The sequence below is a fragment of the Zootoca vivipara genome, chromosome 15, assembly GCF_963506605.1.
Source record: "Zootoca vivipara chromosome 15, rZooViv1.1, whole genome shotgun sequence".
NCBI classification, from domain to species: Eukaryota; Metazoa; Chordata; class Lepidosauria; order Squamata; family Lacertidae; genus Zootoca; species Zootoca vivipara.
In genome coordinates this window covers 44,806,293-45,093,665 of record NC_083290.1, presented here as the reverse complement: position 1 = coordinate 45,093,665, position 287,373 = coordinate 44,806,293, and the positions used below count along the sequence as shown (strand labels likewise).

The window sequence follows — 287,373 nt, the reverse complement described above, 5'->3', positions numbered from 1 at the left end:
ATGAGGACACTTGTGATTCTCTTTAAACATTTCACAGCTGCTTGGAGCTGCTAGTTTGTTTACTGTGTCTGCATGGTAAAAAAAATGCAGCTTTAAAAATGCTCCTCGGAAGAGACTCTACATGCTTGCATGCAATCCGTTCCTGGAGAATTTCATGGGTCCAAATGTGGCTGCCCTCACAGGCTCCGTACAGGGTCCTTGTCCCAAGTAATGCCTCCAGCTTGCCTGGGTGCAGGATGGAGAGCCGTGGTTGCATGAGTGAGTGCCAAAACCTCTGATGCTTCTGTAACTGGAACAGAGCCTAACATTGCACAACAGTGAGTCACCCCTGTTACTTTGTGCCCTTTTGCCTCTGCCTCACCCACTTTTGGCTAGGATCCTGTCTGCCACGTGGCCCTTGGAAGGTTACCTCTGAGGGAATGGGGCCCTTGGGGTAGAAAACACCCAAAACAAATCAATACAGAATTATCACTTCCCCAGTAGCACAAAACATTTGCTAAAAGAAAGGAGGCAGAGCAGTCTATCGTCACATCTCTTGGTCTCCAGGGAGATCAGACGTCTGCAGTGTATTTTGACGACAAAAAACCAAAAAACCAAGTTTACAATTAAGAACCATCTGTGTGAGGGTTTCCACCAGGTGGTCTTCGCATGGGGAAGTTCTTTCTCCTTCCACCTTGCCTAAAGGACGTTTGATGGATTTGAATTAAACCTGGCCAGCGAAAATGCCCTTCTTTCTTGAGGGTTAAGCAGAAATTCAAGGTAGTTGTGGTTAGTTTCATGTGCCCAAGAAAGTTGAAAATAAAGAGGGGAACATGCTTACTCTGCTGCTACTGTTAGTTCCTGGCGTTCAATATCCCGCAACCTAGTTTTTACTATAGCCTTGGCAGATGGTAGGGACATTGATCGCAAAAGCTCCACTGACAGCCCGAGTTGCTGTACCTTCTTGTTAAACTGTTGTCGCCCTGGGGAAAGAAAGGGGTCTGATGTAAGGCAGATGTTTAACCAGCATAGAAGAAATCCTGCCCAGGCGACACTCTCTAACTTGCGTTGACCTCCCTGTAGACACAAGGCTGCATAGGGGACACAGCGTGGGACAGTAAAAATCTTGAAGAGGAAAGCTGCCTGCACTCGTTCTACCAACTGGGTAAACCCTGGCAGCCAGACTGGAATACCATAGAGCAATTGAGCTATAATTAAGGGCAGAAGGGATATGCGAATTACCTCTTGTTATGGAAAAATGCATTATGGCCTGCATAGACATCTTACTGGCATTCACCACCGTTGCAGGGTGCATGGACCAGAGAAGCCTATGATGGAATGTAATTCCCAGATAGTTGAATTTGAATACCTGCTGGATGGGTTTTCCACCAAATACCCAGCTATAGCTCTTGCATAAATTCCCAAAAACCATTATTTTGCTCATGCACAATTTCATTCTGGACAGATAGTCAATACAGGAATTTAACAATCGCTTTAAACCAATTATTGTCCGTGAAAGCAAAATCATAACATCTGCGTACAGGAGAATGGGAATGCTTAATGCATTGAGTTTGGGGCTGTGGGTGTCCACCTGTTTTAGTGAAGAAGCAAAGTCACTAAGAAAAAGGTTAAAAAGAGAGGGAGCGAGGACACAGCCCTGCTTTACTCCTTGGGTTATGATGACAGGATCTGTCATTTCATTCCCTGGTGTTGTTCTTATACGGCAGGTGTTCTTTGTATAAAGCTTTTTGATCAAGTAAAGTAATCTGGGTTGTAGGCCGATTGTCTCCAATTTGGTCCATAACAGCCCCCTGTCAACAGTGTCAAAAGCAGCCTTAATATTTAGGAAGGCCACATAGAGACGTTCTTTGTGGAGCTGCATGTACTTAGCGGCTAAATGGGATCTCCCTGGCCTAAACCCTGCCTGCTCTGGACCTATGACGTTATTCTCATCAAGCCAAGTAGTTAGTTTATTTAACAGATGTTTAGTGTACAATTTCCCGATGTTTGACAATAGACTTATTGGCCGATAGTTGGACGGCAGCTTTTTGTCACCCTTCTTAAAGATTGGAATAATTATAGATTGCTGCTATGAGTTAGGCATACAGTCATACCTCGGTTTAAATATGTCTCGGTTTGAGTATTTTCAGTTTAAGTACTCCATGGACCCATCTGGAACAGATTAATCCACTTTCCATTACTTTCAATGGGAAAGTTCGCTTCAGGTTAAGTATACTTCAGGTTAAGTATGGACTTCCAGAACCAATTACACTCATACCTCGGGTTAAGTATGCTTCAGGTTGAGTACTCCACGGACCCGTCTGGAACAGATTAATCCACTTTCCATTACTTTCAATGGGAAAGTTTGCTTCAGGTTAAGTATGCTTCAGGTTAAGTACAGACTTCTGGAAGCAATTGTGTTTGTAAACCGAGCTACCAGTGTAATTCCAGATCTATCTATAATGGTGAACAGTTCCTCTGGTATCGGAGCCCACCACTCTGACTTGGCTTTGATCAATTCAGATGGAATGGCATCAGGGTCGGCAGCCTTTCCTACTTTGATCTGGTCGATTAAACTTATAAACTTATAACTTCAGTAATAGAGACAGGAGGCCACTCATCCGCGAGAGTAAAAGTGGCATGATCCTGACTATCAGGTGGGATACAGTTTTCGAAGAAAACTGCCTTGAAATGCTCTACCCATAATAAAGATGGCATCAATGTCAGCGAATCATCCTGTGTCTGTGGGGGGGTCTGCTACAGCCTTCCAAAATTTCTTATGGTCTCTCGTTAGGATGGCTGAAAGTAACATATCCCAACATGCCTGATTATATCTTATCTGGCTGAGCTGGATAGTTTCCCTGAGTTGTCGGGATCTGGAGAAGTAAATATCAGGCAATGCTCATTGACTTGTATTGACTTGTATCCTTGAGTGCTGGGGTCTCGGTTCCTGGGGGGATGGATTAATTAACAGTACTACCTTTCTCGGTGGAAAGACAAGTTTGCAACGTAGAGGGAGATGGTCACTAAGCATAGGTTCACCTATGTAGAACTCAACCACGTAGGGCATCATTTTAGTCCACCACACTATTTCCCTGCAGGGAGATATAGGTAAAATTTCCAGAGCCTTCCCAATCGGTTAGCCCATTGAGCCATGTCAGGACCCTGGTGGTGATCAGTTTAGTGAGTCGCAGACCCGCCAGATTAATTACTGGATCCCAGGATCTACGTTCCCAAAAAGAGAAGTCTGAGAGAACAGAAGTATCCAGGATCCCCCATGCTTTTTATACACTTCCCACCCTTGGCCTAGGCGGGTATTAAAGTCTCCAGTCAAGGACTTCCGGATTAGCCGCCATCCCGATCGGACGGGAGAAAGTTCCTCAGACCTTCTCCTGCGCTTTGAAGATCGGGGGACACCGCGAAAGCGACGCGCCCCCCCCCAAAACCCTCGAATCGGGCTTTTCGAGGACGTGGGTACTTGGCTGAGGCTCCAAGTGCCTCCTCCGCCCCCCAGGAGCCCTAGTAAGGGCGGCTGAGAGTGGACGGAGTCAGAGGCGCGAGCACTTCAAGTCTTCCTGCTAACTTCAAGGCGTGAAGCTGCTGGAGCCGACGGGAGCTGAGCGGCTAATTTGTTCGTTTCATTTTGGATTAATTTGGACCTTTGGACTAAAATGAGTAATTGAATTTAAAAATTGTAAGAAATTCTATTGATTTGGCCACGGGAGAACTGCTAGAAACAGAGGTCGGGTTCTCCCCCTGCAGCAAGGAAGAAAGCAATTGTCTTGCCTCTGCAGTCGCTATTGACTTTGTCTTTTCAAAGCTTGCAAATCAAGTGGAGAACCCCCCCCCGGTCAGGAAGAGGGGGAAGAGGCATTTAAAAACTGTGGATTTTAATCAGGAAAACAGGAAAACAGCTTTCCCGGTCAGAGCAGCAATAGCTACGGTGACGTCACAATGGATTTGAGTGCGTGAACTTTTGTTTCCTCTTGGCTGTCTTTTGAAGTTATTGCTACACTCCTAAAGAATTTAAAAGTGACTGTAAAGTTTGGTTGGCAAAATATTAACTTCCTCATCATTGTGGAGTATAAATTGCGCACCTCTGTAAAAGAGACATTTTGGATACAAGTAACTGAATTTGTTGCTCCTAGGCTGCAGCTGCAGCTGTGGATTAGACACTGAGAACCTGACCTTGAATTTTGCTGCCAAGGAGTGTGGTGGAGTCTGTAAATATTTGTGGAGAGATTAGCATGTCTGGCCCAGAAAATATTTCATCAGTAGCTGCTGCAGTAAAATCAAGAAGAGGGGGCTCTATATCACCCTCGTTTGAAGACCAAGTTCTTCAGATGCTTACAGGTTTAAAGGAAGGACAGGAAAAGAATGCAGAAGAATTAAAGAAAACAACAGAGGAATTGAAATTAATCAAAAGAGAGCTTGAGTGTTTGAATAAAGAAATTCAGCAGGTGAAGACACAGGTGTCTGGAGTAGACGAGAGAGTTACACAGTTGGAAACAGGGAAAGTCCAGGATTTGGAGAGACAAGAGCTATCATGCGCAGGTGGCGATAGCCTTCTTACAGATGAGGGAGAGGGAGGTGAACTTGAGAATCCGCGGATTCCCACAAATCGAGCAGGACAACCTGAAGGCAGCATTGATTCAAGAATTCAAGTCAGCCTGGGATTTGACAGAAGAAGAGCTAGAGGGTCAAATTGTCAAGGCATTTAGATTTGGAATGAGGTCAAAAAAAGAGGCAAAATCTGTGAGTGATTGCTTGATAACCTTCCAAAATAAAGAACAAAGAGATAGAATCTTGAAATTGCATTATCAAAAAACTTTGAAGGTACAAGAGACCCAGATGGTGTTATTTAAAGACATTCCAAAAATTTTTCTTGATCTCAGGAATAATTATTTGGACTTGACAACTGCCCTAGGGAAAAATTAATCTTTTTCAGCTGGGATTTTCCTGAAGGCCTTCATTTCCAATACCAACAGAAAAAGATAAAGATTAGGTCAGCGGAGGAGAAGAAGAAATTCCTGTTGAAAAACACAAAAGATTTTCAAGGAGCACAAGGAGCTGGACCAGAGCTATCATTTGAATACCCACTGGGACCTGGGTTAGGATTGGGCCTTGGAGCAGGGCCGGGAGCAACAGAATAAATCATCATGGCTTTGAGGAATTTATCTTGGAACGTTAATGATTTAAATTTATGATGGGAAAGAAACCAGGTTTATCATCTTTTGGAAAAACAGAAATTGGATTTAATTTGTCTACAGGAGACTCATGTAATTAGGACTCATAGAAGAGTTCTTCAGAATAAAAAGCTTGGAGAAGAATTCATTTCAGCGGATAAAGTAAAAAAAAGAGGAGTGGTGATTTATGCAAAAGGGAAATTTAATCCCAAACAACTGTTTAAGGACGAGGAAGGGAGATATGTCACAGTGGAAATAACAGCGCAAGGCGAAATTTTTTTAATTCTGGGAATTTATGCACCAAATGATGGAAAGGCCGAATTCTACAAAGGACTCCATGATGTTCTATTGGACTATATGGATTATAAAATAATTCTGATGGGCAATTTGAATGGGGCTGTCTCTACATTGATGGATAGATCGCAAAGGCAAAAATTCACCAATGAGGGAAGATTACCAAAGATATTCTTTGATCTGATTGATAATTTGGACTTGATAGATATGTGGAGGTTGAAAAATCGGTTGGAGAGAGAACAATCTTTTTTCTCTGATGCAAAACAATCCTGGAGTAGGCTGCACTATATCTGGATTTTGAGAGAATTGGCCCTGAGAATAAATAAAGCGGAGATTTGCCCAAAAACTTGTTCTGACCATAATGCTGTTTTATTGGATTTAAAGCTATCTCAACAGGGTGCTTTTAGGTGGAGGATGAATGACTAGTTATTTAGAAATGGACAGATTGTAGAGAAAGCCCAGAAAACCCTGAAAGACTATTTTGAAATAAATTTGAATTCACCTACAGAGAAAAGGGTGATCTGGGATGCAAGCAAAGTGGTGATGAGAGGTTTTCTGATCCAACAGAATGCATTAAGGAATAAGGCACAAGAAGCAAAGAAAGAGATTATTCTAAATCAGTTGAAGGAAAAAGAGAAGAAATTAAGGAATAATCCCAAGAATCAGCAAGTGCAAAAAGAAATTAAGGCGTTGCAGGTGCAGTTTTCACAATTGATAAATCAGGAAATCGAATGGAAAATTAAATGGATAAAGCAGAGAACATTTGAATCGGCAAATAAATGTGGTAAATTGCTTGCGTGGCAATTGAAAAGAAGATGGAAGCAATCTACAATTCCAAATTTAGTACAAGATGATAAGAGGATTGAAAACCCTGTGGAGATTAGAAAACGTTTTCAAAAATATTATAAACAGCTTTATAAAAAAAGAAAAAGAAGACGATGATAAAATAGAATAATTTTTGGACAAGAATGCATTGCATAAAATCCCAGACGATAAGAAAGCCCTACTAAACCATCCAATTTCAAGTCAAGAAATTGAAAGTGCAATTAAACAAATGCAATTAGGCAAGGCACCAGGACTGGATGGACTTACAGCTTAATATTATAAAACCTTAAAGGAATGGTTGGTACAACCGTTAACTGATTTATGCAATGAAACAAGATAATAAATGTTGGAAATGTAAAAATACAGAAGGATCCTTTTATCATATGTGGTGGACTTGCCCATTAGTTAAGGATTTCTGGGAAAAGATTTATAATGAATTAAAGAGAATGTTAAAAAACACTTTTATTAAGAAACCAGAATCCTTTCTCTTGGGTATAGTCGGAATAAAAATCCCCAAGAAAGATGTTACTTTTTTTCTGTACGCCACAACAGTGGCTAGAATATTACTAGCTAAGAACTGGAAGACACAGGAGATACCAAACAGTGGAAGAATGGCAGATAAAATTAATGGACTTTATGGAGCTTGCTGAGATGACCGGGAGACTGTGAGACTAGGGAGAAGAAACGGTGGAAGAGGATTGGAAAAAATGTAGAGTATATGCTATGGTCCATGGGGTCACGAAGAGTCGGACACGACTAAACGACTAAACAACAACAACAATATTTTAAAAAAATATTGTAGAATAGAAGTTGAGAAATAGATATGCAAGTGTATATTGCATAGTGTAAATATTGCATAGTGTAAATTTCAAGGATTTAAGTTTAAGATATAGAATTTGCTGAAAAAATTAGAAAAGAAACGCAGGGGGGGGGGACTCCGAGGAAGTCCCTATTGAAAAATGATATGAAATGTTTAAGTGTTTTATTTTTAGTGTGTATTTTTTTTGTATGAATAATGTTATGTGATCTATGGTTAAATTTTATGTACCCATTTGTTTATATATAAAATTAATAAAAATTATTTAAAAAAAATAAAATAAAGTCTCCAGTCAAGATGATAGGCAGATGAAGTCCAGATTCTCAAGCATATGTGTAATAAGATCCCATTGTAGGTTCTTGGCAATGACAGTGGGAGTGGGGGGGATATATACATTGAACAATAACATTTCTTGGCTCTCCAGGACTATCTTCGTTACTAGTAATTTGCAGCTAGCATTTGTCAAAAGGATATGTTCACTTTTTATATGGGGAGCCACTAGGGTTAACAATCCACCCGAAGGCCTACCTTTCTTGTGGCTTTTGGTTGCCGGAACAGAAAAGGCATTAAAACCTGCAAGTTCGATGTCACGTGATGACCAGGTTTCTTGTAAACAAACTATATCATGTGCCCTTATTAACTTTGTGAAATCAGGGAGACACAGCTTAGAAAACCACCCTGCCACATTCCACGATACCAATTGCAGGGAGGAATTTTGCACCAGGTTCCCAGCTGTGGCATAAAGTCAGTCTAGATGCATGTCGGAAGGTTGGCTATCACTTGAAGCCCCGGGTGGTTCCTGATGTATTTCCCCCACTACCTCTGGGGCATCGGTTATTAGTCCATGAACCCTGGTGTCATTTGCTAAGGCAATCGGGGGGTCTTTGTCAAAGACAATTAAATCTGTCTCTGATTGTCTGTGTGTTGCGTTTCCCTTGGGAGGAGCGTCACTTGGCGATGGCTGATCGGGTTCCAGCCGGGGTAATGGTACTTGTTCCTTTCTTCTCTCTGCTTTCCAGATGTACATAGCACTGAACATCCGCATCGTGTTGGTTGGCTTGGAGATCTGGACTCAGGAAAACAAGATCCGCCTGGAAGGAGGTGCAGGAGACGTTCTTGCCAACTTTGTGCAGTGGCGAGAGCAGGAGCTTGTCCCGCGCCAAAGACATGACAGTGCACAGTTTGTTCTGTAAGATCTGTGGGGGTTTTCCTCCTACTCTTTCCCCTAAACTTCAAGAAGAGGGGGATGGTGGAAGTTGTGCAAATATTTATCCCACCCCTTCTTATGCTTGGGCACAAACCACAATTAAAGTCAACTATCAAATGCTGCAGTGCTATGGGTCAGCTGTACGTGAGGATGCCACCTCATTGGGGAGCTGCAAATAGTGCAAAATGAAGCCGCCAGTGGAGCACCCACCTTTGCACATGTTACCCCTTGGCTAGTTTTGGGTGAAACAAAAGAAGTGCCATGGTCGGGTCACTTTCTGTTTTTGTTGGGTTTTTTTTTCATTTTAAAAAAACTTTTATTTAAATTCATTTTTACAAAACATTAAAAAAAACATAACACACACAAAAACCAACACACACAAACAGACAAACAGAAACCCCAAACCCCAAGCCCAAAATACATAATATTACAAATCATATATAAATCATATTTAAATAATAAAAATAAATCATGAGTATAACTCACACAAAACATGTATAGATATCCACATAAAAGGAATTACAAAACAAAACCCCACTTCCACCCCCACCCGCCATTCACCAAAAGTGACTTCCAGTCTACCCTCTACCCTGGTCTGTATATATTTCTGAATCAAACACATACTTTCCCCCTCAATGTTTCCTTCTTCCATTTTTTTTGTTCCTTTTATAAGTCCGCTAAGAGGTTGGTTTTTTCTACCTGCTTTTTCAAATATTGTTTAAACATAATCCAATTCTTTCCTAGAACTTCTTCTTTTAAACCTTTCACCCTCCCCGCTTTTATTGTCAGATTCTGATAATTTGTCAACTTAACAACCCATTCCTCTTTATTTGGTATCCTATCACTCTTCCAATTCTTTGCAATGAGTAATCTGCTGGCCGCTGTCGCATGCATCATCAATATCTTTTGCTTTTATTTCTTCATTTAATAATCCTAATAGAAATGTTTCCGGTTCTTTCCTAAAGGAATATTTCAATATCATCTTCAATTCACTATATATATCATCCCATTTTTTCAAACTTTTCTTGCATTGCCACCAGTTACCACATTGTCACTTTCTGATGCAACTAGACCTCTCCGCGACCCTTCCCCTCCGCAGGAAGGTGGGGCGAATTTGGATGGTCCACCCCCTCCCCCCACTTAATGGAATCAAATGGTTTCCAAAGAGTGGTAGGGGGTGTCTTACCCCATGTTGATGGCCTTTCAGCTGATTCCCTGGTGGCCCGCTGGAATGCAGAGATGTTTTGGTTGTTTAGTCATTTTGTCGCGTCCGACTCTTCGTGACCCCATGGACCATAGCACACCAGGCACTCCTGTCTTCCACTGCCTCCCGCAGTTTGGTCATACTCATGTTCGTAGCTTCGAGAACACTGTCCAACCATCTTGTCCTCTGTCGTCCCCTTCTCCTAGTGCCCTCAATCTTTCCCAACATCAGGGTATTTTCCAGGGAGTCTTCTCTTCTCATGAGGTGGCCAAAGTATTGGAGCCCCAGCTTCAGGATCTGTCCTTCCAGTGAGCACTCAGGGCTGATTTCCTTCAAATGGATAGGTTTGATCTTCTTGCAGTCCATGGGACTCTCAATAGTCTCCTCTAGCACCATAATTCAAAAGCAACAGTTCTTCGGCGATCACCCTTCTTTATGGTCCAGCTCTCACTTCCATACATCACTACTGAGAAAACCATAGCTTTAACTATACGGAACTTTGTTGGTAAGGTGATGTCTCTGCTTTTTAAGATGCTGTCTAGGATTGTCATTTCTTTTCTCCCAAGAAGCAGGCGTCTTTTAATTTCATGACTGCTGTCACCATCTGCAGTGATCATGGAGCCCAAGAAAGTAAAATCTCTCACTGCCTCCATTTCTTCCCCTTCAATTTGCCAGGAGGTGATGGGACCCGTGGCCATGATCTTGGTTTTTTTGATGTTGAGCTTCAGACCATATTTTGCACTCTCCTCTTTCACCCTCATAAAAAGGTTCTTTAATTCCTCCTCACTTTCTGCCATCAAGGTATCATCTGCATATCTGAGGTTGTTGATATTTCTTCTGGCAATCTTAATTCCGTCTTGGGATTCATCCAGTCCAGGCTTTCACATGATGAATTCTGCATATAAGTTAAATAAGCAGGGAGACAATATACAGCCTTGTATTCAGCATTGCATTCCAAAGACAACAGGAATTATAGAATCATAGAGTTGGAAGAGACCACAAGGGCCATCCAGTCCAACCCCCTGCCAAGCAGGAAACACCATCAAAGCATTCCTGACAGATGGAGACTCCACCACACTCCTTGGCAGCAAATTCCACTGCCAAACAGCTCTTACTGTCAGGAAGTTCTTCCTAATGTTTAGGTGGAATCTTCTTTCTTATAGTTTGAATCCATTGCTCCGTGTCCGCTTCTCTGGAGCAGCAGAAAACAACCTTTCTCCCTCCTCTATATAACATCCTTTTATATATTTGAACATGGCTATCATATCACCCCTTAACCTTCTCTTCTCCAGGCTAAACATACCCAGCTCCCTAAGCCGTTCCTCATAAGGCATCTTTTCCAGGCCTTTGACCATTTTGGTTGCCCTCCTCTGGACACGTTCCAGCTTGTCAGTACCATTCTTGAACTGTGGTGCCCAGAACTGGACACAGTATTCCAGGTGAGGTCTGACCAGAGCAGAATACAGTGGTACTATTACTTCCCTTGATCTAGATCAGGCATCCCCAAACTGCGGCCCTCCAGATGTTTTGGCCTACAACTCCCATGATCCCTGGCTAATAGTACCAGTGGTCGGGGAAGATGGGAATTGTAGTCCAAAACATCTGGAGAGCCAAAGTTTGGGGGTGCCTAATCTAGATGCTATACTCCTATTGATGCAGCCCAGAATTGCATTGGCTTTTTTAGCTGCTGCATCACACTGTTGACTCATGTCAAGTTTGTGGTCTACCAAGACTCCTAGATCCTTTTCACATGTACTGCTCTCAAGCCAGGTGTCTCCCATCCTGTATTTGTGCCTTTCATTTTTTTTTGCCCAAGTGTAGTACTTTACATTTCTCCTTGTTAAAATTCATCTTGTTTGCTTTGGCCCAGTTGTCTAATCTGTTAAGGTCATTCTGAAATGTGATCCTGTCCTTTGGGGTATTAGCTACCCCTCCCAATATGGTGTCATCTGCAAACTTGCTCAGGATGCCCTCAAGCCCATCATCCAAGTCATTGATAAAGATGTTGAATAAGACTGGGCCCAAGACAGAACCCTGTGGCACCCCACTAGTCACTACTCTCCAGGATGAAGAGGAACCATTGATGAGCACCCTTTGGGTTCAGTCAGTCACCCAGTTACAAATCCACTGAATGGTAGCATTGTGTAGCCCACATTTTACCAGCTTCTTTACAAGAATATCATGGGGCACCTTGTCAAAGGCCTTGCTGAAATCAAGATAGGCTATATCCACAGCGTTCCCTTCATCTACCAGGCTTGTAATTCTGTCAGAGATAACAAGGAATGCAGAGATAACAAGGGCTATTGACTGTCTGGCTCTGAAGCTCCCTTTCTGATTGCATGGAGCCCAGATGGCCCCCTGGTTTCCTCCGGAGCTGAGAGCTAGTGCACCAGTGGTGGAAAACTCATTCTGAATTGGACTCAACACTGGTTAGAGCTCAATGTCGAGCCTACCAAGTGGTGATAGTGACGGCAATAAGGACCTTCTTCACCGTCTCTATTGCATCTGCAGAAAACAGCAGCAGGAGACTCCTTCAGGTGCTTCACAATCTGACAGAACCACTTTCACCATTGAGGCCCGGGAAGGACCCCAAGATCTCCTGCAGTGATTTTGCAAAGTTTTTTGCAGATAAAGGTGCTCAGATTCGGAAGGTGGTAGACTCCACTGTGGGAGCAGGGATAGGGTGGGAGAGTGCTAGAGTTCTGTCTGGTCAAGTTGCATGGGACCAATTTCAATCTGTCACCTCCAAGGATGTGGACAGGCTGCTTGGACAAGTGAAACCGACCACCTGTCTCCTTGCTCCTTGCTCATTCTGGCTTATAAAAGCAAGCTGGGAAGGGCTGGGCGATGGGCTTCGCGGGGTGGTGAATGCTTCTCTCTGTGAGGGAGCCTTCCCAGACCCACTAAAAGAAGTGGTTATTCGACCGCTTCTTAAAAAAACATCTTTAGACCCAGCCAATATAGCCAACTATCTGGGCAAGGTGATTGAGCGAGTGGTTGCTGAACAACTCCAGGCACGCCTTGAAGGTGCGGACCATTTGGACCCCTTCCAGTCAGGATTCAGACCTCATCATGGGACTGAAACCGTCTTGGTCATGCTGGTCAATGATCTGCAGCTGGCCAGGGACAGAGTGAAAGCTGTTTCCTGGTCCTGCTGGATCTCTTAGTGGCCTCTGATCCAATTGAACATGGTATCTTTCTGGACAGTCTTGAGGAGTTGGGAGCTAGGGGCACTGTTATACAGTGGTTCTGCTCCTTTCTCCTAGGCAATGTCCAGGAAATGGTGTTGGGGGGATGAGTGTTCACAGCCCTTGGCTCTCACTTGTGGGGTGCCTCAGGGTACCATCCTCTCCCCCATGCTTTTCAACATCTATATGAAGCCACTGGGAGAGATCATAAGGAGGGGGTCTACCTCTCCTTCAAATCGGAACCTCTGACAGTGGTGAAGGTCCTGTGTGAGTATCTGGAAGCAGTTGAAGGATGAATGGCAGCTAACAGATTGAGGTTGAATCTTGACAAGACAGAAGTACTATTCTTGGGGGACAGGCGACGGGCTGGTGTGGATTATTCCCTGGTCCTGAATGGGGTAACTGTGCCCCTGGTACGCAGCCTGGGAGTAATTTTGGACTCACAGCTGTCCATGGAGGCACAGGTCATTTCTGTGTCCAAGGCACTTGTCCACCAGCTTCATCTGGTACGCAGGCTGAGACCCTACCTGCCTGCAGACTGTCTCTCAGAGTGGTGCATGCTCTAGTTATCTCCTGCTTGGACTACTGCAACGCGCTCTATGTGGGGCTACCTTTGAAGGTGACCCAGAAACTACAACTAATCCAGAATGCTGGAAGCCACCCAGAGTGGCTGAGGAAACCCAGCCAGATGGGTGGGGTATAAATAATAAAATTATTATTATTATTATTGGGTGCTAATAGATACACGTACACACATGTAAGTATATATACATTGTTTGTTTGTTTGTTTGTTTATTACTATTCCTAGTCTTGAATATTTTAAACTTATTTGCTTATCCTAACTCCCCACCACATTTCCCCCTTGTGATTCTCCTTTTAGCTAGTGCCCAGACACTGAAAGTGAACTTGCCCCCCCCCTGCTTGCATTACTGTTTGGAATTTAAAAGGGGGGTGACAGTTCTGCTTGCAGCAGAAACCAATGGCCCTGTGTGTATATTTCAGGAAGAAAGCATTTGGTGGCACAGCAGGGATGGCTTACGTGGGCACCGTCTGCTCCAAGAGCCACGCCGGAGGCATTAATGTGGTAAGACAAGATCCATTGCTCCTCCACTGAACAAAAGTGGAAACTTAGCTTTGTGGCAAAAGGGCTTTGCAGTGGGTCTGGGTGCTCCATTTTCATTGGGTTTATTCTTTTTATTTTGGGGCATTTGGTTTGGGCGTATTCCAAATTCTCCCCTCCCACTGCCAGGATTTGGCAGAGTTGCAGGACCACAGCTGCTCATGGGGTGAGAATTGGGCCCAATGCCATTGTGGACCCCAAGCTGGCTCATCCCCCTCCCTCCAAGGCCACACATCTGGGGGGGGGGGAGCTGGAAGGTCAGCTCAGTTGGCAGAGCAGAGCAGGGGAACACCTCTGCCTCATCCAGGCACTCCTTGCCCAGCCTGGCGTTGGGTTGCTCTGCCTGATTCCTTGTGTGCTGCTACTTCAGTCACCCAAGAAGAGAGCAAAGGCTTGTGATCCTTTCCCCCTAAGTGATTACGCAATAGTTTCTCTAACAAGCCAAGCCAGAACTTTGGACTCCTTTTTATTACATAGTTGTGTGTGCTTGTTATTTTTGTGTTGTTTTCTAGTTTGGGCCCATCAGTGTGCAGATGTTTTCATCGATCGTTGCTCATGAACTTGGCCACAACCTAGGAATGAACCATGACGATGAAAGGAAGTGTGACTGTGGTTCAGAAAACTGTATCATGAACTCTGGAGCATCGTACGTAACTCTCTTTGGACCTATTGCAGAAGCCTTTGGGCAGAGCAGCTACGGGGAACCTCTTCCAACTGGACAGCTGCATTCCCTTACAGGCAATCTTCTGGGGGGAAAGATGCCAGGGGGTTCAGGGGCCTGAGGGGCCAGAAGCAAAAGTCAGCAGAGCAATGGGTGCAAATTTCACCTGGTCTCCGCATGCGCAGTGCTTCCAACCAGGCAAGTGAGAGGCATGATCAGGGTTCAAGGGCCTGGTCCAGTCAGGCAGAGTCAGTATGGGATGTGGCTAGGAAGCACCTGTGGCCAGAAGAATAAGAATAATTTATTATTGGCCAAGTACATTTTCCAACATACTTGGAATTTGTTTCGGCTACATTGCAATGTAAACATACACACACTGTTCCACTCACAATACAAATAAGCAAAGAAACCCACCCATAATTGACCTCCCCTTCAGCTACACATCTACAAATTTAACAATTTAATGGCACAAGGGGGAAAACTGTTCCTGTGCCTGGCCGATTTTGTATCTGAAGACCTGTAGCGACGTCCAGATGGGAGTAAATCTAGCAGATGATGTCCGGGATGTAAAGGATCCGCTGCAATTCTTTCTGCTCTCATCTTAACTCTGGTAGCATAGATTGTCTCTATTGTAGGCAAGCTAGCACCAATTACCCTTTCTGCAAATCTTACAGCTCGTTGGAGCCTTTTCTTGTCTGTCTTGGAGGCTGTGTAGCATACCAAGCAGTAATAGAATTACAGAGAACAGTTTCAATGATGCTTCTGTAAAATTGGATCAACACTTCCTGGGGAAATTTAAATTTCCTTAGTTGACGCAGGAAATACAACCTCTGGTGGACCTTTTAAATAATACTATTGATGTTGCTTGACCAATTTAACTTTTGAGAAATTATAGAGCCCAGGAACTTAAAGGACTCTACTACTATAACCATGTTACCAAGGATAGAAATTGGCGGCAGGACAGAAGAGTGCCTTCTGAAATAAGTTACCATTTCAACTGTCTTTTGGGCATTTAGTACCAAATCATTTCTGGTGCACCACAAAACAAGACGGTCTGCTTCCCACCTATACGCAGATTCATCCTCCTCCTGGATAAGCCCAATAACTGTTGTGTCATCAGCAAATTTCAAGATCATAACTGATGGATCAGTTGAGGTACAGTCATTTGTGTATAGAGAGAAAAGCAGTGGGGAAAGGACACACTCCTGGGGAGCTCCTGTATTGATGGTATTGTTGCTCGATATAATTTTCCCCAACCTCACCTGCTGCCTCCTGTCCGTTAAAAAGCTGTATATCCATCTGCAAACGGGGCAGGTACATTAAGATGAAGTAATTTAGAAAACAATTTAGATGGGGCAATAGAAGAGTCCTGGGTGCCCCCCAGAGAGGCTCAGAGGGTTGTGTTTGGCCCTGAGGCCTGAGGCTCCCCATCCCTGGAGTAGAGGGATGTAATCCCAGGCTACAGGAGACAAAGGGGGAGCAACCTCTGAACATGGGGACCTCTGAATTTCAGCCTTGGGAACATTTCCATGCTGCTTTCATCCTTTCAAAAAACAGCCACGTGAGTGAGAATCTTCTCTTTTTAAACAGATTGGTATTTTTTGTTAAATGTATATACCGCTCTTCATCTGTAGATCACAGCATAAAAATGCAATATAAAAAAACAAAACAAAGAACATAATAAAACTAAGAACTAAAGCCAAGAGCCCTTCCTTCCAAAGCACATGAGAGTTGGGATTCCCCCCCCCCCATAAGCAATGCCAGATCTTATACATAAATTAAGTGTCCTCGTAATACCCCAAACATTTTTACCTATCTTTTAACTAAAAAAAGCTCTGAGTGGATGGGGTGGGGGTGGGGGGGAGAAGGAAAGCAAGTTTAGGCACCAGGTTTTAAAGTTATAGGCCTTCAAACAACCAGCTGGGTTGTTTGGTTGAACAGCTGGAAACAGTTCAAAGAAAGCCTGATGGAACAGAGTTCCTTCTCTGTGATTCTTTGTTGTTGTTGTTGTTGTTGTTGTTGTTGTTGTTGTTGTTGTCTGTTCTGCACATTCCCCCTAGAATGTCATTCCATTGTGCCTTCCAAGTGGCTTAATAGCCATCCCTTCTCCCTAGGGAACTCTGGGAACTGCAGTCATATGATGGGAGTCCAAGCACCTCTTTTGGAATTCTTGGCACCCTTTTTTTTTAAAAACATAATTTTTATTGATTTTACAAATTACAAAAGATGGTACATACATATACACCTTTTCCACCTTCTTCCCACCCCCCTCCATGGGTCCTCCCCTGCCACAGAAGTATCCCACGCAGGTGAACAGTCAGAAGTGGTCCATTTTATGATTGGGTTTCTGTCCTCCTCCCCCTCCCCTGCCCCCGAAGCCCCCCCTGCCACCAGGGAGCTCCAGTGAACCAGGGCAGTACGCAGGAGTTCATCCATCCAACCATCTATTGTCATACCAAAAAAAAAAAGAAAATACAAAAAGAGAAAAAGAGAAAAAAGAGAAGAAAAAAAAAGACAAAAAGGAAAAAAGACAAAAAAAAATTCATCATAATTGTTAAATTCATAATTGTTAAACCATATTTTGTGGGCTTCCCCACCCTCCCCCCTTCCCCGGTTTTCCTCCATTATTTATCATCTTCAACAGTTTCATAGTTCATATTTTATAACATACACCTTTATATCTTGTACCACTTTTAAACTAACTATTATCATTTTCGCCTATTGTCCAATCACTGAGAAATCAAACTCCCATTTTTTCTTCCCGTGCCTAATTTTTACCCCTCTATAGGCCTCCATATTTTCACCTTTTTCCAGAATCAATTCACTTTTTAAACCTATAATTATTCCCAAACTAACCTTACACCCCCCCGAGTACTGGCTCCACCCCACCAATCCAGCAAGTTCCATAGTCAGCAGTCCAGTTATAGTCCTATTAACCCATCCTTACAATCACAACTTCACTTTCCCTTCACCCCACCCCCTGTTTACAGTCTTTTGCCATCCAGGCCTCCATATCAGACCCCTGAGCTTCTTCTCTTCTGTGCTTAATTTTTCCTTCTTCCCTGTGGTCATTCTGGAGTTCCAGTAAGTCCAATCGTGCCCCCCTCGAAGGGGAGGCACTCCATCCAACTTTTTGTAGAGTAAAATCATCATTTTTTTCGTGATGGGCTTCATTTTGTGTTAAGTCATCACAGTCCTCATCATTGTCATTCTCACATTCGTCTTCTTCAGTTTCAAAAGCTTCATCTTCTAAGAAATCATATTCTGCCATCATCATCTGGAATTGTTGCTGTAACACTTGCCGTTGTGTCTCCTCTTGACATAGTTCTATTCTTGCTTCCCACATTAAGGTCAAAACAGTCCGCTGAAACTCAGGCGGGTACCTTTTTGTTGACATAGTTCAGTCCTGTCAAGGTCAAAACTTGTCACATGGGGTGGAATATAATCGCAGTCTATTTTCTCGACTCCATTTTAACAAGCTGGCTGCATTCTTAAAAATAAAGTTCGAACTCACATTTCAAAAGTATATAAACCAAAAAAGAATTTCCAAAAAGTCCAGAGATAAAGATAGAAATAGAATTTAACTATAAATCCTGATCAACTCACTGGATTGTCTGGGCTGCCGGCTCCCGAGGAACAGAAAGGTCTTTCTTAGTCTTAACTTCTTTCTGCAGGGCAATCACAACCACAGTCTCTCTCCCCTTTTACCCTGCATTTAGGGGAGATTCTCTTTGATGCCTTTGAGGAATCCTTTTAAGTTGAAATCTTCTGTTTACGGCTTCGGGTTTCTGATTACTGTCTCTTATGTTACCGTAGGGGGGGGTGGCTTCCTCTTTTCCCCTCTCTCCCAGGTCCAAATTGTTGCCTTAATTTACATTCCAAAGAATCCAAATTACTCACAGTCTATTCATTTGCTGAATGTTCTTTGAAGAATTGGCCACCTCCACTTCCCAGACTCGCAGCTTCGCACTCTCAGAGCAGCAATGTCAGCCTGTCCGCCGCGGTTCACCTCCTCGCTCTCGGGGGCTTAAACAAAGCCGATCCGGGGAGGAGAGAGCCCGCTTTTGGCGCCGCCAGGCAAAATCTGTCCCCAAAAAGCTCGATTTGGGGCTTTTAAGGAGGTTTCGCTTCGCTGGAACGATTCCCTCCACCTCTGAAGCGCCGAGGTCCGCTCCGCTGTGCGGACCCCCGTCTGAGCAAGATGGCGTGGTCAACCGGAAGCCTCTTGGCACCCTTATCGGATTAGAGTTCCCAGGATTCCTTGAGCCAAGGCAGGAACCCTGTTGGTGAAACTGGTATAAACTGGATTTTGATTTGCTTTGTATTCATGCCCTTTGACACCTGAGAGCTATATTTTTAGGACCTGCCCTAGTCTTGTGATTGTTCTTTGATTCCTTGTGAAGAGGGATTGATTGCTAAACGACTCTTGGAATTCTAGCTCTGGGGAGGGTTTGGGGGGGCCTTTGAACAACTCTCAGCACCCATAAACTACAGCTCCCATAATTCTTTGGGAGAAGCCATGACTGTTTAAAGTGATAGCACAGTGCTTTACATATATTGTGTGTGAATGTGGCTTTAGGCCGAAACATCTGGAGGGCACCAGGTTGGCAAAGACTTCCCTAGAGTTTGCATGGCACAATGTAAGGACTATTTTTTAATATTCCATGCTTGCAGAGGAGCCAGGAACTTCAGCAGCTGTAGCGAGGAAGACTTTGAAAAGCTAACTCTGAGCAAGGGTGGGAGCTGCCTCCTCAATATCCCCCGGCCTGAGGAAACCTATAGCATCCCGTACTGTGGCAACAAGCTAGTAGATGCTGGAGAGGAATGTGATTGCGGAACACCAGAGGTTAGTAATGGGTGTGGTGATGATGATGATATAATAATAATAATAATAATAATAATAATAATAATAATAATAATAATACCGTATATTCCGGCGTATAAGATGACTTTTGGACCCAGGAAAATCTTTTCAAAAGTTGGGGGTTGTCTTATAAGATCTGCGGTCGCCGCATACGGTGAGGGGAGCTCAAAAACGGCCACAGCCGCATCCACGCCATATGCGGCAACTGTGTAAGCGGCAGGCGCTTTCTTTCCGTGCAGGAAGAGGGGACGCGCAGGGCTTTCCTCCCTCCTCCCTGCATGGAAAGAAAGCAGCAGACGCTTACTCCTCCCCCCCCCCACTCGCCTCGGTGCCTGGAAGAGAGACAGAAATTTTTTGGGGGGGTGCGTTGGGAGTTTGGGATATACTTGTTACGGCGAGTATATCCCAAACTCTATATTTTGACTGGAAAAGTAGGGGGTCGTCTTATACGCCCAGTCACCTTATACACCGGCATATATGATAATAATAATTTATTATTTATACCCCGCCCATCTGGCTTGGTTTCCCCAGCCACTCTGGCCGGCTTCCAACAGAAAAATAAAATACAGTAATCTGTTAAACATTAAAGGCCTCCCTAAACAGGGCTGATACCACCAACACAGTGGGGCAGGGTGTGTGTGTTTGTCTTGGTGCATACTAGACGTTTAGTAATAATAATAATTAATAATAATAATAATAATTAATAATAAATTATTATTTATGCCCCAACCCATCTGGCCAGGTTCCCCCAGCCACTCTGGGCGGCTTCCAACAAAACATTAAAATACAGAAATCCATCAAACATTAAAAGCTTCCCTAAAAAGGGCTGCCTTAAGATGCCTTCTAAAGGTCTGATAATTGTTATTCTCTTTGACCTCTGGTGGGAGGGCATTCAACAGGGTGGGTGCCACTACTGAGAAGGCCCTCTGCCTGGTTCCCTCTAACTTGGTTTCTCGTAGCGAGGGAACCACCAGAAGGCCCTTGGTACTGGACCTCAGTGTCAGGGCAGAATGATGAGGGTGGAGACGCTCCTTCAGGTATACTGGACCGAGGCCGTTTATGGCTTTAAAGGTCAGCACCAACACTTTGAATTGTGCTCAGAAACGTACTGGGAGCCAATGTAGGTCTTTCAGGACCGGTGTTATGTGATCTCGGCGGCCTCTCCCAGTCACCAGTCTAGCTGCCGCATTCTGGATTAATTTTAGTTTCCGGGTCAGCTTCAAAGCTAGCTACACGTAGAGCGCATTGCAGTAGTCCAAGCGAGAGATAACTAGAACATGCACCACTCTGGCGAGACAGTCCGCGGGCAGGTAGGGTCTCAGCCTGCGTACCAGATGGAGCTGGTAGACTGCCGTCCTGGACACAGAGTTGACCTGCGCCTCCATGGACAGCTGTGAGTCCAAAATGACTCCCAGGCTGCGCACCTGGTCCTTCAGGGGCACAGTTACCCCATTCAGGACCAGGGAGTCCTCCACACCTGCCCGCCTCCTGTCCCCCACAAACAGTACTTCTGTCTTGTCAGGATTCAATCTCAATCTGTTAGCCGCCATCCATCCTCCAACCGCCTCCAGGCACTCACATAGGACCTTCACCGCCTTCACTGGTTCCGATTTAAAAGAGAGGTAGAGCTGGGTATCATCCACATACTGATGGACACCCAGCCCAAACCCCCTGATGATCTCTCACAGCGGCTGCATGTAGAGGTTAAAAAGCATGGGGGCGAGATCAGAACCCTGAGGCACCCCACAAGTGAGGGCCCAGGGTTCTGAACACTCATCCCCCACCACCACTTTCTGAACACGGCCCAGGAGGAAGGAGCGGAACCACTGTATGACAGTGCCCCCAGCTCCCAACCCCTCTAGACGGTCCAGAAGGATGTTATGGTCGATGGTGTCAAAAGCCGCTGAGAGATCCAGCAGAACTAGGAAACAGCTCTTACCTTTGTCTCTAGCCTGCCGGAGATCATCAACCAGTGCGACCAAGGCAGTTTCAGTCCCATGATGAGGCCTGAATCCCGACTGGAAGGGATCCAAATGGTCCGCTTCTTCCAGGCGTGCCTGGAGTTGTTCAGCAACCACACGCTCAATCACCTTGCCCAGGAATGGTAGATTTGAGACTGGGCGATAGTTGGCCATATTGGCCGGCTCTAAATATGTTTTTTAAAGAATCGGTTTAATGACCGCCTCTTTCAGCGGGTCTGGGAAGGCTCCCTCACAGAGGGAAGCATTCACCAACTCGCGAAGCCCATTGCCCAGCCGTTCCTGGCTTGCTTTTATAAGCCATGATGGGCAAGGATCAAGGAGACAGGTGGTTGGTTTCACTCGTCCAAGCAGCCTGTCCACATCCTCGGAGGTAACGGATTGAAATTGATTCTATGCAACTCGATCAGACAGAGCTCCAGCATTCTCCCGCCCCGGCCCTGCTCCCACGGTGGTGTCTACCTCCTTCCGAATCTGGGCGACTTTATCTGCAAAAAACTTTGCAAAAGCATTGCAGGAGATCTTGGGGTCTTTACAAGGCCCCGATGGTGAAGGTGGTTCGGATAGATAACGAACCACCTAAAAGAGTCTCCTGCTACTATTTTCTGCATATACAATAGAGGCGGTGAAGAAAGTCTTCTTTGCCGTCACCGTCGCCACTTGGTAGGCTTGATGTTGAGCTCTAGCCCGTGTCCGGTCTGATTCAAAGTGAGTTTTCCACCACCGGCGCTCTAGCCGTCTCAGCAATTGTTTCATCGCCCTCGGCTCCGGGGAAAACCATGGGGCTGTCCAGGCTCCATGCAGTCAGAGAGGGCGCTTCGGAGCCAGACAGTCAATAGCCCTGGTTAACTCCATCTTCCAACGGGTTACCAGGGAATCAGCTGAAAGTCCATCAACATGGGATAAAGCATCCCCTACCGCTGGCTGGAAACCATTTGGATCCATTAAGTGGTGGGGGCGGACCATCCAAATCGGTCCTACCTCCCTGCAGAGGGGAAGGGTCACGGAGAAGTCCAGTTGTACCAGGAAGTGATCTGACCATGGCACTTCTTTTGTTTCACTTTTACTTAGTGTCAGATCACCCCCGTTACTAGAGGTGAACACCAGGTGTAAGGCATGTCCGTGGCTATGAGTTTAGCCAAACTTATTCAGGGACAGCCCCATGGAGGCCATGCTTTCAACGAAGTCCCAAGCGGCCCCTTGTGAGGTCATGTTGGTATAGATGTTAAAATCCCCAAAGACAACCAAACTAGGTGTCTCCAGGAGAACATCCGACAGGACCTGAAGCAGCTCGGGCAGGGAATCCTTGGTGCAGCGGGGAGGTCGGTACACCAGAAGGAATCTTGTACTGCCCCTATTGCCCAACTTCCAGAACATGCACTCAGAAAACTGGGTCTTCCTAATAGGATGCTTGGTGCAAACTAATGACTTCCTAAAAATCACTGCAACCCCCCCTGCCCACCCACAAGGCCTGGGTTGCTGTGCGTAAGAGAAACCTGGTGGACAGGCAGCAGCTAAAACAGGCCCATCTGCTTCCTCCAACCAAGTCTCTGTCACACATTCCAAGTCAAATCCGCCATCCACATTCAGGTCATGGATGGCAGTGGTCTTATGGATCATTGACCTGGCTTACACAGCAACACTTTCAGGTCATGTGGGTTTCCCTTGCTGATTCCAGTATCCGTCCGGTCAGGACCAGACCCAGAGGCAGGGATAGTCCTCAAACAATGACTAAACCTGCCTCCTCGGTAATGACATGGTCTGGTCTCAGCGTAACTCCTCCTCCTGCCCGTGATCACTGAGATCGGGTGTCCCAGTACATCCCTCCCTGTAGAACCTGCCCCAGCCATCCTGTTGGCTGTGGCCCCCTCCCAGGCAGCCCTGACACTTTCCCCTTAAAAAGCAAAATACAAACTACAATAACTTAACAAATTAATAAAAAAGGAACAGAGCAAGAAACAATTATGCTAAAATTAAACGACTCCCCACCCCAAACAGAAAAAAAAATAATAAAATAATATCATATCATAAAAAACCACCATTCAAGGTGTAGCAAATTAAGAACACTTAAAGCATTTAAAATCATTTTCGCCCCTTGCTGCAAAGAGCTGCTCAGAGTATGTGTGAGTGTGGGCCCCACCCCCTAGGCCTGATGGAGTTGGCTGGATGAGGGAGCGGCCTTCCCAAACCCTCACAGCAGCCGTGTCCCGGAGGCCTCTGTGGGCCTCTTGAGCAACACTTAACCATAATTAATACAACCATTAATTAATACAAACCATTGTGGCAAATCCATTTCAAACCATAGTTTTATGTCCTGTTTTGGGGCCAGTCTTTAACCATGGTTTGAACTGGATTTGATGTAGCTGCAGCTCCTGTCCCCCCTGCCCATGGTTTAATGGATGTGTTGCAGGACTTCCTACTCCCATCAGCCACGACCAGGTTCCTCATCCCTGGTTTAGGAATTGTTTCAAGTCCAAGGTTAATTACGCCTGCATATGGCCAACATTTGAGTTTTAAGATTAAAATGGCGTTGGCAGTGCTTTTTTCAGATGGTCCTCAGGGGTATGCACTACTGGGACCTCTCTCTTTTTGATAAAAAGTGTGGCACTTACTTTAACGACTTCATGGTTACTTCATGTTATACCAGCACCTATTTTTCTAGGAAAAAAGCACCAGTTGGAAATGCCTGAGAGTGGCCTCCTTTCTCACCTGTTTTCCCCCTTCCTCTCCTAACTTTTCAGGAATGCCAGTTTGATCCTTGCTGTGAGGCAGGAACTTGTCGACTCCACCCTGGGGCTGATTGTGGTTATGGAGACTGCTGTCACAACTGTCATGTAAGACTCACCAATCCCAAGTTATTGCCAGAAACTGCAGGAGGATATTTTACAGGGACTTGGGTATCTTAACAGCATGATTCTACACATGCTTACTCAGAAGAAAGTCCTGCTGAGTTCAGTGGAGCTTCCTCCTGAGTAAGTGTGTTGAGGATTGCAGCCTTGACATGTGATAAAGAAATAGTCCGCAACTCTAAATGTGCTTCTCTTAGAACAAGTTGAGTTGAAATAAATGGGATATGGTAATTAAATATTATGTTAGAGAAGAATTATTCCTACAGAGTTTGAATCTTAGACGTCTCACTACATGGCCAAGTTTGTATGTAAAACTAAGATGAACCAGGGCCATGCAAATGTGTCAGTTTGCAGGTACTCACTGTTAAAGGTCTGGCTGCTTTGATGCCACACTGAGGAGTACTAAGCCATGTGTAGACTTCAGGCCCTCCAGGCATCCATTTCATTGGGCATTCATGATTATTTGTGCTCTTGCCGATATCAGGGCAGTTGTGTGTGATCCCACCTTCATTACTATTTGCCTCTGAAAACTAGGGTTGCCATATTTCAAAAAGTAAAATTCCTGACACCACTAAAATTGGTTGCCATACACCTGGGTTTTCCCTGACATTTTGCCAATTCAGCAAAATTCCCCCTGATGCCATTTTTAAACCTGAAAACCAGGACATGTCAGGGATTTTCCAGATGTATTGCAAGCCTACTGAGAACATTTTGGAGCAGATCTCCTGCTTTGTTTCTAACTGGCAACTGCTGCAGCCCAGTTGGTGCCAAATACCTTGCTCTGCTTTCCTTTGGACCACATTAGCAAGGCCGAGAAAGGGGGTCTTGTCACCTGGGTACGTACCAGCTATTAGGCAGGCAGGCTGAGCAGCCGAAACAAAGGCCTGCGGCATCTCTTTGGGGCTTCCCGTGCCCTCCCTGAAGTCCTCTTCAGGCTCCAGGGAGGCTTTCCTCGTGAGCCACAAGGACTCTCCAGCCCTCTCCTGCCATTCCCAGCTTTGATTCGAGCTATTTATTTATTTTATGCCACCACACGTAGACACGGTCATGTGTGCGTCGATTGTGGGGCAGCTGTGCAGAGCAGGCTTTTCTTGACAAGCTGTTTATTGAGCTTAAAATAAAAACATGTCAGGGATTTTCCAGATGTATTGCAAGCCTACTGAGAACATTTTGGAGCAGATCTCCTGCTTTGTTTCTAACTGGTGCTTGTATGTGGAGGGTTTGTCTGTCCCGTGAGACAGAGGTGGTGGGTGTGTCGGGGTGCAAGGAGCTCCTGGGACTCCAGCAGCACATTGGATCCCTTGAGGCCAGGCTGGCCGGCCTGGAGAAGCTCAGAGAGGCAAAGTGGCTGGTGGTTGACATCTTCGTGAGCGTTACAGCAGAGTTGCACTCCTGCGGTGATAGCTCCCCTCCTGTCAGGAAGAAGAAGAAGGGTGTTGGGGAAGGAGAGTCCTGCCCTGAGGAACAGTAAACTGTTACCCTCTCTCACAGAGAATACATCTCCAAGGAGTGCAGGGGGCATGACAGTGGGGGATTCAGTCATCAGGAATCTAGATATTTCGGTGTGTGAAGATACCCCAGGGCGAACTGCCTGCCTGGCATGAAGGCTGCACCTATGGCACATGGCCTAGGGAGCCTGGAAGATAGTGTTGGGGAGGAGTCAGTGGTTGTGATGCATGTTGGCACCAATGACATGGGGGAATGTAGAGGTGAGCTCCTGGAAGCCAAATGTAGTTTGCTAGGTATGGTGCTGAAAGCCAGGACCTCCAAGGTAGCTTTCTCTGAAATGCTACCAGTTCCCCTTGCAGGGTCAGCTAGAGAGGCATGTGGATGAGGCAATGGGGTGGGGAAGAAAGCTCTCACTGGGGAACATTCTGGGTCAATCCAGGCCTGTACAAAAGGGACAGGCAGCACTTGAACTGGGACTATTGCTGCTTAGATCCCTAAAGGTGGTAGGATAGCTTCTAAAGTGATTGTGGGGGAAGGAGGGTCCCATAAATGCTTAAAAAGAATTTATTTGAGGAGCGCGTTGCTAAAAACATTAAGACCAAGAACAAAAAGAAGCTCTTTAAACAAATGAGTAGGAGGAGAGCATTTAGGTAGCTTCCATCTGCCATATGGGAATAATAATGCCTGATAATAATAATAATAATAGAGGATGATGTAAAGATTACAGAGGTGGAACACAATATTTTGGACAGGTGACCTGTGCTGTATAAATGCCAGATTATTATGGGGTGAAGTCAGTGGGAGGTTGAATCTACTTTGTTGATAGTTTTGGTTTATTGCCCTCGGTGGGTATTCGCAGGTTGACGCTGGTGCATTTCCTGCCTCCCTTTTGTAGTTCCTGTCCAAAGGCACAGAGTGCCGTGAGCGGGCCAGTGAGTGCGACCTCCCCGAGTTCTGCAATGGAACTTCACAGTTCTGCCCGCCAGACGTCACCATTGAGAACGGGCACCCTTGCCACAAAGACGAGGCTTACTGCTACAACGGGCTCTGCCAGTATTACAATGCCCAGTGCCGGGGCATCTTTGGGCCAAGTAAGGAGCATGAGGATCTGCGTTACGTTACACTGCCTGGGCAGCCCAACTGTGTCAGCTTCCATTTGCTTCTCCACAAGGAACAGCCAGCAGACATTAGCCTAAGGAATTGGGAACTGCCTCTGGGTGACAATTTCTGTTGCTTTGGTGCAAGGCTGGGATCAAGGAACAGCGCAGTGGGGCACCTGCTGAGCCCCCCACTGAGAGCCTCCTGGGCCTGCTGGTTCTCTTCACCTGCTTGCTTGTTCACCACCTTCTTGCTCTGGCTCAGTGGTGGTGGGAAGGAGGGTGGGGAGCAGCACCGAGAGGCAGTTGCTGTCTGCTTGCTCACTGGCTCTATGCAGTAAGCAAGCAGAAGGAGGAGGAACAACTGGAGGTGATGAGGGCCATGAGGAGGCAGACACAGTGAGGGAGGGGGCCAATGGAAGCTATCTTGCCCAAGATGCCCTCCCCATCGCAACAACACATTAGTTGTTGTTGTTGTTGTTGTTTCTTCTTGATGCAGAAAATGGGTTTTCTGTCACTTTATGGTGCTGGTCCTGCCAGAAGGCTAAAGGAGCTGGGCGAGCCTGATTTCCCAAATCTGTGTTTTGCAGAAGCAAAGGCTGCTCCCCAAATCTGCTTTTCTGAAGTGAATTCCAAAGGTGACAGGTTTGGAAATTGCGGCTACCATGGGCATGACTATAAGAAGTGCTCGAGCTGGTAAGTTGGTGCGGCAAGGAAATTCTGGTCACCTCCAGACTGTCGCCGCCTTAGGGGATGGATTCAGTCGCATGCTGAAAACGTAGTTTTGCACAATTATAGTAGCTTAAAGTGCTCTGTTGCTACGAATCTACTTTAGAAAGCAACCACACAGACTTTTTTGTGTTTGGGAAAGTGACAGGGAAAGCATGAAAAGGGAAATAAATGAATAATTAACATATAACCACTGTGCAAACAAATCAGGATGAAATCAGGATGAATGTTCATTGTCCTCTAACTGCTCACAAACAAAATAAGAACAAATGCTCAACAAAGCCTGGACATAATCTGACCTCCACAAAATGTTCTTTTATGCAAGCAAATCAAAAATATTGCTCAATGAACAGTTACAGGTAGGTAGCCGTGTTGGTCTGATGCAGTCAAAATAAAAATTCCTTCCAGTAGCACCTTAGAGACCAACTAAGTTTGTGATAGGTATGAGCTTTCGTGTGCATGCACACTTCGTCAGATACACTGAAACAGAAGTCACCAGACCCTTATGTATAGTCACACACACCCCACCCTCTGACTATTCATAAGGGTCTGGTGACTTCTGTTTCAGTGTATCTGACGAAGTGTGCATGCACACGAAAGCTCATACCTATCACAAACTTAGTTGGTCTCTAAGGTGCTACTGGAAGGAATTTTTATTTTTATTTTAAGCTCAATAAACAGCTTGTCAAGAAAAGCCTGCTCTGCACAGCTGCCCCACAATCGACGCACACATGACCGTGTCTACGTGTGGTGGCATAAAATAAATAAATAGCTCGAATCAAAGCTGGGAATGGCAGGAGAGGGCTGGAGAGTCCTTGTGGCTCACGAGGAAAGCCTCCCTGGAGCCTGAAGAGGACTTCAGGGAGGGCACGGGAAGCCCCAAAGAGATGCCGCAGGCCTTTGTTTCGGCTGCTCAGCCTGCCTGCCTAATAGCTGGTACGTACCCAGGTGACAAGACCCCCTTTCTCGGCCTTGCTAATGTGGTCCAAAGGAAAGCAGAGCAAGGTATTTGGCACCAACTGGGCTGCAGCAGTTGCCTGAAGGAGGCATCCAAGGCGCCATCCAAGGTTTACTCCTGAGCCTGTCCCACAAGCAGAGGCAGAAGCTTAGGATCGGAGTGTTTCTGATCCTAGATGAGCTTCCTTTCCCAGGTGGACGGGCCCCAACTGCCCCTGCCATATTCATTCATATTGTATTTGATAGAGAAGGCCAGGTGCCCTCCAGATGCTGACCATTGGCCATGCTGAGTGGGACCAATGGGAGCTGTAGTGCAAAATGTTTGGAGGGCACCATGTTGGCTTCCCCTGGATTAGGGCCATGCATTTCTCCCCCATCCTTTCACTGGAGGAGCGGGATGTTTTGCCAAACCCACTGTCATTAATATGTTTTGCACAAACAGATGTTTTCCTTATGATGCTTGAGCCCAGGATTAGCACCCAGGAGTGATATACCAGTACTTTCCTTTAATCCTACTAAGCCTCAAAAAAGCCATGTTGATAATGATCTGTGGATACTTTCAGAAATTAACTGTCCCTGATTTAAGTTGCCATGCCATATTGCCACAGGAACGCCATGTGTGGGAAACTCCAATGTGAGAATGTGCAAAGCCTTCCTGTCTTTGGAATCGAACCTGCCATTATCAAGTCTCCCATCCAAGGTAACACCTGTTGGGGTGTGGACTTCCAGCTGGGATCAGACGTACCAGATCCAGGGATGGTGAATGAAGGCACCAAATGTGCCCCTGGAAAGGTAAATCAGGAAAGTTCTCAGGTGGACCATTGTGTGGGTTTTCCTCGTTAGGGGATTTTGATTTCTGTGAGGAAAGCTTTAGAAATGACACATCACTTGAATTTAAGGTTTGCAGTCCCAATCATAATGGATTTGTTTGTGCCATTTCTTTCAGATATGTAAGCACTACCAATGTGTGGATGTCTCTGTTTTGGGTTCCAGCTGCAATGCAGAGCATCAGTGCAATGGACGAGGGGTAAGCTGACAAAACCACGCCGGATCTCCAGGGCTTGCTGACTTGATGCTTGTTTTGTTCTGGCCTCCTCTCTTGGCCTTCCTTCCCCCTTTTTTCAGAAGGTACTGGAGGGAGAGGTGGTGTCCATTGAATGATGGATAGGTAGGAGCTCCAGCAAAGGAACGGTTGGGAGCTCCCTTCAATCTTCTGGTTGTTCCTTTGATGCTCTGCCCTTATCTACCTGCAGTTTGTCAGGGGTTGGATGGGGAGACATGGCTTGTGATTTGGTGCTGCTCCTATTGATCCAGAGCAGACTCCAACATATAGTTAGCATAAACTGAAGCACGTTGCAGGATTCCCCAAAAATAGACAGGTAGCAATTCATCCAGCAGAGCTTTACTACTGAAGGCAAACGAGCATAATAATCACAAATCCATGTATCTTCAGAATTGGCACAGTCCATAAGAAATCCAGTTGCAGCAGACGTAACTTAAACTTACAATAACTTACAAGACTAAAACCTGAACACAAAACATACTACACTAGCGGCCAAAATTGTGGGAACCTTTTGAAAAAAGTGAATTTCCGAGGTTTGATGGCTCATAACACCACTTTCTTTTTGAGTAATACTGTAAAATTATATATCAATGGAAAGATAATTTAGTGAAGAATGTAATGCACTAATGTTTGTTCAATTATCTGTATTCTATCAAAAGTTATAACCAAATAACCAGAAAAAGGAAGCACAACTTGCTTAGGTTTCCACAATATATAATTTTTATTTATTTTCCATTTTATAATATACATTCACATCATAACACTTCACTTTACGTCCCTGGCTCTTTAGAGCCTATCAACTTCCTTCCCTCCTGGCTTTCGACATTAACCTTTATATCATTGCATTTTGTACGTTTTCCAATTCTAATTACACAAATTACAACATGGGTAAGCAAACTAAGGCCTGGGGGCTGGATCCGGCCCAATCACCTTCTCAATCTGGCCCGCAGATGGTCCAGGAATCAGCGTGCTTTTTCATGAGTAGAATGTGTCCTTTTATTTAAAGGAGTTACGCTAAGACCAGACCACGTCATTACCAAGGAGGCAGGCTTAGTCATTGTCTGAGGACTATCCCTGCTTCCGGGTCTGGACTTGACCGGATGGATACTGGAATCAGCAAGGGATACCCACACGACCTGAAGATGTTGCTGTGCAATGCCAGGTCAATGATCCATAAGACCACTGCCATCCATGACTTGATCGTGGATGGAGGACTTGACCTGGCGTGTGTAACGGACACCTGGTTGGATGAAGCAGTTGGGCCTGTCCTTGCTGCTGCTTGTCCACCAGGTTTCTCTTACGCACAGCAACCCAGGCCTTGTGGGCGGGGAGGGGGGGTTGCAGTAATTTTTAGGAAGTCACTAGTTTGCACCCACCAGAACTGGAAAGACCCAGTTCTCTGAGTGCATGTTCTTTGAGTTGGGCAATAGGGGCAGTACAGGATTCCTTCTGGTGTACCGACCTCCTCGCTGCGCTAAGGATTCCCTGCATGAGCTGCTTCAGGTCGTAGCGGACGTTCTCCTGGAGACACCTAGTTTGGTGGTCTTTGGGGATTTTAATATCCATGCCGACACGACCTTACAAGGAGCCGCTCGGGACTTCGAGGAAAGCATGGCCTCCATGGGGCTGTCCCTGAATAAGTCTGGCCCAACTCATAGCCGCGGACATGCCTTGGACCTGGTGTTCACCTCTATGGATGTTGGTGATCTGACACTTAAGTAAAAGCGAAACTAAAGAAGTGCCATGGTCAGATCACTACCTGGTACAACTGGATTTCTCCGCGACCCTTCCCCTCTGCAGGGAGGTGGGACCGATTCGGATGGTCCGCCCCCGCCACTTAATGGATCCAAATGGCTTCCAGAGAGTGGTAGGGGATGCTTTATCCCATGTTGTTGGACTTTCAGCCGATTCCCTGGTGGCCCGCTGGATTGTAGAGATAACCAGGGCTATTCATAGCTGCCAAGTTTTCCCTTTTCTCGCGAGGAAGCCTATTCAGCATAAGGGAAAATCCCTGTAAAAAAGGGATAACTTGGCAGCTATGGGGCTATTGACTGGCTCCGAAGCATGACGGGCTCTTATTGCATGGAGCCCGGACAGCTCCATGCAATAAGAGTCATTTTGGACTCACAGCTGTCCATGGAGGCACAGGTCAACTCTGTGTCCAGGGCAGCTGTCTATCAGCTCCATCTGGTACGCAGGCTGAGACCCTACCTGACGGCGGACTGTCTCGCGAGAGTGGTGCATGCTCTAGTTATCTCCCGCTTGGACTACTGCAATGTGTTCTACATGGGGCTAGCTTTGAAGCTGACCCGGAAATTACAACTAATCCAGAATGCAGCAGCTAGACTGGTGACTGGGAGCGGCCGCCGAGACCACATAACACTGGTCCTGAAAGACCTACATTGGCTCCCAGTACGTTTCTGAGCACAGTTCAAAGTGTTGGTGTTGACCTTTAAAGCCCTAAATGGCCTCGGCCCAGTATATCTGAAGGAGCGTCTCCACCCCCATCGTTCTGCCCGGACACTGAGGTCCAGCGCCGAGGGTGTTCTGGCGGTTCCCTCGTTGCGAGAAGCCAAGTTGCAGGGAACCAGGCAGAGGGCCTTTTCGGTGGTGGCGCCCCCCGATCCCACCAGATGTCAAAGAGAAAAGCAGCTACCAGATTTTTAGAAAACACCTGAAGGCAGCCCTGTTTAGGGAGGCTTTTAATGTTTAATAGATTATTTTACTTTTTTTTTGTTGGAAGCCGCCCAGAGTGGCTGGGGAAACCCAGCCAGATTAGCGGGGTATAAATAATAAATTATATTATTATTATTATTATTTATTATTAAATGCATCTCTGGGTTATTTGTGGGGCATAGGAATTTGTTCATTTTTTTCCTTTTCAAAATATAGTCCGGTCCCCCACAAGGTCTGAGGGACAGTGGACCGGCCCCCTGCTGAAAAAAGTTTGCTGACCCCTGCATTACGAAATAACTCAAAATTTAAATAAATATAGAAAGGTACAACCCTGCTAGTGATGTTAATTGCTTACAATAATCTTTCAAATACTGTATAAATTTGCTCCAATCCTTTTGGAATGCTTGATCTTGCTGGTTTCAGATTTTTCCTATCAGCTTCGCCAGTTCTGCAAAGTCCATCAGCTTCATCTGCCCCTCTTCTTTCCTTGGTACTTGTTTCCATTTTGGGGCTAAAAGAATTCTTGCCACAGTAGTTGCACACATAAACAGTCCTTTATCTTCCCTTGGCATCTCTTCACCCACTATACCAAATAAAAAGGCTTCTGGTTTTTTAACAAAAGTATTTTTAAACATTTTCTTTAACTCATTATATATCATTTCCCAGAAAGCCTTTACCTCTTTGCAAGTCCACCACATGTGGTAAAAGATACCTTCCTTTTCTTTGCATTTCCAGCACTCATTTTGTTATTGTCTTATACATTTTGGCAAGTTTAGCTGGTGTTAAATACCATTTATACATCATTTTCATAACATTTTATTTAAGTGCAACCAATGCAATAAGAAGAATCCTTGGAAAAGACCCTGATGTTGGGAAAGATTGAGGGCACTAGGAGAAGGGGACGACAGAGGACAAGAACATGAGTTTGACCAAACTGCGGGAGGCAGTGCAAGACAGGAGTGCCTGGCGTGCTATGGTCCATGGGGTCATGAAGAGTCGGACACGACTAAACGACTAAACAACAACAACACATGCAATAAAGTTAATACCTTCCTTCCATAACCTTTCCTATGATTCTAATTGAATATCATCATATCCAAAATCTTTAGGCCAGTGTATCATCACAGATTTAACCTCTTCATCTTTGGTATGGCATTCCAGTAATAATTTATACATTTTCTAAAGTATTTTCCTCTTGTCATCCAGAAGTCTATCTCAAACGTAGATCTTACTCTGTCAAAACAGTTTTTATTTTTATCCTCCTTAAACACATCATTTACCTGGTGATATTGCAACCAATCCATCAATAGCTCTTATTTCTTCAAATGTTTTTAATCTCAACTGACTTCCTATGTCTGTCAGTAAATCTGTATACATGGCCCACTTTCCTTTCATATTTAACTTCTTTGCCGCTATTGTTTCTATTGGGGAGAGCCACCAAGGGTTTTTACATTCCAATAATGTTTTAGATCTGTTCCATAAATTGATTTTCTTATTGTGTGATTCAGGAATCCTTTATGCACTTTTACTTTATCATACCATAAATACGCGTGCCATCCCTATCTATTATCGTAACCTTCCAAGTCTAATAAATCAGTATTCTCCAACAGAATCCAATCCCTTAACCATCATAGACAGGACACTGCATAATATAATCTCAAATTGGCAGAGAGAAACCACCTCTTTCCTTCGTTTCTTTTAGAAGTTTGTATTTGATTCTTGATTTTTTTCCCTGCCAGATAAATTTTGATAATACTTTTTGCCATTCTTTGAAGTGACCCTCCCCTCTGATCACTGGGATTGTTTGAAATAAAAACAACATTTTAGGTAGCACATTCATCTTTACAGCAGGTAGTCTTCCCCAAAGAGATAATTTAATCCTTCCCCACACTTCTAAGTCTCTCTTAACCCGTTTTGTTTTGGCAGTGATTCAATTAGGTCACAGTAGGATTCAGCTACTGATGTTATGGACTGGAGCTGAGAGGAGGACCTTTGTCAGTGTGTTGTGTGATTGCTATCAAGTTGGTTGGGTTTTTTGTGTTCTTTCCATTTAGTGAGCTTGTAAAACATAACATAATTAAAGAAATGGTGCAAAGAATTGACTGGTTACCAAGGTAAAGGTAAAGGGACCCCTGACCATTAGGTCCAGTCGTGACCAACTCTGGGGTTGCGGCTCTCATCTCACGTTATTGGCCGAGGGAGCCAGCTTCCAGGTCATGTGGCCAGCATGACTAAGCCGCTTCTGGCGAACCAGAGCAGCACACGGAAACGCCGTTTACCTTCCCGCTGTAGCGGTACCTATTTATCTACTTGCACTTTGACATGCTTTTGAACTGCTAGGTTGGCAGGAGCTGGGACAGAGCAACGGGAGCTCATCCCATCGCGGGGATCTGAACTGCCGACCTTCTGATCGGTAAGCCCTAGGCTCTGTGGTTTAACCCACAGCGCCACCCATGTCCCATGGTCACCCAGAAAGCGATGTAAAATAATACTATTAAGTGAACAAGGCTACAGTTATGAAGAAATTAGAAGAAAAATTGGTGGAAACTTAACCAAAGGTAGCATTTTTAAATTTTTGAAGAGGCATAAGGAGACTTCAAAATCAGACTGGTAAAGGTAGGAAAAGGTTCACAACAGCAAGTGACAATAGAAGAACTGAGAAACTGTGGCTACATCACAAGAAAATCATCTGGGTTTATACAAGATGAGATGGGGTAATGTAATGTGAAGTTGAGTGCAAGGACCGTTTGGCGCAGACTGCAGGAATATGGTCTAAATGCTAGAATTCCAAGGAAAAAGCCATTGTTATCTCTCAAACAATGGTTGAAACGATTAAACTGGGCTAAAACCCATGTTAACTGGACAGCAGAACAATGGGACGGTGTTATTTGGAGTGATGAGACCAAATCTCCTTGCTTGGTAGTGATGGCATGAAATACGTGAGGTGATGAATTGGAGAAGATTTACATCCGACTTGCATTGCACCTACTGTGAAATCTCATTTTTTCTGTGAGTTTCAGGTTTCTTCTTTATAACTGCTGTTATAATAAATAATCATTCATAAAAGTCACTGCATTCCATCTTCATTAAATTATCTTTCCATTGATATATAATATTATGGTATTACTCAGTGCTTTATTCCTGGAGGGACGAAGGGGTATGCAAACCCCTAAACATTTTGTGAATCTAATGGGAGAAGAAACTAAACTTTTTTTTTAAAAAAAAATAGTTTATTCTCTAGCACGGTGAATCGTCAGTTCCGCTGCTACCCCTGATGTTGGCCTCATTTCCTGTCACGATGTTTCCTGAGTCTCAAGACAGAAGCAAGCGTTTAATGCAGGGGTCGGTCAGCAACCTTTTCCAGTCCACTGTCCCTCAGACCTTGGGGGCGGACGGGGGCAGACTGTATTTTGAAAAAAAATATGAACAAATTCCTATGCCCCACAAATAACCCAGAGATGCATTTTAAATAAAAGGACACATTCTACTCATGTAAAAACACGCTGATTCCTGGACCATCCATGGGCCAGATTTAGAAGGTGATTGGGCCGGATCCGGCCCCAGGGGTTTAGTTTGCCTACCCATGGTTTAATGTGTGAAGCAGTGTGGAATGTGGATGTGGTATTTTACTGATGAAAGTTTGGCCTCATTGAGGAGCAGTATTTCAATATGAGCAATGTATGTTCTTTGTACTTTTGCCCATTTACTGTATTTATTTTTCACTCTTTGCTTGCTGCTTTTCATCCAAACAGGTGTGCAATAGCAATAAGAACTGCCACTGTCACCCGGGGTGGGCCCCTCCCTACTGTGACACCAAAGGATATGGCGGCAGTCTGGACAGTGGACCTCCATACAATGGCAAGTACCTTCCTGTGCCTCTCTGGCTTGGTTTTCCTTGGGTTTGGGATAACCAGCCTTTGGAAACTTGAGGCCTCTGGATTGGTGGGGGGAATCTTACAACTTCTAGAGCTTTTGTTTGTCCTGGGCCAACTTTCTGCAAAAGTCATTATCCACCTGGATCAGCACTGTATTGCTGACGTACCCAATAAAACAAAGAACTTTTTTCTATGTGCCTCGGCCACAGCAAGAATTTTAGTGGCATCTTATTGGAAGAGTGATAAGCTACCAATTAAAAAAGAATGGCTTTTTAAAACTGTGGATTACGTTGAATTGGCCTTCTTGTCAGAAAAGATGAAAGAAAATCCTAGAAATAAATTTGTTGAAGAGTGGAATAGTTTTTGAGTTACTTAAAAAGGGGTGCAAACTAAACATGGTTCACACATTGGAATAACTTGTAGAATAAAATTCTGGTTAAATAATAATAAAATATAAGATTAAATAAGTTATATGACTGGTTTCAAACTAATAATTGTCAATCTTATGTTATTTTTGTATGATTGTATGAAGAACTGTAATAGGGAAGCCAAAATTTTATTATATATATACAGGATTAAAAACTTCAAAGCCATATTGAGAGTATCTGCGTCAAAATTAAGGGAGAGAAAAATAACAGTGATCTCATTGTGGGAGTTTACTATAGACCCCCAAGCCAAACTGAGGACACAGATGATGCCTTCCTGGAACAGATGGCCAACCATTCAAAAGGAAGTGAGATAGTAGTAATGGGGGATTTCAACTATCCTGATATTTGTTGGATGTCAAACTCAGCCAAGAGCATTAAGGTCAAACAGATTCCTCACTACAGGTAGGTAGCCGTGTTGGTCTGAGTCGAAGCAAAATAAAAAAATTCCTTCAGTAGCACCTTAAAGACCAACTAAGTTTTTATTTTGGTATGAGCTTTCATGTGCATGCACACTTCTTCAGATACACTTGAAACAGAAGAGTCAGATCCTTATGTATACTGTATAAGGATCCCCCACCCTCTGTATATACATAAGCCACCTTGAGTCCCTGTCAGGGGAAGAAGGGTGGCATAAATGAACAACAGCAACCACCTGAAGCCACCATTGCACATCACCTTTCTTACCCCAATTTTATCTTCTCCATGTCTCCTACTCCCTTCATGGATCACTGCTATGAGCTATGCCATGCAGGGCCACCCAAGATGGACAGGTCATAGTGGAGAGTTTTGACTAAACGTGATCCACCTGGAGAAGGAACTGGCAAGCCACTCCAGTATCCCTGCCAAGAAAACTCCATGGACAAAGACAACAGGCATATAAAAGTTATGACGCTGGAAGATGAGCCCCTCAGGTCGGAAGGCGTCCAACATGCTACTGAGGAAGAGCGGAGGACAAGTACAAGTAGATTCAGAGCTGATGAAATGGCTGGGCCAAAGCCGAAAGGTCGCTCAGTTGCGGATATGCCTGGAAGCGAAAGGAAAGTCCAATGCTGTAAAGAAAAATATTGTATAGGAACCTGGAATGTAAGAACCATGGATAATGGTAAGCTGGATGTGGTCAAAAATGAGATGGCAAGAATAAATATTGACATCCTGGGCATCAGTGAACTAAAATGGAAGGGAATGGGCGAATTCAGTTCGGATGACAATCCTATCTACTACTGTGGGCAAGAATCACGTAGAAGAAATGGAGTGGCCCTCATAGTCAACAAAAGAGTGGCAAAAGCTGTACTGGGATGCAATCTCAAAAATGACAGAATGATCTCGATACGAATCCAAGGCAGACCTTTTAACATCACAGTAATCCAAGTTTATGCACCAACTACCGGTGCTGAAGAAAGTGAAATTGACCAATTCTTTTTTAAAAAAATTAAAAAAAGGTTTATTAATAAATTTAAAATATTACATAGAGAAAAGATATGAAAAACAAAAACACATCAAATCTTATAAATCTTATAAATCATAACAATTACTATGGATGGAGGCTCATAACATTATACAGGAGGCAGCAACGAAAACCATCCCAAGGAAAAGGAAATGCAAGAAAGCAAAGTGGCTGTCCAATGAGGCCTTACAAATAGCGGGGGAGAGGAGGCAAGCAAAATGCAAGGGAGATAGGGAAAGATTCAGGAAAATGAATGCAGATTTCCAAAAAATAGCAAGGAGAGACAATGGGGTTGAGGAAGTTTGTAATTCCCACCCTGCAGAAAGGTAACCATTGTTGCTGTTGTTGCTAATTTTGTTTGTTTGTTTATGCTCTCTCTCTTTCAGATGTGGATAACACCACCAGAAATTGGCTGCTGGCCTTCTTCTGCCTGATTCTCCCTCTCCTGTTGCTTTTGCTCTTCACTTACCTCGCGAGGAATCAGTTGCTGCCATCCTTAATGCCGTCGATAGAGGCTTGTTGTGGGTAAGTATTTTCTGTCCCTCCCCCCTGCTGTGTGGAAAGCCTAGGAATTATTTGGCAGAACAAAGGCATTTAAAGGCTCTGTGTGCAGCGTTGGTCATATTCCAGGTTCCAGGCCTGGTCCACTGGTGAGGCGCCTGCCTTGAGCTTAAGAGGCAGTGGCTGCCTGCAATGGTGCTGGTTTGCAGCAAGATCTCATGAGATCTCACCGAAATTTCACGAGATCTCGCACAGCACACAAGATCCTGCGATATCTCCCTGGAAACCAGTGCCAGTGCCACCACTTTGTGGATGCCGCTTTGCAACACAGGTAAAAGAGGAGCAGTGGCAGCAAGTGTGTGTGTGTTTGTGTTACGTTCCCAAAATTGGGTGTGTCCCCCTGCCAGGGGCATTTTGTATTATGCAGAATGGAGAAGATTCGGTTTTTCTAGAGCCAACTGAACACCAGCCAAGTTCCCCCCAGTTTGCCAGCCCTGTTTTGTTTTCTGCACGCTGTCGGAAAACAGTTGGAGAAGTCAGACCTTTGGTCTCAGTGTTGCTTACTCTGACTGTCAGTGACTTCCCAGCATTTCAGGCAGGAGCCTTCCCTGGAAATTTTGCAGGCAAAGCATGGGATTTACTGTTAAATTTACAGATTTTCTCTTAGAAATTCTGGGTATGGCTGAATCCTGGAATTGCTATACAAGCCTGTGCATAGAAGCTGAGCCTCATGTTAAAGTCGCATCCAGTGTGTTATGTTCACTTAGAGAGAACAACTGCAAGGCTCCGCAAAGTGTTCCCTGTAATGCCACCACACACAAAACTGAGACATTCGATCAGGGGTCACCATCCCTTTTGGACCAGTGGGCATATTTGGAGTTTTGAGAAAGTGCTATCACAAATAGCTGCCAGGGGGTTTGGAGCCTAGCACAATATGGCTGCCACGGTGTGTGGTGTAAGACAAAATGACTGGGCTTCAAGATGGTACTGGCATCCCACCCTCACACACTTAATCCTGGGGTTAAGTGAAATTTGGGTATGTTAAAGGTTGCCTGTTCAGTGTAGAACAAGCTGAGCCCACAGAAGCTAGCAAGGAGAAATCTTGCGCATTGTGGAATTTTGAGGGGGTTTTTATTGAGACCTTTCATAGGTAGCAGAGGAGGCACAGGAAGGGATGCTAGTGCCTGCAGGCCACGTCATTCCTCTGTCAAGGTCAGTGCAGGTGAAGGATTAATCAACTTCTGTGATCCCACCATCATCACTGTGGGCAAAGAGTGTGGAGTGTGCTTTCTTGCATTCTGTACCGTTCGGTGTGGGCAGAATAACATCACTCTGTTTAGCTTATGCTAACTTGGACCTTTGTTAGTTAGGGGGAAGTGGGACAGATTGATACAGAAAAATCCAATCTCATATTTTTATGTAACAAAAATGAATAAAATAAAAATTTTGGCTTGATGCATGACATAACTAATTAATATTATAATAGCAATCAAAAGAACCATTAAAGTTAGAAGATAATGAGAATATAATGACTTGAGTAAAAAATGGGTTTTGTATTATTCTGCCCCACCTACAGGGCACTTTGATACAAAGCGTAAATTGTATGAGAATGGTAATTATTTGCAAAAATGTAATGAAAAAACAATTTTTATTGTCAGCCTTACAATTTGTTGCTTAAAATCTAAATTACATATCGAAACTTACAGTGTTTCACACATATCATAGACTTTATGGCAGGTATTCTTAACAAAACATCAAAACATATTAATATTTCCTCAAACACCTATCCATTTTTTTAAAAACTTTGATTTTTTTTAAAAAGAACTCACATTAGGGAGTAAAACATAGTAATTTAAATCATCATCATCATCAACAACAACAGCAGTTATTTATTTATACCCCGCCCATCTGGCTGGGTTTCCCCAGACACTCTGGGCGGCTTCCAACAAAGATTAAAAATACAATAAAACATCAGTCATCAAAAACTTCCCCAAACAGGGCTGCCTTCAATCTTCTAAACATCGCATAGTTGTTTATCTCTTTGACATCTGATGGGAGGGCTTTCCACAGGGTGGGCACCACTACCGAAAAGGCCCTCTGCCTGGTTCCCTGTAACTTCACTTCTTGCAATGAGGGAACCGCCAGAAGGCCCTCAGTGCTGGACCTCAGTGTGTGTGGGGGGGGTGGAGACGCTCCTTCAGGTATACTGGACTGAGGCCATTTAGGGCTTTAAAGGTCAGCACCAACACTTTGAATTGTGCTTAGAAACGTACCCGGAGCAAATGTAGATCTTTCAAGACCAGTGTTATGTGGTCTTGGCGGCCACTCCCAATCACCAGTCTGTCTGGTTGCTGCATTCTGGATTAGTTATAGTTTCTTGGTCACCTTCAAAGGTAGCCCCAAGAAGAGCGCATTGCAGTAGTCCAAGGGGGAGATAACTAGAGCATGCACCACTCTGGTGAGACAGTCTGCGGGCAGGTAGGGTCTCAGCCTGCATTCCAGATGGAGCTGATAGACAGCTGCTCTGGACACAGAATTGACCTGCGCCTCCATGGACAGCTGTGAATCCAAACTCCCAGGCTGCATACCTGCTCCTTCAGGGGCACAGTTGCCCCATTCAGGACCAGAATGATGAGGCCTGAATCCTGATTGGAAGGGACCAAATGGTCCGCATCTTCCAGGAGTGCCTGGAGTTGTTCAGCAACCACCCACTCAATCACCTTGCCCAAGAATGGAAGATTTGAGACTAGACAATAGTTTGCCATATTGGCCGGGTCTAAAAATGTTTTTTTGAGAAGCGGTTTAATGACCGCCTCTTTCAGCGGGTCTGGGAAGGCTCCCTCACAGAGGGAAGCATTCACCACCCCGCAGAGCCCATTCCCCAGCCCTTCCAGACTCACTTTTATGAGCTAGGATGGGCAAGGATCAAGGAGACAGGTGGTCGGTTTCACTTGTCCAAGCAGCCTGTGCACATCCTTGGAAGTAACAGATTGGAATTGATCCCATATAACATGACAAGACAGGACTCCAGCACTCTCCCGCCCTGGGAGTCTACCTCTTTTTGAATCTGAGCGACTTTACCTGCAAAAAAACTTTGCAAAATCCTTGCAGGAGATCTTGGGATCTTTACCAGGCCCCGATGACAAATTTAAATTTTATTTAAACAAAATGCTTATAAAAAATAAGATAATTACTTAATGTTTTAACTTAATGTTTAGCTTCTATTGTACATTATATCCACTTAAGTCAATAGAAAAAATATAAACAGATGATGATTGAGATTTCCCTTTGGAAATTTGGTTTTGGCAATGGCAAAACAACATCCTTGAAATAAACGCTTGCCTTATCTTCTACAATGCGGAAGACAAACATACAAGATCTTGTTTTTTTCCTGAGATATGACACTTGATAATTGGTCATATTATAGTTAGAAATTACTTTGGCCACGTAGTAAACAAAAGTTTTTCTTTTCAAATTTATTGAGTTTAGAGATTTCATGCAAACTTGTATATTGGGGCACTATTTTACGCTAGCAGGGCACTTTTATATGTATCAATGTGCCCCATGTCTTAGTGTATCAAAGTGCCCCAACGGACTTTTTTTAAAAAACTAACAATTATTAATAAAACCACTGAAGTTATTTAAAAATCACGTGTTATCCTGATTACTGAGTAGAATAACTTGTGAGCTGTGGGAGATAGCTAGCCCAGCGTTCGCCCTGCAATCGCAGGCCAATGACGTTTCATTCAGGAATGTGATGTGCTTGGTTGCTGTTGTAATTCTCTGTAATATGAAACGTCCTTACTATGTCTGTATCTGTGTGTCGTGGCTCTTACAGCCGAGAGGAAGCATCTCTCGGCTGGGGAGTTTACCTTAAAATAAACACCTGAGTTTTAATGAGAAGGAGTCACGGAAAGTAATTTCTAGACACTGAAGCTGAATTACTTTTCTAGCTGCACATCAAGCTCTGCAAATTAGAACTGGAAAGAAAGGTTTCTGAAGTTTTAGCAGAGGAAAACGCCACGGAGCGTACTGGGCAAACTGGCCCAGCTGGACATTGCTAGTGAGCAGAGAGGTTTTTTACCTTATGTTTCTAGGTGCTGTGCCCTATCTTTTCAAGATACTTTCACATAACTTACCTTTGGTATTTTTAAATCTTAACTAAATGATGTAAAACAGTGTTGGAACACTTTTACATTTCACGTAATTTTTTAGATGGCTATGCTAAAAACACACCTACTCTCGTCAAACGGCAATGGCTAACTGGCGGGTGGTGCGGTCGCAACTGTTGTACCCACACATGTATAGACATGTTTTAGTGATGTCGCAACACAAATAACATTTCTTGATATTGAAATATTGTTGGTGCATCAATGTGCCCCGCTTCCCCCTAATTGCGTAAGGCTTGTGCCAGTTTAAATCAGTGGAAAGCCTCTGTAATTAAGGATTTGTTACCATCTTCGGCAACTACGCTCTCTCTCCCTCCCCACCTTCCCTTGGAGAATGATCTAGAAAGGGGATCTTGCTTAATCGCCTTCTCTGTATCACACCTGGAGCCTTCTCTCTCCCTCTCCTGGCAGGCCAGGTTTGCCAGGTAAGAGGGGCAACTGACCTGGTAATCACCAATGCCACAAATACACCAGCTGACTGGTTCCACTGCTGGGAATCAGCTGATCATTGGGACTTACATGGCTCTGGGCATTCAGCTGCAAACCCATTTTGGCTCAGCTGCATCTTTCCTGGCAGATACACTTGTTTTGATAAACCTGTTTGGTTTGCATGTTTGAAGCTGAAGCGGATATCCAAGTTCTTGCTTGAATATTTCCAGACATAGCTTACCAATCATGAGAATCTATTTGGATCAGGTCAAATCATTATTTTGTTCTGCGAACCACCCTGAGATCTTATGATGAATGGTGATATATAAATCTAATAAATAAATAAGGGTGGCCATATGTCCTCTTTTTCCAGGTCACATCTTCTTTTTACATGAGTGTGTAAAATGAGAATTGTCATAGTGATCCATAGTAAAAGGAGAAGTTGGCAGGTGTGTCCTCTTCAAAATTATGTCAACCCTAAAATCATTAATAATAATAATAATTATTATTATTTTAAGAAAGCTATGTCCCAAATTTGGTGTGGAAATTTTGTCACAGGCAGAACTGCAAATGAACAACTTGGGCTATGTAAAGAATGCTCTATATGAGTATTGCAAGGTGTCGACAGGCCTGCATAGGATGTCATCAATCAATCTGTGTTGTTTTATTTAGGCGTTTCAGAAGAAGGTCAGACAATAGGATACAGGAGTCGGTACACACTTCCTACCCACCAAACATTCCCTATTCTACAAGGGACATGTCGGCTCCTATGGTAAGAGCTTTCCTGATCTTGACTAGTGGTGGGGCTTGGAAAAAATAAAGTGGCCGAAGGCCACTTAGAATGGGCAGGAGCCATGGCTGCACTACAAATATGTACCAGCAATTGATGTGGTTCAGGGGAGGCAGGGCTTTGAGGGCAAACGGGCCAGAGGGAGGAGGCCCTGGCTGACAGCTTCCTCTTAGTGTTGCCCTTGTAGAACTCAGCAGGCAGGAGAAAGATGGGGGCAACACTGGCATTCGTTGGCTCTGCCTGCCATTGGCTCTGGCCGCTCTGCTTTCTGCGCTACCGGTCCAAATAGTGGCTGGTGTGGTTCTCCCCTCCCACCCCCACCTCTACCTCAATACTGGGAATTGTTATACAGTGAGAATCTGGAGAATTTTCCGTGGGGGAATCCCTGCCTGCCCCTCCCCACAATTAAAGTTTTTCTGGGGGAAGGAATTACTATGAAAACAGTTCTAAGGCCACATGCACACCATGCATGTAAAGCTTCCATAACAGACTACAGCCCCCAGGATTCTTTGGGAGAAGGAAGCCAAGTGCTTGAACGAGAGAAGCCTGATGATCTGATGACATCGGAGATTGGCCCTTGCTCATCTGGTGTGTCTGAGATGTCAGCATGACTGGCAGATGAAAACATCTGAAGGGGTCACAGTGCAGAATGCTGTCCTTCAGGCAAAATAATGTGAAGCTGCTTGGACAATCATAATCTTGAGCTGGAATGTAATTTTACACGAAGACAGGGCCTGGTCCTGTTAGGGAAGGAAAGGGAGCTTTTGAAAAACACAGGAGAGGATCCACACACAGCCTTGGGAAGTGGGTCAGAACAAGGCGGAGATAAACGACACAGAAAATACTTGGAAATATAGGAAGCTGGTCCATCTATTCCAAGTTTTATCCCTTAATGGCTTGGGGCCTTATGCTCTACTGCTTTGCTCTGTGGAACGGGCTCTGTTTTGGGTGCCACAGAACACTCCTTTTAGTGTGGCAGCACTTATACCAGGCATCCCCAAACTGCGGCCCTCCAGATGTTTTGGCCTACAACTCCCATGATCCCTATGTGTTTTGCCACCGAGCAGAGGCGGAGCTGGGATGTGGGTGGTGCTGTGGTCTAAACTACTGAGCCTAGAGCTTGCCAATCAGAAGGTCGGCAGTTCGAATCCCCGCGACGGGGTGAGCTCCCATTGTTCGGTCCCAGCTCCTGCCCACCTAGCAGTTCGAAAGCACGTCAAAGTGCAAGTAGATAAATAGGTAGTGCTCCAGCAGGAAGGTAAATGGCATTTCCGTGCACTGCTCTGGTTTCACCAGAAGCAGCTTAGTCATACTGGCCACATGACCCGGAAGCTGTCTGTGGACAAACGCCGGCTCCCTCGGCCTATAGAGTGAGGTGAGCACTGCAACCCCAGAGTTGTCCGCGACTGGACCTAATGGTCGGGGTATCTTTACCTTTAGAGGCGGAGCTAGCTGCTCTGGCACCCAGGTCCCGGGGGGGCGCCACCCGTGGCAAGTATCGGGGGTGGGGGTGCAGCGATGTCACCCCCCTCAGGGATGACACTCAGGGCCCACTGCATTGCCCCCTTCCTCCACCACAGCTGTAACTCTTTCTGTGTTTTACTGAAGGACTCTGAAAATGAAGTGTATGGCTATTTCTGGGTACCATCAACTCATGCCACTTAACAGAATCCTCACTGGTGAATTTTCCATTTTAAAAATAACCTTTGCTTACACTGGTTTCCTCGCAGAGCACACAAGCAAACAGATATCCTGTGCCAGCGTACACAGCTAATCTGCAACCATATTGTGACACTTATCACCACACTTCCCTGGAGCAGCACTGCATCCCAATGAGGTTGGTAGCGGCAATGCAAAGAAAGTCACAGCTTGTGGTTCTGCGTTGTAGCTTTTCTTGCGTGAGAGCTAGAAGCAGCTCAAGGGGCTGGGCTTGGAGCAGAGTTCCAATCCTGGTTCAGCTTCAAAGCTCACTGTGCCACCCTAGGCCAGTCAATTAACTCTCTTGCAAGGTTATGAGGATCAAAAGGGATCACTCCATATAAATTGCCTGGAGCTCCTTTGGAGGAAGGAAGCAATACAAATGTGATCAATAATAATAAATATAGTTTGTTTGCACATTGGCTAGTTCAGATGTAATGATATTAGGTCTAATAAAGCATGATTAGGTTCAGCATTGTGTCCACACACCCCTGCCCTGGTCCAGCTCCCATAATCACTGCCCACACTGGCTGCGGCTGATGAGAGTTGTAGTCCACCTGTGTTTCATACATCTTTCTCAGGAGACAAGGGAGTGTGCCTCCAAGGGTGAGGTCAAATCACATTGTTTTTGCTGCTTTAGCAGCACCAAAGGGACCTCTCTGGGGTGCAAGCTTGGGCAGTGTGTATGGAGATCCTGGGCTGGCCAGATGACAAGACCCCCCCCCTCTCGGCCTCACTGATGTGGCCCAAAGGAAAGCAGAGCAAGAAGTTTGGCCCAGCTGGGCTGCAGGGGTTGCCCAAAGGAGGCGTATAAGATGCCATCCAACTGCTTTAGGGACTCCACTCTGGTATTGTGTAGAGTTTTGTTCTCCTGAAGATGTTCCACAATGCAGCATAGGCTTGGGATCAAAGTGGTTCTTCTCCTAGATGGGCTTCCTTCCCAGGTGGATGAGGCCCATCTGCCCTTCATTTCTGTCTACAGCAATGTGCGGAAATCCTCTCTTGAAGATTAAACCCACTATTGGTCTTGTCTGCTCAATCCGCTGGAGCCTGTCTTCACAGGCAGCAGAAGACCCTAACTCACCAAAGGTTTGAGATCCACTAGCTACCCTCACCCGGTTGAAACTGTTTCCCAGGGGGTGGCTGCTGTCACATGCTGAGTTTCTAGGAGCCACAGGTGAGAGCTGAGTGGGGCCAAAGGTGGACAAACTACCCCAGAAGGAGCATGATGTGTCTCTCACCAGAGGATCTTTTGTTGTTTAGTCGTCTTAGTCATGTTCAACTCTCCGTGACCCCATGAACCAGAGCATGCCTTGGAAACTCTCACTTTCTTCTCAAAGCTTCTCCTTTTTTATGTCCATGGAGTTTTCTTGGCAAAATACTGGAGTGGATTGCCAGTTCCTTCTCCAGGTGGATCACATTTACATTTAGTCTAAACTCTCAGCTATGACCTGTCCGTCTTGGGTGGCCCTGCATGGCATAGCTCATAGCTTCTTGGAGTTATTCAAGCCCCTTCGCCACGACAAGGCAGTGATCCATGAAGGGGACCAGAGGTTCTACAACTCCCCTAACACCTCATACACTCCTGTAGTCCACAACCTTATGGAGAAACACAGTTCTCCCATCCCTAAATCAGCACCTGGGAAAAATGAATGCTGGGAACATGTTCCATGCATATTTATTTCAACCAGCCTCCCACAACCTGGGGGTCCTTTGGATGCTTTGGACTACATCTCCTGGAGGGCACCAATTTGGGGAAGGCCGATTCAAACAGAAAAGGCAGATAAATCAACAAACAGGCTGACTTTTGACTCTTCATCCTTTCTTGCAGGCCTCCACCCCCTGTGCTGAAGACTGCAAAAACTCAGGAACCAATTTACCCTTCTCGGCCTGCACCACTGCCTCCCGTATAAAACTTCAGGTGTGTCCTTCACAACCCCCTCTGTTCACAGAGCTGGAGCCGCACCTGTTTTGCATAAAGTGGCCCTTGAAACCTTTTCTTTCCCCCCAGCGCTGGATAAGAAACGGAACAAAATGCAATACCAAGGAATGTAAACTTACCAAACAAATACCTCTACCAAAGCTCTGGGAACTGAAACCACTGGGCCTTTGAAAACTCTCTGTGCTGCGGTTGGGCTACATTGCTGCAGAAGTGGGTCACTTTCTGGGTGTTAACTGTACTTCCCCCCCCCTTTTAGGGTTATATTTAATCATACATGGTATGTGGGTTCCCCCTCACAGAGAATAAAACATTGAGTGAAGATGGACATAACATTATTAGAGATCAGTAGGAAATCAATTAGGATTAATTAGGAAATGTTACTGTTTTTAATCTAAATCTATATTTTTCAAAAAGACTCATATCTTGAAGGCAGGCAGTTCTGCGTTTGCAGCGGAGATCAGCTTATGGTTAGCACTGATTGGCGGAAGCTTATGATGTCCCCCAGAAGCCCACCTCCAAAATCTGGAGCAATTTTGCGCTTGTAAAAAATTGTGCTTTTAAAAAATGACTAAGACTAGCAATGGACCTTTTTTTGCACTTTTACAAACAGAAAAGGGCAGCCTGAAGCATGGCAGCTGAACTGGCCTGCAGAGCTGAGAAGAAGCCAGGCTCACACTATGATTGAGTTCTCTTTTTAAATGTTACATCTGTCTTCAGATCCCAAAATACCACTCCCCTCCCTCCCCCAGAGAAGAAGGGGTGAGGGAAGATCTACACCAGGAAGAAGGGAGGTGGGAGGAAAGGTCAACATCAGAATCTGCTCCCCCAGTGGATCCTGCTGCCCGAGGTGGCTGCTTCACCTTGCCTCATGGGTAGGTCATCCCGGCCTGTTGTTGTGTAGAGGCAGGTGTTAAGAATCGCAGTTCAAATTAGACCAGCACATTTCTAGGAACAACAATAGCTTCATGTTATGTGTGGGAACCTGTACACAAAAAGTCAAAACTCATGTTGGACTGAAGTTCATTACTTGTGTGCACGTAACTAAAAGGGCTTGCCGATCAGAAGGTAACGTAAACTAGGGCTTGCCGATCAGAAGGTTGGCGGTTCAAATCCTCGTGACGGGGTGAGCTCCCGTTGCTCGGTCCCAGCTCCTGCCCACCTAGCAGTTCGAAAGCACGTCAAAGTGCAAGTAGATAAATAGGGACCGCTCCGGTGGGAAGGTAAACGGTGTTTCCGTGCGCTGCTCTGGTTTGCCAGAAGCAGCTTTGTCATGCTGGCCACACGACCCAGAAGCTGTACGCCGGCTCCCTTGGCCAATAACACAAGGTGAGCGCCACAACCCCAGAGTCGGTCACAACTGGACCTAATGGCCAGGGGTCCCTTTACCTTTAACTAAAAGGCACAAGGTGGAAACACCAAGAAACATCCCAATTGGTGGAGAGAGAAAAAACCCAATTTAGTTCAGTGAGACATACTTCCAGCGCCATCCTAGGCACATTTATCTGGAATTAAGCGAACTGGGATTTACTCCCTGGTAGGTGAGTGTAGGATTGCAGCCTTAATCTACTTCTTGCAAGAAGTTGAAATGTATTGTTAGCATGTTTATATGTTTTAATAGTGTGTCTCAATGTTTATTATTAACACATTTTAAAACATAGACAGTTTGAACTGTCTGCTGGCTGACACTAAACTGTAGATAAAAAAATGTTAGGATACTTTTACTTAACAATTTTAGGTTACGGAATAAATTCTTCTAATTTACCACTAATGGTTATTCAAAACAAAGGTACAAGAAAGTCACTTTTTGGGGACTAGGCTGGGGAGTGGGCTGCTCACAGTTCACAAGGCACTTATATTTAGCTCTCATGAATTTTCTTGAGTCCAAGTATTCTAGCTTTTAAATCAACAACAAAATAAAACATTAAGTGAAACACAGAGAGATGCTTGAGTATGTGATGGCAAAAGCACAGATTCAATCTTTGGTACCTCTCTGTGGGCTAGTGCAGAGATGCCACAGGTTCTTCCACCATCACCAGCAATCCTGCTGCTTCCACAGTTTGGCATTTGTCAGACTCAGAAAGATGCTATGCAGATACTGCTAATGACATGCAAATTAGTGGCAACTCTTCCATCTAGTTCTACTGATGTATTTCCAATGTGGCCTTCAGACACCCATGCAAGCTACTAAGAGCTGCTGATGTTTCTCGTCTCTCTCTGTGTGTGTGTGTTTGCTGTTGGGAATGTGATCATAACTGCTGACTGTGCGTACTAACCTGCAAAGTCAGTATGCACTTTCCAGCTACTTTGCAATGCACACACTTCAACTCAGCACACTTGCTGCAACATCTTAAATGTGAGAGCACCAGCCTTGGTGCAAAATCCATTTTTTATTTAACCCCATTGAAACTGTTATGAGCACTTTAAACCCTAGCAGCCTGCTGAAGAATTCAGTATACTGTACAATACGTATATTTCATCACTTTTTCTTTTTTTTATGTTGCTTTTTGTGTCAGTCAGGATGTTTACATTGGCTAAATCTTGTTGGATTGAATTGCATCAATCTTTGCACCATTGATTAAGCCAGATTTTTTAAAGATGTACCTGCTAAAGAGATTCTCTTTGACTGGGAGCTGTAGACTGAGATTAGCTGAGGTGGCAGGGTTTCCCTGTGTGCTGTGCTTAGATAGTATATTGTTCATAGAATCATAGAATTTCATAATGTGCAAGGACCGTTACAAAGATACGGCTGCTACAATAGCTTCAGAGAATGAAACATTTTGTATTAAATTATGCTTAGAATTATTCCCACATGGCTGCAAATATTCAGCATATGCTTGTTTGGTGAATTTCTTCATAATTCTTGCCAAAAGGAAGTCTTTAACAGTGTGCATATATTCTTATATAAATATATGTCTGCAGTTGCAATAATAAAATACTCGAACTATTGTGGTCTCCCTGATATTTGAAAAACTGTATACTGTACTGCAAAAACTTACCAATCCGTTTTTACTGGTCTGGTCTGGAAACCAGCTACAAAATTGCTGGTGGATGGGAAAGGTTGGCTCTTTGACACAATCCTACTCAATAACATGTACACATTTCTTGTGTGCTCAAAACACTTTATTGGTATATTTCTCATAAATGCTGCCATTTGCACGTAACGGGGAGCTGAACTCAGATTTGCTTATGAGTAAACCTTTAAATTGAGGATGTGGGGATGGGCTTCATTACTAGGGAGTACAGTGGGACCTTGGTTTAAGAACAGCTTAGTTTATGAACGACTTGGATTAAGAATGCTGAAAACCCGGTAAAGGGGAGAAGGATTGAACCTAGCAAATCCCCTGTAAATATCTTTATTCTGGACTGGGGAAAGTCCCCCTGAAAGCTGGAGTCGGGTCCCTGGAGGGATCAGCGAGCCGCCATTATAACATCATAATAGAAAGGAATTTGCTTGCCTGTTTGAGGCTGGAAACTGTCAGTAGTGAAGAGAGCACAAAATAAAGGGCTGTGTACATGAAGTTAGGCAATGCTCTTTTCATAAATGGACACAAGATTTTTAAAATATGAAGAATAAAAAAATGAGTGTTTGTAACCAGATCGGACATAATCTCTGCTTTCCCAGGAAATTTGAGATGAGCAGGATGTCAGTAGACACAACATCATCTGCCCAGGGCCGTCTCAAGCATTTCGGGCGCAGTGGTGTGGAGATTGCTCCGCCGCCCCCGCCCCGCCCCATTTCTTGCCGCGGGTGGTGGGCTGCCGCGCGGCGCCCCCCTGCCGGTTCAGCGCCCTGTGCCACCCAGCCTTCCCCTAGAGCCAGCCCTGCATCTGCCTTGGACCTTCAAAAACAATTTCTGGAACTTATTGAAGGTGTGACGTGTATCAGAACACAATACAGATCGCAAAAATGAAAAAAAATAATTCAGAACTGTGTGGAAAATGAAGAAGGATTATTCCCAACTGAGAATTTAGACAAGAAAGACCTACAACCACTAGTCCTGGACAATGTAGAATTAAAAAAAGAAAAGGAAGGCGAAGGGAACATTGTTCCTCCAGTGAGGCGGGGGGGGGGGAATTCCTGTTTGATTCCAAGAGCTTTTAAAGAAGAACCAGTATGGAATAATGCCCTCCCAGTGAGAGAGGGAGGGCAGAATCCAAACTGGGGCCAGAGTTTAAGGGAAAGAAAAATTGTGAAAGGGCTAAAAAGTGGGAAAGCAGTTGGATGGTGTTTTGTAACATTCAAAGAATTGGGGAGGCAGCAGGGGATGACCAAGGAAGAAGGGTGGATAGGAAGGGACAGGGTGGGAGTGGGGGGAGGAGCAATAAGGGATGTTAGTTTTTGATGGCTTTAGATGGTCTGAAACTGAATCCAGGGGAAGGGCCTGATTTAGTTTTAAGTGATCAAATGTTATGTTAGAAAAATTAATATTTGAATTCATGGAAAGTTTTTGGTAATAAATTTTAGGCTAAGGGGAGAAATAAAAGATAGAGGATTGGAAAATAATTTTTGATTTGGATTAATTGATTAATTATTGGTGGGGGATAGTGGACGTTTTTCAGAATAGAATAGTTGAGAGATAATGATAAAATGTATTAGAATGATTTAAGATACAAAATGAAAATTGCTTAATTGAGATTTTAAAATGGACCCAGTGTGGGGGGAATTGAGTCAACAATGTTAAGTAAAAAATGTAAGTAGGTGTTTTGGTTGTGAACTTTGCCTTGGAAGCAGAAAATGTTTCACTTCCTGTTGAGTGTGTTCCTTTTGTAAATTGAGTCCCCCGCTGCTATGGGAAAGCACGCCTTGGTTTAAATACACTTTGGTTTAAGAACGGACTTCCGGAACGGATTAAGTTTGTAACCAAAGTACCACTGTATGTGAAAAGCTTTGCAGCGCCTGCCTAGTTTAAAGACAACGGCAAGAAGGACATGTAGAGAAGGTCTGGACCAGGGGTAGGCAACCTAAGGCCCGGGGGCCAGATGCGGCCCAATCGCCTTCTCAATCTGGCCTGCAGACAGTCCGGGAATCAGCGTGTTTTTACATGAGTAGAATGTGTGCCTTTATTTAAAATGCATTTCTGGGTTATTTGTGGGGCATAGGAATTCGTTCATCCCCCCCCCCCCAAAAAAATAGTCCGGCCCACCACATGGTCTGAGGGACGGTGGACTGGCCCACGGCTGAAAAAGGTTGTTGACCCCTGGTCTGGACGTTGCTCTTCAGCACTTGGCACCAGGAGGACCCCGTCATCGTCTTCCCCAATAGGAAGGTATCTATTTGGTCTAAATGGGAATCTCTATCTATCTACCCAGAGTGGCTTATTATTATTATTATTATCTCAGCCCGCATGGTGCTCCTAGCTAGTTTTATTAAGAACATTTATACGCCATGCAAAAGTTCTTGGGACGGCTTACACTAATAAAATACTGAAATACAACTGTTTAGCTGCCCGTCTAGGGCGCCCTTTATGGAGTCAAGGAAGAAGACGCGTGTCGGGTGGACACCTGATCTCTTTTGACGTGGGTCCCGCGCCGTCGGCCCGCATTCTTGCAGGTTGGAGTTGGCAGAAAAGACCCGTGTGTGCGAGCGAGGGAGCGAGCGAGCGAGGGGGATGCATGTCCAAGGCCAGCTGCTGGGCCCCGTCGCTTCGCCCTCTGACCCGGAGGATCCCTGGCCCTCCTCGTCCCCGCGGCGAAGGAGCCTCTCCGCCGGCCCCGCGCTGGCCTTGGCGCGCGCCAGAAGCTCGGCCGCCGCCGCGCGGGTCTCCCTCCGTTCCAGGCGGGACCGTTAGAGCGGAGCGGAGCGGAGCGGAGGCGGCGATGGGCAGCCGCGTCGCCATGAAGCTGTTAGCGGCGGCGGCGGTGGCGCTGCTCCTCTTGGTCGCGGGCCTCGGTGAGTGAGTCGCGGCTGTCCGAGGCCGCGCCAGAGGAAAGGCCCGTCCCGCGCGCGCGCCCCGTGGAGGGACCCGGACGGGCAGCGGTTCTCCCACGATCTTTATTTGCGGGACAAGCCCAGGTTGGGGCCTCCAGGCGCCGTTGGACTACAACTTCCATCATCCCTTTCCTCTGGGCCTGCTCGCTAGGGGATGATGGGAGTTGTAGTCCAGAAACACCTGGAGGGTTGAGTTTGCCTATGCTTGGTCTAATCCCTTTTTAAAGCCATCTGAGCTAATATCCGTCACTGCTGTACATCTTGTGGCAGCAAATGCCATCAAGTAAGCACTGTGCCTGTTGCCAAAGGACACCCTTGGTTCACACAGGGAACAGTTGTGTCCTCACTTCTGCATGAAACATGTGCCTTGAGCATCATTCCCAGTGCTTCACACGGTAGGCAAGCTGCCACGGTAGGGACAGGAGCTGCCATTGTTCTTATAGTACCATGGATGGATGGCCTTGCTCTATCTCGCGGATACATTCTTGGAGTCCCTGTTCTCTCAGGCAGAATTAGTTACAGGTGGTAGCCGTGTTGGTCTGACGTAGTCAAAACAAAATAAAAAAATCCTTCCAGTAGCACCTTAGACACCAACTAAGTTTGTCATAGGTATGAGCTTTCGTGTGCATGCACACTTCTTCAGAATGTAATGCAAATAATAATAATAATAATAATAATAATAATAATAATAATAATTTATTATTTATACCCCGCCCATCTGGCCGGGTTTCCCCAGCCACTCTGGGCGGCTTCCAACAGAAACATTAAAATACACTAATTTGTTGAACATTAAAAGCCTCCCTAAACAGGGCTGCCTTCAGATGTCTTCTAAAAATCTGGTAGCTGTTTTCCTTTTTGACATCTGATGGGAGGGCGTTCCACAGGGCAGGCGCCACCACCGAGAAGGCCCTCTGCCTGGTTCCCTGCAACTTGGCTTCTCGCAATGAGGGAACCGCCAGAAGGCCCTCGGAGCTGGAATTCAGTGTCCGGGCAGAACGATGGGGGTGGAGACGCTCCTTCAGGTATATGGGACCAAGGCTGTTTAGGGCTTTAAAGGTCAGCACCAACACTTTGAACTGTGCTCGGAAACGTACTGGAAGCCAATGTAGATCTTTCAAGACCGGTGTTATGTGGTCTCGGCGGCCGCTCCCACTCACCAGTCTAGCTGCCGCATTCTGGATTAGTTGTAGTTTTCGGGTCACCTTCAAAGGTAGCCCCACGTAGAGCGCATTGCAGTAGTCCAAGCGAGAGATAACTAGAGCATGCACCACTCTGGAGAGACAGTCTGCAGGCAGGTAGGGTCTCAGCCTGCATACCAGGTGGAACTGATAGACAGCTGCCCTGGACACAGAGTTGACCTGTGCCTCCATGGACAGCTGTGAGTCCAGAATGACTCCCAGGCTGCGCACCTGGTCCTTCAGGGGCACAGTTACCCCATTCAGGACCAGGGAGTCCTCCACACCTGCCCGCCTCCTGTCCCCCACAAACAGTACTTCTGTCTTGTCAGGATTCAACCTCAATCTGTTAGCCGCCATCCATCCTCCAACCGCCTCCAGGCACTCACACAAGACCTTCACTGCCTTCACTGGTTCTGATTTGAAAGAGAGGTAGAGCTGGGTATCGTCCGCATACTGATGAACACCCAGCCCAAACCCCCTGATGAGCTCTCCCAGCGGCTGCATGTAGATGTTAAAAAGCATGGGGGCGAGGTCAGAACCCTGAGGCACCCCACAAGTGAGAGGCCAGGGGTCTGAACACTCATCCACCACCACCACTTTCTGAACACGGCCTGTATGACAGTGCCCCCAGCTCCCAACCCCTCTAGACGGTCCAGAAGGATGTTATGGTCGATGGTGTCAAAAGCCGCTGAGAGATCCAGCAGAACTAGGAAACAGCTGTCACCTTTGTCCCTAGCCTGTCAGAGATCATCAACCTGTGCGACCAAGGCAGTTTCAGTCCCATGATGAGGCCTGAATCCCGACTGGAAGGGATCCAAATGGTCCGCTTCTTCCAGGCGTGCCTGGAGTTGTTCAGCAACCACCCACTCAATCACCTTGCCCAAGAATGGAAGATTTGAGACTGGGCGATAGTTAACTGCCTCTTTCAGCGGGTCTGGAAAGGCTCCCTCACAGAGAGAAGCATTCACCAACCCGCGAATCCCATCGCCCAGCCCTTCCCGGCTAGCTTTTATAAGCCAGGATGGGCAAGGATCAAGGAGACAGGTGGTTGGTTTCACTCGTCCAAGCAGCCTGTCCACATCCTCGGAGGTAACAGATTGGAATTGATCCCACACAACTGGACTAGACAGGTCTCTAGCACTCTCCCGCCCCGGCCCTGCTCCCACGGTGGAGTCTACCTCCCTCCGAATCTGAGCGACTTTATCTGCAAAAAACTTCACAAAAGCATTGCAGGAGATATTGGGGTCCCTATCAGGCCCCGATGACGAAGGTGGTTCGGATAGATTGCGAACCACCTGGAATAGTCTCCTGCTGCTGTTTTCTGCAGATGCGATAGAAACGGTGAAGAAGGTCCTCTTCGCCGTCGCTATTGCACTTGGTAGGCTCGAAGTTGAGCTCTAGCCCGTGTTCGGTCAGATTCAGAATGAGTTTTCCGCCACCGGCGCTCTAGCCGTCTCAGCGACTGTTTCATCGCCCTCAGCTCCAGGGAAAACCATGGGGCTGTCCAGGCTCCATGCAATCGGAGAGGGCGCTTCGGAGCCAAACAGTCAATGGCCCTGGTTAACTCCACATTCCAGCGGGCCACCAGGGAATCGGCTGAGAGGCCATCAACATGGGATAAAGCATCCCCTACCACTCTCTGGAAGCCATTTGGATCCATTAAGTGGCATGTCCGCGTCTATGAGTTGGGCCAGACTTATTCAGGGACAGCCCCATGGAGGCCATGCTTTCCACGAAGTCCCGAGCGGCTCCTTGTAAGGTCGTGTCAGCATGGATGTTAAAATCCCCTAAGACAACCAAGCTAGGTGTCTCCAGGAGCACATCCGACACGACCTGAAGCAGCTCGGGCAGGGAATCCTTGGTGCAGCGGGGAGGTCGGTACACCAAAAGGAATCCTGTACTGCCCCTATTGCCCAACTTTCAGAACATGCACTCAGAAAACCTGGTCTCACCAATAGGACGCCTGGTGCAAACTAGTGACTTCCTAAAAATCACTGCAACCCCCCCTCCCCGCCCAGATGGCCTGGGTTGCTGTGCATAAGAGAAACCTGGTGGACAAGCAGTGGCAAGGACAGGCCCATCTGCTTCATCCAACCAGGTCTCTGTCACACATGCCAGGTCAAATCCTCCATCCACAATCAGGTCGTGGGTGGCAGTGGTCTTGTGGATCATTGACCTGGCATTGCACAGCAGCACCTTCAGGTCATGTGGGTTTCCCTTGCCGATTCCAGTATCCATCCGGTCAGGACCAGACCCGGAGGCAGGGATAGTCTTCAAACAACGACTGAGCCTGCCTCCTCGGTAATGACATGGTCTGGTCTCAGCATAACTCCTCCTCCTACCCATGATCACCGAGATCCGTTGTCCCAGTGCACACACACACACACACACACCCCTGTGGAACCTGCCCCAGCCATTTTGTTGGCTGGGACCCACTCCCAGGCAGCCCTGACCCCTCCCCTTAAAATCAGAATAAAACCTATATAAAACAAAAACACAGCAGAGATCACATGCAGCAAGGTGCTGCTTAGAGAGTTCTTTGTTCACTTGCTCAATGTATATTCCTTAAGGAAAGACCATAAATTGTATGCTAATAGGGCGATGTAGCCTAGGATAGGAGAAGTTGCCTCAGTTTATGCATATGGATTGCCTTAGGAGATAACAGAAATGTATATTAAGGGGGGGTTAATATATTAAGGACCCTCCAAACTGCTTTGTTGTGGATGTAACCTGCCACATATCATTAAGGATGTTTCCAGACTCACTGTTTTCAGGTGCAACTGGATGTGACTGGATGTAATTCTTAGGTGTCTTAAGGTGCTGTGACATTTGCACCTTGTAGAAGTTAAATGGCGATTAACTTCTTAGCATTTTTCTTTTTCTCCAGATTGCCAAACCTTTTTGCATATCACTTATCCAAAGAAAATTCCATCCAACATGACTGAAGATGGTCTAGGAGAAGATGAGGTATTTGGAATTAAGAAATCTACTTATTCAAAAATTTGGGATATGGAGGGAACATCTACTCAGTGGGTGATATTTTGCACAGTGATTTCCCAAGCTTGCTAATGCATGCTTTTCTCCAGGTTAAAACTAGAGGCATACTTGACTCTAGCATTTGAAAATGTTCCTTTAAAAGTTTGAGGCAGAGGGCTCCACCTCCACTGCTTTTGTGTGAGTCACTTTTGTGAGTTTGTCTCCTGACAAGAAGGGCTTATCTGCCCCCCCCCCCATCATAATTTATTCAAGTTGGCACCTGTGGCCAACTCTGCCCACCCACCCAGAGAATTCCAAGCAGCCATAGAAGCATTGCCCCCCACCTGTTCCGTCATCATACAAACCCCTGAGATGAAGAGTCTTATGAACAGGACCATTTTCATTGTACTACAGGTGAAACTCGGAAAATTAGAATATCATCAAAAAGTGCATTTATTTCAGTAACGCAACTTAAAAGGTGAAACCAATATATGAGATAGATGCATGACCTGCAAAGCAAGATATGTCAAGCCTTTATTTGTTGTAATTGTAATTATTTGCCGTTAGGCGGGTCAATTATAAATGGAATGGAATTAATGAAATGTATTATTATTATTAATTTATACCCCGCCCATCTGGCTGGGTTTCCCCCACCACTCTGGGCGGCTTCCAACAAATACCAAAATACATTAAAATATCACAGATTAAAAACTTCCATAAACAGGGCTGCCTTTTGTTGTTGTTGTTGTTGTTTAGTCGTTTAGTCGTGTCCGACTCTTCGTGACCCCATGGACCATAGCACGCCAGGCACTCCTGTCTTGCACTACCTCCTGCAGTTTGGTCATACTCATGTTCGTAGCTTCGAGAACACTGTCCAACCATCTTGTCCTCTGTCGTCCCCTTCTCCTAGTGCCCTCAATCTTTCCCAACATCAGGGTCTTTTCCAAGGATTCTTCTCTTCTCATGAGGTGGCCAAAGTATTGGAGCCTCAGCTTCACGATCTGTCCTTCCAGGGAGCACTCAGGGCTGATTTCCTTCAGAATGGATAGGTTTGATCTTCTTGCAGTCCATGGGACTCTCAAGAGTCTCCTCCAGCACCATAATTCAAAAGCATCAATTCTTCGGCGATCAGCTTTCTTTATGGTCCAGCTCTCACTTCCATACATCACTACTGGGAAAACCATAGCTTTAACTATACGGACCTTTGTTGGCAAGGTGATGTCTCTGCTTTTTAAGATGCTGTCTAGGTTTGTCATTGCTTTTCTCCCAAGAAGCAGGCGTCTTTTAATTTCGTGACTGCTGTCACCATCTGCAGTGATCAAGGAGCCCAAGAAAGTAAAATCTCTCACTGCCTCCATTTCTTCCCCTTCTATTTGCCAGGAGGTGATGGGACCAGTGGCCATGATCTTGGTTTTTTTGATGTTGAGCTTCAGACCATATTTTGCGCTCTCCTCTTTCACCCTCATTAAAAGGTTCTTTAATTCCTCCTCACTTTCTGCCATCAAAGTTGTGTCATCTGCATATCTGAGGTTGTTGATATTTCTTCCGGCAATCTTAATTCCGGCTTGGGATTCATCTAGTCCAGCCTTTCGCATGATGAATTCTGCATATAAGTTAAATAAGCAGGGAGACAATATACAACCTTGTCGTACTCCTTTCCCAATTTTGAACCAATCAGTTGTTCCATATCCAGTTCTAACTGTAGCTTCTTGTCCCACATAGAGATTTCTCAGGAGACAGATGAGGTGATCAGGTACTCCCATTTCTTTAAGAACTTGCCATAGTTTGCTGTGGTCGACACAGTCAAAGGCTTTAGGTGTTTTCTAAATGTCAGGTAGTTGTTTATCTCCTTGACCTCCGATGGGAGGGCGTTCCACAGGGCAGGCGCCACTACCGAAAAGGCCCTCTGCCTGGTTCCCTGTAGCTTTGCTTCTCGCAGTGAGGGAACCGCCAGAAGCCCTTGGTGCTGGATTTCAGTGTTCGGGCTAAACAATGGGGGTGGAGACGCTCCTTCAGGTATATAGGACCGAGGCCGTTTAGGGCTTTAAAGGTCAGCACCAACACTTTGAATTGTGCTCGGAAACGTACTGGGAGCCAATGTACCAGTGTTATGTGGTCTCAGCGGCCACTCCCAGTCACTAGTCTAGCTGCCGCATTTTGGATTAATTGCAGTTTCCGGGTCACCTTCAAAGGTAGCCCAACGTAGAGCGCATTGCAGTAATCCAAGCGGGAGATCTGCGTACCAGATGGAGCTGATAGACAGTCGCCCTGGACACAGAATTAACCTGTGGCTCCATGGACAGCTGTGAGTCCAAAATGACTCCCAGGCTGCACACCTGGTCCTTCAGGGGCACAGAAAGCTCATACCAATGACAAACTTAGTTGGTCTCTAAGGTGCTACTGGAAGGATTTTTTTTTTTTGTTTTGACTGTGTCAGACCAACACGGCTACCTACCTGTAACTTTACACCCAGTTACTCTGGCAACCGTCCATCTCCCCAGGCCAAAGATTCCTCTCAGGTGGGCCATCAGCACCTTTTGCCATCCCAGGTGAAGCTTTGGCTGGGAAAGGAAGTTTAGCTTGTATTTTTCCACTGGCCTGCAATCTTCCCTTCAATACTCCAACTAATCAAAATCCTACCTTTTTTTAAGGGTTTGGCCCACCGCCCCCACTCCCGCAAATGCCTTCTCAGGCCCCTGCTTTCTTCTTTCATCAATGAAACTTCTTTTCTTTCCCTGGGTCCTGAACTGCGTCTCTGAAAGATAAAGAGGCTCAGCCAATCACTGCCATAGCTTTTCTGCCATCATCAAATACATTTCAATAGAGACCATTCGTTTCATTTGTAAAAATACTGTTTCTACATACCCTTCTTATTGATTGATTGATTGATTGATTTGTTTTGTTTTTTTGAATTGTCCAGAGCACACAGACTTACATGATTACAATAAAAAAGAAGACGTACACAATTCACCTGCAGCAACAGTAAGTGACTCCCTATTCTTAACCCTTTATCAGCCAGGATGGGCAAGGATCAAGGAGACAGGAAAAGCAAACCACTGCAAAGGGAGGCAAACATTGTGGTGAGAACAACCTTCCCTCCATTCCCTGACACTGTGTGATCATAGAATCATGGAATTGTTGAGTTGGAAAGGGTCATCTAGTCCAACCCCCTGCGATGCAGGGACCTCAGCTAAAGCATCCATAACAGAGGGCCATTCACCCTCTGCTTAGAAACCCCCAATGAGAGAGAGCCCACAACCTCTCAAGGTGATCTGGGCCTCACCCTGCAGTAAAGAACTCTGCCTCCATCATTGTGATAGGCAGTTTGCTACTACAGTAGTACTTATGAATGCTGTACGTCTCCACTTAGCACTGCCAGCAAATTTCAGAATCATCCCTTGATTCTGTTCCTCAGCTTGCTAGCTGACAAATACAAAGTACAGCGTCCTAAGGGAACTTCATTAGTTACCTCTTCAACCCAACCCTATGAGACTTTTCCCAGAGGGCAGTCAGTAATTCTTTTTGCAATGCCAACATAAATATCACTTTGTTGTTTTCTTCACAGAACATTTTTGCCCAATGACTTTTTGGTTTATACATACAACCAAGGAGGCTTTGTCCATCCCAATTCCCCACATATTCAGGTAAAGGTTCTTAATTGTGTTTGGATGTCATTTCAGACATCTATTGATTGATTTTAAGTGTTTGTACACCACTTGTCAGATATACAAAAGAAGTGTACAAAATTTTGAGGCAATACAATATTGTTATGGGTGAGTGGGGTACCATGACTCTCCTAAATTCCTGCATGCCAGATTCTGTGTCCCCCCCCCCCAAAAAAAAGCATTGTAAAATACAGGCTAACCCTGTTTTTTTCCTGATGGAGAATTCCCTGGCAGAGAAGTCATTGAGAAACAAAGCCAGGTGAGCAGCAAAGCAGAGGCTGTGCCAGCTGCAAAGGGGTGAGGTACTTAGCAAAGACAATGCCAGACTTGGGCAGAAGAAATTTCAAAATTACCTTGGGCCTGAAGGAAGCAAACAGAAAGAAAGTGTTGGTTTTGAAAACTTGAAGGCGGCGGGGAGTGGGGCAGGGGATGGGGAGATGCCAAAGCACGAAGTGAGTGGAATATAAATGGCGTTTCTGTGCGCTCTGCCTTCTGTCGCGGTGTTTCCGTTGTGCCAGTAGCAGTTTAGTCATGCTGGCAACATGACCCAGAAAGCTGTCTGCAGACAAATGCCGGCTCCCTCTGCCTGAAGCAAGATGAGCAGCACACCCCATAGTCACCATCCAGGGGTCCTTTACCTTTACCTAGAGGGCCGCAACATGAGAATGGCTGGGGTGGCTCCCTGCTTATGGAATGCTCTCCCAGGGAGGCTCACCTGGCAGCTTTGTTACATATCTTTAGCTGCCAGGCAAGAACATATCCCTCTTCTCCCAGGCCTTGGGCTGATTAAATAATCTATGGCCTTTAAATGTTGGGAGGTGGTTATTGTTTTTGTTTGTTACTACAATATCTATTTTTGTGTTTTTACATTGAAAACTGCCCTGTGATCCTTGGATGAATGGGAGTGTACACATGTTATAGATAGTAATAATTCACATGAACAGCACAAATAACTGTGGCTAGGCTCTCTCTTTCTAAGACACTGTCATTGGCCCATTGACCTGAATGGCTGGAAGCTGGTTAGAAGCACAATTCAGGGGGAATTGAAACTGGGAGGCAGGAGGGTGAGGGTTAAAAACTGCATGTAAGGCTAGTTAATAGAGAATTTCAATTGTGTAAATGCTGCATCAATTGCTTTTTTCTAATTAAAAAAATAACTTTAGAGTGAGTGCTTCTATCAAGGATACATACAAGGGTTCCCAAACTCTGTTGCAATACTCAGCACCTGTTATGGGCTCAGGTAAGAGATTTCAACAGCCTAAATCAATTATCTGTCAAGCCTAGCAGCAACCTCTGGCATAATCCAGCAGTCTCTGGCATAATCTAGGCACCAGATGTTTCACAAAAGTGCATGCAGTATATGTCCTGTCTCTCCCATCCCCATCATTGTGCTCCACACTCCAGACTTTCTTGAGTGGAAGTTCACAGCAGCCCAACTCTTCTCTGAGCTGTGGAAAGTTCCCAGGTGTGGTGCCTAGCCAGGTTTGGTCTCCTTTGGAGGGAAATCACTGGAGACTTACTTGTGTTTTGTAATATTTGAGTTTATTTACAAACATGCAGGTTGAGCATAAGTGGAGGCCCTGCTTAAGCATTCCAGTAGACAGCCAAATACCCCTGTCCCTGTATGAGGCATCCAGAGGAGAGACTGTGCGCTCACACACAGGGCTAGCAGACTCCAGGGATTGGCACTCCTTATGCCAGGCTTTTGCTTCTCTATAATGTCTTCTTGAAATAATTTAGGGCTTATCCACACTTACCTTTCCTCTGCTCTTTCCTGACACAGCCCACAATTGAAAGCTCTGTGTTTGAGCACCTGTTTTTAACTTTGGAGCATTCCCTGTGAAAACACACTCTTTAAAGCTCAGCTGGAACAAATGTCAGTCAGTGGAAAACCCAAATGGATGTTTGCACTGATTCAGCTTTAACAAGTGCAAATGCTTGGGGTGGGCGGGAATGTGTTCTGGACCCTGGACCTCTGCTTGAAAGAGTGGGACCAAAGATAAGTGTGGCTAAGCCCTTAGTTTTCAAAGGAAGAGAGAGGGTCAGCCTCATCAAAGGGCAGCCAAGGGGAAAGGGTGGAGCAAGATGTGCTCAAGGGGCTGAGAGTGTTCAAGGTGAGACAAAAGTCATGGGCAGGATTTTATTGGGACATGAGCACAGAGAGGTGGAGGTGAGGTGCAAGATAAGGAATGGAAGTTTGTTTGGGAGCGATCAGGAAGCTACTATGTGTGAGGTGGGGTAGCGTGTGCTCAGAGCAAAAAGGGAGTAATGAAAGACATTCTTAGCATCCCACAATGGGTTTGAGGTTAATTAAGCTCACTTTTCCTATAGTCTCCTTGAACCTTGGCTAGTACTTTCTATTTTTTCCAGAGGGCTGTTGCAGTTTGAGAATGTCAGCTATGGAATTGAGCATTTGAAATCCTCAGCTAATTTTGAGCACCTGATTTATCAGATAAACAACAAAAACCTACAGAGTCCACTTAGGAGAGAAGATTTGCCATCTACAGAAAGACAACTGGGGAGTGAGGGCATGCCTTATAAGCTGCTCTCAGATACTGTGGTAAGTGAAGAGGTTTCTTTCATTCTTAAACTGGCCTTTAGGAGTAATTACCATCAATATTCATTTTTTATTTGGAGTCCTCCCTGAGAACTTGGGTTAGTAGGCTTACAATACAGATGCAATGCAATAAAATAGACAATAGCTACTAAGGTGGGAAAAGGTGTGCTGTATTTGCCTTTGTATGCTCATTGCATAACTTACCTGCACTGGATGTCTGTGTACACAGGATATGGAGAATAAATTTTTAAAAATTAAAAAGCATAGCATCGGTTGCTGGTGTGCATGTGTGCATGTGCCGGGTGGGGGGCGGGTGCATGCACACTGGGCGGAGGGATGCCAGCCCAGCCCTCAGTGCTGATGCCGCCGGAATGATTCCGTCCCCAACGGAGCAAAGTGGGGCTGTCCTGAGCCGCCTGCCTGTGTTTCTCATCCGACGCCCTTCTTAGTGGGCCCTCTCTGAGGGTAGTGCAGATGGTGGCAACCTGAAAATGGGACTTTTCACTGGTGACTCCCCAGTTGTGGAATGCTGTCTTCAGGGGGGTGCACATGGCACCCCCATTTTCAACTTTTAGGTGCCAGGGGGAAATGTTCCTGTTCAGCTAAGGATTTGATCCCTAATTGAGATCGTAGAGCCTCTCTTAGTAGTGTGGCATAGGATTTATCCTTTCTATATTATTGCAGAATGAACACTTGTAGTTTATTTTTCTTTTGATATTTGTTTTAAACTTCTGTACTTGTATCCTTTTTATGACACTTCAAGGCATTTTATCTAGTAAATGGTGAATAAATGCAAGAATAATACCATCAGGTTGACTTGATGGTCCTCTTGCTTGACTCTCAGCTTCATGTCTTGACCAATACCTGCTTGCCGCCAAACATCAAGCCCTAAGGCTAAATAAACTTCATACCAAAATACCTTTCTGGGCACAGCTGTGCATATTTTCCCTAAGCATATTTTCCCTAAGCTGGATTTTTTAAAAACATTATCCATACTCCTCTGCTGAAACCCATAGACAGCAATGGGACTTGAGTGCATTGGTGCCTATACTGAAGAGATTTTCTGTAGATGAATAAATTGGGAAAGTGAGAACCACTGTTAGGTGAACTGGAGAAATGCACAGCTTTTGAAGTGATTTTTTTTCAGTGGGGCAGCTTGATGCAGGCTTGGTCCTAGTAATCTGCTGCTAACGTTAACCCATTTTGCATTATAAAGGCTCCAGGGACCAAAATGCAATTTTTTAAAAACTAGATGTGATTTATTTTGTCTTTCCTCAGCCACTGTCAGATGTCACTAAAGTACACAGATACATAGAAATATATATCGTTTTGGATAAGGGTTTGGTAAGTTACTAACCACAAGAAACATCATCTTAGAATGTTAGCAAGGGCAATTCATTGAAGCAGCATGGTGTTGTGGGAATGTTCAGGGAGGCAGGAGAGGATATATTGTTTAATAATATCCTTCCTAACTTGTGTTAGCAAGTTCTATATCTAAGCAGAGTTTAAACATTCCCTTTTCAAATGCACAGCTTGTTGCAGGCTAGTTTTAGCCTCTAAATAGGATTCCTGGTAAGATCCCTTCTTGTCCCTCTTAAAAAGAATAAACACGACAATCTTATTAAAGTCAATGTAAACATAGTTTACTCACATTCATTCAGTTCACAGTTGGATCCCTGAAAGCAGACTTATGTTACAAAAGTATATGCATATGTGGAACTGTCCCATAAGGGAGTTAGTTCCTAAGTGACTGCGAACAAGCAGTCACTTCACACACATTGAAAAACAAAATAAAAAAATTCCTTCAGTAGCACCTTAAATAATTTTTTTATTTTGTTTCGACTCAGACCAACACGGCTACCTACCTGTAACATTGAAAAACAAAATGGAGAAGAGCCGAGAGAGAGGTGTGCTCCCTGCACATCTGTCCTTAGCACAGAGAGAGAGAGAGAGAGAGATGTGCTCTTGTTCCCAGGCAGAGAGAGGGCCAGATTAGACCATGCCCTTCTCTAGTCACATGCAGCAGACGTTTGTTCCAGCTCAGGAGGAAACAGGAAGTTTTCTTCTGGCTGGTACAAAGCATCCTCTGGTATGTTCACTCTAGGAATGTTGTACTTGACTGCTATGTGTTTCACATCCCACAGTGCAGAGGTTTTCAGCCTTTTTGAGTCCATGTTCCCTTGACCAACTACATTCTTTCTGAGGCTGCCCTGTGGGGAAACACACTCCAAGCCTCAGAAGCCCAGTTAAGCCCAGAAGCCCTTGCCTGCAGAGTCGGCAGTCTCTCACTCCTTTTCAAACCCCCTGCCTTGTGGAGTATTCCCTCAGCCTCCTCTCCTTGGGAGTCCTCCAGGCAGCTGCTGCCACTGCCCCTGATCTCTGAACTACCCCAAAGAGGCCCTGGGAAGAGGATGGCCCAATGGAGACCGGCCAAAGGTGAGCATGAGGCCAGCACCTTACTCACCTTGGGAGGCAGCTGTGGGTGACACTGGGCCTGCAGGGCAGAAAGGCTCCCTTTGGAGCTGGGCATTCAGCTCCCAGAAAGGCATTGCACACAGCAAGCACAAGAAAGGCCAGCATGGCACCTGCCTGACTGGCTCCCTACAGTACTTGTTCGGCCATTCTCAAGAATAAGAGCTGGTGGACTGGCTGGCTGGGCTCCCTCACCCACTTGCTTGCTTACTCCGAGGCTGCCTAAGCATCCCCTGGCCAGCCTCAGAGGCATCATTTGCCTGCGGAGCTTGTAGCCAGGGCTGCTGCAACAAACAGCTGTGCAAGCCTTTGGGAGGCAGAGATGCAAGAGGGCATCAGAGGAGGGAGGGAAGGGAAGAGGGACAGAGGTCAGGGTTGCCTATAGCACCCCTGACCATCATTCAAGGGACACCAAGGTGCCATGGCACACGGGTTGGAAACCACTGGTGTAGCGGATAGAGTGTTAGTCTTAGATGGTGAGATTTGGCATATAGGGTCAACTTGGCCTAGCCATTTTATCTCAATCTAATCTGGTTTGCAGGGCTACTACTGAGTATAAAATGAGATAACACCATATACTCACTTAGCTTATTAGCAGTAGACTGCAAATCAAGCATGACAGGATGTTGTTGAGGACCCTGAAGACCATCTCACCCCGCTAGGGTTGTTTGATTCATTGCCATCCTACAGACACGCATGCACTGAAAGGTGAGCTCTAAGTGCATTCAAGTCACTTCCCATCTCTTTTTCATATATGCCTGGCCCAATGTCTGGTTCGGCTCTCAGATCAAGTTGCATGTGGCCCAGTGTTCTGTTGCCAACACTGGCTGTCTACCATAACTATTGTCTGTTTTATTGTTTATTATTGCTATGATGCACACAACTGTTTTTCTCTCCAGTACAACTTTTTGGGTGGAAGCAGAGAAATTGTAACCGACAGCATAGCACAGCTTATTGGTTTTGTCAACAGTGTAAGTGACTGCCATGTTTTGTTTTTCTTTTGTACTAACAAGAGCCGCTTGGATGTTTTCACTTGGCTATCACTCTTAACAGCCTTGTCTTGCAAGCATCTGCTCTGGCAAAGTAATTGCATAGCATTGGATGACAGGAATACATGCACACTCATAAGGTCATGGCTTGTGATCTTATTTCAACATTACAATGTTACATAAAATGTTCCTCTTGGAAAGGGAGCATATAAATAATGTATGCAAATAATTAAATGGCCAACACTGATCATTATGTTCTGTTATATCAGATAATTAGGTCTTGATCCAGTTAAATTAGTATAGATTACATTCCATTTAAATCGAGACACCACTTAGTTTTGACTAACTTAAACTGCATGCATAGTTTCAGTAGTACTTACCCTACAATAGAAGACCAGTTTGGCATGCCTGATGCTTTTAGGACATAATGTTAAACCATAGTTTAACACAGGGGTGTGTGGAGTGTTAGGGGAGGGGTAGTACCTCTGGTAGGGGACACATCATGCTCCTTCTCGGGTAGTTTGTCTCACCTGTGGTTCCTAGAAGCTGTCAGCATACAACAATGGCCACACCCCAGGAACAGCCTGGGCTGGCTGGCCAAACCAGGTGAGGGGAGCTAATGGGTCTCAACCCCTTGCATGCAAAGACAGGCTCCAGCAGATTGAGCAGAGGAGACCCAGAGGGGGTCCAACAGTCAAGAAGGCGGTTTCTGCATGTGTGGTAGAGGGAAGTGAGGGGCAGATGGGGCTCATCAACCTGGGAAGAAGGAAAACTCTGATCCTAAACCTCTGCTGCCTTGTGGGATATCTTTGGGAAAAGAAAAGGCTAAGGAAAAACCCTACACAAATGCAGAGTGGAATCCCTAAGAAAGTTGGGTGGTACCTTGTACGCCTCCTTCCAGCAACTGCTGCAGCCACGCTGGTGCCAGACGCCTTGCTCTGCTTTCCTTTGGACCCCATCAGTGAGGCCGAGAGGGGGACCTCCAGACGCACTGCCCCCCAAGTTTGTGTCCCAGGGAGGTCAGTTCAGTGCTGCTAACACAGTGGTTTGACATCACCCCTGCAGGGACACTCCATTGTCTCTCGAGACAGGTGATGCCAACACACAGTTTAGCACAGAGGTGCTCAACATGATGTCCTCCAGCAGTTGTTCGATCACAGCTCACATCTTTCCCAGCCAGCATGGCCAATGGTTTAAGAGAATGGGAGTTCAACAATGTCTGGAGAGCACTACACTGGCTACCCCTAACACTTCACACTAGTAGCAGGATGAGGGGGGGGGGTGGAGGAATTTTGTTTAGTTAAAAGTACTGTTTGTTGAAACAAACCAGGATCAAACTTTGGTGTGGGATCTTGACTTGTTAGCAAACCATAGTTCAAACTAACCAACCTCCCCAGTTCAGAAGTCTCTGTTTAGTTTAAAACCATAAGTGGACATGCTAAAAGAGGAATGGGAAGGGGGCAGCACTTGAGCCCAAGGATCTATATGTGAATGCAGTCTGGAAATCTCATTCTCATTCTCAACCTTTATTGAGTGGCCGCTGAGACCATATAACACCGGTTCTGAAAGACCTACATTGGCTCCCAGTAAGTTTCCGAGCACAATTCAGAGTCTTGGTGCTGACCTTTAAAGCCCTAAATGGCTTCAGCCCAGTATATCTGAAGGAGCGTCTCCACCCCCATCATTCAGCCCAGACACTGAGGTCCAGCGCCGGAAGCCTTCTGGCAGTTCCCTCAGTGCGAGAAGTGAGGTTACAGGGAACCAGGCAGAGGGCCTTCTCGGTGGTAGCGCCCGCCCTGTGGAACGCCCTCCGACCAGATGTCAAGGAAATAAACAACTATATGACTTTGTAAGAGGACATCTGAAGGCAGCCCTGTTTTGGGAAATTTTTAATGTTTGAAGTTTTATTCTGCTTTTAATGTTCTGTTGAAAGCCATCCAGAGATGGGTGGGGTAGAAAGAATAAATATTATTATTATTATTATTATTATTATTATTATTATTATTATTATTATCAGTGGTGTTGGCATATGTACAAGATATGTAGGTTCAATACAAAAAAAAACACTCATCAGAAACCTGCATCTAACACTTAAGTTACATGTAGTATAACATTCATGAATCCTCATTTCATGTTGCCGAAACGTGGCTACTATCTCCATCTTATCCCCCCATCCTGAAGGCAACTACCTTACATTTGTCTGAATGGCCACTCCTTACTAACAACCTACAGATTAATAAGCTTAGGTTGAATTATCTGATACCAGGACACCACTCACTGCCCACTATGGGCATGCACCCAGACAATTTGTGTGTCGCAATGTGTGCCCTGGGGTGCCCCTTCCAGCTGTCTGGAGGCTGCCTCCCTGAGGCCACCCCCACATTTGCCTCATGGGCACCATCAGCCCTGAGCGCCTGGCTTCTTGCATACTGGCTTGGCACAAATTAGAACCAGGCTCTTTCTTACAATCACCCAAATCTTTATGATGAATTCGTCAAAAATTAAGATGGAACCGTTGGAACCTGTATTTCCCCCTGCCTTTATTTGAGCTTGCATTCTTTTCATCTTTTCAGATATTTTCTAGCCTTAACATTACAGTTGTTCTATCTTCTTTGGAGTTCTGGACGGACCATAATAAAATCTCAACATCAGGAGAGCCCGATGTGTTACTACGAAAATTTTTACGTTGGAAAAATTCATATCTTGTTCTACGGCCTCATGATCTGGCACTTTTGTTAGTGTAAGGAGGTATATTCTCTCATATAAAGCATTCTAATATTGCTATAGCATGCATACTCATCTACACTGAGAGATAGCGACTCTCCCTGGGGCTCTGGGTGCCGAAGCACTCACAAGATTTCACATGTAGGGGCTGAGCACCCACAAAATGCAGGACAGGCGCATGGACACCACGCCCCGTGGAAGAGAGAGTGCAGAGTTTGGGCGGAGGGTGGAAGAGAGTGTGGAGTTCAGGTGGGAGGGGTCCAGTCGCCTTGCTGCTGGAGCTCACGTCCTGCACTGTGACATCATGACATCACAGTTTGGGTGGGGCATGCTAGGTGGGGCCCGAGTCAGTGCCGTTGCTCTCTAAGATTTTGGAGCAGCGTCTTTCTCAGACTTTGCTGGAGCTGGTGGGGATTGAGCCTGGGACTTTCCGTGTGGAAAGCAGGCATTCCACCCCTGAGCCATAGCTTTTACCCTTTACTGAAATGTTTTTTATAGAACATAGTGCCCTTCAACAATATTTCTTCCTAAGAGTAGGTAGCATATATAAATAACATAGCCTTCCATTAAAATGCAGTGCTGTTAAAACCAGGGATAGACAGATCAGTTTTAGTCCACTTCATATAGCCGTTGTGCATGTGCTCACATTTTACATTTGTTGTTTGCACATTCCATGTGCAGAATTCCCCCCTCCCACTGAAAAATCACCCCAAATGTAGTAGTGGTCTGAGGGATGAGACTACATGTTTTATTTTGTTTAACAACTCAAGCAGCTAGAAAATGAGAACTATGTTCTCCCTCCACTGTCGGTGGTAGAACGCCTCTGAATACACTTGGTGGGACTCACAAGTGAGAAGAGTGCTCTTGCATTGAGATCCTGCTTGGCCACTATGAGAACAGGATGTTCCACTAGATGGGCCTTTGGCCTCACCCAGCAGCCAAGCTGCATGTTGAAAAGGGGGCTGCAAAAGCATTTGGGAGTGTTGTGGTGTATTGTCTCTCTAACGGGCTGCATATGGGAAAAGCAGGTGGCTGCCCTGATGGCTGATGGGGGGGGGGTTAACCTTTTTCCTGTACTAATTCCCTGCAAGGGCTGTCATATCACCATGCCTTGTTGCTGCCCCATTCCCTGCTTCATGTGGCTAACTCCTGTTTTACAAAGGAAACTATGTATTAATGTCACCCCTAAGACCAGTTAGTGGAAATCCTGCCCACTTTCCTAGGAGCATGCCCTGTTGAGCTTAATGGGACCTATTTCTGGGTTTGGGATTGTGCTATTAGGATCAAAGGATTTTCAGCCTTTTTGTGCAGTAAACTGAAAAATATACCATTGCAAGAGCACCAGCCAAAGACAGTGAACCAACCTTTCTGTAGGTGAAGCTAAAATAAAAAAGTGCCTATGATCAGTCACTGTGTTGTAGCTAGCATACCAGAATTAAACCAGAGAGACCCATTTCCAGATTCCTCTTCAGCCATGAAGCTCATTGAATAATCTTGGGCCAGCATTCTGTATTTGTTTGTCAAGCAATAAATCCAGCATTGCACTGTTACAAATGCTATGTCAGTGCAAGCATTTTTGCTTGCCCCATGGAACCATCTCCCCCCTCCCCCTCTATGCTGTTCTTGGAGCACTCTGGACCCTGCCTCCAGCCAATTAGAAGGCATGGGGGCAGAGGGGAGAAAGCCCCATTGTGCTGGTTTAAGTCTTTGCGCAAGTTTGGACCAGTTAGTTTAATCCAGTGCAATATTTATATCATGAAGCATATCAAATAATAGTTGTGCCACGTTCAATGCTCTTGATGTAGGGCAGCATATGGAAGAGAAATCATCTGCATCTTTGGACAACTGTAGGATTTTATGTTCACATTATAGATGGATCTAAGGAAAAGCCAATTTAAGACATAAGAGAAAACTCCAACAGAAGGGTATGTGAGAGACAGAGATTTCCCCAACCTGGTGCCCTCCAGATGTTTTGGATTACAGCTTCTAGCATATCCAGCTATCTGTTGGCTGTGGCTGATGAGAGCTGTAATCTCAAACAATTGGACGGCACCAAGTTGGCAAAGCACCTGTCATAGAAGCAATATAGAAACTGCACAAGAAAATGGTGTCATGGACTATCCCTCCTTCTCTTGCTTCACCATGCATCTAATTCTAAACCTAATTTTAAAACTCACACTGATTGAGTGGTAGGTACAGAAAGCTGCAACCAGTGGACAGCAAGCAGAGATACTTGAGCATAGAAGCACAGCTCAGAGGCCCCTGCAGGAAACAGATTTCCCTTCTACTGAAAGATTCCAGCAGATGTTAGAGCTAAATAGCCGATTGCTCACCTGGGATTGTGGGCAAATGATGGTGGAAGGGACCAGCTGTGGTAACAAGACCTGGGAAAGCCACTTTGTATGTAATGTTCTCCACAGCTTCTTGATTATGTGAAGATTTTGCCTTCTGTTTTGAAGGCACAATCCCTTTGGCTACTCCAAAATGTCTGGCCCACCATCTACTTTTGTGTTTTAGTTACAGGGAGAAACCTAATTATGTAGGTGCAGGATTTATGGGGAAGCTGTGCCTCCGGAATTTTGATGCAGGAGTTGCTCTGGTACAGTATCACTGAACTTTCTTAGCTAAAGTGTATATGTTGCCTGTCTTGGATTTGGGTATCGCAGGGTTGGGTAACCTGTGACCTTTCAGATGTTGTGGGACTACAGCCCCCATGTTCCTTGCTGGTTGGGGATTGTAGAAGCTGGTATCCAAGAATGTCCTACTGAAACCTTAGAGGCCCAATCGGTATTGGCATTCTGCCAGCTTTTTGAAGCACTTGTTTCTCAACTTAAGCCTCCTCTTTTAATTGCTGTGGTTGGGATTGTTTTATTGCATATCTTAACTATGGATGTTTATACTTTTATGTTTCTGTAGCTGCTTTTTATACATTGTAAACCACTGCAAAGCCTATAAGATTAGATTAGTAATAGCAACATCTGGAGGGCTACAGGTTCCCTGTTACTGCTGCAAGTATAAGTCACATGCCTTTGGGTATTTGCTTTCCAGTGCAATTCTTGGAGGAGCTGCATTCAGTAGCTTAGTACATAATCCTGTACTGGAGTCTTGCTGGCAGAGTGGCTTTAGGATTTGACAGAAACAGAGTCCATTTCTCCCTTATATAATTTGTGTACATTGCCGGTCATTTGAGTGTGTAATAAGCGCATATGCTTAACACCATTTTTTCAGACTGCACATTACCAGCTTTCCAGCTGCCTAATACTGTGTCCAACTGCACACTAAACAAGCCCCTGGCATTTCAGAAATGCTAGGAAAGCTCTCCTAGTACACCAGCAGAACTGGACAGGATGGGGAGGAGCACACTTCATTCTGTGCTCTGCAATCCCTGGCCACAACCCTGTTGACAGCCCAACTTGCTATTCGGCAAGCCATGCCATCAGTGAACACCTTGCCCATGTCGCCACAGCAAAGCATAGGATGTGATGTAGCTGAGCACCCAAACACAGCACTACCTTCTGTATATACACTGAGGTCCAGCTCTGAGGGCCTTTGGGCGGTTCCCTCCATGCAAGAAGTGAGGTTACAGGGAGCCAGGCAGAGGGCCTTCTTGGTGGTGGTGCCTGCCCTGTGCAATGCCCTCCCATCAGATGTCAAGGAAATAAACAACTGACTTTTAGAAGACATTTGAAGGCAGCCCTGTTTAGGGAAGTTTTTGATGTCTTATGTTTGTTGTGCTTTTAATTCTGTTGGGAACCACCCAGAGTGGCTGGGGAAACCCAGTCAGATGGGCAGGGAATGATTGAATAATCTTCTTCTTCTTCTTCTTCTTCTTCTTCTTCTTCTTCTTCTTCTTCTTCTTCTTCTTCTTCTTCTTCTTCTTCTTCTTCTTCTTCTTCTTCTTCTTCTGTGCTGTCCTGAAGCCTGTCCTTCAGTTTCTGGAAAGTTTTCTTCTCCTGTGAAAGAGCCTTCCATTATTATTTCTTTGCCTCATTCTCAGGCTGCTTTAGAATTTTTTTTACTGTTTCAGTGGGTGTCTGTTGAATTTATCTTAACATTGCAAGGTGTGTTTTTCTTTCCATTAAGCATTTATCCAGTGCCCCTCCATCCTCTCAGCCTGCCCATACTTCCTGATCTAAAAAAGCCTCCTGGGCTTTTAATTCAAGTGTGAGAATCTGGGGAGGCTGCAGAGTGGCTATCAAATAAAGACTCTTCCTGATCTGCTGCTCCTTTTAAGCCTCTGGTGGTCATCTACTACCTTGAAAAGTAATGGCAATTATTCTAAAACCCGTCATATAATTTAACATTGTTTATTACATAACCTTTATTTATTGCACTTCAACAGCACACTTGTGCCCCCAGGGCAGCATTGCCCAATCAGCCGTAAAAACAAAAGAGTAAACCCTTCAATGTCTGTGTTGTTCCCTTTCCCAGGTTGCAGTCATGGCAGGAGTCCCCAACGCAGGGCTTTATCCACACTACCTCTCCTACCAATGCATTCCGCTGGGGAAAAGCGCTCTTTGGCACTCAGTCAGAGTAAAGAGCAACTTGGGTTTTTGTTCCCATTTAAATCTAAAGGAGTGAGGCAAGGGGGGAACCACTAGGACTTTCTAGGCATGGGATGAGCGTGGATGAACCCTCAGTTACAACAGTACTGGCACTTGTTGGACCTTTCATGCTCTTAGGTGTACAGTGGTACCTCTACTTACAAATAACTCTACTTACGAACGTTTCTACTTACGAATGGAGCTCCATCCGCCATCTTGGATGCGGTTTAGATAGGATTTTTTTCTGCTTACGGATTTTTAGATAGGATTGCTTCTACTTATTTTTTTCTCCCAATGCATTCCTATGGGATTCGACTTACAATTTTTTCGACTTACGAATGTGCGTTCGGAACACATTAAATTCGTAAGTAGAGGTACCACTGTATATAGATATGCACAGCATTGAACATGCTCTGCAGGCACACCCTTAGGGTATGAACAGGGATGCCTATTAAACTTCCTTGTCTTTAGAGCAAAGCACAATATGATCTACAAAATGAACTTAAATACTGAGAAGCTCCTAGAATACAGTCCGAAGAGACTTGTTTGCATTTACTCACCCATAATGGGGTGGAATAATCTGGTTTCTGATTCCAGTTTTCCCTCTTCCTTCTAGTATCAGAAGTCCATGACCAAAGAGCCATTCTCCGTCATTCTGGCCCAATTGCTGGGTCTTAACTTGGGGATGGAATATGACAACGGCAAAGAGTGCAAGTGCCCAGGAGGCTTCGTCTGCATCATGAACACAGAAGCAGTGTAAGTACTATGACTATCGTACTAAGCAGCTCATACTGGTAAGTAGTCCTACAATGTTAGGATTGGACATAAGCCTCTGCCTGCACTTTTGGTAGTGGAAGGCAGCAGCAGAGCTCATCTCCTATCTCAGCACTGGACTGAGATTGGAGAGAACAGAAATGGTGGCTACTCTTCTGCAGTTTACCATCAAAGAACAGGCACAGGCTTATCTCCTGTGGTTTGTCAACAACAACAATAACAACAACATTATTTTTTCTATTTTTTAAATTAAAATCAAACTTTATTGAGATTTAAATTAAAACATATCAAATCAAGACAAAACAAATTAAAATGTATCAAATCTAAGAATGCATACAAATCATCATACTTCCATATTTTCATCTAAAAAATAACTAGTATATAATACAGAATTCAGCTAGACCTTCCTGTCTAATCATCTCTTTTCTCAATAAAATTCAACTAAAATAAAACGTACACCAAATATATCTCATAACCATGTCAAACAAATAGAATTTTCCTCTCTTTTCATATACTTCCACTGGTCTTCATCTTGGTCTCTTTAAAATTTTAACTTGTTACTGCTTCCTCATCATTCTAAACTTCACTTGTTTTCCCTTTTGTGTTATAATCCTTACATACAGTACAGAGCTTTAGAAATGAATCCAGGATTTTAATGTGGGACATTGTTGCTTCATATAATTTCCGAATTTTTCCCAATTTTGTTCAAAATATTGTTTGCTACCGCCTCTGATTGAATTAGTTAATTTTGTTAAATCTACATATCCAAATAATTTCTCCTGCCCCTCATTAATATTTGGAATATCTTGTCTTTTCCAATATGTGGCAATTAGTATTCTTGTGGCTGCAGTTGCATATAAAAATATTTTTTATCTTGTTTTTTAATTCCTTCATCTGCCATTCCCAATAAAAAAAATTCAGGGTTTTTCTTTACATTATACTTCAATATTTTTTAAATTTCTTTCAAGATCTGATTCCAAAAGGGTTTTATCATGTCACATTGCCACCACATATGTACAAAAGTCCCTATTTCTTTTTGACACCTCCAGCATAGATTATTTTTTGTCTTATATATTTTGTGGATCTTAACTGGTGTTATGTACCACCTATGGAACATTTTGATCATATTTTCCTTAATTCCTTCAGAGGCTGTAAATTTCCATGAAATTTCCCATAATTTTTCCCATTGCTCTACTCAAATCACTTTCCCAAAACCAGTTGCCCATTTGATCATCGTTTCTTTGGTTAGCTCCTCTTTAACCTCCCATTCCAATAAGACATTATACATTTTAGAGATAATTTTATTATTACTTTGGAACAGATGTTCTTCTAATAGCGATGGTTTGTCCATAAATCCTTTTTGCAGCTTATCTTTATTACATTTGCTATTTATTTGATGGAACTGAATCCAGCCCGTTAATAGATGTTTTATTTCTTCGTATTTTTTAATCTTCAGCTTCCCTTCCTTTTCTTCTAATAAATCTTTATATTTCCCCCATTTTCCATCTGAATTTCTTTTCTTCACAGTTAATATTTCCATGGGTGACATCGATCTGGGTTTGTTTGTTTTTGGCTCTAATAGCCCTTTATGTTTCTCCCAAATTTTTATTAAAGATTTCTTTATAACATGGTTGTTAAATTCCTTGTTTACTTTTACTTTCTCCTCCCCCAGATAGGCATGCCATCCGAACTTATTTTGATAGCCTTCCAAATCTAATAATTTATGATTCTCTAGAGTAATCCATTCTTTTAACCACAGAAATCATGATATAGATTCAGATCTGGAAGTGCCAGTCCTCCCCTATATTTTATATCAATCATTAATTTATATTAAATTCTTGCAGGTTTATTATTCCATATGAATTTGCTAATATCTTTTTTTCCACTGCTTGAAGATTTCCGTTTTTGATCCTAGGATTGGTATCATCTGGAACATAAATATCACTTTTGGTAAAACATCCATCTTAATACATGCTATCCTACCTAGGATTGATAGCTTTAATCTGTTCCACACCTCAAAAAAATTCTTTATTTCTTTCCATTTCTTAATGGAGCTTGGAGTGCAGGGACTGAGGAGGGAGCAGAATGGCTTCTGCCTCTTGGATTTGGGTGACTGTCCAGGCTTGTGTGGGCGTTTGTTTCTGGCTGTGACCTTGTTTGTTTCTGGCTGTGACCTTTCACCTAGAAGTGTGTGTCAGGAGGGTCAGGTGATTAGCTGTGGGTGGAGCTACTCAGAGCTTGGAGTGCACCTATCGGCGTGCGCAGTTTGACCCATCTTTTTGATTTAGGGCAGCAAGTCTCACATTCATGGGGGGGGGGCTAGGCCTCTTCTTCTTTCACCCCTGAATTCAAACTTTTCAATATGGGCGGAGAGGAAACAACCGTAGTCACCTGCAATTCCTGTGCAATGTTTGTTTTCTTGCCAAAGCATGTTGGCAGCTACACCTGCGACAATTGCAAGTTGGTTGCCCTACTAGAAGACAAGGTTACACTACTGGAAGACAAGGTGCAGCAGCTTCAGGGGCATGTATCTACGCTCCAGAGAATTAAAGAGCTGGAGCTTTTCTTGGATGCAGCAGAGCACACTGTCTGCACCAAGGAGGAGACAGGGGACATCCCTGAGGAGGAGGTCAGTTCCCCAACACAGGACCCAGATGTATGGAGGAACGTGACTCATAGAAGTAGAAGGCCCAGGGATCACTCTGAGTGCTTAGAACTACACAACCGTTTTGAAGTGCTCTCCCTTAACATGGAAAATGGGGAACAGACTCCATTTGAGGATCTCTCCCTCATCACAGTTGATGAGGAATATGAAGACGAGCAGCAAAGTCAGTCCTCCAGGAATATGCAGGTAACCTTGGAAGGGACAGCACATGGAAGAATCCCGACCAAGCCTATGAAGAGGCGTGTAGTGAAGATAGGGGATTCCCTACTGAGGGGGTACAGAAGCAGTGATCTGTGGGCCTGACAAGATGTCTCGAGAAGTGTGCTGTCTACCCGGGGCCAAGATCAAAGATGTAACAGAACGGCTGCAAGGAATCATAAAACCCACCGACAAATACGCCTTCCTTTTGGTGCATGTGGGAACCAATGACACTGCAAGCCATAGCCTACAGAAGATCAAAAGTCATTATGAGGCTCTGGGCAGGAAGTTGAAGCAATTAAATGCACAAATTGTCATCTCATCTGTCCTCCCAGTTGAACGACATGGCCCAGGGAGAGAGGGAAAAATAGGGGAAGTGAACAACTGGCTTCGCAAATGGTGCAAACAGGAACGGTTTGGATTCTTAGATCACGGTCTGCAGTTTCTTGAAGATGGACTTCTGGCAAGTGATGGGCTGTACCTCACAAAAGTTGGGAGGAATGTTTTTGCCATGAAACTCAAAAACCTCATCAGGAGGGCTTTAAACTGAGTTATTTAGGGGAGGGAGACAGTGGTCCTGAAGGTAGGAGTCTATCAAGTTCTGAAGATGATCATCCAAATGTCAAGGACCAAATGGAGCAAAAAGCACGCAGACCTAGTGGTGAGAAGAAAATATCCAACGCACCCTGGTCACCATTTCTTTGAGCTCCTGCCATCGGGACGGAGATACAGAACTATGCAGGCAAGAACGAGCCGTCTCAGGAACAGTTTCTTCTCTAGAGCGATTTTGGCCTAAATTGAAAGCCTGGACTTTGAAGTCATCTTATTTTACTTGTTATTTTGTATTATATTTACTGTTTTTAATTAGGTTTGTAATTTTGGATTATGCAGAATGCTTTATCTGAGTGGATGTAGCAACCGAGTAATTTCGTTGTTCCCGCAAGGGGACAATGACAATAAAGATATCTTATCTTATCTCTTAACAAGGAGAAATGTAAAGCACTACACTTGGGCAAAAAAAATGAAAGGCACAAATACAGGATGGGTGACACCTGGCTTGAGAGCAGTACATGTGAAAAGGATCTAGGAGTCTTGGTAGACCACAAACTTGACATGAGTCAACAGTGTGATGCAGCAGCTCAAAAAGCCAATGCAATTCTGGGCTGCATCAGTAGGAGTATAGCATCTAGATGAAGGGAAGTAATAGTACCACTGTATTCTGCTCTGGTCAGACCTCACCTGGAGTACTGTGTCCAGTTCTGGGCACCACAGTTCAAGAAGGATACTGACAAGCTGGAACGTGTCCAGAAGAGGGCAACCAAAATGGTCAAAGGCCTGGAAACGATGCCTTATGAGGAACGGCTTAGGGAGCTGGGTATGTTTAGTCTGGAGAAGAGAAGGTTTAGGGGTGATATGATAGCCATGTTCAAATATATAAAAGGATGTCATATAGAGGAGGGAGAAAGGTTGTTTTCTGCTGCTCCAGAGAAGTGGACACGGAGCAATGGATTCAAACTACAAGAAAGAAGATTCCACCTAAACATTAGGAAGAACTTCCTAACAGTAAGAGCTGTTCGGCAGTGGAATTTGCTACCAAGGAATGTGGTGGAGTCTCCTTCTTTGGAGGTCTTTAAGCAGAGGCTTGACAGGCATATGTCAAGAATGCTTTGATGGTGTTTCCTGCTTGGCAGGGGGTTGGACTGGATGGCCCTTGTGGTCTCTTCCAACTCTATGGTTCTATGATTCTATGATTCTAATATAATTATCTTTGAATAAATTACTATTATTATTCGTAATCCAAATGCCCAGATATTTTGTTTTACTCACTACCTTTAAGCCCACCTCTTTCTGTAATTCTTCCAAATTCCTTTATTCTTTTAATTACTTGTACCACACTTTCCTTTGGCTCCTCCATTGTAATTATTATATCATCGGCAAATGCCTTTATTTTGTGGGTATCTCTCCCAATTGTAATTCCTTTAATCAATCCATCTTTTCTAATCTTTTCCAATAAAAATTCCAGACTTAAAATAAACAGTAGTGGGGATAGTGGGCATCCCTGTCTACCGGTAGTTCCTCTTTGGATTACCACTTCACCCGTCAGCTCATTATTTATTACTAATTTAGCTTTTTGTGTTGTATAAATTGCATTGATTGCATTAAATAATTTATCGCCAAATTTCAATATTTTTATTATCTTTTTCACAAATAGCCATGACACTTTATCAAAAGCTTTTTCTGCGTCTAACAGGAGAAGGACTGCTTTTTTTATTAATCTTTACACTTAGATATTCTATAATATTTATTATATTCATATTATTGTGCATGAATCTATTTGGGAGAAACCCTGCTTGATCACTGTTAATTAGATTTTTCATAGTTATTTTCATCCTGCTCGCTATAATTCCTGCAAATAATTTATAATCATTATTCAGAAGGGAGATTGGTCTGAAGTTTTTGACTTGGGTCGTATCTGAATTTGGCTTGGGGATAATTGAAATAAAAGCTTCTTCCCATGATTTTAGCACCTCTCCTTTTTCTAGCACTTCATTCATTACTAATCTTAATGGTTCAACTAATAATTTCCCAAATTTTTTTATAAAACATGGCGGATAGACCATCAGTTTCTGGTGATTTCCCTGCCTTGGCATCCTTTATTGCTGTATAGATTTCTTGGGATGAAATTTGTTTATTTAAGCATCTAACGTATTCTTCCTTAATCTTGGGTAAATTGTCATTTTTTATATATTTTTCTATCTCTTCTGGGTCGACTTTTTCAGCCTCATATAATTTGGAATAATATTTGACAAAACTATCTGAAATTTCTATAAATAAGATAAATAAGTGGAAAATGGAAAACAAGAAGCTTAAGAACCAAGCCATGGCTACACCAGCATCTTTTCAAAGCACCCATCAAATCTAGAGACAGAAACTGCAGACATCAAGGAATTGATTATGGGACTGAAAGTAGAGCTTAGTGAAAAAATAGACTCCATAAATGAAAAATTAGATAAGATGGGGAATAAAATTGAACAGAATACAAAAAAGATTGAACAAAATGCTAATGCAATAGAACATTTATATAAACAATTTACAGAGTTACAGACAGCAAGTTCTTTCAGGTCTTTTGCATTCTTTCAATAACCTCAAAACACCCACAACTTACATTTAAAACACATGGCTTCCCTCCAAGAATCCTGGAAACTATACTTTGTTGTTGTGAAGTGTGGCTCTGTGAGGGGTATACTGCAGTTCCCAGTGCTTTAAATCTATGGTGTGGATACTGACCAGTTGGAAGTAGGATAAAATAAAAATTTATAATAATTGGCTCCTACCTTTTATTGTTTTATTTTGTTTCATTATGATGCCTTGAAGCCGTGCCTGCAACTATGCAGACTGTAACAAAACTTATTGAAAACTCCATAAAAATGTTGTTATTATTATTTTTTAAAGTTTGCTTTGGTCACCTTCCAGGTTTCCATTCAGCATGCATAAGAAGGAAAGGGCCCTTGTTTTTATTTTTATTAAAAAAATATGTTGTGTGTGTATGTGTGCTTGCCATATAATAATAGCAGATTCATCTTACTATGTTTCAGACTTTCAAGTGGAATTAAAGCTTTTAGCAGCTGCAGTATTAAAGACTTCCAAAATTTCATTAAATTCAAGGGAGCCCACTGCCTCTCTAATCGACCTAATTTAAAATTGTTTTACAAGAAGCGAAGTGCCAGAAGCAAAGCGCTTTGTGGGAATGGTGTTCTGGAAGCTGGAGAGAAGTGTGACTGCGGCTCTGAAGAGGTAAGTACCTCCTGTTTTCCAGTTTTGTTCATTTCAATGTGTATTGTGCCCTATTCCAGGGGGTTTGGGTCAATTATTTAAAATAAACAGCGAAGCAGACATTTAGAATAATTCCCACCTACCTGTGCCTGCCTTCCACTTTTGATCTGGGAAGCCTCCAGGGCTGCTGCAAACTCCCCTTTTGGAAAACTGGCAGCTGCCTTAAACCAAGCCTACCTGGAGATGATAGGGATTGAACCTGGGACCTTCTGCATTCAAAACCGATGCTCTAGCACTGAGCTACAGCCCTTCTGGTTGTTTTTGCCTGCTCCTGGTGTGTTTCAATTGGAAAAATACTTGTCGCATTCTCTTCTAGCACAGCTTTGGAAATTTAAAAACAACTTGGTTTGTTTTTAAATGAAAAACTATGTACAGTAGCAGTTATTTGAAAACCCACTCAAAGCCAACAGGAGACCATGTATATGTGTGAAGACCAGTTTACTGTCAGAAATTTAAAACTAACCCTATATCCAAACACTGTCCAACCAGTTGGACAGTGTTCTCGAAGCTACGAACATGAGTTTGACCAAACTGCGGGAGGCAGTGCAAGACAGGAGTGCCTGGCGTGCTATGGTCCATGGGGTCACGAAGAGTCGGACACGACTAAACGACTAAACAATATCCAAACAACAGTACAAAAAGCTCATTGGCTTAGAACCAGGTTACCTTAGGAACCAATATATATCTGTCTAGGAATTAAGATCAAAGTCAGAGAATCATAGAATTGTAGAGTTGGAAGGGACCATGAGGGTCATCTAGTCTAGTCCAACCCCCTGCAATGCAGGAATCTTTTTGCCCAACATGGGGCTTGAAACCATGTCCCTGAGATTAAGAGTCTCATGTTCTACTGAATGAGCTGTCAGATTCCTTGTTCTTGGTGCCATCTCAATATATTTATCGAGTTAGCACAAGAAACAGGTCCTTTCTGCAGCTCACAGTTTCTTTATCAATTGAAAACTGGCAGGCAGCAGTGACTGGTTCAAAGGGCAAATGAGGCTTTACCCTTCCAACCTCAGTGCCCCCTCACCTGCCCACCTTTTAATGTATAACCATTTCAGGAGGTGGCAGTCGGCTTCCCCTCCCTCATTCTCAATGTTGTCCCTTGGATAAATCCGCAAGGATGGGGATGGGGACAAAACCAGAATGAGTTGGTTCTGTCTGTTGTTGGCTCTGGTTCTTCTTACTATTAGTCTCCCTGCCTTCCGCCCTGGCTGTCCCAATGGGCACCAGTCACCACTGCTGTCTTTTTTGCCAGAAATTGAAGATGCTTTTTATTTCAACACCCAGGGTTATGGATGCAAGTTTTAATACAGTAGCAGGGGAACAATGGCCCTCCAGATGTTGTTGGAATACCACTCCCATCTTCCCTGACTATCGGCCATGCTGGCTGGGCTTGATGGAAGCTGTGGTCCAAAGCACCTGGAGGGCACCAGGTTGGTGAAGAGAAAACACATGTGAGAGCTGGAGTTAAGGTGAAAAGCACCTTGCCTTTTAGCTGTAGTACAGCTGTTATGGCAGGTACTCCATTCTCCCGGAACACAGTCTCGGAAAAACCCTTCCCCTGGCTCAACAAATATTCTTTCCGTGGAGGGAAGAGCAAGGGGATTGGAACCTGTGAGGGCCAGGGAAGGCCTCTGAGGGCCCCAGCCTGCCTTCGGGTTTCCAACTGCTGCGATGTGAAATTGAGAAGGTGCTCTCCTTCCCCACCAACCACAGAATCATATCCCTTGTTTTCATCATTAGACTAGAGGGCGGTCCTTACTTCTCCTTAGAGCCTGCACACATTGCTGGCACAAGCGCATAATGGCTGCTGCAGGAATGGACACAACAGACTGGCATTAGGCTGAATAAGGTCACATCTTCATTGATCATAGGAAAGAGTAGGTTTGGCTAAGGCACTGGGCATGTATCCTGCATCAGGCAGCCTGCCTGCTACCTGATACGGACCCAATGGGTTCCACCCTGTGCTGGGGAGTCGCCCCCAATGTAGATTGGGTGTCCTGACTCCACACAGGCCACCATTTGGAGAGGTGTATTGGCCCATCAAGTCCCCCTGTGGACTCCTAGACAGAGTTACCTTTCCTGGACTCCTCTAACAGTGTACCTCTGTGACTAAGGATCCAGTCCAATGCCTCATCCACCCAAGTTGTGACAGTTGCTATGAGGTAGGTGAAAACCTGCAAAGTGGCCAGTTTGCTTGCAGGAGAAAATTCCTTTCTGGCCACAAATACGACAGCCGAGTAAATCACAGCAAGGTTCATATGCCACTTGCCCACTCTCCCGTTGAGTGGTCCCTAACAGACTGGGTGGGTGGAATATCCAATGACAATCTCCTAAATAGGCCAGAGAAACCCTGCCATTGATTGGCCCTACCTACAGGCCCTACCTGCAAGGCTGTTGCGGCTGGAGGTGGGGTGATGCCAGGTAACCACTCCTTCCCCCAGCTGCAAGCAGAAAACGGCCGCCCCATCCAGCAGACATTGCCCATCCAGAGCCCCAGGTGAGCAGTTTCTCTCTCTTCTGCATCAAGGGGTAGGTAGGGGATGATAGCTCAGTGACAGAGCACATGCCCCATATGCAGAAGAACTTAGAATTGATTCTGAATATTCCCATCTAAAGCATTCCAGGCAGCAGGGCTGGGAAAGACCCCACACTAAAGACGCTCCAAAGGACCCCCAGAAGAGGGAGCTAAACATTAGCATGTGCCCCGTTTTCCCACCCTGACTGAAAAGTGGGCAAAAAATGCCCTCCCCAAGCATCCTCTCTCCCTATAGGAAGAAAGATACATTGAACCCCCCCCCCCTCTTTTGAGTATAAAAGCAAGTAAGGGGGTGATGTTGTGCATACAAACTACAGGAAGGGAATGATTAAACAGCACCCATCCTCCCCCAGGCTGCTCATAATGCTCTTGATAGTGGCAGCTTGGTTGCTGGTAGGGTAGGGGGGGGGGTGACAGAATCTCATAACTGATATCTCAAGATATATTGAATCTGAACTGATTTTATGTTATGTGCTGGTGTTGTTTTAGACTGTTATTTTTATTTAAATACCTGTACACTTTATAGTAAGGTTTTTGTTATATACTGTATAACAGTTGTAACTTTTAAAAATTCAACGTAACTGATATATATTTGTAAATACCTCCGGGATGCCTCATGGGAAGTGATTCATATATTAAAAATAGTATTATAATCAGGTTTATTTGAGTAAAATTTGAAGTCAACCTTTCCCTCTTGTACTTTCTTGTCTTTTGAAATTCCTCTGTGTAAGAAAGCATGATGTAGCAGAAAAGATTTGGGCAGATTCCATGTATAAAACTTTACATTTATTCATTTAATAAAATTTATACACTGCTTGATTGTAAAACAACCCTCAAAGTGGCTTACAGAAAAAGATAAAACAATAGAGTGTCCTGTTGGGTTTGGCTTTGGAGTTTCAGCTTTCACTTTTATTTTTTTATTGTCTAAACTCTTTACTGACCCCCAAACAAAAAGATGTATATTTTTGTTTTCAGGAATGTAAGTACAGTAAATGCTGTACTAGCTCATGTACGTTTCTTCGTGGAGCAGTATGCAGCAATGAATTGTGCTGTGAAAATTGTCAGGTAAGATGCTAAAGGACTCTCTTCATTGCCTTGGCCACAACGTTCACCTCAGTTTATTTGAATTGACACGACCACTTCCTCTGAATTTTATCTCTGTAACCTCTGTATTGCAGCCAATGCTCATCCTACAGGGACATGGCTAGCTTAGTTTCATTAATTTCAGTGGGTCTACTGTGAGTAGAACTTAGTTGGTTACAACCATTTGCAGCCTGATGTAAGATGCTAATCAACTTTGAACTGCAATCAGATCAAGGAAGAATTTCCTTTAAAGATGGAATGCCACTTTTGAGGATTTCCATATCAGCATCAAATGCTGATGTTCAAGGGTAGGGAAAGAATCTCAGGATCTCAGCAGCAATGGAAGCAATGACAGGTGAGTGTGAAGGTTTACCAGAGTTCTGCAGACCAGTGTTTCTCAACCGCTGTAGTGTGCCGCGAGACGCTGGCTGGTGTGCCGCGACGTGCGGCGACGAGAAGGGTGATTTACATTGTCACGTGCCTGGCGGCCGCCAATAATCAACACTGACCCGCCGGAAAGCAATATTTCTCCTCCTCTTTCCCAAAGCTCAGTGCAAACGAGCCTGGCGGCCGCCAATACACATCACTGACCCACCGAAAAGCAATATTTCTCCTCCTCTTTCCCAAAGCTCAGTGCAAACGAGCCTGGCGGCCGCCAATACACCCACTCACCCGGCCACTCCGCTGGTTCGACGCGCAGCTGCGCCCACGGCAACCGTGCTGTGCCTGCTCGCCCGCTGCGCAGCAGCACCTGTGGCAGCCGCGCTGTGCGCGACGCCCGCCCGCCACACTGGGAAACGGGGCGGGGGGCGCTGGAGGGATCCGTCGCTCCACGGCGCCAGGGGCGCTTAAGACGGCCCTGTCTGGGAGTTCTTGGTCCACATACTGCCTAAGCCTGCCTTGTAGAATTTTAAGCATAACTGTGCTAGCGTGTGAAATGAGGGCAATTGTGTAAGCAGCTTACAGTCTCTTAAGAAAAAAATTCTTTCCAGCAGCACCTTAAAGACCAACTAAGTTTTTTTATTTAATATGAGCTTTCCTGTGCATGCACACGAAACCTCATACCAAAATAAAATACTTAGTTGGTCTTTAAGGTGCTGCTGGAAGGAATTTTTTTTATTTTGTTTCGACTATGTCAGATCAACACGGCTACCTACCTGTAACTAGTCTCTTAAGAGTTAAAGAAAGAGACAGGCCTCTTAGACCATCTTGTAAGGACCGTGTGGGCCTGTGCCCTGTTTATGTGGCTTAACCCACAGATAAACTTTAGGACCTGTGCATAAGTCTAAGGGGATTGAAATGGGAAGGATAACTGCAAATAGTGGAGAGAACAGTAATCCTCCTCCACCCTAGCTGTAGTTCTCCATGAAACTACTCTATTGATACTTTCCTTCTTCCTTTTCCTTTTCACCTAGTTTAAGCCAAGAAACACAATCTGTAGAGCAGCTGTGGACAGTGTCTGCGATTTCCCTGAGTACTGCAATGGCAGTTCGGCGTCCTGCCCAAGCAATGTTTATGCCCAGAATGGCTATAGCTGTGCCTCTAATGCTGGCTACTGTTATGGTGGATCCTGTCAGGCGGCTGATCTACAATGTCAGGATCTTTTTGGTGAAAGTAAGTGAGACAACTCGCTTTTTGGCTTGTTTTAAAAACAAAATGAAATATTTACCTTTAAAAACAACAACCAAGGAAGCAAGCAGCTTCCTTCTGTAACCAAATTGCGTGTGCATGCCCACTCACACCTATACCATGAGCTTTCGTACCAGTTTGCCCGTCCAATGAGTCCTGGGTTTCTCTTGGACTCTTTGAGCAGAATTCAGTGTCGCATGATTTAGATTGTTTTGTTCCATCAACAATGCAAGCATTTCTGCTTGGCAGATGAAACCATCTCCCCACTCCTCCCTCCACGCCCTTTTTGGGGGGCTCTCCTGACACATATGCCCTTTCACCTGAGCTGGCTAGAGGGGTAAGCCCATAGTGTAGACAGATTCCTCCGAGCTGGAAGGCCCACCACTTGCTCCCTGGACCCGTGCCCGTCTTGGCTGATTAGAGCGTGTCCAGATGAGGTACGGGCCCCCCTGGGTGAGATCATCAACTTGTCCCTGGGCACAGGGACTTTCCCAGAGGAGTTGAAGGAGGCAGTGGTGCGTCCACTCTTAAAGAAAACATCTCTAGATCCTTTAGATCTATCCAATTATCGCCCGGTTTCGAATCTTCCGTACCTGGGTAAGATAATTGAGAGAGTGGTTGCCGAACAGCTTGGTAGGTTTCTGGATGAAACATCGGCTCTAGATCCATTTCAGTCCGGCTTTCACCCTGGTCATGGGACCGAGACAGCTCTGGTCGCCTTAACAGATGATCTCCGTAGACAGCTGGATCGAGGTGGGTCGGGACTGCTGATTCTTTTAGACCTGTCAGCAGCCTTCGATATGGTCGATCATGAACTTTTAGACCACCGCCTTGCCGACGTGGGGATTCAGGGCACAGTCCAACAATGGCTGCGTTCCTTCATCTCAGGTCGGGGACAGAGAGTGGCGCTGGGGAGGGAGTTGTCGCCGCGGCACCCCTTGGTGTGTGGAGTCCCGCAAGGCGCAATCCTTTCCCCAATGCTTTTTAATATCTTTATGTGCCCCCTTGCCCAGATTGTCCGGAGTTTTGGGCTGGGTTGTCATCAATATGCTGATGACACCCAGATCTATCTGTTGATGGACAGCTGCCCTGCCTCGGCCCCGGACACACTCACCAGGTGCTTGGAAGCTGTGGCTGGATGGCTACGTGGGAGCCGACTGAAGTTAAATCCTTCGAAGACAGAGGTCCTCTGGCTAGGTCGGGGCGACATGGGGTTGGGGGGCCAACTCCCATCTTTTGCAGGGGCTCAATTGGTACCAGCGCCTTCTGTCAAGAGTTTGGGTGTAACCTTTGACGCCTCCCTTTCCATAGAGGCGCAGGTTGCATCCACAGCAAAGGTGGCATTTTTCCATCTTCGCCGCATCAAGCAGTTGGTCCCTTACCTCTCTCGCCCCGATCTGGCCACAGTGATCCATGCGACGATCACCTCCAGGCTTGACTATTGTAACTCGCTCTACGCAGGGTTGCCCTTAAAGCTGACCCAGAAACTCCAGCGGGTGCAGAATGCCGCGGCGAGGCTCCTTACAGGGTCCAGGCCGCGGGATCACATTCATCCAGTGCTTTACCAGCTGCACTGGCTCCCGGTGGAGTACAGGATCAGGTTTAAGGTGCTGGTTTTGACCTTTAAAGCCCTATGCGACTTGGGACCCTCGTACCTACGGGACCGCCTCTCCTGGTATGCCCCGCGGAGGACCTTAAGGTCCACAAATAATAATATTCTGGAGATCCCGAGTCATAAGATGGCTAGACTGGCCTCTACTAGAGCCAGGGCCTTTTCAGTACTGGCCCCAACCTGGTGGAACGCTCTTTCCCATGAGACCAGGGCCCTGCGGGATTTGTCATCTTTCCGCAGGGCCTGCAAGACAGAGCTGTTCCGCCTGGCCTTTGGGTTAGACTCAGCCTGACCCCTGTGTTTTTCTCCCTCATGGCTTGGATTTATGGCCTACTTGAAATGAGGCTGCACTTTAAATTTTAATACTGTATTTTAATTTGTATTTTAATTAATTGTTTTTATGTTTTATTGTGGTTCTGTTGGTGTCAGCCACTTATGGCCTACTTGAAATGAGGCTGCACTTTAAATTTTAATACTGTATTTTAATCTGTATTTTAATTAATTGTTTTTATGTTTTATTGTGGTTCTGTTGGTGTCAACCGCCCTGAGCCCGGTTTTTGACTGGGGAGGGTGGGGTATAAATAAAAATTTATTATTATTATTTATTATTATTAGTGTTAGTTGTGCTGCCTTCCACGTTTGCAACTAGTCCCCAATGTGGCTGGTTGCCAAGGCATGCTGCTTCTTCCTTAGTGCAGAAGATGGCTACCAGAATTCTGACTGGTATGACCAGGTTTGTGCATTTTATGCCAACTTTAAAATCACTCTAGTAGCTACTAACTGCACTTAGGCACAAGCCAAACTGCTGTTAGTTACCATGCTAACCTGTTCAGTTTTGTTGTTTTGGTGAAGCCCTTCATCAAATGCCTTTATGGGGGATCCTGCTGAATCAGACCGAAGGCCTATCTAGCCAGGATTCTGTTCTCACCGTAGCCAACAAGATGCCTATAGGAAGCCTACAAGAAGCTCTCCTGCTCCTTCTGCCTCTTTCTACAGGAGGTTATACTGTATATAGAGCCATCATAGCTAGTAGCTATTTATAGACTTACCATTCATAATTTTGCTAATCCCCTTCTAAATCCATCTCAATTGGTGGCCTTCACTACATCTTGCAGTGATCCCCATTGTTTAACTATGTGCTGCATGAAGAAAATATTTTAAATAACTAAATAATTCTGCTTCAGTGAAAACAACAAAGAGTTGCAGCACCTTCAGGGCTAACAAATTTATTATTTGTGGAGGCAAATCCAATTTATGCATCAGACTGATTTGTTTTTACACATATGAAAGTATCTGTTAAGAGCATTGCTAAAAGAAAACTATTAAATGTTTCATTTTAGTCATTCTAATCAAAATCCTTTTAATATTTATAGAGTCAAAAAGTGCTCCTCAAGCATGTTATGAAGAAATTAATGGTCAGACAGATAGATTTGGACACTGTGGGATTGACATACGAAAGGGATTTAAGACTTGTTCTTTTCGGTATGTGATTAGGAAACAGAAGAAACTGAAATAAATTTTTCAGGGAGAGGAGTGTGGCAGGATGTTTGTGGGCTGGCAGCTTGGGCATCTTCTATTGTATGGTGCATGATTTTACTGTTGTTATAGTATCAAGGCAGCCAGGAGTGGGCTGTCATGACCCTCCCCCAGTTGGAGGGACAGCACTGGGTTTCTGACCCTGACCCTGATGCTGGTGGTCAGTCCCACTACTAAACTGTGGTTGACAGTCAGGTAGCATCAAGGCCCATGGTGCTGGAGCCAGTGTCTTATTTTTGGAGAAACACGGTAACACCACAGAATCTGGCACTTCCTCATCTAAATGCTGGAGAGGCTGCACCTCCATGGCCACGTACCTCCACATGTGGTGGGAATGCCCCCAAATTTAATCTTTTTTGATATAAGTGCTGCAGGAAATCTGCACAATAACAAAACAAGTAATAGAAGCAACTCCTATTAAATATCTTCCAAGGAACAACTCACATGACAAGTCACTTACTTGAGCAACTAAAAACATCATGACTAGACACTGGAATGACCTATCAGGAGTGAATATAGACCACTAGTACCAAAAAGTATTAGAAAAGTTAAGCAACAAACTTAAAGTAGCACAGGTGTGGCTCCCCTTTATCATATATACAGCACAACAAGATAATGATCTATTCTCTACCCTGCCCCAACAGCATAAGAATCAATATAGCTAATCTGACCCAACAACCTCACACCCTCACACAAACAAACAAACAAACCACACTGCAACTAACTGAACACAACCAACTGAATATTGGACCCTCAAATATCTTGCAATACCCACACGATGCTGACATAAAAACCCTGCACAAACTGCACAACAGAACAAAAGATCAATATCCCCTCATCCGCTCTCTTTTCCCCCAATTGCATATGTGTCTAGCACTAAATGTTAACGAACTGTGAAAACTCTATGAATTGAAAGTAGAAATACTATATGTACTTTTTTGTCTGTTTGTTTGCTACACAATAAAATCTTTAATAAAAACTAATTAAAAAAATAAAGGACACAACACAAAAGAAAAATGGATTGAGAAGAAGGATTAATTAATTAATTGTAGATTGCTTTTCACCAAAATGATTATAAGGTAATTCACATAAGAAAATCAATACTGTAGAGCAAAACCATACTACTACAACAAATTAAGATATACCAAAATATATCCGTTGGGCACAAACTGCTGGGCAATAATCTTTGATGCCAGATGTTTCAAAGGTTGAGGAATGACAGCCCCTCCCACATGTCATCTGTGTAATGAAAAGCATGATTTTTAGGTAACATGTTCAAAAATATACTTCAGTTGTCAAATCTGATATTTTGGAGGTGAAAAAAACAGATATTTCCAATACATAATCCCCAACTCTTTGCAAATGTGTGATCCTGTTCTTTTCTCCAAATGCCTTTGATAGGGATATCAGATGTGGAAAGTTAATTTGCGTCTATCCAACCAGAAAACCTTATGTTGACATGAACATTCCAATTCTGTACACTCCATTCCAAGATACCCTTTGTATATCTCTGGACCTTCAACAACCAGAGGGCTTTCCAGACCCAATGCTGGTGAAAGATGGTACAAAATGTGGAACTAAAAAGGTAAGGGATACAATCTGACACAGCATGACTATTACTGTTACTTAAATGTTGTCACCAGTGTGTACTGTATGGTGTTCTAGAGAGCAGCATAAGTAAAAGGAAGACCCCTGGTCTCATGCTTGAAGAACTTAAAATCTAAATTTCAGCTATGAGGATACAGGTATGATGGGCTGGGAGCGATGGGAGAAGCAGAGATGGAAATCAGCAAATGCAAGTAGATGTTGTTTGTTCATAAAGTGCCAAAAGCGGAGGGGGGGGGACCTCAGGGCCAGGGGGCTTAATGTAGCCCTGCAGACTTTTCTGTCTTCTCAGGCACTCACCACAGATCTCACCACTAGCTGGCCTTGCCCTGTGCCCTCCTGGACTGCTTTTGCTTGGCTGCAACATGTCCCTGAGCAGTGCTGGCACCTCTTGTGGAGCCAGTGTGGTGCAGTGGTTAAGAGCGGTAGACTCGTAATCTGGGCAACCAGGTTCGCATCCCCGATCCTCCACATGCAGCTGCTGGGTAACCTTGGGGTAGTCACACTTCTCTGAAGTCTCTCAGCCCCACCCACCTCACAGAGTGTTTGTTGTGGGGGAGGAAGGGAAAGGAGATTGTTAGCCACTTTGAGACTCCTTAGGGTAGTGATAAAGTGGGATATCAAATCCAAACTCCTCCTCCTCCTCCTCCTCCTCCTCCTCCTCCTCCTCCTCCTCCTCCTCCTCTTCTTTCTTCTTCTTCTTCTTCTTCTTCTTCTTCTTCTTCTTCTTCTTCTTCTTCTTCCTTGCATGGCCAGCTTCTGTCATCTCTCTTGCTCCATCCACTTTAGCATATGGCCCTTGGAAAACTGGACAGGGGGGAAACACGGTCTTTGACCTGAAAAGGGTTCTTTGTCCCTGGCCTAAAGTTCCCTTCAGCTATTTACATGTTTAGGCCTCATTTCAGTTGGGGATGATGCAGGGCTAGCTACATGGTTTCTGGGGGCTCTCCATATGCCCATTAGGAGTGCCCCTCCTGCCATGGTGTTCTTCCTCCAGTTCTTCCTCTTCCTTTTCCTCTTGCACCAGGCTGAGGCCAAGCGAGAGTTGCTACTACTGCTGATTGCAAAAGGTGAAGCAAGTGAGAAAATAGCTGCTTGTAGCAGCGGCCAGAGACGTGGCCACTATCCCCCCCCCCGATTGTACTCCCCCCAGCAGCCACTTGCCACTCACTCCTTAATCTGCCTGCAGGCTTCATTAGTTGCCCTCTGACTTTCATAGGAGGTAGAGGAGACAGGAAGAGGAAAATATTTTTAAAACATTGGTGCTTGACAAGAGGATGGGATGAAAGCTGGGCATTATGCTTCATCTTGTCCCCCACCCCCAACCTCCCATGATAATGTGGTTTTCCTGTAAAAAGGGTAGATCTAGATTAATGGAGGAGGGGAAAATACAGACTAGCACTTGGATGCAGATGACGTCATACATACACTGGAAAAATCTTGCATACAGATTTCGCAACAAACACCTGTCTGGAAGCACTCATAGATGGGGTCTGGTGGACGCAAAAGGTCTGTTGCAGGGCAGCAACACTTCTGAAAACTGAAAAATGCTATTGCTTTTTTTAAAGGTCTGTATCAAACAAGTATGTGAAAAGTATGGCGTCCTGAAATATGATTGTGATCCTACAAAAAAGTGCTTTGGGCATGGAGTAAGTAAAATGAATTGATCTGGCATACATAACAGAGACTTGGTGGGACATGGCAGATGGGGCTGTTATTGCTGCTGCTTGTCCACCAGGTTTCTCTTAAGCCAGCGGTCAGCAACCTTTTTCAGCTGTGGGACAGTCCATCGTCCCTCAGACCATATGGTGGGCTGGACTATATTTTGGGTGGGGTGGGGGAGGTGAAATGAATAAATTCCTATGCCCCACAAATGGGCATTTGAAAAAAGGCATTCTACTCATGTAAAAACACCAGGCAGGCCCCACAAATAACCCAGAGATGCATTTTAAATAAAAGGTCACATTCTACTATGTAAAAAATGCATCTGGCCCACGGGCCTGAGGTTGCCTACCCCTGTCTTAAGCACTGCAACCCAGGGTATGTGGTCAGTGGGGTGGTGGTTGTTGCAGCAATTTTTAGGAAGTTGGTAGTTTTCACCAGCCATCCTATTAGGGAAACTCAGTTTTCTGAAGTTGGGCAGTAGAGGCAGTGCAGGATTCCTATTGGGGCACCGACCTCCCCACTGCTTCAGGTCATGGCGGATGTTCTGCTGGAGACACCTAGTCTGGTGGCCCTAGGGGATTTGAACATCCATGCTGACACGACCTTACAAGGGACCATTTGGGACTTCATGGGAAGCATGGCCTCTGACCCTACTAACCATGGACGCCTTAGATCTGGCGTTTACCGCTGTGGATGTGGGTGATCTGACACTAAGTTCCAGTACAACAAAATAAGTCAGATCACTTCCTGGTGCAACTAGACTTCTCTGTGACCCTTCCCTTCTGCAGGGAGGTGGGACCGATTTGAATGGTCACTTAATGGATCCAAATGACTTCTAAAGAGTGGGGGGGTCTTGTTCCCATGTTGATGGCCTCTCAGCTTTGGGTCCAGCCATTATGGCCAATTATCACCAAATCTTCCATTCTTAGGCAAAGTTATTGAGCAGGTGGTTGCTCAACAACTCCAGGCATGTCTAGAGTATGTGGAACATTTCGACCCCTTCCATTTAAATCAGAACCAGTGAATGTCCTGTTTGAGTGTCTGGAAGCGGTTGGAGGATGGATGGCAGCTAATAGATTGAGGTTGAATCCCAACAAAACAGAAGTACTAGGGGACAGGGGGCAGGACTTCCTAGTCCTGAATGGGATAACAGGTGCACAGCCTGGGAGTTATTTTGGACTCACAGCTGTCCATGGAGGCATAGGTTAATTATATTTTCAGGGGAGCTGTTTACCTGCTCCATCTGGTACGCTGGCTGAGACCCTACCTGCCTGCGCACTGTCTCACCAGAGTGGTCCATACCATGGTTATCTCTCGCTTGGACTACTGCAATGCGCTTTACGTGGGGCTACCTTTGAAGGTCCAGCTCCAAGGGCCTTCTGGCAGTTCCCTCCCTGTGTGAAGTGAGGTTACAGGGAACCAGGCAGAGGGCCTTCTCAGTAGTGGTGCCCTCTCTGTGGAACGTCCTCTCATCAGATGTCAAGGAGATAAGTAACTATTCAACCTTTAGAAGACAGCTGAAGGCAGCCCTCTATAGGGAAGTTTTTAATGTTTAATGTTTTATTATGTTTTTGTATATGCTGGAAGCAGCCCAGAGTGGCTGGGGCAAACCAATCAGATGGGCGGGGTACAAAGAATGAATTAACAACAACAACAACAACAACAACAACAACAGCTGCCACTACTTTACCCTTACTTTTATTTTAGACTAGAACTGAGGCCCTACCCTGTTTCTCATATTTTAAGACATACCCATAAAATAAGCCATAGCAGGATTTTTAAGCATTCAAGGAATATAAGCCATACCCCGAAAATAAGCCATAGTGATAGGCGTAGCAGCAATGCCGGCCACGGCAGAAGGAGGAGGAAAAAAATAAGACATCCCTTGAAAATAAGCCATAGTGTGTTTTTTTGAGGAAAAAATAAATATAAGACATGTCTTATAATATGAGAAACACGGTACTCAGGAAGTAATAAGAATAATAATGTTTTCTTAAAGCATATTTTTCTTTTTAAGATAAGGCACGTAAGCAAGAAGTAAATGTTTGCTATTCCTCCCCCACCCCCCCTTCAGATTTGCAACAACAAAAGAAACTGCCACTGTGATCCAGGATGGGCACCTCCAAATTGCAAGGAAAAAGGAGGCCCCCTCGGAGGAAGCATTGACAGTGGGCTTCGTATGCTGGCTTCTGGTGAGTAAAAGCACGGCCCTCCATCCTGACAAACAGCTCTGCTGCAGTAGTTTCCAAACTGTTTAGAATTAGGACCCACCTTTCGCCTCAACCTGAAACCATGGGACTGGGTTTGATTTATGTTTTAACCCATTCATTCCCCTCTTTATTCTTCCTTTTTTGTCTTTCTCAAGGCAGAAAGAACAAGATAAGAAGTGACAGCACATTAGCTTAATAATCATTCCTTCTTCCAAAGGAACTTTAGGATTGTAGGCTGTGTGTTTATGAGAGTTCATGTGAGTGAAATGTTTCCGAATTCTTAGTACCTGAACTAAACTGCAATTCCCAGGAAGTGGGGGAAGGGTGGCAGTTAAGCTATTATAAAATTGGTATATATTTTCAGTATAGATATAATCCCTCTCTCCATCACTGTTTTCTAGTTCTCTTTCAAAGAGCAAAAGTGAAAAGCAAATGTTTTAGTACTACTGCTCCTCCCTAAACCAGGGTGCGATGGACTTGTGCTTCTGATGTGCAATCTGAATCCCAGTGGACTAGTACAAAGTCAGTGGGTGTACTTGCTGATGTACAATTAATTGGGTCAGAACAAAACTTATTGGTGAAAAAGAGTGAAAAATCCAAACCATACCTTCTTCTTATTGTAATAACCCTGGAGCACAGGAGACACTCTGCCATGAGACACTCTTGCCCAAACTCCAGTGAAAGGAACAGAAGCTGCACATGAGGATAGCACTTAGGCACAGAAGAGAAAGAGAGAGCACTGCAGAGAAAGAAGCTAACACATTCCTAGTGCTACCTACCGGTAGTTACAGTGGTACCTCGCAAGACGAACGCTTCGCGCAACTAAAAAAATCGCAAGACGAAAGCATTTTGTGATTTTTTTGAAGACTCACAAAACGAAGTTGTCTATGGCCGTGCTTTGCAATACAAAGTAGCCTCGCCACCCTGCGTTCCAGAGGAGGCCGCGGTTCGGATTCCGATGGCGACGGAAAGGGAAGCCACCGCCGCTGCCGCATACCTTGAGGACTCCGCCGCTGCTTCTGTCTCCTGCGGCGGCGCGGTGTTCATTGCCTCGGGCTTGCCCTCCCCGGCAGTCATGGCAGCCTCCGCGGCTCCTCCCCGGCGGGCTGGCAGGCAAGCACAGGCTGCTTCTCTCCCTTGGCGATCCGGCAGGAACAGCAGCGGGGCTCGCCAGGCGGCCCTTGGCGGCAACAGTGGCGGCGCCTGCAGGAGTGGAGGCTGCAACGGGAGGAGACCCCTGGCCCTCCTCCTGCTTCCCCCTCCCCAGAGCCTTAAAAACTTGCGGCCGTGGCGGGTGAGTCGGCGCCTTTTTTTGCACTTTTTTTTGCCCATAGGAACGCATTAATTAAATTTCTTTTTTAAAAAAAAATAATTCTTATTAGATTTTCCAATTAAACAACATCAAATCACATTGAAATTATTACCAATTACACTTTATATTACAAATCCAAATTAATTATACAATTCCAATTAAAGGAAACATTCCAATTATGTCTAATTATACTGAATTGTTCAGACTCCCCATCCCTCAGATTCCAGAGCTTCCTACTAATCACTACTGCCATTTGCTCTTAATCATTTCTCCCTTATTATTCAGCCTCTGACATAAACCTTCACATATTGTCCCAAAATAATACAGTCCTTTCCTAACAGTCTTTGTTGACATCCTTCAATCTTCTCCAAGCCTCTGAGTTATGTTGCCAGCCAAGTTTTACCAAAATGTTTCTATCGCTGCGTGGATTTATGTCTTTAGTCTCCCTCTGATCGCTGGTCTTTCCAAATCCATAAGCACACAATTACAAATCATGTCCAAATTTCTACTCCATAGCTCCTCCGAAGACAGATTTACAGCTTTTCCAGTGAGGGGTTAGCCAAGTCAAATCTTATCACTCTTCTAAAAACAAGCAACGGCTTCCTCCTCACCTCTAGCTGCTCCCTGCTTCGGCGCAATTTTGTGCTTTCTTAATTTCTGACTGCGACACAAGTCTTAAATCTTCTTAATTGATCCACAAAAAGTCCCACAAGCACCAGCTTTTAGGGAGATTTTTACCAGATTATCAAAGCATATATAATCCTCCATTTTTATATTGTTTATATTTCCATGTCCACACAGTTTATACTTTCTATTTTCCTGCAGCTCTAGATAATTCCGATAGTCCGTCCAGAGAAGGTGTTTAGTGTAATCTTTAAGAGAAGGAAAAAAAGGGGTTTCACTTCCCTGTCGGCTTCTCCAGATAACCCATCTTCTTTTCTGCGATGTTTCCACCTCTTATCTCTCAGTGGCCGTAAATCAAGTCTTTACTGCTCAGGGCTGGGTCTGCAGGCAATGAATTTTTTGCTCCTTCATCTGAGGCATGCCCAAAACTTTTATCTAATTAAAATTCCAAGTTATGGGACCCGTGCCCACATTGGGTGGCTTCCAGGAGTGCCGACTCCAATGGGTGCTCGGCCCAGGCCCCCCACCCCCGCAGTGGCCCCCTCCCGTAGCGTCCCGGGAGGGGTGGGGGAGGCTGCATACTCCCAAAGCAGCCACCAAAAAAAACACCGTTGAAGCGGAGCAGATGTTATGTCCGCCATTCCCAGCGTGCACGAGCTGAAGTCCTGAACACATACCCTAAGGCAGGGTAAAGGGGAGAAGGATTAAACCTAGCAAAAACCCCTGTAAAGATCTTTATTCTGGACTGGGGAAAGTCCCTCTGAAAGCTGGAGTCGGGTCCCTGGAGGGATCAGCGAGCCGCCATTGTGACATTATACTAGAAAGGAATTTGCTTGCCTCTTTGAGGCTGGAAACTGTCAGCAGTGAAGAGAGCACAAAATATAAGGCTCTGTGCATGAAGTTGGACAATGCTCTTTTCATAAATGGACACAAGATTTTTAAGATATGAAGAAGAATTAAAAATGACTGTTTGTAACCAGATCGGACATAACTTTTGTTTCTGAACTTTGGAAATAAGAACTACGCCATTTCCTGTCTAGTAATCTCTGCTTTCCCAGGAAATTTGAGACGAGCAGGATGTCAGTAGACACAATATCATCTGACTTGGACCTTCAAAAACAACTTCTGGAACTTATTGAAGATTTAAGATGTGACGTGTATCGGAACACAATACAGATTGCAAAAATGTTCCCCCATTGTTCCCCCAGTGGGGGGGGGGCAAGATTCCTGTTTGATTCCAAGAGCTTTTAAAAAAGAACCAGTATGGACTAATGCCCTCCCAGTGAGAGAGGGAGGGCAGAATCCATACTGGGGCCAGAGATTAAGGGAAAGAAAAATTGTGAAAGGGCTAAAAAGTGGGAAAGCAGTTGGATGGTGTTTTGTAACATTCAAAGAATTGGGGAGGCAGCAGAGGATGACCAAGGAAGAAGGGTGGATAGGAAGGGACAGGGTGGGAGTGGGGGGAGGAGCAATAAGGGATGTTAATTTTTGATGGCTTTAGATCAGGGGTGTCAAACTCAAATTCATCGGGGGCCGCATCAGCAGTTTCGTCACCCTCAAAGGGCCGGTTGTATTTGTAGGACTATGTGTCCACTCTTTATTATCATAAATTATTGTCACTGCATTCAATTATTACTGTTTTTTGTAATAATGTAAGTAATAACTAGCTCTGAAAGCAGAAACATAGTCAGAATAATGGCAAGTAGATATTCAAATGTACAATTATTGTACAATTTATTGAAAAATGATTTTTGGTAACTGCACTGGGTGGTGGAGGCTCACTGGGGTTTCATGCAGGACCTTTGCAGAGCTACTAGTACCTGGAGATGCTGGGGTCCTTCTGCATCCAGGACAGATGTTCTGCCAGTGAGCCACCACCCTTCACCAAAAGGACTGGCTGAGGTTGACTCACTGGAGCTGCTCTCCTGGTTCCAGGGTTTAAGGGCCAGAAGTATAAAGCAGCATCCTATGTTTCTGAGGAGAGTGAGAGGGAGGGGAGGGGAGGGAGGGAGGAAGGGAGGAAGAAAAGAGGGAGTGGGAGGGAGAGAGGAAGGAAGGAAAGGGGAGAGAAAGAAGAGTAGGAAATAAGGAAGGGAATAAAGAAGGAAAGAAAAAGAAAGAGGGAGAGAAGACGGAAAGGGAGAAAGAAGGAAGGAAGTAGAAGGAAAGAAAGAATAAGAATGAGGGAGAGGAAGACAGATGGGAAGGAAGGAAGGAAGGAAGGAAGGAAGGAAGGAAGGAAGGAAGGAAGAAAAGAGGGAGCAGGAGGGAGAGAGGAAGGAAAGAGGTGAGAGAAAGAAGAGTAGGAAAGAAGGAAGGGAATAAAGGAAAGAAAAAGAAAGAGGGAGAGAAGACGGAAAGGGAGAAAGAAGGAAGGAAGTAGAAGGAAAGAAAGAATAAGAATGAGGGAGAGGAAGACAGATGGGAAGGACGGAAGGAAGGAAGGAAGGAAGGAAGGAAGAAAAGAGGGAGCAGGAGGGAGAGAGGAAGGAAAGAGGTGAGAGAAAGAAGAGTAGGAAAGAAGGAAGGGAATAAAGGAAAGAAAAAGAAAGAGGGAGAGAAGACAGAGATAAAGAAGGAAGGAAGGAGAGGGAAAGAAAGAATAAGAACGAGAGAGAGGAAGAAAGAAAGGGAAGGGGGGGGTCGCCGCCTTGATTCAGTGCCAGAAAAGAGTGCGAAGGGACCCAGGGGCAAAAAGCATTTCCCGTGCAGCGTGAGGCAGCGGGTGTCCGTTTTAGGAGAAGTGCGTAAAGCCTCAGAGTTGCACGTTCGTGAGGCTGAGCCGCTGCTGAGCTCAAGTTCATGAGGCTGAGCCGCGGCAAGAGTAGGTGAGGGAAGAGGAGGAGGAGGAGGCAGCTTGCCGGGACGGTGCCGGCAGCGCCGTATGGAGAGTCCCGAGCCTCTGGGACGCAGCAGTGCTCTGTAGCACTTTGAATCCTCCTACTCCTCCACACGGCGCTGCTGGGTGCTTTGTCTGTGCTTCAGCAGCAGCAGCAGCAGCCATTTCCAGGCGCCGAGCCGTGGCAGGAGGAGGAGGATTCAAAGTGCTACAGAGCAGTGCTGCGTCCCAGAGGCTCGGGACTCTCCGTGCGGCGCTGCCGGGCGCTGACCCGGCAAGCTGCCTCCTCCTTCTCCTGCTGTGGCTCGGGGCGCTCCACGCAGCGCTGCTCCGGCCGCCTTTCTACCCCCCCCTGGCCACAGCTGTTTGTTGGCGCTTTGTCGGCGCGGCGCTTCAGCAGGAAGGTCCCGCTGCTGGGTCCCGCTGGCTGGGGCGCTCGGCGGGCCACATGACGAGGTCTGGCGGGCCGGATTTGGCCTGCGGGCCTTGTATTTGACACCCGTGCTTTAGATGGTCCGAAACTGTAATGACCTTTGATGATGTTTCTTGCTTGGCAGGGGGTTGGACTGGATGGCCCTTGTGGTCTCTTCCAACTCTATGACTCTATACCTGTGGAACTCGCTGAATCATCTGGGAGACCCTGAATCCAGGGGAGGGGGGGGCTGATTTAAGTGATTAAATGATATTATGTTAAAAATAATAATATTTGAATTCATGGAAAGTTTTTGGTAATAAATTTTAGGTTAAGGGGGAAATAAAAGATAGAGGATGTGAAAATAATTTTTTGATTTGGATTAATTGATTAATTATTGGTGGAGGATAATAGACATTTTTCAGAATAGAATAGTTGAGAGATAGTGAAAAAATGTGTTAGAATGATTTAAGATACAAAATGAAAATTGCTTAATTGAGATTTTAAAATGGACCCGGTGTGGGGGGAATTGAGGAAGTCAACAATGTTAAGTTAAAAAAATGTAAGAATTGTTATGTTTTTCTTTTTCATGTTTTCTTTTTGTTTTATGTTTTTTGTGATTTTATTTTTGTGAATATTGGAAAATGAATAAAAATTATTTGAAAAAAATAAAAATGTCTAATGCCGCAGCTCTCCTGGTTCAGTCTTTGCTGTGAAATTTGTTTCCATCTAGATATTACAGAAAGAGTCATAGAAGACAACATGAGGACGTGGGTGCTCCTGAGCATATTTCTCTTTCTGCCCATTGTGGTTGGGTCAGCCGTCCTGATTGTCAAATGGGCACGAATCAGCAAGTACTGCATAGATGACAGCGAGTCCCTAGGTGATTCTGAGTAAGTCACTTTGGCCACAGTTTACCAGGGCCTGCCCTGTATTCACCTGAAATCTTCTGATCCATCAACAATTTGGACAAGTAGCACCTGCAACATAATTCAGTCTTCTTCACCCATGACCCAGGTGGCGCTGTGGTTAAACCACTGAGCCTAGGGCTTGCTGATCAGAAGGTCGGTGGTTCGAATCCCTGTGACGGGGTGAGCTCCCGTTGCTTGGTCCCAGCTCCTGCCAATCTAGCAGTTCGAAAGCACGTCAAAGTGCAAGTAGATAAATAGGAACCGCTACAGCAGGAAGGTAAACGGCGTTTCCGTGTGCTGCTCTGGTTTGCCAGAAGCGGCTTTGTCATGCTGGCCACATGACCTGGAAGCTGTACGCTGGCTCCCTCGGCCAATAATGCGAGATGAGCGCGCAACCACAGAGTCTGTCACGACAGGACCTAATGGTCAGGGGTCCCTTTACCTTTACCTTTAGCACCTGCAACATAATTCAGTCTTCTTCACCCATGGCCGCCTCCACATTCCATTTCCCTTCTCACACACTTTTGCATTGGGCTGTGGGGTTTTATTGTTTTTTTTGGGGGGGGGGGGAGTCCCTTGCTTTCGGGTGGCGCTGTGGGTTAAACCACAGAGCCTAGGGCTTGCTGATCAGAAGGTCGGCGGTTCGAATCCCTGTGACGGGGTGAGCTCCCGTTGCTTGGTCCCAGCTCCTGCCAACCTAGCAGTTTGAAAGCACTTTAAAGTGAAAGTAGATAAATAGGTACTGCTACAGCGGGAAGGTAAACGGCATTTCCGTGTGCTGCTCTGGTTCGCCAGAAGTGGCTTTGTCATGCTGGCCACATGACCTGGAAGCTGTACGCCGGCTCCCTTGGCCAATAATGCGAGATGAGCGCCGCAACCCCAGAGTCGGTCACGACTGGACCTAATGGTCAGGGGTCCCTTTACCTTTTACCCTTGCTTAGGGTTTTTTCCTAATATTTTTTGTTCTATTTCTGCAAACCTTGGGGTTCATCTGAGCCTGTTGATGCATCGGAGGTGCCATTTCAGCTGCACAATTAACACAGATAGGAGTTCGCTGTTGGTATATATCGGGGTGGGGGAGGGCTGTATCCCTCCAGATGTGGTTGGATGATGTTCAACAACAAAAGAAAGAAAAGCAAGGATAGGAACCTGTGACCCTCCAGGTGTTGTTGTACTGCAACAACCCATTGTGGCTAGTGGTCAGGAAAGATGGGAGTGTAGTCCAGCAACCTCTGAAGGGCCATAAGTTGCCCACCCCAGTACATATAATAATAATTAACTTTCAGACTTTATAGTAAAGCTAACTCCATGACAAAACCGAGGTATGTTATCTGTATATAATTGAGGATAAGTAATCTTAATTCTCATTACATTTCAGATCTTATACTAGATCCGATGAATATAGCATGTCAGACAAAACAAGGTAGGCGTCAACTAACTTAAAGTATATTGATTAAAAACAAACCAATTTGCCTTACAGAGCTAGCTGCAGTGTAGAAAAGGATCACTCCCTAATATATTTTCTCCCTTTGTGATAGTGAAACATGGATTAAATTGTCTAGTTTTCCCCACCACTTAAGGACTGGGTTTATATGCAAAATCAGCTTATTTACCTTTCCTTCCAAGGAGCCTCAAGGGAACACACAGTAAAATAAGACCTGAAAACAAACACGGGCAGAGCAGACTTTTACTCTGGTTACTCAGGGGTTGTGCATGGGATGGCCGGAGTGTGATTCTGTTGCTCTGCCAGCGAAATAATGGTCATATCTACTATTCAGTCTCACTCTACCTGGGAGGGGAAAATACACCAGTCCAAATATTAGAAGTCAGCTTAACAGCATTCCTGGAAAACCATCAAAGCCTACCAATCCTGGACTCCACCAGCAATGATGCCCACAGGCTGCCCCCACATGCAGACAATGGACTCAGGATGTCCTGCTCCTAGCACACCCACTGCACCATCAGACACACAATGGGCATCAGTGTCCCCCAATGGCACAGATCCAGTGGCACAGCCAGCAGTCAGCCTTCTACTGCTTGTCTCCAGGCACCCCTCCAAGCCAGACTGCTTGAACTCAACAGCTGTTGTTCTTTTAGCACAACACACAAAGGGGAAGGAGGAGAACCCCCACAACACAGCACCCATATAGCTCTGGGATTAGGGGGCCTTCAAAGAGTACTCACATTTGTCCTGATCCGAGACAAAGGTTCAGGGCCCACCCAAGGTTATCCAAGGCCAAGAGTGGAAGATGTAACAGGCAGAGTCACAGACACCCCGCAAGAGCCATCAGCCGCCAGTTTATCATTAGGGGTTGTTTGTAAAAGTATGGAATGGATTAATCCATTTTGCATTATTTTCTATGGGAAAGTGTGCCTTGGTTTTGGAATGCTTCTGGAATGGATTAAGTTTGAGAACCAAGGTACCACTGTATATTAATCATCATTACTCAATTTTAACTCTATTTATATGATAGTATTCATTCTAATTGTTTAGATACTGTTTTCTCAATTCACATGGTCTCATCAATTCAACAATGTTAAATGGCACACCTAAAACTCTGCCAGCCTTCAGCAGTGTGGTGCCCTCAGGGCAGTCTCAAGCAGGTTGCGCGCCCTGGCGCTGAGGGGCGGAGATCGCTCCGGCGCCCCCACCCTCGCAGGGCGCAGCATGCCGCGCAGCGTCCGGCCTACCAGCCCGGCGCCCTGCCACCCCGCACCACCGGGACTCTACCTAGAGCCGGCCCTGGGTGCCCTCCAGATCTTTTGGAGTGCAGCTCCTGTTGGCCTCAGCCAGCATGGCTGTTTGATGCCAGGCTGAATGGAGTTATGGTCTGAAACATCTGGTGAGCAAAGCAGTGACAGGCATTGCTTGGGGAACTGTTTCATAACAGCAGCAGCAGCAGCAGCAGCAGCAGCAGCAGCAGCAGCAGCAGCAGCAGCAGCAGCAGCAGCAGCAGCACTTCCAGGCAAAGCCCCACAAGACTAGATCTTGCCTTTCATAGGAAAGGTACAAAGTAGGGCCAGTCCACCCAAGAGGCAAGGTAAAGCGACTGCCTCAGGTGGCAGTAGATCTGGCCTCCAAGCTACACATCACCCCCTGCTGCTGCTGCTGCTGCTGCTGTGGTGGCAGTGACAGCACTCCTTGGAGGCCAGATCTGCGTTCTCCTTGGCAGCGCCCCCTCCCCATGCCACCTCTACAGTGGCCTCTTGGTGAACAGGTCTCCTCTGACTCTTTCCCCCAATGCACAGCTTTATTCCACCCAGTTCCTGATATAGATGAAGTGAACTCAGACCTTCCTCCCTGACAGGCAGGAGATGCCAGTTTGTGGTTTGCCTTAGGGGCCCAAGTGTCTTGGGCCAGCCCTGGTACAGAAATTTCAAAGACTGTGCAGGGAGTGGAGAGGTTTCTATGGGAGAAGGTGGTTTTTCCAATCTCTTCTCCATCTTTCTGGGTGGTGCTAAGGAAATGCAAATGCACCATTTATTTATTTTTGTCTCATTTTGCTGATTCTCCTTATTGTTTTGTTCCATCATATCTTCTCTCCTCTCTCCCTCCTGCTGCCCCTGGCATGTGAGTAGCTTGAGCAACCAAGAAGACACAATGTGACCAGACCTGGGCCAGGCTCCTGCTGTTTATATGACTTGTAGCTGCCTAATAAATTATTGCTTGCTTATACAGTACAGGTGAAAAGTATTCTGTGAATGGTTCTCCAGGTCCTTCTTTGCATTTGTATACAGAATGCAGGAGCTGCATTATGGGTTGGCATCAGTAGGCACATGCTGTGGCCTACACCCCAATAGGGGCTTACTGCTTGTTCCAAGAGCCTCTTTGCCTTCCTCCATGCTTTTGCTGCCTCTTCACCTGCCATCCCCAAGCAACGAAAACCAGCAGTGAGCTAATCTCTCTTTGAGGGAATAGATGCCAATTCTGCCAGAGATTTCTGCTAGAGGGAGCCAGGGCCGGTGTGTCCATTCAGGAGACCTAGGCAGCTGCCTAGGGCGCCAGAATGGAGGGGGTGCTGGCCAGCCTGCCCACCGCCTGCCGCCCGCCGGTGCTGAGCGGCTTCAGGCCGCTCTCCAGAGGCACGCGCGGAGAGTGGCCTCAAGCCGCTCTACAGCTGACAGGCACAGTGGAGATGGCCCCAGGCTCGCGGTCCCCGTGCGAAGCTCCAGAGGCGTGCGGGAGCGCGAGCCTGGGGCCACCTCGCTGCGCCTGTCAGCTGTAGAGCGGCTTTAGGCCGCTATCCCGAGGCACGCGCCTCCGGAGAGCGGTCTGAAGCCACTCTACAGGCTACAGCTGACAGGCTCCCGCTCCCGCACACTGAGAGGTGCATAGATGAAAGGGAGCTGGCAATACAATTCGCTAGAATTTTTCTTTTTTTCTTTTTCTTTTAAGGGCAATTTCACTGCCCCCCTCCTTTCCCTCTCTGTTTCTCTTCCTTTCTCTCCCCATTGCTTTGAGCGCGACCAACTTTGCTCTTGATCTCCGCTACTCACAGGGCACCAGCAGCAGCAGCGTCAAGGAGCGGGGAGAAGCGGGGGGGGGGAAGCGAAGTTTGAAGAAGGGTTGGAACTGGATCCTGCCAGAGGCCAGGATGCCATCCAGGGAGATGTAAATGAGGCCGACGAGGCCGAGGGAGAGAAAGGGGGCTTTTCTTTCCGATTTTCCCTCTCGCGTGTGTGCCTGTGCACTTTGCAATCACAGCGCCTTCTCCCCACTTCTCCTCCCGCTGAACAATTGAGTTGATTCCGGCTGCTCCTGCTGGCATCCTGGGGACATTTTATGAAATATGGGGACATTCTGGGGACGAGATTTGTCTGGGGACACATCTGCAAATCTGGGGGCTGTCCCCGGGAACGTCTGGTAACCCTAATGTAGACCCATATGTGCCACTGCAGCCTCTTCCCAACCTTGCCCAGGGCTCCTACTTCTGCCCTTGGGAGAGGCAGAAGTGAGAAGTCTAGGGCAGGGAGCTTCTGAGACTGGCCTGAGAATGTTTAGTATTTCAGATTGTAAATTGTCTTGGGTGCCGCGGTAGAGAGGCAGAATATAAATGCAACACACAAACTTCACAGAAAAGCTTCTGCCACTCCAGTGTGTGAGGCAGACAAAGGAAGGGACGCTAATAGAGCCCACACTATGCACGTGTGCCTCTGGAGAGCGGCCTGAAGCTGTTTTTTATTTTATTTTTTCTACTTTTTATTTTTTTCTACTTTTTATTTTTTCTATTTTCTGGTTTTATTTTTTCTATTTTTTATTTTTCTATTTTCTATTTTTCTATTTCTGTTTTTAGTGGCAAGCGGCCACTTCCTTGGGCTGGGACGGGCGCGAGGGTGCGAAGCCTGCTGGCAACTGGAGCTGAGGAGGAGCGGCGGCGCCTTAGTCGGCTTCCCCCTCAGCGAGCAAGACGGAGAGAGAAGCCCGCCTGCCTGCCTGCCTGCCAGTAGCGACACTAGGAGACAGCCTTGCTAAGCGCCGCCCGGAGCCCGCCTTCCTGCCTGCCTGTCTGCCATCCCTCTGGGCGGGGGGCAGCCCGGCTCTCCTGGGAGCGCCGAAGCCGGCTGCCGAAGTGCCGAAGGAGAGTGAGTGACTGAAGCGCCGCCGCAAAGGCAGCCTGAGCGGCACCCAGCGGCCACGCAGACCGGGCTGCCTCGCCGCCGCCGCCGCCTCTTCGTTGTTCGCGTAGCGTGGGGGGTGCAGGGGGACTCGAGTGCTAAAATCCACGGGTTAGGGGGTGCAAATTACCTGCCTTGCCCCGGGTGCTGACAACCCACGCTACGCCACTGCACCAGCCTGATGTCAAGCAGCTGCACTGGCACACCCTGCACTGGCAGGGTCCCCCTCTTGGCCTCGCTGATGGGGTCCAAAGGAAAGCACTAGCTTGGCTGCAGCAGGAGTTGCCAGACGGAGGTGTACAAGGTGCCATGCCATCCAACCATTTGAGGCTCCACTCTGGATTTGTGTCGGGCTTCTCCTGAGCATTCTCTTCCCCGATGATGACTTGCAAGGCAGCAGAGATTTCAGATCAGTTTTCCTTCCCAGGTTGCTGAGCTCCACCCGCCCCTCATTTCCCATGCTCATACATGCATACCATCAAAATTTCAGAGTTGGAAGGGACAGCAAGGCTCCTCTCTCTAGTCCATCTCCTGCAATAGAGGAATCTTGCCCAATGTGGGGCTTGAGCCCACGACCCTGAGATTAACAGCCTCATGCTCTACCAACTGGGAGACTGCACCACGCTCATATATTAGAAATGTTTGCTTTCTGAAACTTGTTTAGAGACATTTTGATGAATCCAAACGCCGGCTCAGGATGAGCGGTTCTTGCCCAACCCGCAAACGCAACACGTTTGCGAGAAGCGAGCCCCTTTTGCTGGCGCGCCCCATCCGCCTGGCTTCCCAGGTCTGCCTGCCTGCCTGCAGCTCTGCCTCTGCTCCTCTTCTAGCCCCAGCGCTTGGCGGCTCCTCCGCCGAAAGGTCACCGCCCCGCCCGCCCGGCCGGCCATTCGCCCGCGGAGGCGCCCCCGCGCCGTTCTCCCGGGCCCCGCCTCCTCCTCCCTTCGAGTTCCTCGGCGCCCGTTACTGGTCGCCGGCGGCTGCGGGTCGAGCGAGGGGCGCGGCGATGGCGCTGCTGGGCCTGCTGCTGGGCCTGCTGCTGGCGCTGCGCAGCGTGGGCCTGCTTTCTGCGCTGGGTGAGCGAGCCTGCTGCGCGTCCGAAGCGCCCCCCGCCCCGCCTCCTCGGAGGGGAAGGGCGTCCTTTGGATCTGTCTCCGGGCGCATTGCCCGAGAGGGGACGACGAGAGGGCCGGGAAGCGCCGCTGCCTGCGGGGGCCGAGCAGGGGGGGGGGCGGCGGCCGCGTTGCTGCCCCTTCTGCTGCTCTGCTGCTGCCCGGGTCAGGCCTGACCCGGCGGCGGAGCTGGGACCCTGCACGAGCCGAGGCGCAGAGTCAGGCTCCGAGGAAGAAGCTGCTCTGACTGGGGCGCCTCTTTGCTGCAGAATGAGGGTGAGGGGCACGAAGGCCGCCTTCCTTGGCCCCTCAACTCCGGCCCTTGGAAAAGTCACAGCTACACTGCAAATGTGTGGTTACATACATACAAACCTTAGCTGTCATGGCTCCATGCCATATATGCTGAAAAACGGTAATTGGTTGAGAGGGCTGAAAATTATTGCAAAATTATTTTCCTGTAATGCCCACCCAGAGTTTATCTAAGTGCAGTATATTAACGGATAAATGGCTATAGAAGGGTCTCTCCTGTCTAGGGTCTCAGCGAACATTCCTCCAAGTGACTGTTCCTCAGAGGATCCCATCTTACGTCACTGGAAATACGGTATTGTGTTTCATTATGAAAAGTGTTCTACCTGACCTTTTATTCCAGACTGCCCTGTCAAGGCTGTTTACTTTTAGGGTTGCCATATTTCAAAAAGTAAAAACCAGGACATCCCAAAAGTTGTTGACCCCAACATTGTTGACTGATTTTTCATTTGACTTGCCTAAGATCCAGGACAAAGAGCCACCTTTCAGAAATCCCCCCTGGATGTCAATTTTGCCTTTGAAATATTGGTAATGTCTGGGGAAATCTGGATGTATGGCAGCCCTGAATTAAAAGATTTTTTTAATGCTAACTTTTAAAACCAACAATGTTAATTTGAGCAGCAGCAGACAAATCTGGTTTGCACGAGGCAGTTAGTGAAGCTATGGCTTACTGAGACTGCGCAAACGTTAGAGTTCCTGGAGAACTTGGCCCCATCCTGGTCCCTTTTACTGCCACATTGTGCAGAACTAAGCCAACTCCCACATCATCCCATAAAGATAAATGCTTATGTTTGGGGAAGCGGGGGAGGGCAAGAAAAACGTCCCACCACTAATGTGAACAAGGTTCCTCTTGCAGGTAGCCTAGAGACAGGAACAGGAGCACTCCTCTTAGGGGGTGGACATTTTGCTGTGGATCCCATTTGTAGCATTGTGAAGCACTGCAGGGAAACCACTGTTCTAATCCCACTTCCATTACCGTATTATTATTATTAAAGCCATTATTATTATTATTAATTTAAATTTCTGTACTGACCTTCATGATTGAAATGAACCTGGCTTGCAGTGGCAGCAAGCCATTTATTAAAATCTGTTCTTAATCTGTTTTATCTTTTTATTACATGGGACACCTCTCAGGGGAGTGTGCACAAATTCTTTGCATAGGCTGGAGTTTACTGTGTAAAAACTATAGCATGCTTAACCCTTTGGCTATTGCAGGAAAGGATGACCTTTGATATTGATATAAATGGAAAGCCATATATCATTCATCTGAAGCAACAGTGAGTAGAATAAATAACTGGGATTTGCCAGTTCTATAAGACAATTGCAATCTTGTTTAATAAATCCTGGTAGCGTCTAGAAAGATTTCCTGGAAAGATTTCCTGAGGAAGAGAGGGGACACAGCACTCTGCTCTCCTCTGTAAAGAAAACAAGCTTACTTTCAGAAGCAAATCTTAATACCCTCCTGGGGTGCCAACGTGAATAAAACATGGGGGGGGGGGTAAGCCCTGCCCTGAATAATTGATCAAATGATGCAGCACACACAGACCATTTCTGGAGCTGCATGCCAGGGGGGTTGGGATGGCGGGGCCAGCGACAAATACTGGGTGCACCCTTGTGTGGCAGACATGCCAGCCATGCAAAATTCAAAGATTCATACACCCACCCCACCCCCCACCTTCATCCAGGCAAGCAAGAGGTGTGATAACTGTTCCATGACGCATTCCAGCCATGCAGAAGCACTTTGGGAGGCTAAGATGCTTTTTCTTAAATGTTGCCAAGAGCCACCCCAAAAGGCCTTGCGGGCTCCTTGTGCACATCCTTGCGCTGATGGTACACATTAGTTGGATACTGCTCTGAGTCACTGTCACATGTCAGGACATGACAGCAGGCACACCATTTCTCCCTCTTTCCCTATTTTCCGTACCACCTTTGTGTATTTTTTATGCTTTCTTTGTAGATCCTTTTTAACCAATGATTTCAGAGTTTATACGTATAGCCATGGAGGGTCAGCAGTGTCTTTTGTTCCTCCCATTCAGGTAAGATTCTCTCAAGTGCAGGAAACAGGTTTCTCTTTGAGTGCCTGTCGTTCGAGCTGCATTAGACCTGCCAACCAATTTTTTAAAATACAGTGGTACCTCTGGTTGTGAACGGGATCCATTCCAGAGGCCCGTCCGCAACATGAAAAGGCCGCATCCTGAAGTGCTGTGTCTGCGCACACGCGTGACACAATTCAGTGCTTCTGTGCGTGCGCCGAACCCGAAAGTAACCCGGAAGACTTCCGAGTTCGGCGTGCCCGTAACCTGAAAAGACGTAACCCACAGCAGACGTAACATGAGGTATGACTGTAGATTAACTATACAGTAGTAGTTTTAACTGATTAGTTAAAATATATATGTTGATAATAATAAGAAAGTAGGGAATTTTCAAAGCACACATCCTTTCAAACAAAAACAGACATCCTTACACAGAGTGTGCCACACAGTAGCATAGCCGGGGGTGGGGAGGATCATGGCAGTTGTTGGTCATTTCAGGTGCTGCAGGCTAGCACCTGAAATCGGTGGCCGGTTGCCCGGAACAAAGCTCAACAACTTTGGTCTGCTCCTGCACTGGTGGGGGTTGTTAGGCCGCTGGTGCCACATGTGCATTTTGTTTCACTAGCAGCAGCAGCAGCGGCGGACTGGCCCAGTGCACAAATTCATATGCAGGTTCCAATGCACCCATGGTTAGGCAATATGCAGCAGAGAAGCAATGGATAGGTGCATGTGTGTCTAGTTTGGGGGTACTAGCCACAAATGCCCTGCTTCAGCTCTCTTTTTGACATGACCCCTTCCTTTCTGAGGTTTTGTCTTCTATCCTCACATGACGATGGCATAGGGCCCCCCCCCTGCTGCAGACAGGAATCGTGCAGCTTACTGCATTACTTTTCTAGGTTATAAAAAGGTCTGAAAGAAATGGGATACTAGAATAGCCTTGTTATGAGTACCAAAGACTCGAGGAAAAATCTGCAAGTTCAAGAATAACTGAGCTCTAGCCAAGACCCACAGAAGGGAGGGAACTACAATTGGTTCTAGACACAATTTTGCTTGTAGAGAACTAAGGTGCTTATAGTTTTAAATTCCACAAATATACCAAATATTAGAACATTATATTCTTCCTATAAATAACACATGTTGAAGCAGTAAAAAAAAATTTAGGTGTGGTAAAAATAAATAAACATTGCATATATTTCAATCGTTCTTCATAGTTCATAGTTCATTTACCCCTTCCTCTATAAGTACCCCCCTCCACAAACACACACACACACATTTCTGGAAATTTTATATCTGTGACACTTCACCCTTTCTCACCCACTGCTTTTGCATTCCACTTTCCCCACACACTTTTCCTACTTGAGCAGGCACATATCCAGAAACCTTAGCTAGTGGGGAATCAGTGCTTAGTGGGTATACGGCACCAGGAAGCTCAACCTGAGGGTTTTTGGAAACAAGCCTAGATACCCCACTCTCTGTGCTGCTGGAGCAGCTTTCAATGGACTCTCCATGTGAGCACCAACCTGACTGTGACCAGAAGGGAAACTGCAGTTGGTCAGCCCAAGAGGAAAGGTGAGTAACTGCATAGTTTGGAGTAACAACCCCAAATTTAGCCTGTTAGCCTCTCATTTAAATTATGTGCTCTAGGGTTGGATTTCATATAGCAGTGTATGTATTTCACTTTTGAGTTGCCCCCTGGTAGTAGATAAATTAATCTGATTACTCTTTCTAGCGCAATTGCTACTATCAAGGCTACATTGAAGGCTATACTGATTCCATTGTGATGCTCAGCACCTGCCTTGGGCTTAGGTGAGACCTATGTGTTATTCTTGAACAGAACCCTTTGTTCCTCAGTCCCAAGTTCAGCTGCCTGCAGAGCAAGGATAACCCCACTGAAATTGGATATCCTGCTTAATAAGCCAGAGTGGCAAAGTATAACTAGGCATGGATGAATCAGCCTCTTCACAAACACACACATGGTAAAAGTCAAAGTATAAATTGAACTGCCTTTTATAACTGACATATATAAACATTTACTTCTCACCAGTTACATGCAATCTTAAGTATACATTTCCCAAATGGCTCCTGTGAACACACACTGAGGTCTGTTCATTTTATATGGATTGCCATACATGCACACCTGATACAACAGAATAGTCGGGTGTTCTACTCAGTAAAGTTAAAGGGACCCCTGACCGTTAAGTCCAGTCACGAACGACTCTGGGGTTGCGGTGCTTTACTGGCCGAGGGAGCCGGCGTTTTGTCTGCACACAGCTGGCCAGCATGACAAAGCCGCTTCTGGCAAACCAGAGCAGCACATGGAAACACCGTTTACCTTCCCGCTGTAGCGGTTCCTATTTATCTACTTGCACTTTGACATGCTTTCAAACTGCTAGGTTGGCAGGAGCTGGGACCAAGCAACGGGAGCTCACCCCATTGCAGGGATTCGAACTGCCAACCTTCTGATCGGCAAGCCCTAGGCACTGTGGTTTTTGTTTAGTAGCCTACTCAGGGAAAAGGCTGTCTTTTTCAGTTTTCTTTCAAATGGGATTATTTTCATCCCATTTCAGCTTCTCCTATATTAGGGATGGGCAAACCCCTGGACTGTGGGCCAGATTTGGCCTACCAGGTCCCGCTGTTTGGCCTAAAGGCCTTTCCCCATGAACCATGCCTACGTTCTCCACGCTGATGCCATATGTGGTAGGTCAGATGTAAAAACACAGTTGGATTGGCTGCTCACACAGCCAGTCCCTGCAGAAAGTAGGATTGAGCTCCTTGCCACCAGCTGAAGCACTGCATTGGACTGAAATAGGAATTTAGCTTTTGGCTACCAAGTCATGGTTTGCAACATCAACATTTTTTGGGGGTGGGGGGCTTCTTTTCCACTTTATCTCCTCCTAACAGTGGGCTGTTGCAGTTTGAGAACAGCAGCTACGGAATTGAGCCAGTTGAATCTGCTTCCGGATTTCAGCATCTTGTTTATCAGATTGAATATGAAGATACAGAGCATCCACTTTCTGAACAGAATTATTCCATTAGATGGAGTTCAGGAATAACGCCAAGGGTAGAATCGGGAATACCAGTGAGTGCTTTTCTTCTTTAAAGAAAATTGTGTGTATAGATCCAAAACAAAATAGTAACATGTGCACCTATGCATGCTCCCTCCCTCCCTCCCCCCTAAGCAGTAGGAGTTCCTGGGAGAAGCCTTTTCAAGGCCAGCTTTCTTTCAATGAGAACTGCCCCCGCCCCCAGACTTCAGTGCTTGTAAATGTTTGTCTATATACATGTGCATGCAGAACAGAGGTGAGAACACAGTCAACAGAGAAAGCAATATGGGCCTTAAGTAGCACCAGTCCCCTAAAAGCAAACCTACTGCTTGATTTCTAGGTGCAAGACCTTGCCGCCGCCGCCCCCAACAATAGAGCTGTTTGTTTTCTGAGCTCCTAGAAAGCATATACTCTCTGGCAGAACACTGCTTTTCTTCTCAGCTTTCACACTGACAGCTATGGTGCCCTGCTGGCTCTCTGAGCATCAGCTTCATTGCTGAGCAGTGTGTGATGCTCACCTCTGCAGCCTAATTCTGTGCATGTTTCATCAGAAGTAGGTGCCACTGTTTTGACTGAGGTTAGTGTGCACATGATTGCAACCTTAAAGGGAGACTACAAAATCAAGAAATAAAAATGTGGAAATGCTGTCCACATCTAAGGAAGTCAGCAGAGTCCAGTGAAAAACAGCTCCAAAGGGCTTTGCGAAAGCAACAAATGTTGTCTCTGCAGAGAGGTGGAACCAAGTGTGGTAGGCTCTGCCCTGCTGGAGGAGCTCGTTGCTTATTGGTTGTGTAATTAGGTGTTCATCTCTGCATAGAAAGGAATGTGCCCTCAGTTTGAAAAACATTCCACATCTTTGTCTTAAGCCACATTCACACCATACATTTAAACACTATGATACAAGTTTAAACAGTAATGCCTTCCCTCAAATAATTCTGGGGCCTCTTTCCCAGTCCTGTATGCCTTTTGAATGAACATGTTGAGGATAGAGAATCAGGCTATTGGTCTTCCTAGCTGAGCCATGAGGAACCTGTGCTCCCCCACCAAATGTTGGACTACAGTTCCTACTGGCCCCAGCCAGTATGACCAATGCCTGGGAACCCACCTGCCCCCATCTCTCCAGGCCTTGATGCAACCCCAATCGGCCAGATACCTAGCCTACATTTTGAATTCTGATTCAGCAGCATTTAGAGTTCTACCTGTGACTTTTCATGATGTTAGTATGAGTGCAGTAATGGTATGTTCTTTCTTGAATTACAATAGGTTAACTTCAGCACCACGAGATATGTGGAAATGCACATAGTTGTGGCCAAGGGATTGGTAGGTTTATTTGAAGAGCTCCCTGCTGGTCCCCCCCCCCCAACTTCAAGCTTCCATTACAATGTTCTTCATATACAAACATAAGAAGAGAATACTCATTGGGTCCAGCATCCCGTTCTCATGGTGGCCAACCAGATGCCCATGGGAATCCTTCAAGCAGGATTTGTGTGTGACAGAACGTGGGCAATTCCCAGCCTCCTACGTCTGGCAGTGGACGGGAAACATCCTGAGTTCTAGGATAATGAGAGTAGGAGGAAAAGCTCTCTGCTCACTTTCTCGATATTAAATAATAATAATAATTTATACCCCGTCCATCTGGCTGGGTTTCCCCAGCCACTCTGGGCGGCTTCCAACAAAATATTAAAATACAATGGTCCGTTAAACATTAAAAGCTTCCCTAAACAGGGCTGCCTTCAGATGTCTTCCAAACATCAGATAGTTGTTTATCTCTTTGACATCTGATGGGAGGGCATTCCGCAGGGCGGGTGCCACTACCGAGAAGTCCCTCTGTCTGGTTCCCTGTAACTTCGCTTCTCGCAATGAGGGAACCGCCAGAAGGCCCTCAGTGCTGGAGTGGAGACACTCCTTCAGGTATACTGGGCTGAGGCCGTTTAGGGCTTTACAGGTCAGCACCAACACTTTGAATTGTGCTCGGAAACATAGTGGGAGCTAATGTAGGTCTTTCAAGACCGGTGTTATGTGGTCTCGGCGGTCACTCCCAGTCACCAGTCTAGCTGCTGCATTCTGGATCAGTTGTAGTTTCCGGGTCACCTTCAAAGGTAGCCCCACGTAGAGCGCATTGCAGTAGTCCAAGCGAGAGATAACTAGACCATGCACCACTCTGGCTAGACAGTCTGCAGGCAGGCAGGGTCTCAGCCTGTGTACCAGATGGAGCTGGTAGACAACTGCCCTGGACACAAAATTGACCTGCGCCTCCATGGACAGCTGTGAGTCCAAATGTCTCCCAGGCTGCGCACCTGGTCCTTCAGAAGTACAGTCACACCATTCAGGACTAGGGAGTCCTCCACACCCACCCGCCCCCTATCCCCCAAGAACAGTACTTCTGTCTTGTCAGGATTCAACCTCAATCTGTTAGCCACCATCCATCCTCCAACTGCCTCCAGACACTCAGACAGGACCTTAACCGCCTTCACTGGTTCCGATTTAAAAGAGAGGTAGAGCTGGGTATCATCCACATACTGATGGACACCCAGCCCAAACCCCCTGATGATCTCTCCCAGCGGCTGCATATAGATGTTAAAAAGCATGGGGGAGAGGACAGAACCCTGAGGCACCCCACAAGTGAGAGCCCAGGGGTCTGAACACTCATCCCCCAACACCACTTTCTGAACACGGCCCAGGAGGAAGGAGCGGAACCACTGTATGACAGTGCCCCCAGCTCCCAACCCCTCTAGACGGTCCAGAAGGATGTTATGGTCGATGGTGTCAAAAGCCGCTGAGAGATCCAGCAGAACTAGGAAACAGCTGTCACCTTTGTCTCTAGCCTGTCGGAGATCATCAACCAGTGCAACCAAGGCAGTTTCAGTCCCATGATGAGGCCTGAATCCCGACTGGAAGGGATCCAAATGGTCCGCTTCTTCCAGGCGTGCCTGGAGTTGTTCAGCAACCACCCGCTCAATCACCTTGCCCAAGAATGGAAGATTTGAGACTGGGCGATAGTTGGCCATATTGGCCGCATCTAAAGATGTTTTTTTGAGAAGTGGTTTAATGACCGCCTCTTTCAGCAGATCTGGGAAGGCTCCCTCACAGCAAAGCATTCACCACCCCGGGGAGCCCATTGCCCAGCCCTTCCTGGCTTGCTTTTATAAGACAGGATGGGCAAGGATCAAGGAGACAGGTGGTTGGTTTCACTTGTCCAAGCAGCCTGTCCACATCCTCGGTGGTAACAGATTGGAATTGATCCCACCCTGACCCTGATCCCACGGTGGCATCTACCTTTCATCCCCCTCAGCTCCAGGGAAAACCATGGGGCTGTCCAGGTTCCGTGCAATCAGAGCGGGCCAGACAGTCAATAGCCCTGGTTAACTGCATTCCAGCGGGCCACCAGGGAATCAGCTGAGAGGCCATCAACATGGGATGAAACATCCCCTACTGCTCTCTGGAAACCATTTGGATCCATTAAGTAGCGGGGGTGGACAATCTGAATCGGTCCCACCTCCCTGCAGAGGAGAAGGGTCGTGGAGAAGTCCATAATCTTACTCACCTTTGTTGTCATAGAAAGGGCCTCAAAGGTCATGTAATCCAACCCCCTGTAATGCAGGAACTACATCTAAATAATGCAACCTCTGTTAAAAAAACTTCCCAGAAAAGGAGATTCCTCCACCTCCCAAGCTAGTCTGTCCCACTGTCAAACAGCTCTTGCTTGCCCTGTTTTAGATATGGCAGCCCCCATGGGAGCCTCTCCCCATTGGCAGCCATCCTGAGTCTGAAATGTGTATCCTGGCCCAGAAAATGTGGTGGCTTCTAGCTTAGAGCATCTTCAGTGAGCCTGATGCAATGTGTGAAGTGGCTGGCTAATGAGAAAATCTTACTCTTTCCCAGTATGACTATATGGGTTCAGATGAAGATGTTGTGATGAAGAAAATCACTCAGCTCATCAGCTTTATCAACACGGTAAGTCAATGACATCAGGCAACCTTAGTCAAAGTTTTGCTGGGCACAACAGCCCAGATCTATTTAAATATATTTATAAATGGTCCGGAATCTGGTAGAACAGTTGCTGCTACATCTAGAATGGTTTGGTCTTTTAAGGGAAAATAAGATCAAGGGAAGAAGGTTACTCAAAATTAAGATAATGAAATGTGGCGTCCTTGGTTTCGTAGGTCTAAAAACAATGAATGCTGTAAAGGAAAAAATAGTATTATCTAACATGGCAGATTGAATATTATGTTAAGCAGAATATTATTCTATTTGTTTACTATCTTTTGCTTTAAAGAAATGTCATGCAAATCCTGAAATACTGTTCAAAGGTAGAGGGTGTGTGCGCCAGTATATATACTTTAATCAATCTTATTTTTGTAATATAGTTTGGTATGGATTTTTTTAAGATGTCACCCCTCATATGAATAAATGAACGAAGCTGAACCCATCCCAGATTCATGATATCTCCTGGCTCTGCCCCCCAAAGCATGTCCAACCTCAACAGCCCCCTCAACAAAAAACACTATGTTCTGTATAACATTGTGTGGATGTTACTCAAAAAAGCAGCATATAAATAATTCCATAGGGAATTAGGATTTAGGGAAGTTTAGGGAAGCTTTTAATGTTTAACAGGCTATTGTATTTTAATATTTTGTTGGAAGCCGCCCAGTGTGGAAACCCAGCCAGATGGGTGGGGTATAAGTAATAAATAGTAGTAGTAGTAATAATAATAATAATAATAATAATAATAATAATAATAATAATAATAATTAATACTACAATTCCTCTAGCTGGGGACTGAACTCTGAACATGTAAAGCCTGTGGCCTCTATTGAACTTAACAATATTGCTCCTATTTTCAGATGTTTTACAAACTCAACATGAAGATTATACTGTCCTCTATGGAGTTTTGGAAAGACAAGGATAAGATCTCCACCACAGGGACAGCCAATGAGTTACTGGAAAAGTTTGTGGACTGGAAACCGGTCCACCTTGCTCTACGACCCCACGATATCGCATTCTTGTTTGTGTAAGGAGTGTGTTCCCCCCGTTATTAAAGAATGCCTGTATTAAAGCCTTTGGTGTTGCCTGAGTGGACAACATGGCCAAAGTGCTGGGCAGGCAGGAGAGAGGGAGAGGGCTGTGAAGAGCAGTCCGAACAGTTGGGGGCTCCGTGCATGTGAGGGAGGGACATGGTTGGCAGCAAAGAGGCATGTGAGGGAAGCAAGTATCCAATGACAGTCTTATATGGACTTGCACTGGTCCATGTAGATCAGCGTTGTCTATATTGATGGGCAGCGTCTCTCCAGGACCTGTGGCAAAGAAGGGCTTTCTTTCCCATCACCTGCTTGCTAGCTGGAGATGCTTCCAGTGATTGAACTTTGGTGCTCTGCCACTGAGCTGTGGTCCTTGAGTTCTGAATGCAGGTGAGAAGCTAAGTCCACCGAGCCCAGTACTCTGGGAATCTCCAAAGAAGGATCCTGAGTGGAGATGTTGAGGGCTGAACCTGGGACTTTATGTGTGCAATGCACATACCCTCCTGCGAGCTGCAAAGGGGCCACTGCTCAGCTGCAGCAGATAATAACTCATGCAATGGAACAGTGTGTATGTCAAGTTGTTTTAAATGTATAAGCCAGCCAAGCTTTCTTCATCTCAGCAATCTCAGGCTGCATCAGGCACCCCCAAACTGCGGCCCTCCAGATGTTTTGGGCTACAACTCCCATGATCCCTAGCTAACAGGACAAGTGGTCAGGGATGATGGGAATTGTAGTCCAAAACATCTGGAGAGCCGAAGTTTGGGGATGCCTGGGCTGCATTCACACAATTAAAGCATCACTTTAAACAGTCATGGCTTCCCCCAAAGAATTCTGGGAATTGTAGTTGGTTAAGGGTGCTGTGAGTTATTTGGAGAACCATTTGGAGAACAGAGTTACAGTTCTCAGATTGGTTTAAGAGTCAATCTCATGTCACAGGGAACCCTAGAATATGTAGCTCTGTGAGGGGATTAGGCATCTCCTAATAACTCTCAGCGGGACGCGGGTGGCACTGTGGGTTAAACCACAGAGCCTAGGGCTTGCCAATCAGAAGGTCGGCGGTTCGAATCCCCGCAACAGGGTGAGCTCCCGTTGCTCGGTCCCAGCTCCTGCCAACCTAGCAGTTCGAAAGCACATCAAAGTGCAAGTAGATAAATAGGTACTACTCTGGCGGGAAAGTAAACAGTGTTTCTGTGTGCTGCTCTGGTTCGCCAGAAGCGGCTTAGTCATGCTGGCCGCGTGACCTGGAAGCTGTACGCCGGCTCCCTCAGCCAATAACGCGAGATGAGCGCCGCAACCCCAGAGTCGGTCACGACTGGACCTAATGGTCAGGGGTCCCATTACCCTTTACCTTTAATAACTCTCAGCACCCTTAACAAACTACAGTTTCCAGGATTATTTGGGGGAAGCACTGACTGTTTAAAGTGGTATATTTAAATGCATGATGTGAAAGTGGCCTGTTAAAAGGTGGCAACCCCCCCCCATTGTTGCTGCTGTTGTTAAACATTTGGGAGGCAGAATTCTTGCTGATCTACTCTAGAGCCTGATGCTTACAGATCTTTTGTCAATCCCTCTGATAATGAGGCCCAGACAGGGAGCAGGCTGGCAGAGAAGTGACAGGTCACTCCTTCCCTCCTCTACTATATAGAATCATAGAATTGTAGAGCTGAAAGGGTCCCTGAGGATCATCTAGTTCAACCTCCTGCAATGCAGGAATGTGCAGCTGCCCCATGTGGGGTTTGGGGTGGTGTTGAAGAGGCATCCCAGGAAAGTACACAGATGCCTGCCCCTGTCTCCCCCCCCCAAAAAAAGAGCTGTTATGTAAGTAAGTGTTCCTTTTTATGCTTTTTGCTAAGGTGCTAATTGCAACAAAAGCATAATTCCTTTCTTCCTCACCCCAGCTACAGGAACAGGGGTGATTCTGTGGGGTCAACATTTGCAAGAAAGATGTGCCACAGACCTTCTTCTGCAGCAGTTGCCATGGTAAGGCTGCATTGCTGAACTGTTCTTGATTTCTTAATACGTTTTGATATATTTGGGCCAAACCAGACTTGAGGTTAAACACATGACTTCAGCTGAAGTGGACATTTCTGCTCTATAAAGTCTGAGCACCCTTGAGACCATGGGGTGGGGAGTAGAGATGTCCTCTCATTCCTTGACTGTTAAGCTTATTCAGAAGTCTTTCTTGAAAGCTTTTTGAAAGTTCAAGTACACTGCACTACTACTACTACTACTACTACTAATAATAATAATAATAATAATAATAAATTATTTATACCCCACCCATCTGGCTGGGTTTCTCCAGCCACTCTGGGTGGCTTCCAACAGAAGTATTAAAATACAATAATCTATTAAACATTAAAAGCTTCCCTAAACAGGGTTGCCTTCAGATGTCCTCTAAAAGTTTGGTAGTTGTTTTTCTCTTTGACATCTGGTGACTGGATCACTTTTATCTGTATGTTTGTTGATGGTCTCAAAGAACTTGCAATAGGTCAGTAAGACAGGACTTGCTCTTGCTTAAGCCATGCTGCTGTGCTTCAGTAGAGTTTGTTGGTTTTTTAAATCTGTAACAATACTTTTCACCAGTTTTCCCAGGACAGGCATTAAGATAACTGGCCTGTAACTTCTAGGATTCCCCCCCCCCCTGGATCCCTTTTGTAAATGGGTGTTACATTGGCTGCTTTCCAGTCCTCAGGTACAGAGACTGATTTTGAGGGATAAGTTATGGGTGTGGGTTTTTTTAGAAGAGCGGCAATTTCACTTTCGAGTTCTTTGAGAACACCTTCCAGAACTGGTGATTTGTTGGTTTTTATTTGTCTACTAGTTGGCCCTGCCGCGCGTTGCAGTGGCTAATCCCTGTGACTGCCCCCACCCTGTCCTGATCCATGACCTATTCTGTTCCTCCCCCCCCTACTCCCTCTTCCCCCCATCCCCCACCCAGGCAAGTCAATACCTCCATTCGGCCTGGTCTGTAAAGTCTGTAAAGGCCTGTTTTCAGTTGGTTGCTGTGGAATGTTGTGATGCCACCGATTGTCTGCAGCCAATGGAGACGCTGCTTCTCTGTTCTATTTCCCAGCATGCACTTTTATCTGTTTGGTGTGTTCTGAAACACGGGGTTTTGGGGTTTTTATGTTTCCCAGGTGTGACATCTGTTTTAGCAAAACTTTATAATAACCTTTGGACATTCGCTTGGGACATTGTGTCAAAAATTGACTGCAATCGGTGAAGCGGTTTCGGAGAAAAGTGGATAATAACCCACATGCCCAGTTTACATTATATATATAGATAGATTACTCCTAGAAGTGTTGCTTTAGTGCAGCAAATCCACTTTATAAAAGAAGCAGACCAGCAGTTAGAAAAGTGAAGGTCAATTACATTGAATAGCATAGGAAGAACAAATTATTGACACCTCACCAAAGCTCAGGCCAAATACTCAATAATACACCTGAGATAGGTCCATGTGTTTTACCTGTGAAGGGGATATCTTTGTGCATGTAAATGCTATCGTGCCTCTCCCTAGGTCGTCCTGTCCCCCCCCCCCAATATGCCTACAAGGTCAATTGTTAGGCCACACACAGTTCTGGTCCTCAGAGTTGTTTTTTCTTCTTGCTTTTGCCATTGTTGTTTTTTGTTCTTCCTGTCCCTGATGTCTCAGCTTGCAAGCAAACTGAAGGCTCCTGGGAGAGGGTGACAAGAAGGCTTTGAGTAGCGATTTTGCCCAAAGCACCAAGCAGAGTTTCTAAACCCAGGCTCCTTGGGGCAAAGGCCTGTACTCTTGTACCCTTTAAAGCCCTCCTGCACAATAAAGATGTAGTAGTAGTAGTAGTAGTAGTAGCAGCAGCAGCAGCAGTAGTAGTAATTCATAGCTGTTAGCCATTAATGTTCATGTGCTCTTACTTAGTATGAAAATGGGATCACGCTGGAGACCTTCTCTGTGATCGTGGCACAGCTGCTGGGATTCAGCCTAGGACTGTTCTTCGACAACTCAAGACAATGCCACTGTCCAGGCACTTGCTTAATGAGTACCGATGCTGTGTAAGAGCCTTTGTTGCTTCATTCATCATTAGCATGGTGCTAAGTCAAAACCTGGCTATTTTATCAGTATCAACCTTCCCCAACCTGGTGCCCTCCCAGTGTTTTGGACAACAGCTCCCTCTAGTCCCAGGATAGGACAGCCATGCTGGCCTTGGCTAGGGGGAGTTGTGGTCCAAAACATCTGGAGGGTTCAAGATTGGGGAAGGTCTATCTAGCTGTCTGTTAGATAGATAAACTATTTAATCCAGGCATCCCCAAACTGCAACCCTCCAGATGTTTGGGGCTACAATTCCCATCTTCCCTGACCACTGGTCCTGCTAGCTAGGGATCAGGGGAGTTGTAGGCCAAAACATCTGGAGGGTCGCAGTTTGGGGATGCGTGATCTAATCTATCCTAGCCACTTCCCAGCCTTCTAAGAAAAGCCATCCACATGGAGGCAATAGAGACTGAAACCGTCCCCTGGTGGTACACCATTACTGCCTCCTGCAGAAGTGAACATCTGCCATTCTCCCCTAGGATGGGGTGGGAAGGTTGAGAGGGGGAAGGGCAGCACCATAGAAGGGTCCTGAAGCAGGCAAGCTCTCCCCACACTTCCGCCACCTGTTTTAATGGCAGGTATTCTGCTAGAGAGCCCCGGGTCCTGTTGACCCCCCCCTCCCCACAAAAAAGTGCCAAGCAATTAGGAGCAGCTCATCAGGAGTGCTCACTAGTTTCCTGACCAGTGGGCGACAACCCTCAGTGGCCTTGTTCTGTACCTTATGTGTTTTTACAGGTCTGGAATGTGCCCTTGATTTCTGAGGTGCCTCTTGTTTGCCCAGAGGGAGGGAAAAGAGGCATATGCATAGAAACTTGCCCTGCCATACCAAGGCATAAGTCACATTTGTTGCTCCACTGAGTCCTGGCCTCCACTGGGCCCTATGGCCCGTGGGAAGGTTGTCCAGAAGGGAATGTGGTCCTTGGGCTGAAAAATATTCCCTACCTCAGGTTAACTGAGACAAATAATCTTAAAGTAGCGTGTCTAGAAGAGTTGCTATATCAGGGTGAAGGGCCTTAGCCAAGCTTTCTCCCTGTCCTGCCACTTTCCCACACATAAGGATGTGGGGTGGGGGGTATTGCTGCTTCTTCTTCTTCTTCCTCCTCCTCCTCCTCCTCCTCCTCCTCCTCTTCTTCTTCTTCTTCTTCTTCAAGTTTCAAACACACACACACACACACACACACACACACGTTTACATTAAACCATAGTCCATATCAGTACCTTTATGGGGTTCCCTGAACCCCTAGGCTTCCTTCCACCCCTCCCTTGGCTTCCAAAATGTTTATTCCTTTTTTAACTGCATCTAATTGCATTTATCCAAATTATTGTACTTCATTTTTATCCTTTGTTATTTTAAATTACAAGTGCTATGTCAATCCTGCTAACGTTTTTAGATTTTTTTCCCTTAAAAAAGCCCAGCAATTTTGGTCAATCCAATGGGTAGATCACTGCCATTTTTTAATAGTGGGAGTAGATACCAGTCTCTTGGGAGTTGGACATGCGTGGTATATTAATCCCACATCTTTTGCCCAGTATCTTTTTTTTGTATTTTTTTGTATTAGTTTTCTAGCAACAAATATCAAAACCATTTCCAAACATACATTCTTCATTTCCCCCCCTTCCAGTTGACTTCCTTCAGCTTCCCCTCTGGTTTGTTACATTAAATGATACAATGATACAATCTGCTATTACTTATCTGTCAAAATGTTATTACATTGTTATTCTTTGTGCATTTTGTTAAGTAAAGTTGTGAATGTTTATTCAAATCCTGCTACCAAGCCCATTTCTTTCAGTTGTTTCTGCAGATAGTTTATGAAAGGTTCCCATTCTATTGTCTTTTCCATATAGCTGATTCCGCAGAGTTCATCCATTTCCCATTTGCCATTATGCTTTTGCAGGTGTTTCTCCAGTCTTCCAGTTTTGTGCTACTAGAATTCTTCTCGCTGTTGTCGCGTGCATGAATATTTTCCATTTCTCTTTTGGCAGTCCTTGATCAGAAATACCTAGTAAAAACGCTTCTGGGTTTTTTTTAAAAAACAAACGTCATTTTAAACATTTTTTCCAGTTCGTTATATATCATCTCCCAAATTATTTTGATAATACTACATACCCACCACATATGATAAAAGGTACCCTCCAAAGGTTTTTGATTCTGTTCTATACATTTTGGCCAGCTTAATCGGTGTTATACCATCTATACAATATATAATTCTCTTTCAATAAAATACAGTCTGTGAATTTCATATTTACTTTCCAAAGTTTTTCCCATTCTTCAAATTGTATATTATGACCCACATCTTGTGCCCACTTAATCATTACTGACTTAACTTCTTCATCCTTCGTTTCCCATTGCAATAACATATTATACACTTTCTTAAGTAATTTGAAATTCTCATCTATTATCTCTCTTTGGAATCTAGAGATTGTATAACCAAATCCTTTCTTATTATCTTCCTTAAAGATTTCATTTATCTGTCTATGTCAGTGTTTCTCAACCAGTGTGCCTCCAGATGTTTTGGGACTACAACTCCCATCATTCCTGACCACTGGTCTTGCTAGCTAGGGATGATGGGAGTTGTAGTCCCAAAACATCTGGAGGCACACTGGTTGAGAAACACTGGTCTATGTTGTAGCCAGCTTTGAAAGTATTCCTTCAACTCATCATAATCTTTCAATTTTAACTTTCCTTCCTGTTGGCCATATTTCTTTCTTTGTTGTCATTTTAAATGATAGTGATTCAATAGGCGATAACCACCATTAAGTTTTTTTTGTTCTAATAAGTCTTTATATTTTCCCCCAATCTTTTATTAAAGATTTTCTTATTATATGATTGTGAAATCCTTTATGTACTTTGGTTTTTCCATACCACAAATATGCAGGCCAGCCAAATCTGTTATCATGTCCCTCCTGTTCTATTGCTGCCTCTTTCTCCAATTTGATCTAATCCCGAATCCAAGTAAGGCATGCTGCTTCATAATAAATTCTGAAATCTGGAAGGGAAAAGCCTCCTCTTTCTTTTACATCTGTAAGTATTTTATGTTTTATTCTTGGTCTTTTCCCACACCAGATAAATTTAGAAATATATTTTTGCCATTTTTTGAAGCAGATGCTATTGAAGCAAAAGAGGAACATTTTTGACAAGGCATTCATTTTAATTGCTGCAATTCTTCCTAAAAAAGAAAGATTCATCCTACTCCAAATTTCTAAAATCCTTTTTATTTCATTCCACATTTTTTCATGATTTTCTTTTTATATATTGAGATTCCTGTTTGTTAACCATGTTCCTAAATACTTTACTTTTTGTGGATTTCTATATCCAAACTCTGGGAGAGTTCCCTCTTTTCTGATTCTCTAAGATTTTTGACTAATAATTTAGTTTTGTTTTTATTCAGTTTAAACCCTGCCACTTGTCCAAACTTTTGGATCTTTTTCTGAGAGTTTTTTGGATCTTCTACTGTAATTACCAAATCATCTGCAAATGCTTTCATTTAAAATTCATTTTTACCTGTTCTTATTCCTATAATTTCATTGTCGGCTCTAATATTCTGTGCTAAAACTTCCAGGACCAGGATGAACAAATGTGGTGATGACAGACAATCTTGTATAGTTTCTTTCTGTATTTTACACTGATTTGTTAATGATTAATTTTGCACTCTGTTCTGAATATATGGCTTGTATTCCCTTAATGAACTTTTCTTCAATTTCCATTTCCTCCAGCACTCTTATCATGAAATCCCAGGACAAGTTGTCAAATGCTTTTTCAGCGTCTATAAACATTAATACCGCTTGTTTCTCATTTCAAACTTCCAGGTACTCCATTATGTTTATAACATTTCTAATATTATCTTTCATTTGCCTGCCTGGAAGGAAACCAGCTTGGTCTGGATGGATGTATTTTTCCAATACCTTCACCATTCTGTTGGCCAAAATGTATGCAAATAGTTTGTAATCATTATTCAAAAATGAAATAGGTCTGTAATTTTTGACCAGCATTACATCTGAGTCCTGTTTTGTAATTAATTTTATATATGCATCTTTCCATGTTCCTGGGATTTCTCCTGTTTTTAAAATCTCATTCCCCTTAAGGGAATAACAAGTTATTCATTAAAAAATTTTATAACACTTTGCTGAAAGTCCATCTGGTCCTTTGCATGATTTATTGCATCTAGTAATTATTGTAATGTTATTTCTGTGTTTAACAGTGTAAATCTATCTTCATTTACTTTCGGTAAATTGCTCTTTTTTATATATTCCTCTATCTGCACCTTCCTTTCTGATCCTTTTCTATACAGGTCTGTGAAGTATTTAACAAAAGCTTCCTTTGTTTCTTTCAATTTATCTGTATATTTGCCATTTAATTTTATTTTATTTACATAATTTTTATGTTCGTTTTTTCTTATTTGCCATGCTAACAACTTTCCTGGCTTGTTGGCATGTTCAAAATATGTTTCTTTCATTCTTTTAATTTTCCAACCTATTTCTTCATTAATACTCATTGAATATTGTGTTTGTAATAGCTTAATTGCCTGTTTAATTGGTTCTTTATTTGGTTTTTTTGCCAGTTCTCCCCCCCCCCTAAAATTTCATCTAAAATTTCCTTCTTTTTCTTTCCCCTTAATTTCCTTTTTATTACATTCTGTTGAATAAACAGTCCCCTCATGACTGCTATACTAGTGTCCCATACTGTTTGCAGTTTGGTTTCTTTGTTAAGATTTAGTTTGAAATAATCTCCCAGTGTTTTTTTTGCCTTTTCCAAAAACAATTTTTCATCCAGTAAATCTTCATTGAGTCTCCATCTAAGAGTGGAATTATTTTCCTTTTGAATTTTCATTATCAAAGAGTTATGATCTGATAGTGTTCTGGGATTTATTTCTATTTTTTAAACTTTTATTTCAATTTCTTTTGAAATCCAAACTGCATCCAGTCTTGCACTACTCTCATGAACATGAGAGAAGAACGTGAACTGTTTATCAAACATATGTTTCACTCTCCAAATATCTACTAAGTTTAATGTTCTCGTCATGTCAAAAAAGATTTTTGGCAACCTTCCTTCCTTAGTATCTTTCTCCTGATGGTTCTATCTTTTTCTAATGACGGCACTCCATTTAAATCTCCCATTAATATCAATTTCTCATTGGCAAATTCCAACAGTTCTGTTTCTAATTTTTGGTAAAACTCTGATTTGTTTTCGTTTGGTGCATAGATTACTATCAAAATTATATTTTCTCATTGAACTTTAATTTGTACTATTATAGTTCTCCCTTTTAATCTTTTTGAATCAGTTTGGGTTCAAGTGCAGGTTTTATGTAAAAAACTACTCTGCGCTTTTTAGTTGTGTCTGCTGAAATGAAATCCATACCAGGCTTTTTATTGATCAAAATTCTCTTATGCTTTTTTGCAATGTGGGTTTCCTGAAGATAGATTACATCTAAATTTTGCTTAAGAAGTACATGTTCAATCCTATTGCTTTTTCTTTTATCATTCAGCCCGTTTACATTCCAGTTTAGTATTTTAAGATTTGCCATTGTCAAATTTGCTTAAAATATCTTTCTCTCTGCCAACTGCTCCCTCAAGATGCTCAGTGGGCTTGGCCCTCCATTGTCAGCCTTTATATTTTTCTCCTGCAAGTGAAGGAGACTCCTTCCAGGAATTCCCATTTGCATTTTATATCTGCTTTCCTGAGAGCTGTTGTCAAAAGCCTTTACTTTTATCTCCTAATTCTCAATTTAAAAGGGATTTCCCGGAATATGTCCACTATTTTACCTTCAACCTGGAGGCCTTCTTCATATATATATATATATATATATATATATATATATATATATATGGATTGCATCCTTCACTCTCTTTGTGACAAAAGTCACTATACGGTCTCCAGGCTGATTTCTCTGTCTGGATGCTTTAGTCCGGATTCTGAAACAATTCTGAATTAATTCATCCATCCCTGTTTGTCCCTCCCCCATCCAATCTGCTAAAATTTTACTTACATACGCAGCCAGGCCTTGTTCTTTTTCATTTTCTGGTAGGGATCTTATTCAACCATGTTAGCTGCAAGTGTTACCTCTTTCCCACTGGAGTGCTCGGGGCTGAAAATTTCAACTGCTGAGCCCACCAGCTATACAACTATGTCAGACCTTAAATACTTACATTACTTATATCTGAAGAAGTGTGCATACACACGAAAGCTCATACCAAAATAAAAACTTAGTTGGTCTTTAAGGTGCTACTGAAGGAATTTTTTAATTTTGTTTCGACTCAGACCAACACGGCTACCTACCTGTAACTATTACTTATATTACTTATGCTACTTAAAGTAATTTTAAAAACAAATCTAAACAGTAATAGCTTAGTGCATATAATAAACAATACAGAAAGGGAAAAGGGAGAGAGAGAAAAGAACTAATTACACAAAGTATATTAGTGGAGAGATCTTCCTCATTGTGGTTGTATACATCCAGTTTTTTAAAAATAATTTTAAGTTCTGGTATTGAAAAGTTATTCTCAACTTTTAAAATTGTAAATTTGTAATCCAGTCAATCTTGGTGCTTATTGTAATCCCAATTTGGTTTTTGCTGACTAGAAGCAAAAAGAAAAATAGCAAGAATAATCAACATATCGTTATAATCCAAATGAGCAACAAATATGACCAAAGAAAAATGCTGCACCCTGGTCTCCACCAATTGATTAAAATTCCACTTTAAAAGATTTTGAACTGTTTGAGCGGTCAATAGGCAGCATTCCTCCAGCAGCTCCACCTTTCTATCAATTAGTATTTGTGCCTCTATTATGGGAATAGTAGCCTGGTCCTTCTCATTTATTCCTAGGTATATCTCTTCAACTGTTTTTCCATGTAAAGAGCTGAGGAAGGTTTTGGGAGGAGATATGTGTTTTTGAGGTAGCAGGTAATTATCTAGATTACTCTGTTTGAAACCAAGGGACTCTGAGTCAGTTTCCATATCATGACATCTGGGTATTTTAGTTCTTCTCATCGCTAGATTATTCTTAAATCAATGAGATCAGACTTCTAAATAGAGTGATAAAGTGATAAAGTTCTAAGTCGCAATCTCATTCAATTCTCATTCAGTCCTGGCTGGGCTGCTGCAAAGAGGAGCTTAAAACCGGGTCTGACTAGAGCACTCCTTTGAAGTAATTTTTTCCTCTTCTCCGTTTGTTAAAATAACTGAGAGGTTTGGGGGTCCACGAAGTTAGAGGTGGTGGGAGAAATTTATGGGTTTCTGGATTTGTAGTTTTGAGGGTTAAAAGCCTTAAATTTTGGAGGTTAGAAGTCCATTAAAAGTCCTTAACGATCCTTGGAATAAGTTTATCGCCTTAAAAAAAAACTTCAGCTATTCCAGGCACTCTGCCCCCCTTGGGTTACCCCCAAGTTTGGCTGAGTGTTCTCCTGATTAGCTTCAGCTCCAATTGTGGAATTCCAAGGTGATTCTTACTTTCAAACGCTCAATCTATCCTTAATAAAGCTGTGCACTTCCCATTCTCAAAAGTTCAGTAATTCAAGTTCAGTTAAATCAATCACGTTCCAGCAGAAGGGAGATCTTTAAAGTATCTCTAAGTTGCGGTTTGAAAGGCTTAAAATTCCTCCCGGGGGCTCTATACGAATGCTCTTAGAATCATAGAATCATAGAGTTGGAAGAGACCACAAGGACCATCCAGTCCAACCCCCTGCCAAGCAGGAAACACCATCAAAGCATTATTGACATATGGCTGTCAAGCCTCTGCTTAAAGACCTCCAAAGAAGGAGACTCCACCACACTTCTTGGCAGCAAATTCCACTGTCGAACAGCTCTTACTGTCAGGAAGTTCTTCCTAATGTTTAGGTGGAAGCTTCTTTCTTGTAGTTTGAATCCATTGCTCCGTGTCCGCTTCTCTGGAGCAGCAGAAAACAACCTTTCACCCTCGTCTATATGACATCCTTTTATATATTTGAACATGGCCATCATATCACCCCTTAACCTTCTCTTCTCCAGGCTAAACATACCCAGCTCCCTAAGCCGTTTCTCATAAAGCACTGTTTCCAAGCCTTTGACCATTTTGGTTGCCCTCTTCTGGACATGTTCCAGCTTGTCAGTATCCTTCTTGAACTGTGGTGCCCAGAACTGGACACAGTACTCCAGGTCAGGTCTGACCAGAGCATAATACAGTGGTACTATTACTTCCCTTGATCTAGATGCTAAACTCCTATTGATGCAGCCCAGAATTGCATTGGCTTTTTGAGCTGCTGCATCACACTGTTGACTCATGTCAAGTCTGTGGTCTACCAAGACTCCTAGATCCTTTTCACATGTACTGATTTCGAGCCAGGTATCTCCCATCCTGTATTTGTGCCTTTCATTTTTTTTGCCCAAGTGTAGTACTTTACATTTCTCCTTGTTAAAATTCATCTTGTTTGCTTTGGCCCAGTTGTCTAATCTGTTAAGGTCATTCTGAAGTGTGATTCTGTCCTCTGGGGTATTAGCCACCCCTCCCAATTTGGTGTCGTCTGCAAACTTGCTCAGCATGCCCTCAAGCCCATCATCCAAGTCATTGATGAAGATGTTCAATACGACTGGGCCCAAGACAGAACCCTGTGGCACTTCATTAGTCACTTCTCTCCAAAATGAAGAGGAGCCATTGATGAGCACACTTACAAATCCGCTGAATGGTAGTATTATCTAGCCCGCATTTTACCACCTTCTTTACAAAAATATCATGGGGCACCTTGTCAAAGGCCTTGCTGAAATCAAGATAGGCTATATCCACAGCATTCCCTTCATCTACCAGGCTTGTAATTCTGCCAAAAAAATGAGATCAGATTAGTCTGACATGACTTATTTTTCAGAAACCCATGCTGACTTTTAGTGATCACAGCATTCCTTTCTAGGTGCTCACAGACCGATTGCTTAATGATCTGCTCTAGAATCTTTCCTGGTATTGATGTCAGGCTGACTGGGCGGTAATTGTTTGGGTCCTCCCTTTCCCCCTTTTTGAAAATAGGGACAACATTTGCCCTCCTCCAGTCTGCTGGGACTTCGCCTGTTCTCCAGGAATTTTCAAAGATTATTGCCAGTTGTTCTGAAATCACCTCTGCCAGTTCTTTTAATACTCTTGGATGTAGTTCATCTGGCCCTGGAGACTTGAATACATCTAAACTAGCCAAGTATTCTTGTACTACCTCCTTACTTGTTCGGGGCTGTGTTTCCCCTGCTGAATCATCTGCTCCATATTCTTCAGGTCGGGCATTCTTTTCTTTTTTGGAGAAGACTGAGGCAAGGAAGGCATTGAGGAGTTCTGCCCTTTCTCTGTCCCCTGTTCGCATTTCACCATCTTCTCCTCTAAGTAACCCCACTGTTTCCTTGTTCTTCCTTTTGCTACGGACATACCTATAAAAGTCCTTTTTGTTGCTTTTAACCTCTCTTGCAAGCCTGAGTTCATTCTGTGCTTGTTGCTTCTCCCACTTTCTGGACAATGAAATTGTCTGCAAGGCCAGTGAGGAATCTGTTCGACCTTATGCTCTTGGCTGAGTTTGACACCCAACAAATATCAGGATAGTTGAAATCCCCCATTACTACTATCTCACTTCCATTTGAATGCTTGGCCATCAGTTCCAGGAAGGCATCATCTGTGTACTCAGTTTGGCTTGGGGATCTATAGTAAACTCCCATAATGAGATCACTGTTATTTTTCTCTCCCTTAATTTTGACCCAGATACTCTCAATTTGGCTTTGAAGTTTTAAATCCTGGATCTCTTCACAGGTATACACATCCCTGACATATAACACTACTCCTCCTCCTTTCCTGTTTGGTCTATTTCCCCGAAATAGATTGTATCCCTCATCCCACCAGGTTTCAGTGATGCCTATTATGTTGTATATAGTTTGCTGTACCAAGAGCTCAAGTTCATCTTGTTTATTTCCCATGCTCTGTGCATTATTATACAGACATTGAAGACCATTGATCATTCCCCCGTGTCTCTTCTCATTCACAAATCTCCACTGTAGAGCCCGACCTTCAGAGAACAGAAGCTGACTTCCTTTTTAGTTTCTGTTTTAATCCAAATTGTTAATTGCATCCCAGATATTCTTTTATAATTTATTGTTGTAATGTTACCTTGTTTGGAAGATCTGTTTCTCTTTGGTGGCGGCTTGAGACTTCCTTTTTAGTTTCTGTTTTCATCCAAATTGTTAATTGCATCCCATATATTCTTTTATAATTTATTGTTGTAATGTTACCTTGTTTGGAAGATCTGTTTCTCTTTGGTGGCAGCTTGAGACTGGCTGCCAAGCGCGATGTTGCTTTGAGTGGACTCAAGTCGCGGGATTCCCCCCCCCCCCCGTTCACTGCCATAGACAGCTGTGGGTCACAGGGAGGTTGCGGCAAGTTACCTCACTCTGCTGGATCCCCTTGACGTCCCACTCTTCTGTGGGATTTGGGGGGGGTTGTTGAGCCCAAAACACTCTCCCCCACAGCCCAGAGCAGCCCCAAACCGGTTGCCTTCATGAGGACAACTCAGGTGGTGCTGCCATATTCTGAACAGAAAACAGACCGGAACCTGTTTTTGCCCAGTACTGTACATACCCGTGTTTCTCTTAAAATAAGACACCGTCTTATATTTGTTGTTGTTTTGTGGAGGAGTGATTTGCTAATTGTATTATTGAGCCAAATCGGATCCTATAGTTTGCATTGCATTGCTTGCATTGTATGAATTCTGACTGTGTGGCTTAGCCCCATATCCCTGGGATGACTTGCTTAAAATGCTTGTTCTCTTTGCCTCTCTCTGTGTGCAGAAGGGTAACGTAAACAAAACAGGATGCCCAGCTAAGCTATCAAGGCCAGATGAGCTGGCCCTGCCTGGAACGCAGAAGGACTTATCAGCTGCGTAGTCTCACTCAAGGCTACTGGAAGTGCTAGCTTGACGCATAAACTGAAGGCTAAGGGTTTACGCACAGGACGTGTACTATGCGCACATTTACAGGGAGGGGAAAGGAGCCCAAAAGAAGTGTATAAAGAAGCTTTGAAATCTGTGCTTCTTTACTCCTGTCATGAGCTTGACCACCAGGAGTCTCTTAAATTTAAGAATTAAATTCTTTCTCTGGATTCAAACCCCCCCCCCCCGGTGTCATTATTGGCTATCTCTGTCTTGCCTGGGTGCAACTTAAAAGGACCCTTATCAGCAATAAGGCTACATTTTAGTCGTTTAGTTGTGTCCGACTCTTCATGACCTCATGGACCATAGCACGCCAGGCACTCCTGTCTTCCACTGCCTCCCGCAGTTTGATCAAACTCATGTTCGTAGCTTTGAGAACACTGTCCAACCATCTCGTCCTCTGTCGTCCCCTTCTCCTAGTGCCCTCAATCTTTCCCAACATCAGGGTCTTTTCCAGGGAGTCTTCTCTTCTCATGAGGTGGCCAAAGTACTGGAGCCTCAGCTTCACGATCTGTCCTTCCAGTGAGCGCTCAGGGCTGATTTCCTTAAGAATGGATAGGTTTGATCTTCTAGCAGTCCATGGGACTCTCAAGAGTCTCCTCCAGCACCGGTCTTATATTTATTTTTCCTTAAAAAAACACACTATGGCTTATTTTAAGGGGATGTATTATTATTATTATTATTATTATTATTATTATTATTATTATTATCATTATTAAGTATGGTACAGCAATCTACATTTATTCAATTATAATTCTGTGTTCGCTTATTCCCTAATTGGTAGCAGTCTTAAACCTTACTACCGTGTTTCTCCTATTTTAAGACGTAGCCATAAAATAAGACGTAGCAGGATTTTCAAGCATTTGAGAAATATAAGCCACACCCCAAAAATAAGCCTTACTGATAGGCACAGTTTGGGAGGGCACCAAGGAAGAGTTGAGGCTAGACGCGGCGCCTCCCTTAAGACGGCCCTGGATAGAGCTCCTGAGGGTGGCCAGCCTCGCTACCACCACCCCCGCCACTGTTGCTACCCCGAACGCTCTTCGTCCCCCTGTTGTTATTTTAGTTAGCTTAGTTTTTGCACACCTGCCGCGTTCGGAGAGCGAGAGAGAGTTTTTCTCTCTGCTGAAGCGGGGCCTCCCCCTGCTCCCTCTTCCGAAACCTCCGAGCCGGGTCCGAAGCATGGTGGTAGCGGCTGAGGCGGTGGGTGAGCTTGTCAGGGGGCTGTGAAGGGAGGACACGAAGGCGGAGGGAAGCCCCCAGTGCCGCTGCCAGGGATGTGCAGTGCCCCAGGAAAATGGCGGAGGCAGAGGCGGTGTGAATCCAAGCTACGGGAGCAGCAGCCATGCAGCTGACAGACACGCAAGCCGCGTCGCCGGCGTGCTGGGTCCTTTCCTTTCAGTGAGTGCCGGCCGGCGGCTCCCGGGCCTGAGATTCTGCCTTGCGCTGGGGCTGCCAAGGAGCCTTGTGAGGGAGGAAAGGAGGCAGAGGCGAAGCCGGAACCACCGCCTCCTCCTCTTCTCACTGCAGCATCTCCCGGGTCCCGCACACTGAAGCGCAGGTAGTGCAAGGGGAAGCGGCGGCTGTGGGCGCAGCAGTTGCCGCCTGTCTTCCGGAGAGCGCACGTGTGCAGAAAGGGGCGTGGTTGGCTGCTTGGTGGGTACCAGCAGCTTGCTCGCCCAGAAGCCTGCTCTATTCTGCAAGGCAGGTTTGGCTGAGGAGGGAAGCGGCTCTCCCATCCCGCTGGCTCCAGTCGTGTCCCCACCACCACACCGCACCATTTGTGTTGCTGTGCTGTCCCTCTCCGTGCAGTTTGGCACTGAGCGCTCTCTCTCCCTGTCCCCCTGTTGTTATTTTAGTTTTGGCATGCCTGTCGCGTTCAGAGAGCTAGAGAGAGTTTTTATCTCTGCTGAAGCAGGACCTCCCCCCCCCGCTCCCTCTTCCGAAACCTTTCACGTCCACCTTTCTTGCAATCAAAAGGCCGAGGAAAGGGGGAAATGCTTCTGATGACAAGAATTGAGATGGATCCTACTGTGAGCTTAGTGAGGCTTAGTTGAAGTTACAGTGTTTCTCACATTTTAAGACACCGCCTTATATTAATTTTACTGGGGGTGTCTTATTTTTTTAAAATTACCTCCTCTTCCTGCTGCAGCTTGGCGCCCGGAACTGGCTGCTGCGCTGCTGGGCGCTTTGTTGGCGCTTCAGCAGGGCACGCTGCTGGGTCCCGTCGCTGGGTCGGGGCTCCAAGCGGTGCACCCTGCGGCTCTTGCCGTCCCGGCGTCGGGTTGGAGCTCAACAAAGCGCGCGCTGCTGCCCTTGCCGGGTCCTGCTGGGTCGGGAGCCGTTTCCCTTCGGTAGTTTCCCTTCCTTAGAATTAATTTTCTTTTTTATTCTGTCCATATCTGGTGAGACCACCTGTCCCTCACACCACCCCATTCAAATTTCCCAGCAAAATAATTTTCTAGTCCATAAACTCAAACATTTTCCCTTCTAGTTCTAGTTTTCTCTCCTTTGGTGCATAGATTCCCACAATCACCATTTTTTTCTCCCTGGGACATCACCTGAACAACTATCACTCTTCCTTTTTCATCCTTAATTAACTATTTCAGCTCCAATTTGGTATTTGCAATGTAGTACTACCCCTCTTTTCTTTTTCTTATCTGATGAAATAAAGTCCATGCCCAATCTTAGGTTAATTAAAACTCTCTTATGTTTTCTCGCCACATGAGTCTCTTGCAAACATATTATATCCAAATTTTGTTTCTTTAACACATATTCTATTTTTTTCTTTTTATCATTTAGTCCATTTACATTCCACATTAAAATTTTCATCTCCATCTTCCTGTAATTTTTAAATTTATCATAAAAAATTAAATACAAATTCAATCTTCTTGTGCATTATTTTCATCTTTATTTTATCCACCACAGCCTCCAACCACTCCTTCAATTCTTCCCCTGGTTCAGGTCTCTTCCCTCCTCATTCTTTTTGATATCTTCTCCAAAACTTAACTGCTTCTGCCGGGTCTCTGCATCTGTGCTTTCCCCCTTTATATTTGAATGTGATACCTTCAGGAAATCCCCATCTATAGGGGATCTTGTTGTTGTTTAACGCCTCCATCATAAATTTATAATTGGTTCTTCAGAATTCTCGCTGGGATTTCTTTCAAAATTATTATTTAAGGGTTATCTATTTGTAGATCTTTTTCATAATTCAACTGTAAGATTCCATCTTTTAATGTTATTGGGTTAAACATGATCAAATAGTCTCCTGGCCATTCCCCCCCCTTTGTGTAACTAGATTTGACCCTAAATATATTGTCTATTCCCTGTTCCATCTCTTCCTTCTCCATCTCCATCCATTCAACTAGAGAAGTTATTACTTTAATCCTAATACTCTCGTCCTTATCTTCTGGAATGCCCTTCAATCTCAAAATCAATTCCTTCTGTTTCATCTCCAGAATTGCTATGGAGACCAAAGAGGCTATCTGAATTGTTTTTAAATCATGTGTTACCTGTCTAATTTGATCTTGTTCCTTCCTTAATTCTTTGTTTTCTTCTTTAGTTTTTTTAGACATACCCTCAAGACTCTTGTGTTTTTTTCTTTAAGTCCTGTACTGATTTTTCCAAAACTGTTGTTTTTGTTGACAGTTCTTTTATATGTCCAGATATGCCCTCCATCTTTCCATCCATTTTCTCCAATTTTGTCTCAGTTCCCTAATGTCCTTCTTCAGATCTAAAATTAAATCTGCAATTCCCGTCTTCTGATCTGTATCCTGAGCAGATCCTCTTCTTCCTTGAGTTGGTGTAGTTGTTGAACTTCCTGCCGCAGACGGTGGTTTATTTGCTGCCATATTTATTTTTTATTCCTATTTCCTTTATCATTATTGTCCTGTGTTGTTTTTTCCAACCTCAATACTTCACCTCCTATCTCCCCTCCCTATATCTAATGAATGAGATAGCTAGGTATGGAGGAGGAAATTCAACTGGATCTCCAGGTGGCTCCCCTATTCTTTCTCTCCTTCCCCTTCCCCCTCATCAATGTCAGCCTTTGGCTCAGACTGCTTTTTTAACTTCTCAGTCTGTCTTCTCAGCCTGTAGATAAGGAAGCCTGTTCTCAAAACATTTTTGTTTTCCCGACCAAAGTCCTGGATGTTAATTGTAATCCACAAGGGGGGTAGAAGGGGGGGGGAGAGAGATTCAGTTGAACAAAACCGGTAAATATAAGGAAAATTAAAAAACGGTAAAAGTAATCCAATCTATCAAACAGGAAATATACAAAATATTATCTTTAGTTCTTCTAGGCCTAATCTAATCACCCCAATCACTGGGAAATGGGGTAAGTGGAGGTATCTCCATCAAACAGGGCAACGTATTACCAGAAACAAAACAAAAGGGAAAATAGTATTTCAACTCCCAATTGAGTCTAATCCACTTTTTGCCAATTCTCCATCAGGGTTCCGCAGGAAAAAGGAAACAATGTTTTACACTGACACATAGAGACCATAGCTTCGCCACACAGTTTCAACCTTATATCCATTGTTTTAAAAGTAATTTTCTGTCGGCTATTCTAATAAAAGTCACCATTCATTTCACTCCACTTATAATAGAGGGATAGGTAAGGACAATGTCTCTCTCTCGCTCTCTTTTTAATACTTTTGTTCGGCAAGGGCTCCCGTAGAAATCAGAGCCAAGATTAAAATGTCCTCTTTACCAGGAGGTGGGATTCTCTTCTGTCCTTGCACACCATAGCTATAATTCTTCCACTCTTTTCAGTCCTCCTCTACTTTATCCAGTCTTTACTGCAAAAGTTAGCTGGATCTTTACCAATTATAAAGTTCCTTTTAATGTTACCACCACTTGTAAATTGTCCCCATGCAGGGCAGCTTACACCGGGAAGGGGTGGACCTCCTTAAATTTTCTCCTTTGCAGCACCCAATTATTCCGCTTTCCAATTAAGTCCAATTAAAATTGTTTTATGCAATACTGGCTTTAAATTAAATGGAAAAGGTTACCGCATCCAGGCCGGAGTTTGAGGCTTCTCATCAGGGGGTTGACGGTGTTTTTCTTAATGTCACATCTCGATCCCATCCCCTCACACACCTTTCGGCTTGGAGGGGGCAGGCAGGAGGGTTTGCTTCTGGCGCTGCTGGAAACTTCTGCACTCAAATTTCCTTTTGAGCTTCTTTTGCGGTGCACAGCGCCCTTGTTCTCTCCCCCCAACCCCTCTTGATGATAAAGCCTTTCCTGGAGGTTAAGGCTCTTCACTCCGTCACCCTCTGTGGTTCCCCCAGAAGTTGGGGTGGGGTGGGGATTTCATCATGTGGCATCCCTGCTGTGGACTAAAGTAGTGTAGCTGAGCCACAGGTTTGTCACCTCGGAGAGTACTAGGCCTCTAAGGGTGCTGGTTGAAGCTGATGGGAGTGAGGAGTGCATGGCATTTGGTGGGACATTCCTGCACCCCTACCCTCAAGGCACCCATGAGGCAAGGTGAGGCAACTGCCTCAGGTGGCGGGATCCCCAGGAGCAACAGGTCGTGATGTAGATATTTATTCACACTTATTCCTGATGCAAATCTTCACTCTCACTTTCTTCCCTGGCGGGGAGCGGAGCACCAATTTGTGGTTCACCTCAGGTGCCAAAATGTATTGGACCCGCTCAAGGGTGTCTTTAGTCTGGCTTCCCCACAACATCATACCACCTTTGGCATGGTTTTCTGTGCTATGGAAGCTTTTTCTCTACTGCCTCTTGCCCACAGGCAGGCCAGCGGCATCAAGTCCTTCAGCAGCTGCAGTATAAAAGATTTCCGGAATTTTCTGGAGTCTGGAGCATCACAGTGCCTCTTGAACAAGCCACGCATGGATCTCATGTACAGAGCCCCCTACTGCGGAAACAAAGTGGTGGAAGACGGGGAGCAGTGTGACTGTGGCACAGCAAAGGTTTGTTAGAAAGTAAGGGGCAGAGAAGCCAGAAAGAAGAAGAAATAAAGGAGAGCTAATGGCGACTTAAATAAGCCACATCTGTGCCTTCTCAGTGGTGGCCCCCTGTTTGTGGAATGCAGTTTTAGTGAGGGCCTCAATCTCCCACATTATTAACTTTTAGTAGAAATTTTAAAACATTCCTCCTGTTCACCCAGATATTTGATCGCTGAAATATCTTTTGGGCCAAAGCAAACAAGATGAATTTTAACAAGGAGAAATGTAAGGTACTACACTGGGCAAAAAAAATGAAAGGCACCAATACAGGATGGGTGACACCTGGCTTGAGAGCAGTACATGTGAAAAGGATCTAGGAGTCTTGGTAGACCACAAACTTGACATGAGTCAACAGTGTGATGCAGCAGCTAAAAAAGCCAGTGCAATTCTGGGCTCCATCAATAGGAGTATAGCATCTAGATCAGGGGTCCCCAGACTACGGCCCGGGGGCCGGATGCGGCCCAATTGGCCTGCCAATCCGGCCCGCGACGACGCCCGCCGCCCGCTCTTACGGCGCGCAGCGTGGCAGCGCTCTTCCGGGTCGGGAAAAAAGCGGCGAAAATCCGTTGTGCGCATGCGTATGGGCCTCTCCCGACCCAGAAGAGGTCATTTCTGGTGCACTTCCGGGTTGGGGGAGGCCCATACGCATGCGCACAACAGATTTTCGGCACTTTTTCCACCCTGGAAGCGCGCCGGCGCGCACTCCCCCGCCCGCCGGCCCGCACAGGCGCACGCTCCCCCGTCCTCCGGCCCGCCGCGCGATCGGCACGGTGGGAACCGGCCCAAACGCCGGTAAGTCTGGGGACCCCTGATCTAGATGAAGGGAAGTAATAGTGCTACTGTATTCTGCTCTGGTCCTCACCTGGAATACTGTGTCCAGTTCTGGGCTCCATAGTTCAAGAAGGTAAGTCTGGGGACCCCTGATCTAGATGAAGGGAAGTAATAGTGCTACTGTATTCTGCTCTGGTCCTCACCTGGAATACTGTGTCCAGTTCTGGGCTCCATAGTTCAAGAAGGACACTGACAAGCTGGAATGTGTCCAGAAGAGGGCAACCAAAATGGTCAAAGGCCTGGAAACGATGCCTTATGAGTAATGGCTTAGGGAGCTGGGTATGTTTAGCCTGGAGAAGAGAAGGTTAAGGGGTGATATGATAGCCATGTTCAAATCTATAAAAGGATGTCATATGGAGGAGGGAGAAAGGTTGTTTTCTGCTGCTCCAGAGAAGCTGACACGGAGCAATGGATTCAAACTTCAAGAAAGAAGATTCCACCTAAACATTAGGAAGAACTTCCTGACAGTAAGAGCTGTTTGGCAGTGAAATTTGCTGCCAAGGAGTGTGGTGGAGTCTCCTTCTTTGGAGGTCTTTAAGCAGAGGCTTGACAGGCATATGTCAAGAATGCTTTGATCGTGTTTCCTGCTTGGCAGGGGGTTGGACTGGATGGCCCTTGTGGTTTCTTCCAACTCTATGATTCTATGATCTGTCCTTAGCAGCCTAGAAGTCATTAGTTTTGATATTTACTTATTGCTTTTAAGAGTTTTAAATGATTTTTTTTAAAGTTCTAATAGTATTATTTCGAAATCACGTCAAAGTGCAAGTAGATAAATAGGTACCGCTCCAGCAGGAAGGTAAACAGTGTTTCTGTGCGCTGCTCTGGTTCGCCAGAAGCGGCTTAGTCATGCTGGCCCCATGCTGTATCCCGGCTCCCTCGGCCAATAAAGCAAGATGAGCGCCACAACCCCAGAGTCGTCCGCGACTGGACCTAATGGTCAGGGGTCCCTTTACCTTTACCTAACTTGTCACTCAGTTTATTTATACCCTGCCTTTCTTTCATCATGAAAATCTAGACAGTTCCTAGGCTGTTTCCCACCCAGACACTGACCAGACCCACATGGGCATAGCCCCCCCCCACTACACCCATGCAGACACAGTTCCCCTTCAGTGGGAGAAGGGGGGGAAATCTGGTCCCACACTGACACATTGACAGCCGCAACGTAGGATGCTGTGCAATTCAGCACCCAATTGCAGTGCAACACAGTCGATAGATAAACCCCACCCAGGGAGAACATATATCAGATGCTAAGAAAGGGCAGCAAAAGACCATGTACAGCAAAAGACCATGTAGGTCACAGGGGTGTAGCCAGGATCAAAACTAGGGGGGGGGCAAGCCATGGTCGTTCAGGGGTGGGGCCAAGGCACAGAAGGGGAGGGGCCACAAAGTGGGCGGGGCTAAAGGGCCAACGGGCCTGATGACATCGTGGCGGTGGCAGCAGCGGCCACCTTGTGCTTCTGGGGCTGGTAGCGTTGGCGGCTACCCTGCTTGGCTGGAGAGGACGGGAGGGTCGGGCAGGCGAGAGGGGGTGGCAGGGCGGGCGAGGGTGAGGCAAGACACGGCCGTAGCCACGACGGCTCCGAGGCGTTGCTGCATATCAGCATAATATTTCAACCATGGTTCAAGCCCCACCTTAGGAAAAAAATCCTGCATTGCAGGGGGTTGGACTAGATGACCCTTGTGGTCCCTTCCGACTACAATTCTATGATTCTATTGATATATTACCATAGCATATGCATCATTCTGCTTTCTTGAATTGTCCTACTCCTAGGCATAGCATCCAACTCCTAGAGGCCTAGGTGCCCCCCCCCCCAATTACTGGTAAATACCGTATTTGAAAGAGTCATCCCCCCATTTTGATGGGCTTTCTATGTGGGGCTTATCTGCCCCCCCCGTATTTTATTAAGGATGGAAGAGGGAGGGAAGGAAGGAAGAAATAGAGAGAGGGATAACTCATATTTGTGGGTGCCTCTGGGTGACGCAGTGATGCTGGAACTCTGCATGTACGGGAGCCTTGTAAGCAGCGTTCTCTCTGCTTGATTTACAGCAGGCACGTCCAACAGGTAGATTGTGATCTACCAGTAGATCACTGGATGTCTGTGGTAGATCACTGGTAGGTCACTGGCACCCCTAAAAAAAGCTCACCCAAAATTTTCCTCCTCCCTCAAAAAAATTGATCACCCCCAGTTTTAAACTCTGAGTAGATCAGAGTCTCTTGGGAGGTGGCCACCCCTGATTTACAGTATACAGATGCAGGAGGAGGGGCAGACTGGAACACCAATGCTTTTTATAAACATCACTGTGTCTGTCAAAGCTACAGCCCCCCCCTTTCTTATTCACTTCCTTTTAGCCTTGCAGAGCCACCTTAGTCAAATTGAATCCTCTGAGTCTGCACCCTCATTAAATCGCCAATAGAACTCTTAATGCTCCTGAATGCTCATTAACAAGTCCCACTTAAGAACAATAGGGTGAAATGGTCAGCTATCAAATCTTGCCTGGGGATATATGCTCCATTGTCTTAACTGCTTAACTACTGGTAGCCACTTTGCTTTATTTATTTGATGTGTTTTTGTTACTGCTGTGTCCCCCCCCCCCCAGCAAGCGGAGACTTAGCTGCTCTTGCTAAAGCAAAGCCTTTTCCACTTCAGTTTTTGGAGGGGAAAAGTGCTGGTTATGGTCTGTAAAATACATTAATTTTTTTGCTTCTAGGGGGGGCAGCTGCCCCCTCCTGCCCCCCCCTGCCTACGCCCATGGTAGGTCACAGGGGAATGCTGGTGAGAGGGAGAGGCAGTTTGCACAAAACAACTTGGCCTTCCTAACACTAGTGGAAACTGGAGCTGAATCACAACACTTATCTGCCTAGAACACACTTTTCCTTTTTTTTCATTTTAAAAAACAAGTTTATTGATCAATTTAAAACTTTACATAAAACAAAAACACCTCAAATACTTCGAATCTTACAAGTCATAACCGTTTCCTATATCTCTGTATATAAAAACCCCCTTCCCCCCTCCCACCCTCCCTGCTCCCACCCCTCTCCACCCTTTCTTTCCTACCCTTTTCCTTGACGTCTTCTCTCCCTCCCCCCTGTGACCCTTGATCCTTTATTCATATTGTACATTACATATGTCAACTCTAGAGCCTGGAGAAAGAATTCAAAAAAAGTCATTAACATTAAAAATATTGGAAAAGAAGACAAAAACAAAGGGTTGGTGTGTGTTTCTTTCCTTTTCCTTTCGTATTCACCTTCCTGCCAATCCCTGATGTATTTGTTAAACTCATGCGAACGTACTAAACCTAGTATATTTCTCTATTATACACATCTAATACGTCCATTTTTCTTCATGCATCAAAACCTTATGTATACAATTACTTTTTTCCTTCCCCTTCTTTTTTTTCCAATCAATTATTACCAAATCCAGTGCACCTTTAGTATATTTTTGAATATATAGTTTATATTTTGACCAATTTTCCGAGAAGTTTTTTTGTGATTTGCCCTTCAGGTTATTAGTTAGTAAGGCCATTTCTGCCAATTCCTGTAATTTATTTTGCCATTCTATCAAAGTAGGGGCTTCAGCCTCCTTCCATTTTTTCGCAATTAATAGCCTTGCTGGCTGAAAAGGTCTCTGCCTTAGGTGTTAATAATAATAATTCAGTAGGAGAGCACTTCAATCTCTCAGGACATTCTATACAAGATCTCAAAGTAGCTGTCTTATTACAAAAGAATTTCAGAAATAGACTGGAAAGAGAAGTTGCTGAACTGCAACTCATTACCAAACTTTGAACCATGGAGAGACCTGGCCTGAACAAAGACATTGGATTCTTATCTCATTATACACTATAAAGGTATATTTAGCCATCTCACCCCTTGCTTTTTCCTGTAAGACAAATTGCAGTCATTAACAGTCATCAATGAGTTTCCACACCTATCAGTCAAATACCCATTCCCACCAACCTTCTGAGTAAAACCCCTCCCCACCCTCTCACTATATATAAGGGTCTGGTGACTTCTGTTTCAGTGCATCTGAAGAAGTGTGCATGCACACAAAAGCTCATACCAGTGACAAACTTAGTTGGTCTCTAAGGTGCTACTGGAAGGATTTTTCTTTTTTTTTTGTTTCGAATAACAATAATGATGATAATAATATATTATTTATACCCCACCCATCTGGCTGGGTTTCCCCAACCACTATGGGCAGCTTCCATGAGAATATTAAAATAATTATTAAACATTAAAAGCTTCCCTAAACAGCATAGCTGCCAAGTTATCCCTTTTTTTAAGGGATTTTCCATTATGCTGAATAGGCTTCCTCGTGAGAAAAGGGAAAACTTGGCAGCTATGCTAAACAGGGCTGCCTTCAGATGTCTTATAAAAGTCTGGTAGTTGTTTTTCTCTTTGACCTCTGGTGGGAGGGCGTTCCACAGGGTGGGTGCCACTACCGAGAAGGTTCCCTATAACCTCACTTCTCGCAGCCAGGGAACCACTAGAAGGCCCTTGGCGCTGGAGGTGGAGACGCTCCTTCAGGTATACTGGACTGTTCAGTTTGTATTGCTTTAAAACCTATGTATGACTGTTTTTTGTACTGTTAAAAACTATTTTAGCTCTTTTTATATGTCTGTTATCGCCTCAAGACATGTATGTAAAAGGCGATTTCTAAATAATAATAAAGTCTATCCAAACTTTGCCTTGGAACTCCAAACTCTCCGGTGGGGTTCAAGCTGCCTCCTCTGTCCCTTTCCTGGGATTGGAAGTCTCTGGAAGCTGCTGCTGCCTCCCAGTGTTTGTGGCACCCATTGATTTGTGTCTTCCTGGGTGCCTAGCAAAAGGAACGTTCCCTCCCTGGATGGATCTTGAAATCTCACCCCAGGGAAGGCTGTGTGTGTGGTCTGCACAGTCCCCCCTGTGTGCTGTGTGTCTTTCTCTTCTTCCTCCCTTTTCAGATGTTATGCAAGCCAGAAGGAAGGCCTGGGGACTCAGTGTTATTTATATTTATTTCAGCTGTTTTTGTACCACTTAATCAGATTGCCATAAATCATACAGGGTTGCCAGGGACAGGTCTTTCAGCCATCAAATGCCCAAATTGAAACAGGAATCTTTTAAAATTTCTCCTAAAAGCTGATGATGAAGGAGAGTGACACCCCATTAAGGGAGTATGTTACACAAATGGGGAGCCACCACCAATAAGGCCCTGTTATAGGTCACCACCAACTGGGATGCTTCCTTTGTGTGAGTTGGAGTTTGCATAGTGGGGTGAGGTGGGGCCTTCCCCCTCAAGTAATGGAGCTGATCACCTGGCCCTTTCAACATGGACTGCAATGTGTCTATAGGTTCCTGACTCCTGCTGTCCCATTTCCCCCCTTCCAGGAATGTGAAAGCAATCCATGCTGCGAGCCAAATTGTCTGTTGAGAAGAGGGAAAGCCTGTGCCCATGGTGATTGTTGCTGGTCAAGGTATTGCAGGGTAAGCTAGCCTCAAGTGATTCTCATGCCCTCTTAGAGATGCCAGAGAATTTTGAAAGAAACGGGTGCAAATCACCCATGCTCACTTGTTTGTCCCTTGTCCATAATGGAAATCAGTCCAATGTTCACTGTTACTGTTGCTTTCAGTTTGCAAAACTGTTTACACCTCCTCCCCACTGTTTGTGTTTTGTTTCTTTTGCATTGGAATGAATGGACAGCAAATAAAGACAGCAAAGTTTATGTAACTATGTGAATTACATATGTTACAAGATTTCACCACAGCAACTATAAAACTGCTGGCACATTTGTGAAACCAAGCAGGGTCTGCTATGGTTTCAAATTGGATGGTGGACCACGTGTTGAAATTTCCTGCATAGAATCCTAGGATTCTAACAAGAGCAGTGTTGCATGAAGGGGAGAATGGGAAACGATGCCGTCTGACCTCTCTGTGTGTGTGCCAGCAATGGGCTAAATATGCCATTGCCTCCACAGCCTGGTTTCTGTCATTCAGAGCACTCAATAGCCAAGTTATCCTGGCTATTGAGGTGGCAGGGGAGGATCACTGGTGATCAAAAAGTATACAGCATTCATATCACCCAGTCCAGACATAACAATAAGCCATAATGTTAAAGTGAATGTGCCTCCTCCAGCCCTGGGCTCAATCATCTGACTGCGCAGTGCTCACTTCTCCTGGGGAGGAGATAAGCAGCAACTGCTTCCTGTTTTAAATGAACCGCAGTGGGTTTTTACATCCAAACTGGGAAATGCCGTTAGTTTAAACTCTGATTTATTTTCCTGGGACATTCTTGGAATTACAGAAGCCTTTCTGGATTCTGATTTGATTCCAGAATGTCCCTTTCCCCCCTCCAGCCCCACCACCAAGTTTGGGGAGGAGAATGAGCAAGTGATTGCAGCCAGCATTTGCACTTGCTGTGGATACCTTGTGAAATGGAGCCCTCAGGCACATGGGAGGCCGGTTCCTGCTGGAGCAGAGCTGGTGGGTGCCTGCAGTACTCTTGCTGGTCCCTCTCTGCTGCAGCATGGTGACCTGAGGTGTGGTGCGGGTGAAGGAAGTGAGGAGGGAAGGGACCGAGCAGCTACCAAGTAGGGGCTGTGGCAAGGGAGGCAGTCAGTCAACATGTGGCAGCATGCTTCTTTTGGTGCCACACTCCCATGCGAGTCAGCACAACAGCTGAGGAATGTTGAAGGGTATGTACTTGGCTTGTTTCAATGAGCCACAGTTTACAAACCTGTTACACCAATCCTTTCTCACCTTCACTGGCTCTCAGTTCATTTCTGGGTTCGTTTTAAGTGCTGGTTCTGATTTACAAGGCCCTGCAGAAATGTGGACACCATTACCCCACTATCTATCTATGTCTGTCTATCCCAGTACAGTCATACTTGGTTCTCAAATGCCTTGGTATGCGTACGTTTTGGCTCCCAAACGCCAAAAACTGGGAAGTAAGTTTTCTAACGTTCTTTGGAAGCCAAAAGTCGGACACCACTTATGTGGCTTCCGATTGAGTGCAGGAAGCTACTGCAGCCAATCAGAAGCTGCGCCTTAATTTTCGAACAGTTCTGGGAGTCGAACGGGCTCCCAGAACGGATTAAGTTTGATAACCAAGGTACTGTCAGTGTTTTGGAAAAATATGGCAAAGCTTCTGACCTGCTTTACCTGGCTCAAAAGAGTCCACGAAAAGAGTGTCCTTGCAGAGTATATTCTGCTTTTATTCTTAAAAGTCTTTAACTGCAGAACGACTGTACAGACATCAACACCACCAGCTTTCTCTAACCAACCAACTAACTAAACACCACTAACATATATACTGGTACAATACAATTAGGTGAAAGTTTGCATGAGTCACCGCAGACTGCTGACTTATGCTGACTCTGCTCCCCCAGCATTAAAGAAACAGCGGCCAATTTTTAGCCGTGACACCCCTTCTGTTTCTTTAAATGCAAAAACTCCAACAGAAAACAAAACATACATATACTAATGCAATGCATGACTGACTATCTTCATACACTTGGATAGGCAAATCTACTTTACAATCTAGATCTTTTAGTATCTGTATAAACCACACGATTTCATTGCATGCTAGCGACAGGCTCCCATATTCTGCGTCACAGGATGAGGTTGCTACAAATCCTTGTTTCTTTGAACGCCATCCAATTATGGAATTGGCAAACATCACAACCATTCCACTTGTAGATTTTCTGGTAGTTATGCAGCTCCCCCAGTCTGCACCAACAAATACTTCTAGCCTCTCATCTTGTGTACTAGATATTTTAAACATACACTTGCCGTCCCCTTTAGATATCGGATAAGCCTTTTCAAACCACACCAATCAACAGTACTGGGTTTAGATACACGTTGGCTCAGAACATTTGTAGCACATGCAATGTCTGGCTTTGACCACTGGCTTAAATACAGCAATGATCCTATTTTTGAGTGATACAACTCAGGCTGATCAAATTCATCATCACACACTATCTTTGTGAAATCTGGTATCATGGGAGTTTGAACTGGTTTGCAGTTTTCCATGCCAAAATGCTCTATCAGATGATTAATTTTCTCTTTCTGGCTCAATAGAAAGCTTCCATCAGCTTCTCACCTTACTTCTACTCCCAAGTAATTGCTTACAGGCCCCAAGGCTTTAAGCTTAAACCTCTTTTCCAGCTGACTAGTGAGCTTCTGGATTTCATCTGTGGAACTCCCTGCTACAAGCAAATCATCTACAAAGACTAAGAGCATTAGATATTTGTCGCCTGTCCCCTTGGTGTACAGGCATGGATCAGCCACACTCTTTTTAAAACCTAGTTTTACAAGGGCTTCATTTAAACATTGGTTCCAACATCTTCCACTTTGTTTGAGACCATAGACAGCCTTTTTCAAACGCCAGACTGCACCATTCCTCTCTTCAAAACCTGGGGGTTGTCTCATTAACACTTCATAGTCTAAATTTGCATGCAAATATGCAGCATCAACATCAAAATGGTGGACTGCTAGTTTTCTTACAGCAGCAATGGAAAGCATTAAACGAAAAGTTTCACTCTTTACAGTGGGAGAAAACACTTCATCATAGCTCTCCCCTTTAATCTGAGTGAACCCTCTGGCTACTAATCTGGCTCTGAAACGTGGCTCCCCCGATGCAAGGGTTTTTCTTTTGTAGACCCACTTGCATGACACCACTCTGCCACCAGGTGGCGGCACTATGACCTCAAACACTTTGCTGCATTTAAAAGAGTCCATTTATTCTTTCATAGCTTGTTGCCACAAAGCACGTTCCCCAGGGGGTAAGTTTAAGACTTCATCATAACTTTGTGGCTCTACACAATTCATATTACATGCTGTCACTCCTAGGGTCAAACGCTGAGGAGGTACACCCTTGTTTGAACGCTGAGAACGTCTAGGCAAAACTACTTCTTCCTGCTCACTTATCTCTGGCTCTTCTTCCTCTACCTCTAGAGAAGAAGTATCATCTATTGCCACATCTTTTGGGGAAATCTGTGCCTCCTCCTCCTCCTGCTCCTGTGTTGCCAATGGCTGAGAATAAGCCTCCTCTCTTACTTGCAGGGGCAGTAGGCAATCTGGGTTTGCATGGATCATGGTCCACCTGTCCTGGTCAGCAAAGTCTGCGCTTCGTGACAAAACCACGCGTCCTGGGCGTAAATTGAAACGCCGCCCTTTGCCATAGGAATGATATCCCACAAAACGCAGTCTCTGTGCTCTAGCGCCCCCTTTTTGGCGCTGAGCTTTGGGGATATTTACATGTGCCCAAGAACCCCAATTATGGAGCATCGTCCACTCTGGTTCTTTCCCAAACAATACACGAAAAGGAATATCCTTTATAGAGCTAGACCAGGTTCTATTTATCAGGAAGTTCGCTGTGAGGAGAGCTTCACCCCACAGCCTATGGTTGTGACCTAATCCTGCATCCACTAGCAGGCAGTCCTTTACTGATTGTATTACAGCCCCATGTCTTTCACACAGACCATTTTCTGCAGGACTATAAGGGTTAGTTAAACGATGAGTCTTTAACTGCAGAACGACTGTACAGACGTCAACACCACCAGCTTTCTCTAACCAACCAACTAACTAAACACCAATAACATATATACTGGTACAATACAATTAGGTGAAAGGTTGCATGAGTCACCGCAGACTGCTGACTCATGCTGACTCTGCTCCCCCAGCATTAAAGAAACAGCGGCCAATTTTTAGCCGTGACAGGTACCACTGTTACTTTTTATTCTGAATGGCAGCAGGTAGTGTGGAGGGGCAGTTGACCACCTGACCACTGGTTGCCATGTGGCTGCTGCATACCGGAGGGGTAAAGGGTAAGCACAATTCAAATACAGTGTTAGATTGGCTCTGCTGGGACATTTTCACCTCACCCGTCCTCCCCTATCTCCCGGTAAGCAGCAGCAATGTGAACAGTTATCTGTGAGGTGTGTGCCATTTATGTTGGGATATGTCATTCCATTAAGGAGAAGACGTGTGAGATTGTTACATGTCACATGTCTGTTTATGTTCCAGCACAGTGTGCTGAGAACTTCCATTGTGTACAGCTTTTGCGACTCTCTCTGAGGAGACAAAGGAGAGACGACATGTTTTCTTTGTCCTGATTTATGCTTAATAAATCTGCTTGTAATTATGCTTTCACAAGCTTCTCCACACCACTTCTGTTCACGCAGCATGATCTGCTAATTTAGTGTGCTCAGACTTCTGAAGTCTGAGTTGCTGGCTACGTTGCTCTAGAGATCGGGGGATCGTCCAGCATGTAAACTGGAAGGGCATGATCCAGCTGGGGCCTAGCCAGCTGGCCTCTCAACCCCCTCTGGATGGTAACAATTTATGCACCCTGCTGCCCAGTACTGGCAGAAGCTGTCAAAGGTCCAATTATTGGCCCATTTAGCTCAATATTGTCTCCAATGACAGGCGGGGGCTCTCCAGCGGACAGTCCTTAGCCCTACCTGGAGATACTGAGGATTGAACCTGAGACCTTTTGTGTTCAAGCTCTTCCCCAAAGCAGGATTGCAGGATGGTGAGGGATGCAGAGCAAATGTTGAATATATGAAGCCCACAAGCAGCCTCCAGAGGGCCTTTGCTGAGGAATAGGATCCATGATTAAGATGCAGAATATATGGAGACAGTGGATAGAGAGTTTCTCTTTCATAATGCTAGAACTTGGGATCACCCAAGTGGATTGTTTTCTTTGATGGAGTTGTAATACAGCAAGATGCTCATACTACTGATGTATGGAAGGGATCAGATTTCTTGTTTTATGTACTTTCAGTCTATTGAGTGGGCATTGTTATTCATACAAATCTGTGTTATGAATTTTAAGGGTGTGAACAAAACGTGTTTGAAAGAGCAGTAGGCTTAATCAGTCCATCATTAGGGAGCAGGCTATTCCCTTCTCCTGAAGCTGGGATGTGACACCATTTCATTAGCCAAAGATAAAGGTAAAGGGACCCCTGACAATTAAGTCCAGTCGCGAACAACTCTGGGGTTGCGGCGCTCATCTCACTTTATAGACCAAGGGAGCCGGCGTTTGTCCACAGACAGTTTTCCGGGTCATGTGGCCAGCATGACTAAGCTGCTTCTGGTGAAACCAGAGCAGCACACGGAAACACCGTTTACCTTCCCGCCAGAGCGGTGCCTATTTATCTACTTGCACTTGCGTGCTTTCGAACTGCTAGCTGCTATTTCTAGGGATCGTTTTGTGGGTTTCACAAAATTGCATGCTTTTGTTCTAATGTGTTCCTTTACCTGTGCTTATGCTCTTAAGAACTGTTCTAAGTTGCAAGGAAACATTTTGTGTGCTTTCACTGAGCAGCTGACAAGTTCTATTATTACAATTATTAGCAGAAACAACATAAACAACCCTGTTTCCCACCCCTGCACCACTTCATAGAGAGCTGGAAACAATGCTAATGTGATGGCAGGATATCAGGAGGGCCCCCCCACCAGTCTTGACCACACATTATCAAGGAGAAGGTAGCATCTACGCAAAGCAGAGTTTGAGGTCTAAGTATGTGCCAAAACGCCTGCAGAGATCAATGTCTCAGAGGCCTGAAATGCAACTCAGAGCTTTCCTTTCTCTTTTCTTCCTGCCAGTTGAAAGCAAAAGGGACATTATGCAGAGGCACTAAAGATGAATATTGTGATCTGAAGGAGTATTGCAATGGTACCTCTGCTGAGTGCACAGAGAATTTTTATGTCCAGGATGGACAGAATTGTGAGGGGGAGACGGGGATTTGCATGGAAGGAACATGCCAAAGTGCGGATTTGTGGTGCCGCAAAGTATTTGGAAAAGGTAACTGAAAGCAGTTCTTTCTCCCATCTCTCCCTCTGAACAGCCCTTCTCTCTTTCCTTCTCTGTCCTTCATTCCCCACACCTCTTCAGACTAGAAGATTTTGATTTTTAATATGCAGCAACCCCCTGGAAGCTGCTGTGTACATCACTCATGCATCCCTTTTCAGGTGTCTGGCAGTGTCTGACAGGCCATTACAGAGCATTATGTCCCCAATCTGCAGCCTCAGGAAAGAGAGCAGTGGGATTCTGTCAGCTCATCTGAAAGACCAACAGTTTTTGATTCCTCCCCACTGAATCATTCCATTCTAGCTACCGTATTTTTCCGTCTATAAGATGCCCCCATGTATAAGGTGCCCCCTATTTTTGGGGACTCAGATTTAAGAAAATGGGGGGGGGGAGATGGGCCAGAGTATAAGGACACCCCCTAATGTTTGACATTATTTTTTAGGAAAAAAGCCTACTCTTATACACGGAAAAATACGGTGATCATTAGAAGAATGTCATAAGTTCTAAGAACTAGTACCTGAGCTTTCTCCCCCCCCCCCACTTCCCTCTCAATCCCTTTTTCCTTTTGTCCATTAGATTGTAAGCCTGAGAGCAGGAACCATCTTATCAATGATATTTCTGTGCCATCCTGGAAACCTTTTGTTGCTGCTGCCGCCAGTGCTGCTAAAGAATAGGATGAAAATGCTTCATATAAATGAATAATAATTCCGATCTATATTGCAGATTCAAAAAGTGGATCTTCTCAGTGTTATGAGGAAATCAACAGTCAAAAGGACAGGATGGGGCATTGTGGTTCCTCTGCCAAAGGATATGAGAACTGTCAGTGGCAGTACGTTTTGAACAAAGATGGAAATTGTGTGATGAGAAGGTCACATTCCTACCACTAAGAGCATTTATGGAATACAGCCCAAAGCAGTGGTGTTTGTGCAGCAGGAAGTTTTACAGGGTGGATATACAGGGTACAACTTATTCTGCCACACACCAGTACCTGATGTGTGCTAAAACTCTTTTGAATCAGCATCACTTGACAGCATGATACAGAGGCCATAGTCCAGGCAAACAGCAGATGTGGTAAAACTACTAGAATTTTGGCTCCCTCTTTTGTGCAAAAGCCACAAATTTGGTTAAACTACTGTTATATAATGAGTGCCTGAGTTCTGGTCGACACAACTGGCAATCTGGAGTGTTCCAGTCCAGGACCAAAATTGCCTTCTCCTCAGCAGTTTTATGAGGAGCAGACTAGAACAGGTGTGGAAAAACTTTGGCCTTCCAGGTGCTGCTGCATTGGCCATGGACCATGTAGGCTGGAGCTGATTGGTGCTGTAGTTCAGCAGCATCTGGAGAGCCAAATGTTCCTCACACCTGGACTAGAACAACCAGCATACCAAATGGTTACACAACCTTTCCGAATCTTGTGTCCTCCATGTGTTTTGGATTGCACTTCCTATCATTTCCTGCCAATCATGTGATGCTTGGGCTGATGGGAGTTGTAGTCCAAAGCATCAGCATATGACTTTGCTGGCCTTTTGGCAGCATATTCCAGGTCAATTATAATAGAATCATAGGATCATGGAATTGTGGAGTTGAAAGGGTCCCAAGGTTAACCTAGTCCAGCCCCCTGCAATGCAGGAATCTCAGCTAAAGCATCCGTACAGATGGCCATCTGCTTAAAAACCTCCAAGGAATGAGAGTTCACAACCTTCCAAAGGAACTCCCAAAGTTCCACTGTTTATCATCTAAGAAGGTTTTCCCTGGTGTTTCATTGGAATCTCCTCTCTTGTAACTGGAAGCCATTGGTTTGAATCTTATTCTCCAGAACACGAGAAAACAAACTTGTTCTCTCTTCCATATGACAGCCCTTGAGATGTTTGAAGATGGCTGTCATATCTCCTCTCAGTCTCCTCTGTTCCAGGCTAAACATACCCAGCTCCTTCAACCATTCCTAATAAGGCTTGGTTTGAGCTATGCTCATGCAATTCCCCTTTTCAGGAATTCTGGCAATGAACCAACCACTTTATGTGTAGGTGCTCCAATAGCTGTGTTACGGGATATTCATTCTTCTAGGCATCTGATATCACCCGTGAGTCCTCCCACACACCCATGCTTCTTTTGCAGGGACCTCAAGTGTGGCAAGCTGGTGTGTGAATATCCAGGTAAAAAGCCTTATGCTATTGAAAATGCAGCAATAATTTACGCAAAGGTGCAGAATCGCTTGTGTGTCACTTTGGACTACATGAAAGGGCCGGGAGTGAAGGACCCATTCTTGGTTCGTGATGGCTCCATCTGTGGGGATAATAAGGTAAGGGTCTGAAGCATTGATTCTGAAGCAGTCCCAAATCAGGTTTGATTTCTGGTCTGGATAGTGCAGTTCTGTTGGTGTGGACAAATTGCCAGGAAGGTTGGGGCCTCTATCCTGCAAAAGAAAATTGGAGCAAACTGTACTGCTCTGGGATGTGGTGCATTTGCAAGGGTCAGGCAGGACGCAAGCCATGCTCTGGAAAAGACAAAAATGAAGCTGTTCCAGCAAGGAGCTGGGACAGGCTATTTGTTAGCATCACTTATGCTGCAAGATGCTGCTCTGCTTACAGGAGCCAAGCCTTCTTCAGTAATCTCTTGAATTCCTCAGAGTGGGGAAGGTTCAGGTCCTCGTGGGTCTTCCGCAGTGGAGTCAGAGGACAGCGGTGTCACATCCCTGGGTTCATCTGATAACAGTACTTCTGGGGCAGGCCCTGCTTTCCTCCTGCTTCAGGTTCAGAGCTGTAGCCTTGTGAAGAGACTTGCTTCCACCTACTTTCAAGTTTTCTATTTACACAATATTTCCCCCCCCCTGCATTATTTTTGTACAGACTTCCCAACCTATCATTATGTGATATTCTCAATAAGCCTTGTTTTGCTGTTGTTTTACTTGGTAAACACAAAATACACTATCCATATTGTCAAAATGAATTGTTTATTTGGATTCCTGTGCTTTTGAAGTGAAATGTGGTAGATGTGGCTACATTAATATACACACTGGTGCCACTTTAAACAGTAATGGCTTCCACCAAAGGAACCTGGGCGCTCTAGTTTGTTAAGGGTGCTGAGAGTTGTAAGGAGACAACCATGGGGTTACAATTCTGGAAATTCTGGAGTTTTCTGGAAAGAGGGATTGACTGTCACAGTACATTGTTCTGGGAATTATAGCTCTGGAGCGGGAGGAGTAGGGGTCTCTTAACAACTCTCAGCACCCTTAACAAAACTACAGCTCCCATAATTCTCCCTCCCGGAAGGCTTTAAATGTCTAGTGCAGATATAGCCTGTACAGTGGTACCTCGGTTTACGAACAACTCGGAACCCAAACGCTGCAAACCTGGAAGTAGGTGTTCTGGTTTGCAAACTTTGCCCCGGAAGCCAAACGTGTTCCTGAGCTTCCGTCCTCAGCTTTCTGAGTACCCCGCATAGTAATTAAGCCTTTCCCCTCCTGCTTCTGCCCTTGCGCGGCTAGTTTGTGTCCCCCCATTTTAATTTAAACCTTTTTCCTCCCACTTCTGCCCTTGCACTGCTCATCTGATGTCCCCCCCCCAATCATAATTAAAGCCTTCTGTTTCTGACTGCAGTGTTCTGAGGTGATATTTGGTGCTTTTTTGCGTTTTTGTTTGTGTGAATTTTTCATTTTAGTGACTATGGCTTGTTTTTCGTTTTATGGCTACCATCAGTGCAGGTAAGGGGGGAAATTAATTTTAATTTTTATCTTTTACAATACTGTCTTATTTATTTTATAGTACAGAACATTTATTATTGCTTTCATTTTATGGATCAGTGGTCTTGTTACCGTAGATAGCAAAATTCATGTTAAATTGCTGTTTTAGGGGTTGGTTTTCATAGTCTGGAACAGATTAATCCATTTTTCATTACTATATATGGGAGAGCATGCCTAGGTTTAAGAATGCTTTGGTTTAAGAACGGACATCTGGAACGGATTAAGTTGTAAACCGAGGTACCACTGTATTGATATGCATTTACGCTGTTCTGTTCTGAGCCACTTTGGGCACATTTATGTAGGAAAGCAGCATACAAATAGAAATAATAAAGGGACCCCTAACCATTAGGTCCAGTCGTGACCGACTGGGGTTGCGGCGCTCGGCTTCCAGGTCATGTGGCCAGCATGACAAAGCCGCTTCTAGCGAACCAGAGCAGTGCACGGAAACGCCGTTTACCTTCCTGCTGGAGCGGTACCTATTTATCTACTTGCACTTTGATGTGATTTCGAACTGCTAGGTTGGCAGGAGCAGAGACCGAGCAACGGGAGCGCGGGGATTCGAACCGCCGACCTTCTGATCAGCAAGCCCTAGGCTCCACCCGCACCCCCAATAAATGCATATTACCTGTTAAAATGGAGATGACAGGGGTGTATGGAAAAGGTGTACAACCCCCCTCTTTCCCTCTGCATGCAATTTGTCTCCCATCCAGCCTCCTCTGTAAGTTACTTATGTGTGTCCAGCCTCAAAGGGCAAAGGTCTCTCATGGCTATTATTCCATGTGGCTGCCTCTTCGCCTGAAGTGGTCCCAATTTTATTTTTTAGGTTTGCATGACCCAGAAGTGTGTGGACAGGTCTGTATTAAAAACAACTTGTGATCCAGTGAAAAAGTGCAACAGGAAAGGAGTGAGTAAAAGAAACATTATTTTCCTAATAGTATCAGATGTGTGGCATATTGCCTTGCAAATACGTTTAACAGTCATTCCCTCCCCAGGGATACTTGGGAAAGGCAGCTTTTCCTTTTATTCAATTTTTGCATCTCTTTACTCAGCCAGAACGAGACAAGTTACAGGGATAGCAACATATGAAATAATATAAATATAGAATAAGAATCCTGTTGTCAATGCTGGTGGGCAGATACCTATAACATTAAAAGAAAAAAAAAGATTGTTCTGGTGTTTTCCCATCACACCTGCTAACCTTTGGAATTCTAAAATTCTGACATCTGGATAAAATCAGGGGTGTAACCTGGGACAGGTCAAGGGGTGGAGCCGGGAGCCTAATGACCTCTAGTACGGTATTCTTCAATCTTGGGTCCCTAGGTTGTTATGTATCCAGTGGTCTGTGTTTGCCATAGCTTGAGTCTGGACTAAGGATTCTGAGCTCCTGTGTTCTGATTTGATACGTGATATCAGAATTCATCAGAAATGGATATCAGAATCCCTCTAATGTGAATTAATTTCACATATTAATAATTTTAACATATTTAAAATTGTCTGGGGCATTTTTTTTGGGGGGGGGAGGCTACTTCGGACAAGGAGCTGAGTCAATGGATTAACCACTTGTGCTTTGTATAAAGCTTTTTTCGTCAGAGAGACTGAATATTATTGAAGGATTTTCTTTCCAGGCTTGGGAGGTTAAAAGATGGGGGAAATTAAAACTGTTCTTGCTGGGTTGAATTTCTGTGATAAAGATGAATATATTGCCCAGGATGATGTTCCTGTTCCAAACTTTTTAAATTATTTTTTACCTCTTTTTTATAAAAAAAAATTTTTACCTCTTTTTTTAAAAAAATATTTTTAATAGAATATACAGTATTCCTTTTTTTAAAGCAAAACATATTATTAATCAGTATAACCAATTGCTTCTCTCGCCCTTTTATTCCCTCCCATCCCTCCCTCTCCCACACTCCAAAGACTTCCCTCAGCTCCCCTCTCTGGTTTGTTTATACATATTATTCTCTGCATGTTATAAAATTGTACATATCATTACTTTATCTATCATGTGTTCTACTAATAAATTTGTGGATGTTTATTCAAAACCTGCCAAGGAGTCCAAATCCTTTTGTTGTTTATTTTATATAATTTTTAAAAAGTTCCCATTCTTCCTTGAAGTCACGGTTGTCCTTCTCACAAAGTTTATATGTTAAATTTGCCAGTTCCGCATAACGCATCAGTATTTCTTGTCATTGTTCTTTCATTGGGATTTCGTCATTCTTCCAATACTATTGCCGCTGTTGTAGCATACATACATGAATAAGTTCTTTGTTTTCCTTGGCAGGTCTTGTCCTAAAATCCCTAACAAAAATGCTTCTGGTTTCTTTTTTACAAATGTCATTTTGAACATTTTTTTTTCAATTCATTATATATCATCTCCCAAAACTTTTTGACTTCCCTACATTCCCACTGCATATGATACAAAGTACCTTCTTTTTCCTTACAATAAAAGTTCCGGGGGGGGGGGTATTTTAGACAACTTTAATGGGGTAGTCAATCCGAACATGGAAAAGGAAAAAACAACATCAAAAGGAAAAAACAACAACATCAAGACAAGAAAAGCTCCCAACCTCCTTTTTTTTTTCATCTAATAGATCTCATGAATTTGAATGATACCTGGAGGTATAAGCATCCACTAGATAAAGAATTTACACATTATTTGGATCCCCATAAATCAGCAGGAAGAATAGATGTGATCTGGGCCACTAAAGAATTATTATGTAACTAGTGTCATTCAGCCCGTTTAGAAAACGGGCGCTAGAAAAGTGTGGGCACTCTGCACACGCTCAGAGGTGTTGCTGCCCGACAATGAGTTCCGGAGCGAGCACCGCTCCCGCCGCTGGGAAAAGGGGGTAGGGAGGCGAGACAAAGGGAAGAGGGGGCTGAGGGGAAGCCGTGAGCCCCGCTTGTCGTCGAGGCATTTCCCCAGCCGGCCTCCGAAGGGGGCAGAATGAGGCCTGAGGAAGGTTTCCGAGCTGTCCGGGGGCCGAGGGAGGCAAGCAGCCTGTTTCCCCCTCCCGCCCTCAGACCACCGCGCTCGTGTGAAAAGCAACGTGGGCCAGAGAAGCTCCAGTCGAGGCCAGCCTCTCCCGCCCCCTGCCCTCCCCGTCGCTATGGGCGGACTCCTCGCCGCCTCCGCCCGTCAGGCACTGGAAGAGATCTCCGGGACCTGAGAGCAGCGCGGAGCGGCATGGGCGCCCTTGGCAAGCTCAGGGCGGCGCTCCTGGCTGGCCTGCGGGCAGTTCAGCTGCCAGAGAGGCTCTTCGGAGGCGCCTCCGCCCTCAGCCTCCCGCTCAGGAAGCGGAGGCGGCCGCCGCGCTCTACGTCCATGTGAGTTCGGCGGGAAGAGGAACGCGACCCACCGCGTGCGTGAGGCAAAAAAAAAAAAATTGGCGGTTGGTGGCTGCAGGGATACGGTTAGGGAAACGGTCCAGTCTCTGCGTCCAATCCCTGTGTCCCCGGGACAGATGCGCATTAGCGCGAAAACGGGACACAGGGACTGGACGCAGGGACAACTTCGACTTTATTATATAGGATATTACAAAAGTTGAAATCCACCCAAGAACGATCTCTGACCACAACCCAGTGTAGGTTAAATTTAAGGAAGGGGAGAAAAACTCCAAAAGATGGAGACTTAATGAGAGCATGCTGAATGATGAAGAAATAGTATAGAGGGCCAAGCACACCTTAGAAAAATATTTTAAATTTAACTTAAATCAAGGAATGGATATAAAAATGGTTTGGGATGCGAGTAAAGCAACAGAGTAAGCATTCTGTTGGATAAAGAAAGGGGTTTCTTTATCCAACAGAATGCTTACCAAAGGAAAGTGAAGGAAAAGAAGAAAATGGAGATATGGGAGGAAATACGAAGGAATGAAAAGGATTTATTTCAAAAATCAGAGGATGAACTAATCAAGCAAAACATAAATATCCTACGGACTCAATTTTCAATTATTATAAATGAAGAAATTGAGTGGCAGATTAAATGGCTCAAGCATAGAAGTTTCGAATCTCTGAATAAGCCAGGCAGACTTTTGGCCTGGCAATTAAAAAAAGAAGCAGGATGAAAGAATTATTAATAAAATCATAGTTGATGAAATCTGGATTGAAGACCCGAAAGAAATAAGTAAGAATTTTGCCAATTTTTATAAAGAACTATATAAAGAAAGGAAAAAACCAAAAAAAGCTGATTATTTAAAGAAAAATAATTTACTTACAATCCCCAAGGAGAAAATTGCTTCACTGAACTCGACAATAACCGTTCTAGAGGTATAGCAAGCAATCCGGGCCCTGATGGGCTTCTGGCAGCTTATTATATTAAAAAAATAGAGGAATCATTATTCTTATCTCTGAAAGATACAAAGAATGATTTTTTACAAAACAGAAAGTTGTCAAATTTGTGGAAGGAAAGTTTCATCACCCTCATTCATAAAGAAGGAACAGATCCCTCAAGTATTGCAAACTATAGACCCATCGCCTTGTTAAATCTATATATATAAAAATGTTAAAAGGGCATGTGGGTTTGTGTCCACTTTTCTCCAGAACCACTTGACCAATTGTGCTCAAATTTTGACACAACTTCCAAAGCGAATGTCTGAAGGTTCCTATAAAGTTTGCTAAGACAGATGTCACACCTGCGCCAGGTAAAACCCACAAAACCCCGGGTTCAAGAAGTCACAACTCACCCTAAAGTGCATGCTGGGAAAAAGAAGCCAGAAGCTGCATCTCTGAGGGCAGGGCCAAATCATGAAGTCACCCCCCGCCCCCGACATGCTATAACCGCCAAAACAGCCATTACCCCTCAAAGCCAGACAACAGGAGATATGCTGAGCCCCACAAACGCCGCAAACACCCCACTAACCAACCCCCTCGCCGCCCCCACTAACCAGACCTCCGCCGCAAAAACCCCACTAGCCAACCCCCCCTAGCCGCCCCCACAAACCGCACCTCACCGTCCCAACAAAAATCCAACAAGGCAAGCCAGGCCCCACGGCCCCCACTGCCACCGCCAACACAGCCCAGACCCCACCCTCTACACACAAACCCTGCGCCACTCCCTGACGATGCCAAAAAATGCACCTCACCACTGCTGCCACCGCTGCCACCACCAGGTCCTCCCCACCAAAGCAGCAACCCCACAGCAGGCCATAACCCATGCCCGCTGCTGCCCATAAGCCGGACCTCGCCGCCAAAGCACCAACCCCGTGGCAGGCCAGGACCCTCTCCTGCTGCTGCCCCTCCAGCACCACTGCCAAAAGCTGAACCTTCCTGCCTCACCAACAACCCCGCGAGGCAGGCCAAACCCCAAAGGCTCCACCACAGACAAACCACAGGTCAGCCCAGCCCCAGCCGCCACCAACGCCAAAACAAAATGGACCCCACCACACTAACCCTCTGAGACAAAGCACCCCAGGCCCCACCAACACCAATAACAACTCCAACGAGGACATCTAAGGGAGGTCACACCCCAAAACCACCGACTTCAACACGACAGCCTCCCCAAGCCTCGTACCCACCATCAGCAAAGCCAAAAACTACAAAAAACAACACTCTAAACACAACACCACCCACCAACACCAGCCCCCACAACCCAAAAAAACCAACCAATCCACATAAGAAGAAACCACCTAAAACACAACATCTCAAAACCTCCATTCAACCAAACTTAACACACTACACACACACCCCACCACACACACAACAACCACCACATTCAAACCCCTTCCCACCTCCTACACTGGTACTACACCTATAAAACCTTCCCTTTCAACAACAACTTGCCTCCCGTTTACATACTAGGCCAAACCCTTTACAGACTAGACCGAATAGAGGTACTGACTCACCTGGGTGGGGGTTGGTGGAGGAGGGGATGGGATAGGTCAGGACACAGTGGGACCAGTCACAATGATGAGCCGGGGTGGGGGGAGAAGGGGTTGTGATACGTAATGGGTTGGAACAGAGAGGGGGGAATCACAGGGATAAGTTGGGGTGGGGGAGGAGGGGGGTAATTACAGGGATAAGCTGGGGGTGGGGGGAAGGGGCAGGATATGTCATGGATCACCACAGGGTGGGGGAAATCACAGGGATGACCCACAGCAACGCGTGGCAGGGCCAGCTAGTAATGATTATAAGATCTTTACTGACATCATAGCAAACAGACTAAAAGCAGTCCTAAATGACTTAATTCATAAAGATCAAACTGGATTTCTTCCAGGACGTCATATGCAATCCAACCTTAGATATGTAATTAATGTTTCAGAATACTTAGATTATAAAATTGATAAACCTGCTGCTTTAATGTTGCTTGATGCCAAAAAGGTTTTTTGACCATGTTTCCTAGAAGTTTATGAAAAACTTAATACAAGAAATTGGACTGTAAAGGAATAAATGCCATCTATACGGAACAATCGGCTAAATTAATCATCAACGGCAAAATCACGGATGAATGTAAGATAAACAAAGGAGCTCGGCAAGGGTGTCCATTGTCACCCCTGATATTCATCCTGGCAATTGAGGTTCTGAATATCCAGATACAGAAAGACCAGCGTGTTAAAGGAATCACCTTGGGGAATAAGGCATATAAACTCAAGGCCTTTGCTGATGACCTACTCATTATGACAGAAAATCCTAAAGAAGGTTTGTCAAGAGTGCTGGAACTGATTAGAGACTTTGGATAAGTGGCAGGCTTCAAACTGAATACAAAAACTGAAAACAAAATTGCTGGTGAAAATGTATCAAATTTTGAAAAGGAGGGGTTAGAAAGAACATTGGGCCTAAAGATATGCAATAAAGTAAAATATTTAGGCATTTGGATTACCCCTAAAAATATAAATTTGTTTCAGGATAACTATGAAAATTTGGCTCGAGATCAAAAGAAATCTTGAGATTTGGAGCAGGTTGAAATTGTCATTTCTGGACAGGATCACCATTATAAAGATGAACGTGCTCCCAAAATTAGTATTTCTATTTCAAATGATCCCTATATTGGGTGGAGTGGGCTGCCTCAAAAATTGGCAAAAAGAAATTTCCAATTTTTTATGGTTAGGTAAAAGACCTAGAATTAAACATTTAATTTTAATTGACATAAAAGACAGAGGAGGCTTCTCCCTGAAATTGTACTATGAGGCGGCCTGCCTCGCCTGGTTAAAGGAGTGGTGGACGCTGGGTTATGATAATCAATGGGGATGGCACTCGTACTTAGTGTATGGGAAAGCAAAAGTTTATAGGAATTTTTCAAACCATCCTTAATTATGGTTTGGGAGAAGTATAAAAACCTGCTCGCCAATAGAGGCAAAAACGGTCAAGAGAAAAAAATACCCAGGTACCCTGGCCAACATATAAAGTACTATTTCAATAATAACCAATTGAAATTAAAAAGCTTCAGGGAAATAAGAGAGAGCCTTTTTTATTGGTTTCAATATCACCAATTATTTGAGACATTCAAAATTGACAAACAAAAGGGTTTTTTACTGAGACCTCTAAATTTGAATCAGATTTGGTGAACTCCAGAATTAAAACACTTTCTTTTTAAAAAAATACTTTTGTATTAGATTTTCCAATTAAAACACAATTATATCACATCAGTTATTTCAAATTATTCAAACACATCTCAATTAAGCCAAATATTATGCCAAATCATAAAAAAATTTTAACTTCCCATGCTTCAAAATCTGGGGATTCTAAATAACTGTCCGCACTGCCATCCTGATCCTGATGTCAACATCTTCCTCGTAATCCGTAATAGCCCTGATCTTCTCCCAACAATCCCTCTAAACATTATCTTCTCTTTTATCTTTTGTCCCAGCTTTTGAGATAAACATCAAGCAAGATTTAACACAAAATCATTTTCCTCTGTGGGTTTTTTGTCCAATCTAACCTCCCCATAAATCCTCCTCTTATCTGGGGTGCCTCTTCAGGCGCGTCGACAGTCAAACACAAGCAAGTGCCATCTTAGAAGACTCAGATCATATTCCATCTTCTCCTCAAAAAGTCCATTAATAACAGAGATACAGCTTTTTCAGGCGGGGAACAACCAGTCCCAATTATGCACAATCTCTTATAACAGATTTATGCCTCTCCTCGCCCTTTAGCTGCACTCTGCCTCCCGAGGCTTCAATTAGGCCGCTCTTATCTCTCGAATTCGAAGTGTGTCACAAGTCATAAATCCACTTTAGATGGTATCCAGGCAGGCTCCAATAAGGCTCCCGTAAGCACACCTGACTGGGAAGGTTTTACTCTTACAGTTTAACAAAGCAGCTTCCAAAAATATTAATAATCCAAAAATATTAATAATCTTCTATTTATATAAATTCCAATAGCCACACAGTTCATTTCCATTTCTCATTTGTTCCAAATAATAAGGCAGTCCGTCCGGGAAGGTGGTAGGTACATCTTAAGTTATAAAAATAAAAAGTTCACTTCCCTTTTCGTTCCGTCCCCATCATTCTTTTTTCTTGATGTAATACTCCTTCGAATCTCTTATCACTCAGCAGCTGAAAATTCCTGGCAGTATCTTCTCCCCCTTCTTTTGTAGCATGTGCATGAATTTAAATCCAATTATTTCTCTTTAATCATGGAGATCGCGCTCGAACAGGGTGGCCTCCAGGAGTTCCGGCCCCCATGAGTGCTCAGCCCAGACACCCCCACCCCTCAAAGGGTGGGTTAAGGGGCATCCGCGGGCCAGCGGCCCCTCCCGTCAAGACCCGGGAGGGTGGGGAGACTGCTTTACTCCCCTAGCAGCCGCCGAATTCCTCATGGGGGTCGGAGATGATGGAACAGGTCAGCCATCCTCCCGACGAGCGAAACCGGAAGTCAGAATTAAAACACTTTGTAAAGTATACCGACTCCTCCTTGACTAAATGTTTGCTGGAAATGCCAAGAACTTTTTTCATATTGGGTGGACATGTAAAAAGGCTTTTAAAAAATTGCATACAAATACAGATTTTACAGGTTAATATTCAGTTGAAGTCAGAATTCTTTTTTTAAGGCTAAATAGTTACACAACTGGAAAAGGATTATGGAAGATTACTCAAAAGGGATTATTGGAGATTGCTATATGCCCAAAGATGGAAAGATGCAGCCTTATCCACTAAAGCAACATGACTTGGTTCAGATGGGAAAGTTAACATGTTTAATTGGAGAAAACATTGGAAATTTCTTATGGACTTTTTGCATGAAGAGAAAATGAACTTGTAAAATTTGGATTTGAAGATTGGGGGGAAAAACTAGTTTACAGAAGACAGAAAATAGAATAGTTGGATCTTAATGAGTAAATACTGTGTATATAGCAGCAGGAAGTCCTCTTATCTTTTTAAATTTTTCCTTAATCTTTTCTTTCTCTTTCTCTTTCTCTTTCTCTTTCTCTTTCTTTAGGTTTTACTTTACTTTTTGTTTTCTCCTTTCTGCCTTTGTTATTTTTTAGATTAAGTAGCTATTTCATTTTAGCATATAAAAAGATACTTTGTAATGGTTTTGAATATCTTTGAATAAGCAGGGGCAAAACTAGGCTGTATTTCACCCGGGTCAAAGACCCAGTTTGGCACAACCACCCACCCACATTTGTGTACACACACACACAGACAGGGAGTCTCAATGGTGCCCCACTGGAGGCTTCACACAAAGCAAAAAAAAAAAACCTAGCTAGCCCCCCCCCCCAACTCTGGCTCTGGAATAAGTATCTTTGTTTTGTTTTGTTTTGTTTTTATTCCAACTCCATTGAGCCACATTCTGCATGGCCATGTTGACTGCAGCTGTTGGGAGCAGTAATCCAAAACATTGAAAGAGCTATCTTGGGAAATCTGGACTCTAGTAAATAAATTATTGTGGCTTCCTTCCTCCCCTTCCCATGCAATCCAGGTATGCAACAATAAAGGAAATTGCCACTGCAATATGGGATGGGCCCCCCCTGACTGCACAATTGAAGAAAAAGGAGGCTTGGGTGGAAGCATTGACAGCACATTCCGAAGTGGTGAGTTGGTTTCTTGGTTTGTTTTTAAAAACAACTTTATTAATTTTAGTTCGTATTTCTCCATAAGCAGAATGAGTTTTAAACAATATATCATGTGGAGGCAGATAGAGGGCTATATGTGAGGTGTCTGTGATGGCTCAGTAAGGCCATCCCAAGCTCTCCAACACCCAACCACTTGAAAACTGCTGATTGTCTTGGCTGACCATGAAATGATTTTCCCTGTCTGTTGCAGGAGTGGGAAACTGGATCTGGCCAGATCTTTATCTTCTCTACCTCCCAGAGCCAAGTCTGACAGGTGGGGTTAACCACCCACCAGTCATTCACCTGATGTCACCTGGTGTCTCCCACCCTGTATTTGTGCCTTTCATTTTTTTGGCCGAAGTGTAGTGCTTTACATTTCTCCTTGTTAAAATTCATCTTGTTTGCTTTGGCCCAGTTGTCTAATCTGTTAAGGTCATTCTGAAGTGTGATTCTGTCCTCTGGGGTATTAGCCACCCCTCCCAATTTGGTGTCGTCTGCAAACTTGCTCAGGATGCCCTCAAGCCCATCATCCAAGTCATTGATAAAGATGTTGAATAAGACTGGGCCCAAGACAGAACCCTGTGGCACCCCACTAGTCACTACTCTCCAGGATGACAAGGAGCCATTGATGAGCATCCTTTGGGTTCGGTCAGTCAGCCAGCTATAAATCTGCTGAATGGTAGCATTTTCTAGACCGCATTTTACCAGCTTCTATACAAGAATATCATGGGGCACTTTGTCAAAGGCCTTGCTGAAATCAAGATAGCCAAATCCACAGCATTCCCTTCATCTACCAGGCTTGTATTTCTGTCAAAAAATGAGATCAGATTAGTCTGACATGACTTATTTTTCAGAAACCCATTCTGACTTTTAGTGATCACAGCATTCCTTTCTAGGTGCTCACAGACCGATTGCTTAATGATCTGCTCTAGAATCTTTCCTTGTATTGATGTCAGGCTGACTGGGCGGTAATTGTTTGGGTCCTCTCTTTCCCCCTTTTTGAAAATAGGGACGGCATTTGCCCTCCTCCTGTCTGCTGGGACTTCACCTGTTCTCCAGGAATTCTCAAAGATTACTGCCAGTGGTTCTGAAATCACCTCTGCCAGTTTTTTTAATACTCTTGGATGTAGTTCATCTGGCCCTGGAGACTTGAATACATCTAAACTAGCCATGTATTCTTGTATTACCTCCTTACTTATTCTGGGCTGTGTTTCCTCTGCTGAATCATCTGCTCCATATTCTTCAGGTCGGGCATTGTTTTCTTTTTTGGAGAAGACTGAGGCAAAGAAGGTATTGAGGAGTTCTGCCCTTTCTCTGTCCCCTTTTCGCTTTTCACCATCTTCTCCTCTAAGTGACCCCACTGTTTCTTTGTTCTTCCTTTTGCTACGGACATACCCATAAAAGCCCTTTTTGTTGCTTTTAACCTCTCTAGCAAGCCTGAGTTCATTCTGTGCTTTAGCTTTTCTGACTTTGTCTCTACACGTGCTGGCTGTTTGTTTGAATTCCTCTCTGGTGATTTCCCCCTTTTTCCATTTTTGGTACATATCCCTTTTAAATCTTAACTCAGTTAAAAGTTCTTTATTTTTTTTTTATTTTTATTTATTTTTATTTTTTTTTATTTTAAAATAGAATTTATTCAAGAAATTTCCAAAATACAAAACACATATATAAATCAAGTACAAACCAAAATGCAATAAGAGTTCAAAAGAAAAGAGGAAAAGAAAGAGAAAAGATATTTCTAACCTAAACATAAAAATGCCTAGGCTCTAAAGCACGGAAAGGTGGAGGGAAGAAGAAAGAACAAAAAAGAAAAAGAAGAGAAAAGAAAAAAAAAAAAAGAAAAAAAGAAGAAAAAAAAAGAAAAAAAAAAAAACAATAGATAAATAAAAATTGCTTCCTATTATTTATAACACGCGTCTCTGGATATATCATTTATCCCTTGCTGAGTTCTAAATTACATTTAAACACAATTCATAACTAATAATTTCATATAAACCTGAATTCTCCTCTTGCGATTTCTTTACTCTAAGCACAACATTAAATTACACTCTAGATTCTCTTTCTCCATATACTCCTGTACATATCTCCATTCGTTCATGATTCTCTGCCTAGGTACGTCTCTAATTATAGCTGTCAATTTAGCCATCTTCAAGTATTCGAGTAATTTTTCCTGCCATTCCTGAGTTGTAGGTATTGCATCTCCTTTCCATTTCATTGCCAATTGAATCCTAGCTGCGGCACATGCATATAAAAGAATATTCACTCTATCTTTGGGTATGGTGGGGGGAATAAGACTTAACAAAAATAATTCCGGGGTCTTTTCAAAAGTACATTTTAGCATTTTTTTAATCTTTTCATAAATTTTATTCCAATAGTTAGCCACCTCTGGGCAGGTCCACCAGCAATGGTAAAAAGTTCCGATTTTCTTTTTACATTTCCAACATTTGCCATCCCCTACTTTATAAAATTTGGCAATTTTTTCGGGTGTGGCATACCACCTATGAAACATTTTTAATATATTTTCCCTAATAGACATACATGCTGTGAATTTAGAGTCTACACTCCAGAGTTTCTCCCATTGGTTTACCGAAATCGTTTTCCCCACATCGATGGCCCATTTTATCATGACACTCTTGGTCAGTTCATCTTTTAATTCCTCTTCTAATAGAAATTTATACATCTTCCCCAAAGGTTTTTCCCCATCTTTGATTATTAATTCTTGGAGCTTGGACTCTCTCTCCGGGAAACCGTTTTCCTTATGTAGATTAAAAATGCTTTGAACCTGTCTATAGTGTAACCAACTTTGGCAATACTCTTTGATCTTATCATATGTTTTCAAATGCCATTGATCATTTTCTTTTATTAATAATTCTTGATAGGTTGGCCACCTCCCCCCAGTTAAAAGTTCTTTAGATAGCCACCCTGGCTTCTTTAGGCATCTTCCATGTTTCTGCCTCATTGGTATTGCCTGAAGTTGTGCTTTTAATATCTCCCTTTTAACAAACTCCCAACCATCATGAACTCCCTTCCCTTTTAGTATTGCTGTCCATGGTATTTCACCCAGCGTTTCCCTAAGTTTTCTTAAGTCGGCTTTCTTAAAGTCTAAAATTTGAGTCTTAGTATGATTGGTTGCTCCTTTCCGCTGTACAATAAACTCCAGAAGAGCATGGTCACTCCCACCTAATGATCCTGCCACTTCTACCCCCAATAACCAGGTCATCACTATTGGTTAGGACCAGATCTAAAATCAAAGAGGCTCCTTTTCATCACCATCATCGGCAGTATCATTTTATTTGTATGCTGCCTTTCCACAGTTAAACCAATGCTCAAGGTGACTTACCATATGAAAAGATTTACATAATTACAAATATAGCAAAGTAGTTATAAACATAAAACACATTAAAAACTACATAATCAAACTGAACAATTTCCACATAAAAATAAAGATACAAAAAGTTAATATCAGTTAATATCAGTAACAACAGCAAAACTCCCAACAAAACGTCCCCCAAAATACCCCAGTCCTTGCTGGGCAGCAACCACAGCAGCAATCCTTATGAGGCCAGGCAGCCCCCCCCCCCCCGGCCAGGTGAAGAGAGGCAGGAAAGGGGTCATCAACAATCATCTTCTGCAGACTTCTGGTCTGGGTGCCCCTGAAGATGAGTCACAAAAAATGGAGCTCTGTGGTTAACAGAGCAAGTTTGGAGACGGTGGTCAGATCAAAGGGGGATTTGGCACCTTAAAACGCCGCCCCCGCCCCCGGGAAAAGTGAAAGTGCAGGTCTTTTGCTGAAAAGAAGAAAAGTGGCGTCGAGAGGCGGAACTCCGTGCGGAACCTTATGGTGGAGGCTGCAGAAAGGAGCCAGACGCCCTCGGGTTTGGATGGCATTGGTATTTAATGAGAGAAAAAGTTAAACAAACAGAACATCTTTATGCATAATATTATAAGAAAATGAATCTATAAGATATGGCAAAAATATTGAAGATTTTTTGAGCCCAAGACACCCTGGTGTATATCACCTTTATATGGCGGTTAGAAGGCGAAACATGGGAAATATCTGGCCAACTTATAAAAATCTATTAGAGGAATGCTATGTATTAGTGTATATAGTTTTCCCTCAGGTCCTTGGCAGTTGTTTTAGGAGGAAACTTTAGGAGGGAACTTTGAATTATGTTTGATACATTATTTGAGCCAGCCTCTATAAAAGCAGGCCAGCTTGGCAATGCAGTTCAGTTCTGTTCTGCCTTCTGAATAAAGAGCTTCTTGAAGAATCGCTGTGTTGTCTACCCACTATTTAATACTGGCGACGAGGATGGGATGGATGGACATCAGAGCACAGCCAGATTCGGACGCTCACCGAGCAAAATCACTGAGCTGAATCACTGAGCAGAACCAATTCAGAGCTGACCGTTCTGGCTATAGCACTGTGTTCCATCCATCGCCCTCCACGTTGGCATCAGAATCATGGCTTCATTCGTGCCTCTACCGCCGTTTGCGCCAGCCTCTGAATCGTGGGACACTTACCTCACTCGGTTTGCCTGCTATCACCAAGCAAATGAGCTGACAGTGGTGTCTGCAGAACGGAAGCGGGGCCTTTTCCTTTGTCTTTGTGGCTCCAAGGTCTTCGAGACAGCCCGGGCCTTGGTCGCGCCTCTAGCTGTTGAGGCAACACTGTGGGACATGCTCAAAGAGAAGCTCCGTAACCACTTTGCGCCCAAGCCGTCCAAAATTGCTGCCCGTCATGTGTTCTACCACCGAGATGAGGCAGAGGGTGAGTCGATCAACAACTACATCGCCGTGCTTCAAAAGGCCACCCAGCACTGCCAGTTCCAAGACTTAGAAGATGCCCTGATGGATCGAATCATCTGCGGAGTCCGGGACAACCGTCTACAACGACGCCTCCTTGCCATGCCAGACCTCACCCTGCAGAAGGCCATCGAGGAGGCCACAGCCTCAGAAGCTGCTGAACTCTATGCTCAGGCGATCCGCAAGGCCAGCAGCCTGCATCCTGCTAAGAAGACAATCCCTGCGCACCACGAGGAAGCCAGAAGTGATGAGGCATCCTCCAGTGAAGACGATGATGTGCACCAGACAAAGCGGGAGCGCAGGAAGTTCAAACAGAGGTCCAAGGTCCAATTAGAATGTGCCGGTCGGTTGTGGAGGCAACCATCCCCGTGTCAAGTGTCGGTTCAGAGACGCCATCTGTCGGCGCTGCTCTAGAAGGGGTCACATCGTAAAGGTCTGCCGATCAGCTCCATCTGACACCCCCCGTCACCATCTCGTAAGTCCAAGGATTCACCCTGGTCTGACAAGGTCTGTTTCGCCCTCACCAACTGCCGCTGCTCATCCAGAACCATGATTGGCAAAACCGATTCATCTATGCAACGCAAGCTACATGTCTCCGTGCTCATCGAAGGAGCTCCATGCGACATTGTGTCCTGGAGTGAGCACCATCAAAAGACTTGTGCTCAAGCTGTCCAAGAGGCAACACAACCTACACTGCATACACCTGAGGGACTACCAGGGAAACAACGTCCCCATGGTAGGTGTTGGCCGGTTCCGGGTCACTTTCAAGAACTTTTCAGGCCAGCTCCGATTGGTGGTGGTTGAAGGTCAGCGACCGAGCCTCCTAGGGCTAGACTGGTTTGATGCCCTCGGCCTGAAGTCACCGGCATCAACTGCATCTCTGATGCAGAGACTGAGGGCCTAATCAAAGACTTTGCTGAGGTTTTTGATGGCACTTTGGCACAATATACAGGCACGCCCATCTCCTTTAGCCTTGATCCGCAAGTCACCCCCATCAAGCTAAAGCCATGCCGGGTTCCATTTGCTATCAAGGCTAAGGTAGACAAACAACTGGACAAGCTCATTGCACAAGGCGTTTTGGAGCCAGTTGACCACGCCAAGTGGGAGACCCCCATCGTCACGCCTGCCAAGCCAGACGGATCGGTGAGAATATGTGCAGACTACAAGGGCACGATCAACAAGGCACTTCAGCAGCATGCTTATCTGGTTCCCGTCGTCCACCACCTGCTGCATTCCCTAAACTGGACCTTGCCCAAGCCTATCAGCAATTGCCTGTCAATGATGCCACCGCGGAAGCTCTGATGATCTTCACCCACCGAGGGGCGTTCCAGTGCCATCGGTTGCAGTTCGGGGTGAATGTGGCTCCTGGCATCTTTCAAAGCCTTATGGAGCGCCTCCTGCAGGGACTTCTGGGCGTGGTGCCATACTTTGATGACGTATTGGTATCCACAGACTCAAACCAACAGCTGTTTGAGTGCCTCCGCGCCATGCTAACCAGGTTTCAGGAGGCTGGGCTCAAGGTGAAGAAGGAAAAGTGCCAGATCACACCGGAATTTAGCCACCCCATTAAAATCTCCTACTAACATAATTTCCTCTTTTACATTACAGTGGTACCTCGGTTTATGAACACAATTGGTTCCGGAAGTCTGTTCATAAACTGAAGCGTTCATAAACTGAAGCGAACTTTCCCATTGAAAGTAATGAAAAGTGGATTAATCTGTTCCAGACAGTCCGCGGAGTACTTAAACTGAAGCGTTCATAAACTGAAGCGAACTTTCCCATTGAAAGTAATGGAAAGTGGATTAATCCGTTCCAGACGGGTCCGCGGAGTACTTAAACTGAAGCGTTCATAAACTGAAGCATGGGTGTAATTGGTTCCGGAAGTCTGTTCATAAACTGAAGCGTTCATAAACTGAAGCAAACTTTCCCATTGAAAGTAATGGAAAATGAATTAATCCGTTCCAGATGGGTCCGTGGTGTTCATAAACCGAAAATTCATAAACCGAGGTGTTCATAAACCGAGGTTCCACTGTATCTCCTATTAATTTTCCCAATTTCTTAAAGAACTCAACTTTGCAGCCGTTCGTTGTGTAAATATTAATTATTATTATATCCCCTGTGGCTAAACTAACCCATACTCCCACCACTCTTCCCTCTTTATCTTGAAATATTTTTTCTGCCCTTATATTTGTCTTGACATATGTGACAACCCCTCTTTTTTTCTTTTCATCAGCTGAGATAAATTCATGACAAACCTAGACAGCATCTTAAAAAGCAGAGACATCACCTTGCCGACAAAGGTCCGTATAGTTAAAGCTATGGTTTTCCCAGTAGTGATGTATGGAAGTGAGAGCCTGAACCATAAAGAAGGCTGATCGCCGAAGAATTGATGCTTTTGAATTATGGTGCTGGAGGAGACACTTGAGAGTCCCATGGACTGCAAGAAGATCAAACCTATCCATTCTGAAGGAAATCAGCCCCGAGTGCTCACTGGAAGGACAGATCGTGAAGCTGAGGCTCCAATACTTTGGCCACCTCATGAGAAGAGAAGACTCCCTGGAAAAGCCCCTGATGTTGGGAAAGATGGAGGGCACTAGGAGAAGGGGACGACAGAGGATGAGATGGTTGGACAGTGTTCTCGAAGCTACCAACATGAGTCTGACCAAACTGCGGGAGGCAGTGGAAGACAGGAGTGCCTGGCGTGCTCTGGTCCATGGGGTCACGAAGAGTCGGACACAACTAAACGACTAAACAACAAACCGGAATTAGACAGGACAAGTAAAAGGAAAAAAGAAGGAGGGAAATTATCAGGAATCTTCTTTCAAATAGCTGACAATTTCAAATTAAAGGACATCTGGAGGGTGATGAATCCGACGGATTACTCAGGGGCCAAAAAAATCAGCTGCCGGGATTGATGCAATTTGGTCAACAATGAATTTATACCCAAAAATAACAAAATGTGATATTTTGACCAAAATGATTTCGGACCATAACCCAGTAATGGTTAGAATTAAAGATCAGTTAAGACAGCATACTAGATGGAGGATGGACGAAAGGATTTCAAACAATGAGCCATTTGTAGGAAATGTTAAAAATCTATTGAGAGAATTTTTCCAAAACAATATATCGAAAGAGGTAGAATTATCAACAGTGTGGGATGCAAGTAAAGCCTATATTAGAAGGATATATATTCAACAAAAAAGTAGAATCAAGAGTGAAAGAGGGGGGAAATTAGAAGAAATTAAGGGGGAAATAGAAGAGAGGGAAAAAGAATTAGCAACAAATCTGAAAGATGGAAAGTTGGTAACACGGGATAAAATTCTACAAAAAATTCTACAAAAGAATTATCTATTTTGGTGAACCAAGATAAAAATTCTACAAAAGAATTATCTATTTTGGTGAACCAAGAAATTGAGAATAGAATTAGATGGGCTAAACAAAGGACTTTAGAATTGAGGGACAAAGCTGGGAAATTATTGACTTGGCAATTAAGGAAGAAACACAATGAAAAGATCATTTTGAGTATTAAAGAGGGAGATAAGATTTGGACAAAGATGGGAGATATTCAAAGATGCCTCGTTAAATTTCATAAAAAATTATATAAAGGAGAGGAAATAAAAGAAGAGAAAATGGAAAAATATTTGGAGAATTGCAAGGTGACTCAGAGGAGGAAATGTGACTCAGAGGAGGAAAAGGATTTATTAAACAAACCAAACAAGAAATTTATACTGCCATAACTAAATTGAAACCGGGGAAATCATCAGGAACAGATGGACTCTAAAATCAGCATCATAAAATTTTTCGGGGGGGGGGGTAATTAGTGGAAGTGTATCAAAAATTGGTGAATAGAATTTTGGATAAGTGTGTTTTCCCTAAAACATGCCAAGAGGCATATATAATCTTGATACCAAAAGGGGAGGGTGGGAGTGAACAAGTGGGGAATTTTAGACCGATATCCCTTTTAAATATCGATTACAAGATTTTTGCCGAAATACAAGCAAATAGATCAACAAGGGTTCTTACAAAAAATAAGCATTTAAGATAATATGAGATTTTTTTTTAATCTCGTTGAACCCAAGTACAAAGGCCGCTTTCATATTTTTGCATGCCGAAAAGGCATTCGACAATTTGTCATGGGGGTTTATGAAGAAAGTGATGGAGAAATCAGTGATAATTGGGATTTTTTTTCGATGGAATAAAGGCAATTTATAATAGGCAAACAGCTAAATTAATTATAAATGGGAATATTTTGGAGGATTTTGAAATAAATAAAGGGACACACACCCCTTCATGGATCACTGCCTTGTCGTGGCGAAGGGGCTTAAATAACTTAGAGAAGTTATGTTTTGACCAAACGTGATCCACCTGGAGAAGGAATTGGCAAGCCACTCCAGTATCCCTGCCAAGAAAACTCTATGGACAAAGACAACAGGCATATAAAAGTTATGACGCTGGAAGATGAGCCCCTCAGGTCGGAAGGCGTCCAACATGCTACTGAGGAAGAGCGGAGGACAAGTACAAGTAGATTCAGAGCTGATGAAGCGGCTGGGCCAAAGCCGAAAGGTCGCTCAATTGCGGATATGCCTGGAAGCGAAAGGAAAGTCTGATGCTGTAAAGAAAAATATTGCATAGGAACCTGGAATGTAAGAACCATGAACAATGGTAAGCTGGATGTGGTGAAAAATGAGATGGCAAGAATAAATATTGACATCCTGGGCATCAGTGAACTAAAATGGAAGGGAATGGGTGAATTCAGTTCGGGTGACTATCATATCTACTACTGTGGGCAAGAATCCCGTAAAAGAAATGGAGTGGCCCTCATAGTCAACAAAAGAGTGGCAAAAGCTGTAATGGGATGCAATCTCAAAAATGACAGAATGATCTCGATACAAATCCAAGGCAGACCTTTTAACATCACAGTAATCCAAGTTTATGCACCAACTACCGGTGCTGAAGAAAGTGAAATTGACCAGTTCTATGAAGACTTACAACACCTTCTAGAAATGACACCAAAGAAGGATGTTCTTCTCATTGCAGGGGATTGGAATGCTAAAGTAGGGAATCAAGAGATAAAAGGAACAACTGGCAAGTTTGGCCTTGGAGTTCAAAATGAAGCAGGGCAAAGGCTAATAGAGTTCTGTCAAGAGAACAAGCTGGTCATCACAAACACTCTTTTCCAACAACACAAGAGACGACTCTACACATGGATATCACCAAATGGGCAGCATCGAAATCAGATTGATTATATTCTCTGCAGCCAAAGATGGAGAAGCTCTATACAGTCAGCAAAAACAAGACCTGGAGCTGACTGTAACTCAGATCATCAGCTTCTTATAGCAAAATTCCAGCTTAAACTGAAGAAAGTAGGAAAAACCACTGGGCCAGTAAGATACAATCTAAATCAAATCCCTTATGAATACACAGTAGAAGTGCGGAACAGGTTTAAGGATTTAGATTTGGTGGACAGAATGCCTGAAGAACTATGGATGGAGGCTCGTAACATTATACAGGAGGCAGCAACGAAAACCATCCCAAGGAAAAGGAAATGCAAGAAAGCAAAATGGCTGTCCAACGAGGCCTTACAAATAGCGGAGGAGAGGAGGCAAGCAAAATGCAAGGGAGATAGGGAAAGATACAGGAAACTGAATGCAGATTTCCAAAAAATAGCAAGGAGAGACAAGAGGGTCTTCTTAAATGAGCAATGCAAAGAAATAGAGGAAAACAATAGAATGGGGAAAACCAGAGATCTGTTCAAGAAAATTGGAGATATGAAAGGAACATTTCGTACAAAGATTACCATAATAAAGGACAAAAGTGGTAAGGACCTAACAGAAGCAGAAGACATCAAGAAGAGGTGGCAAGAATACACAGAGGAATTATACCAGAAAGATCTGGAGGTCTCGTACACCTCAGGTAGTGTGGTTGCTGACCTTGAGCCAGACATCTTGGAGAGTGAAGTCAAATGGGCCTTAGAAAGCATTGCTAATAACAAGGCCAGTGGAAGTGATGATATTCCAGCTGAACTATTTAAAATTTTAAAAGATGATGCTGTTAAGGTGCTACACCCAATATGCCAGCAAGTTTGGAAAACTCAGCAATGGCCAGAGGATTGGAGAAGATCAGTCTACATCCCAATTCCAAAGAAGGGCAGTGCCAAAGAATGCTCCATCTACCACACAATTGTGCTCATTTCACACGCTAGCAAGGTTATGCTTAAAATTCTACAAGGCAGGCTTAGGCAGTATGTGGACTGAGAACTCCCAGAAGTGCAAGCTGGATTTCGAAGGGGCAGAGGAACCAGAGACCAAATAGCAAACATGTGCTGGATTATGGAGAAAGCTAGAGAGTTCCAGAAAAATGTCTACTTCTGCTTCATTGACTATGCAAAAACCTTTGACTGTGTTGACCACAGCAAACTATGGCAAGTTCTTAAAGAAATGGGAGTGCCTGATCACCTCATCTGTCTCCTGAGAAATCTCTATGTGGGACAAGAAGCTACAGTTAGAACTGGATATGGAACACCTGATTGGTTCAAAATTGGGAAAGGAGTATGACAAGGTTGTATATTGTCTCCCTGCTTATTTAACTTATATGCAGAATTCATCATGCGAAAGGCTGGACTAGATGAATCCCAAGCAGGAATTAAGATTGCCGGAAGAAATATCAACAACCTCAGATATGCAGATGACACAACCTTGATGGCAGAAAGTGAGGAGGAATTAAAGAACCTTTTAATGAGGGTGAAAGAGGAGAGCGCAAAATATGGTCTGAAGCTCAACATAAAAAAAAAACCAAGATCATGGCCACTGGTCCCATCACCTCCTGGCAAATAGAAGGGGAAGAAATGGAGGCAGTGAGAGATTTTACTTTCTTGGGCTCCTTGATCACTGCAGATGGTGACAGCAGTCACGAAATTAAAAGACGTCTGCTTCTTGGGAGAAAAGCAATGACAAACTTAGACAGCATCTTAAAAAGCAGAGACATCACCTTGCCTACAAAGGTCCGTATAGTTAAAGCTATGGTTTTCCCAGTAGTGATGTATGGAAGTGAGAGCTTGACCATAAAGAAGGCTGATCGCCGAAGAATTGACGCTTTTGAATTATGGTGCTGGAGGAGACTCTTGAGAGTCCCATGGACTGCAAGAAGATCAAACCTATCCATTCTTAAGGAAATCAGCCCCGAGTGCTCACTGGAAGGACAGATCGTGAAGCTGAGGCTCCAATACTTTGGCCACCTCATGAGAAGAGAAGAATCCTTGGAAAAGACCCTGATGTTGGGAAAGATTGAGGGCACTAGGAGAAGGGGACGACAGAGGACAAGATGGTTGGACAGTGTTCTCGAAGCTACGAACATGAGTTTGACCAAACTGCGGGACCAAACTGCGGGCAGTGCAAGACAGGAGTGCCTGGCGTGCTATGGTCCATGGGGTCACGAAGAGTCGGACACGACTAAACGACTAAACAAGAACAACAAAGGGACACACCAAGGATGTCCGCTCTCACCTTTATTGTTTATTCTTTCGATAGAATATTTATTGAATGACATCAAAGAAGATAAAGATACTAAAGGAATTGTAGTAAATAAAACTATATTCAAAATAAAGGAGTTTGCGGACGATGGAGGAGTTTCCAGCTGGAGGATCCGCTGGAATCAATAGTTAATTTAAAACAGAAATTACAAAATTATGGAGTATTATCTGGGTTTAAAGTGTATGTCAAAAAAAAACCCTAAAATCATGGTTAAAAATATAAGGAAGAATGAATCAATTAAATTAGAAAAATTGGCAGAATGGGAGATAGTAAATAAAGTAAAATAAAATAAAATATTTAGGTATAGTTGTCACCCCAAATAATATAAATTTATTCAATAATAATTAAATAATTATTATTCTAAATTGTGGAAGGATATCAAGGAAGACCTTGAGTGCTGGAAGGGTTTGAATCTATCTATTTCAGGTAGGATTGCTGCTAGAAAGATGGTGATCTTGCCTAAAATCATGTTTTTATTTCAAAGGGGGGGAAAGAAACATTTGAAGATTGGAGAAGAAATTTGAGTAATTTTATTTGGTCAGGGGAAAAGGCAAGAGTACAATATAGATTATTAACAGATGCAAAAGAAAGGGGAGGTTGGGGAGTCCCAGATCTCAAATTGTATTATGTAGCTGCCAGATTTTGTTGGATCAAAGATTAGCTATTATTGGAGAATCGAGAGTTATTGGAATTGGAAGGATTTAGAAATGTAAAAGGATGGCATGCTTATTTATTATTAGAGAGGAAGGGGAATTATAAGGAATTCACGGATCATATAATTAAAAAATCATTATTCCAAATATGGGAGGATTATAAAGATTAGTAGAACCAAAGAGCCCATGGTGGGCATCACCAGTAGAAATGACGGCTTTGAATAGCCAAATTTTGAATGGGAAATGTCCAACATATCAAGAATTGATAGTGAGGGGAAAGGATCAAATTAGGCTAAAATCATTCCAAGAAATAAAAGAATATTGCACAAGAAATAAAAGAATATTGAACCAGAATATTGCACTCTGGATCAGGTGCAATTGGACAGACCAAAAGTTTTCTGGTCTGTCCAAAACTTAATATCAGTTGAACTCAGTTCTTTAGCCCCTGCCCCTAAATGTCCATCCTGCATCTTTTGCAGGAAAGACAGATGCAAGTCTCTGACTCCTGCTCTGGCACACTGCTCAGAGAAATGGGGAATGTATAATATTTTTACTTTATTTTTTATTTTCCTTGCTAGCTGGAACTGTAGACGAAACGCTCAACGTTGGTACAGCTACAAGAAACTGGCTCCTGATTAGCTTCTTCCTTATCATGCCTGTCCTGATTGGCTCCGTCATCTTGATCATAAAATTGAGGGACTTTTTCTCAAATGTGAAAGGGGAGGAGGAAGAAGAGGAAGAAGAGGAAGAAGAGGAAGGAAAAGGTTATGATACGGAAAGGTAACTTGGCTTTGTTTGCCTAATGATCAAATTGGTGCATTTGGTGCAAATGTGCTTCCCAACCTTTCCCGACCCCACACAGTTGTCCCTTTCCCCAGAAGTAATTAGAAGTGTATGCCACTCTCCAACCTGTAAATGCAGTTTCTCTTTTATATATATAGCTCCTGCCAACCTAGCAGTTCGAAAGCACGTCAAAATGCAAGTAGATAAATAGGAACCGCTACAGCGGGAAGGTAAACGGCATTTCCATGTGCTGCTCTGGTTTGCCAGAAGCGGCTTTGTCATGCTGGCCACATGATCTGGAAGCTGTACGCCGGCTCCCTTGGCCAATAATGCGAGATGAGCGCGCAACCCCAGAGTCGGTCACGACTGGACCTAAAGAATTTTAAAAGAATAATTTTTATTGGTTTTACAATTTAGTTTTTCATTCACAAAAAAAGAAAAAAAGAAAAATAAAATCCAAAACCATAGAACTCTCCAAATTCTCCAAATTCTCCAAATTCTATCCTCCCTTTCATGGGGTCCACTAATTATCATTTCCCCTGCATCATCTTCCCTATTTTCCCCTCTAAATGCAGTTTCTCAGTTTACTGCCAGGGCAATAAACAGCTGTCCTCCTTGCAACTGCACGGTAGACCAGCTCACAGTGGTGGAGTGAATGCAAGCCCTGTGTGGAACAAGTGCCCGGGCCCCCTGTGGCTTGGCTCACAATGCAGTGCATTGCGCACCACAGTTCAGGAGAATGAGCAGCAGTGTTGCTGCCCCTCTCCTCTCTCTGCCGGAGCTCCCGAGCCGCCAGGTGCCTCACCTGCCTCAGCTTGACCCGGGGATGGAAGTGCTGCTGGCAATGTTGGGCCATTGTGTGAGGAAGCTGTCTCTGCGACTCCTTCATGCGCTGGAGCATGGGTGTAGCCAGGGGGGCAGCTGCCCCTCCAAATAAATAAAAATAAAAAAGACATAGCAAATTGAGGCAGGGACCTGCCCTTCCCACAAAAATCTTGGATACACCAGACTCTGATGTTGTGGGGGTGCCTAGTCACGCCGCCTCAGAAAAATGCACCCTGGGGCACGTCCTCCCAGCCCTCCCCACACACTATGCAACTGACCCCACCTCCCCCTTTGCCTTGTCCAGGGATGCTGCTACCCCTGCAGCCACCCTGGACTCTTTTGGGAAGAAGGGAAGGAATAAATAAATAAAACAAACCAGTTGTGATTCGGGGATCAGACTGGGCTGAGTGATGCTTCTGAGATTCCATCATACCTTTCCCTAGTTAGTAGCACGTTTTGCACCCATGAACCCTGATACACTGTACATCCTTCCTTACTCTTCTGGCCACCTATTGGCAGGAGGGGACCAGGACTTGAGACACGACACTCCCCACCCCACCCCGACAGATACAGAGTGGTGAGGTCTGGTGCTTTCGTTTATCTCAAGATGCACAGGGAGAGAACTCCTGCTTTAGTCTATGATTAGGGGAAGAAGACAAGTCTCCCCTAACAAGCAATTTTCCTAAAGTTCAAACTCCCCCCCCCCCACATGGGGGAACAAACGTGCAATCCCACCATTACCTAAAGCAGGGGTGAAGGGCCATTTTGAAGTCAAGGGCCAGTTTCCAGGGGTCTACTGCTATTGACTCTTATCTTTGTGCATCGGGTCACACATTCCTGACACACAAAAGTCAGAGGTTTAGATGCAAGCACCATCATATGGCACTCTTTCCATCCAGGGAAGCAAGATGTATTTTCACAGTTCAATTGGGGGGGGGGGAGGATCAAGCCAGGTGAAAGCACTCAAGCAGAACCAATGAGGAGAGGCCACATCCACCTGAAGTGGTACAGTCCGAGAAGAGCTTTGCTGTTAAATTCTGCCAAATGCAGAAATACAAATACACTTGGCTTCTTGAGGACAACCCACAGTGGCCTGGCTGCAGAACTGGGTAGTAAAGCTTTAGTAAAGCATGTACACTAAAATATTATTTTTGAACAGTGTGTTTTCCTCCCCTTTTCAATTTAGATCTCAACAAGCACTTCAGCCACAGACTGCAAGGTAGATTTCTTATACATAACCCTATATGTGTATTCTAGTTTCTTTCATCTTAAATGTTTTGTTTTTGTTTTAAATGGGTTCTGGGGTGGAGCATGTACTTGATAGCATTGAACACCCCCCCCCCCAATCTCTGAGCGGTGCAAGATTCCATGGGTTCCAGGCGTTTATCCAGAGTTCAGTTTCCCCAGAATGAGGGACAGCACAGACTGTGGTGTTCTTGATGGTATATGCTTTATTTACACATATATACAACCATGGAGGAGATCACAGCATTAACACCCCAAGAGGGTCTTAGGGGGGTCTCTAGAATTGTAGAGTTGGAAGGGTTCCAAGGGTCATCTAGCCCAACCCCCTGCACTGCAGGAATCTCATCTAAAGCATCCGTACAGATGGCCATCCAACCTCCAAGCTTAAAAACCTCCAAGGAAGGAGAGTCCACAATCTCCTGAGGGAGACAATTCCACTGTCTATCAGCTCTCACTGTAAGAAGGTTTTCCCTGTTTAGTTGGAATCACCTTTCTTGTAACTTGAAGCTATTGCACCTTCTGCCACCATGCCCAAGATGGATCCCAGTGTTTCTTCTTCCCAGAACACCCTGCTAAAAACTCTATTTTCCTGTCACCTCACACCTGTTGCCCTGGCAACCTTCCAAATCCTTTTCTCTGGTGGGAAGGTTTCTTGCCTTGTCAATGGCTCTCAATGGCCCTGAATTGTTTCTTAATGGTCCTAGCTTGGCATAGGCTAGCTCCGGAATTCCTCTGCAGCTTGTATTTCTCAACATCCCAAATAATCAAAATCCTACCATTCATTAATTTATAGGGTTTAGGCCCTTCCCCACAAGAATCTATAACATAGCAATAGCAGCAGGTACAGCAACTGAAGCAGCATATCTGATGTGTATTTCTGGTGATTCTCTGCTCTGTTTTTATGCTCTGCACCACAGTGTATAGGTAAGGACAGCAGAAGCCCTGGCTTGCCAACAAGTTACAGAATTTCCTGTTCTTCTCTCCATGAAGTACAACACATGAAAATATTTTAATTATAATAGTTCTTTCTGCTGTGAATGTGACTGCTGTTTGCTTCTGTTTGTTTCTACAATAAAGTGTATTTGTTCTGGAAAAAATAGTTTGAAGTATGTGTTTGGGTAGAAGACAGGGAGAGTCAGTGGCGTCGCATGGGGGGCAGAGGGGCGGGGCCCAGGTGCAAAATTCTGAGGGGTGCAACCAGGTGTCCCCATGACAGGCCGTGTGGCTGAGCTCTTGCCGCAGGGAGGCAACCCCCTCCCGCCAGGGCTGGGGTAGCCCATGTGTGCTCAGCCCCTAGGAGGGAAGGTGCCAGAAGCCGCTGCCAGCGGTGGAGCACAAGCCACTCGCCCGGTCGCACATTCAGCGCCCACAAGAGCAGTCCTGAGCTCTCCCCCTCCAGTGGACATCCAACAAACATCCAATTGCCCCCTCCAGTGGACATCCAACAAACAACATCCAACATACTGCCAAAATCCCACCCACCCACTCCCCACCCACCCCACCAAACAAAATCAAACATACACCAAAATCCCGCCCACTGGCAAAATAACGGCCATTCTCCATCCAGCCCACCATCCACCACACAGCCCACCCTGGAGAACAGACCTCTGCCAGGGACCAGGCCACCCCAACAGTACCCCCTCCCGCCACAGAGGTACCTACCCCAGAGATCCCCCCCCCCATAGGTCTCGGCCTTCACCATCCTACCCAATCCACAATCCATGCCCTTCGCTCATATCTTGTCCGATCCACAATCCCCACCCTCCATGGAGATCTCCCCACCTACATGAAACAGCCCAGTGGGGCCTACAGGGGAGTCTGAAGGGGGACTTTGAGGGCCCATTTAGGGCCTACAGGGGGGTCTGAAGGGAGGCTCTGAGGGCCCATTTCACAGACTAAGCCACAGCAACGTATGGCAGGGCCAGCTAATAATAATAATAATAATAATAATAATAATAATAATAATAATAATAATAATAAATTTATTATTATACCCTGCCCATCTGGCTGAGTCTCCCCAGCCACTCTGGGCAGCTTCCAACAGAAATATTAAAATGCAATAAGCTATTAAACATTAAAAGTCTCCCTAAACAGGGCTGCTAACCAGCTGGCCCACAGCATTCTGCACCATCGGCAGCCTTTGGATGAGCTGCAAGGGAGGCCCTGCACAGAGCACATTGCAGTAGTCTAAACATGAAGTTGCCTCTGGTGATCCAAGCACCAGCAATTGAGGCTAGTATCAATTGAAAGATCTTCATGCAATTTATCTATTCTTTTTTAAGAACCACCCTAGCCAGTGAGCTACATCCCATCTTATTACAGTGGGTGCCTAGCTAATTATTGGTATTTTCTAAGTTTTGAGCTGACACCTATTAGACAGATGGGCCATTTGTCCTGGATACAGTAGATGCTAAAAGCTGCCTTACTCTGTGCCATTTTCCTTACCAACCAAACTAACTTCCCTGTATGGTGATCCTATAACAGGCCACTGGCAGCCAGCCCTCCCCCCCCACCCTGTGTTTAGATCTAATAGGGGGTTATCAGCAACCTTCAATGGTGTTTACTAAGCTTCACTGACCATTGGTGATTGAGGATGCTCCACCCAGGCCAAAGGTTCGATACCCAGAGTCACAAAGGAAAGGTTTTGCCTGCACAGCACAGCCCAAGCTCCTGACTGGCTGAACGCTGTTAATGATGGAGGTGAACCCTGAGTGCGCGAAAGAGAAGCTGCCATTCATGTTGAGGAGATTCCATATTTCTGAAGATTTTGGCTTCCTTCTTCCGAATCCACTGGTAGGAACATGGTGGCTGCATGAGATGCTTGGAGCAGGAGGGGGTTGCTGTCTGTGTGTACAGGGGATTGACATGTATTTTACCAAGTTCAATCACTAATGTCTCATCACAGAATTGTGGGGAAAGGCAGGCTGGGAGGTTGATCTTTGGAGAACAAGGTGGGGGGAGACACAGGGCTGAAACCTGCCCTCTCTACAGTATCTCGCCTCGGCTTTGCAGACTAGGCTGAGTGGATTTAGGGGGGGGGGGTGGACGAATAGGCCGCAGCATATAATCAACTGAACAACTGAATATGGGCCTTTTACAGGGCCATGCCTTTGGGTAGAATAAATGTTATTTCACATAACACATGTGGGTAGGGGAGTTGGGGTTGGGCAAAATTTTACAGAACACGCACATTGGGGAAATGATTGTGTGCAAAACGAACAGGTCACAGGGATAACCCGGGGGGGGGGGGTTGGATGGAGGAGAGGAGGGAAATCACAGGGGTAAGTTGGGGGAGTTAGGGGGAGGAGAGGGGGGGGAGTCACAGGGATAAGCCGGGGTGGGGGGGGGAAGAGGGGGCATAATAGGTCATGGATCAGGACAGAGTTGGGGGATTCACAGGGATGAGGGAGGGGAGGAGTGGGGGAATCACAGGGATACGTCATGGATCGGCACAGGGTAGGGGAAATCACACAAATAACCCACAGCAATGCGTGGCAGGGCCAGCTAGTTTATTTATAAAAATATGGATTTATATAGTTGGTAGAGCATAAAACTCTTAATCTCAGGGTCATGTGTTCAAGACCCATGTTGGGCAAAAGATTCCAGCACTGCCGGGGTTTGGCCAACTCAATTATACATAAAACCAATACAATAAAAACCATATAAAAAGTTAAGAGCAGAAACCAAAGTACTATTGTTGAAATATGTATTCTTTATTTATTTATTTATATCACAGGGCTATTTACAGTATAAAACACATAAATACACAACATAGGGCTTAACACACTTACCTTTCCTCCCTTCCTTCCAGGCACATGTCCATACTTAAAAGCTCTGTGTGCAAGCATGGGTTTATTTTTTTCTTCCCTTAAGCTTTTTGTATGAAAACCCTCTCTTTAGTGTTCAGCCTGGAACAAACATAAATTAAAGTGTGCCATTTGCTCTGATTGAGCTTTAAAGAATGAGTTTTTGTGGGGAAAGCTTTGGAGCAAAAAAGGGAGATGCTTGAAAACAGGGGAGGAAAGGTAAGTGTGAATAAGCCAGGGTTAGGGGATTTAAAAACAAACAAAAAGACTCCACAGACACATAAAAATGAAAGGAAAGAAAGTGAAACTTTATGTAAGAGAATCTGTTGTCTCAGACTGACAGTCCCTCCTCCCTACACACACACACACACACACACACACACACACACACACACACACTTCAATCCATCAAACTTCATGAAACCTTGAAAGAGCTGGAAGGAGTTGTTTGTTGTATTCTTTCCACATTTGTTCAACAATCAATCCTTCATAGAGAATTGTAGCTTTGGTAAGTGAAAAGGGGCTCCAAAGTATTCTCAGCACCCTTAACAAACTACAACTCTCAGAATTCTTTGGGGGAATCCACACCTGGTTTATAGTGGTGTCAGAATTATTTAAATGTACGGTGTGAATGTGGCCAAAGTCCTCAATGGATTGCTTGCATATGGCTGGTGGCTGGTGGTCTTTGCCTTAGAGCAGAGGTCAGCAACCTTTTTCAGCCGTGGGCCGGTCCACTGTCTTTCAGACCATGTGGACTATGTATTTTTTTTTGGGGGGGGGAGAACTCCTATGTCCCACAAATAACCCAGAGATGCATTTTAAATAAAAGCACACATTCTACTCATGTAAAAACACCAGGCAGGCCCCACAAATATCCCAGAGATGCATTTAAAATAAAATCTACACACTGATTCCCGGAGCGTCCGTGGGCCGGATTGAGAAGGCGATTGGGCCACATCCGTCCCACCGGCCTTAGGTTACCTACCCCTGCCTTAGAGGGTCACAAAACAGGCATGCTGAGTAATGTGGGCTGAGGGGTCTTCAGCTCCCCCCAAAAATCAAGGAGGGGGCTGCCCCCCAAAATCCTGTGGCCCCGTTCCTCCTCCTCTCCACCTGTCGCGCAGACTGAAGGAGGCTGAGCACAGAGTCCGGCTCCTTGCCTGATGCTGCTCAGGGAGAAGGAGCCCAACTCTGCTCTCTCCCTGGCATCGTGGCAGCAGGAGTGGGATGCCTGTGCAGCCCGGCCCAGCTCAGCGTGTCAGTGTTCATATGCTAGGCAGGGGCAGGATGCATCCCCAATGTGGGGGGAAGTCAGCACCCCGTCACAAAGTATGCAGGTATGTATTTTACTTCACAGTGAAGTTGGCTGGTCCCTGTCTGGTTTAAAGATTGAAAAACCATAAGAAGGGAGTCAAAGAGCCTTGAAGTTGCCCATCAAGAGTGAGTACCTGGACAGCAGACTGAGCAGGTACACAAGTGACCTGGTCACTAGGGGGAAATGAATTGTATTTCTATTTCAATTTTAGCAGTTATTTCTAAATGTGCACCTACATATATAATTTAGCATATGCAAATTTTGTGAGTCTACATCCTGTTTTTTTTTAGCAATGTATAAGTGCTTGGCCTATGCACAGGCCTGTTTTCATCTTTCTGGCCTATATCAAAACCCACAAAGAACTAGTTTTCCTGATTGATTATAATTGGTTCTTCTTCTTATCAGAAAGATCTTCCTCCTTTCTATAGCCCTTGGATGGAGATCGCTCACAGCCTGCCTCACCTTATTGAGAACCATCAACTTCGCTCACAGGTGAACAAGGTATTGCATTTCCCATCCCATCCCAGGGGGACCTTAGAGGGTTGCAAGGATAAAATAGTGAGGAGGGGAATCACATATGCCACCTTGAGTTCCTTGGTGGAAGTAGTAGGAATATAAATGAAATGCTAGAGAACATACCAGCTAATCAAACTCTGATTTGGCTGTTAGCTTCACTCTTCCTTCTATCTTTTAGGTCAGGCATCCCCAAACTTCGGCCCTCCAGATGTTTTGGACTACAATTCACATCATCCCTGACCACTGGTCCTGTTAGCTATGGATTATGGGAGTTGTAGGCCAAAACATCTGGAGGGCCGCAGTTTGGGGGTGCCTGTTTTAGGTCAAAGTGTCACTTTTCATTATTAGCAATTCATGGACATTTGTGTGCTAATCCTTACATTATTCACCTTGGTTTTTTTTTTAAGAAGTACTATAGATGCAGGTGTGCTTCTTAGTCTGATGCAAATTAAAAGAACCAATTGCTGCAGCCTTTTCTACACAATTATTAAAGGTGCAGGAATCTAGTCCTCTTTCCCCCACCAAGTCACTCTACTTTCAAGCAATGGTTGATAGAATACAATTTAGCTATCTTTAATGTCTTGTTCCAATATGTCCATATATTGCTTCACTTCCTTCAACTTTGTTATTCATTCTTTGTGCAAGAGGAGTGGCAAGCAGGTTCTGTCAGTAGTTGGGGATCTGTGGTGGTTGATTCACACATGCAAAACACCACTCAGTGCTGCAGACATCAAGTGATGAATGTGTGTGCGTGAACCAGCTGGCCTCTAAGTAATTCTGAGCTAGTGGCTTATGGAACTTATGATGGAAAGAAGCAGCAGTTTCACCAACTACCATAACAATATGTAAAGGGGAAAAAAGAAAGCTTCATGTAACCTGTAACTGTCTTAACAGATGCCTCTGCTAAGCAGCCAGTATCTCAAAGGACACAGAGAACTGTATCTAGCCCACTTGGTCCTCAGCTACATCACAATGGGCTACGTTTGGCAGGATGGTGAAAAAGGGACTGCAAAGGTACTGCCCATGCCCATTTAGGGATGTTGAAGAATTTGATCTTCCATACATCCCAAACTCATATGTGGATTGGAAGTTAGGACTAATTCACACCATGCATTTTAAAGGCTATGATGTCACTTTAATCAGTCATGGTTTTCGCCAAAGAATTATGTTTGTTAAGGGTGGAGAAAATTGTTCAGAGACCCCTGTTCCCTTTCCAGGGCTTCAATTCCCAAGGTGGTTTATCAATGTGAACTCTGTGACACCAGGACCTGGGGAAGAGCTCAAAGGAGCATGGTGTCCTCACCAACACTCTCTCTTACCTGGAAGTGGTCAGGTGGGACAAGCAAACTGGGAGATTTTTGAGGCTCCACCTGATCTTCTCTGATACAAAGTGAAAAACAGGGTTGTTGTTATGGAGCTGGGTCCTCTGCTGGTCAGTCTTGGAGTCCAGGCAAATGCCCAAGGAGCTGGCGCTGTCCTTTTCCCAGCTGTTCCTGGGCTCAAGGTTCTAGCTGCTCTGAAACATGACATCATTCATATATTAGAGTGGATTTGTGAAGAGCTTTTATTCTCCCACTTCTTCCAACAAGCTTTGATGGGGAGCAATTGTGTAGCTCACAATTGAATGCTTTGATGGTGTTTCCTGCTTGGCAGGGGGTTGGACTGGATGGCCCTTGTGGTCTCTTCCAACTCTATCATTCTATGATTTTATAGAGCCTGAAAAATGCTGCAGTACTGCATGGGTGAGCCTAAGCTGCACACCTCCTAGTCACTTGGAGGCAGTAGTAATACTGAAAGAATGAATAATTCAACAGCTGTACCCCAGAGTCTGTTGCCTCATCATGTTGCCTCATGATGAGGGTGCAACACTTGGAGCAGGTATGTCTGGCTGGATGTTACAGGATTGCTCCAGTAAGATTGCAAATCAGCCATCAAGGGAACAATGCAAGCACGTTTAGCCCGAAACAGCATTCTTATGATAACAGGTTTAACTAAACAGCTACATCTTTGGTGAGCATGAATTGGTTGGCTTGCTGTCATTTTGATTTCCAGGTCTTGCCACAAAACCTTGCCATCCCCTTCGTGGAGATTTCTCGGGTGTTAGGATTGCCTCCAATCCTGGTTCATGCAGATTTTGTTTTAGTAAACTGGAAGAAAAGAAATCCTTGTGGGTAAGTATAAGAAGGAGGACAGAAAGTTGGTGCCGTCAGACTCAGCTACACTCCCTAGGTCAACTGACACACACAACTAATATGGCTTCATCAGATGAAGGGTGACCAGATGGACAGAGGACGCAGGCGGGCTCCTGCACCTTCGATAGATGCATTGAAGGAATTTCTGCAGGTTTAGCACAACTAAGCTGTTGGATGTTCCATCTACTGCACAACTTTTAAAAACAACAACAGAAAAATAGTATTATTTTAATTTTTTTCACATTTTCAAGTACACATTACAACGTCACAGATTCCTATAGCAATATATTGTTTCTTTGTCTTCAAGTTTGCAAAGTGTACAGAATGAGAGATACAGAGTATTTAATAAGCATTTTTACAGAACAATATATTATGTTATTAAGTTATTGTATTCGTACCATTTAAAACATGGATCTAAGACATCTATTTGATAGCATTTGTTAATCAAATAAAACTAGCCTGTAACAAATATCATGACAATAGCAGTCACTGCTTTTTTTCCCTGGTGTGTTGTACAAACTCCGTATCACTACCCTTCTAATTGCTTGTTTAAGTTTCCAAAATTTAGCTTCAAAATTTACTTCAAACACTTCTTTGATGAAGTTGGTCATGTTTTTTGTATTCATAGTGTGAGTGATTGTCCCAAAAATATTTTTTTAATATGGGCAATACTTTCCAGAGCAGAGCAGACAAGGTGCAGGGGAATAGAGGGTGGGTTCTCTCTCCCCCACTGGTCACCCTAACCCTGTGCATCCAATAATGATTCAAATTTTGAGATGGTAAAGTTTTGATCAGTACCTTGAGAGGGATGGTAGTTTTAAAATTTTCAACTCCTATGTTGTTTTATTCATTGTAAAATATTGCAGGCTTTTGAGAAAAGTACTTTAAATATTGATGAATTGTGCTTTTATATTTTGGGTTGGGTAGGGTTTTGTAAAAAATATTTTTTCAGGCCTATTTAATACAGGGGTGTTTTGTAGACATTTTCCTTCTATTTTACATTTTTAAACTGTTGGTGTTAGATATTTGAATTGTTATCATGTAAGCCACCTCACATGACGCAGGTGGCACTGTGGTCTAAACCACAGAGCCTAGGGCTTGCCGATCAGAAAGTTGGCAGTTCGAATCCCCGTGATGGGGTGAACTCCCGTTGTTTGGTCCCAGCTCCTGCCCATCTAGCAGTTCGAAAGCACATCAAAGTGTAAGTAGATAATAGGTACCACTCCGTGGGAAGGTAAACGGTGTTTCCGTGCGCTGCTCTGGTTTCGCCAGAAGTGGCTTAGTCATGCTGGCCACATTACCCGGAAGCTGTCTGCGGACAAACCCTGGCTCCCTCGGCCAGTAAAGCGAGTGAGTACCGCAACCCCAGAGTAGTCCATGACTGGACTTAATGGTCAGGGGTCCCTAAGCCACCTTAAGAGAGTTCAAATTCAGAAAGGTGGCCTATAAATGTTTTCAATAACACATAATTTGGAGCTGCGATCCTATTGCTAGTTTACTGAGAGTAAGCCAATTCAACTCAATAGGCCTTATTTTTAGTAGACATGTATAAGATTGGCACTGTGGTAACTTCAGTGGGTCTACTCGGAGTAGGGCGAGCATTGAATATATCTCGGGAAGTCTGTAATAACAGAGGAAGTCTCTGTAAGCTGCAAACCAGACGGGGCATTGGGGGAGATTTTGGTTTTCAGGAAAAAAACAGTGCTATCATTTGGACTGGACTTTGCTCAGCAACTGACTCGGATCTTTCTCTTTCCTTTCCATGTGTGTTTGCTGTTGATAACCCAATCTGTCAAAAGGCCTCTAGAAATTGAGTAAGTATTTGGGAAATGATGGTTGCCTTTCTCGTTCAAAGTCTGATTAGATCCCTGAGGTCACTCTTTAGACTGCTTGAAGCTAAACAGCTGCAACAGTAGTTTATATCTGAATGCTTCTCAGAAATATTCTTTCTGCATTTGTGTCTGTATAGATTTATTACATTTTAATCCAAACAAAGGTGCTCAGGCTGAAACAACATTGTGAGTTTTGTGATCTGAATCCAGTTCTCTTTGGTTCCAACCCAATGTTTTTTAACATTACAGTCCACTGGTAGAAAACAGTTTGTGTTTGGCTGTTTTATGGGCACTATGCTCTGCTTAATTTTGTAAGCCAAATTTAATTTTCTAGGTAAGTAAAACCTGTCACCAGACTACATTTCAGATACAATTTTGAGGTGCAGTATTGTTTCTCCACCAGCATTCTGGTGTTAGTCTTGGGTGGAGGGTTTATTTTTAGTATAAGGTAGATAGAAATCTACAACATTACATAGCTGCAATGTAATGCAATTTTGCATTACAATTTTGTAATTTTGCCACCTCATCCTCTCATGGCCTGTTGCTTACACCGACCTCTGCAGCAAAAAAATCTAGTCCCGGGGGGGGGGGGGACTCACAACCCACAGGCCCTCTTTTTGGCCCATGGGGCTGTTTCCCCAAAACCATGCCCCCTGCCCCTCAGCTGACATCATATATCATGGGTAGGCCTGGGGGCTGGAGCCGGCCCAGTTGCCTTCTGGAACTGGCCTGAGGACAGTCCGGGAATTGCCGCATGGATCGGCGTGGATCTGATCGTTTGGGCTGTGCCAGCGCACATATTCAGTGGTGCCTCCTCCCGCCCTCTTCCTGACTTCTCCCTGCCCTGCCTAGAGCTGAAAGGAAGGGGTCTGGGCTTTGTTGCTGCCAGCAGCAGCAGTGTAGGCTCAATTTGGGCTTTGTTGCTGCCAGCCCCTTGTGCGCCACTCATCGTCCTGCCACCACCAGCCCCTGCCGCTCGCAGAACACAGGTAAGCAGCCACCGGGGCTTGTCCAGTGCTGTGGAGAAGGGAGGGGAGAGTTGCTGGGGGGGTGGCTTACCTAGTCCTTTTATTTAAAATGCATCTCTGGGTTATTTGTGGAGTTCGTTCTTTTTCTTTCCCCCCAAAATATAATCCAGCCCCCCACAAGGTCTGAGGGACAGTGGACCGGCCCCCTGCTGAAAAAGTTTGCCGACCCCTGTCATTTATGATGTCAGGTGTGGGACAGTTAAGAGCTGAGGCTGTCAAAATCAGGAATGAATTGCCCAGGTGTCGGCTGGTGCATGGAGAGTTCAGTCTTGCTTGGGTAGCTTCTCCCTCCCCTCCGAGGGAGGTGGGATGACCCACCAGTCAATCAACTGATGTGAGGTGGGGTGTCTTGGACAGACATTTCTCTCTACCTTTGACTTTCATAACAGTCTCCCATGTCCTAGCCCTTAAAATCTAAAATTGTACTGTATTTCCTAGGCTTTCAATTCTGCCTTCCCCACAGGAATCTGGAACCCATCATTTGCTTGCCTGGTGGAGCAAGCCTAAAGGGCTTCATTCTCGTCACTTTTCTGGTTGAGAAAGCTGCTGCACCTGGGATCAAGGTAAGGTCTGTCCCAAATTATTTGGCATCATTTCTTGGGGTGCCTTATGAGCAGAAAGCTGATTAAGTTAGCATTTGAAGACAAATACGGTATACCAAATACACACTTTTTGAAATAATATGCAAACCAAAACATGGGTGTTCTTTGTTCACACTTCTTCAAATTTTGTAATGCACTTCTCCATTCAATGTGTATAAAAATGCATCATATTAGGGGAATATGTGTGCATTAGTAAAAACTAGAAGCCAAAGTATGTTTCTTAGGAGACATTAGCACCCCAATGCTGATGAATTTTCATGAGCTTTTTTTTTAAAGCAAGAAATCTTTATTGCGATACAAAGACAAAACTGTTGCAAAATCTTTCCTGGGGCTAAGACCCTTCTATGGTATCCCATGCAACGATATTCCTTAATTATATAAGTCTTGGGCGTGTCAGTCACCTGCCTGTCCTCAAACTTGCCTCTTTTAAAAAAATATATTTTTATTAAAAATTTCTTGGATTGCAAATGTGCAATGTCTGTTGTTGTTTTTTCCAAATTACATTTCCTACAGATCAGTTTCATTTATTGAGACATTAGTGTTACGTTAGGAAAAAAAGGGGGAGGGGAATTGTGAGTGGGGTGGGGTCGGGTGGCAATGCTTCTATTCTGCTTAGTACAGCATTTCTCAACCGCTGTTCCGCGGCACACTAGTGTGCCGCAAGACGCTGGCTGGTGTGCCGCGACGTGCGGCGACGATAAGGGCAATTTGCATTGTCACGTGCCTGGCGGCCGCCAATAACCAACACTAACCCGCCGGAAAGCAATATTTGGCAAGTGTTTCTTACAGTCATAATTATAATATAGGGCGGCACAGAGTTAAATTTCTTAACTTTTTAAATGGTGGTGTGCCTCGTGATTTTTTTCACAGAACAAGTGTGCCGTGGCCCAAAAAAGGTTGAGAAACACTGGCTTAGTATATGTGTGGGGTTTTGTGTCGGCATCACTTGCGTGGGTTCTCTTTACTATTTGCTTGTATTCCTTTGGTGTTGAGAGAGTTGGCCTACAGTGTGGTTGGTTGTAGTGAAATTTGTTTTCGTGTGTGAGGTGTGCGTATTTTTTGGGATAAGGTTAGCCAGATTGATTCAAATGCTGTTGGCGGATTCTTGTTCTTCTCTTGTTGGGCTGTGATAAAGGGGAACCTTTATAAGAAGAAGGTGTCTTCTTCTATTTGTCCCCATGTCAGTTTCAGTTTGTTGGTTAGTTTTTCTAATAAGGCTGTTTCCCATACTATTTTATACCATTGGTCTATGCTTATTCCTGACAGGTATTTCCAGTGTCTGGCTATGATGCTTCTGACTGCTGAGAGTAGGTGGGTTATAAGCTCTATATAATGTGAGTGGTCATTATGATCTTGGAAGATGTTCAGTAGGGCCAGTTATGGGGTGAGTTCTAATACCTGTTTAGCTATTTTTCATATCTCCTGCAGGACTGTTGTCCAGAAAAGTTGGATTTTAGGGCATTCCCACCACATGTGGAGGTATGTGCCTGTGGAGGTGCATCCTCTCCAGCATTTTGGTGAGGTTCCTGGGCGTCTTAGTGTTAGTTTATGTGGTGTTAGGTGTGAGATTCAGAGTGAGTTCTTCTCTTTCTGCTGATATGGTTTTAAAGGGAGGTTTAGACCACATTCTGGTCCATTAGGTGGAGTTAATCTAATAGTCTATGTTGTCCTCCCATTGTTGTTGTTTTTTGTAAATAAATTTTATTAATTTTCCAATAAAGAGGGAAAAAATCTTAATAATAACAAATCAGGCCAAATATTACCACATTCAAAAACAAAAAAAAATACAGCCAATTATAGAGTCCAAATTAATTAATTTCAATCGGACTTCCCATGTCCATCCTTTATCTTTCTGCTATCTTCTTTGTTACAGTGGTCCCTCGACTTACGAACTTAATCCGTTCCGAATGCACATTCATAGGTTGAAAAGTCGAAAAGCGGTTTCCCATAGGAAAAAAAAATTCGGAAAAATTTGTAAGTAAAAAAAACACGCATTTAAAATGTGTAAGTGTTAGGTTAGAGCCGATAAGTGATGAGGCTCAGCTGTCGGACTTGGCTGATAGCCCGGAACTGGAAGGGAGGCTTGTTTTGACAAGGGCTGAGGAACTGGCTGGGAGGGGTGAGCAAATGGCAGAAACACATCAAACCTCAGAAGAGAGTTTGTCCGAGCCTGTTCCTAGGTCTTTAAGGTTACAAGAACGCAGGAGGGGAGGGTTACAGGATAAGAGGAAATTGCAATACAGACGGAAGCAGAGGGAGGTGTTTGAGCGTAGGGTTAAAAGGAGACGGAATCACGCTAGAGCTAGATGAGTCATCATCTGATTAACTAGTGGCCTTGAGCATGATGCGGCAGTCTGCCTTTGTTTTCTATTTGGAATAAATATCACTATTCACAAAAAGACTGTGTACTGGTCATTGCTGTTGCTTACAGCAAGACAAGGAAACCGCATTTAAAACCGCCAACAGTTTCCGTTCAGATGTAGAAAAATCCATAAGCGTGCAGCCATTTGTCCCGTTCGTAAGTCAAAAACTTCGGATGTCGAGTAATTCGTAAGTCGAGGGACCACTGTACTTCACAATTTTCCACTCCTAATGTTGACAATCTCCTCTCTCGATCAGTCAGTCGCTGATATAACTCTCTTGTTTTATTTTACCATTTATTTTACCATTCCCTATTTCACAGGGGGCTTTTTCCACATTGTTCTCAGTCTTAATATTTTGAAGCACAGTCCTCCTTCAATTACCCCTCCTTTTCTGCTGATTCTTGTTCTAATAGGCTCTGGGCTTCCATCCAAGGCTGAAGTTAATTAGCAACTATGCACTGTCTTTGATCTTTCCAAACCAGCCAATATTTCAAATGTACTGTAGGGGTGTCTTGGCAATCCGTAAGTTACACAAAGATTGTTTCAGTTTCCCCATAAAAACCCACGCCAGCTTTCTGGGGCCCTCGGAGAGCTGGCAGGCATCCAGAGTTTCTGTAAAGTACACCCCTTTTGTAAGTCCAATAAAAAAACCTCCAATCTCCTCCCATTAAAGGAGACTTTTTTCTGATCATATCCTTTTTTTCTGCATCAGAGCTTCCCGTCACCATCTTCTCTTCTCAGCCTGAGCTAATCTGATCATATCTGATCTTACTCTGCCAATTTTGATCAGGGCTCTCCACTGAAGACTGCGATAATGCCAATACTTCCAATTATTTTACGCCTCCTGTGTTTCCTTTGGATAATTCTTTCTTGGTGAGTTACAGGTAAGTAGCCTGTTGGTCTGACGTAGTCGGAATCCAGATTGGAATAGGTAGGTTTGGAATAGGTAGGTTAATTTTAGGGTGTGTGTGTGAACATTTTGATCATGGCTATTTTGTCTGACAAAACAAAATAAATAAATACCTTCCAGTAGCACCTTAGAGACCATTAGTTTGTCATAGGTATGAGCTTTCGTGTGTATCTGAAGAAGTGTGCATGCACACGAAAGCTCATACCTATGACAAACTTAGATGGTCTCTAAGGTGCTACTGGAAGGATTTTTTTTATTTTGTTTTGACTGCGTCAGACCAACACGGCTACCTACCTGTATTTTGTCTGAGAGAGTGAAGTTGGTGTTGTTCCATCTCTTTAGGTTTTTGTTGATTTGTCACCAATTGTGGAGGTGTAATTTGTTGAGATTTCTGGTTATTTGCACCGCTAGGTATTTGAACTTGGTGCGGTAAAGTTTTATCTTGGTGATGTTAATGAATTCTTTTTGGGTATGTGTTGAAGCACATAGCCTCAGACTTTGTGTTGAGTTCTCTGATTGCTGTGTGGGTTTTTCCCCCAAATAATTTTTATTAATTTTCAAACATTTTAACACAAAAACAAAAAAGCAAAAATAAAACATAATCAAAAGAGAAAAAAGAGAAAAAAGAAAATAACATATCAATTCATTACATTAACTTGACATTGTGGACTTCCTCGATTCCCCCCACACTGGGTCCATTTATTAAATCTAAATTAAGCAATTTTCTTTTGTCATCTTAAATATAAACTCTAATTCTTCCTTTAGCCCCACAATTTATACCCCAATTTTTTTCCATACATTCAAATGTTATTTCTTCTATCATACCTGTCACAGGCGGGGTAGCGGCTACTCTAGAGTAAAGACGCCTCACGACGTTGCCTTTTCATGCTTTTATTTAGTGAAAGCTATTTACAGTGCAGAGTCAGTACTATGTACATGTTGTCAGTCTGGTTCAGAACCTCCGAATGGGGGTTCCCGCGTTTTCCTCCAGCAAAGTAGCCTGGGAACATTGAATCTCCGCCCCCGCCGCTTTTTACGCAGTTCCGGCGTTGGCGGGAGCGGTCTTCTGGTCGCGCTTTCCCTGCTTCCCATTTCCTCTCCTGAGCGGAGCAGTGGCTCTGATACCTTACCTGAGCCATGCCATCTACTTCCTGATTCCCCGCTTGAGACATTCCCCTCCCTGCTCCCACTGGCGCTGGGAGATGAGCTTGAGCTTAAGAGGGGAGGAGGCTGCCTGTAGCTGCTCTCCCTCACAATACCTTTTACCACATTTATCTAATTCTACCTCCCTTCCCCTGGATCTCCCAGATGTATCAACCAGCTCCATTAAACGTTCCAGTTTCGGACCATCTTAATCAATCAGAAAATAACCCATTGTTACTCCTTACCCTATTTCCACTCTTTCACCACCTGTCCACCACTCTCCCTTCTTTGTCCCCTGCCGCCCCCTCCCATTTTCTAACTGTAGCACAGTACCATCTAGCTTTCCAGCCCCATCTCAATTTCCCCCCCAGTTAAGCTCAGGCCCCAGCATGGATCCTGCCCCCCCCCCTCTCTCTCTCTCTCTCTCTCTCTCTCTCTCTCTCACTGGGAGGACATTATTCCATGCTGGTTCTTCTTTGAGGACTCCTTGAATCAAGCACAAGTTTTGCTCCCCCTCTCCCACTGGGGGAACAATATTCTGTACATCTTCCTCCTCTTTTTTAAGTTAAGTTATATTGTCCAGGACTGATAGGTCTTCCTCCTCTTCTGCAAAATCATTTACAATGCCCCCAGATGATGCTTGTTCATCTTGCTGCGATTGTCTTATTTTGCAAATCTCTATATTGCTCTGCTGCAATTCATCTCTCACGTCCAAAATCAGTTCCAGGAGTTTTTGATAATCCACAAATAATCCAAAAAGTCTATAGAGCCAGATGATGTTGTGTCTACTGACATCCTGTTTGTCTCAAATTCCATGGGAGCTGCAGAAATTTCAATGCAGGAAGTGGCGCTGTTAGTATTTCCAAACCTCAAAAACAAAGTTTACGTCTGATCTGGTTCTCAACTCTCATTTTTAATTCTTATTCATATTTTTAAAATCTTGTGTCCATTTCTTAAAAGAGCATTATCAAACTTCTTGTACAGTGGTACCTCGGTTTACAAACACAATTGGTTCCAGAAGTCTGTAATGGAAAGTGGATTAATCCGTTCCAGACGGTCCGTGGAGTACTTAAACTGAAGCGTACTTAACCTGAAGCGAACTTTCCCACTGAAAGTAATGGAAAGTGGATTAATCTGTTCCAGATGGCTTCGCAGAGTACTTAAACTGAAAATACTCAAACCGAGGCGTACTTAAACCGAGGTATGACTGTACACAGCCTTATATTTGCTCTCTCTTCAAAGTTAACAGTTCTCAGCCTCAAAGAGGTAAACAAATTCCTTCCTTTTGTGATGTCATAATGGCAGCTGGCTGATCCCTCCAGGGACCCGACTCCAGTTCCAGGGGGGCTTCCCCCAGTCCAAATTAAAAATTTCACAGGGATTTTAATGTCATCAATCCTTCTCCCCTTTACCCTGCCTCAGGGGGAAGGTTTTACAACCAATCCTTGGAAGTTGTTAAAGTCCTGTCAAACTCTCCATCTGCAGGCAAGTTAACTGCGTCGCTGTTCTCTCAATGGGGGAGACCGACTTCCTATTTAAATCTCCTCCTGTGGCCAATTCTTTTCAATTGATTTTTTTTTAAAGATTCTTTCTGTTACTCATGGTGTCCAATGTATTTCAAATCCTTTTTTGTGGAAAAATCCACCACTCTCCGTTGCCGGCTCGGAACTTGGAGCAGTAGTCTCGAAAGTGGCGCCCACAACTGCAACTCCACTCTAACTCGGAGCTCTCAAAGAGAGCTTACTGGTGGGCAGAGGAGTCACCTTAGGGCACAGCTGAGCTCTCATGCCCCCAGAAAGCTCAATCTCAGGTTATTTTGGGGGGCCGTGTTGCTCTCGCAGCTCTCCCCCTCCCTCACAGGGCCAGGAACCTCGACGCTTGAGGATTCCCTGCCGATCAGCGCTGGTGGTAGACCGGAAGTCTCCTGATTGCTGTGTTTATTGGGTCTGGTGTTGTAACCATTAGGCAGCGGAGCAGCAAGTTTGGGGCTTCCCTCTTTTTTCTCCTTTCTCTTTCTTCCTTCTCCTCTCCGCCTTCTCCCTGCATTGGCTCTGGGGGTTTCATAGCCCCGGAGCACTGCTGGGCAGTTGGCCTGGTGGTTGAGTGCTCTCGCTCCCAGGTCAATTTGGGTCATGGGGGGGTGGGTCAGCGGTTCCCCCAGTTGACGCACCGGTTCCCCCTCAGCAGTGGCACCAACCATTTTGCCTTGCCAGAAGTCCTCATATGATGTGTCTTGTGCCATTAAACCAATCACGCAACATTAATTCCCTACTAATAAATCTACAACACTTAAAATATAAATCCAGGAACATTAAATGAAATCCCGGGACAGTCTGAGGACAGATTTTGTCCAGGGACAGATTTGTGAATCCGGTGACTGTCCCTGGGAAACGGGGACATCTGGTAACCATAGTCTACAGCAGGCATAGGCAACCTTGGCTCTCCAGATGTTTTGGAACTATAACTCCCATGATCCCTGACCACTGGCCCTGTTAGCTAGCGATCATGGGAGTTGTAGTTCCAAAACATCTGGAGAGCCAAGGTTGCCTATGCCTGGTCTAGAGCAATCTTCAGTGTCCACTTCTATGATTCTCATTTCTGTGCTTTCTGTTTCCAAGTAGCTTACCAGTTCAGCCAATTTATTATTCACACGTGTGTTTTCTCTCGGTACTGCTCTACTATTCTTTCTTGCATTTGGTTCTTGTTCTCTAGAGTTCCCACTTTGGAGGTCAGGTCACTGATTATTACCTGCAGGGGAGACACTGTGGTCTTCAGTAGTTCTTCTAATCTGAGTTCCATTTCCTTCAGGTCTCTTTTTGTTGTTGGGTTGTTGTAATTTGGGTGTGTGTGTGTGTGTGTTGTGCTCTCAGTGCTGTTCACCATCTCCCTGGTTGGTGCCATCTCAATCTTCCTGATGCTCTTGGTTTGAGATCTGTGTGGAGTCCTTTTGGTGTGGAGCATGTTACGGTTAGGAGTTGTGGTTGGTGGTGGTTTCTGGGTGTTGTTGGGTTGCTGAACTGAACAGGCATTGTTGATTGGTGGCTTTTACCACCAATTGTGGATTAGATGGCCATTTTGTCACGTCTCGGATGTGTTTTAAGGGCTTCTCTGGGGTTTCCATAGTTGTCTCAGGGGTCTGCAGACAGACAAGTAGACCAACAGACAAACAGTTAAAGGATTAACAGGCAGAGATGCAATAGACTCATGGGGTGGGGCCAGAGGGAGTATGGGGGTGTTAATTGTGGACACCCCTGTGCGCACAGTGGGGGTGGGGAGTGGGTCCATTTAAGGGTGGGAAATGAGGTTAGAGAGTTAAACATTTAAGACTGGCAGGGTTATGTTCAGGAACCAAACCAAACCAAAGACAAAAAGGAGAGAGGAAGAGGAGGAAAAAGAAGGGATAAAAAAGGAGGGAAGTTAGAGGAAAATATAAAGAAGAAAAAATGAGAGAGAGAGAGAGAGAGAGAGAGAGAGAGAGAGAGAGAGAGAGAGAGAGAGAGAGAGAGAGAGAGAGAGAGAAGGGGGAAATAGTAACAGTAATACAGTAATGATAAAGAATTGCAATGGTGGTCCAAGTTATAGTATGAGGTGGGGGGGTTACTATTGAAAGTGGGTAGGTCTGTGATTTTTATTATTTTTATTATTATTATTTGTTGGAGGAAAAGGAGATAAAAGATAAAAGAAAGGAGAGAAGAAGGAGGTGGTAGGAAATTTAAGAGTTAAGAAAGAAGGAAAGAGAAAGCAAAAAAACAACAAAAACCACAAAACCAAAAAAAGAAACCGAAGATCTTGAGGTGGTAGTGCCTGGTAGTATATATGTACTATCAAATGATAAAAATAAAAATAAAAATAATATATATGTAGAAACCCCCTTTGAGAGGGGGGAAATAAAATTGTATTGTGTGTGTGTGTGTGTGTGTGTGTGTGTGTATTGCCTTTAAAGAGAAAAGGGGGAAAGGAGGGAAAGGAGGGGGGAAGGGAGAGGAAGGGAGTACCAGTAGTTTTGTTTTAAAAGAGGCTGATGGTAGTAATGACGGTAGTAAAGGACTCCCCCCAAAACAACAACAACAACAACAACAACAACAACAACAACAACAACAACAACAAACGAACAAGAGCTCTGTGCTGCCATGGCGACCGCCATCTTGCCTCGCCAGAAGTCCATGAGCCTTAAAAAAAAAATACCTCAGATCGTAGCAAAACTGTGAAGTCAAGTAAAATGAGAAACTGCAGAAAGTTGTGCCATCCAAAAGGGTGGGTGTGTTTACCCTCCCCCCCCCCCGTTTAGATTATCCAAGCCTTTTTTGCCTGCAAATGTCCTAGGTGAATAAGGGAGCTGTTATTGCAGTCTTGGTGTATGCTCACCCACAACATCATTGGGCAGGTGTGGATACACACACTCCATTGCTAGAAATGCTCCCTGTTTGTTTTCATCTGTTTTCAAATGGACACAGGCCACATTCACACCATATACTATACAATTTTAAACAGGCATGGCTTCCCCCAAAGAATTATGCAATCTTTAGTTTGTTAAGGTTGCTGGGAGTTATTAAGAGACTAGAATTCAGAACTAGAATTCCCAGAATGGTTTTACACTCTGTTATGTACTAAGCTTGGGTTGCCTAATGTCTCTCAGCACTCTTAAGCCAGAGCTCTCCGAAATCTTTGGGAGAAGCCATGACTGTTGGCATCATAGAGCTTTAAATGGATGGATGTGAATGTGGTCTTACTGCAGGCCAATGCAGAATCAAACTGCAAATAATCTTTTGTTTTTGGAATGAAGCTAGTTTCTCAAGAAACGCTTTTCAGGGGCAAAACAATGTGCAATGGATCTCTGTTGTGTGTGGATTGCATAGAAAGCACAAGTGCTCAGTTCACTTTGATTCCAAAATGAAAAGTCTGTATCCAACCCCTCTCTGCTTCCTACAGGCAGTGTCACAGGTGGTTAATGGCATGCTTCAGCCTGACAATAGAATCCTGGAAGAAGCACTACAGGATGTGGCAAGCAGTCTCAGAGACATGGCCAGGGTGTTGAAGAAAATGCATGGTAAGCTTGATATTTCCCACTTTCATTCACAAACTATTGTTCAGCCATTCATAGCACAAGGACAGAAAAGGTAGAAAGCACAAAAGTGATATGAAGAGTTTGGATTTGATATCCCGCTTTATCACTACCCAAAGGAGTCTCAAAGCAGCCAACATTCTCCTTTCCCTTCCTCCCCCACAACAAACCCTCTGTGAGGTGAGTGGGGCTGAGAGACTTAAAAGAAGTGTGACTAGCAGCTGCATGTGGAGGATCGGAGACGCGAACCCAGTTCACCAGATTATGAGTCTACCACTCTTAACCACTACACCACACTGGCTCTATACACTCTAAAACGGGAGTAGCAAATGTAGGGCCCTCCAGATGTTGGACACAACTCTCATCATCCCTGACTATTGCCCATGCTGGGTGGGGTGGATGGGAATTGGAGACCAAAGACCCCTGGAGAGCCACAGGCTGGCTATCTAAAAGACATCAGCTGTGTGTGTAGACTATGATTGTGCAGAAATATGGAAAAGTCTCATGATGTGTTCCTGACAACAGAATTCAACTTCCTGAGAATATTACTGCCCTGTGAAAAAGAAAGTGTTGAATCTGCTACTCAAAGTAGTTCTATTGAAATGAATGAACCTAAGTTAGTAATGGGTTTGCTCTGAGTAGAACCAGCACTGGATATGATCGGCAAGGGAGACCCCATTGGTAATGCAGCCACTGGGGGTTGCCTGCTTGGCAGTGACCTGTGACATGACGTTCTTGGTGGAACGTTCACTTGTGGAATGCCCTTCATAGTGAGGTCCCTCATTATTAGCTTTCAGGAGAAATTTTAAAACACTTCTGTTTACCCAAGCATTTGAGAGCTGAAAGTCCTGCCCCTGGCACCCCTGAAATTATTAATTTGAGAATAGGAGCAGGTTTTTTTGGCATTTTTAGAATATTGTTTTCAACTGTTTCAATAGATTTCACTGTCTTGTTTTGGTATTGATGTGTTTTCTGCATGGCTCCTTTGGAGAAAGGGTGTGATATGAAATTTAATAAAATATAAAATAAACAAATAAACTGACTTCACCAGTTTTGTAAATGTGAAATTTATTTTTGATCCAGTTTTGTTTTTGTCTTCATGCTTCCCTTCCTAGATTACGTGGATCCTGCAATATTCTACGGTGTGATACGGATCTTCTTTTCTGGGTAAGTACAGCATGTATACTTTTTGCTCTCCAAACATTTTCCAAGCAGGAGTAGAGGACAAGCAGGGGTACACCCTTGAGAAAATCCACACTCTGGGAACAGCCACACTGCAGTCTCATCCATGCTGTTCTTATTCCTTTATGCATTTCGTTCCATTTATGCATCATTTCCTGTAAAATAAGTTGAGGTGATTCCACAGTGAAAACATCAAGGATAACTTATTTCATTTATGAATTGCTTCCCACAAGGCATCTTGAAATTTAAAATGCAATAAAAGCCTATGCAAAACAATTGTATGCATTGTATAATAGCGGCTAAAACATTAAAACAACAACACATACATAAAATAAATTCAAATCAATTACAGATACTAACTGGGATAAAAAAATCTCAACCTAAAAGGCTTGTTGAAAGAGGAATGTCTTTAACAGGCCCCAAAAGACTGACGAATGCCACCGGATTCTTCCTCTTCCCTGCTAGAAAGGGGAGTTGAAAATTTCATCCCAGTGGCCTCAGTGACCCCAAACATCCAAATCACTGAATTTATTTATTTTTAAATAATTTTTAATAATTTTCCATTAAGAACATCCAATTTATAACAAATCAAATCATAATCCAATTCAAAAAATAAAACAACCAAATTGTTAATTATTAAATTTCACACGGACTACCCATATTCTGGACCTCTGAAGAACTGATCTCAGATAGTTATATTTCTGCCCTCTTCTTGTCCTCAGTCCCTGACTGATCGATTCTCAAACATGTTAAACAATCATATATCCTTTCATCTGTCAGGTACAGTTTAATTTGTATATATATATATATATTTCCCATTGTTGGTTTGCCAGCACAGCTTTTCCTGGCTGTTCAGTCTGGCCTGTGTCCAAGCCTGCCGTTTGAAGTTTTATGGCACAGAAATGTTACATTTTTCTTGCCAATCTCAAACCATTCCCTTCCAACAGAGATTGGCTCAATACATCAGGGCAAAAGAGGTTGGACTGGGTGAGGGCAAAAGAGGTTGGACTCACCCAGAACTCAGTCATGTCAACATCCTTGTGAGAGACCCAGCTGTAAGCTGTTACCCTAATGGAGTGGAATGCAGGGAGAGGCCCTTGAGTCTTAAGGGCCAGCCCAGGGGAGAGGAGGAGGCTTTAAACCTCCAAACTGCTAGCAATTACTAGATGGAAATATCACATTCCCAGGGGCTCCGAGACCAGGAGTGGCTGTGGTGGCTGCCTAGAGCAGTGGTTCCCAACTGGGGTCCTCAAGATGCCAAGCCTCTGGCCCGCCGGAACCGGCGGAACTGCCGCCGCCGGTGCGCGGGCGCCAAGCGAGCCCGGTGGATCAACCAGGGAGCCGCTGAAGGCCCCCTGGCGACCCCACCGGACCGAGGCTGAGTGCGCCCGGCCGGAGACTCGGCGGAACCCCTGGGCCTAGAGGCCCGAAACCGCCTTCCAGGCCGCAGACACCGCGGCGACCGCATGGGCGTCGGAAACGTCCAGCAGAGCAAGCGAGGAGCCGCTGAGGCCTCCTGCAGGCCCGCCGGGCCGATGGCCGAGCGGAGCTCCGTGGCCCGAGACCTCCCACCGCGCAACGATCCTGGGGGGCCTGCCTCGCGACTGCAGTCGCCATCACCCCTAGCTGCCCAAGAGGGGGAAGGAGCCCCCCCCAAGTGAAGGGCCCCGATCCCGCAGCTCCTGCGCGCCACACGGGGAGCCTCGTGGGGACCCGAAGAACAAAGGCCGCACTGAACCTGCTGGCACTGGCGCTGCTACCGCCGCAAATACAGCCACCCCCAGAGGAGGAGAAAAGAAGAGGGGACGACAGGGAAGAGAGGGCCCCACCACCACCCTCAACCCAGGTGAAAGGGTAGAAACCTCCCCCCCTCCAGAGGGAAACCCCCCGACCCCCGGACGGCCATCACACCACCGCCGCCACAGCCACCACCACACCCACGCCCCCCCCAGAAGGATAAAGAAAAGAGGAAAACAACTGAAAAATAAATAAAACCACTTTTTAATTTTAGGATTAGGAATTAATGGGGGTCCTTGTCACAATAGCGGCTCGATGAGGGGTCCTCGAGAAAATTTTGTTGGGAACCCCTGGCCTAGAGGAGTCAAAAAGGAAAGGGAGGGGAGAGGAGGCTGATGAAACACCCCACGAGGGAGGTGAAAAGGGGTGAAGGGCTGCTGGCTCTGCAGGAAAGGGGTGACATAACAGGGCTTCTGAGGCTCCGAGTGTGTTTCCCCACAGGGAAGCTGAAGAAAGAATGTAGTCAGCCAAGGGAAAAAGAAAGAGCATTTTCGGCAGAACATTCATTTTTATTGCCGCAATTCTTCCTAGCAGGGAGAGGTTAATACTACTCCATATTTCCATACTTTTTCATAATTGTCTTTATACACATTTATGTTTCTTGTTGTTAACCATATCCCTAAATATTTTACTTTTTTATTAATTTCTATCTTTGCACCAAATCTTTTTTCTCTTATTCTTTTAAGTTTTTAACTAATAATTTAGTTTTATTTCTATTTAATTTAAATCCTGCGATCATGAACTTTTAGACCACCGCCTCGCCGACATGGGGATTTGGGGCACAGTCCTTCAATGGCTGCGCCTGTTCCTTTTTGGTTGGGGACAGAGGGTGGTGCGGGGGGGGGAGAGCTATTGCACTACTCCTTGGTGTGTACACACAGGGTGCAATCTCTCCCCGATGCTTTTCAACATCTTTATGCGCCCCCTGCCTCTGCTTGTCTGGAATTTTGGTTTGGGTTGCCATCAGGATGCTGATGACATCCAACTCTATCTGTTGATGGACAGCCATCCTGGCTCGGCCCCAGACACACTGATCAGATGTTTGGAAGCTGTGGCTGGATGGCTATGTGGGAGCCAGTTGAAGTTAAATCCTTCCAAGACAGAGATCCTTTGGCTGGGTTGGGACGATATGGGGTTGGGGGGGCAACTCACATCCCTTGCTGGGGCGCATTAATGCCAGTGCTTTTTGTCAAGAGTTTGGGTGTAATCTTCAATACCTCCCTTTCTATGGAGACGCAAGTTGCAGCTATAACAAAGGCAGCATTTTTCCATCTCCACCAAGCTAAGCAGTTGGTCTCTTACCTCTCTCACCCTGACCTCGCCACTGTGATCCATGTGACGGTCACCTCCGGGCTTGATTATTGTAACTCACTCTATGTGGGGCTGCCCTTGAAACTGACCCAGAAACTCCAGCAGGGGCAGAATGGAGGGGCAGAGTGAGACTCCTTGCAGGGTCACGGGATCATATTCACCCAGTGTTATACCAGCTGCACTGGCTCCCAGTGGAGTACAGGATTAGGTTTAAGCTGCTGGTTTTGACCTTTAAAGCCCTATACGGCCTAGGACCCTCGTACCTATGGGACCGCCTCTTCTGGTATGCCCCACGGAGGACCTTACAGTTTGCTAACAACACTTTGAAGATCCCGGGCCCCAGGGAAATTAGACAGAGCCTTTTTGGCCATGGCCCCGGCTTGGTGAAATGCTCTCCCACAAGAGACTAGGGCCCTGCGGGATTTGACATCTTTCCACAGGGCCTGCAAAACGGAGCTGTTCTGCCAGGCCTTTGGGCAGGATGCAGTTTGAATTACTTTCCTTTGTATAAAACAAGCCTGAAGGTCCTTGTATGATCAGTGGAAACAGTTGGTCCTGGCAAGTATTAACCACTCTGAATTCCAACCTGATAATTGCTACCTCCCCAGATTTTAACTTGTCTGAATTAATTTTAAGATGTATTTTAATTAATTTATGTCTGTTTTTATGCATATTGTGTTGTTAGCCGCTCTGAGCCCAGCCTCGGCCGGGGAGGGTGGGATACAAATAATTTATTATTATTACTACTACAATTACAATCTAGTATTATTACTACTGCTTACTGGATCTACCATGCAGCTCCTTGAGATGCAATCTCTCCCTGCCTTTACTTCCTTTTAGATGGAAGGACAACCCTGCCCTGCCAGAAGGGCTGATCTATGAGGGGGTCTCTGACAAGCCTCTGGTGTACTCTGGGGGGAGTGCAGCACAAAGCACCACACTGCACACCTTTGACGAACTTCTCGGAATCCAGCATAGTAGGGAAAGCAGTAAGTCTGTTGCTTTGATGAACTGGAGACATACTTGCTCTGCATGTGGTTTGTGTAGGTGGCTGTGGCAGGGCTGTCCCAAGACATTTTGGCACCGGAGGCGAACCACAAAATGCTGCACCTCTGCCCCAGGGAAGAAGGAATGAGTGAAGATCTGCATTAAGAACAAGAGTAGGGGGATCAAATCAACCTTACCTGATAGTTGAAGTGGGACTCAAACTACATCATGGGTTGGGGAGGTGGGAAGGGGCCCACTCTGAATCATGCCTGGCAGGTGCAGACCCCAGAAGACCCCAGAGGACAGCTGCAGCCAGTTCCTTACTAACCCTAACCCAGGGGCCACTGTAGAGGCAACACCGTCGAGGGGGCGTGGGTGCCCTGGTGTGCACATGCTACATCACCCCGCCACGTGCACTTGTGACGTTACCAAGGTGGGGGTGTGATAACATAGTACACACACGCCATGGGGCATGAAGATGTAGTGCGCTCCCCCCCCCACGGCATGTGTGTGGAACCTGCGTGATTGTGCCCCAGGCACCTGAAGTTGTGGGGGCAAGCCGGTACTGCTGGATGAAGGGCTGCCAAGGAGGCAACAGCTCCAGCCTCCAAGGAACACATGGCAATGGAGACCAGATCTGTTGCCCCTGTGGATCCTGCTGCCCAAGACAGTCTGAGCCGGCCCTGCTCATGGTCATTTGGGTCTGGAGAAGAGCCTGCATGCCCCTGCCAATCTGCCCAGGATTTCTCACCACTCCAGGCACAGGCATCTTGAAGGGGAAGCATGATCAGGAAGCCTGGCTGCATGGAAACCCACATGTATAGGTGACCAGTCTTCCCTTTTCAATATGCAGTCAATATGCACCTTATAAGCAGAGTGGTGTCAGATGCTGTTGACCACAACTCCCATCACCCCTAGCTCACATAGCCCAATGGTTAGGGATAATGGGCCTTGAAGTTCCAACTTTGGCTACCAATGTAGGAAAGGATCACAGAAAAAAGAGGAGAGAAACACACAGTTTATCCACCTGTGGTCTGAAATGGTATATAGTTCACCAGGTATGGTTTTATCACATGGTGTGTTGTTTGTTTCATCCTGACCTTTATTTCTTACTGGGATGGGGAAAATGTTGAGCCTGCAGATATTGTTGGACTCCAACTCCCATGAGCCTAAGCAGCATGGCCAATGGGCAGAGGTGATGGGAGCTGGAGTCCAGCAACACCCTCATTCCTGCTGCATAACAGTACAATATGTATTTCTTAACACACACACTGTTGAACTAGTCTTAATCCTACTCACTCATCTTCTCTGTGTCCTTTGCTAGCGACATTTTTGCACAGAATGAGGGAGTACATGCCCCCTCACCATCAGGCCTTCATTGAGGAAATCCAATCCCTTCCCCCGCTGAGGAGTCATGTGCTATCCTCTGGCAAGGAGGAACTCTGTTCTGCATATAACATGTGTGTGGCAGCCCTTTCTGACTTGAGGACCTACCACATTGCCATGGTTACCAAGTACATCATTTCAGCAGCTCACAACGCCAAAGCGAAGCCAAGTGAATCCACTTTTCCAAACCCGCCATCTTTCCTGGAAGAGAGAGGGACAGGTGGCTCCGGGGTTCTGAGCTTCCTCAAGAGTGTCCGGAACACGACAAAAGAAGCAATTATAACTTTTTAAAAGCTTGTGCTTTTTCTGCGTTGGGGATTAAGCTAGGATGGCCAATAATGTAGCACTACCCCCCCCCCAAAAAAACCCCCAAATACAAACACGCAAATTGGCACAAACTGTTTCTGTGCTCATTTATATGTATCGGTGGAAAGGTATCTGAAGAAGTGTTCATGCACATGAAAGCTCATACCAATGACAAACCTAGTTGGTCTCTAAGGTGCTACTGGAAGGGATTTTTTATTTTGGGAAGAATATAAATTCAATAAATAAAGTTTAAACCACAAGAGCAAACTTCTAGGGGGTGAGGTCCCTTTGCCCCTAGCATTTTGAGGGGGCTGGGGGCCCCTAAAGTTGATGGGCATTGCCATTCAAATGGTGTTCATGCACCACGTCATGTGGTTGGGGATGGGTGCTCCTAGCTGGCTGCCAGTTTGGGGAAGAGAGAGAGGGGTGGATGGGTGCTCGTCACTGGCTCCCAGCTGGGGTGGGGAGGAGAGAGAGGTGGCTGAGTGCTCCTAGCTGGGGGGGAGGTGGATGGGTGCTCCTAGCTGGGGGGGGAGAGAGAGATGTGGATGAATGCTCCTAGCTGACTCCTAGCTGGGGGGGGGGAGAGTCGGTTGGGGATGGGTGCTCCTAGCTGGGGAGAGAGAGAGAGTGGTGGATGGGTGCTCTTCGCTGGCTTCAAGCTGGAATGGGGAGAGAGAGAGGTGGATGGGTGCTCCTAGCTGGGGGGGGAGAGGTGGATGGGTGCTCCTGTGGAGATAGAAAGAGGTGGATGAGATGGGTGCTCCTAGCTGGGGAGGAGAGAGATGGGTGGGTGCTCCTAGCTGGCTCCTAGCTGGGGCCGGAGAGGTGGATGAGTGCTCTTAGCTGACTCACAACTGGGGTGGGGGGGAGAGATGGATGGGTGCTCCTAGCTGGGGGGGGAGAGAGGTGGATGGGTACTCCTAGCTGGGCGGAGAGAGAGAGGTGGATGAGTGCTCCTAGCTGGCTCCCAGCTGGGGAGGGCAGAGAGAGAGAGGGATGGGTGCTCTTAGCTGGCTTCAAGCTGGGGTGGGGGGAAGAGAGAATCATAGAATCATAGAGTTGGAAGAGACCACAAGGGCCATCCAGTCCAACCCCCTGCCAAGCAGGAAACACCATCAAAGAGAGAGGTGGATGGGTGCTCTTAGCTAGCTCCTAGCAAGTAAGTGAAAAAAAAAACCCAGAACGCTTATTTCTCTTGTATCTATGCATTCTGACACACCAACAATGTGTTTCATTCACTTCATGTTGGCTTATTTTACATAGTGGCTTGTTTCTTGAGTGAACATGCATATCTGTTCAAGAAAAAGCAAGTAAGTGAAATAAACCCCTAGAACGGTTATTTGTCTTCTATCTATGCATTCTGACACACCGGTGGGAAGGTAAACGCGTTTCCATGCACTGCTCTGGTTCGCCAGTCATGCTGGCCACATGACTGTACGCCGGCTCCCTTGGCCAATAATGCGAGATGAGCACCGTAACCCCAGAGTCGGTCACGACTGGACCTAATGGGTCAGGGGTCCCTTTACCTTTACTTTACTCACCAGTATGGAGTGCTGTCACCTTTTTTTTCTTTTGCTGGCATGTATGATACTTTTATCAAGAGATGAGCACTGGCACCTCATTTGTTAACCAAAAAAACACTGCTTCCAGCTAACCATTTCATTGCTCTTTATTACGGTACTGTATATTCTTTCAATAAAACCTTTACCTTTTGGAAACCCTTGGACTTGTCTCCATTGCTCCCAGAGTGCCTTAGAAGGGGCACTCCTTCGCCCAGACTTAACCACCCACCCCCACCCCCGTTACACATGCTCAGCTCCTCTGTCTTTTGGTTGGTGTGTGAATAGGACCAAGCTCCAACACATGGACACCAGGCTTTCCTCTAGAGCAGTGCTTCCCAAACTTGGGTCTCCAGCTGTTTTTGGACTACAACTTCCATCAACCCTAGCTAGTAAGACCAGTGCTCAGGGGTGATGGGAACTGTAGTCCAAAACCAGCTGGAGACCCAAGTTTGGGAAACGCTGCTCTAGTGGGAGAGCAAAGGTGCCACATTGAGTCAAACCCTGACACACCCACCCCAGCAGCATCTGTGTTCCGGAAAGGATTATTCCAGGAGGGGAGGACCCAGGGCCCTTTAGGTCATTTTATTATTTGTATTTGTATACCACCCCAGTGCTTTTTTTTCTATATACAGTATATATAAAATCTCTTATTTTGACTGAAGAAAACCACCTTTTTATAGTTCAAATCAGGGAAAATATATACAGTAAATGGAAAAAAGTACAAAGACTCACAAATTGTTTAGGGCTATGCATCCCCAGAAAAAAAAGCACTGTACCATCCTATATCCACAGGTCTCAGATCCACAGGTTCACAGCAGTCAGCCAATGTGATGCCCACCAGATGTTGTTGGAGTTCAGCATGGCCAGGATGGGATTTAGACTCCAACACTATCTGGAGTGCCACATTACAAGTTCCCCATCCCTGGCTCATTCCCTCAGCACCGAGAAGTAGTGCACAGTTGTGTGAGGAAAAATGTGTCCTGAGCAAGAGGTTTAGGTTTAAAAATCCCCCTTCACCGAGAGCTCCTGGAGGGCAATAGGCATCTCCTAGCAGCTCCCAGGATTCATTGGGGGAGGTCATGGCTGTTTAGAGCTGCAGCACAGGGCTTTAATGTATGGTGTGAACGCAGTCTCATTGGCTGCCCAGTTTGGCCTTGTCTCATGGGCATACCCAGCGAGGGGGGGCAACTGCCCCCCCGAAGGAAAAAAATATTAAATGGTTATAAAGTGATGAAATGAAACAAAATTAGGTAGGGCGATGGTGAATAATCAGTTGTTTACCACACTGAAATGGCGCAAAACCCCGAGAAGTATCTAGAGCCACCTAGCGACTGGTAGAGGAATCTATGTCAGCCAACCATTGGGATTCAAGGGTGGGAGAGGTCTCTAGCAGGCTCTAGCAGAAAAAAGAGGGAATCTTCTAGAAGGGTCTAGTGAGTTCCGCATCACTAAACTGAGCCGCCCGCCGCTAAACTGAGCTGCCCGCTATTAGTTTACCTTCTTATTTACATTTAGAAGACATCGAGGCTGCCTAAATGGATATAAGAAACTGGTTCCAAAAAGATAAGTTAAGTAATTTCTGTAGAAAATTAAATTTTGAAGGGTAAAGACCTGGCTCAGAAGTACAATGGGAGAGGACAGACTGACTGGGTTGTGTTTGATGAGCGTCCATCGGAAATTCTTCAAGGAAAATCAGGACTGGATTGAAACGAAAGTTTTGAACAAGTTTTCTTCAAACTCAAGAAAAATGATATTAGTGTAAGACATGTAACTAGAATAAAAATTAATTTTCCCCCAAGCAAATAATTGTAATAACTACTGTAATAAAGCACTGCTATAATTATATATAATTTTCTTAAAATTATGGTTTCATTCTCCTTTTCCGTGCTGAAATGTCACAACCTGAACGACCATGGCTTGCCCCCCCCCCCTAGTTTTGATCCTGGGTACGCCCCTGCCTTGTCTCACTGGAAAGTCACAAGAGGGTAGAAGCAAAACAGACCTCCTTCCTTCTCTCTCTCTCTCTCTCTCTCTCTCTCTCTCTCTCTCTCTCTCTCTCTCTTTCTCTCTCTCTCTCTCTCTCTCTCTCTCTCTCTCTCACACACACACACACACACACATGCCCCACACCGAAAATAAAGCACAGTAATAAAAGGAAAACAAATACTCCCAACTTGGAAACACTTTATTTTTATTCAGGCAATGGGACATGGAAAAAAATATATTAGTAATCATTATTATAATCTCATTCGCGTGAGTACAACTCTTACAAATATTTACCTGACATAGAAAAGGGAAATTATCATACATCTCAAATGTGTGATGGTAGCAAGTCACACCCACTGCACAAAGCAGCCCCAGCCGCAGGGCATCCTGGCCCAGGGGCTAGAGACCCTTTGGGATGGTACAAGGGAACCAAAGTAACTGTCAGGTTAATATATATATCTTGGGGACTTTGTGGCAGCAATTGTACGGTGGCAGACAGCAATAACTGGGTTTATAGGCAGGCTCCTTTGTGCAAAGGGCTGTTTAGCTTTCACAGCAGAGAGAGAAAGGCATGCTGGGAACCAGAGACTAGCAAATTGCTTCTGTTCTGTTCTGTTAAACCAAATCAACTGGACGATTTAACTAGTCATCAGCCAGATATAAGAGAATCATCCAGTCTGGATTTTTCTGATGCAAGGCTGCCCCGGGCAGTCCAATATGGAAGCACAGATTCCAAAATACACCACCAGAACCTTCCCCTCCACCCAGATTTTGTTTTCAGGACACAGGTTGCCTGCATTACATTGACCATTTGGGAGAGAATCATACACTTCTTACAGTATGGGAACAGGCTGCACCTGCCACTACCAGAACTAAGTTGCAGAAGCCATTACAAGGTCGATGAGCAACCAAAAAATAAAAGCAACCTGGGACAGTGGAGCATGGAGCAACCCAGTGCCAAAACTCTTCCTGCTAGTGAGCACAACTGCATTAAAAACTGCCCCTGTCTGCTGCATAGTTTGCCTTCCATTCTTTCACCCAGTTTCCAAAGAGATGGCAGGAGCATCTAGAATCCCATTAACAGGGAAGAGATTATATATTCATATTCTACAATGTCTAGGAGCTGTTACCCACTTGGGAGGTCCTGCATTCAAGGTGCATTCTGGGAAATGTGCACTCTCTCTGTCTCTGGGAGGGAACACTGTCCTCCTGCCACAGCATTAAAGTGCACTAACTGAAAAGAGAAATTCCAGCAGAGTAGCCTATGTTGGTCTGTGCCTGAACACACACAAGAGCCTTAAGAAAATGTATCATGGCACAAACCTTCTAGTCTACAAGACCTTATAAAGTCTTTAAGGTGCCTTGAAGGACTGCCTTTTTCATTGCCAATCATGGCTCACAAAGACTTGCTCTTGCACAATCCAGTAGACCCTAATTTGAATTCTAGATGTGATCCACCCTCAGCCTGTGTCATGCAACAGCTGTATTCAAACTAGCCTCGTTGCACATCCCCTCCGATGCAGCTTTCTTCATACCTCACTTGTGCCTTCCGCATGCTCACTGCAACCGCATATGGCAAAGCACCTGTTTAGGTAAACGGCCCCTCCTCCTGGCCACTCCCATCGGCAGGTATTCACAGCAATGTCCCTTTTCATCAGGCACCAGCTCTCAAGGCAGCAAATGCAGCATCTTGTGTGGGCTGGAGCCCCACCTAGTTGCAGAGCAGAGTGGCAAATAAAATATGTATATACTGCATATGCCTCACCAATTGCAGCTGGGCTACAAAAAGTGGACAGCGGAAGTGAAGCCAAGGAGGAGACCTGGATTGGTGTGTAATGTTGGAAATGAATACATACGGTAATAGGGCCTCTTGCAGGTAAAGACTGCTTGATACAGAAGGCAAGTGCATGTGCTTTCCCCTCTCCTACAGCAGGGGGAAGATTAGTTCTGGAAAATAAGGCAGGGTGCTCACTTGAAGATGCAAATAGACGACAGGAAGTAGCAGAGCATGGTTGCTCTGGATGAGAGAGAGGGGTCAGTCAGCCTTTCCTAGCTTGGCAATCAGCTCATCGCAGATCTTGGTCAGTTCTTCAATTTCCTGGTTCTGAAAAACACACAAAATGTCAGAAGTGAACAGCTGCTAATGACACATTCTTAAATCTCCTTTCTTGTTGCCATCATTGGATGCAAGAGAATGCAGAGGGCTTGGGCTGGCGAATGGGATAATGGGATAAGCCAGAGCTTTCCAAACTGTGTGTTGCGACACATTCGCATGTTGCCTACAGTGTGTAGGCGTTTCACGTGAATGCTATTCCTCCTGGGACTGGAAAGGGGTTAGTGCTAGAAAAACTGAATTATTGTATCGTGAAATGATGCATGTCTAAAAAGTATGTCACCAACATGAAAAGTTTGGAAAGCTCTGGTATAAGCAGTGGCCACAGTCCAGGGATGGGGAGCCTGCAATCAAGCACACCTGCTGGCGGACTCCACACAGGATCCCAATCCCTGCTGTAGAGCATTTCCATTAAAAAAACAACACAGACTTGCAAAAGTTGAAACCTGCAAAATCCAATAAGGCAACGGTAGTGTAATGGAGTCTCCTTTAAATGCTTGTGCAATCTTATTTTCATAGTTTCAACTAGGTCACCTTTCTGTGCCCTGGGCCACATTTGGAAACCTAAAAAATTGTTGTGAGCATCAAAAAATGCCCCCCAAACAGGCAAAACATCCACACACACCCCAAACCAAATCAAACACTGACAGAAGAAGTCGGTAAGCACACCATCCTCCAGAACAAGAAGTCCCCCCAAACTCAGTATTTGAAAAAGAAACCCAGGAAGGGCTTTTGCAGGCACCAAGGTGGGTGTCAAGTTAGGGACCATAGCAATAGGGTCTTGGTATTGAGGAAATCAACCAACATAACCAAGTTAACCCAAACAGATTCAGGAGTACTATTTGGAACACAGATGACTGTATATCATCGTCAGGATTGTACCACCCTTCAGTATATAAGGCTCCCACAACACTGAAGAAAATATTAAAATACAGGACAAATGAAGCACAATAGAAATATTGTAAAAACACAATAAATGAATGAGGCCGTTGAACAATTAAGAAAAATAAAAAATAGCAATATCACAAGATCAGGAGAATACTGAAAGCTCAATGTACTGTTCATGTTAAAGGAATTTCAAGCAGCATGTGGTGGATTCAGACAATTTGCTCCTTTCTTTGCAGCAGGAAAAAGATGAGAGAGTCTCCATCACCTTTTGCTGGAGGGCCCTCTCCAGAGACTCCACCTTCATTTGTTCCTTTCGGAGCCCAGCATGAAGAGCTGCACTCTCCGCTTTGGCCTTGTTGCGCACCTGAGCAATTTCTTCATTGGCTCTGCATTGAAGGGGGAAGACAGCAAGAGAAACAGAGATGCAAATAAGGTTGATCTTCTGGATGGCCCTTGAGAGTGACAGGATTGTGCTCAGCTAGGCTGTTATAAAAATGTCCTTAGCAGAGAAAACTGACTCTCAGTTTGCGGGTGAAGGCTCTCAACTGCAGGATTTGCTGTCCGCAATATAGCAGCCCACTGTTGATATTATGCATGATGCGCTGCAATCCTTTGGCAGTGGAGGTTGGTCCATCGCAGCAAACAGGTAGCTCTGCCCACAAACCTTGCTCTGCCCTCAGACGGCTGCCCTGCCTGCCTTCTGAGCCTCCTCTGCCTTAAGTCTCAGTGTTTCCCTGTGTAGAACCCAGCATGGAGGAGGATGGGGACAAAACTAAAATTAACTAGCTCTGCTTGTTGCTGGCTCTGGCTGCACCAGCTGTTGTTCACTCTGCTTCCACCTTATCACCCCCCCCCCAAAGGGGATCAGCCACCACTGATCCTTCAACTGCTTATCACCATCATTATTCTTGAAACTTGAGCTTGTACTTGTATATTCTGTTGCAGGCAAAGACGCTTTTGCTCCCCCATCCCCCCCAATCAAGACACCATGAGAACCTTCCTCTGGCCTCACTTGATTCCCCTTCTCCTCCTCCTCCAGCACACCCACAGGGAGGAATCTGGAAGCTTTCACCCCCACTTTCTGTTAACCACAGTTCAGTGTTGCCATTCTCTCTTTCCTGAAAGCCGAAAATTCCTTACTTGTCCAACTTCTCCTCAGCATGGATTTTCAAGGCCTGGTACCGCTGCTCTTCTTGCTTGACCCGATTGAGATAATCCTGAGCACATTTCTTCAATGCGTCCTCGTTCTAGAAAACAAAAGTTGGGGGAAGATGCAAAAGGTTTAGCAAACAAAAGATGCAAGTGTGCCAACTAGCAGAGCATCAAGATGGAGAAGCTAGCAAAGTTCTCCAGAGCTGAACTTGGGGAAAGTACTTCAAAGGCTTCTTAAAGTCCATAGGGAAATAGCATTCAAGCGTCACAAGCCTCTAAATTCTTCTCCAGCGTGGACTGAAATCTGACCTGGAGCAAAATTGTTGGCTTCCTGATACTGCCCCATTGGGGAAAATCTGAATTGCCTGATGCCATGTGATGTCAGGAAACAGACTGGCCCCCACCTATCAGTCAAAAGGGCTGCCAGTTCTGGATCCAGCCTTTCAATGGCGATTATACATTCATCAAAATGAATGCACCCATTTGGATAATAAATATTAAAGAATACACCTTCATAAACTAGGTGTTTTAAAAAAAGATGAGAGAATTTGCAAGAGGCTTAATCCCTAAACCCTTGACTAATACAGGGGAATAAATGCAATAATATATGAGAGGGATTATTTCCTCTGCTAAAATACAGCAATTGTGCAGTTGATTGTCAGCTGCTGGCGGTGATCGGACAGATAACTGGTGGCTCTGGTGAAGCGTGCGATTGGCAGTGGCGGACAGGTGGGTGAGTGATTGTTGGCAACCTCCCCCCAAAAACCTAAACAACTGTGCCTCCCCCCTCCAAAAGCTTATCAACTCTGGGCAATCTCCCACCATTTCCTTAATTTGGAGCCCCCCAAAATAGGGGTAGTCTTATACACAGGGGCGTATTATACACGAAAAAATATGGTAATATAATTTAATTTCACTTGCTAAGTAAAATGTGTGTAAAACTGCCCAGAAATAATTAAAAATGCTTACCAAGTACTTGCAGTTTTACTATATATTATTATTGTTAATAATAATAAGGCATTCCTGACATTCTCAGAAGGTCAAATTAAAATTATTTGGTTTTCTTTGGTTTTCCGAAAGCAGATCATGTGCTTCTTCCTCAGACATAGATTTACTGAATATTGTCCAATCACAAAAAGAATAGCAGATTTGAATCACACCCCAAAACATATTTTTAAGACCCCCTCACTGAAAAAAGTGCAAAAATTCAATTTCACCCGGAAAAAAGATAACCCTCCTGCATCAGGGTACCTGTGGCCCTTCAGAAATTGCTGCATTCAAACTCCCATCAGCCCAGCCAGCAGGGCCAATGGTTAGGGGTCCAGGAACTTCTGGAGCCCACAGGTCCCCAACCTCTGGCCTACAGCAGACAAGGCAGGGATTCTGAGCTACAGGTAAGAAGGAGAAAAGGCCTTTTTATGCAGAGAAAGGACCTTCTTAAAGCCTTCCAGGACCCCCTTCAGGTTCTCATATCTCCTGAACAGGTCGGAAAGGGACCGCTCCACAGAATTCAGGTCAGACAGAGCCTGCTCCTTCTCCATCGTCAGTTGCTGAAGACTCTTCTGGGATGCCATGTTCGTTCTCTGTTCATCCTCTGTGGATTCAAATGAAAAGGAGACCATTAAGCCTGCCTGGAAAGTATTGGCTCCTAAGTAGCAGTTAGGAGTTCCTTCTTCCCCAGCTGTGATTCCTATCGGAGAAGACAGTGCTAAACGGCAGGGCAGGAGGGCAGCTTGGCACGTGTTCAAGAGCTCTGCCAAAGGTTTAGTTCATCCTTCACTGGACCTGGCAGCCTCAGGAGGTTTGGGATGACAACTCCCATTAGCGACTGAAGGTTGGGCCAAGGCTGAACTAAATGGAGACGGGTTGGTGTCAAAACCTCTGAAGAGCACCAGGTTGGGGAAGGCTAACTTAATTCCAAATTCAGGTGGGTAGACGTGTTGGTCTGACATAGTCGGGAATAAAAAAAAGCCCAGTAGCACCTTATAGACCAACTAAGTTTGTTCTGGTATAAGCTTTCGTGTGCATGCACACTTCAGATACTAATTCCAAATGGAGAAGTATCCTAACCTTGATATCTGCTATTTCCCACCAGTTAGCCAATATTTTTTAAAAGGAGTGCTCTTGTGCTCTGTTCTGCCTCTGCGGAGCCAGGGAACCAGGCAGAGGGCGTTCTTGGTGGTGGCGCTCACCCTGTGGAACGCCCTCCCACCAGATGTCAAACAAATAAACAACCCCACAACTTTCCGAAGACCTCCGAAGGCAGCCTTGTATCCAGAAGTTTTTAATGTTTGATGTTTGCTGTGTTTTTATTATGCTGGAAGCCGCCCTGAGTGGCTGGGGCAACCCAGTCAGATGGGAGGGGTACAAATAAAAAAAATCTTATTATGGGCATCTGGTTGGCCACTGTGAGAACAGGGTGCTGGACTAGATAGGCCTTGGACCTAATCTATCTGGCTCTTATCATGTTTGCAGCATTTACACGGAGACTTGACCATAACTGCTTCTCCAAGTGCTGACCAGACTCCAAGCTACCACTTGAAAAGTTGGCCCGTCATGTCGCAGACACAGAGACCAAACACGCTGCACTGAAACTGCTTTTGTGAACAGCCCTGAGATCTACGGGTATAGACAGGGCAGTATACAAAGATAGGCCTCCTGCCCATTTATGGCCTGTAGAGGGTGAGGCACTGGGCTGGTTAGCTTTCTTGTCCCTTCTGCCCACAAAGCCATGGCTTACCTATCATCTGGGCGATGGTCTTCTCGTATTCAGCCACAATCTTCCTAGACAGAAAAGTCAGGAAACAGCACACAAGAATCAGAATTGCTCACTTCTTGCTTCAGTGAACCAGCTCCACCCACTCATCCTAGTGCCGGATGCCTTTTACATTATTTCATCCTTATGCAAGACAGACAGACAGCCATCACTCAAGTTTCTCTTCTGCAGGCATCTTAAGATGCATGCAAACTTGAGAATGGTTACATGCACATCCATTTCACTGCATAGATCTGTATGGCTTCCATAACTCTTTCAAAAAATGTAGGTAAATAAAACTGACACATTTTTTTGTTTAACATCCAAACAAACAAACAAACGTGTACAAATTTATTCCACTTCTATCCTGTTCCTTCTCCTAATATGGTGCACACAAAGGTCCTGCTCTTTTATCTTCACAACCACCTTGTAAGGTAGGCAGGTTGTATTGAGAGGGACAAGATGATGATCACCCAGGAAGTCTTGTGGCTGAGTGGAGATTGACTTGGGGTCTTCCCTGCCCAGGTCAAATTCCTAGGCCAGGGATGGCCTTTTTTCAGTTGGGGGCTACACTTGCCCTTGGCCAACCCTCCAGAGGCTGCATGCCAATGGGCAAGGGCGGACAAAAGTGGATGTTGCCTTTCTACACACTTAAGAGAGCATGTCACCGTACTCTTTTGGATGCCTGCGAAAAACATTTTTGTTTAGACAAGCCTACCCAAATATAGATAAATGTTAGCATGTGTTCCAATATGTTTTTATTTTATCAATTTTTTAAATGTTTTAAATACTTATTCTTAACTGATTCTACCAGTAATTTTATTGCTTTATTATTTTGAATAATACAGTTTTCAGGGTATTTTGTTTGTTTGTTTTTACAATCAATTGGTATATAAATTTTATGAAATAAAAAATTATACCCACCCACATGTACATCAGCTGAGGTAGGGGGCTATCACTCTCCTTGCTCATCAAATGATTAATCCAACTACAGGAGAGGGGGCAATTTACGTCCCCACCAGGGCCCTGGGCTGGATGGAGAGAGTTACCTCATTTCCAGAACCTCCTGCCGGCTTCCTTCATATTTCCACTTCCAATCGTTTGCTTCAATCTCTTTGGAGATGATCTACAAAACATGGGAACAAAGAACAGCCTTTAGCTTTCCATTTGAGAGCCCTCCTAAGTGTAAAAAGTAATGTGTGAAGCCACTACGAGGCATTTTGAAAAATACCTAATGGGATAGACTCAGAGCAGAAGGCACATATCGGGAGTGGTCAGGTGCAAATGTAAAAACTCTGCCTGCCACTTTTAAATTGACATGGCACCCCTTTCTGTGGGCAAGAAGTGTCCCTTCATCCCCACGTGTCTAGTAGCTTGCATGTAAACGCCACCCACCTCAGACTGGGAGGACCCCCCTGGCAGGCGTAGACCCCAGCGCTTCTGAGGCACTAGCGGACTTTGGACAAGGCGACCTTCTGCTTTCACAGGCTCAGGCTCAGGCCCAGGCTGTGGTTCTCTCAATTCCAGAGGGCAGAACAGTGAGTCTGAGAAAGAGCTAGAGCAGTCTCCTGGCATTTATTGCCAGCCCTGGCCAGTTGATACTGCCTGCCAGTCAGAGGAGCTGATGTCCTTGTCTGCGTTTGAAGAGGCTGCAAAGCCTGAGTGCTCTGTAGCTCACAGGCTTAGACCTCGGATCAGAAGATTCCTGGTTGAAAACCCTGATCCCTTGCACGCCATACAATGAGGTGGGCAAGCTTTTCTCTTAGGGTAGTCCTCAGCCTTTGCAGACCTGGAACGCAGCTTCAACCCAAACATACATTTGGGGACCCATTTCTGAATTTGCATAGTGGCAGCGCTGCTCTGGTGACTCTCCCTTGGTCATGCTGTGATGTCCTGGCAGTGGGTGCTGACCCAACAGTTTGAAGGCCAGTGCCTCAGGGGCAGTCTGTGGGGGCTGTGGTGGGGGCAGGACATTCTCTTTCTGCCTTTTCTTTCTCATTCCCTCTTCCTCCCAGGAGTGACAGGAGAGGGACTGATCACTCACAGAAGCCTTTGGCTATTAGGCCTGAGGCTGCAGGTTGCCCATCCCTGCTTTTTAAAAACAGATGGCTCTATAGACCATTTCTACCTCAACATTTTGTAACTGATTTTAAAAGTAATTTATCATTCTTAGTGACAAAGCACTGTTCTCAAACATAACCCCACTGGAATTGCAATGACAGAGATCATTCTGTGTGCAACTTAAGGGTTAATCCTGTAAGTGTTAAAGTCAGCTAGACAAGAGGGGAGGGGGGTGTTGCTCAGCAACCAGTCGGAATGGTATGATCTTCACCCAATTGGCTGTGTCCTTTCCTGTCTATGTTTAGTTGAATTTCTCCCTGCTATGTACAAGGCCTGAAATAAGAATGACAACACCTCTCCCCTCAAATTTACAGTTTTCTGTTCAGTTTCCTCAGTAAATTGTTATCAGGATTTATTTTCCCTCCGAACACTGTCTTCATTATTTAAGTGACTTAAATTAACATACCCAAAACACACACTCCAAAAACACAGAGCAACAGCGATCCTTACATTGTTGACATCCTGATGGGGGTCACACACCCACCCCACCCCACCCAAGGGTGCAGCTCTTACCTCCTCTCTGATCAGAGTCAGAACTGCCATCTTATCAGATTCACTGAGGCAAATTGCATCTAGGGGGCTTTCAGCACTCCCTGGCGTGTCCTGGGGTGCAGTTCCCGAGGCCTTTTCCCCAGAGGATAGTTCAGAAGTTCCCTGTGGAAAGAAGGGCGGCGTCAAGACAAAAACCAGCCATCCCTTTCGAACTGTAAAGTTTTTCCTGAACTTGTTCCCCTGATTCCAGTGGTCCAAACAAGAGTTCCAAGGAGATGGGAACATGTTACTCAGGGCAACTTTGGATACAACCCAAAACTTATAAACCACCTTCCACATACATATTTCAAGGCAATGGAAAAAGATATAATAAAAACAAGTATAAAAAAGTTTAAAAGGACACAAAAAATAGAATACAATTTAAAACACAAACATAACATTGAGACCACAGCAGAGATCCCTAGCCATCCACTTGGGAAAGGTTGTTGGAACAAAAATGTCTTCAATTGTTTCTGGAAAATGATGATGGGGGGGGGGGAAATCTGTGGTTCTTTGAAGTCTAAAATCCTGTGGAAAGTCTGAGGAGGAGGGGAAAATGTCCAAGAAGGGGGAAGGGCTGTGGCCAGGCAAACTGGTCCCAGCCTCTAACACACACATGTTTTGAAAGCTCTATAAACTATCCTGTTTGGATCTTGAGTCTTCCATGGATATATCACCATAACCATAAAGACAGAGGAAAAAAGAAGCAGCAAAGGTGGTCAGGGCAGCACCAAGGGGCTGATACATCAACCATACAGGGCTGTATCTAACTCTACAATTCTGAGTCTAAAATGAGGTTCAATCCCTGTATGAGGAAACTGCCTATTCCTGCATTGCAGGGGGCTGGACTAGATGATCCTCAGAGTTACTTCCAACTCTACAATTCTACAAGTCTGTGGTCTTGGACTTTGCCTCAGGCAGAAAAATGTCACAAGCTGGCCCTGCTGTTTGGGACTACATAAACTCCCCATCTCTAAAATAGGTTTGAGGTATAATTAATACCCCCCCCCCTGAGATGTATTACTATCTCATGCAACTTCTTTTGGTGCTTCCAGGGTAATTTCTGAAGCTGCTCTTTCACATTTCACACCTAACTTTTGTGTAGTTTGCTCTCCACTCCACCCCAAAGTCCTGCACAAAAGCAGCTGTCAACAAAATTAGCCAGGTGTGTGTACATTGCAAAATGTGTGCAACTGTATTCACTTGCATAATTCAACCTGTTACCTGAGGTGAGCTCCTCTGAACTCAATGTAACTTACATCCAAGTAAGCACAGAATCATAGAACCATAGAGTTGGAAGGGATCCCAAGGGTCATCTAGTCCAACCCCCTGCAATGCAGGAATCTCAGCTAAAGCATCCATGGCAGACTGCAATGTACAGTATATGATTACAGTGGTACCTTGGTTCTCAAATGTAATCCGTTCCAGAAGTCTGTTTGACTTCAGGAACATTTGAAAACCAAGGTGCCGCTTCTGATTGGCGCAGGCACCTTGGAAACAATAGCCAACAGCCACATTGAACATTCGGCTTCCGAAAAACATTCTCAAACCTGAACCATTACTTCCAGGTTTGTGGCGTTCGGGTTCTGATTTGTTCATCAACTAAGCCATTCGAGAACCAAGGTTCCACTGTACACTGTTATTTTGAGTTTCAGAATATGAGAACTAATGTGATGGAAGTGGGTGGTGGGTGGGTCCCTGGCTATTTTCTCCCTCGCAGTGCTACCTGCCTACATCTCCTTTGGGTTCCCTCCATAGAGCACTTCAGGGAAAGAAACACGATGACAGTATCCCTGCTCTTGCCACTATAATACTTGCAAAGTAGGTTAAAAACAAAAGAAAACCTGAACATCACAGCCTCAGATTTTAATAAATTGAGCAGGCCCATGCAACTTTTTGCACCATTTCATTTTAAACACAATAACGCATCCTTTGGTTGCAAAATTTGGAGAGAGGCTGCTGCAAAGTAAAAACCAGCCCTGATCCGTCCTAGAAAAAGTGGCATGATTCATTTTAAATCTGCCCTTTTCTATCCCTTCTCTTCCCCTCCCCTCAATATCTTTACAGTACCATAATGCCACTTTAAACAGCCACATCCTCCCCCAAAATTCTGGGAGCTGCAGCTGAGAGCTGAGAGTTGTTAGGAGATCCCCATTCAATCAACCATTTAACAATCAATCATTCATCATAGGGAACTTTGGGAGTAGTAGCTTGGGGAGGGGAATGGGGGTCTTCTAACAAACTGCAGCCCCCAGAATTCTTTGTGGAGGAAGCCACACATGTTTAAAGTGGTGTCACAGCACTTTAAATGTATGAGGTGGATGTTGCTGCCAAGAGGCCTTTATTCCAGCCAGGGGCTCTCTCAGCAGAGCTGCCAACAGAGGCCCTCGGAGACACAGCTCGTCTCCCACATCCCTTCGTTGAAAACTTTGAAGAGAGCACCCATGTTCACATTCTGCTTGCAGCCCACATCCACAGCATGCAGAGGCTCTCTAGTTCAGTCCTTGCATCTCCAGGTCACACTGGGACCCCCTGGAGGCAAAACCGAGCTCCAGGGAGCAACGGCTGTGGCTTTGCATAAGGAAGCTTCCTACACGCAATCCCAACAAAAACTGCCTGCCCCGTAGTACTGTAAGATTGAGGGAGGGGGAGAAGCTCCCCCCTCCACACACTGCAGTTCCCATGAAATCCCAACCCCCAACTAGTATTACATTTTTAGAAACTGCAGGTGTAGCTACCAAGTGCCCTTTATAGCATCACACGTAGTTTGGATCTAAGGCAAAGTCAGAGAAATCATGCATGCATGTACACCCACGCAACAAAGAAGAAAGCAGGATTCCCTAGCCAGCAATGCCACCTGTGGCTGTTCCGTGCTTCAGCAGAAACAGCCCCACATATATTCAAAAGTAAGGGAGGGGTGAAAGAGCCTTTGCTGCAATGCATTCAGGTGAATCCATGGCTTCTTGGCTCAATGGATGGCAGAAGCCACTCTTGTGCTTACCAAGGGATGCCCAGGGTTGCCCCTCTCCGCCAGCTTGCTCAACGATGTGTCCTTCTCAAAACCTAAAGCAGAAGAAATAAGTGGGTCATACACTGCTTGCTGCAGTCTCAGTGGTGATGACTGGAAGAAGAAAGTGGAACCCCTTTTCTCTGAGTCCAGACTCTCCTGCCCTCCCACCCAACCCCTATTTTAAGACTATGGGATGCCAAAGCCACACCTGGAAGATTTCCCCCCTGTGCTTCCTTGCAACGGCTCATAGGAAGATAGCTCATCCCAGGTTTGGCTATTTGAGCGTGTAGCTCCATCTTATCTGCTCTGACTGGCAATGGCTCTCCAGGGCTGTGGTGGCTGGTGCCCACAGTGACTGATGGGGGGTGGGAAGCAGGGGGCCCAACTCTAGGGGCAACCAGAGTCAAAGACAGGGAGAGCCAACTCATTGTGAGTTTTGTCCCCATGCTCTTCCCTGCTGAGTTCTACAAGGGAACAACAGTAGGAAGAGCAATTGCCCTCTGCTCCTGCTTGGGGTGGGCTTCTGCAAGAGGCGTCTGGGTGGCATGTTGGGAATGGGATGCTGGACAGATCTAGTAGGCTCTTCTTGTGCTTTTAGGATCTGAATAATACCTGGATGTGCAGGGATGGGGAAAAGGAAACAATCCATTGCTCTTGTGCATTCCTTTCAATGAGGCATGCTCAGGAAAACTTCATTGCAGATCATAGCACATGTCGACTAGCAGGACAGAAGGAGGGGGGGCTGCTGCTTAGCTCTTCTGCTTCAGATAGTAAGATTTTGTGTGAATTCCTCCATGTGCAAAAATTAACATTGAAAAACTTCAGAAAATAAGAAGTGCCAGAATAGGGTGACTCTTAGTTTTTGTTCTTCTGTGTTCTCCTTCTTTGTTTTTACTGCTTTGCAGGAAAAAACAGCTGTCGTTTTGCTCCATGAAATGGGGCATCACACCCTGTGGAGATTTGCAGCAGCTGTTTTGTCTCCCCAGAATAACAAGAATGCAAGCATCATAATAGCCAAAGCTGACCGAAACGAGTTTCATGTGCCTCCTTCTATTCTTATCAGCTAGGCCAATAAATGCCATCTCCAGTTGCCTCAGAAAGCCATGGGGCTTTGGCCTTTGGGGATCTGCTAAAGCATTCATGACTGTGTATTTGCAGGGAACCTATTTCATACTGGCCTGGTTCACAAGTAACGCTAAGCCATGGTTTGTTTAGCTGAAGTGAGGTTTGCGTGAATGTCTGAACCCAGCACAGCAGACTAACTACTGGTTGTTTTCTGACAACAAAATCAGGTTGTGAAGCTAAGGTCAGTTGTTGGCTTACAAACTGTGGCATGTTTTAACTATGGTTTGGCATCATGGTCATTATCTAGACCATTTCTATACTGCTTAATATATAAAAATACCTCTAGGTGGTGTATAAGCAACTACAATAGCAACAATAAATATAAAATTACACATAAACTATTATACAAATTAGTCTTAAATATATACAGATATCTATTTCTCCTCCTCCTGACAAACCTCCTTACTCAACGTGTCTCAGCCTCCTGGCTCCCCTTGAGGGACCAGACAAACTCCCAAATCACCTCTGAGATCTCACAACAAAGAAGGTTCCTGGAACCTGCTGGCCGCACTTGAGTCTCTCACTCGAGGCTTGCTTTTATGGGCAGACACCTCCTCCGAGGGTGATGGCGCCTCCTCAGGCCTCACACAGCTGGAGGGCAGTCACCCAGTTCCAGATAACAGCAGGTTTGCCTGGGCAAGTGTCTCAGGGGAGCCAAAGACTGCACATCTCTCCTCTTCAACACCCAACAACTTGGCTTAACCAAGGGTTGCTTTGGAACTCACCAAGCCACAGGGGATGAGGCTGGAGCCACAGAACCAAGCTGTGGCTTGTTTGCTCATTTGCAAGACAAGCTATATGCGCCTGAGATCTCCTTTTCAAATATCCTACCAAATGGCGCTTCCCTTCCTACACACTGACTTGGGTTCATAAGAAACAGGAAGCCAAACGGTGGCTTAGTGCGAACAAGCTGGTGCACAGGGTGAAAATTGCAGCTGATCTCCTCTACAACCAGGAACTATGCCATGGTTTTGCTCGGCGTTCTATGCAAACCGAAGCTTGTGGTTTGTCTCACTCAGGACATACAGTACTATGAACCCAAGAACCAACCTTGGCTCAGGGGCGTAGAAAGGGCGGGGCGATAGGGGTGCTCCGCCCCAGGCAGTGCGATCCTGAGGGCGCCATCGCAGCTGCCCTCGCCCGCCCATGCTGGGCACCCTGCCCCCGCAGGCGGCAGGCCACGCCCCTATGAGCGGCGTGTCACGAAACCCAGAAGGCACGCCACACCTCTATGGGCGTGCCATGCCCCCAGAATGCCATGCCCCCAGAACACGCACCATGCCCCTATGGGTGGCGGTCCCCACCCCCAGAACGCACGTCACGCCCCTTCGGGCAGAGCGCCATGCCCCAACGGGTGGCACGCTATGCCCCCAGAACGTGCGCCATGCCCCCACAGGTGGCGTACCATGCCCCCGGAATGCGTGCCACACCCTATGGGCGGCACACCACGCCCCCATAATGTGACCAGCCCCACCCCCGCCTGGTCTCCGCCCCCGGTGCCGGAGCATGAAGCTCCGCCACCGCCTTGGCTATAGCTTGTGGGTCGTACTTTTGGCTTAGTGTGCCAGGTGAACCCAGGCTTATCGTTTGTCTCACTCCAAACAAACTGCAGCCACTTTTGTCCTGGGTTATTCACTCATAGTTTGTTTCCAGCAAGCCAAACCACAAGCTAACAAGAGTTTTTTTCAAAGCGTTAATTCTATCCTGCAGCAACAACAACAAAAGACCCCCCCGCCTTGGAACACACTTTTAAAAGAAAAGCCTGACTGGCTCTTCAGATTCCTTTTAATGGAATAACGTTTTAAAGAATTGCCTGAAGTAACTGATATTATAGTTTGAAATCTTGTTTATTCTGCTATATTTTACTCCAAGAAGACGCATTTATCCTAAACAGAACCCAATAAGGCAGACATGTATGTACAAAATATTTTTAAAAAATGTGATCCAATTGAGATCCCAAGATGAATTTTTGCAGGTAACTCTTAGAAATATGGTGTGATCAATACATTTCTTTGGAAATTTTTAATCATATTAGATTTTTAATCACTTTAAAAATATTAAATTTTGTAACTTACATTTAGAATTCAAAGCAAGTCCATCATGTGACGTATCGTATTAACGCCCATGAAGATCTGAAGAGATTAGTATCTTTAGTTTTGAAGTATCACAATTCTGGGCTGAGCTTTAAAGGTTTTTTGTAGTATGGCAAGGCCGAAATGGTCTGTTTTTTGAAATTCCCTCATAACGAAAAACAGGATGAGATAAAAAATTTAAAACTGAGACCTGGGACCTTCTCTTAGACTACTTTTAGGAAACTGAAACTAGTATGAAATGGTAAGGTAAAAGTCATTTGATCACTTGAAATGGTATGATCCAGCACTTAGTTCAGGGGTGGAGAACCTGGTGGGTCAGATCTTTATCTCTCCTTGCTGCACATGTCAGCTTTGGCAGCTGGGCAGGGCCATCCACCTGCCAATCATCTGAGACCACCATGAGGTTATATGTCAGCTGGCCTGCAGACAGGGACCTGCTTTGCCAGTGCACTCCTGGCTAGATTGAATTCGATGCTCATAGCTGATAAGCACAGACTTCAGTCCTCCTGCTTCAGAAATGCTGAACATGTTCCTGTAACTGCTTGCACCGTTGTCAAAAGCAGAGATAAGCAAGGCTCCAGGCTTTGTTCCATCTCTTGCCACCCACCAAAAAGAGACATTTACAGCTTTTTCTAATGCTTTTGAGATTACAATCTGGCAAAGCATGGAATGAGGATGGTTCTGTAGTTAATAAAAGAGAGTCTACAAGGGGAGGAAGTTTCAATAGTTTAAAATCAGTAAATCACAAAAAGCTTTAATCAATTAATTAATCAGACTGGATAAATTTTAATCAGAGTTAAAGGTTCTCCTCTTTAGTTTTCTTTTTCTAGTAGGCCATTTTGCTTTTGCTACATAGCTCTACCAGAAAATTAATGTTGAAAACATAAAAGATGTCCAGCCACCTAAAGTTAAACAGTATACTGGCTTAGGGACAAACTTGGTGTTACTCCAGTTGCAAGGTTAGCAACCATGTCTGGGTGTTTCAAAGGGGAAGGGCTCAGGGGCCCAGCATCTGCACTTTGGGTTGGATTCCCAGCATCCCCAGGCAGGGCTGGGAGGGACCCTCACCTGGGACCCTGGAGAGCCACTCCTAGTCAGGGCATACAATACTGGGCTAAATGAACCAACGGTCACTCTTCCTCTGTCCAATACCAATACATGTGGGAGCCCCTGCTGTTCACTGAGAGTGCAGCATCCAGAGAGGAGAAAGTCTTCTCTCCCCAGCTGTAATTTTGACACCACCCTTCATTGCAATTGGCCTTACAATTGGCCTCCTCACTGGGGAAGGAGATTTACACCAAGAGTGCAAATTTAGCAATGGGGTGGGGGTGAGTGAATGCATAGCCACAAAATTAGATGTCTGCTTCCCAATCTCAAAAAGAAACCTTTACATGGGCTTTGGTGATAAGCACATTAAGTGAAACTTAACTGGAATTAAGGCTACAATCCTAAACACACTTGCTAGGGACCGAGCGTTCCATCAAATGGAGCAGAGCTTACATCCGAGTGCACACACATAAGATAGCGCTGCAGTTGCTTTCAAAATGGCAGGTGGCTATTTGACCAAAAATCCATTTATCAGTTGACAGTCCTCTCAAGAAGCACACACACTTTCATGACCCCATGTGCTGCTTCTCCCCTTGGAGCCTTCCAGGTGTTGGTGACTACAATTCCCATCAGAATAGCCAGCACTGTTGGGAGCTGTAGTCCCAAACACCTGGAGGGCACAGGATGGGGAAGATTAACTTCTTAAGACAGGGGGGGGGAGAGACAGAGAGGGAGAGACTTTCGTACCTTCTCCTGGGGATGAAAATGTATGATTTATGGCAGACACAGGAACATTGGAACACTCAAAGTACTCCAGGTCTTCCTCTGGCTCACCTTTCGCCTCCAAGTCCGCTGCCTTTTGACTGGAGGATGTGGAAGCCAGTTTCTCTTCATCTGTGGCATGCCCATCTCGGTTGGAAAGGTCTGGGATTTTGGAGGCAAGCACAGCTTCGTCTTTGTCCTGCACAAGCAAGGAGACAGTTAAACAGGGATCAGCCCATTGCCCAGGACTTGGATAACATTAATCGGGGGACGGGACGGAATCCGGAAGTGCCCAAGGACAGCTGTCTGCGCCTTCCATTCCACTTCTTTTCACTTTCCAGCTTCTTAAAACATTGTATTGATTCTATATTTATTGTCAGCCACCAAAATGGTTCTTGCAAGAAAAGGAAAATATTTAGGGGGATTGAATAAGGATATCTGGTAGAATTAAGTCTGGTCCATAGCTAATATGCTGAAAAACAAACTTGAAAATTAAGGTACACCAGAGGACACCCCTCCAAAAAAAATTCATTTTTGATTACATGGCAAAATGTATTTCATATTTTAATGATGATTGAAATGTTCAAATACACTTCTATTTGGAATTCTTAGTAACCTGAGTAACTTTAGTAACCTTTTAAATTGGGAATTTCACAAGATCTCAAAGACAAAGATTTTAAATAAATCATCTGCTACTTCTCAACACCAGTAATAGTGATAATAATTTGGGGGGGGGGGGGGATGAGAAGGAAACAACTTACCGGTAGATTTGTACTTTGTATGTGCATGTTTAATTTTAGTTTTCATTCAAGTCTCTCTCTCTCCCCCCCACCCCGGTCTGCTACTGAGCTGTATAAAGGTAAAGGGCCCCCTGACTATTAGGTTCAGTCGTGACCGACTCTGGGGTTGCGCGCTCATCTCGCTTTATTGGCCGAGGGAACCGGCATACAGCTTCCAGGTCATGTGGCCAGCATGACAAAGCCGCTTCTGGCAAACCAGAGCAGTGCACGGAAACGCCGTTTACCTTTGCACTGGAGGTATTTATCTACTTGCACTTTGACGTGCTTTTGAACTGCTAAGTTGGCAGGAGCTGGGACCGAGCAACGGGAGCTCACCCCGTCGCGGGGATTCGAACTGCCGACCTTCTGATCGGCAAGCCCTAGGCTCTGTGGTTTAACCCACAGCACCACCCGTGTACCTACTGAGGTTTATATTCTTGTTTAAATAAAGATTATTATTATTACTATTATTCTTTTTTTAAAAAGGCTTCTTAAAAAAGAGTTAATTTAGCCTGCAGCTCTTGTCTTCCTAAGAGGCAGGCAGTTGGATGCCTCCGTGGGAAGGGCCATGGCTCAGTGGTATGGCTCGGCTCATGCTGTATCTCAAAGTGTTCAGGCGGGGGGGGGGGGACCCTCTCTGGAAGATTGGAGAGCTCCTGCCAGTCCTGGAGCTGATAGGTAGCCTATTCTGACACAAGGCAGCTCCCAATGTTTATTCTGACAGGGCAGAGATGTAGCTTGGTGGAGAGCCACTGTAGATAATACCAATGGTCTGACTCAGCCTATATTCCAGGGTCTGCTTCAGATTCTTAAGATGCCCTCAGTGTGGACTGTTCCCTGAGTGTCCTCTTCCACTGCCCTGCAGGAAAGAGCAAGGCAAAGAAAAGCTGCCCTTCCTTCTTCTTCCTTTCTCTCCTTTTGGTCAGTAGGAAGAGGGCAGATAGAGGCAGGAACAGCAGAGAGTAATGCTGAGGGTCAGCAGCCAGCCTCCTACTGGGACGTGGGCACAAGCAACTCTGGAAGGTGCACCTGTCCCCGGCTGCTAGTGCGGGGAACCCTTCTCCAAATCCAAAGCTCTTCCACGTGGATTACTACTTAAGAAAAGCCTTGCCGGATCCAGCCAGTGGCCCATTGAATGCGGCCTCCTGCTCTCAAGTTCCCCCAGCAGGTGCCTAAGGGAAGCCTGCAAGCAGGACCTGAGTGCCACGGCTCTCCCCCCACCCCCCCCACCATGGTGATTCTCAGCCAATGGCACCCAGAGGTGCACAGCCTCTGACAGTGGAGGGAGACTATAGCCATCGTGTTGACCTTCTCCCCCGTGAATGTGGGGAAGCAAGTGGCAGTTCTTGGCTACCCCATACCTGAGAGCAGACATCAAGAACCAGGGACGGTGCTTCGTATTTCTTCACCTTGCAGCCACTCCTGCAGAGAGAAAGGGAGGACGGGATCAACATTGGACTTATTGGGTGTGGGGGAGGGAGCTGAGGAGTCAGGGAGGGAGGCAAGTAGGCAGGACCAGATGGCAGGACCAGAATTTGCACCCACGTTGCTGGCATAGCAGATCTGAGCCCCGAGTAGGGAAGGCCATGTTCTTTCTTAAAGCAGGAGGTGGGGAGAGAAGAAGGGAGAGACCAACACAACGGCTACTGTGCTCAAAACACCTTGGACTCCTCTGAAACAGCCAACACTTAAAAGCCGTTTTGCACGAGGGCAAACACAGGTCTGCTGCCAACTCAGCCAATCCTGGATATTAAGCAGCAGAGTCAGTTTTTCCAGCTGGGGAAAGGGCAACAATTCAGCGGCACAGTACTTGTTAAATGCAGGAAGGCCCTGGGTTCAACCCCCAGCATCTCCAGGTAGGGTGGGAAAGAGTCCTGCCTGAATACCTGCAGATCTGCTGACAGTTAGAGAAGATAATACTGAGCCAGATCGATCCATGATCTGATTTGATACAAGGCACCTTCCTAGCTGCTACTGGTCTCTTGGCTCCACAATGTTTGAAACTGAAATCATAGCACCATAGAATTGTACAGCTGGAAGAGACTGCAAGGACCATCTAGTCCAAATGGACCAACACTTTCCAAGAAAAGCAGAGGAACAATACCATGGATGTGGTGGCATCTGCAGATTTTCTTTCTTGCCATGGACTTGGAAGAGGAAGCCAAGTGATGCCACTGCAGGAAAGGGCACAAGAGGAAAGCACAGGGGAGCAAAAAGCTTTCCCCGGGAGCAGGAGAGCTGCTTCTGCCTGCCAAGCCCTGTGCAAAACATGATACCCTGTTCAGACGTAATGGGCACAGCGCCTCTTGCCAGGGGAGGCGAGAGGAGGCAGAGTGCACCAGCAGGCAACTCATTCACAGAAACACCATGATAAGCCAGGAAGCCTGACTTATGCCAGAGGCTGGGCAGATTTTATTCTACTTTTCATACAGAACTGGTCTCCCAAAGCAGCTCACATCCATAAAGAACTGAACACAGTGCTAGGAACCCTCCAACGAAGCTGGACAGCGAGAGACCCCCCCTCGCCACGGCTGCCCAGAAGCTGCCATCCACTTGCTGCCTCTGACCACGGAGGCGCCATGCAGCATGATCCACCCCATAGGCATCTAATCCCCCTGTCTAAGCCGCTAGCCTTCACAGTCATCTTGCCACAGCAACACAAAGGAAGACTTGACTTTGGTTTGCCCTGAAACTGCCCATCCATACAATGTGATGGGAAAAATCTCCATCAGCATTGTGCAGCATTTGATAAACATGCCCTGGCCTTATACCAGGAGTGGGGAAACTCAGGCCCAGGAGCCCAGTGTGGCCTCTGTGGCCCTTGGGACTCTCTCCAGGCCATGCCCCTCCCTGTAGGCCAATCCCCTCTCTGGCAAAGGTGTCCCGGAGCGCCAGCGATGCCTCTTGCTTCCCAGCTGTGTGTGGAAACCAGCCCTATAAACAAAGATCAACACGGCAGTCCTTCCTCCGCCCACTTCTACCTTGATCCCTGCCCACTGCTAGCAGGTGGCCCCCAGAATGCTGCCCAGAAGAGAAAGTGGCCCTTGGGATGAACAAGGTTCCCCAAGTGCTGCCTCAGGCTCTCCTTTTTCCGAAAGCATGAAAAGGCGCCCATTGCAGCCTCTCTTCAATGGCATGGCGGATAGCTGGTGTCACGCCCTACACTGTTGGCCATGACAACTGGGACTAGAGGACCACATCCTGCACCTCTGTTCTAGGGGAACTTTTACCGTGCCTAGTTCTGTAGGTTTTCCATTTCTGCAATGTGGAAGATAAGAGTTAGCTGAAGCTCCCACCTAGAGACTGTGAAGGGCCATGATCTCTGAAACTATGTGGCTTATTTACTGAAGACCCAGACATTTGTTTCTGAACAAAGGTGGGCTAATTCTTGGCTTTGGAATGAAAGAAGAGCCATAATGTTTGTTTGGGGGGGAGTGGGGGGGGCACACAGCAAATGCACAGAATTTGTTATGCCTTGGAAACCCATAGAAAGCAAGCATGCCACAACAGCCAGCCCAGCCATCTCCCAGTCCTCATTCTGCTGCAAAGCTAAGCTGCCAGGTGAAATTATGGTCTTCTAAGAGGAGGCTGGAGACAAGAGACAGACTAAAATCTCAGAATAAATAGGCGAGGAAGCGGCATGCAGTGAAGAGAGAGGGAGGGAGAGAAAGGGCCAACAAAAACACCAAAACCCAAAGAGGAACACAAGAAAAAGAAAGGAAATGAGTACTTACAACAGAAAACAGAGAAATTTCACTTGTTCTGTAGTCCTGATGCACCAAAAATGAACAGACAAGAAAGAAAGGTAGAGAGATGGAGGGAGAGGAAAAAGAAAAAGAAAAACATGTAAAAGACTCAGGTGTGTGTGTGTGTGTGTGTGTGTGTGTGTGTGTGTACAGTATATATATTTTCTCCCTGGATAAATACAGAAGTCATACTATGAGTGGAAAGACCATGCAGAGAAGAGATGTAAAACTTCAATTTTTGCTGCTGGTGTGCAGAAACCCTACAAATGAGTGCATACCGGTAACTCAGAGCCAGGGTTATGTGAGCTCCCTGATGATGTAAGACTGGAGAATGCTACACGGGGGGATATAATTTAGCCTCCTGCTAATCAGGAAACAAAATTTTAAGTTTCTAGCCCTCATGGCTATGAAGATATGCCTCAATACGTGTGGACATAGAATCACAGAGGCAAAAGACACTTCAAAGGTCATCCAGCCCAATCCCTTGCCTATCAAGGAAGCTGTAGCCATGAATTTTCTGCACTGGCAAACCCCACTGCAATTTCAGAAGCCAGAAGAGTATTAGCTCCATGTGGCACCTGTTCCTCAGTATGACTAGAACAAAAAGAAATTACACAAAAGAGCAGTAAAACAAAACAAAACAAAAACTGCAGAACTGTGCAATGGAGGGGAAACTATGCACTTAAAGTTGTAAAATTCAGCTTTGAGCGGGAAGGGTCAGGATTACCCAGCCAAAGGTTTCTTGCATTTTTAGCATAGTGTAAACCTAGCACTACTCAAAGCCAACTGTAGCTAGAGTTGACCTTTGGGACAAGGTTCTAGTTTGATCTAACAGCTCAGTTCTTGCAAACTTGTCATACCAATATTTGTTAATTTGCATAGGCTATGAACAGCTGCTTAACATCTATGGCATCTATCCTCTTCCTACAGTACATCCCAGTTCCTGAAATGCACTGAATTTCTACACAATACTGTGTGTTGCCAACCACACTACCAGGGCTGGAACAATACAGACCACCTTTCAACATAATAAAACTCTTATGTGTCAGGTAGTTCCATGTGGAGCCCTTCTAGGAGCCATATGTGACCAAGTTGTGATGCTTGCATATGCCCAAGCATCTTTTGCTTCATGTATATAGGGGGAGGGGCGTGTTTGCACACAATGCAAAAGCAGAAATGCTCAAGCATGAGCTTTTCTGCAGATGCAGAGCCTCTCTGAGGCTGTTTGGCTCCTCCTTTCACCTGTGTAGCAAAACAAGCCAGGACCCAGCTGACAGCCATAGTTCCCTGTTGCATGAAAACCTGGAAACCATGGTTTCAAATGAAGACAAGATATGAAGCCAATATCAAACCATGGCTTCAACTCCGGCTTGTGTTGAATCCATTAACCAAAATTTCCAGATTTACATGTAGCAGGAAGCTATGGCTGTGAGCTGCATCCTGGCTTGTTTTGCTACTCACCTGAAAGAAGCAGTGAAGTGGCTGCAAAGGAAACTCTTTTCTAGTGCAGACTACTTGTGCACTAACTGGTTTTTGAAGCCAGAATTGTCTGTTTGGCATTGTGGGCATACAAAGCTGGTGTGTGCTTGCAGGGGAGCCTCAACTCACCAAGGATTCCCATCAGGTATACATGCGGCTGAGCTGTGCACTGTGGCCGCGAGTGCCCACCCCGTGGTTTGCATGCTCTCTTGGATGCAGAAGCACTTCACACACAGAAATCTTGCCAGGGCTGAAACTGCTTTGGAGCTGCTCCCCCCTTTGCTGGTCCCTGCTGAACCCTGGCGCGTCACAGGAGAACAAGGTGCAGCAAGACACAAGCACTACCACAACCTCCCAAAGGCATTGGGTCTGCTTGCTCCCAGGGGCCTGTGGCTATTCCTGCCGGCACTTGTGCCCTTGGAACCCCGGCTCCCGAGGCTGGGTTTTGTTTTGTTTTAAATCATTTTTATTAGTTTTCCAATAAAAACATCCAATTAACAAATCCATCAAATCATAATCCAATTAAAAATAATAAAATAAAATAAAAACAGCCAAATTACAACCCAAATTATTAATTATTAATTATTTCCGGGCTTCCCATAGTCTGGACCTCTGAAGTAGATCTCCAATATGTTCATTTCTGTCTTCTTCTTGTTCTCCTATTTTCCACATTCCGATCTTGACACTTTAAAGTTCCCTGTCCCGGGCTGTGCAATTCTCAATCATGTAAAAAATCATATATCCTTTCATCCATCGGGTACAGCTTTATTTGCGTACAGTGGTACCTCTACTTACGAATTTAATGCGTTCCGAACGCACGTTTGTAAGTCGAATCCCATAGGAATGCATTGGGAGAAAAAATAGAGAAGCAACCCTATCTAAAAATTCGTAAGTAGAAAAAATCCTATCTAAACCGCATCTAAGATGGCGGACGGAGCTCCGTTCATAAGTAGAAACATTCGTAAGTAGAGTTATTCGTAGGTAGAGGTACCACTGTATATATATTTTTTCAACTGTCTATTTGCCAGCGCAGCTTTTCCTGACTTCATTCCAATCTTCCAATCCGGGCTGTTGTCCAAGCCTGTCGTTTGAAGTTTAATGACGCAGTAACTCCCAAATTGTTAAATTGTTACTGTTCACCATAAGCATACTGTTTGCAATATTGCAATGTAAATGAACTGTATTCCACAGATATAAGTCATTTGACGATCAATCGGCTTTCCCGGACACCACACAACACCCCCTGGGCCCTAGAAGGGGGGCTGCTAGACATCCACTTAGCCCTCTCTCTCCCCCTCTCTCTCCCTCTCCCTCCCCCCCTCTCTCTCATAATGTAGAAATTCTGCAAACAGATGCACTGTATGTTGTCCCAAATTGTTATCACAAGTCATTATGAAGTCAGCTAGCAAGTATTTCCCACTTCCCTCGAAAAAGGGAGGAATTCTCATTTTTCCGTGCTGCGTCATACTAAGAAGCGCCATCTTGTTTCTTCTTTCATCTTTATCAAGTCTAAGTAAAGCTGCACAGTTGAATACTTAATTATAAATGGAAGTCCATCTGTACTCCTTTTTTTTTAAAAAAAAGGTTTCTTAATGAGGCTTGGCATAGAAAAACAACTGTAGGTACAGTATAGAAAAAGGAACATACCAATCACCTCCGTAAATCCAAACACCATGATGAGAATCTCTTTGAAGTCCGAGCTTAAACACCAGGGACTGTGCAATTCTGCAGGTTTTTTCTTAGTCTTCTTCAGTCCAGACTTTGTCTGTTTATTGTCCAAATCTAATTATTTTGTCAAACAGATATTTCCGGCTATGAGAGTGACTTTGGAGAGTGCCAGCTGCGTCGTGCTCTGGGACCCAGTGTCCTGCTGCTTGCACCTTAATGCCAGCTGGCAATCTCGGACGATCTGCGGGTCTTCGAGACAGTCCTCCCCCACCCTGGGGAGTCTGTCAGGGCTAATTACCCCTATATCAACCCTGGATTACCGGCACGGCTGAGGTCCGATCATGTGGGAGTCAGCCGTTTCTCACCGCTGGAAACAGGAAGCCCGCTCCCGAGACTGTATGGAAGCTGTAAATAACGAAGGGCTGGGAGGGCCCAAGGAGAAAAGGATTCGTCTCCTGCACAATAAGTGTTTGTGCTTCGCTGGTTTTTCAAAGGCAGTATCAGATTTTCACCCCTCCAAAGTCACCAGCTTTCTGACCGTTTCATATTCCAGCTAGGGCTGGCTCAGGCCCTGAGGGGGGAATGCTTTCCCCTCACCTCCCAGGGAAGGTGGCCATTTAAGCAGAGGCCAAGGGTGCCATTGCAGGGTTATGGAACCTCTGCCCTGTGGGAGGAGCTCTATTCTGCTTTGACTGCATGACAGTTCCCCTGCTGATGAGCTGGGGTTAAATCCTGCTCCATTGGCTGCACACCCCAGTTCCCCTGCTGGGAGCAGGCATGTGCAGGCAAAAGCAGTGTCAGCTTCTCTGAAAGCACTTTTGCAACAAGCCCAGTGTTTCTGGAGGTTTAAAGTGCAGCAGGGGACTGCTAGCAAAAGGCCTTTCAGAATCTACCCTGTGCTTTGAAATCCTGGCACATCCAGACTTCAAAGCCCCACATCACCTCACTTCATCCTGACATCCAGTGGTTATTCAGCCTGGTGGGCGTGGAGAGAGCACCTTGAAAAGACAGGAATCTTTTGCTTCTCTTAAACCAGAACTTTCCTAATTTTCAGTGCTGGAATCTAAAACTATCCCCCTTGGCATATTAGGTTTCTGTGTGCACTGTGCAATATTTAAATTGCAACACACACACACACACACACACACACACATACACACACAAAATCTCTCTTAGGATGGAGCATTCGATCAGGCAGTTCCCACACAGGCACTCAATTTTTCAGGGCTGGAGAGGCTTTCTCAGTGGCAGGCAGAGAAATGGATGCAAATTTTACCTCTGTCCAATAGGCTAGTTTCTACAAAAGGCTTTTAATCCTCCCTCCCTCCAAGCAAGAGACCTTCTCAGAGTTCAAGGACACATTCCAGTCAGGCAAAAGCCATCAAGGGGGACGTGAAGCAAGGCCAGTGTGGGGTGTGGGGGGGGCATCCCAAGGGCTTGGAGGACTGCATTCATCCCCCAGTCCGGAGATTCCCACCCTTGCTGAAGCTGTTGTGGTTGCTGTTCATTCAATTTTTATACTGCCCTTTATCTTAGGGCAGTTTACAACATTAAGAAGATAATTTACGCAGCATAATAATAAAAACATAATACGCAGCATAAAAAAGAAACAGTAATAACAAGAGTCCTCCTTCGCCCCACATTGAACAGGCCACAGGTTATTTAATGGCCCAAGGCTTGGGGGGCACCGTTTGGGAACGACGAGCTGTTTCTCTCATGGCCCCTCTGCACCCACACGTCTTGCTAGAATCCCTGAAAATACAGAGCTTGGCGACCACTGCCCTGGGCCCACTGGACGCCCCTGCATTCTCCATCCTCATGCTCCTTGAGCAGCTGGACAAGACACTGCCCTCTCTCCCGCTGCAAATATTTATTCAGGCCAGGGAACTGGGTGTCATGTGACAAAGACACATGGGAGCAGGGACAGCAAGGCAGGCTCTAACGGTCAAATCCTAACTGCCAACTGGCATTCTAGGCCGGACTCTGTTCCAGTTTGTGTAACTTAACAGTCATGAACATCTTGCCTCTGTGTTTCTGTAACTGAGTCTTTGTTGCTCAAACTATATTTTATGAAGAACATTGATTTAATAAAGTTTACATTATTTAAACGAAGCACTCTGCTAATATAATTACTGCTGCGCGTCACTGGGCAGCCCGTGAACTTCTGGGACTTTTTCACAGCCAAACTCAATGCCTGGAAGAGTTCAGAGTGCGAGAAAAACAGTCACCAATGTGTGCTCCTTACACCCCAGAGGGAAAAATGCAGAATCCCAGTAGGAACAGTGTGGAGAGCAAGGGGGTGGGGGAGTCTCAGGGCAGCCTCCGCAGGCCTCCTCTCCTTCTCCACTGTCCAAAGGGGAAGCCATTCTGCCAGGCTGCCTCAGTGGGAGGCTCCTGACCCTGAACTGGACCAGCCATTCCTTATCAGAGCAACAGTTCAAGAATTGGGGCTGGAGGCAGGTTTTCCCCTCTTCCCTCCCTGCCCATTTCCCCTTTTGTGTCTTTCTCATTTAATAGGTTGTAAGTCTGCAGGTGGGGAAGGTCTTATTTCAATTGTATGTAAGCCACTCCAGGAGCCTTTTTGGCTGAAGAGCAGGGTGCAAATGCTCTCAATAAATAAGTAATAAATACCCCTGTGGCCCCCCCCAGATATTGACAGACTCCATCAACCCCACCTGTAGCGTTACATCCAATCTTAGTCATACTCAGCCACTTGAAATGAATAGACAATTCCAAACAGGTCCTTCAACTGCAATGGCTCTACTCTGAGTAGAACTTACCTGGCCACAACCCACAGTAACAAAAAACATCTTGAGGGGCCAGATGACTGGGTGGGTGGGTGATATGCAGCGCCATTGGGGTGCTGGGTTGGCCAGAGAGGAAGAAACTTCCCCAGCCCAGCACTGGGTCATTGTGCTTTTATTTTTTGCTGCCTCCACCAGAATCAGGGGATTCTTGCAAGGTGAAGAAATTTCCTTGGGGTGCTGGATGAGGTGCACTGGTGGTCCAGAAGACACTCGGCCTGGCCCAGAGCCTTGTAAACTATGGGGCTTCTGTGCTACCCTGCAGCAAAGCCAGATGCCCCCCTGCCCGTCCTCACTCACGTGATCAGCTGGGACTTGGGTTTCTTTGGAGAGGCCAAACCGCTCTGCAGCTCTTCGCCCTCGCAGGCCTCCAGGGTCTGCAGCTCCAATATCTCATTGAGACTGTTCTCCGCAGAGGGGCAGGAGTCGGCTCCTGGGCCCGCCAAGGTCTGGGTGGGCTTGAAAGGATCACGCGCGTCAAGGTTGTAGGAATCTCCCAGAAGGACTGGCGAGCTCTGCAAGCCCGCACTCCCCGCAAGGGGCTCACAACTAGGACCATCCCAATGGACGGCATCCACCTGGTGGGAGACCTTGGGGAGGGGCACCTCAGGTGGATCTGCAGCAAGGGCTTTCTCTGCCCCCTCAGTGCCCACAGTGGGTCGTTTGGCACCAGCTCTTTGCTTCTTAGGAGACAGTTTGCTGGCCGGCTTCCTTCCGGCTTTCCTTGGCAAGCCTTTCTTTGACTCTGCACTTTCCACACCATCGGCAAAATCAAATTCAAGCTTCACAGCCCGGCCCTGCGACTCGCCAGCAACTCCCTGCCCCAACACCTTGGGGTCATTGTGTGGCAGAGCAAAGCCTGGCTGGGGTGCCGGGGGGGAGTTCTGGAGCTTGGCGCCCCCAATCGCAAAGGGGTTGGTGTTCTCGTTGTACTCCTCTGGGTCAAAGCGGTAGGAGGCTTTGAGGAGGGGGCCGCTCTCTGTGGCCATTTTGGTCCCAGGGTTCTCTCCTCCCATCTTCTTCAGAAGGGCAGCTGGTCTTGCCCTGGGGAGTTTACTCTTGCTGATCAAAAGTGTCTCACCAACTGCTTTGGCTTCCGAAATCCCTTCAACGGGTGCTACTCCACATTCCTGAGACGCCCCCTGTTGTTCTTCCTGAGTTGCTGCGGGCACAGCACTTGCTGAAGCTAGGTCTGGATCCGACCTCTCTGGGGTAGCGGTTTCTTCTGCAATTTGCTGCTCCGTGGACGGCTCTGGCCTTGGTGCAGATGGAGTCATGGGTGGACCTATGCCAATCCCAATGGACACCTCACTGGCTTGTGGGGCTGCAGGCTCTGCTTCCCATTCATCCTCTGCTGAAGCGGAGCCTCTTAGGCACACATTCTCCTCCAAAATGTCAGCCCCAAATGGCATGTCATCTTCAAGTGATTCTAGGGAAAGAGAGGGAGGGGGCAAGTGAATAAAAAATATGGCTCATAAATAAAGATTTCTCCCCCGCAAAACCTGGTGGTGGACAGCATCCTTCTTCCTTCTTTTTACCCTCTTTTCTTTCAAAAAGGAAAGTGTTTGCTCCTTGGGGCAGGGACCTATTATCTTGTTATTCCTCTACAGAAGTGCCATGTACATGGATATCAGCACTATATAAAATGTTTTAAAACTGTATATTGGGTAGCTGGGGCCACCCACTCCCACATTTCTCCCACCCACATACAATTAGGGCAAAATTCACAAGTTGCCCACCTGTAATTAAAGTATTGGGCAGGGGTGGCGGGGGAGAGACTAACCAGGGACATGATAAAGGGATTATGACATGACAAACAGTGTGGAGGTGATGGATAGAGATACTGTAAATTTTTCTTCTAACCTAGCAAGGAGGCGGCTAGATCAGAACCGTTCTCCTTAACATGAAAAGCAAGGGACAATAGATAGATAGATAGAGAATTACACAAGTCCACAGGAGTTTGATCAATTTTCAAAATAAATGAACATTTGCATAATCTAATCAATTCCCATCATTTACTCATAGGGGAGCTGCAGAATTTGCAACCATCTAACTCCCCACAAGCTATTTGCCTATGTCATTACTTAACGAGGTTGCAGCAAGGCAGAAATCAAAGTGCCTACGCCTACTTAGGGAATTTATTTAGATTCATTAATTATGAACCCCAGAATCTGTGATCCCCTTGAAACTGGTGCCAACTTTTTGAAGTAATTTTGCAGCAACCCCCCCCCCATGTTTTGCAGCACCCCACAAATGGAGTAATTGATACATCAAACAAGGCTTCATAGTTAACACCCCAAACCCCATGTTGTCTAATTTACTCCAAACCAGCACCAAACTTTGGCAAAAGTTTTGCAGTGAAAACCCTGAGTTTTGCATCACCCCACAAACGAAGCAATAGACTAGGGGTTGGCAAACTAAGGCCTGGGGGCTGGATGCGGCTCACCGGGCTCGTTAATCCGGCCCGTGAACCTTGCGGACCCTGCTGCCCACTCGGTCAGTCCCTGCGCTAAACCGGCACAGAGGCCTTGTTGTGCGGGGACCAACTTTCGCGACATATGGCCAAGAGCCGAGCTGGAGGAAGCAGCGGTGGCAGGGAGGCTGCGTCCCCCACCCAGGCCAGCAGCATGGGCTCTGCAGCCCGTGGACCCCTGCCCAAGGGAGAGGATGGTGGCAATGCTGCCAAAGATGAGGCAGGGTGAGTGGCGGTAGGGGGGTCCTTTTGGGAGGGGGGTGCTTTCAAGAGAGGGTGGGTCTGGCGTCCCACAAGGTCTGAGGGACAGTGGACTGGCCCCCTCCTGAAAAGGTTTGCTGACCCCTGCAATAGACCCTCAAACTTGGGTTTGTGATTAACACCCCAAAGCCCCACGTTGTCTAATGCACTCCAAACCAGCACCAAACTTTGACAAAGGTTTGGCAGCGTTTTGCAGCCAAAACCCTGTGTTTTGCATCACCCTACAAATGAAGCAATAGACCCTCAAACCCGGGGGCCACAGGGTCACCCAAAAGCCCAATGTTGTCCAATTCACTTCAAACCAGCGTGGTGCCAGTTTGCGGTGATTTAGATGATGTTGGGGTTTTGGGTAACCCCCACGTTTGACATTCTATCGCTCTGTTTGTGGGGCACTGCAAAGTGCAGGGTTTTTGCTGGAAAATGACTGCAAAACTTTGGCACCAATTTTGAAGGGATCCCAGATTTTGGGATTCATAGTTAATGAAGTTAACTTATTGAATGGCACAGCAAAAGGGAGCAGCCAGATGGCCTCACACGTTTGCTGAGAAATTGTTTGCACACCCACCAGCACTGCTACCCCAAGGCATCTTTAAAAAAATGATTTCAAAACAACCTCATCATCAAGGGTTGTACCCAAAGCTAGTTCTACATCAGAGTAGACCCAATGAAATTAGTAGACATGGCTAACTTAGGCCCATTAATTTAAAAGAATCAACTCTGAATAGAAATCAGATGGAGATGACTGTGAATATCAAACAATTAAAACAACAGGACACTCAGAGGCACAAAATCGAAGCAGCACAAACCATAGACTTCAACACAGCTTGAGAACTATTACCTATTTATATGGCCTTATCCATGTACATGGCTCTTTTCCAAGGACTGAGAGGAAGGGTCCTCACCCCAAGCAGCTTAAAATCTAGAACAGGGGTAGGCAACCTAAGGCCCGTGGGCCGGATGAGGCCTAATCGCCTTCTCAATCCGGCCCGTGGATGGTCGGGGAATCAGCATGTTTTTACATGAGTAGAATGTGTCCTTTTCTTTAAAATGCATCTCTGGGTTATTTGTGGGGCATAGGAATTCGTTCATTTTAATTTTTCCCCAAAATATAGCCCCCCCAAGGTCTGAGGGACAGTGGACTGGGCCACGGCTGAAAAAGGTTGCTGACCCCTGATCTACAACTAGATTCCCCAACTAATTCCCAAGATTGTCTGGGGAAGCCATGACATAATGCTTTAAATGTGTGGGGAGGTTGTAGCCTGAGTTACAGAAGGGTAGGAGAACTTGGGGGTTGTGCCTGGCATTGGAAAAACAGGAGCGTGGGCACCAACCCATCATACCTGGTGTGGGGCAATGTGGGGGTAGGAAAATCTCTCCCATGGCCAGCTGGTGGAAGGGCCTCCAAAGATCATCTCAGTGTACCTACAGGTACATTCTGTACAGTTCCACAGGGAATCACATTGTGTAAGAGAGGTTCCCTGACTCAATAAATAATGATGATAGTAGTAGTAGTAGTAGTTGTAAAGCACTTGTCTAATGCACTGTGCTAGATAACATCTAGGAAAGGAAAAGATACTTCTGATGAGGCAAACCCTTGCCCAGCTATGCAGGCACCACAATAAGTCTGCTCACCTTTAAGATGCCATGGGAGACTCCTAGAGATGTGAAGGCCCGGGAAAAAACCCGGAAATATTCGGGGGGAAACCGTTTCCCCCCGGGTTTTTCCTGAAGCCTTTTTTGTTTTTTCCCAAAAAAAATGAAAAAATTAAAAATATATTATGGAATGTTTCATTTTAACATCTATATATATAAAAATGTAAAAATCTTGAAATTGTCGGCCGCTATGTTCTCCGTAACCGCTTGACCGATCGTCCTGAAATTTTGACACAACGATCCAGGCCACTCCCCGAGGGTTGCAGGGGACAAGAAAAACCTCAAATCACACACCTCGGCAGGTTTAGACCTGCTTTTCCACCAAGTCAAACAGCACCCTCAAGTGGAATTCCTCCCACAGTACACCCCCTCCCTTCCTGTGAAATCTAAGCCACACCCACAAATCAAATGACATCATCAACCTGAAAGCACCAAGTTGGCCATTATCAAACCCCTAGGCCCTTCCAAGAGAGGACTGTTTGTAGCCCAGGACAAGTGCCCTCCCCCAAATGGTACCAGCCTCAACTGTGAAACACTGGCAGATAGATGGGACATCACACACATGTGTTTTTCCTTCCAATATTCTTCCTGGCTCTTCTCGCAGTCCTGTTCTTGTTTCCTTGTAATAGCTGGGTGCCAGGTTGGGGAAAGAAAGGCTGCTCCAAAGAGTTATACAGCTCATCTCTTAGATCTCCAAGGTGCCACAAGACTTTCTTGCTATTTCTCCAGACTCACAGGTCCATTTCATGGATACTGCAGCCTGTGGTAAAGCCAACTGTGTCCCCTCATTTTCATTCTGGGATGAAGGAATCATGGCTAAAGTCTTGTGCGCACTGAGGCCACATCCACCCCACACATCTAAAGCTCAATTTATACCCCTATAAACACTCATTCTGTTAGGAGACCGCTGTTCCCTGCACAGAGCTCCCAACCAGTTATCTCCTAACAACTCTCAGCACCCTCAACAAACTACTGTTCCAGGATTCTTTTGAGGAAGCCATGATTGTTAGAGTGGTATCAATGGTGCTTTAAATCTGTAGTGTGAATGTGGCCTTACTTTGCAGTGTGTGTCCCACTGAATACAATGAACTTTCCCCCAAAATATGAGCAAAAGACAAATGGAGTATATTCATGTACTATGCCAGAAAGATCTACACAAAAAATATTCAAAGGCCTGGAAACGATGCCTTATGAGGAACGGCTTAGGGAGCTGGGCATGTTTAGCCTGGAGAAGAGAAGGTTAAGGGGTGATGTGATAGCCATGTTCAAATATATTAAAGCAGGCATCCCCAAACTTCGGCCCTCCAGATGTTTTAGACTACAATTCCCACCTTCCCCGACCACTGGTCCTGTTAGCTAGGGATCATGGGAGTTGGAGGCCAAAACATCTGGAGGGCTGCAGTTTGGGGGTGCCTGTATTAAAGGAGGAGGGAGAAAGGTTGTTTTCTGCTGCTCCAGAGAAGCGGACACGGAGCAATGGATTCAAGCTACAAGAAAGAAGATTCCACCTAAACATTAGGAAGAACGTCCTGACAGTAAGAGATGTTCTACAGTGGAATTTGCTGCCAAGGAGTGTGGTGGAGTCTCCTTTGGAGGTCTTTAAGCAGAGGCTTGACAGCCATCAATCAGGAATGCTTTGATGGTGTTTCATGCTTGGCAGGGGGTTGGACTGGATGGCCCTTGTAGCCTCTTCCAACCCTATGATTCTATGATTACCTGGACCCTAACAAAGGTGTCTCTTGTTTTGGGAAGTCTGCACCAGAAAAAATATCACCTGTCTTTTAGATGCTACAGACCTCTTTGAGCATGCTCTTGTGCCATTTCTCTCTGTGGCAACAGAACTTGTGCAGCGGAATCTCCCCATAGCGCAGAACTGCCAGCCACACAGTCTGCCACTTTGCAATGATGCCCTAGCCAGCTCCAGTAACCAAACTCCAGACCAGTTAGCAGCAGGCCCGGCTCTAAGTGTAGTCTTGGTGGCACGGGGCGCCGGGGCGGCAGGGGGGGGGGTGCTGCGCGACGAAGCTGCGCGGAAGCCGTGCCGTGCGCTGCGAGGGCGGGGGCGGCAGGGCGCCCGACCTGCTTGAGATGGCCCTGGTTAGCAGCAGCAGTTAAAACCACAGCGATGCAAAGCAAGACCCCTTTCTATGACAAAAGGGGCACTGTACTGCTCCTGAAGAAACAACAGCATCTGCTCAACCCACAGCTTCATTACTAGTTATATTAAATCACCAATGACATTTATGTTTCTTTCCCTGCCCACCCACAGCTTGGAGTTGTACTACCTATACCCATTTTTAAAAAATCTTTGCAAAAACTCTGCACTACCAAGGGAACTTCAGGAAGGAGTGGGGATCTGACACCTTGCTCCAAACCCAAAACCCTGCCTAGAACTAGCTCCCAGAAGCACCTACACAAGAACTGGGGGGTGACCAATGCCCCTGCGCACGGCACGCCAACTGCAGTGCATTCTTAGAATCATAAGAGTTGGAAGAGACCACAGGGGCCATCCAGTCCAACCCAAAGAAGGAGACTCCACCACACTCCTTGGCAGCAAATTCCTTGGCAAATTCCTTCTTGTTCTTGCATGCCATCCAGACGTGATAAAATTTATATTGTATATGTGATGGTATTTTTTTTCTGGTTGCCCAGATGCAGGCAGGTGGGGACTGGCTGAAGGGAGACTGAGGTTGGTGGGGACCCCTAAAGGACCCCCCAGTTCTGTACATGGAATGAGCCACCTTGTCCTTTGCCTCAGGCAACAAAGAGCCTTGGGCCAGCCCTGTACTACCCTGTTATGGGGAAGGCATCCAAGTGGCCACTGTGAGAATAAGATGCTGGCCCAGATGGGTCTTCTGTGGTCTGGGCCAGCAGGGCTCTTGGCTGGAGAGGGTTTCTAGCAAAGCACCCTGCCCTGCTCTGGACACGCACAAAACTGGGCAGGGAGTTGGCTGCATAGCTTGAATTCCCCTGTGGAGCCACAGCCCCTTCTGCCCTAAACCCAAAGAGTTTCTCTCCACAGAAAATTACAGGAGCGCCACACAAAGAGGCCATTCCTGAAACATTGAAGCATTTGGAGGATATTCAGAAAGACAAGAGAAACTGGCTATGTCAAACCAGCAGAATTGACAGATTACTTAGTAAAACCCAGAGACTATTTTTGTAATCCCAGCCCTCCTCCGTAGCCCTGGAGATTTTGAAACAAAAAAACCAGCAGTGTCCTTCTATATCTGGATACATAAAGGTACACATATATGTCCTGGGATATGGAATAATGATGGAACTGAACAGTTCATTCATGAGTCCAACATGACATCTGCCAATGATCTTCATGCATCAATGAGCCATTAACGTTCACTACATGTATAACCTTTTTATCAACCAATCACCCCAAATGAAATGTTGTTCAGAGTGCAATTCTATATCTATCTATATATTTACACACACACTCAGAAGCAAGTCCTTTTTGAGTTGCACAGGGTGTAAGACTACTGAAATCAGCCCGCCACATTTAGCCGTCAGTCATCAAGGCAGAGGAACAAAGTGATGTTTGAAACAGACGCACGGCAAAAACAGAGGGTAAGAGTGAAATGAATCTCTCTTTTTCTCATAACACCCGAACTTACAACATCCAGGCCAACTGACGGCAGCAGATTCAGGACAGACAGAAGGGAGAAATTGCAAAACATGCCTTGGTTGCACCCCATTTGGATCACTGCCAGGCGAGCTGCGTGGGGATGCCTTCAGCAAGTAGTCCAAGATGTTGTGGCCAGATTGCTGACTGGAGCCTGTTGCAAGGAGAATGGTCCACTGGCTGCTGGTCCCTTCCCAGGCACAATTCCAAGTGCTGGTGATGGCTTTGGTCCAGGCTATCAGAAGGACTTGATCTCCTTAGATGAGAGATGGGGTGGGGGTGGGGGGGGCTGCATTTCTGTTTCCGGCAACCAGGCTTTCCATTTCCCTGGAACTGAGTGTGCTCTGAGGATTCCTGCCTTCCCTTGCCATTCCTTGCACTTGGGACATTTCCTGGCAAAATGGTCTGGAGCATTACAGAGAAAGCAATTTCCTCCCCTCCCCTCCTTTCTTTTCGGCACCACTGGGCTTTGAAAGTCCCGCGCGCAGGCTCCGTCGATCTGCATGGGTTCTGGGGGTGGGCAGAGCTTCAGCTGGTGTCTCCTGAGCACATGGGAACCAAGGACACACTGTTCTCCCTCCCGGTTTCTCTTTCCACCGCGCGTCTTGTCTCACCCCCACTGCTAAAGCTGCTTTACTCAATTCGTCCATATTTTCAGGACGTGGCCCCCGGGATAATTCATCTTTGACTTCCGGGTGTAGCCCTAGACAAAATGTGGATTGCACTGGTTCAGAAGTCAGATCCCAGCCCAGTTTGTGAATCAGCATTGCAAACCGGGACCAGAAAGCGCGCACAGACATTGTCCCTTGCTTCAAATTATGCAATTCCTCCTTGGTCATGTCTAATTGCGTCTCACTTGAAAACATCACATCCACTGCTTCACAAAATAAATCCATATTTTGCATTGCTTGATTTTCTCCTGTGATAAGCGGCCTCACCCTAACCCTAACCCTAACCCTCACCCTCGCTGGGCCCTCGAGGTGATCAATGGAAAACGCAACTCTCTGTGTCTCATTGGCGAATTCCCCCTCCTGCAGCTTTAAGGCATACTTCATTTCCGTCTTAAAACCCAGGTAGTGCTGGGGATCCCCATTAAACTTGCTCACCAGGGACGGGACCTTTCTTCCGAACCTCCCTTGGGCTCCCCTCTAGTCCGCTAGCCTCCTCTCTTCCAGCTGTGCCTTAAGCAGGGCTGCGTGGTTCACTAGTTCCTGCTCCCTCTTGCTCTTGGCCCTTACCTCCTGCACCAACAGATCCAACTTCTTGGTGTGCCACGTCTCCGTCTCTCTTGGCTGCCTCTAACTCCCTCTTGGCAGTCACAACCACCTGTGCCAACTCCACTCGTGCCGCGGCCACCTCTGCCTGCGCAGCCACGATCACTGCATCCGAGGCACTCATGGTTCTTTCTGCTCAAAAGTATTCTCAGAGATTGCGAGGTTGCTGTCAGAGGTTCTTGCGGCTACTCTTGAGTAACGACGCTCCACACCTCCTTGTCTTTAAGGTGTCTTTATTGTGCATATTATTTACAGTGCAAAGAGTCTGGAAAACATGTCTGCTCAGTCCGAGTCAGAACCTCGCAATGGCTTCTTTCTGTTTCACACTCAACGTAACAGCTTGGGAACCCCAAAGCGCCTCCCTCTTGCCCTACAGGGTGCCGTGCGCCTCAATTCAGGCATCGGGGGGAAGGGCCGTCCTTCTGACTGCTCTCCCGCCATTTCCTCCCGAGCTGCCTCCCTCTCTACTCGGTGTTGAGGCTCTCTCATGCTGTCAGAGGCTCTCTCCTCCCTCTCTACTTCCTGATTCCTGTAATCTGATCCGCTACTGGACTTGCTGCTCTGCGAAGAACAACTCAACCTGATGGGGGGGGCTGTTCCCTATAAGCCCTCCCCCTTACAGGTACTGACCCTGTCAAAATCATTGCTCCTTTCTCTCTTGCTCCCTATTCCAGCTATCTAGGCCAGTGCTTCCTACATAATGACTTGTACCTTGAAATACTTGCTTTCTGAGCTTGGAGCAGCTAAGAACTATCCTTCTTTGGTGATCACATAGGTTTACAGGCGGAAGTTGATTATGGTGATGGTTTGCCAAATGTGCCTTCCTTTTAGTGTAGTACTTTACATTTCTCCTTGTTAAAATTCATCTTGTTTGCTTTGGCCCAGTTGTCTAATCTGTTAAGGTCATTTTGAAGTGTGATCCTGTCCTCTGGGGTATTAGCCACCCCTCCCAATTTGGTGTCATCTGCAAACTTGATCAGGATGCCCTCAAGCCCATCATCCAAGTCATTGTGTTAAATGAAACAGATGCCCTAGTTAGTACATTTTATTTGTATTTTTACAGCTCCCTATCTCTTTGGCAGCAGGTCGCTTGCACTAACGTGGGCATGTGCTACCTGCAGAAAACATGCTTCTCTTGGCCTTCTGGGAATCTAGCAAAGCTATTCAGGTCAAGAGAATTTCAATGGATGTATTAGTCAAGCTCCAGCAGAAATAGAGGCTGCCAGGCCTCACAGCAGTGATCAAAAGTACAGTACCCAAAACCATTTGCGTGCCATGCACTTGTCCATTTGCAGAATACAGGGCTAAGGCAAAACATTTGGGGGTCCAAGGTAGCAAATCCTCCCCACTTCTGGCACCACCCATCCAAAATATCTTTTGCAAGCCCTGTTGAAAGAAGTGTGTGTGTGTGTGTGTGTGTGTGTGTGTGTGTGTGTGTAAACTGTCAAAATCTGGAATAAAATGCTGAACATAATTTCCTTGGAATCTCAGTTTCCTTTCTCTTTATAAATAACAATGTCTTTTGCAGCTGCAGAGAAATTCTGAACTTGCATAGGTTGCTAAAGGTAAAGGTAAAGGGACCCCTGACCATTAGGTCCAGTCATGTCCGACTCTGGGGTTGCGCACTCATCTCGCATTATTGGCCGAGGGAGCTGGCGTATATCTTCCAGGTCATGTGGCCAGCATGACAAAGCCACTTCTGGTGAACCAGAGCAGCACACGGAAATGCCGTTTACCTTCCCGCTGTAACGGTTCCTATTTATCTACTTGCATTTTGATGTGCTTTCGAACTGCTAGGTTGGCAGGAGCTGGGACCGAGCAATGGGAGCTCACCCCGTCACAGGGATTCGAACCGCTGACCTTCTGATCAGCAAGCCCTAGGCTCAGTGGTCTAACCCATAGCGCCACCTGGGTCCCTGCATAGGTTGCTACATCTGTGTAAAACCAAAGAGCAAATAAAACCTTTTGCAGGCATTTTCAGGGCTCCTTCTATCCTGAGCACCTCTATAGATCTGTCTGCCTCCCTCCCTCTGTCTCCCAGCAATACTGTGAATTATCCAAACCAGAACCTTGCAAAGAAGTACACAAACTCCCTTCATTGACACAATTTGTTCCAAGCACAGACTTTGGGAGGAGGATTGAGGATTTGCTGAGAAGGGCACCATTGTGTGATGTTTGGCCAGCCTCAAATACCATTGCTTTAATAGGTGGAGCCTGACTGGAGAATTCTGAAAGTCAGTCTACTGTTATCTCCAAACAGGCAGGCACAAAACTCTTGAACGTCTTCACAGTGCCATGGCTCAACCCGCTGGAATATAAGCAGTAAGGAGAAGTGCAGCTAAGGAGAGGAAAAGATGGATCCATAGATCCCATGAATTGAGTGAAACAGCAGAGACACATTTTCCTCCCTCTTCCATAACAGTAGGATACAAGGGAGATTCAGGAGAGGCAGAAGGAAGGCCTTCTTCACACAGCACACAGCTGAACTCTGGGATTCTCTGCTACAAGAGGCAGCGATGGCTTCCAGCTTGAAGCAGCTTTGAGAAGCAGATGAGATGGCTAAAAGTTATGATGGCAGTATGCCAAAGCAGGGAGGTGGGGCTGTGGTTGCCAAGCCCTGCGGGTGGGTTTCCTGCAGGCACCTCACCGGCTGCTGTGGGAAATCGGATGCTGACAAGGCAGGCTCTTGGACCGACCCAGCAGGACCCTCCATGCACTCTTACGTACACTCAACCAGGGAAGAGTTCAAATACTGATTCTTCTTTTTAAAGAAAAAAACACATTGTGGTTTCTGTGACTTAGTGCTGAGTCAACCTCAGCTGAGAGGGAGAAACGGTTTTCTCTCTTCCTCCCAAACAGCCATTAAATCAGATCTGGCTCCAGGGAGTTTTGGGGGCAGGCAGAGAAAGGGAGGGAGGGAGACTGAGTTAGACCTCCTTAACTAGCCAAGACCTTTCCTTATATGCTCAAAGACAAAAGCAGGCTTCAGTCCAAACAACAACTCCCAGGCAGTCTATATCAGGCATCCCCAAATTTTGGCCCACCAGATGTTTTGGACTACAATTCCCATCTTCCCCAACCACTGGTCCTGTTAGCTAGGGATCATGGGAGTTGTAGCCCAAAACATCTGGAGGGCCACAGTTTGGGGGATGCCTGGCCTATATGATGCCTACCCCTACAATGCCTAAACAAGGTCAAAAAGTCTCGCAATTCCCTCCCAAATAGCAAGAATTCCACACCCCTCATCTCCTGTGACAGGGGCTAGTGGTTTCTTCACAGCACCCAAAGGTGGCCCTGCAGTTGGACCTCATACCTTTCTTCTTCCTGGCATTTCTATCCTGCTTTTCCTCCAAGGAGCTCAAGAAGGTGTGTACATAGTTCTTCCCCCTCCTCATGACAACCCAGTGAGCTGAGGGGAGATTTAAAACCCCCCTCTCCTCTCCCAGGTTGCAGCAAAACACTCCAACCACCAAGACTAAAGAATGTGTGGAGTTTTGTCCTCTTACAACAGCAGACCTTGGCAGTTGGTTCAGGTGGGGTTTAAAAAGTACTTGTTCCAATAACATGCAATTAACCTATTATAATGTGTGAATATTTGCATCCTGCCTTACCACAAATCATGCCCAAGATGGCTAAACAACAACAGATACAAAAATAAAGCTTTTAAGATGATAATACACATTTCTCTTCCAAGAATGTAGGGATGGTCACTAGCTGAGATGGCTTTTTAAAAAAGTACTGAACTGATGTGCCCCATCCTTCCTGGCCCAGCACAGCCAGCTGTCAACCAAACAGAGCTGAAAGAAGCCTTCCCAGGAACAGGACTTCGGATATCAGCCACTCTGTCAACTCAACACAATTCAGGGTCCACTGCACACACCCCAGTAGCAGCCCTAGGCAAGCCACATTTTCTCAGTCCCAATACAATGCAGGTGCAATAATACCGGCCCATCTTGCAAAATTAAGGGGGGGGGTGAATGCTTTAGGCGAAGTGCTGGATAAAAGCAAAGTATTGCTATCAGACTGCAGCCATGAGAACTAGTAACTTACTTCTGCTTTTGAAAGAAGTTCTGAAGTTCCCAGGAATGCAAACTCTGCCAGAAATAGCAGGTTGGGCCTAGAATTCTGCAGGCACAGAATAAGGCAAAGGCTAATAGCCACACGGGCTATCTTTTACCTCCAAGGTAAACTCTGCAGGCACAGAATAACTTTCTTGATTGATTTAGATGGTCCGAAACTGGAATGACTTATGGAACTCGCTGAAGAATCTGGGAAACCCTGAATCCAGGGGAAGGGGGGGCTAAATTTGTTTTAATGTGTTTAAATGTTAGTATGATAGAAGAATTAATATTTAAATTTATGGAAAGCTCTTGGTAAAAAAAATTAGGCTAAGGGGAGAAATAGAAGATAGAAGGAAGGGAAAATAATTTTTGATTTGGATAAATTGATTAATTTAATTTAATAATTTAAGATATAAGATGAAAACTGCTTAATTGGAATTTTAAAACGGACCCAGTGATGGGGGAATTGAGGAAGTCAACAATATTAAGTAAATAATGCAAGAATTGAGATGTTTTTTAAAAATTACTTGAAAAAAAGGAATTAAGCAATCAGAACCTTGCAGGCAGGAAGTGTCACTTCCTCATTGAAAAAAAAAGGATTGTGGTGTTCCAGAGAGGGGTGGGGAGTCCAGGAGGAAAAAGAGAAATGTCAGTGAGGCATGAGAGAACAATGGAAAGATACTAGGAGCTCACAACAATAATGGGAGTGCAACTTTCACAACCAAGGGGAAGACCCCGGCCATTTTGTGAGACACAAAAATCTCTTTTTAACATTAGCAGTGTTACCAATAAGGATTAAAGGTGCCCCATTGCTAAGGTAAAGAGCTATCATGTTCCAGACTGCTGCAGCATCCATATTCAGGATGCACTCGGAACATGCAGAAGGCGCAGCACGGCTACACTATTTGGGGGAAGGCTACATTCTGCTTCAGCGTATCTGCTCTCAGTACCAATGCCAGAGGTTTTGGGGTTGGGTTTCTTGGACAAGATACCCCCAATGCTGCTGCCCACTGTCGCCAGTTGCTGCTGCTGCTGCTCTTTCTCATCACCTGCTTGCTTGTTGTGGGACGAGCAAGCAAGTAAACAATGGCGGACACTCCACCTCCTCAGCCTGCCACCATCTGTTTGCTTGCCCCCTCCCTCTGGGTCTGGGTCAAAGAGAGAGGCAGGTGAACAAGCAGCTTGCAGTGGGAATGAGAAGCGGGGGCAGGTCCATGAGGCTTTCACCAGGGGCACCCCTGCTGGGGCGTGGGCTCCTGGCAGGTGCCCACCAGCCCACTGGGTGGACACACTAAGCATGGCTGAGCAGAGCAGCAGCACAAGCAGAGAGGAGCAAAGCAGCCACAATCTCCTCTCCAGCGGATAAGGGTTTGGCTTCATGTTACATACAAATGGAGCCAAAGCATTAATGTTCAAAAACACCTGAGAGAAACAACACTATTATTTTACACTGGGGGAAGCCGAGGCTGAAACTCTGTGGCAGCGCTGTGGCTCAAAACCAGACCTAAGCCCAAACATCTGTCCATTAAGATGCACTGGCTAATAGAATTGTGTTTTAGATTATGGCCAAGAATAAACACATACAACAAAATACTTGGCACTTGAGTGTGTTTCTGCAGATACAGTATCTCTGCAGCTCTCAGAACAAGGCTACACAGATTTGAATGAAAATAGCTACTGAATGAACTGTTACAAATTCTAACTCACAATAGCAAAAAAGTGTTTCTTCCACTTTCCAGCATGGGCAGATCAAAGCAGATGCAATTATTTTTTGCCTTCTAGAGCTCAGCTTCCAGGCCTCTCTGCCTGAGCTTCCCACCTCATGGTCACAGGGTTCAGCCCACCGAGCCCAAAACTGGTCCCAATAGACTATGGGGAGGGTGAAGCAAGGAGCTGCCTTTCCAAGAGCTGCACCTTGAACATGCTGGGAGCCTTTGCACTATTCTGGGCCAAGGCTTTGGAGCTGCATGCTGCTGAAGAACTCCCGGAGGGGAAGAGTTTTAGTTTGTTGCAGCTAAAAGAAAATAGAAAAAAAAATCAATGAAAGGTGCCTCCAAGAATGCCGACTATTTTCAGGTGGGATTCACATAACAGCAAAGTCAGGCTGTGAAACAAGCTGATTATGAGACCTTGTGCAACAAACCCACTTCCTCAACAGATCAGAAAAGTGACAGAAGAACACATTAGGAAGTGCAAGATAGCACTTGCTTGGACACAAACTTTCCCGCAAGCAAATCAGAATGAAGGCCCAATAAGCAGGTCATCTTGAAGCGTCTGAAGATGCTCATTCTGGCAGAAGCCCGGGAAAGGCCACTGCTCAGTGGCGGAGCATCTCACCTGCAGAGACTTCAGGGAGAACCCAGAGAAATGGCACCCTTCCCTCAGACGGCACACAACCCAGAAGGACTGGGGGTGGCCATCACCTATTTACAGAAACTGACAGACACAAACCAAGATGCTACGGAACAATTGCTGTCTGCCAGACATGGCTGCAACCTTTCTGTTGCTCTCAAAGGACCATAGGAAGAGCTCTTCCGGATCCAAGGCTTGCCTAGTCAAGAATCCTGTTTCCCAAAGCAGCCAAACAGAAATGATCTGCAACCTTGGTCTTCACAGAGAGGTCTGCAAGACCATCAAGCCTGCCTGCCTGGATCAAACGGCATCTTCTAACTCCCTTAGAAAGGTGCGAAAAGGAACCTCTGTGCCTCTTTACCTTGGGGCTTAGTCTCAGGCTCCAACAGGTGCAGGGATGGTTCCTCCAGCTCCTTCCCCAGCGAGTGGATTGGGGTCTCTGCCTCGGGAGTCCCAAAATGGCCTTCTGAATCTGAACTGCAGACAAGGAGAGGGAAGAGAAGGACAAATTAGCCACTCCTCCCAGCCCAGCTCTGAACATCTTCTCAAATAGGGTTTCAGGAACCTGGCATAGAGAGGGAGGTGGTTCACACCCAGCCTATGGAATGTCACTCCGGCAGACTCCCACCTTGCCTCATTGCCAGATGAATTGAGGCAGTTGCTTCACCTGCTTATAGGTAGGACTTTGGCTGAGCCTCACTTTGTAAGGCTGTCCCTCCCACAACCAGTTTTCTACAGCAGCATACAGCCAAGGGAGTGCCTCTGAGCATGTGTTAGAAGCATCTGGCATTAGAAGTAAGAACATTTACCTCCAAGAGATTAAGTGAGGTCCAGGTGCACAGGCTGATACCCTACCTGCCCGCAGACTGTCTCAATACAGAATGCAGAAGCCAACCTAGCAGTTCGAAAGCACGTCAAAATGCAAGTAGATAAATAGGAACCGCTACAGCGGGAAGGTAAACGGCGTTTCCATGTGCTGCTCTGGTTTGCCAGAAGCGGCTTTGTCATGCTGGCCACATGACCTGGAAGCTATACGCCGGCTCCCTCGGCCAATAATGCGAGATGAGCGCGCAACCCCAGAGTCGGTCACGACTGGACCTAATGGTCAGGGGTCCCTTTACCTTTACCTTTACCTTACATTTTTAGCTGGGACTCGGGTGGCGCTGTGGGTAAACCACAGAGCCTAGGGCTTGCCGATCAGAAGGTCGGGGGTTCGAATCCCCACAACGGGGTGAGCTCCCGTTGCTCGGTCCCAGCTCCTGCCAACATAGCAATTTGAAAGCACGTCAAAGTGCAAGTAGATAAATAGGTACCGCTCCAGAGGGAAGGTAAATGGCATTTCCGTGTGCTGCTCTGGTTTGCCAGAAGCGGCTTTGTCATGCTGGCCACATGACCTGGAAGCTATACGCCGGCTCCCTCGGCCAATAATGCGAGATGAGCGCGCAACCCCAGAGTCGGTCACGACTGGACCTAATGGTCAGGGGTCCCTTTATTTACGTTTTTAGCTGCGCATACGCTGTGGATGGATGTGGCAATCAGGTCTAAAACAGAGGTTTGCTGGGCTAATTTACACATGCACCTAGCATGTCAGGGGATGCCCTGCCTGCACATGAAGATGGGCCTTCTAGTTCTACCACGCTACAGCCACCGCGGTCGTTCCGACGTGCATTTGCCGATCCCCGCGGCGGATCTGGCCCCCGGCGCCACGGAGAAGCCCGGCCTGGGCAGAGCGGCGCCGGGGACGCCCCTCGAGCGCGCAGCCCTCCCGCATCCCACGGCCAAGCAAACGCCAAGGGGCTCCCAGCGCCTCTCGTGTGAAACGGCCCCCGTCGACCCGCGAGCTCGCAGCCCGCCCGCCCGCCTTGCCTGAGACTCAGCGACTTGGTGTCCGCCTGCGCGTCCTCGTCGTCGTCCTCGGGCTGCCTCTGCCCGTCCGCCCCGGGGAGGCCGTCCTGCTCGGGCCCCGCCGGGCCGCCGCCGCCGCGCACGGCCGACCACGTCCACTTGGCCCACTGCACGGGCGACAGCAGCTGCCACGACGAGCTGAACGCCATGGGGACGAGGCTGCCTTCAAAATGGAGGGGCGGCCCCAGAGGCGCCGGCAGGAAGGCGCGGATCCGGCGCCGAGGGGCTCTGGCGTGAGCGCGGCTTTCCGCTTCTGCGCTCCGCCTCCGCTCGCCCGGCTCGCTTCTCCTCCCCTTACTCGCTCCCTCGCTCGCTCGCTCGCTCGCTGCCGCCGGGAAGGGGATCGGGCCCAAGTGCCGCGCGAGAGGAGCCTCCGCGGACCGTCGGCGCTCGCTCAGCCCATTCCCGCGCCCGGCCGCCCACCCGCCCAGCCTGGCTCCGGGCGCCCGAGCGAGCGCGGACTCGCCGCCGCCTCAAGTGGCCGCCCGCGCGGGAGGAGCGCTCCCAATCCGGAGCAGAAGCCGCCTGAGCGCCGCCCCGGCGAGCTCGCCCCGCCTGCTCGCGCACGCCGCTTCACACGTTACGCTCAGCCATCCAGCGTGCCTGGGAGGAAGACTGGCAGGTGCCCCAAACACGCCATGTCTGGCGGGGCTGCGGAGGCGCATTCACGAGGGAGCACGGCGGGTTGCTGGCTTCGTCGCGGGAGTGGAAAGGAGTCGCCATCAGCAGCACCGGCGCCACGGAAGACAGAGAGGCAGGGCTGCGGACAAGGGGCGAGTAGCCTTTGCAGGCGACCGCAGGCAGCTCCCGGAGCACGGACGACTATTGGTCATCTTTGGCACCCCCAAACTGATCTGCTCGATTTTGTGCCCCCTCAGTTCGGCGCCGTGTGCGGGGGAACTTTCCACAGCACACTAAAGCCAGGGCTGCCTGGAGACAGTCCGTCAGGCCATGCATCCGGAAGCAGAGACAAGACAGGCCCTGGGCATCTGCAGCAGAGCATGTCTCTCCTGCATCGGTCTCTGCAGCCACTGCTGGTGCTGCAACCTCCCAACAGCTTAACTTGACCTCCCTTGTCTCCAATGGAGACAGTCAGGTGTCAACCAACCAGCCTTGCAGGCCTTTCCAGACCAGCACTCTGCCATCACAGGGCCCAACCAGATGCCCCTGGGAACAGTGCCAGATTACCAAATAGGCAGAGTAGGCACCGGCCTCTGGGCCCCATGTGACAACCGCTGAAAATAATATTGATTTGATCTTGGGGGGAAATTACAATCAATGTTATCCCACTAGGGGGGAGGGGGAGCAAGATTTCAACTGTCTAGGGGCCTCCACAGGGTTTAATCCAGCACTGTCCGGGAACTTTGCTGCCATTCCCAGTAACCTGGTCCACAGAGGTGTTCTGAGTCCTGCAGTCCAGGTAGTGCATAATGTCCTGGCTCTGGCAACTGATTTGATACAAATTGTGACATCCTCTCTCCTGCGATGTGACATCTGAAGCCACAACCTCACCTTCTCAGGGCTAAGCAACTACAAAGGAAAGTGTCAGCAGAAACACTTCCATTGCTCTGGCACACTGCTTGACTTTGGGGAAATGCATAACTGGAAGAGCTCTTTTGGAGGGGCAAAACAGCACCACGGAATGCTCCACTGAGCACCACACCTGCACACAAAACCAGGCTCTCAAAACATGTCACAAAACAATCTCATTCCTCAGCCCCCCAACGCAACCTGCTAACATTCTGATTGTAGGATAATCTTATAAATAAAGACTACCATGTTGGTAGAGGAGGAAGAGGAGGAAAGCAAACTTCTTCTCATAATTCTAGAGCCTGGGATCATCCAGTGAAGAACAGATATTGGGAGATTCTGGGTGGACAAAAGGAAGTGCTTCTTCACACAGCATTTGTTAAACAAGGAGTGAGGAACCTCTGGCCTGCATGCTGGATGTTGCTTATCAGCTGCTCCAGTTTGACCCGCAAGGTATTTTCCCAGAGCCACACCTGTGCGACATCAGGTGTAGGGAACTCAATTGCACAACTAATCCCTGCAGAAAGCAGGCTTGAAGCCACTACACCCTCCTGTCACATTTGGCCTGCACTTGGTAGAGAAGAGCTGGAAAGGTCCGGTTCCCCATCCAAATTAAAGTATGGAATTTGTTGCCATAAAATATGGGGTTACACACCAACCAAGATGTATTTAGAAGGGGATTAGAGAAATTTGTGGAAGATAAGGCTATCAACAGCTACCAGCCATGAGGGCTACATATTATCTGCAATATCAGCAACCTTAGGCCCCTGAATACGGGCTGTTGATGGATCAGCAGCAGGGAAGGCTATTGCCCTCGGGCCCAGGCCTGTAAGCTCCCCAGAGGTACTGGCTGGATGCAGCAGGACTCTTACACTCCTAGCCAATTCTGCCTGATCTAGATAGATAAGACAGCCTTCACTTGTATTTTCCTTCTTCATATGCCTGAGTTATTTACATTCTTGACTGTTTACACTCCACACTCAGTCCACACTCAGGCAATGCCCTTCCTTGTGACTGGCTGATTGACCGAACCCAAAGGGTGCTCATCAATGGCTCCTCTTCATCCTGGAGAGAAGTGACTAGTGGGGTGCCACAGGGTTCTGTCTTGGGCCCAGTCTTATTCAACATCTTTATCAATGACTTGGATGATGGGCTTGAGGGCATCCTAAGCAAGTTTGCAGATGACACCAAATTGGGAGGGGTGGCTAATACCCCAGAGGACACTTCAAAATGACCTTAACAGATTAGACAACTGGGCCAAAGCAAATGATGAATTTTAACAAGGAGAAATGTAAAGTACTACACTTGGGCAAAAAAAAAAAAATGAAAGCCACAAATACAGGATGGGTGACACCTGGCTTGAGAGCAGTACATGTGAAAAGGATCTAGGAGTCCTGGTCGGGGCCGGCTCTAGGTAGACCCCCGGTGGCGCCCTGTGAGGGCGGGTGCGCCGGAGCAATCTCCGCCCCTCAGCACCAGGGCGCGCGACCTGCTCGAGACTACCCTGGTCCTGGTAGACCACAAACTTGACATGAGTCAACAGTGTGATGCAGCAGCTAAAAAAGCCAATGCAATTCTGGGCTGCATCAATAGGAGTATAGCATCTAGATCAAGGGAAGTAATAGTACCACTGTATTCTGCTTTGGTCAGACCTCACCTGAGTACTGTGTCCAGTTCTGGGCACCACAGTTTAAGAAGAATACTGACAAGCTGGAACGTGTCCAGATGAGGGCAACCAAAAAGGCCAAAGGCCTGGAAATGATGCCGTATGAGGAACGTCTTAGGGAGCTGGGTATGTTTAGTTTGGAGAAGAGAAGGTTAAGGGGTGATATGATAGCCATGTTCAAATATATTAAAGGATGCCATATAGAGGAGGGAGAAAGGTTGTTTTCTGCTGATCCAGAGAAGCGGACACGGAACAATGGATTCAAGCTACAAGAAAGAAGATTCCACCTAAACATTAGGAAGAACTTCCTGACAGTAAGAGCTGTTCAACAGTGGATTTTGCTGCCAAGGAGTGTGGTGGAGTCTCCTTCTTTGGAGGTCTTTAAGCAGAGGCTTGACAGCCATCTGTCATGAATGCTTTGATGGTGTTTCCTGCTTGGCAGGGGGTTGGACTGGATGGCCCTTGTGGTCTCTTCCAACTCTATGATTCTACTCCCCTTTACAGCCTCGTAAATTACCCTGTGGGAACCGGAGAGATGGTATTTTCAGCCATCTTCTACGGTGATCCAAGCACACTTTGAGGAGAGGTTGCCAGTGGTGCTGGCATGCGATGCCTCACCCTATGGCGTCAGCACTGTACTAGGCTTCCAACTTCAGGATGGAAGAGAGGATGGAAGGCTTACTTTCCCCAGACCCTCTCCACAGCAGAGAGGAACTATTCACAAATAGACAAAGAGGGCCTGGCAATCATGAAGGGAGTAAAGAAATTTCACGATTTCTTGTATGGGCACCCCTTTACCATGGTGACCGACCGCAAGCCGCTGCTTTGCCTATTTGTCCCCAAGAAGCAAACCCCTCAAGTACTACCACCCCATGTCCTCAGGTGGTCAATTTTCCTCACCGGCTACCAGTATACACTGGTCCAGCGGCTCGGGAAGGCAATGACCCACGCAGATGCCCTCAGCAGACTGTCACTACCTGAGACCAGCCCCAACCCAGCAACCACACATGAGGTCATGATCCTGGAACAACTTCCTGACCGCCCCATTCAGGCACCGGAAGTAGCACACCACTCCATGAAGGACAAGGTCACTGGGGATGGCCTAGTAGCAACCCCAGGCTGGAATTTGCGGGCTATATGACCCACAAGCACGAACTGTCAGCCCACAAGGGGTGCCTGTTATGGGGAAGTAGGGTGGTCATTCCCCAGCCTCTTCGCCAAAAGGTCCTCACAGCCCTACACAAAACACACCCGGGGTAGAGAGAATGAAGGCCCTTGCAAGGAGCTATGTGTGGTGGCTGGGAATCGACGGGGAGATAGAGGCCTGGGTTAAATACTGCCAGACCTGCCAGGAGTCCCACCCAAATCCCCCAAGGGCCCCCGTCCAACCCTGGGAGTCTGCCCGAGTGCCATGGTCCTGCCTGCATGTGGACTTCGCTGTCCCTTCCGGGAAGGACATTCTTCGTAGTGGTGGACTCATACTCCAAATGGTTGGAGGTCGCCCAGGTACCATCCACTTCCACGGCCGCGGCCATCTGAGTACTATGTAGGCTGTTCGCAACCCACGGGCTCCCTGACACCCTCATCTCAGACAACGGAACAGCATTCACGTCAGAGGAGTTTCAGACCTTCACAATGCAAAACGCCATCTGCCACGCACGATTGGCGCCATTTCACCCCACCACCAATGGCCAAGCAGAGCCCATGGGTCGGACCACCAAGGATGCCTTCCACTGCATGACACAAGGGAACTGGAAGTCCCGCCTTGCTGCATTTCTCTTACCCCAGCATAGCACCCGCAGCACAATGCGGGTTGGAGCCCAGCAGAACTACTCATGGGCCGGCGCCTCACAACAAGATTTCACCCCGACAGGGCCCAGGACGAGGCAGCTGTGGAGGAAGGTAGGAACCCCCAGACCTTCCAGCCCCGCAACCCAGTGTACGCAAAGAATTTCGGGGCAGGCCCAGCATGGGTACCCGCCACAGTCACCAGGGTGACTGGCCCTGTGTGTACGAGGTGCTAATGGAGGGGGGGCAAGCCTTGCACTGCCACTGCGATCAACTACGGCAACGATTCCCGGGGGGAAACCACGAGGAGGGCTGGACAGAGGAATCCCAAGGGGATAGCAGAAGGGTGAGGCCCATAGAGCAAGAGGAGCAGGTAAAGGAGGCAGAACTAGGAAGTCCAGAGGCTGAACAGCTACAGGAACCAGAACCATGACCGAGTGGACCAGCGGCGCCCAACCCAATGACCCTGTCACAGCCGGCAGCCCCAGAACAAGAGCCAGAACCAGGAACCCCTACCGAGAGACACCTAAGACCACAACACATACGTGGGTGACCACCATACCTCAACGACTACGAATGCTAACCTTCCGGGCACAACAAGAACTTAGAGGGGAGGGGTGTTATGTACTAAGCTTGGATCCTAGAACAATAGGCAAGTAGGATCCTAGAATGCAACAACTGATTGGCTTGCAGGAGAAGACCAGGAAGAAGTTAATCAGCCTATTAGGCTGGTGGGATCGTAGAATGCAACAACTGATTGGCCTGCAAGAAAAGACCAATCAGGCTCCAGGAGGGAAGCAGAATCAGCCAATCAGACAGGACTCATTGTGCAAATATTGTATATAAAAGCCTGAGGTTGGGAGGGGGGGGCATTTCATTCACTGTTTTACAAGCTCCAATAAAGAGCATGAAGTCACTACAGGACTCCGAGTATATTTCACTCCCCAAGGGAAAACGTGTGCCCTGGAGGTTGTGGCTCCATTTTGCACACACACACCACACCCTATCCGAGGCACTTCTACTTTGACACAAGTTAAGCTGAGGACTCAATGCGCTGCCCTCGCCTTCTGCCAGCTCTGTGCTGGGGTGAAGGCTCTAAGTGCCCCCACTGGAACGTGTGCTATAGGTCTGCCACCAATGCCATAGAGTAATCCTAGCCTGACCCGGGATTTGGAGGATGCCTGTGAGTCTTTTGTGGCCGCCCCCCTCGCCTGCCCTCTCTTCTTGCTCACCTGGCAGGAGGCTCTCTTCTTGGCAGCACATGATGTTCTGCCCAGACAATTGAAGGATGTTGCTAATGCCCTCCTCCAGATTGGCTGCAGCTTCTCCTGGTCCTCGTCTAGCAAGTACTGGTTTAAAGGAATTTGCTGTTCTGCGGCCTGACTTTTGGCAGTCGGGAGAAAGTTGAGCTCTGCAGCATCTGCTCCTCTCCTTCTGTTTTGCAGCATTATCTACAGGACCACGTGGGGCTCCTGTGCTGCAAGCCAAATTGCTGTATTGCTCCACTCTCTCTCCAAATGGATGCGCCAACCTCCCCTTCTAAACTAAAATCTCAGTATTCAGGTTAAATTGCTGTGTTGGCACTTTGTGATCAATCAGTGGGTTTGGGGTTGCAGTTTGGGCACCTAAAAGGTCCGCCCTCACTGCTCTATGGTAAGGGGAACACAGCCCCAGAGGATCCGGAGGGCTGCTGTGTGCTCAGCAGTGGAGCATCTGCTCTGCAGGCAGAAAGTCCCAGGTTCAATTTCAAAAGGCTTCTCCATGTATGCATTTATTTATTTGGAGCACTTGTACCCCACTTTTCAGCCAAAGAGTCTCCCAGAGGAGCTTACCGTACTTACAAGCAGAACAAGACAGTCCTCACCCTCAGGCTCACAGTCTTAAAAAGCACAATACACAAGGGAAAAGGAACAAGGAGAGGAGAAGAAACACCCAGGCACCAATTTCTAAGCAGTTGTTCCTGTAATGACCAGCAATTCAAGGGGTGAATAAAGGCCCAGTGGTGGACAGGTGGTCAAAAAGGCCCCAGGGGTAGAAAAGATGTTTATGAGGTACAGGGTGAAAAAATTAAGTAGGAACGATGAGCCTCAGAAATAAAGGGCATGGGAATCCACAGAATTCATTTCCCTTGCCAATTTAGGAGAAATTCCGTTCGTTCCTCATATTTATGTGTAGATAATTAATCTGCACTTCCAAAAACACATAAGCAAAAGTACAGCTGTCATTGAAATTTTGCACTTCTCCAAATTTGGCAACACAGTTCTCCAGAATCATATATATTAGGGGAAAGTGTTATAAAAATGAAGATACCATACAACAATGCATGATATAAGGAAAAATCACATGCAAAATTGTGTATCTGAGAAGAAAATCACACTAAAATGCTTCTGAATTTTCAGGACTTTTTTTTATTAAAAAAAACATTGCAGGTGTTGAAATGGGCAGAAGATAATTTAATATTAGAAAAAGAAGAAATTGGGAGAAACTGAAACCAAAAGATCTGTCCATCTCTATTCTTGATAACACTGTGTGTGCACTAGATTTAGGTGCTGGAACATCCCAGCACCGTGGCTGAAATCTTCCCTGAGAGCCGCTCCTTCCCAACAGAGCATCTCTTCTTGAATGCAGGACAGTCATATGTGGGAGCGTATGAAACATGATGGCACAGCCGATGCCAGGCTCCCATGAAAGGGAATTGGCTCCATTTCAATCTGTGCCTTGCCAAGGCTGTTGTCACTGAGGCCCATATTTGTTGTCCCTGCCCTTTGCCAATAAAGGACGGATGTTCAAGCAGGGAGCACCAGAAGGCTTTCCTCCCACAGCCAGCACACAGTTGACCAGCTGCTCCTCAGAGCCAAATGCAAACTCTCAATGGTGGAGGAGGCCTTTCCGGACGCTGCACCCTCGGCCACTCTACAGCTGGGGGAAGGCAGCGGGCCATCTTGCGCCACCCCACCCCACCCGCCTTTGTACGCCCCTGCAAACACTTCCACTCAAGGTTTAAATTACGAAGTGATCTTAGATGTGCACACAGGCCCCCCTTTCTCATTGCAGCCCCCCTTTTTAAATGGCATATGCACATACCTGTATGTGAAAGTTAAGTGACTGCCAGATGGAGCACCTAGAATGAAACACAACAGGCCTCAGCAACAAGAGGCACCTTCTGTCCCAACTTTTCCATGCCTCCTGTAAGCTCTCCTATGCTTAGGCAAATCTACCAAAATTGCACTTTCCAAAACAATAGGTGGCCACAAACTCAGCTGTTCTCCAAATTCTACAGTGCACTTCTCCAGCAAAGTAATGTGTAAAAAAATGTAGACACCATACTATGAAAATTTAAAAACAAAAAGGGATCAATTAGACAAAATTGCATACAAAATGTGGATAGTGGGAGAAATTTGCCCTATAATGCAGGGGAATTTTCATGGGCACTTAAAAAAATCACAGACTGGAAATGTGGAGAACTGAATCCAAGGCTGGAAAAAGAAGAAACTGAAACTGTTAGATTCCCCCATCACAGGGGCGTAGGAAGGGAGGGGCGATGGGGGCGCTCCTCCCTGGGCAGCATGATCCCAAGGGCACCATGGCAGCTGCCTGCCCCATGCCCCTCCGGGCGGCGCGCCCCGGCCCTGCCCCCAGTGCATGAAGCTCCGCCAGTGCCCCATCGCTAACAATGGCCAGGACACGGGGCCTCACAACCTCCGGGGATGAGGAGTGGAGCTGGGTCAGGATAAATGTTCAATGAGCAAAGCATCTGGAGGAGCCCAGAATCTCAGTTGTGATTGAGTTTGGAATTGTTAAATGCTACCCTCACTCGATTGGGAGCTCTAGCAGCAAAACTCGCTAGAGGGAGCCTTGAGATGGCTTTTCCAACTGAAAGCACCAGGAAAAGAAGGCTCCCTTCTCCAGAGTCAGAACAGCAAACAGCAGGCCTGTGGTTTCATTTCTGAAAGAATTTGAGCCATTGAGATTCTCTAGACTCTCTGCAGCCTTGGCTTACTCCCACCCCATTGGCAGCAGGGCTGCACGCACACATCCCTCAGCACATAATTTTTCTGTAACCATAGTTACATAACATTTTTTGCAGTTGCTAAGAAACGTGGAGTGGGAAGAGGCCCTGATGTGGCTCTGCGAAAGCCTGCAAATAAATCCAGGAGGAGATAAGCTGTTCTTACAACAACCGTCCAAGGATTCAAGAAGACAATGCACAATTCATTGGAAAGAAGTCTTGCCAAACTCAGTTGGACTTACTCCTGAGTAAACACACACAGGAACAGGCTGTGTATCCCCATACACTGACAAAATGTTGCGATGGCCTTATTTTCCCATAGAAAATGGGTTCAGAGTAGCAGAAGAAACTCCATGTGCTGATTTACTTGGGTGCCTAAAATATTGATGCTGCCAGTTGGGGATGGGAACATCAGAAGCTGCCTTCTAGCAGGTCAAGTCATTTATCCATCAAGCCCAGTATTGTCTACTGGAACTGGCAGCACCTCTCCAGGTATCAGGCACAGCCCCCCCCCCCCGCCCCCGACCAGCATCTGCTACCCAGTCCTTTATTTAAATAGACCTGGAAATTCTGCACTCAAGCAGGGGCACTATCCTTTTCTAGCCCTGCATATCACTAGCACAGAATTGCATCCAACACACAATATTTTAGCCAGATCTTAAGACTCTCAGCTTCTTGGTTTTGAAACAGAACACATTTCTAGCACTTCGAAGCTCCCTCAGAAAACACCGAAAGGTAGAGGTCATTCTTGCCAAATCTGAGAAAGCGAAGTATGGTTTTAATAAATTCAACAGGAGAGCTGGAAAAGCCAACTTGGTGCCCCCAGATGTTGTTTGACTACAACTCCCATCAGTGCCGTGTGGTGGCTTTTTTTATAGGGGAACAGTTAGGGCCAGAGGTGCCAGCTTGCAAGGGCGATGGGTGTGTGCGCGACATTGCATGTATGAGCATTACGACTCCCTCCCTAAGCTGGGGGCAGGAACTTCCTGGGCTTTGGGAAGGAGGTGGCAGGGGAACATAGAATCATAGAGTTGGAAGAGACCACAAGGGCCATCCAATCCAACCTCCTGCGAAGCAGGAAACACCATCAAAGCATTCTTGACATATGCCTGTCAAGCCTCTGCTTAAAGACCTCCAAAGAAGGAGACTCCACCACACTCCTTGGCAGCAAATTCCACTGTCGAACAGCTCTTACTGTCAGGAAGTTCTTCCTAATGTTTAGGTGGAAGCTTCTTTCTTGTAGTTTGAATCCATTGCTCCGTGTCTGCTTCCCTGTATGGAGATGCAGGGAGGAGGGGACAACAGAGGGCTCAGACAAAAGTAAATACTGGGAAATGGAACCCAGAAAATGACAGCTCCTTCTCCAAGGGTGGGGGCCAATGTAGGAAGATACCGGGGGTAGGGGCCAACACTCCCCAGGGACAATAGAGGGCCCAGACAATAATAATAATAATAATAATAATAATAATAATAATAATAATAATAATAATATTTATACCCCGCCCATCTGGCCGGGTTCCCCCAGCCACTCTGGGCGGCTTCCAACAAAACACTAAAATACAGAAATCCATCAAACATTAAAATCTTCCCTAAACAGGGCTGCCTTGAGATGCCTTCTAAAGGTCTGGTAATTGTTGTTCTCTTTGACCTCTAGTGGGAGGTCATTCCACAGGGTGGGTGCCACTACCGAGAAGGCCCTCTGCCTGGTTCCCTGTAACTTCGCTTCTCACAGGGAGGGAACCACCAGAAGGCCCTCGGAGCTGGACCTCAGTGTCCGGGCAGAACAATGGGGGTGGAGACGCTCCTTCAGGTATATAGGACCGAGGCCGTTTAGGGCTTTAAAGGTCAGCACCAACACTTTGAACTGTGCTCGGAAACGTACTGGGAGCCAATGTAGGTCTTTCAGGACCGGTGTTATGTGGTCTCGGCGGCCGCTCCCAGTCACCAGTCTAGCTGCCGCATTCTGGATTAGTTGTAGTTTCCGGGTCACCTTCAAAGGTAGCCCCACGTAGAGCGCATTGCAGTAGTCCAAGCGAGAGATAACTAGAGCATGCACCACTCTGGAGAGACAGTCAGTGGGCAGGTAGGGACTCAGCCTGCATACCAGATGGAGCTGATAAACAGCTGCCCTGGACACAGAGTTGACCTGTGCCTCCATGGACAGCTGTGAGTCTAAAATGACTCCCAGGCTGCGCACCTGGTCTTTCAGGGGCACAGTTACCCCATTCAGGACCAGGGAGTCCTCTACACCCGCCCGCCTCCTGTCCCCCACAAACAGTACTTCTGTCTTGTCGGGATTCAATCTCAATCTGTTAGCCGCCATCCATCCTCCAACCGCCTCCAGACACTTACACAGGACCTTCACAGCCTTCACTGGTTCTGATTTAAAAGAGAGGTAGAGCTGGGTATCATCAGCATACTGATGGACACCCAGCCCAAACCCCCTGATGATCTCTCCCAGCGGCTGCATATAGATGTTAAAAAGCATGGGGGAGAGGACAGAACCCTGAGGCACCCCACAAGTGAGAGCCCAGGGGTCTGAACACTCATCCCCCAACACCACTTTCTGAACACGGCCCAGGAGGAAGGAGCGGAACCACTGTATGAGAGTGCCCCCAGCTCCCAAGCCCTCTAGACGGTCCAGAAGGATGTTATGGTCGATGGTGTCAAAAGCCGCTGAGAGATCCAGCAGAACAAGGAAACAGCTGTCACCTTTGTCCCTAGCCCGCCAGAGATCATCGACCAGTGCGACCAAGGCAGTTTCAGTCCCATGATGAGGCCTGAATCCTGACTGGAAGGGATCCAAATGGTCCGCTTCTTCCAGGCGTGCCTGGAGTTGTTCAGCAACCACACGCTCAATCACCTTGCCCAAGAATGGGCATGCTGGGAAATTGAACCCAGAACCTAACAGATCCTTCTCCAAGGGTGGGGGCCAAGGTATGGAGATACAGGGGGGAGGGGCCAACACTCCCCAGGGACAACAGAGGGAAGGGTATCCTACCGAAACACAGGGATGAGCCGGGGTGGAGGGAGGAGGGGCAGGATACATCATGGATCGGGACAGGGTGGGGGTGGGGATCACAGGAAAGAACCACAGCAACATACCCAGCTCCCTAAGCCTCATAAGGCATCGTTTCCAGGCCTTTGACCATTTTGGTTGCCCTCCTCTGGACACGTTCCAGCTTGTCAGTATCCTTCTTGAACTGTGGTGTCCAGAACTGGACACAGTACTCCAGGTGAGGTCTGACCAGAGCAGAATACAGTGGTACTATTACTTCCCTGGATCTAGATGCTATACTCCTATTGATGCAGCCCAGAATTGCATTGGCTTTTTTAGCTGCTACATCACACTGTTTACACGCAGGAGCATTGCCGGCCAGCCGCTGGGCGAGGTGGTGTGTGAGAGAGAGGGGGGGGGGCAGAAAGAGGCAGAGAGACAGAAAGTGAGAGAGACAGAGAGAGAGAGAGAGAGAGAGAGAGAGAGAGACAGAGAGAGACAGAGAGAGACAGAGAGAGACAGAGAGACAGAGAGAGGGGGAGCAGAGAGAGGCAGAGAGGCAGAAAGTGAGAGAGACAGACAGACAGAGAGGCAGAGAGTAGTAGAGAAACAGAGAGAGAGAGAGAGAGAGAGAGAGAGAGAGAGAGAGAGAGAGAGAGAGAGAGAGAGAGAGAGAGAAGTGTGTGGGCCCATGAGGGAAGCAAAGCAAGTTCTTTCCAGCCTGAGGACTCCCCGCGCCCCCAGTGGCAGCTTCGGGAACTGCAGCACCCTTCCCTGGTCTGGAGCTGGGCGAGTCGGAGCGAGAGTCGAGCCCTTTCCCTTCTGGGCGGCTGTGTCGCCGGCGGGATGCCTGCCTTCCTCGCTCGGCTGCTGCCTTAACCATTTAATTTTTTGCTTCTGGGGGGCAGCTGCCCCCTTCTGCCCCCTGGCTATGCCTATGCTGGAGTCTCCTTCTTTGGAGGTCTTTAAGCAGAGGCTGGACAGGCATATGTCAGGAATGCTTTGATGGTGTTTCCTGCTTGGCAGGGGGTTGGACTGGATGGCCCTTGTGGTCTCTTCCAACTCTATGATTCTATGATTCTGTGGGGTGACAGAGACACCCCCAGAGCTTTGAATCAGGGATGGCCCAGGCTGAAATTTCCCTATCACTGCTTTGCAGATCTGAGGCACAATTAATAAAGCAAAAAGAGAGATGCAAACTGGCATGGTTTATTTCAGTTGAACGGTTTCTGATTTGTGCTGTGTATGTGGTGCCCTGGATATGAACTGCAACCGCTGGTTTGACTCAGCTGGCCATTCAGTTTCAAGTTACATTTCTTCTAAGAAACAGAGGAGCAATACCAGTTGGAGTGACAGCCATTTATGTCAGAGACAGAAACAGTACATCCTCAAGGGATTTGATGCTGCAGGTAGCTATTGGAGAAGGACCCAGGCTCCATCCCCAAAGGCCTCTCCCGGCAGGGGTGGAATGCCTCCCAGAGAGCTGCTGCCAGTCAGTCTCAACAATCTAGAGCTCAGTGGACCAATGGCCTGCCTGGCTCGGCATGAGGCGCCTTCTTGTGTTCCACAGGATCACAGCCGAAAAGACAACACATTCATGCCACCTCTCGGTTACACATCTCTGCACTGTGAGGAACAGACTCTGATCAAACAAAATGGCAAGAAAACTCTTCAGCAGGAATACAGAAAAGCAGAATAGAAGACATAACTATCCATTGCCCACAGAGGGAGGCAATATCCTTTATCATCCTAACTATCCCTCTGACTGTTAGTTGAAATTAAGAGCATGTCAAATTAAGAGCCAGTGTGGTGTAGTGGTTAAGAGCGGTAGACTCCTAATCTGGGGAACTGGGTTCGCGTCTCCGCTCCTCCACATGCAGCTGCTGGGTGACCTTGGGCTAGTCACACTTCCTTGAAGTCTCTCAGCCCCACTCACCTCACAGAGTGTTTGTTGTGGGGGAGGAGGGGAAAGGAGATTGTTAGCCGCTTTGAGACTCCTTAGGCTAGTGATAAAGTGGGATATCAAATCCAAACTACTCTTCTTTCTTCTTCTTCTTCTTCTTCTTCTTCTTCTTCTTCTTCTTCTTCTTCTTCTTCTTCTTCTTCTTCTTCTTCTTCTTCTTCTTCTTCTTCTTCCAACATTAATAAGGTTTTGTACTAAATTGACAGTTAACACTGGATTTGACCTGAAAAGCTCACACTGTGCTTTCCTCAATCTTGTACGCTTGCTTTAAGCTTTCACACACATTATCGGTGGGTTTGGTGTTTCTTCCGAAATAATTTAGGAGATTTGTGTAGTTGTGAGACAACAGTGAAGTCTCATGACACTTCAGGAGATGCTGTTACTTTACAGTGGGATTTCACCACATGCCAGCAAATTCAGGTTGTGTTATTAAAGTTCATTTGGTGTTTCTGCACAACAGACCAGCTTCCCTCACCACTATTTTGGACATTTTGTGGTAAAGTGATGAGAAGATGTACCGATATTCCTCCTGTGTCTTTCCCCACCCAGCAAACAAATCAGAATGAATGTTCATGAAATAGTTAATACTACCTAACCTCCAGACAAAAGTTGTACAAAGTCCAGCAAACAGCCTATTCTGGAAATAACTGAAAAGCATCCTGTGGCAGGTCCTCTTGTGGATGGGAGTCCACCTCATCAGAAGTGGCAGACTGGAGTCCACAGAACTTTATGTCAGGGATGGCAAACCAGCCTGGGGTCCATGACAGGGGAGGGGGGGACAGGTGGAAACAGCAGTTCAGCTACATCTGGAGGGTCACAGGTCAGCTACCACTGGCTTATGCACAAGACTCTTTGTTTTGGGAACACCAATGGTCTGACTCAGGATAGCATCACACCCTTGGTCCATGTAGCCCAGTTGCTCTTTGGTGTTGGAGGGTTTACTTGGAGATGCCAGAGATGGGACCTGGGACCTTCTGCAGGCAAAGCAGATGCTCTTCCCCTGGGCTTTGGCCCTTCCTCAAGCTTCAGGCAGTGGCGGCTAGCATGCAACTCCGCAGTTGTTGTTGGACTACAACTCCCATAATGCCTCAGATGCAGACACCCCAGGGGTCAAATTGCCACCCCTGATTGTCATTTGAGCTTCCTCACACAATCCCCGAGAACATGCCCCAACTGTACCAGTTGGAAGGGACCACAAAGGTCATCCAACCCCCTGCAATGGAATATTTTGCTCAACACACAGCTCAGACTCACGTCCCCGAGATTAAGAGTCTCATACTCTATCAACTGAGCTACTCCCAACATCTTCGCACTTCTGTCTCAGCGACAGCAATGCTCACTTGGTCATGTACACAGAGTGGAAGATAACAGAATCCCCAAGGACATGGTCTATGGAGAGCTGTCTTTAGGCACCAGGCAGACCAATTCTGTGCAACAGAGACACCTGCAAATGTGACATGAAGGTTGGCAACAACAACTCTGCCGTGCAGGAATCCCTTGCAGATGAGTGCAGTGCCTAGAGACAGTCAGGTCATGCATCCACAGCAGTGACCAGAGAAGGAATGACCGCTGGGAGGAGCGCGAGAATAGAAACACCCTAATGCAGCACAACCAGACACCTTCATCTGCCCCAGCTGCAACAAAACATGTCTCTCCCCGATCAGTCTCTACAGCCACAGCAGGTGCTGTAACTCTCCAATGATATGACTTTACCCCTGAAGGCACACTCTTCCATTATCTCCTGAGACAGATGGATGCCAACAATGTTTGGGTGGGGCACAAATTCAGAACCTGTTTTTTTTTGTTTTTGTTTTTTTAAGGCGGGGGTGTCCTCAAGATAGCATCTGCTTCTTCTTCTCAAAGAACTGTTTGCACCAAACATTATAAATGGGTTCTTATAGATAGTAATTATAGACAACTTCCTATGATAACATCTAAATCCAGTTTAGAATGTTTTTTAAAAACAAAACAGAACAGAACTGGAACTTGTAACAGGAACCCAGAGCTTAGGTTGTAAGACAGCATATTCCAGAATGGTCTTTGTGTGACATCCTTCATTTGCTGCCTGTGTAAATGTGAAATCATTGAGTGGTGGGCAATAGGGAATTTTGCAAGTGTGGCTTCAGTGGGTTCCAAGTTTGCAAAGCAGAGAAGAGGACCATCCTCTCCTTACCTGGGCAGGGATACCTTTGCCATGCAGAGATAGCAAGTGTGAAGATTATCAGTAAGTATTGAGCTGTCTTAAGCCTCAGTAACTCCCCCTTTGTATCCATTTTGTTTTTAATTTGTATTTTATATTTTAGAGAAACATAAAATAAAAGATGTTCCTACTTAACATGGATCACAGCCAAGCAGAAGGAGGGGAGCACTAGATCTTCCTGGATTCCTCATTAGGTGGGCAGGGGAAGAAGAGGGCTTTGCTAATGTGGATCCTGATGGTTCTCTTTTATTTTTCCTTTATTTTCTTTACATGGTTTCAAGGTCTAGAGTATATTGAGGGCAGGGGGCATTTGCATGTGTATGATCAATAAACACTTTCCATATTTTCTCAGTCCTATTTTCTTTTGTCCTCTGGTTGTGTTAATTTCTCTCAACCAGTACAGTAGGGACATATTATATAAGCACAATTTCATAGAATCATAGAGTTGGAAGAGACCACAAGGGCCATCCAGTCCAACCCCCTAATTTCAATGGCAGGATTTGAGTGTTTTTCCTTATTGTCAATGGAGAGAAGTCTCAAGGCATGACTTTGTAATCCTTTTATATTCTTTTACTCCTTCAAAAATTTCGTAGATTTTTTCCCAGACTCTTTGTAGTCCATTCTCTCCCATCTTGTGATGTTGTTTAGTCTGGGGATTTCCTTTGTCCTCTCAAATTTCAATATGGCGTTCGGGCAGAAGTGTCGGAGACATATCTTAAATTCAATAGCCAGGGCTCCAGATTCCCGCCACCCGATTTCCGAAGGGGTCGCCACTAAAAGAAAACAAAACCAATTTTGCAGAAAACCAGTCTTATGAAATGAAATCATCTCCCCTTGGCTCTGCTGACCACAGGGGAGAACTCCTACTTGCTATTTTTAGGACGATTCCCAGTCCCGTTTCCGCTTAGTAGCTGCAGGCTCGGTAATTGCGTCTAGAAAGCCTCAGTGAAGGGGGGGAACGACCTCCGTCTTCTTTGAATTCCACCCCCAAGTCCAAATTTTCCTGAATAAAAAAATAGAGTCTTACTTGTAGATCCAATCTTGATTTTGGAGGCATCTGGTGCTCAATTGGTGTCGGCTCGGAGCTTTGCGCCACAGAGTGAGCGTATCTTCCCAAGGCTCCGTCGCGCGCTGCCTGCGGACTTCACCCCCTAAAAAGGGGGGGTTACTCGCAGCGACCGCGACTTTGAGGAGCTCTGCTGGGTACCACGTCCCTGGACAGCCCAGTCCAGGGGTTCTCCGGGGCGCCACCTCGCTCGGGTGGCATTCCCCCCTCTCTGTAACACTCGGGGATCTCGGAGATCGAGAATCCCCCGCCGATCCCAATGGCGACCAGACCGGAAGTCCACTTGTGTGGGTTTTTTTGAGGGGTGTGTGTGTTGTAGAGCTCCCGTGCCTTTTATCAGCTCAATATTGTTTACACCGATTGGCAGCAGCTCTCCAGGGCTCTAGACAGCACTTCCTAGAAATGCCAGAGAGTGAACCTGCCTGAGACAAGGTGTGTGCATGCCCCGTGCTCCATTGCTGGTAGAGAGATGAAGCAATAGGATCCCTTCCACCTGTGTAATATCTGTGTGCCAGGGAGCTGTCAAAAGTCATGGAGCAAGAGCCTGGCAGGAAATGAGGCAGCAACAGGTGGTGTCCCCTTGCCTTTTAGTCACACCTGGCAGAACTGGTTTGCCCTTTCGCTGTGCCTTTTCCATCCATGATAGGCCACAGTCACAACATACATTTAAAGTACTAGGGTACCATGTTATGGCTTCCCAGAGTGGCTTCACATTTGATCCTTCTTCCCAGGGGACTCTGGGAATTGTAGCTCTGGGGTGGGAATGGGGTCCCCTAACAACTCTCAGCACCCTTAACCAAGTAGCACCCCAGAATTATTTGGGGGACATTGTCCATGCACTCACAGGCTGCAGCTTTCTTGGGCCTTGGGGAGATTTTTCCTGTCCTACCTGACCACCCCAGAGACTGGACCTCAGAGCCCCTCAGGCAAAACGAGTGCTCTCCCACTGGGCTGCCACCCACCTCACACAGCAGGAGAGAATCCCCCTCCAGTCTTAAACGTCCAATCCTTTTCACCCTCCAACACTTCTAATCCTTTCATTTATAAAGGCATCCAAGTAAGTAATCATCAGGCTAGCTTATTGTGACAAATTCCAGAGGGGAGAGCAGGCATCCCCAAACTTCGTCCCTCCAGATGTTTTGGACTACAATTCCCATCATCCCTGACCACTGGTCCTGTTAGCTAGGGATCATGGGAGTTGTAGGCCAAAACATCTGGAGGGCCGCAGTTTGGGGATGCCTGGGGTAGAGCATTATGTTTCAACAAAAGCAGCAGCAACAACAACAAAAAGATTGTGGCACCTTAAATTCTAGCAGATTTATTGTGGCATAAGATGTCAAAATAAATCTGCTAGACTAGTCACAAAATTCAGAGGCCAGGATGTTAAATTCACTTCCTGGGAAGTAAGCCCCATTGGTCACAGTGGGAGTTACTTTGATGTAGACACACAGAGAAGAGGCTCAGCTGGTTTATTGTCCTATCTCCAGTAGTCCATGAAAGTTAATGGGGACCCTTGCAAAGGGGTGGACAAGTGCAGAACAGGAGAGCATGAGAACAGGATTGCAAAAGATCAGGAATGCTGTGCTGAATCAGGCCAAAAGCCCACCTAGGGCAGCATCTTGTTCTCAACCAGATTCACTCATTGATTGGTTTATTTATACAGTGGTACCTCTACTTACGAATTTAATGCGTTTCGAACACACATTTGTAAGTCGAAAAAAAATTGTAAGTCGAATCCCATAGGAATGCATTGGGAGAAAAAATTCGTAAGTCAAAACAACCCTATCTAAAAATTCGTAAGTAGAAAAAATCCTATCTAAACTGCATCCAAGATGGCGGACGGAGCTCCATTTGTAAGTAGAAAAATTCATAAGTAGAGTTATTTGTAAGTAGAGGTATCACTGTATGGACTTTTTGGCTCAAAGGCTCCCAAAGCAGTGAACAGATTAAGGTAAAAGAAAATACAGTATAATAAAATTGCAGTAATTGCAAACACAAGAGTATAATAACTACAGGAGATATAGAAAGCAGAAAAAACCAAAGACACCATCAGTTGGGGTGCTGCATTTGCACTCTCACCCCAAGCTCCGCTCTCCAAACCTTCCACCTCTCAACTAGAAGCCAGTCTGACCCCCATTTGCCTGCCGAACTCCTTCCAGCCACAGCTGTTCCACCAAGGAGGAAGCCCACCCACAAACAACAGTTCAAGGGGAATCCTGTCACCTGCATCACCCTCCAGGGGATAAACCCCAAGGGAAAATACCCCTTTGGGGAGGCCCAAGGCTATGGAGCATTCAAATAAGCAGGTCCCCCCACCCCCCGGAAACAGCTATGGCAGAAACTTCCCCTGGCTGCCCGTGCGCAGGGCTGGCAGGCTCAGCCTTCTGGTGGCTCAGCCTTCTGGCTGCTAAACCTGCTGCGCTTCTCCAGGTGCAGCAGCAGCAGCTCGGGATAAAAGGGCAGAGGCGGCTGCAGTCTGCAAGTCTCCCTCCTGCTCCTTGCCTCCAGGTGCCTGGAAAGCCCCCAATTGCACCACCCTCCCCATTCAGAGGCCTTCTGCCTCCAAGAGAGGAGAGCGAACATGACCATCAACGGGGGAGAATGTGGGATGGAGACAGCCACCCAGAAGCCATCTTTGACCCACAAGAGATGAAGGGCCCAATCCTCTGCAGGCTCACTGAAGCCTGTCCGATGTCAAGGAAGTTTATTCTCTAATCAAGCAAAGACGACCAGGATTGCAGTCTAACTACAATGCACAGAAAACATCTCCCTCCTGGCAGCCCGGGGCTTTTCAAAAATTCCAATTTTCGTAGGGGGCTGATTAGTTAACAAAGTGCACTTAATTGGTGCAGCCTTAGCTTTGACGGGAGCAAGAGGGGAGCTATTATTTTGCCATCTGTATCCCACTACAGTACCTTTCAAGGAGCGCACACGCCTCCCCTTTCCGTCTTATCCCCACAACAACCCTGCGAGGTGGGTTAGGTTGAGAGATAGGGACCGGGCCAAGGTTACTCCGTGGGCTCTCGGACGCTCTAACCACTGCACCACACTGTCTACCCCACTCTTAAGGAAACCGTCCCGGGGTTCACAGAGTTACACCCCCTTGCCAGGGAGGGTCACCTTCCAGTCTCTCCTCCTGCACTTACCCGGCCCTCTCGAGCCTGCAAGGCGGAGGCGGAGGCTGCCCGCGGCGGCTCAGGGTCCCCCCCATCGCCCACGAAGGCGCCTCGCTTCACAGGGAGAGCCGCCCGCTGGGCCCGGGCGTCGCCGGCTCGCAGCTCCAGGCGGACGCGCCGCGCCCAGCTCCGGCCGGAGGGGCGGACCCGGTCCGCAGGTGCGGAAGGGCAAAGATCGGCCGCGTTGCATGCGCAGGAGCAGCGCAGAGGGGACGCGAGGGAACCGCCGGAGTTGCCAACTTTTCCTACTGCAGCTGTTCCTCTGCTTTTTTCCAATAAAAGCCCAGAGACATCGAAGTTGAGCCAGCGAGTCTTTTCCTGACATGGAGACGAAGTGAGCCGAGGGAGCTACAGTTCTCTTCTGTTAACTGCCCCGGGAGACAATGTTTTCTCTGGCGGGGCGCCTGTGCCTTTATAACGCGATGATTCCGCAGGTGAAGCTTCTCTGAACCCCTCCTGCTTGGTGCCAAGAAATGTGTCACTTGCTGATTTCTCATCAAAAGCACAGGAGCAGGGGGGGACCCAGGATCAAAACTGGGGGAGGGGATGGTCGGTCAGGGGCGGGGCCAAGGCATGGGAGGGGAGGGGGCACGAAGTGGGAACATGGGCGGGGCTACAGGGCCAGCTGGCCTGATGACACCGTGGCGGCGGCGGCCACCATGTGCTTCTGGGGCTGGCGGCGTCAGCGGCTACCCTGCTTGGCTGGAGAGGACGGGAGGGTTGGGCAGGTGAGAGGGGGTGGCAGGGCGGGCAAGGGTGAGGGCAAGGCAAGGCACGGCCGCAGTCACGACGGCTCCGAGGCGTTGCTGCATATCAGCATAATATTTCAACCATGTCGTGAGTTCAAGCCCCACCTTGGGGGAAAATTCCTGCATTGCAGGGGGTTGGACTAGATGACCCTTGTGGTCCCTTCTGACTACAATTCTATGATTCTATTGATATATTACCATAGCATATGCATCATTCTGCTTTCTTGAATTGTCCTAGGCATAGCAGCCAACTCCTAGAGGCCAAGGTGCCTCTTCCCCCCCCCCCCAATTACTGGTAAATACTGTATTTGAAAGAGTCATCCCCCCATGTTGATGGGCTTTCTATGTGGGGCTTACCTGCCCCCCCCCCGTATTTTATTAAGGATGGAAGAGGGAGGGAGGGAAGGAAGAAACAGAGAGAGGGATAACTCATATTTGTGGATGCCTCTGGGTGACGCTGTGACGCTGGAATTCTGCAGCAAGAGGAAGATACTGGTATGCCTGTACAAGAACCTTGTAAGCAGCTTTCTCTCTGCTTAATTTACAGCAGGCACATCCAACAGGTAGATTGTGATCTACCAATAGATCACTGTATGTCTGTGGTAGATCACTGCTAGATCACTGGCACCCCTAAAAAAAACTCACCCAAAATTTTCCTCCTCCCTAAAAAAAGCTGAACAACTATGACCTAAAGCCCTAAACAAAAATAGGCCTCCCTCCCTCCTAAAAGAAGCTCAACAAGTTTGACTTAAAACCCCCCAAAACAGGGCTTCCCTTCCTTAAAAAAACTCAGCAGCTTTGACCTGAATCCCCCCAAAGGGGGTAGATCACTCCCAGTTTTTAACTCTGTGAGTAGATCAGAGTCTCTTGGGAGTTGGCCACCCCTGATTTACAGTATACAGATGCAGGAGGAGGGGCAGACTGGAACACCACTGCTTTTTATAAACCTCATTGTGTCTATCAAAACTACAGCCCACCCTCCTTTTTTCTTATTCACTTTCTTTTAGCCTTGCAGAGCCACCTCAGTCAAATTGAATCCTCTGCACCCTCATTAAATCGCCAATAGAACTCTTAATGCGATCCCTGAATGCTCATTAACAACTCCCACTGAAGAACAATAGGGTGAAGTGGTGAGCTATCAAATCTTGCCTGAAAGGGGATACAAAGGTATAAACCTAAAGGAAAACTTGTTACCCTTAGGTTATGTATTTTTGATTGTTGGACACTGTATCTCTGAAATGTATCCCTTCATTCCACTTTTTAAACTCATGTACAGTATTCCACAGCAAGCAAATAAAACTAGAGAAGTCATGCAAATGTTCAGTTCCCCCACCGGCCCAAAATCCTGTCAAGCAACAACCACCAGGAAAAAATATTTTGTATCAATCAGGGAAATCCCTCTCCCTTCCCTATTCATCCGCTATAATCCCCTCACCACACCCGGATATCTGCTCCATTGTCTTAACTGCTTAACTACCGGTAGCCACTTTGCTTTATTTATTTGATGTGTTTTTGTTACAGCTGTGTTCCCGCCCGCCCCAGCAAGAAAACCGCACCTGTAAAAAGCTAAAGCAGCTGCCCCCCCCGGGTACGCCCATGCACAGGAGTGGAGTTGGTAAAACATAAAATAAAATAAAATAAGTTGCTGTATGGAGGACATGGTGAGGGCTGGTCAGTCGGTCCTGGTTTGCTGTTGTTGGAAATGGGGCTGCCAAAGTTTCTAGTGGCTTTGCTTCTGTGCATATAACAGCTTCCTTAGATGTGCAAATGAAGCTGGTGAGATTTTATCTCCATGCCAGGAAAACACCCAGCAGCGCAGGCTGCTGTTAAAGGGACTAGAACGGATCCAGCCAAAAGAAAATGGTAACTTCATATGGAATTGGCTTGCTCTTTTGGGGGCATCTGTGTGCATATAATGCAGGCATCCCCAAACTGCGGCCCTCCAGATGTTTTGGCCAACAACTCCCATGATCCCTAGCTAACAGGACCAGTGGTCAGGGATGATGGGAATTGTAGTCCAAAACATCTGGAGGGCTGAAGTTTGGGGATTCCTGATATAGTGTCATGCCCCAGTACCTGTGAGAGGGGCACCTGTGTGTTTCCTGGCAGCTCTAGGTCGCCTCATTTTCCTAGCAGGAAATGTTTCTTTCTGTACAACAGCTAGGAATGCCAGGATTGAAACTTCCCCTGGAAATGCAATTGCAGCCCTAGGAAAACTTTCAGTCCTGGAATAAGGTATCAGTACTGTATACATGGGCGTGCCATTAGGGGGGTGCATGCAGCTGCCCTGAAGAGCATCAACCTGCTTACTGGTGGAGGGAGGGAAGCAGCAGCAGAAAACCGCACCTGTTAAAAGCCGCACCTGTAAAAAGCTGCACCTGTAAAAAGCCGCACCTGTAAAAAGCAAGCAGAGCACCAGAGGCCCTCAGGACTCTAGCCCAGGCCATGTCCCTCAACTGCCCTGCTCCACACCCTCCTTGAGAGCTTTTGGCTTGCTGGATTGTTTTCTTGAATGGTGACAATGCCTCTTGCTAACTTGGATGGAGATACATAGGTGAAGAAACCTCTGCCTTTTGTGTGGTACAAGATTTCTTGCCCTGCACACAGTTTGCCTCTGGCCCTGCCTAGCCCGGCATGTGGCCCCTGGAAGGCTGCCCAGGTGGAGACGTAGCCCTGCAGCTGGGAAAGGCTCCCTGCCTCTTTTTAGAACCGTATGAAGTCCAAACTACTTATTTCTTGATTTGGAGAGATGCACAATTGCAGAATTTGGAAAAGCCACCCTGCCCTAGACTACCAGAAGAAAGTAACAAAGGCACAGACCCCTGATGAGGTCAGTGAGATTCTCAAATCTTGGTTGGTCAAAGAAAGTTTGTTAATGGGAGAGGCAGTGGGTGGAATTTTAAAATAAACAAGCAGTTATTTTTATTTGCAACAGCAATAAAAACCACCCTTGTTTTCTCCTTAGGCAAAAGCTTGAGGTGCCTAAAATAGGAAAGCATAGCCAAGTAATGAAGCCCAAGTAGCAAAAGATTAAGATGGAGCACAATGGTCCAAGTCAATTCTTTTAAATAAATGGCAGAACAGCAGGCAGAATGGTTGGCTCTTGCCCCTTGGAGGACTGCAGTGCTCTGCTGGCGTCCCAAGAATGTCATTGCTTCTCTCTGGGAAGGTTTTCATAATGCTTTCAGAAACAGGGAGTTCTGCCAAGTGGCAATAACTCATCCCCCACTTCCCCGTCCCACAAAACTGAGGCCCAACTTTAAAGAGAAACACACACGACAGGCCCCTGCCTTGCTCTTTAACTAGATGTGTGGAATCCACAGTAAAAACGTTGTCGACACACTCAAAGATGCAGAAGCACCGAATGAGAATTTATTGTATAAGTTTACTAGGGATGTCTGCTTTGGTTTCTCTCAGTTTTTGATTTCTCCAAACTTAAATTGTGGTATTCACACCTCCACATGAACTTGCAAATTTCTTTCAAGCAGTCCTTGTGAAAATTTATCAGCATTTTAGTATGAATTTTTCCTGAAACACACATATTTATATGCAATTTTGCCCAATATACACATGTTTGCAAAGCATATTTTCCCATTTTTGTATGTCTATTTCACTAGTACATGCGTCTCTCTGCATGCTTCACTCGTATATACATTCTTGAGCAGACTACTTGGCTGGATAAATGGTACTGCAAAATTCAAAGAAGCGTGTATTTCGAAGGGTCTTGCTGTGTTGTTTTAGAAAGGACAAATAATGCAAATTTGACTTGAAATATTGAATTTCTCCTCCGTCCCTAGTTGGAGCTCTGAGAGTGTGCAGAAGACCCTGGGAGCCAGAGCCAGTGCCAGAGCAGGTGCTGTGTATGATAAAGATCCCAGGTGCACTTCCTGACATCTCCAAGGAAAAGGATCAGGGAGCAGGTGGTGGGAAGGATTTGTGCTACAGACTCTGTTCAGTGCTGGGTATATGGCAAATCTGGGGATGTGGGTGGGGAACTGGGCCATAACTGAAGGGTAGAGCCTACATTCTGTATGCACAAGACCTCTGGTTCAGTTCCCAACATCTCCGGGTAAGGATGAAAAAAATTCCATATCTTTGAAGCTCCCGAGAGCAGCTGCCAGCCAATGTTATCATTAGAATCATAGAATCATAGAGTTGGAAGAGACCACAAGGGCCATCCAGTCCAACCCCCTGCCAAGCAGGAAACACCATCAAAGCATTCCTGACAGATGGCTGTCAAGCCTCTGCTTAAAGACCTCCAAAGAAGGAGACTCCACCACACTCCTTGGCAGCAAATTCCACTGCCGAACAGCTCTTACTTTCAGGAAGTTCTTCCTAATGTTTAGGTGGAATTTTCTTTCTTGTAGTTTGAATCCGTTGCTCCGTGTCTGCTTCTCTGGAGCAGCAGAAAACAACCTTTCTCCCTCCTCTATATGACATCCTTTTATATATTTGAACATGGCTATCAAATCACCCCTTAACCTTCTCTTCTCCAGGCTAAACATACCCAGCTCCCTAAGCCGTTCCTCATAAGGCATCGTTTCCAGGCCTTTGACCATTTTGGTTGCCCTCTTCTGGACACGTTCCAGCTTATCAGTATCCTTCTTGAAGGATTACTCAGTTAGGACCTAAGATCTTCCTTCAACAAGCTCTACAACCAGTTTGGTAGTTCTGCACCCCATGGGCAGCAGTTCAACCCATAAATTTGGGCAGGGCAAAAGGTAAAATAAAATAAAATTCTGCACCCTGGCCATCCATATCCTAAGACCTGTTTGAATTATGCAGTGGAGCCCATTGGCATCCGCTCTCATGTTTGGCATCAAAAGACCCCTGCTGGCCCATCTAGGTCAGTGGGTCTCAAAGTTATTTTCTCTGGGCAGGGGGGCGTGCCCCGGGTGCCACCCTGGGGGTGACAAGATGGCCCGCTGCCTCCCCCCCCAGTGGTAGAGCAGTTGAGGGCGTAGCATCCATACGGGCTGCCGCATGTGCATGCCCCGCCCCGGGTGCCGGAGAGGCTTCCTCTGCCACTGCTCTGGGCCACACTTTCAGAATAAATACCTGCTGGTACCACACCAAATATTTCATTGATAAGAAATATGTGGGGGGGGGCAAAGAAACAACTCCCAGCAATGCTTGATTTGTAACACAGAACATGACTACTTTATAATATGATCATGAGGTATCCAAAAAGTATAAAACAATGCTGCTACATAAGAACATGAATCATTCCCAAAATAGAATTATAAGCAAGCCACTTAAATATGTCCCCTAAGTATGTACACAAACTCAATGGGAGGTGTGAGCTTGCTTTTGCTGGGTAATCTATATATAAAAAAATGTAAAAGGTTCCCGTTCATACGCATCCAGCTACCTCCGAAACCGCTTGCGTTGAAATTTTGACACAACGTTCCATGCAAATATGGGAGTGTCTGCATATACTTAGATTATACAGATGTCACAGGTAAAAACATGCTTTTTTTTGAAAAACAAGAAATACAGGAACCGGAGAGGTTGCAAAACATCGCCCTCTAGTGACGAATCCACTGGTACTGCAGCTACCAAAGCTTCCCTCTCCAAAGCAGCTCAGCTCAGGTTTGCAGGGAACCCCTGCTGGACAAGAGCGAAACTGCAGACTGAGCTGAGTGGAGGTGGGGGCTCACCTGGGTGGGGGGTGGGGGGAGGACAGGGTCGGGACGGGTCATGGGTCGGGACGGGACGGGGTGGGGGGAGTCACAGGGATGAGCCACAGCAACACATGGCTGGGTACAGCTAGTCTTATTTATAAAAATTATTTTGATACTATACTAGTTTGCATCTGTCTGTCTCAAGAGACAATGGAGTGTGCCTCCAGGGGTAAGATGCATTGGCAGCACTGAAGTGACCTCCCCTGGGGGCAAGCCTGGGCAGTGTGTTTGGAGGCCCCCCTGTCTCTCAGCCTCACTGATGGGGTCCAAAGGAAGGCAGAGCAAGACATTTGGTACTAGCGTGGCTGCAGTAGTAGCTGGAAGGAGGTGTACAAAGTGCCATCCAACCGTCCTAGGGACTCCATTCCGGATTTCTGTAGGGTTTCCTCCTGAGCCTTTCCTTTTCCCCAAGATATCCCGCCAGGCAGCAGAGGTTTAGGATCAGAGTTTTCCTTCCCCTAGATGGGCTTCCTTCCCAGGTGGACAAGCCCCATGTGCCCCTCACTTCCCTCTCCAGCACATGCAGAAACCGCCTTCGTGACTGTTGGAGCCACTCTTGATCTCATTTGCTCCATCCGCCAGAGCTTGTCTTTGCAGGCAGGGAAGACCCTCACTCACCAAGGGTTTAAGACCCATCGGCCAACCTCACCTGCTTAGCCAGCCAGTTGAAGCCATTTCTGGGGTTGTGGCTGCAGTTACATTCTGACAACTTCTAGGAGCACAGGTGAGAGTTGAGTGCAGGATGGGGACCAAAAGTAGGCAAACTACTCTTGAAGGAGCATTACGTGTCCCCCACCAGAGGTGCTACCCCCGCTCCTAACATCCTGTACACCCCACTTTTGTTGTATAAGTCCAGCATTATAGTAGCCACTGCTGTATATGTAATAAAGTAACAAATAGGGTAAACAAAGATTTGGAAAAATTCTACCTGTACAGCACTTTAAAAAAACTATCAGGAGGACCATATGTTTAGCCTTTAATTCTGTATTCTGTTTATTAACTATCGATTTGGTTGCAAACTCTGCTGCTAGCAGGATTTCAGGGAATGTTCTCTCCCAGCCTGACCTGGAGATACCAGGGATTGAACCTGGGACCTTCTGTGGCCAAGGTAGATGCTCTCACTGAGCTACACCCTTCCCTCAAACCACTGGGAGAGAGCCTTGGTGCCAGTCATTGATATGGAACCAGATGAACCCACAGTCACTTGGTCCAAGGCAGCACCTGATATTCCACACACTGGAAACATCCCTCAGATTTCTTTAGACAAAGTGGAGGGAAGTGGCAAACTCACCCTGTGTGGTGCAGCCTCTGAAATTCAAGACATCCTCTGCCGCCAGCACCTGTCCCGGAGCCTTCGGAGCTCAGCACCGCTTCCAAACTCTGCTTTGCTGCTCCTC

At 45.8% G+C, this 287,373-nt stretch overlaps 5 protein-coding genes across 22 annotated transcripts in view; 4 read left to right on the top strand and 1 right to left on the bottom strand.

Annotated features, from left to right (window-relative positions):
- The window catches only part of ADAM9 (ADAM metallopeptidase domain 9), a 95,924-nt gene extending 45,559 nt beyond the window's left edge, over positions 1–50,365 (top strand). The window contains exons 9-23 of one of the 2 annotated variants that reach the window (XR_009556806.1): positions 8,121–8,290; positions 13,703–13,784; positions 14,333–14,466; positions 19,156–19,327; positions 24,066–24,158; positions 26,518–26,713; positions 27,310–27,415; positions 29,014–29,197; positions 29,352–29,432; positions 35,897–36,002; positions 38,278–38,416; positions 43,663–43,762; positions 45,511–45,617; positions 47,310–48,485; positions 48,517–50,365. Coding sequence is in view for 1 of the 2 variants with exons in the window: in XM_035139116.2 (XP_034995007.1) it covers positions 8,121–8,290; positions 13,703–13,784; positions 14,333–14,466; positions 19,156–19,327; positions 24,066–24,158; positions 26,518–26,713; positions 27,310–27,415; positions 29,014–29,197; positions 29,352–29,432; positions 35,897–36,002; positions 38,278–38,416; positions 43,663–43,762; positions 45,511–45,617; positions 47,310–47,391 (1,752 nt within the window). In the remaining variant the exon portion in view is untranslated. Of the gene's footprint in view, positions 1–8,120; positions 8,291–13,702; positions 13,785–14,332; positions 14,467–19,155; positions 19,328–24,065; positions 24,159–26,517; positions 26,714–27,309; positions 27,416–29,013; positions 29,198–29,351; positions 29,433–35,896; positions 36,003–38,277; positions 38,417–43,662; positions 43,763–45,510; positions 45,618–47,309 lie in introns of both variants that reach the window. The other variant, XM_035139116.2, reaches the window with a different exon arrangement.
- A 7,053-nt stretch (positions 50,366–57,418) lies between these two features.
- On the top strand, positions 57,419–105,892 carry LOC118096803 (disintegrin and metalloproteinase domain-containing protein 2-like). Its single transcript, XM_060283088.1, has 20 exons — positions 57,419–57,494; positions 60,424–60,485; positions 61,069–61,147; positions 62,332–62,408; positions 63,539–63,728; positions 65,004–65,069; positions 67,097–67,168; positions 69,760–69,926; positions 72,428–72,509; positions 75,071–75,210; positions 81,688–81,886; positions 85,440–85,529; positions 86,963–87,161; positions 90,162–90,270; positions 91,726–91,909; positions 93,498–93,578; positions 95,669–95,786; positions 101,725–101,884; positions 103,281–103,325; positions 105,482–105,892. The coding sequence occupies exons 1-20, from the start codon at positions 57,465–57,467 to the stop codon at positions 105,507–105,509; spliced, it is 2,178 nt and encodes a 725-aa protein (XP_060139071.1). The 5' UTR covers positions 57,419–57,464; the 3' UTR covers positions 105,510–105,892.
- Positions 105,893–108,476: 2,584 nt separating this feature from the next.
- On the top strand, positions 108,477–183,259 carry LOC118096848 (disintegrin and metalloproteinase domain-containing protein 2). Of its 12 annotated transcripts, XM_035139127.2 has the most exons (21): positions 108,765–109,042; positions 109,164–109,231; positions 110,152–110,213; positions 110,894–110,972; positions 112,699–112,775; positions 113,871–114,048; positions 115,277–115,333; positions 117,896–117,967; positions 118,858–119,024; positions 120,930–121,011; positions 122,930–123,063; positions 139,774–139,954; positions 146,187–146,282; positions 152,406–152,604; positions 153,334–153,439; positions 154,726–154,909; positions 157,173–157,253; positions 166,199–166,310; positions 179,898–180,099; positions 182,114–182,146; positions 183,090–183,259. In XM_035139127.2, the coding sequence occupies exons 1-21, from the start codon at positions 108,901–108,903 to the stop codon at positions 183,094–183,096; spliced, it is 2,319 nt and encodes a 772-aa protein (XP_034995018.1). In that variant the 5' UTR covers positions 108,765–108,900; the 3' UTR covers positions 183,097–183,259. The 12 variants fall into 12 exon arrangements, with proteins under 12 accessions (XP_060124457.1, XP_034995018.1, XP_060124455.1 ...); XM_060268474.1 differs by lacking the exons at positions 108,765–109,042; positions 182,114–182,146; positions 183,090–183,259 and adding exons at positions 108,477–108,594; positions 167,341–167,621 and having other exon boundaries at positions 179,898–180,059; XM_060268472.1 differs by lacking the exons at positions 182,114–182,146; positions 183,090–183,259 and adding an exon at positions 167,341–167,621 and having other exon boundaries at positions 179,898–180,059.
- Positions 183,260–184,385: 1,126 nt separating this feature from the next.
- On the top strand, positions 184,386–210,354 carry LOC118097138 (indoleamine 2,3-dioxygenase 2). 4 transcript variants are annotated; one of them, XM_035139800.2, is made up of 11 exons: positions 184,842–184,965; positions 187,336–187,446; positions 187,699–187,794; positions 188,704–188,823; positions 189,862–189,980; positions 191,801–191,815; positions 193,325–193,424; positions 202,809–202,926; positions 204,057–204,108; positions 208,072–208,220; positions 209,543–210,354. In XM_035139800.2, the coding sequence occupies exons 3-11, from the start codon at positions 187,729–187,731 to the stop codon at positions 209,893–209,895; spliced, it is 1,092 nt and encodes a 363-aa protein (XP_034995691.1). In that variant the 5' UTR covers positions 184,842–184,965; positions 187,336–187,446; positions 187,699–187,728; the 3' UTR covers positions 209,896–210,354. The 4 variants fall into 4 exon arrangements, with proteins under 4 accessions (XP_034995690.1, XP_034995689.1, XP_034995691.1 ...); XM_035139799.2 differs by lacking the exon at positions 187,336–187,446 and having other exon boundaries at positions 184,386–184,965; positions 187,699–187,785; XM_035139798.2 differs by lacking the exon at positions 187,336–187,446 and having other exon boundaries at positions 184,388–184,965; positions 209,543–210,353.
- A 3,295-nt stretch (positions 210,355–213,649) lies between these two features.
- TACC1 (transforming acidic coiled-coil containing protein 1) lies at positions 213,650–279,669 on the bottom strand. 3 transcript variants are annotated; one of them, XM_035138972.2, is made up of 13 exons: positions 279,514–279,669; positions 257,604–257,719; positions 241,835–242,963; positions 233,199–233,259; positions 231,044–231,257; positions 226,023–226,084; positions 223,004–223,144; positions 221,419–221,495; positions 220,355–220,398; positions 219,048–219,208; positions 217,603–217,709; positions 216,728–216,848; positions 213,650–215,565 (listed from the first exon to the last, which is right to left on the bottom strand). In XM_035138972.2, the coding sequence occupies exons 1-13, from the start codon at positions 279,576–279,578 to the stop codon at positions 215,497–215,499; spliced, it is 2,367 nt and encodes a 788-aa protein (XP_034994863.2). In that variant the 5' UTR covers positions 279,579–279,669; the 3' UTR covers positions 213,650–215,496. The 3 variants fall into 3 exon arrangements, with proteins under 3 accessions (XP_034994863.2, XP_034994861.2, XP_034994862.2); XM_035138970.2 differs by lacking the exon at positions 279,514–279,669 and adding an exon at positions 259,109–259,622; XM_035138971.2 differs by lacking the exon at positions 279,514–279,669 and adding an exon at positions 259,109–259,621 and having other exon boundaries at positions 231,131–231,257.
- Between the last annotated feature and the right edge of the window lie 7,704 nt (positions 279,670–287,373).

Excerpts from the sequence above, each read along its gene's own strand:
- LOC118096803 (XM_060283088.1), top strand. The coding sequence starts at position 57,465 with ATGACTGAAGATGGTCTAGGAGAAGATGAG. Across the intron at positions 62,409-63,538 it reads AGCACCTGTTATGGGCTCAG|AGGGCTGTTGCAGTTTGAGA; the intron begins GTAAGAGATTTC and ends TATTTTTTCCAG. Across the intron at positions 101,885-103,280 it reads GAGTCCCTAGGTGATTCTGA|ATCTTATACTAGATCCGATG; the intron begins GTAAGTCACTTT and ends ATTACATTTCAG.
- LOC118096848 (XM_060268472.1), top strand. The coding sequence starts at position 108,901 with ATGAGGGTGAGGGGCACGAAGGCCGCCTTCCTTGGCCCCTCAACTCCG. Across the intron at positions 117,968-118,857 it reads TCATCAGCTTTATCAACACG|ATGTTTTACAAACTCAACAT; the intron begins GTAAGTCAATGA and ends TCCTATTTTCAG. Across the intron at positions 152,605-153,333 it reads CCGCAAAGTATTTGGAAAAG|ATTCAAAAAGTGGATCTTCT; the intron begins GTAACTGAAAGC and ends TCTATATTGCAG.
- LOC118097138 (XM_035139798.2), top strand. The coding sequence starts at position 184,864 with ATGATGGAGGTGAACCCTGAGTGCGCGAAAGAGAAGCTGCCATTCATG. Across the intron at positions 184,966-187,698 it reads TCCTTCTTCCGAATCCACTG|AAAGATCTTCCTCCTTTCTA; the intron begins GTAGGAACATGG and ends TCTTCTTATCAG. Across the intron at positions 202,927-204,056 it reads GGTGTTGAAGAAAATGCATG|ATTACGTGGATCCTGCAATA; the intron begins GTAAGCTTGATA and ends TTCCCTTCCTAG.
- TACC1 (XM_035138970.2), bottom strand. The coding sequence starts at position 259,296 with ATGGCGTTCAGCTCGTCGTGGCAGCTGCTGTCGCCCGTGCAGTGGGCC. Across the intron at positions 220,399-221,418 it reads CAGGAGGTTCTGGAAATGAG|GAAGATTGTGGCTGAATACG; the intron begins GTAACTCTCTCC and ends TTTTCTGTCTAG. Across the intron at positions 216,849-217,602 it reads GCTGAGGAGAAGTTGGACAA|AGCCAATGAAGAAATTGCTC; the intron begins GTAAGGAATTTT and ends CCTTCAATGCAG.